The following is a 244,052-nucleotide window of genomic DNA, read 5'->3' as shown; positions in this document are numbered from 1 at the left end:
CACCAGAGTCATTGCTGCTATCTTTCCTACAAAGCCTTTCTTGGCTTTCTCCTCACTGTGCAAGAGCCTTCTCATTCCCTCCAAGCATCTTCACTGCCTGCCCTAGGGAAAATGATTGCAGAGTTTCTCCCTATAGCCCCTTCTGTTCCAAACTTCCTCTGTTTATAGCACCACCCAGCTCCTTCCCAGCTCAACTTCATCATTAATTAGGCCTGGCCCACCTCCAGGTGCCACTAAGGTCCACATTAACCCTTTCTGAGCCAGGACAGGGTATACACTGCATCATATTTAGAAGAGTTGACTCAGCACAAGCACACTTCTGGAGATACCCATGTCATACTACAAGTTAGGAATTGTAAACGCATCATAGAATCAGAAGATTAGGGTTGGAAGAGACCTCGGGAGGTCTTCTAGAGCAACCCTTTGCTCAAACAAGAACCAACCCCAACTAAACTATCCTCACATAAACTATGAAAGATCTTCATTTGTAATTCAAATACCCTTCATATCAGCACCTAGCATAGTGTGTGTAAATAGAGGCAATGTAGCAAACCCAAAATATATAAATCTGCCCATAATTTGTGGGAGGCAGGAAATGGTTGAGGGCTGATTCATAGATTCCAAGGCCAGAAGGGAGCATTGTGATCATTTATTCTGACTCCTATATAACACAGGCCATAGAACTCCCTCAGAATAAGTTCTATAGCTCCAATAAGATGAAGAAACCACAAAGGCATTGTTGGGTCCTTAATAACTCCGTTTACTAACTACAGGCTTAGCTATATACAGCCTGCTGCACTAGCAGCATCTACTCAGAACGTGGTGAGTGTTACTAAACAATTTACATAAGAACGTAAGACCGGCCATACTGGGTCAGACCAAAGGTCCATCTAGCCCAGTATCCTGTCTTCTGACAGTGGCCAATGCCAGGTGCCCCAGAGGGAATGAATAGAACAGGTAAGCATCAAGTGATCCATCCCGTCACCCATTCCCAGCTTCTGGCATACAGAGGCTAGGGCCACCATCCCTGTCCATCCTGGCTAATAGCCATTGATGGACCTATCCTCCATGAATGTATCTAGTTCTTTTTTGAACTCTGTTATAGTCTTGGCCTTCACAACATCCTCTGGCAAGGAGTTCCACAGGTTGACTGTGCGTTGTGTGAAAAAAATACTTCCTTTTGTTTGTTTTAAACCTGCTGCCTATTGAATTTACATTATTTCTGTGTAATAAAGATGTTCTAAATACTGGAGTCTTGTTAGTGGTTTCTTGTGATTCAAGTTTGCAAGTACCTTGCAAAAAGGATTGGAATGGAGAATAACCAAATCCCATAGTGTTTCTCATATTTTTATGGAGTGCCCTAATTTCAAGGAGCCTAAAGTACATAATACACTATGTATCTATAGGAATGGCTTCATTGTTGCAATTGAGCCATAGGGGAGGTGAAAGGGAGCAGGCAGGTGGCATGTGTGGAATAGCAGGTGTAGGAGAAGTGATGGCAAAAAGATACCCGCCCAAAGTCATAATTTCACAGAAAGCAAGGGGATCTTTAATGTTTATACGAAGTGACAGAACCTGGTTTTTGAACCAAGTTACCTGAGGGTCTTTGTCTTAAAGAGCCATGAATGGTAAACTGTATGGAGTTCAATTATCTACCTCGGCAGAATCAGGGCTGGCCCTAGACCAAATGGCGTCATAGGCGAGGAGCGTCTTTGGCGCTCCCTCCATTTGTTAAACTTCTGAATACCTTACTTTTATTGCATTTGTAGCCCATTTCATGACTGATGCATGTCTTGCATGCATGATTGATCCCTGTGACATAAGATGATAAATTTGCACACTAGGATCTGTAAATCTGTATTTATTCATGCCATATATAAGCAAATACAAAAATTAGTTTTCTCTAAGCTTATGGAAACTTTTTAATTGTAAGAATAACTGAAATATACTAACATCAAGAAATTGAACTGTGCACCAGCATTGTATGGACCACTTAGGTGACAGCCTTAGAATGTTAACCCTCGTCCGTTAGTTCAGAAAGTCATTTTTCTCGCCTTTTCCCCGCAAACTGAAGCACAGCATCAGAGAGATCTAAAGACTGGCCAATTCATTTCCTCTAAGCTTACAGAAACATTCCAGGAGGTTAGTGAAACATGAATCCACGTACGGATCACCTGAAATGTTTTTACTTCAAACATTCTATTTTCCCTTTTGTCGCTAACAACAAAAACAGCACCCCAGGCCAGGCACCCCCACAAGCCTGGCCCCCTGAGTCACCTGCCCCTAAATCCAGCCCTTGACAGGATGACGGACTGAGTTGATCCTTTTGAAATCTGAACATTTGTTTTGAGGGAGTTGAAAAATTTCAAACCTAATCTTTGCCCACTATGTTATCCCCTCTGGACGGATGGAGAGAAGCACACATGCACTCTTTTTGATGTTCAGCTAACATGGTCAAAGGTGCCACTATAATAGGTAGATAACTGCTAGTCTTTTCTCAACAGCTGGAAAAATATTTTTGGGAATTTTTTTTTTAAATTTCAGTTGGATGTGATTTAAATTACAAGTTGTTCTTTTGTTTAAAAAAATCTGTTTAAAATGAGATCTGAATTTAATATAAAATATATTAAGGCCTAAACTTACTATAATCTCTTAAAACATTTAAATTAAAATATTCTGAATCCGTGAGCCTCTATCAAGAATTTTGAGCTAAAGGCTGCTTTTCTATATAACGAAAGCATCAGGGAGCAAATATCCAACTTTTGTGGTCAAGCTTTATAAATACGGCACAATCGGTCATGTCCTGTATTAAGGACTTGATCCTGTGGGGGACCCAGGGACTTTGCTATAAGTGCAATAAACTGGCAAAGTCATCACAGGCATTGGGATTTGGCCTCAGACACCATCATGTATCTCTCAGGTGCCTCCCCTGAGCCCAGTTGCATGGTCTAATACTCCTACTTTCTAACCCCTTCCTACCTGAGCTCTGATGGGCTCAGTTCTCAAATTATGAATACTCATGACTCCATATATCAGTTTCTAAAATACTAAAAATGCACAATAGAAATCTGAAAATACTAAGCTACATAATGATTTAAATAAATGTATGTGGTTATAGTGCACCCTCTAGGTAGCAAAAAGATGTTGCCAAATCCCATATAAACGCTCTGTTTAGTTATAAATCAACATGGTTACGTTGGCCAATGAGAATGCACCTTTTTGTAGCGAATAACTGAAGTACAAATGGGACAGTAGATTCAAATCAGTGATTTAACTGAAGGCTTTCCGCTCAGTGATTTAACTGGCTGATTTAAGTCACTCCACCCTGCTTGTGAAGCACTCTCTTGGCAGTGCTGAATCAAGTTAAAACAGTTTTAGTGGCAATCTGAATGGTGATGTTTCATCCTCAAAGCACCCAAAAGATGCTCAGGAAATAATGACTTACACCCAGGCAGCAAGGAACGGGTTACAGAGCTCACCTCTCCAATCCACTTCCTAGTGCTTTTCCTTGTCCTTGTCCTGAAATCCTCCTCCTCTTTTCTGATGAAGTGGGTTTTAGCCCACGAAAGTTTATGCGCAAATAAATTTGCTAGTCTCTAAGGTGCCACAAGGACTCCTCTTGTTTTTGCTGATACAGACTAACGTGGCTACCACTCTGAAACTTCCTCTCTCTCTCTCCTGACCCTTCCCTCTCACAGGAGGGGACAGGACAGGACAGGAAGATCAGGGAGGGAAAAGGGGACGGATTAGGAAAGAGATGCGGAGGGAAGGAGACAAGAGACAGGCTGGGAGTGTGGGAAGGAAGGGGAGGAGATTGAATCTATTGGTCCGGCCAGCCTCTCCCCTTTTAATTTAGAAGCAGTCGTTTACTACATAATCCAGCCAAACTAGGATTTCTCAGGGGCAAAGGTCTTCCTGCAGGGTTCTCTCTCAATGGTGTTTTCACAGTAGCCCTGCAGGAAGCTATGGGAAAACTGACTGGGGCTGATTTGCAATGAGACAGGATCGGACTTGGGAACGCTTGTGAAGCCTAGAGGGTGCAGGTAAGAACTGGGCTCAAAGGCTTGCGCAAAATTGCTGACCACTGGGGTGCTAAGGGCTAGATGTTAAAAGCTACGTGCCCACCTCAAACTGCAGCCAGGCACTTAGGTGCTTTTGAAAAGCTCACTAGGTGCCTAACTCCCCTTGATTTCAGTGATATTTGCATCTTCAGGTCGCTAAATATGTATAAAAATCTGTTCTTAAATTTGCAGGAAGCTAATCTCCCTTTGTTGCATCCCAAGCCAGGAAAGGGGAAGAGTAAGGAGGTGAAAGACTGCAACAGGAGCTTATTGTGATTGGTGAGAGAGGCAGTCTTGTGAACCTGTAGGGACTGAGGGTAGGTGTGTGAGCCTCTGTGGAATCAGCAAAATACTCAGAGAATGTCTTTGTGAGTGTGTCTGTTAGGAAATAATTAAGGGAGAATGTTCTGTGTATAACCAATGGGTCATTAGGTAAAGGCAAAGTCCCACATTCCCAAAACAAGTGGCCTCACTAATACCAAGAATGGATTTAGGAGTCAGGGCAGCTTGGAAGTAGTCCTGGCTCTGATCCTGATTTGTTGTGTGGCTTTAGGAATGTCACTTGAGTGCTCTGTGCTGCAAATGTAAGTCACACTGTAGAACTGGACATACTAATTTTTTTCTTATATGTGGATTTGGAAAATGAGCAATTGTTTCTAGCGCGTGGCAGTGCATTCTGGCAGAGGATGCCCTGGAGGATGAAAACACAAAGATGGTGCTTTGGCACCAGCACCTCTAGTACTAAAGTGAACAGCTCTACAGTAATAGTTCTCTGTCTTGCAGGAGTGCTGAGGCTAACTGCGTCACAGATGCTTGCATGAAGGCTTGTCAAATGCCTTGAGGTCCTGGCATGGAAGATGCTGTAGAAGTACAAAGCATTACCACTATTTCTGCCCAGAGAGCTATACTTCATACCCAGCTATCACTGTCGAGGGGCCCTCAATAACTAATACAATAGGAAAAGAAGAGACAACCAGTTGACACAAATAAAGTTGAGCACTTTGGGCACCAAATAAGTGCCTTAGCCAATACAGGCTTTCATAGGATCATTCTGCTTAGTTCTGGAAAATAATCAGCTCTCAAACCTTTCCTCTAAGGCCCCATAATTCAGAAACCCTCAGCTTCAGCTAGAGATGAGCCTGGCCTCTAACTCCCTCTGTTGAAGAGCACCAGTCCCTGAATTATCTGGGGTGCTGTAACATATTAAAAGAAAAGAGGAACAAGTTTCAAACAAAAGTTGGCTCTACTCAGTGGGATTTCAACATGTTCTCCCTCAAACCCTGAGAAATGTGGTCCTTGCACCTCTAGCACATTGCTATTTACATCTTAACTGGGTGTGGAGGTTGCAGTAAAAACTATGCCAACGCAGGGAACTAGCAGACGAGCCCCTTGTTCTATGATCAACAATCCCTGTGGCATCCAGAAATCCTAAGTCCCACAATCAATTGAGCTGTTCTATGGTTTTTTCATGAGTTTCTCTGAATCGTGAGCTCCACTCAGACCTTTGATTCAGTGATACCTTGGTGACTGCTGCTGAAACCTCCTAGTGCACCACATAGCCACATGCACAAGTGCTGCTCACGGTGCACAAGTGTTCATGCCATTGTGATTGCATTTGCTGTGAGCAAGACGAAGTATTACCAGGCAATGGGCTGGATGGCTTGACTTAATAGGAATCTTCCATGCCTACCTCCTATTTCAGCACACTGTAGTTCAACTGTTTGGTATTCCTAATTTCGTCCTTTCATCTCTCCTTGTTTCCCAGGTACCTGTGGGCCACCGGCAGCCCCTGCATAAGCCATGATAAGGCTTGCAGTCACCCCGAAGATAGCCCTTGCTGATGAACCACTGAGAATCCAGGTCTCTGGCTTGCCCCCCTCCCAGCTGGTGACCCTCCAAGCCTCTCTGACCGATGAGAAAGGGGTGCTTTTCTGCTCCAAAGCATTCTACTGGTCAGATAAGGCTGGCGAGGTGGACCTGGAGCGGGCTGCTGCCACTGGAGGGGATTACGCTGGTGTGCAGCCCATGGGTCTGTTTCAGTGCCTGAAGCCGGAAAAGCTGTTCCATAGGCTGATGAAGCGGGATGTGATGCAGAGTCCCTTCCGGGTCCGCCTGGACGTGTTCAACTCATATCACATGCTTTCCTCACCCCACGATCAGCCTGCAGCCAGCCAGACTGTGGAGAGGTGGTACATGGCACCCGGAGTACAACGGGTCCAGATCAGGGGCAGCAGAGTCCGTGGAGCCCTCTTCCTCCCTCCAGGTGAGAGAATCCCTGTCTCTTTGGTTCTAGAACTGGGTGAATGAGTCCTAAATAAGGTCTTGATTCAGCAAAGGTTGCTTTTTCTGTTCACGAATGGTCTGCCAACTGACTGCAATCTTCTCCAATGCATTTGTTTGCCAGATAATTTCTGTGACTAATTCCTGGCCTAAAGATTGTCCCCAGCAGTTTGTCATGAGTGTAAAAAATCTCAGCTGCGTTGGTTAGTTACGATTGGATCGATGGGTCATGTGGTGGTGATTTTGCTTCATGACTGGATGAGCATGACTTTCAGGATTTGGTTTCCATTGAGAATACTCAGATTGATGAGCTCTGAATCACTTTCAGTGACTCTCTTCCAGCATTGACTTGCCGTTTGCTGTTTCCTGCGAGTAAAATGCAAACACAAACACACGCAGAGCAAAGCATATTCATTCAAAAAAAATTCATTCATGACTATTCAAATTTTCCTTGCTTTTTTCACCCAATTCCATTCCTTTCTGGTATCTCTATCTTCTCTCTTCTGTCTTCCACCTCTTTCTCATCTGCCTCATGTTTCTACGTAAGGTATAGGTCCCAATTCTGGTGAACAGCCAGGCAGAGCTTTCTTCATCTTAGTAACCGAGCTCTCTGTGTACAAACTGGAGATCCCAAGGCGGTTACACTGTTCACATGGAAAAACAATGATCTGTTTGCACATGCCTACCTGTGTGTGTTAATGTGTGGTGAGCAGAGGGACGGGGTGGTTCTTTTTGTGAATACAGACTAACATGGCTGCTACTCTGAAACCTGAAGTGCACAGTCATCCAGCTGTATGAGGGGGCTCAGTAAAGGGTCATTATTCATTTTGTGGTTTAAAATTAGAAATAGGTCTATAGGCTAGTCTATGGAACCCAGGAATCCAGTTAAGGCTCTTCTCTTTCAAAGGTCTATCTTCAAACATTTCAGGTGGGCAAGTCCTTTCCATATAACTAGAGAAAGCAAGTTCAGACTCTTCCTCAGTGGTTTCCCCAATTTCCACTCCTGCACAGCCCCATCCCTCCCTAGGGTGTATAACCAACTGAGAGGGTTAATCTACTTTCTAGACTGTAGCCTCTTTGGGGCAGGACTGTTTCTAACTATGTGTTTGGGGCTTTGTCCAGTATCTAGTGTGGGAGTGTATTGACCAGATGAGGTCCTTTGGGTATTGTTATCAAATCACTTAGTTGGCTCTGTTGGACTGATTGCTTTGTTTACTTTAAATGCAAATATACTTTCATTGCCTCTGGCTTACAAAGCTTGACCCAGGCAGACTGGCAAATCCAGGTACCTTTGTCTAACACAAACCTGTTTATCAGCCCAACTTGAATTGCTTGGTCTAAACATGTTTTAGTAACATATTTCTAGCATACTGACATAGCTCTACACAAAAAGAAAAGGAGTACGTGTGGCACCTTAGAGACTAACAAATTTATTAGAGCATAAGCTTTCGTGAGCTACAGCTCACTTCATCGGATGCATCCGATGAAGTGAGCTGTAGCTCACGAAAGCTTATGCTCTAATAAATTTGTTAGTCTCTAAGGTGCCACACGTACTCCTTTTCTTTTTGCGAATACAGACTAACACGGCTGCTACTCTGAAACCTGTGATAGCTCTACACGTTAACCATACACACATCATGCAGTGATATCCGTGGCAAGCACGTCACCAGTTTTCATATGATGCCTTACAATACACTGGTTAGATAACTATTCTGACAACTTTGTGTTGTTGGTAGCACATTTGTCAGACTTGCTGGGATTTATTTTTATATACCACTGTGCACCCTGTGCCAGTCAGGATAAAAGGGCTCTTAGGGTCACACCATCTTGGCTGGGCTCCATGTCACAGCAGTAGTAGGGCTGTTGTCCTAGGGTTCTAGTTGATTCATCTGAAAGTAGAAAGGCAGATACCAGAATTCTGCTCTGCTCCCAGGAGTGGGCTATGAGAGGTAAGAATGGGAAAGGCTGGGTTCAGTGGCGCTGTTAGCTAGTGACAACAATTCCAGTTCTAGCCATTTTGACACTGAATCATGTTCTCATCCTGCAAGTCGTGTTCTCGTCCATCCTCCCTGTTGAAGGAAAGGCCCAGGTAGGGACCATCGAATTGTGGAAATAAATGCGTGATTGCGCAGGTGGTGTTGGAGAGAGGGCTTTGAATTCTTCGACCACTGGATGCTGTTCCAGGAAGAAGGATTGCTAGGAAGAGATGGGATCCACCTAACGAAGAGAGGGAGGAGCATCTTCGCAGGCAGGCTTGCTAACCTAGTGAGGAGGGCTTTAAACTAGGTTCACCGGGGGATGAGACCTAAGCCCAGAGGTAAGTGGGGAAGTGGGATTCCGGGAGGAAACACAAGGAGGAGGGTTCAAGGGGGAGGGCCTCCTGATCCCCACTGAGAAAGTAGGGCAATCGGCTAGTTATCTTAGGTGCCTGTACATGAACGCAAGAAGCCTGGGAAACAAGCAGGAAGAACTGGAAGTCCTGGAACAGTCAAGGAACTATATGATTGGGATAACAGAGACTTGGTGGGGTAACTCACATGACTGGAGCACTGTCATGGATGGGTATAAACTGTTCAGGAAGGACAGGCGGGGGAGAAAAGGTGGAGGAGTTGCACTGTATGTAAGAGAGCAGTATGATTGCTCAGAGCTCCAGTATGAAACTGGAGAAAAGCCTGTTGAGAGTCTTTGGATTAAGTTTAGAGGTGGGAGCAACGTGGTGGGCATCTGCTATAGACCACCAAACCAGGAGAATGAGGTAGATGAGGCTTTATTTGAACAACTAACAGAAGTTTCCACATCACAGACCCTGGTTTTCATGGGGGACTTCAATCACTGACATCTGCTGGGAGAGCAATACAACATTGCACAGACAATCCAGGAAGTTTTTGGAGAGTATTGGGGACAACTTCCTGGTGCAAGTGCTGGAGGAACCAACCAGGGGCCGTGCTCCTCTTGACCTGCTGCTCACAAAAAGGGAAGAATTGGTAGGGAAGTTGGAAGTGGGTGGCAACCTGGGCAGCAGTGATCATGAAATGATTGAGTTCAAGATCCTGACAAAAGGAAGGAAGGAGAGCAGCAGAATACAGACCCTGGACTTCAGAAAAGCAGACTTTCACTCCTTCAGGGAACTGATTGGCAGGATCCCCTGGGAGGCTAATATGAGGGGGAAAGGAGCCTAGGAGAGCTGGCTATATTTTAAAGAAACCTTATTGAGGGCACAGGAACAAACCATCCCAATGTGCAGAAAGAATAGAATTTATGGCAGGCGACCAGCTTGGCTTAACAGAGAAATCTTTGGTGAGCTTAAACACAAAAAGAAAGTTTACAAGAAGTGGAAACGTGGACAGATGACTAGGGAGGAGTATAAAAATATTGCTTGAGTATGCAGGGGTGTAATCAGGAAGGCCAAAGCACAATTGGAGTTACAGCTAGCAATGGATGTGAAGGGTAACAAGAAGGGTTTCTACAGGTATGTTAGCAACAAGAAGGTGGTCAGGGAAAGTGTGGGACCCTCACTGAATGGGGGAGGCAACCTAATGACAGATGATATGGAAAAAGCTGAAGTACTCAATGCTTTTTTGGCCTCGGTCTTCATAGACAAGGCCAGCTCCCAGACTGCTGCACTGGGCAGCACAGCATGTGGAGGAAGTGAGCAACCCTCAGTGGTTAAAGAACAGATTAAGGACTATTTAGAAAAGCTGGACATGCACAATCCATGCATCCGGATATAATGCATCTGAGGGTGGTGAGGGAGCTGGCTGATGTGATTGCAGAGCCATTGGCCATTATCTTTGAAAACTCATGCGATAGGGGTAGGTCCTGGACAATTGGAAAAAGGCAAATATAGTGCCCATCTTTGAAGAAGGAGAATCTGGGGAACTACAGACCGGTGGCCTCATCTCATCTCACCTGGAAAAATCATGCAGCAGGTCCTCAAGGAATCCATTTTGAAGCACTTGGAGGAGAGGAAGGTGATCAGGAACAGTTAACATGGATTCACCAAGGGCAAGTCATGGCTGACCAATCTGATTGCCTTCTATGATGAGATAAGTAGCTCTGTGAATATGGGGAAAATGGTGGACATGTTATACCTTGACTTTAGCAAAGTTTTTGATACGGTCTCCCACAGTATTCTTGCCAGAAAGTTAAAGAAGTATGGATTGGATGAATGGACTATAAAGTCGATAGAAAGCTGTCTAGATCATCAGGCTCAACGGGTAGTGATCAATGGCTCAATGTCTAGTTGGCAGCTGGTATCAAGCGGAGTGACCCAGGGGTCGGTCCTGGGGCCGGTTTTGTTCAAAACCTTCATTAATGATCTGGAGGATGGGATAGATTGCACCCTCAGCAAATTCGCAGATGACACAAAGCTGGGGGAAAAGGTAGATATGCTGGAGAGTAGGAATAGGGTCCAGAGTGACCTAGACAAATTGGAGGATTAGGCTAAAAGAAATCTGATGAGGTTCAACAAGGACAAGTGCAGAGTCCTGCACTTAGGATGGAAGAATCCCATGCACTGCTACAGACTAGGGACTGACCGGCTAAGTGGCAGTTCTGAGAAAAGGATTGGGGGATTACAGTGGATGACTCATATTCAGCTTCTCAACAGGGTGCCCTTGTTGCCAAGAAGGCTACTGGCATATTGGGCTGTATTAGTAGTAGCACTGCCAACAGATCGAGGGAAGTGATTATTCCCTTCTATACGGCACTGGTGAGGCCACATTTGGAATATTGTGTCCAGTTTTGGACTCCCACTACAGAAAGGATGTGGACAAATTGGACAGAGTCCAGCAGAAGGCAATGAAAATGATTAGGGGGCTAGGGTACATGACTTATTGAAGAGAGGCTGAAGGAACTGGGCTTATTTAGTCTGCAGAAAAGAAGAGTGAGAGGGGATTTGATAGCAGCCTTCAAGTGCTTGAAGGGGGGTTCTAAAGGGGATGGAGCTCGGCTGTTCCCAGTGGTGGCAGATGACAGAAAAAGGAGCAATGGTCTCAAGATGCAGTGGGGGAGGTCTAGGTTGGATATTAGGAAACACTATTTCACTAGGGGGGTGGTCAAGCACTGGAAAGCGTTACCTAGGGAGGTGGTGGAATCTCCATCCTTAGAGGTTTTTAATGCCCGGCTTGACAAAGTCCTGGCTGGGATGATTTAGTTGGTGTTGATCCTGCTTTGAGCAGGGGATTGGACCAGATGACCTTTGTGGTCTCTTCCAACCCCAATCTTCTATGATTCTGTGAGTCCATGCTTTCCTTTCCTTGTTTATGTCTCTGCTTTTCACTCATTTTGTCTTCCTTGTTCTCCTCAGGAGAAGGTCCTTTTCCAGGGCTGATTGACATGTTTGGTGGCATGGGTGGACTCATTGAATTCCGAGCCAGCCTCCTTGCCAGTCATGGCTTTGCTGCACTGGCCCTAGCTTACTTTGCGTATGAAGATCTGCCCAGTTGTCTAGATGAGGTGGATCTGGAATATTTTGAGGAAGCTGCCAACATACTCTTGGGACATCCAAAGGTATTTTCTGCTCACAGATAAGTTCTATATCTTTTCTCCCTAACGCAACCACTGCTGAAGAAAGCCAACAAACCTCCATAGGGTGTAGTTTGTGTGTCTAAGGATATAACTACCCTGCAAAAACAATGTGTTCTTAACTTGGGTTAGCTGACCCAGGTTAGAAGAGCAGTGAGGACACAGCAACATGGCTTTTAACTCAGGTTAGCAACTTGAGTTCACCCCCATTCTCCCATATAATCTTTGACTTGAGCTACTAATTTGAATCAAAAGCTGAATTGCTGTGTCGTCATTGCTATTTTAACCCAATGTTAATTTAGCTAATGTTGGTCAGCTAAGCTGAGTTAAGAACACACCATTTTTTTTCAGTGTAGACATATCTTGAATTACTGCCTGAGCCATATGGCAACTCCCTCCAATCCCCTCCATCAACAGGGTATTCTTCGCTGCTGTCACACCTCCTGGGGAAGACAAAGATGACCAACTGCAAGTTTTATTCTCCTTCTGTTAGTTTGCTCAGAGGTGCTCCAGACTTCAAATTATCTTTGGCCTTCTGACTAGATCACGGTCTTCTCTGCTCCACAGAATGGGTCCTGTTGGGTCTGTAGGAAAACTAGCTCTGGTTTCAAAGAGGAACATGTCCTATCATTTTGAGTCTCACCCAGCATTAGGCACTACAACTTGTTATTGAGCAAGGCAATAGGGTCAAGACCCCAGGGTTTTTATCTAACATTTTTTTTGGGGGGCAAATGCAATGGGATTTCCATGGGGGATGGACTAGACAGAACCTCATCTAAACTTCTTCTGAAGGATGACACATCTAGTGGTGCAACCCCATTCTCTTCACTCATATTGCTCAGCAGGGTTAACATCACTAGGTCAAGCCCCTGCCTGCTATCTCAAATGTCTATCCAGCTATCAACAAGCATGTATGTAATCAAAGGTTTTTTTTAAAAAAAAAGCAGAGGTGGTGATGGTGATGGTAGGGAGACAGAGAGATCATTTCCAAGGTAAGTATGACAGCCACATTTAAACTGGAAAATATGGGAAGTGGATACATAGTTCTGGATATGGAGATAGCAAGATAGATATTTGCAGTTAATACTTATAATTGCACATTTAATTTAATTGCACAATTGCATGTAGAAAGCTGAATATTTACATACATCTAACTGGCCATGTGCAAATACAGTCTGCATTTGCAGTTTTGATGTTTGCCTTGCATAATTTAAGGTGCAATGGTGAATATCCATCTTTTAGACTTATGTCAGTTGGATGCTTATGTTATCTTGACTTACTAGTGAAGGTCCAGATATCTTTGTGATGGCCATAATAAATATGCTTAGATAAGACTGTCACTGTTGTGCCACTTGATCAGAGAACAGGAATCATTAAAAGGCAGAATAAACACACAAAGGCTGAACATTAATTTAATGTTTAATGTATTTCTTTATGGTGTGTTTTCAGGTGGGGGGGGCAGGAGTTGGTGTAGTTGCAATCTGCAAAGGCGCTGAGATTGCACTGGCAATGGCAACGTTCCTACCACAGATCACAGCCACAGTTTGCATTAACGGGACCAGTGCCATTCACGGGACTGTACTGCACTACCGTGATCTCCACATCAGCCCCATACCTTACAAACCTGAGTGCATGCGGCTCACACCCCTGGGGCTGCTCTCTCTCTCCAGTGTCTTTGGGGACACTCAAGCGGAGGCAAATCAAGGTAGCGTCATCCCTGTTGAAAAGGCTCAGGGTCAGATCCTCTTCGTCGTGGGAGAGAGTGACCAGAACTACAACAGCAAAGCATATGCTGAGGAAGTGATGGAGAGGATGAGGAGACATGGGAGAAAGAACTGCACCCTGCTGTCTTATCCAGGCGCTGGGCACCTGATAGAGCCTCCGGGGTCCCCGTTCTGCCCCAGCTCAAGGAGTTCCTTTTTCGTCTTGCCCTTGATGTGGGGAGGTGAAGCCCAACCCCACGCTGCAGCACAAGAACATTCTTGGAGAGAGATCCAAAAATTCCTTTGGCACCACCTGTGCCCAACAGGAAGCAGCAACCTCTGAAAACAGGGAGGCCTGGACTGAAACGTTTGTGCCCCATGCCCTCCTGAACCTGATCCAGAAATATTGGAACCATCTGTGAGTTCTGGGTATCAACTGAAAGAGAAATACACCTCTTTGGGGACGAGGGTGCATTTCCAACCACTACAACGTGGCCATCCTCTCTCACAGGTCTGCAGCCAATAACAGGTGGGAAAAACAAAAGCACGAACAAGAATGATTCGATCGAGTAGAAGGCAGACGTGTGCATGGGGCCTGATCCAGCTCTCACTGAAATCTATGGGAATCGGACCAGGCCCAATGGATGGGAGTCCGGTGGTGGCTCTTTTCTGCAGGGTTCTGTGCAAAATTTCCCAGTTTTGCTTCCCAGCAGTTCCAACCCATGAGTTTTTGCTTCAAGTGAATCCCAAATTTTAAGGGGAAAGTACTGAAATGTTGCAAGTCTACTGTGATGTTTATAGATATGACCTGTCCAAACCAGCCCTTGACCAGATTCACTGGAAACTTGGCCCTGATTTCCCAGCCCTACAAGTCACAGGCAGTGAAACAGAGTTTCTCTGAGAAGTAGGAATGAGGATTTTTCTCTCTGACATGCTGCTGCACCATTAAACTATGCTGGAGACCACCTAGGCTTTGTCTACAAAGTTTTTGAATCCATAACTCCCACCATGTGCAGCTCAACAGTGGAGACTGTAATTTAGACAAGTTGCCTTGAGTGTTTTGACCACTCTTATTTTCTAACCTTTTCTACACTGCAGCCTTAACTAGAGAAGCTGCATTCAGGAATTAAGGGTCTGAAAATCCAAGTGCAGCCATAACTCTGCAGGAAAGATCTGTACCTTAACTTGGACCGCTTCCATTGTTGTATGCAGTGTCATTGTAGCCGTGTTGGTCCCAGGATATTAGGGAGACAAGGTGGGTGAGGTGATATGTTTTACTGGTCCAACTTCTGTTGGTGAGACAGACTAGGTTTCAAGCCACACAGAGCTCTTCTTCAGGTCTGGGAAAGGTACTCCCAGTGACACAGCAAGGGGTAACAGATTGTTTTTAGCGTAAGTAGTTAGCATCTATACACATGCACTCTACCTTGAATGGTCCCTTAGAATATGTGCTAACGACATATGTGAAACAATGGTTCCATCTTCTAGTCAGCCCGGATACTCGGAGATCTTTTCCCAGACCTGAAGAAGAGCTCTGTGTAAGCTCGTCTCTCTCACCAACAGAAGTTGGTCCAATCAAAGATATTACCTCACCCACTTTGTCTCTCTAATAACCTGGACAGGACGGTTCTTAAAAAAAGTCTACGTTCATCCATGCCAGGGAATCAATGGTAGAACTATTCTTACTGATCTGGTTTCAGCTGTAGTGGGGTAGAACCTGTAAGAGCAGACCTGCACACTTTGGATCTACCTCACCCAGCTGACAGAAACATGGTTCTTTTTCATCTCCTTTCTATTGATGTTTGAAAATGGCTGAGCTGCTATTGCAGAGAGCAGATTTCACTGGGCTTTGGCTCAAGGCCCAAGTGTGGAAGCCTGAGACCTATCAGTGGTTCCACCGGGGGTCGCTCAGGAACCCTAAGACCAATCCCATGTCTACATTCTGCCACTCCCAAGGCAAAAAGTAGATTCCCAAGACAATACCAAGCCAGAAGAATCACGTATAAGGCAAGACACAAAGAACCATCCCAGCATTTCTTCAAAAAACAAATGACAGAACCCTGGATGCAAGTTTTTTTTGTGATTTTTTTTTTCCATCGGTTTTGGAAAAAAAATATACAAAAAAGCCAAGCAGCACCAACTTGGAAGAGTCCGGTAAACATTCCAGTGAAAGTACAGAGAGAGGCTCTATTCCTTAAAAGGGCTATACATCAGTTATCACCATGCTAGAAAAGCAAGAGGCAGGAAAACCCGAAGAACAAATAAAAGCCACAAAGTGAAACTATTGCTCTGGTTCTGTTTGTTGTAAAGGGGGTCCCCTTAGTTTATTTCTGACAACAGTGTGCAAACTGTAAAAGAGCAGGTTTGTTAAAAACTCTGGATGATAGGATTTACAAAAAGTGCAGACTCAGCTATTATGGCCTGTGCCATTTATTTTTATGGCTCATTGGAGGCTCGGAATGAAACAGCGTGCCAGACCCCATGGAGATCATCAGGGCCAAATTGACCTCTTGGTCACACCAGTCCAAATCCCAAGTAACTCCCTTGACTTTAGTGATTTTGCTTTTCATTTGCACCAGTGTAATGAAGGACACCGATTAAGTGCAAGGTTCATGTTCTGACGCTATAATGCAGTTATGAAACATGGACACTCCCACCTAAGAAAAATCCTGTGCAAATCCACAGTAATGGCCTCAAGCCTGTATGGCCCTATTTCTGCCCTTAAATATGCACATCTTACCTCAAGCAGGAGTTGTGTGCATATATCTGAGGGTGGAATTGGGTCCTGCACCAATGCTATTGTCAATTGGAGTACCGTGGGTCGTCGTTGCAGAATAGTCTAACATTTTTTAAAGTGATCAACTTATTCTCACAAAAATCAATTAAAAACACTGACCCTATTATTTTAGTTATTCTCTAAGAACTAGCACAATCTTCCTCATGCCCCAGCTCAATCAGGCCCTGCTACAGCAAGATTCTAACCCCTTCCTAACTTTAAGCACATGAGTTGTCCCATCAGTTTCAATTGGATTATTCCCATACTTAAACATAAGTACATGCTTAAGTAACTTGTTGAATCAGAGCCTGAGGGTTTATTACTTGTCAGTACCCTTTGGGTTAGATTCCTGATCTCAGCCAAATCTGAAGTATCTTTGTGCAGCTAATGCAGATTTACACTAAGATTCCTGAGGTCAGAATCTGTCCCTTTGTCCAAAGTGTTTCCTATGATAATAAAAGGTAAAAGTGAATTATTATAATTATTTTATTTCAATGTATATAAAACAAAAAAAAAGTCTGTGTACAAATATCACATAACAACATCAACAATTCCATAGATGTAGTTCCTCAGTGCACACTTTAAACAAGAAAAGAGGTTGGGTTCTTTTTGTTTGTTTGTGTTTTGTTTTTAAATTCTGGCATAAATATATTAAAGCTGACAAAAAAAAATCAGGGCAAGCTACATCACTTCCTCATACAAAAAATGTACAAAACATCAGCCTCTAACTAGACATAACATAATACTGGTTGTCACAGTTGGACATTTAGTAACTGTGTGTCTTGGAGCATTGTACTGAAGGGTAATAAAAAATAACTTCTCTTGCCATCTTCCAGCTCAGGTTACTTCAGTCATAGAGGCAGAGTGATTCTATAGAGAGGAAAATGCAAACACAGGAAAGCTTTCAATACAGTTTGATTAGGGTGTCGAGATATTTGAAAGGGAGGGGAAGAATCTGTATACTGACTCATCGGGAAATAGTCCCTCAATCTCTAAGAGCTTAAAAAGAAAAGATCACAGCAGAGGTATCATTGCTGATTCTTAACCTGGGCCAAGATTTCCAAAAGAGACTAGTGATTTTGGGTGCCTAACTTGGGACACCTTAAAGGGGCCTGGTTCTCAAAGTGTTGAGCACCCTTCTCCCCACCCCCTGAAAATCAGGCCCCAAATTGGGCACTGCAGAATTGAGCCACCCACACTCACTGGTGGCTCTTGAGAATCTTGGTGCCAGTCATATTCCTAATTTGGAATCTCAGGGGACTTCAGTAATAAATGCAACCCCAGGGGGAGTTCTCCCTTCCTTATGGACTGGACTAAGCTCTGTCCATGGACAGGTGCCGTGCAGCTACAAAGAAGCGTGACTCAAGATGCACTGAATGCAAATGTTGTCGAACAATTCTGTCCTCATGCATGCAGAGCTCTGCAGAAAATGGTCCAGCTGCCCATGCAAACCGTGCATATGGGGGGAAATGGGTAAAAGGGGGCATGTTGCGTCCTGCTCAGCTTGATGATCCTGTAGTGCTAGGCGAATTCATGTCAGGGGGGCAAGGAAATATAATGTAGAGCTTACATATGCATAGAGGTGAATAAATCTAGCATAGCAATGCACAGCCAGCAACAATCCAACAAAAAGATCAAGCGATGGAGAGGTGCATATAGTGCAGACACAGCCAGGGTAATAATACTACCACCCAAGGTAGACACAACCTCCTTGGCTGCCAATATCCTGCACCTCACCGTGCTGCTTTGAGGGGATGGAGCATCCGTTTGGTAGGGCCATTCCATAACTATGGTACTTGGGAGGTACAAAGGAAAATGAAGTGCGGCCATCTGCAGAAACCTGTGCAGTTGGGGGTGGATCCCTTTCCCACATTTGTAGAATTAGTGCAGTAGGTAACCACTCACATGGTAAATCATAGACTAAAACCTCACTCTGGGCCTACTCAGTGTATGTGTTTTTACAGCCTGATCCAGAGCCCACTGAAGTAAATGGAGACTCTTGTTGGCTTCATTGGGCTTTAGCTCAGGCCTTTTGGCAGTTCTTACACCTAGAAGGAAGACATTGGCCTCCTTTGTTTATGCCACATATATCAAAAAGCCCCAGATATTTATCTGTATCTGAAAAGACAAAGCACTAATATTTCTATATGCACTGAGTATGCTTACCAGGCTGGTCTTCAGTTTTTTGACAAAAAGTCAAAATTTCCCTGAGGAAAATCCTTCATTTGCTGAACATCTGTAATATCTATACATAATTTCATTTCTGCAGAATGCAGTGCCATTCTCTTAAGTACTAGCATTTCTTTATCAGGAACAATATGTAGGGCACAACATATATTTTGAAGCAAAAACCTCTTACATCAGGCAGCCTGATTACTGGGGGCAAAGTGTTCTTGGTTGCACTGTACAAACAATGGAAATGAAAAGGGTAGCCTCAATGTAAATGAGAAGAAAATGTCCCACTGCTCATCCTGGATTACTCGGTTGCAAGCATGTAGGAAGTTTCTGTTTTTCTGCTGCTGAGTTAGAGAACAGTTTGCTGGTTATTATTATTACGAAGGATGCTGAGCATCCCAATGGCCAATGAAGAGGAGGTGTGAGGGCTTAGGTTGTGCCCCAGGATTAGGTCCACTGTACAGCACGTCTGTGTTCTAGATTACATAAATGAGTGTCAGATTTAAGGGAAAGAGAGGCATTGTACGGAGAGAGTTCCAAAACGTAATGGGACAGAATTATCAACCTTCCTCCCCTAATTTTCTGCCCAATCACAGAAGGAAAGGGTGAAAGTTTATTCCCCAAGCAACATGTGTGAAGATTCATTGTCATTGATTGCATTTGCTAAATCTTGCCTCTTCAGATATAGATGTGCGTCTGTGGCATTTGACATCTACAAGGCTGGGACACAAGGGATATGTTAATAGATATGTATAATGGAACAAACTCATCTCTGGTATAACTCCACTGTCTTCAGTGGAGTTATACTGGGGATGAAACTGGCCCCACCATTGCGTGTTCACAGTGAGGTTAAAAGGTGCTTTTACTCAGCTGTGCCTGACAATGTTTCTGATGACTGTCTGTGCCTGAGGGATTTACAATACCTGTGCACTCAATGTCTCCAGGGGACTTTCCACTCTTGGAAAAGCCATGAGGGGCATCCCTCGGGGATCTTCAGGCTTCGGTTTAGAAGGAGCTCCATGTGTTCCTTTAAAGTTATGGACAACACACAATCCCTGCATAATGTGGAAAAAAGAGCTAAGTCATCATATAACCTCCACCAGTAGGCTTTAACTAAAACCTTTGCCTTCCAAGCATTAACTTGAAACAGCAAATCTGGGTCCTGATCCAAATTCTTTCAAAGTTCTGGGTATGTCTGGAGAGGGATTTGATTCCAAACCATCCCCGTTTCAGAACTGGACTACTGGCAATGTGATTGACATAGCTGGGAGCAAGGGGCTATCTCAGTAACCTGGCCTATATAATTGTTACCTGTGGATATGAACCATTCTTACTGTTACTTTATTATGTTCTAGAGAACAGAAGCCTTGATTACAATTGTGTAACACTTTTAGAACCACTCATTGTAATTGGCCCTGCACTCTACAGGCCAAATTTTGCATCACGATATGTGATTCCCAGACAAGTAAAATTCGGGACCTCCCATTCCATTAAAAGAGCAGGGATCACTCCTGATGACATCAGGCTCAATTATTCATGCTTTAAAGCCAAGAACATGCCCGTATCATGCCTAGTTAAGGACATACTTGTCCATTCCAGGCCTGATGTTTGCATCCTCCCTGCTTGCACTGCTGTTTGTAGGGGGCTGCTGTATGTCTGAAAGGATGTTTCACTGGAGTCACATTGTTTCAGACCCTGCAGGTCACACAGCAGCACACTTGGGCAGTAACACATGTTCATTGCTAAGCATTCAAAGGCAGAGGACTCTGGAGGTTTTTTGATAAATTTTAATTATTCTTAATTGGAACCGGGCACATTTCTCAATACAAAAGCCTGAGTTAGCTAACGAGGGAACAAGAAGTCCGAGGTCTCACCCAGAAAGATGCCATTTCTGGGCACTATGAGCATTCCAGACCCATGGGCCTTTGGTGGGGAGATCCCTGGCTGGTACTGTTGACTATCCCATGTCATCTCATGGGGGTGAAGAATCATCCCAAACCCCCAGTCTCAAGTGCCAGAGTGGGAGATACATGTCTCCCAGACAGGCTCAGCTTTGAGCCAACCTGATTCTCCTTTCTGTTACACTTGTTTGAAGTCTGTGTGATTCCCCTGTTACAAAGTGGAAAACCAGGCTCTTTGTTTAGAGCCTTATACACTCAAAGTAAGATCTCAAATCCCACACCTGCCAGACAACAGACAACCAACGAAACTGTGAAGCATGGGTACCAAGGTTCGCATAGACAGCAGCCTTAGGGCTACCATGCTGCCCTTCCGGCACCTGCTGCATTCTCCTGCATGCCAGATGCACTTTCCCAGGACAGCCTCAGAATTGGCACTTTGCAGTGATTAAAATACCACGGAAATGTGTGTAGATACAAGTCTGACATCACATTAGGCCTATTAATTAATATCAGCCTGATTTCATGTTAGGATTTGCTCTGAAGATAAATCCAATTAGCTGACACTAGAATTAGCCGTTATAGGGTTGTGGGTTGAGTATTCAGCTGTGAAAGACACCTATAGTATTACCATGAGAATTTTTCTTTGACTTTAGATTGTCCTGAAATTGGGAGGGAGAGGACTAATTGGCTTACCAGAAACAACGCTACTGCGCTTCCCAAGATGAAGCCTGCAATCACATCCGAACAGTGGTTTCGATACTCGGAAACTCGATTTAGCCCGGTGAGAAAGGCAGCACAGAGGGTCCCCAGACACAGCACAGGCTTTGCTAGTCTGCTGCTCTTTGTTTTAATTGTGCTTGTGATGTACATCTGAAACACAGTGCAAGCCGCACATGAAAGGGCACGGACAAACACACAGGTCATTTTTCATCTACACATGTTGTGCCAAGTAGGAATGTGACAGATGTTCTGAACCCTTGCATTCTCAGGGGGCTTGTGTAGCTCAGAGAGGGGCCTCAGAAGGGAAAAACGATATTGGAGACAAATGGCTTCAGCATGTCTAACATCCACTCAACCATATCCAGCAATAGGGCAGTCAGGGCTGGTATAAAAGGGCACCGTTCCATTGGCTACCAAAGTCGCACAAGAATTTGCACTTGTGCAGTTGAACACTTATATTGCATAGAGGCTATGTGAGCCCAGGATTTGTGTATCCGCCCAGCCAGATGCAAATCCCCAATTTTTACAGACACATCCCTATGCAAACTAGGCGCACAAGTGACCAAGTAGCGTCAGTTTGAAAACCAGACCCTGGGTGTTAAAAGCAACCAATCATTCCCTTTTTTCCTGCCATGGGCCTTTGTTTTGACTTGGGGACTTAAGTGACAGAAGTGGAGAAGAGTATGGGAGGGTTTGTTATTGAGAGCTTACATGGTAAGAAGTTGTCCTGTGCTCAGAAATTTCTGTTCAGTAAACTCCACAAACTGTGTCAGCTCATTCTTTTAAGGGCATTTTGACAAAGAAAATAAACTATGTGAGGAGCAATTAACAGCCATGCACTAATTTCAGAGCCTGTGATTACAGGAGTAGCATGAATACAAGGAAATTGTAACAACTAACAAAATTTGACAGCATAATGATAACCAAGTAAACACAATGGGATCCTCCCCAGTGATAGGTTAAGTGTGAATTTCTTTATGCCTTCCAAACACAGCTTGGCTTTGTTAAGCAAAGCAAATGCATCAAGTGTGCTGTTACTTTGCTTGTCAAAAATGTCTCCAGCAACAGATTTCTCTAGTGTGCCATAAACAATAGGCACTGCCACCCCCAAAGGTGATGGGGACCAGGGGGCTTTCTCCAGGAAGTGGGATGATAAGGACGATCCAACTGTAATATTCATTGGTAAGTTATTACCTCGTATATAGTGCCCTATAGCTGCTAGCTTGTAAATGGACCTGAGCCACACATTATGGGCTTGATCCAGGGAAAGAGCCAGCAGAGGGTTTGCAAATCCACAGACACGCCACGAGAAGCAGGAACGTTCCTTTGGTAGCTACTGTATAATGCTGAGGGCTGGTCAAAAAATTTCCATAATGGAAAACTGGGTTTTCACCAGGGTAAAAACATTTCATGGAAGATGTCAGCTTTCCTTGAAAAAAAAAAAAAATTTTTTTTTTTTTTTTTGGAAAAGCAAAAATCCCCAATCTGAAAATACATTGATTTTCAGCCAGTATCTTTTGATTGCTGAAAACTGAAAGGCAGACAGCACAACAAGAGCTGTTCAAAGAGTGGAGGTACCAGTTTGCTGGCAATTTTGAAAATCAGAAAAATTGTTTCAGGTCTAACCGAAAACAATTTTTTTTTCAAATTTTCAGTGAATCGAACAGTTACAAGCGTTTCAGGACAAAGCAAGATTGTTTTGATTATTTAACATTTTGCATTTAAAAAATAATTAAAGCAATTTCAAAATGCAATGTTTTGAACAAAACAAAATATTCTGACTTTTTCAGACATTTATTTTCCAACATGGACAATTCAGTGAAACAGATACGAATTTGTGCCATGTTTTGTTGTCACCAAATCATTTTTGGCCAAAAAAAATTTTGTCTGAATAATTTCACAAATAAAGCTCTAATCAGAGCTTTATTACACATATAAGCTGTGATATAAAGGTACATCTTTTTGCTCTGATCAATTAATTGTGCATCTTCAAATTACAAGCCTCAGTGCATTGTAATGTTTTTTCAAAGGCAAAATACACACAAAGCCTCTATCTACAGTACCAACTTACAATAAGAGCTATACAATTACAGATGATGAGTAATGGTCAAGAAGGGACACCAGGGAGTACTCTGGATCCACTGTTGGATGGGTAAATTGGAATGAACCTAACTATTGTTACAAAGTGCCAAGTCATTCTAAGGTTTTCTATGGAGAACATGATATCAAAAGAAAGCATGGTTGTATGAATAGTTACACCAATTATTTTCTCCTTCCTATCTCTGTCTTGAGAGAACAGTTCAAAGGATCAACTTGGACTCAAAATTGAATACTGTAAGGTGTTTTTTTCCCTATACCCTTGACCTAAGTTCTGCCACAGTGATTTTAGAATGTCCTAGCGAATGTAACAGTTGAAAGTAACAGTCCAGCCCTAATGTGATAACTGCCCATTCTATACTGCAGAAAACATTCATTCACACTTGTATTCTGGTAGCAGGAGAAGACTTGTGTATTATTCACATGGGAAAATGACATGACATTACAGATGGGACAGGCTATTGATGCTCTGGATTTAATCAAATCAAGGCCCAAAAGTCTAAACTGGTAAAAAGATGCATGTTTTTTACAGTGAGAACAGATTGTCAAAGGAAGAGATAACTTCTCCAGAAGGCTTTAAATCTTTAAAGACTCAGTATTTTCCTAAAAGACCTGCTCTATTCACGCACTCATTATGGATACTTGATGCAGGACTCACTGGGTGGAATTCCACAGCATCTATTACATAGGAGGTGAGACTAGATGATCATAGTGGTCCCTCCTGGCCTTAAGATCTATGAATTCTCTAGAGCTTTTTGAAGCTCTAACATTAGTGATGTTTTTTCAAGTTTCACACAACATGTTCCCCTCCTTAATATAGGGGGCAGTTTTCAAAAGCATCTGAGTGATTTAGGAGTGCAAGTGGCAATTTGAGTCAGTGGGACGTGTGCTCCTAAAACCCTTAGATGCTTTTGAAAAATCTCCTTTTTACACTGTTGCTTTTAATATTTAAAAACAAAATTGCTCTTGAAAAACATGTATTGGATTTTTTTTACAGGGTGCAAATAGAAAAAGAGGAGGGAAAAAATGGAAAAGAGAACAAGAGAGATCTCATCTTAACACACACACACACACACACACACACAGCAAAAGATATCTGATTCAATTACATATTTATACATTATGACACATATTTGTGTGTAGTTATGAAATTTGTACTTCTCTCATTCATTTTTCTGCCAAAAATCATTAACAAGATTCCGTATACTCATAAATATTTTCAATCTATTGTTTTTCCTCAGGCAATTTAATTAAAAGCATGTATTTCTAACTAAATGGAAGCCTGCGATGTGCAAAATCAAACGACTTGTTTGAAACCAATTCTTGCCCTGCTTCTGGGGAACAAAAATAAAGATGAATGTGGCAGCCCAGGAATGAAGTTTTGCCAATGAAAAAAGCAACTCAGAAACTCAAACATTTTCAGCTCTGATCTAAATCGAGAACTAGTCCTTCTTTCAGTGGGTTCTAAATTTGGCACAACAGATTCTTCCACTCCTGCTTGGAAGGTGCAAAATCTTCCATCCCTTACCCCCAAAATATGATTGGAATCAGTGTGTCTGAATTATGCAAGGGCTGCAGAAATTGGGTTTTTGCTGGTTCATAATCTGTTTGGCATCAGTCAATAAAGCATTGATTTTAAAATGATGATGCAAAAATATTGCACAACTGATGCAAATCCTCAGTCCAGCACTCAGCCCAATTACCTGGGCCTGGTATTGAGGTGACACAAATTCTGTTCTCCAGGGGGTTGGAGGAGAGAATCTGCAAAGGATATTCTAGTGTAATGATGAAGTAGACTCCCTGGCCCCATGAGTGCCTCCCATTCACGTTTGAAGGAGGACAGGAAAACTCATACAGAGCGCTCTACTCCTTCCCAACCTACTCAGACGCCATCCCCTCAATTCTTTTCGTTTAGTGGTTAGAATCCAACTTAATTCATTGCATGTTAGGCTCTGTTGTAATAATTGGGCCTCTCATCAGGTCAATTGTGAAAAGGGAGTGAAGGTTCAAAAAAATGTCACAACAATGTACAACAATAAATGTGGATGGGAAACGGTGCAAAAGGGAGACAAAAAGACTAGGTTAGTTCAAATAAAATGGCCCGTTGATATAACTAAAGGACTGTGTTAAAATCGTGCCTGGTAAACACAAGAAGTGTGGGACCAGAAATCAGTGAACCAAAACTGGTGTGCTGGAAATGAGATCTAACTGGTGGGCAAAATAATGAGGATTCCACCCATCCCTCCCTTTCAGGGTACTTTTAAAAAAAGAGACGTTGGGGGGAAAATACGGATGGACACTACTGTGATGCTGGATGACTGAAAACAGGGGATGTAAATGCTAGCTGACTGAAACATGAAAGAAAGGGAAGGAGCTTCATGCTCATGGCTGCCACCCCCATCATCTCCTGGGACCCTGGGCCTTCTTCACCCTAATCCTAAGAGACGGCCTCACCAGAGCAGTCCAGAGAGGGGAACCCAGATAACTCCACCATCTCCATCAACTCCAGCTCATGCTAACACTTTCGACTGTTTGGGCTCAAATACTCCATTAATAAAACTAGTCACCAGCCCCCACCCTTTTTATAGGCTTTATCGCAAGCAGGAAAACATTTCCAACACGCTGCATGGCAAAATGATTAAGTACAACTGGACTTGAATATAATTCCTAAAGGACATTGGACAATAGAAACATTAGTGTAACGTAAACCATTCCATTTTGTGGATATAAAAGTATGTCCATGTTAAGAGTTTGAAGGCAGGCTACTCCCAAATTACAGCATCTTCAGAGCTAGATGATGTCTGTATGCACAGCCCTGAGTGCAGGGTGATAGGTAAGCCACACCAGCCTGGGAGCAGCCCCGTGAGGAGCTGGGACTCAGAGCCACCTCTACATCACAATTCCTCCCCTGCTTCCTCCTTGCTGTGGCAGAGGATAGTGATTTACTGCCAGTCTATACCAGCAGCAAATAAGGACACTCCCATGTGAGCTCAGGATATCCCTATACTATAAGATACTGCGGTGCCACTGTAGCGCTGTAGTGTAGACACTTGCTATAGCTACGGCAGGGATTTTTCCATCACTGTAGCGAATCCACCCCCTCCAAGAGGCTGTAGCTAGCTCAATGGAAGAATTCTTCTCCCGACCTAGCAGTGTCCATATTGGGGCTTACGTCGGCTTAACTACGTCCCTCAGGGGTGTGAACTTTTCACATCCCTGAGCGATATAGCTAGTTGACTTAAGTTTTAGGCATAGACCAGGCCACACTTGTGCTGGCCACTAAAGTAGGGGGTGGAGCCAAAGCTCTACCCATTCTTGCCCCTTCCTACCCAGATGCTTGGGGACTAGGTAAGCCAAGCAGGGGATTAAGGAGAAGTCTTACTCCCCTGTGCAAGAGTGTGTCCCAAGTCATGCCCTAGCCCTTAATGTTAGGCCCATATCACTGCCCTCCCCAACAGCAAATTCGTGCATGGAAGAGACGGTTCCACTGCTGGGTTAAAGGAGGACACAGTCACCTCCATGCTCTGCCCTCCAGACCTGTGGAGGGTGCCCCATGGGTCCATGCTGGGGAATAGGTGGGGAGCTGGGGAGCAGTGGCCTGGCCAGAGGCAGGGCCTGCAGTGGAAGCACATTGTCCACCCTCCAGCCCAGAGAAGGTTCCCCAGAAAAGTTACATCATTGGGACTTTATTAGCCTTTCTGTGGAGTCTTGGCCCTCTGGGAAATCGGGGGTAGCGCGGGCCAGGAGGAGACCGGGGTAGTGTGGCTCTAAAGGTATTGTTCTGGGGGAGGGCTACCAGTGACAGAGTCAGTGAAAAGAGGTGCAGCCTGCATCTCAAAGCAAGTAGCCAAAACACCTGCTGCTCCCAAAAGGGTATGTCTACACTGCAATTAAACACCCGCAGCTGGCCTATATCAACTGATTTGGGCTTATGGGCCTATAAAATTGGGGTGTAGATGTTCAGGCTTGAACTGGACCCCTCGAGTGGGGAGGGTCCTTGATTCTGGGATCCAATCCAAGTTCCAGTGTCCATACTGCAATTTTACAGCCCCATGAGCCTGAGTCAGCTGACACAGGCCAGCAGTATAGACATATTTTAGATAGAATTTTGTCTATCTACCAGGAGCTTATTTTCATGCATTACTGTTATTATTCATTTGTGGTAGTGCTCATGATGAGCCAGACACCTTCCAAACACCTAAAGGCAATCCCCGCCGAAAGGAATTCACAAGCTAAAGTCGGAGATCAGGGGAACAACAGTAAGCATCTTAGACACAATTTATATTGCTCTCAACTATACACTTTTGCAGGTATAGCTGTGTTAGTCAGGGTGTGAAGAGGTGTGATCCCTATAGGGTGACCAGATGTCCCAATTTTATAGGGACAGTCCTGATATTCGGGGGGTTTTCTTATATAGGTGCCTATTACCACCCTCCCCATCCTGATTTTTCACACTTGTTATCTGGTCACCCTAGATCCCTGACCAACACAGCAGTGCCAACAGAAGCACCTAGTGTAGACACAGTTATACTGGCAGTACTGTGTTTTTGCTGGTATCGCTTATTTCACTTAGGCTAGGGTAGGGTGGGGTGGGGTGGGGGTGGGTTAGAAATGCAGTTTTGCTGGTATAGCTCCGCCCACACTGGGAGCACTTTGCCAGTAGAGTGTCCTAATATTCCTAGTGAAGCAAAGTGCTCCCAGTGTGGTGATGTTCCCAGGCTAGCTAAGTTAACGCTTTTGTGTCACTTTCATACTTCATGTGACACACAAGAAAAATACGCAACAAACAAAACAGCAACGGCCTTGTCTTTCCTACTCTGAATATAATTAGTGGCCTTTATGTCTCATTCATCAGCTAACAAGGAACGTTTAAAACATTCAGCATTAATACATTGAAACAGTGCATTTGCTGCTACACCAAGAAGAGAGAACAACTTTCTTGGGCCCAATCCTGCTGTCTCCGAGCCAGATTCTGCCACTCTTATGTTGAGTGGTACCTAACTTTCTGAACAGTCTCATTGATTTCGCGGAGTCTGCTGGTGGATCAAGATGCTACTCAACCTGAGCAAAGGAGTGAGAATCTAGTCCATTGCAATGAATGGCAAACCTACCCGTGTCTTCAATACTGTTATAATCCTTACTGTATCACTTAAATAGCCCTACACAAACTGTAACTAGTCTTGTATCACAGTACGATGTTATAATGTTGCCAGAGAAAACAAAGGCAGATGATATTTTTAGACGGGCTTTTACAGACGTTGAATATTCCCCATATGGCAGGAAAGCCTTATCACCCTTAAACTGTACACCAAGGACTCAATCTTACCTTTATTATGATGGCAAAATTGTAATACTGCCTTTAATGGGACCTTTGCTTGCAAGAGGAGTTTACGCCTAACAGGGGACTAAAATTTAGCCTAAGCAGACAAGACTCCCCCCAGAAGAGTAACATTTAGCACTTGATATTGTATGGACACTAAGGAATAGCAACTAGCTTTCCTGTGAGGTAAGTATTATCATCATCATTTTACAAGTCAGGAAACTGAGGCAGGGAGGTGTGGTGACTCACCCTGGGCCACATAAAGTAGAACTGAGGATCTCCTAATTGCCAAACTAGTCCTCATGCCTCCAGATAAGACTGCCCCTCACTGGGAAAGTAATGGGAGTTACACTTGATAACACCAGGGCTGAATTTGGCCCAGAAAACCCACTGACCCCATGGAAAAAGAAGGGCTCTTCCCCATGCAGCACAGACAAAAGAAAAATATTGGTGAGATTTAAATGAGACAGAGTAGCTATAGCACTGAAACCTGTCATGGGAACTGGCAAATAGCACATGCACTCACCGTGGCATAAAGGGCTGAGTATATGCTCAAAGCTGCATGTTTGGATGGAAAGGATCTCCTTGCCTTTTCAATCACCTCCATGTCCCCGGTGCAGATATTCCCATTGTTTATGAACTGATGGTGAGCCCGGCAGTCGGTCCCTGTGTAGTTGGGTTTACACACCGTCAGGAAGTAAGGAGCCAAATTCCCAGTCACTACCTGGCCAGCATTTACAAATATGTCAGTGGCAAAAAGTCCAAATGCAAACACCCCTGTGAAAAGGTTAAAAATTATAATTATTTACAAATGTTTAAAACATTCCTGGAGCAGGAGACAAACAGAAGTAATGAGAGACAGAGGCCAAACCCTGCAGTCCTTACTCAGGCAAAACTCCCATTGATGTCAACTGGAGTCTTGCCTAAGACCCTGATTCAGGAAAGCACTTAAGTGTCTGCTTAACTGTAAGCATGTGCTTAACTCCCAGTCAGTCCCCTTGACTTCAATGGGAAATAAGCACATGCTTAACGTTAAGCAGACACTTAAGTGCTTTCCTGAATCAAGGCTTAAGCGATGACTGGGCAAGGACTTTAGGATTTCACCGGAAAACATCAAATCAAAATAATTCTTGTAAAGTTTTCCTGATGCCAAAGACCCTGACCCTGTAATGTTTTATGCATGTGCTAACCTATAAGTAGGTGAGTAGCTAGGACCATGCTTAAAATTAAGCATTATGTAAATGTTTACAGGATTGGGACCAAAGACTGGCAGAAAACTGTGTCCCCCACTGTAACGCAAGAGGCTAAGGAAGCAATCTTAGAAAGACACTATCGGATTATTGAGCCTCAAAATTTGATTTATCAGAGAAGGAATGTCCTCTGGATTCCGAATATCCACCAGTCTGATGCCAAGAAACTTAGATTCTGATCCAGCAACACTGACCATCTCCCACAGGCCAGATTCTGCCATCTTGACTTACGGTGAACCATACCTTACTTCTTGAGTTGCCAGTGGAGTTGTTAGGTATTACTCACCTTGGTAGGGTGCCAACTTTCTAATGGCACAAAACTGAACACCCCTTCCCGCTCCATTCCCCCCTCCCTCCGTTGCTCACTCTTCCCCACCCTCAGTCACTTTCACTGGGCTGGGACAGAGGTGTGAGGGCTCTGGCTGGGGGTGCAGGCTCTGGGATTGGGCTGGGGATGAGGGATTTGTGGTGTGGGAGAGGGATCCGGGCTGGGACAGGAGGTTGGGGTGCGGTATGGGCTCTGGGTGGGGCCAGAACTGAGGGGTTCAGGGAGCAGGCTCTGGGCTAGGGAAGGGGGTTGGGATGCAGGAGGCGGTAGGGGCTCCAGCTGGGGGTCTGGGCTTTGGGATGGGGCCAGGGATGAGGAGTTTGAGGTGCAGGAGAGGGCCCAGGGCTGGGGCAGAGGTTGGTGTGTGTGTGTGGGGGGGTGGGCTCTGGGAGGGAGTTTGGGTGCGGGAGGGAACTCCGGGCTGGGGCATGGGGTTGGGGTGTGGGAAAGGGTTCGGTGGTGGCACATACTGCAACTCCCAGGAAGCAGCCGCCAGATCCATGGGCAGCCAGGGAGGGCTGTACGTTGCCTTCACATCTGCAGGTGCTGTCCCACAGCTCCCATTGGCAGCAGTTCCCAGCCAATGGGAGCTGCAGAGCCAGCACTTGGGTGGGGGCAGCACACGGATCCTTCCTGGCTGCCCATGTGCCTAAGGGCTGCAGGGACCTAGCAGCCGCTTCTGGGATCTGCGAGGAGCTAGGGCAGGCAGGGAGCCTGCCTTAGCCCTGGCCCCTGCTGCTCTGCCAACCGGACTTTTAACAGCCAAATTGGCAGTGCCAACCAGAGCCGCCAGGGTCCCTTTCTGACCAGGCGTTCTGGTCGAAAACTGGACGCCTGGCAACCCTACACCTGGGGAAAGGTGAGCAGAATCTGTCCTCATGTGACCAGTAACACTGATGTCAATGGGAGCTCCCCTTACAGTGCACAGTCAGGGGGGACAACAGAAAGCACATATGTTAAACAGATCCTATTTCCAGAACCAACCTAGCATCAGTGTAAATCGCTCCTGCAAGCCTTGCATGCTCCAAGCTCCCAGTGACATTAAGAGGAATTTGATGTTTGCATGGCTGCAGTCCTGGGCCCCATCAATGGTGAGCATTCATAAACAAGGAGGGAAGAGAAGGCCCAGCTTGCTGGCTTGTGCTCTGTGCACCACATATACATTGGGGGTGAGGATGAAGGACAATCAATAGTTAATGCTTGGAAAAAGATCGCAGTGGCAGTGCATTGTAACAGGTTACTCTAAAAACCTGTTCTATAAGAACACCCTGCACCTCTATGGTACTTCCCAGCCAAAGACCTCAAAGTGCTTTACCGACATTAACAAATGTACCCCCACTCCACTCCTGTACAGCAGCCACTATTTGACAGATAGGGAAACCGAAGCACAATTTTCAAATGTGTCCAGTTAATTTTGGCTGCTTTGATTTTTGAGGTGTCCCACTGAAGACTATCTGAATCTTATTTTCAGCAATGGAGGCACCCATGACTCCAGCCAAGGTCAATGGGAGCTGTGGGTGCTCAGCACCTCTGAAAATCAATCCCTAGCTGTCTCAACCTTAACACCAAAGTTGATGGACAGTTTTAAACATGTGGCCTGAATTTCTTGCTTAAGGCCGTGTGGAAAACTTGTGGCAGAGCAGGGACTGGAACCCAGGTCTGTGCTTTAACTCCAATATTCTCCTTCCCCCCTTTCACACTTAAAATCATTTTAACATAAATTATGTAGGTTTTAATCATTTATATGAATTTACCCCTATGTCTCGGCCGTATTCCAAAACAGGTAACTCTAAGCGCCTCCTGCAGTTTAAATTTAAAATGGTATTGTCCCCCCCGGCCCATCCTAAACTATGGAGTAATGTTGCTGAGTGCTGCTAATCAGCTGCTCTCTTCCACCCTAGAGATGGCTGCATTTCAGTTATTATTTGAGGGGTCACATTTTCAAGTTTTCCTGCACCACCATGACAGCAAGATTTTTTTTTTAAAGTAAGAAAGCTGAGATTCTCAGGTATTCACATAAAACCAGCATCTGGAGCTTCAAGAAAAACACCTAATCTCTTGATGAAATCCTAAGAGCTGGAAACACTATAGTTATGTTTATTTCACTGGTAAGCTGTGTATTTTTTTCAATCTTATGTTGATTGCTATATTCAGAGTGACAGATGTCCCAAACAGTGACATAAGAAAGGAGCCGGAAGTACAATTCACCAAACAGCTCTTTTCATAAAATTAACGAGGATCAAAGCAAACTGCCATAGATACAGTAATCCATCACATAATAATAGACCGACAACAGAAAGGAAGTAATTGATGGAGTAACATATACCCAATTTACTCAGGGACTATCTATGTAGGGATATTTATACTGGCATAGCTACTCCAGTGCAAACCCCTAGCATATGTTGTACTGATGTAAAAAGGGGCTTATCCCAGTGTAGCTCACCCAGGGAGTTTGTACCAGCGTATCTGTCTTAGGCTCTTATATTGTCCCCATTACCATGGTAGCTTAGTGGTGTGTGCGTGTGTGTGTGTGTACTTATCCTCACTACACCTCTTTGAGGTAGGAAGGATTGTTAAGTGATATAGACTGGCCTTTGGGGCAAAATACATCAAAGCCCAAGGCAGTGGGGGAGGGACGCTCTTTTATTTGTCTGTAAAGTACCATGCATAGCCGTAGTGCTGTATAAATAACTGAACGGCAATAATAAAGAATGGGCTGTGTGCAAGGAGCTAACTTGGGGGCACTACAATGTGGCTGCTAGGCCGCTCAGTGCTGGGGTTCTTAGCCACTGGATACACATAAGCATGGAGCCAGTTAATACTTCTGGAGAAGGGGAAAATCCCCAGGTGCAACCAAACTGCTTGCTTGACCCCACACCTCCCTGCCCTGCTACAGGCTTTGTATTGTTGGGAGGATCCTCCATTCTGGATGGAAAGTCATCACCAAGCGGGCTTTGCCACACACTGGATCAGGGAGAGGGCTGTGTGAGTATAATACAATGGCTGGCTCTGGGCTGCAGAAGGGGGCATGTTCTCAGATTTATGTGCTCCAGGTTTGATGCTAGAGATTTTGTGTTTTCAGAAAACACATACAAACACTGCCATTAAGCAGCTACCTCAGTCAAGCCAGGTGCCATCTGGGGTGGAAAAGCTTGACCAGAGGTCAGAAGGCTTGGTGCAAGAGAGAACTGGGCATCAAACTGGGGTTAAAATATACCCTCTGTAGCCTGGACCTTTTAACCCCCCCCACCCCGGTCCAGACCCACACATGCACTGGAGGTCTGTTAACTTAATTTGGTGGCGAGGGTACAGGTGACTTTCTGCCACCTTTCCGTCTCCCACCTCCAAATCCCAGTATAGATTAGAGCAGCTTCAGGGCTGTTGTAACTTGAGCCAGCTAGAACTTGCACCCTGGAGTACATTCCTCCAACCCAAGACAGCGGGAGGACAGCATGCTCCAGCCACAGTGTCCCCACCCCAGTACATGCCCAGAATGCGAGCTATGCTAGGGGGCCAGAAGCAGGTGGCATATAGCCAATTATGCTGGCTTCACCCCATCTAGGGATTCCCTGGCATAAGGGAATCCTCATCTCCCATGCTGGAGCAGGTGTCTAGCCCCTTTCCACTGTAAGTGTGGCACAAGGGGATGGTGGGGAGGGGAGCTGAGGATCTAGCCAAGAATCTTCTTTTATTTTAAAGGGGATGGGATGGAGGAGGGGCTTCCTGCCCCTTTATTCACCAGTGAGACGCCAGGTCTTGGTCTCACTGACATCAAGAGAAGTTGTATCACTGGTATCAATAGAAACATGCTCAGGTCCTTAAATCCTGATTAAAGAGAATTCATTGCACCAAATTCTTCCCTGGTGCAACGATACTCACTCCAATGGTGTTACACCAGAGGCAAACGTGACCCCTTTTGTTTTAGGTCAAAATATATTATGCATGAATTATCAGTAAATTCCATCTCTTGTGTTTTATGAATCAAACTATGAGAAGGGTGGGTCTGCTATGATTATTCTTAATTACTGAGCACCCTACGTATACTTGGCCCTGTGCAATACAGGAGAAAAACTCAATCCTTGCTCCATAGACATTACAAATAAACTAGTCAGATAAAAGCTGACACACTTAGTGTCAGGTTTTCAAAAGCCCATGTGCAAAAATGCACAGGGACTTTTGCAAATCTGGCCTATACGATAACACGAAGAGGTCCACTCTCAAAGCAGTGCAGATAGCCTCCTTTCTGGGACAGCGTGCAAAGGGGTTCCAAGGCTTTGCAGAAGTGGATTTTGATCAGTATTCTCATAATACAGTAAATGCAAGTTGGCCTGTTTTCAGCTTCCAAAGGCTGCAGCACTAAGGATATGGCAGATCAGGCTAAGGCTGAAATCTTTATCTTGCTTTTATTGTGATGTATATTGATCCCTGTAATTCCCTTTTTGCAGCTCTGCCAAACTGTGCTGTACGAAAATTACAGCTATGCATCGCAATGAATTCAGCTGGCCGGGTTTTAACCCTTACAGAGGATACTGCTTACACATCAGACATTCTCCGAATGCTTCCAGATGGCTTTTGGGCTCACCCATAATAGATTTTAAGGTTTGAACCCTAGTGTACATGAATATCGAAGGTCCAGTCCCCTGGTAGCTTTTATATCTGGGGAATCCATTTGTCTCCACAAAGCCACTTCATGATTTTGCCTAAAGGCTGTGACCATCTCCTCATGGCTTGGAAGGGGCTGCTCCAGAGCAATGCAAGGTGTGCCCTCTGCCTTGGGACTGATCCCATTTACAATATTTTCAGTGCCCCATGGCCCAGAGAACCAGGGAATGAGCTCCCTTCCCAAATTCAGGATAAAATGATACAGGACGTTAGTGCCCAAGCCACAGGGCATAAGCTGATCCCTGAGATAAGGAAACGATCCTTTCAAAAGACAGCAGTGTGCTATTAGATAAACAGCAAAACTGGAACACGCACGAAGGGCCTTATTTTCAGTAACGCTAAGGCCCCTATAACCTGCTCAGGGAGCAGAAACAGTCCCTGAAAATATCCGTTGCCCGGGGCACTCCCGGCCAGCAGAAAGCTGGCATAAGGGCTCTATACTGGCCTTGCTCCCAGCTTATCATGGACAGCCAGTGCAGCTGGAGATCTGTGCTATGTCTATTCTCTTTCCCAGGGCTGCTAGAGATCCACGGGAAGCAGAGCATACATTACAGCCATCCCGAGAAGGCTCTAATTTACATCAGGAACTTAAGGCTATCTCCTGCTTTTAGCCTCCTACTTCCCCACCAAACCTGGAAATGGAGGAACTGAGAATCAGGACTGACATGGCTTTTCTTCCACTGACTTATAAATGTGTCCACTTTTCCTCCACTGCTGACATCTTCCCCACAAAATAGCTTGATTTCTCTCTTCTCATTGAGATCTGATTCCTATAGCCCTCTACAACTGTTTTTCCCCCTTGACTCCCTCCTCAACCCTTTTCTCCCCCAGATCTCTCGGACTCCAGTACGTCAGCTGAAAGCAGACTCCGTGGAAGCTCCCGATGGCACGGATACTCGATGGTAACTATAAATGGCATATCTTAAAAAAAGCCACCCGTGAGTGGTAAAAAAGCAGCTAGCAAGGCAGGGAGAAGAGAAGAGTGGGAGACGAGTGGCTGGAGAATCAGGAGCAGAAGCCCTTTATTACAGAAAAAACATGGAGCCCTGTAAGCAAAGTAACAAGGTACTGAAGGGTGCGCGGGACATCAGAAGCTCTGCTCCTGCAAGTTACGAATCCAGGTCTCCCGTAAGGCACATTTCCTTAAAGCCCACAGTGGACTCACCGTACTTGTCATGTTCAATTTCATCTGCCATAGAAAATTGATATCATCATATGGCTCCTGAAAAGTACATAGAATTCAATTATAGGGAGTCCGGCAGGATTCTGAGTGTCAGAGGAACGCTGATCCACAGTCTGTCTTTGGAGGCTTTGCAGTCCTCTAGCCAACCACTACCCAAGCATAAAGCCACCAGCTTACAATTTAATTCTAAGTGTTCTGCTGAGGGATCCATGTAACATAATAATAGCTAGCTCTTATACAACACTTTTCGTCCATAGATCTCTAAGTACTTTACAAAAAAGGTTACTATCATTATCCCCATTTTAACGATGGGGAAACTGAGGTACGGAGCAAACAGACTTGCCCAACGTCACCCCACAGGCCAGGTGCAGAGCAGGGACTAGGACCCAGGCCTCCTGAGTCCAGGTTTAGTGCTTCATCCCCAAAGCCACACTCCTTTATAGAGACTTTATGATTACGTGGTAGGTTTGTGTCTCAGATTCATCCACCGATTCCTTGGGTCCAAGGAGGTTTGCAGTACTCTGCTCTAGGGAACGGAAGCGTGGGGAGAACTGAGTTTGCATGAGTCTGACTCTGATATCTGCTAGGATGTGGCAGATTAATGGCCAGTTCCTACTCCTACTAGTTATTGGGAAGTTTGTCACTGACTGCAATGGGAACAGGATTGGGCTTTATACTAGGTTTCCTTGGAGCAATCAGACTCTGACCTCAGGACTAGCTTGGGCCTCCAAATTTGGAACACAGAGCACTGAGCTCCAGGGAAGAACTGGGCAGCAGGAGGTAGCAGGCTGGGAAGCCTTGACTGGATGAGAGATGGTGGATACAAATTCAGTTTTAACTCCGTTAAGTGCTGATAGGATGATAGCAGGGCATGCATTACTTTACAAGTTTCAGAGCAGCTGAGCCAAGTAAAGCAACGGTATAAAGGCATGTGAATTACACACTGCAGCTGCCTGGGGAAGTGAGTTCAGAAGCTCTCTGGTTTATATCTTTCCTATCATAATAAATCCAACAAGTGTATAAACCCTGTAAGCCTTTACTTGTTGAAATAAAGCCTTAATTTCATTATTTTGCAGCCCAGTGTTAGATGTCACTGTGTTTTAAATTAAGCTGTTGGTGGAAGCTGAGCCATGAATTTGTTAACACAAATCATGCAGTCATAAAATTCAAGCTGTTGGCAACAAATCCATATCATGTGTTGCATTTCTAAATGTCTAAACAGGAGAGATTGTTTGCCTGGTAGCAGGTTGATAGCTTAATTATATGAATTAGAAACCCTAACAGAGTGAAACACTCCACACCAGGTTTCAGAGCAGCAGCCGTGTTAGTCTGTGTTCGCAAAAAGAAAAGGAGTACTAACAAATTTGTTAGTCTCTAAGGTGCCACAAGTACTCCTTTTCTTACTCCACACCACACACTCCAATCACCCTGCCAGCCGGAGGCAGTAAGCCACAATACAATGAGGCTGTAGCCACTGTATATAAACAAACCAAATACTCATTGTGCTCCATTGATTTAGGGCTTCTTGGAGCTAGAGCTGTATGAGGGTGATGTAGAGTTTAGACACCTGCTGTTCTGCCTGCATGGGAAATCTTAGTTCTAGGATTTTCTGCCTTTTGAGTGCTTATTGTTAAGGTTGTCTGACACAGATGAGATTTTGGGGGGAAGTTTGAACTAAAAGGGTTCAGGCATTTTCAAGCCCAGGTTGAGAACCACTGATATAAATGAGTTGACGTAAATAGTAAAATATAAATGGAAGACCTCTGTACGTACACGAACACATACCCCCCGTTGAGAACCACTGCTCTATAACCCACAATCACCAATGGGTAAAGAGCACTTGTTCTCACTGTAGGATGTACAATATCTCCATATTCAACAACACACAGTTTGATGGTTCAACCTGTGAAAGGAAATTCAGTTCCCGTCTTAAAATGTAGTTCTGTAAATTCTGCACCCATCCATGTCAGCAAAAGGGGACAGAAACCCAATATATGTAAACCCCAGTCAGACTTCTAGATCCTTCTCTCAGCTCAAGGCAGTCTGCAGTACATGGAACAACTGGCCCACTAGTATAAAAGCCGACCAGAGAATGCATTCATTGCAGAATCACCATAGAAAGGGAGTTAGTCCCTTGACTTGTGAAAATGAACTTGCAAACATTAACATACTAAGTAGACATGACACTTCCTGTTTCATCCTTCCTCCGGTCAGGGAGTTGTGGGCCCAGCACATGTTTAACAGATCACAAGCAGGCTCTGAAAGTGGAAGGGCCCTATTCTAAAATGTTGGGTGCCTTCTGCAAAATGCAGGACAGCGCCTTAATTTGCTAGTTACAAATAGGGAGTCTAGAAAGATCTGACTGCGGGCTCCTGATTTATGAGGTCATTATTCCCCTCAGCCCAATAAGCATCTGACTACCTAACCCATACCTGGGACAGCTATTTTAAACATTTCTAGCTTAAACACCAGAAAGGACCCAGGGCAGGATTTTACAAAGCGCTCAGCTCTGACTTAACTCTGCCACCAGTCAGGTCTATGGGAGGAGTTTTGCCATGGGCTTCAATGGGAGCAGAGTTAGGCCAGTGCTGAGCACTTTGGAAAATTCCACCCATAGTGCATTACTCTAGTCAATTTAAATCAATCATTGTCTAATGTGAGCAAGTGCTTCGGACAGATCTGAAGTAATGCATCCTTCATGCCATTCAGTAGGATGAATAGGGTTGGATGTTTTATTTCATAATATTATTATTATTATGGACTACTCAAAGCTCCTGGGTGCCTTGAAAAAATTTAACTAAATCGATTATCAAAAGGCCCCAAACTAATCATCAGACTGGTGCAAAATATATTTCCCAGCAATAATCTTTGTTACCTGGAGTTAAGTTGCAAATATCTATCAGTCACTTGCAGGGGAAAAGACATTCAGGGAACACGGCAGCTTTCGCATAAAACACCAAGGTTCGACAGTGGAAATTCCAAGTTAAGCCTATATTTAAACAAAACCAACCAAACATGAGAGAACAGAGATAACTGTGGCCAGGTGAGAGAAAAGACTGAAATCCCTTCACAGCTAATGAAAAAGGTGCTTTTGGCCACCACCAACCCTGGAAATCCAGGATCCTAAAGCGTTACCAAGCAGAACCTCTTGGACAAAGAGTTGACAAATCCCCTCAATATTATGGACAGGCATCACTCCTGCCATACTCCCTAGATGCTGCCCTCAACCTACAAGATCATTCCACCCTAGTCCATTTTAGCTAAGCACTGGCGAAGTGAAGACCTTAGTAAACCGACATAGTGTAGAGACTGGTGTGACCTGCACTTTGATGGCACTGTGATCCTTGTCACCCTCCCTTTGATAGCAAGGGTGACAGAACAGATCTCTCAGGGAATCCACAAAAGAGAGGCCTTGTGAGGAATTAGCAACCTGTAATGGGATAAAGCCACCAGACCGTAGACAGACTATCAACCTAGAACAGATGCTATGTACCTCCATAAATACCAGCCTTGATAAACAATAAAGGATTGCAGTCACAAATTGTTTGCGGTTGAAATGCTATCCATCTCTAGATTAACAAATGCTTCACTCATAGGTTAGGCTAGGTAGACAACTGGAATTTCAATCTTTGTCTCCCTAGTTTTGAAGGTGATGTTGACACATCCAATAAGATGTAGTTGGCTTCAGTAGAGCTCTGCCAATTTATAGCAGCTGAGGATCCGTCCCTTGTGTTCTAATTCTACAAAACACTTCCAGATAGCATCCTCCTTAAATACTGTGTAGCACATTGTACATTGACTCAACAGGTTGTACAAATGGCTGTGATAACTACAGCACTCTCAGCCAAATGCTGAGCCACAGCTGCAGCAGCCACTCTGCAGTTAGTATTTTTATGTGCTTAAATGAATTCACTGGGTGGAATTTGTGCTCGGCAAAGTGACAGAGCATTAACCTCATGATGCACTGTCCTCACTGGCTCCCTGTCTATATGCAGGACACAGGTCAAGGATCTTAAATGTTCTCCAGGACTTTACACTGTATTATTGTACCTAGCTTGTCTTTTAACTTATTAACTCCATGTCCCATCATTTGCTCCTACACTGCATCTGTCACTCACAGTATCCAATTGATCTTGGTGGATTCATGGTTGGCTTTACACTGTGCTTTGCCCAGTCACACTCAATATATGTTAAATTTATTTGGGCATAAGCTTTCATGGGTTAGAACCCACTTCATCGGATGCATGGAGTGGAAAATACAGTACCAGGTATAAAGACATGAAAAGATGTGAATTGTCTTACCAAGTGTGAGGTCAGTAAAATGAGACAATTCAATTGACAGCAGGATACCAAGGGAGGAAAAATAACTTTTGAAGAACTTTCCTCCCTTGGTATCCTGCTGTCAATTGAATTGTCTCATTAGACTGACCTCACACTTGGTAAGGCAACTCACATCTTTTCATGTCTTTATACCTGGTACTGTATTTTCCACTCCATTCATCCGATGAAGTGGATTCTAGCCCATGAAAGCTTATGCCCAAATAAATTTCTAAGGTGCCACAAAGACTCCTTGTTATTTTTGCTGATACAGACTAACACGGCTACCATTCTGAAACCTGTCAATATATGTTAGAACTTAATTTTAATTCTGTCTTTTAAATACACTTGTTTACTTATGTGCTGCCATTTGCAGTAATCTGTGCTGATGATTGAAATTTCTCTCTTCTGATACTGAGAGCACAGTATTGAGAATTACGTCAAAGGCACTAAATAGCAAAGCTTTTGACAAGTATTCTGAAGGTATTTTTGTTTTTACTTTTTGTACTACCTTCTGTATTATTTTGTACCATTTCTTTACTTTCATCTTTAGAACCTTCATACATCCAAAGAATAAACAAAATGTGATGGTGGCACAAATATAGAGAATATAACCATGTGACATTACTATGAGACCCCGCTGAATTTAAAGGGAGTTGAAGTGCACCTTGTAGAATAGGACTGTGGCTCAGCAATGGGCATGTTTTCCCAACCACCTTGCTAAAATGCATAGAAAAAAGTTTCCATATATGCTCACTCCACCCACAAATACTGGATTTGGGTCGACAATCCCAGTTTGCATGTGCAAATGTGGACTGGGAATGGGAGATGCAATATCTACACACACACTGTTTGCAAGCATGATTCAGAAGGTCAGCGTGGGCCTGAATAAGATCGTTAATAGTTGACATTTTGAACCCAACTACAACCTCTGTGAGCTACAGGCCAAAAAGGAACTAATTTTGAACCTTGTTCCAGCCACTACAGCATTTTATTAGTGAAAACAGATGTAGTGGGAAGAGGTTAATTTCAGCCTTTTCTGAAAACACAATTCCCTGGGAGAAGTTCATTCCTGGTGTAGAACATTCTGCACCACTTCAGCACAGTGTGTACATACATGACACATCTCTGTGCTGTGCCCACATACTCCAGAATTGAAGACCACCAATGGTGGTGGCCAAGTAGGGTCTGCTGATCTGAGGTTATGCAGATTGACTGGCGCCCATATCCTTCGAACCCAATGCATAAGGGCTTCCGCTATTATTCTATGTGCTGGAATAGGAGCTTGTCTGTGCAGCAGGCTCACATCTTGTCCTTGGGTTGGTGGAGGGGGAATTATCATGTCCCTTGTATCTCTGCATACAGCCTGAATACCCAGGCTCTATGCTGGTGAGGTGAATTTCATGTCCAGTGAATAATTACATTCATAACTGGAGTCACTGGAAATTGAGACATCCAGCACAGGCCCCAGTCAGTCCCCACATTCCTGTCAAACTAAGAAGAACAGCAACAACTCTTGAGTTTTATTTTATTTTAGTGTAATTTAAAGTTCCCTGCAAAGGAGCAACACTGGAAATTGAAGCAACAAGAATAATAAATTAATTCATCATAAAGGGGCCTCAGATTCTATTACTAGGTATTTGGCTAGCTCCTCAGCTGGTGTAACTCAGCGGTGACGGAGCTGGATCTTTTTACACCAGCTGATTTCAGCACATTAGGGAAAATAATTTACTTCTGGCTCCCCAGAGTCTGAAGCCCTCCCAGGCAGAGATCACCAAAGGCTCAAGGGCAGGTTCTGAGAGAACTCATGGCCTGAATTAATAGCCGGCAAGAGCAAAGGGACTCTCTCATTTGACAGCAATGGGCTTTGGAAGATGAGCGGTTTGGAGGCTAAAGTCATTTTCTTCTTTTATATTTGGTGGGAGAAATAGCCTAAACAGAAGCCACGTGCAAACATTCTGATCCCCATGTATACGTTCCACCAGCTACCTAGCCTTCTGGAACAAGCAACTATTATTTAGTTACCAGTGGCTATCACCACTCAATATCTAGCTCTTATTAGAGTTAAATGAAATTTTACATCAAAATTTGGAATTTTGATTAAAAAAGTGAAATTCTGATTCATGATTTTTTGAGGGGGAGGGACCCCATTTCTCAAATAGCTCCAGTTCTTACATTTTGCAGAGGAAACAAGGATGCTCCTTAAAAAGATCTTCTTCCACCAAAAAGGGGAAAGAAATCTCACTTTAAAACCAGGGGGTCAGTTCAGAAACATTCGTGGGGGGGGTGTGAAATTGTGTCAACACCCCTGCTTCTGATTCCCCACTGAGCCTGTGGCTGCTCATAGGGTCTTAGTGGACCGATTGCATCCTGAGGTTAGAGTGAGGAGGGGGCAGCAGGTCATGTGCACGTGTCTCTTACTGACAGCTGGCCTGGGTCAGGGTTGGGGTCTGGATCGTGCCACGCCCAGCTCTGGCCCTGGCCAGCAGTGCTGCTTCTTGTCCGGCCAGTGAGACAGCAGAAGCCACTCAAGACAGTCTGCTTCCCTCTCCTCATAGGGCTTGGGTGGCAGATTTGGCCTGGTTGTCCTCCTGCTATGAGGGAGGGACAGCTGGGCCCAGTTGAGTGAGTGACATTGCGACCTAGAGCGAGGGGTTGCCATGTCACTCAAATTTGGCCCAACCAGCCCTCTGTCACAATGGAGGGGCGGCCAGGCAAATCTGTCACCCTATGCACCTGTCCAGAAATCTACCACCCTTGGCAGCTGCCCAAAAGTCTGGGAGTGCAAACCAAGGTCACCCCCAGCCTACAGCATATGCTTCCCCTGTTTATAACAAGACCCATGTTTAAAGCAATTTATGACCAGATTAACTTCCTCTCCCTCTGGAAACAAACAATCCTGCAGAGCTGAGACTGATTTGTGTGGAGAAGTTAATATTTTGCTGCTCTCAGAGGCTTCACTGTACACAGCTGTAATTTTTTTTTCCAGATGAGAAATGGCTAGAACGAATGCTAATTAAAATGAAGGCTACGCACAGGGAGAGCGGCCTATAAGAAAACACATACAGCAAATGTTTTGCCTCGTTCGTCTGAGCTCTTTTAGCGCTGGCCCCACAGGCGAGAATATTTGATCAGTCTATTGTCACATGCATTGGGACACAAAACAGCTCCAAGTGCCCAAATGGCAGCCAGCATCCTGCTCCCTGTCAATGGCAGTTTACTGCCCATTAATGTGAGCTAAAGCTGAACTTCAAGGGTATTTGGTTTTTAATGAAAGCTCCCTGATCTTTTATTTTCCTACACGGGGAGATCTGAAGAACTGATCAGAGGAGTGCCATGCTGAGGGTCAGACGTGCCTACTCCTTGTGTCTAGGGGAGGTGTAAAGTGGGAGAAGGTGCAAGGACTCTCTTCCACCCCCCCCCATGCTCTCTCTCAGGAGCAATCCCTGCATAAAGATTGCTCACTCAGTTTGCCCTGGTGGTGCAAAGTGCCCCAGAGGCAGCAGGAGAGGAGGTAGGACCATGCCACTTCTGCATCAGTGAGTGGAGAAGACCAGGCTCAGCCAGCGAAGCAGCTTCACAAAGAGAGCTCAAGGAGGAATAAGGGGTCCATGAAGCACAATCCTCCCAACCAGGATGTCGTCTAACTAGAACAACGCAGCACGTCACCACCAGCACATCACCCTTTCGTTTCCACGCAAAACTGTAAAGAATTGCGAGGGGGAGGGGGAAACCCCCACTAACGTTTCATGCCTCATTTCCTTTGGGCTAGATTGTGACTTTAGGCACAGCCCTGAGCAGGGAGTGGTGTGTCTCCTCTGAGTCTCAGTTCCTGCTCTTGTTCCGTGGGGCATAGGATTTACTGCTGGCTTATACCAGCAATAAACTAATATTCCCCCACTTGTGTGCTGGTTCAGCTACTCTGACCAGCAAGTAGGGGTCGTGGAGCCAAAGCTGTGCCCATTCCTGTCTCTAGCTGCCCACTTCCCACATACTTGGTCCAGGGAGGGAGTAAGTGGGCAAGTAGCCCTGCTAACTTGTACATGCCCAGTCCCAGATCATGGTAGGCCATGCAAGGAGTCCAAGAGATGGGGCGAGGGTGGGGTGGGGGGGCTGAAAGGAGTTCTCACTCCCTCAGGTGGGATAACCTAGCCCTCAGTCAGTTTGCCATGCTTTACAGTGCAAGCTACTGTGTTATTCTTCCCACTCTGAAACAACTATAGGATGATTCCCAGTGACAGCTGCTAAGTTAACTTTTCCATTAAGCGAAATTCATGAACTAAACATAGCTGCTGGTAAATGCCACCAGAGGAAGCCTCCAAAGTGTTTGGAAGTTGCATTTTTTTCACCATTCCTTAGCAATTAACTTAATAAACTCTCTAATGAAAAATGAGAGGAATATTACGTCCAGAGTCTCTATGTTTGGTTTGTTTGTTGGTTCAGCTCAGCTGAATATTACATATTGGCGCTTCTCAGGTTAATTTATATTTGGAGAGAAAAAAGGGTGAAGAGATAGGCTGCTGAGTAAAAAAATTGTAAGTAATTGTAATTTGTAATATCAATGATAAAGTATTCAGATAAGGATTTAATGGGCATAACCTTGCTTCCAGGGTCCAGGAGAAGCATTAAACCTAGCAAAATTGCATATAAATCAGCTCTATACAGTGTGATTTGGCACATTTTAAACATTATCTTGCAAGTCCTGAGGGGGACTATCCCTCTAAGGTGGAAGAAGCCTGCAAAGATTTCACAGCTTAATTAGTTTTCTGCGTAGATCTTAAGAAGTCGGTGTTCTTTTGTTTCTTTTGTTTTCACAAGCAGGGGCAAAACTCTCTGTGTTTACGGACACTTACCTATAAACCGTATAATTCTTCGTAGTAATGGGTTCAGGTAACAGCACTCTCCGGTCAAGATAGTTTTCTCCTGGACAATCAGGGTTTCTCGGGTTGATTTTATAAAATACATGGAGATCTCGCCGATAAAAATCTGTAGCAGCGGGAAAAAAAGAAAGGGAAGTTTAAGAATCATAAGGACACATGTTCAAAGGTGGATGCCTGAATCAAGGCCAGAGACAATACTTCTGCACCAGTGTACCTACAGAACATTGCACTTACACACTGTTACCTGTCAGCTCTGTGTTCTTGGGGAACCAGGGCGCAGTACCCAGACTGCCTGGCTTACGAAAGACCTCCCCCCAAGACCCAGCCTCTGCTTGAACCAAAGCCGATCAGAAGAAAGACTTACAAAAAGCAATGAAAAGGCAGTGGGAGACACACCTAAGCCCCTGGGATAAGCATGACAGGATTAAGGCAACTTCCCTAGCCTCATTTGCAACAAAGATGGAACAAGGAGGCATATCCATTAGCATACAGGATGGAGAATAGAGATTCCAAGGAAAGAACTGCACAGAACTCTGGGACCAGAGAAGCAGGGAAGCACTGCATGATGGGGGAGCTCTGCTCCAGATGTTAATGAACCCATGCCTGCACACACCCAGCTCAGTAGTTATCAGACCAATTCTAGTAATAAATCCTTTATTGTATCCAAAATAGTGAAGCTCCCTAATTGCATTGTGAGCTCCCGCCAAGGAACACCGCCCATAGGCAGAAATGGTCAGCTCACATTGTCTAACTTTAACAAAACAACTTTGGGATACTCCCTTGAGACATCAGTTTACACATAAACATATCTCAGGTTTCAGAGTAGCAGCTGTGTTAGTCTGTATCCGCAAAAAGAAAAGGAGGACTTGTGGCACCTTAGAGACCAACAAATTTATTTGAGCATAAGCTTTTGTGAGCTACAGCATCCAATGAAGTGAGCTGTAGCTCACAAAAGCTTATGCTCAAATAAATTTGTTAGTCTCTAAGGTGCCACAAGTCCTCCTTTTCTTTTTTATAAACAAATCTAGTGTTCTCCCTTGAACCACTGTTGTTTCTCTACAAAAGCCCCTACCCACGCTCAACTAAGTGTTCTGATGCCTGAATCCAAAATCTGCATCAGTTCCATTGGGACTTCATCTTCTCCTGACTGATTGTGCTGGGGCTCTGCCTGTCTCCAGCACTCCAGACCCTCAGCTACCACTACCACATAGGACCCCCGATCGATTCAAGCTTCACAGAGCGGTGAGAACCCAGCTCTCTCTCTCTCTAGGTATAGCCTTCTGACTCTGACTTGTGTGAACAGTTATAGTTTTCTAAACCTGACTTTTATAAACAAGTTTAAGTTAGATTTAATATTATAACTGTTTTGTTTGTTTGGCTCTCCAGTGTTTAGTACCTGGCAATAAATAACTTTCATGATTAAGCTGGATACTTCTCTTGCTCTCCCCCTCGTGGGTGTTTTTTGGTTTCTTCATTTACTCTGTAACAATGCTCCTCGTACCTAAGCTAAAATATTCCTGCAGCGCCCCAAAATCCTGTGGGGTTTGCTCATCAGGTGGATTACGACCAGAACAATGTAACGTGAAAGTGGGGATAGGGACGTGCTGAACCTGGGGCATATGAGGGTGGCAGTTTGGAAGTGCTGCTCGACCCAGCCTGCTCAGGCAGGCTCTATTCCGGTGCAGTGCCCATGGCAAATGAGGGTGACGGCTTGGAGGTTCTGCTTGACCCAGCCTGCTGAGTCCAAGGGCCGATAAGAGTGGCAGCTTGGAAGTGCTGATTAATCCAGTCCTCTCAGATTCGCTCTGTTGTGCGTGCACGTGTGTGTGTGTTCGTCTGATTCTGGGGCTGGAAGAACCCAGCCCTGGGGAACCTAGGTCCTGCAGAAAGCTCCACTGGGAGGGAACTTTCAGCAGGGAGAAGTAGAGCCCCATATGAGAACACGTCACATTGATAGAAGCACAGAAACCCCCTCCCAGAAAAGTAACCCAAAAAGGAGCATACCCCAAAGTAATGGACAAAGATGGTAACAACACCGAGGCTTTATTGTCATCAGGAAATAAACGGTGTGTTCTTAAGTTAGCTAACTCAAGACACCTAACAGGAGGTAAAATCCTAGTGAAGACAAGGCAATCTGTAGTTTTCATACACACTGGCAGGTTAAGCTCTCTCGTAATCTTTACCTTGACCTGCTAGCACATGTGAACACTACACACAGCCTAGTCTTTCCTAGGATTGTACCTCGATTTTGCTAACTCAGCTTAAGAACACACCTTTTTACAAGTGAAGAAAAGGCCGCCAAGCATGATTCATGGACTTCAATAGCATCATGTTTATCCCTTGATGCCAATTTATGTAACCAGCCAACATTCACACACACATTTTTTGTGTGTGGATGCAACTGAGGCATCCACACTGGAAAATGAAGCTCAATTTTCTGGGCTAAATCCTGGCCCATGCTCTGGAAATGTAACAGGACCGTAAAGCCTCCATAGATAGGCAGTTGAGGATTCCCCTGGCATGGAGGAATGCAACTCTCTACGCCCTCCCTTCCTGGCTTTACCATAGGGTGGCTGGAATGCACAACGTGGCTACATAAAGGCCTCTTGGGAGCCACTGCAACTATGCATAACTTAGAGCAGCCTTGGGACCACTCTAAATTATGCTGGGGATTGGAGGTTAAACAAAAATAAACAGAGATTTGGTGCAACTGTGGATCCTGTGGGCCTCTTTTTTTTTTTTAAACTGGAATTAATATGAACAACGGGAACTAGTCTGAGATCATTAAACTTATTTGAGATAGGGTCACTAGAAATTGATTATCTTGGGTTGGGTTTTCAAAAGCTCTTGCTACTGTCCTAACTCTGCTGCCATTGAAGTCAGTGGAATTTGACTATTATATATTTACAATGGACTTCAGTAGAAAAAAGAAGCCAGACTGAAGTAGCATAAATTAACTTTACACAAAGGGTGTACTCACAGCAATTCTACTTAACTGAGCTAATAAGGATGTGGGAAAAGAAAACACGCCATTAGGAGAGGGCCCAAGTAGTAGATAATAAAACACATGCATTGAGCTCACCTATAAATATCAAATGACTATTCTTAGAGCACTTTACTTGTTGCAACAGTACATTGTTTCAAGTGCAACAATAATTTATTCTTATTAACCTGGATAAACATCCTTATTGATTCAAGCCAAGAATGCCAAGCCTCATTGTAATTCTAACTGCTGATGGTTAGAGATGCCAGCCTTATGAAATGCACATTAAAAATGGAATTTGAGAGGGAAGAGCCAATGCGTGAAGATGCACTGAAATACTGTCTTTATCCAGTTTATTCTATCTATGCTCAGAGCTAGCACATAGTTCAATATAGTTCAATTCAGTAGCCGGAGTGGAAGAAAATAAAAGACCATCAGTGCCAATACAGTTTAAAAGTGACACGGGATTTGTTCCCCTCTGTTATTTGTGCTACTGCAGTACCTGGAAGCCCCAACCAGTACTGTGCCCCATTGTGCTAAGCGGGTGCACCGCACCTGCAGAGCTTCCAATCTAATTTAAGAGGAGGCACAATAGGTGGATAAAAATAACAAATGTTTTCAGGCAGGAAACGTCTAAGTATAACACACAAAAATACTGATCAAAATAAAACTTCTCCTTTTAAAACAATCCATTGATTTCAGTAGTGTTACTCCAGATTTACACCAGTCTGACTAAGAGCAAAAACAAGATATCCACAGTCCCATGGATTTCTGTGCATATCAAATTAGCATAGCACTTAAAAAGCAGTTAGATAGTGTTTGTGAGGTAGCATCAAATGGTTTGACACAATGGGCCTGATTCTTCTCTCCAACCAGTTTTATAGCAGTGTAACGGGAGTAGACATTTCCGATGCAGATTGCGATATGGCAGAGTACTTGAGCATACGCACAACTTTAAGCATCTCTATAGTCCTGCAGACTTCACTAGGACTACTCCATGCTTGACGTTATGCACAAAAGGGCCCTGTTAAATCAGGATATTAACCCACTGTTCAACAAGAATAAGGCCATTGTAAATGGAATTCAATTCCAGATTTGACTGGCGTATGGTATATTTCTAGATAAAGCATCTATTACTGTTACTTCCACTGGGGAAGAAAGTAAGGCTCACAAACTGCCGTTTCACACAAGCTTCCTGATTAATTAAACAGTCGAGATGACAAGAAAATTGCATTGGAGGGTGGAGCCTTTTATTCAGTGCTGTAAGAACTGATGATGTGCTGTCTATGGTGATGTATGCAAAAGGAAACAAAGCCAGTATTAGAGAATCGTTGGCCCTGATACTGATCTCATCTACACTGGTGTAAATCTGGAGTAACACCACTAAATTCAATGGAGTTAGATTGCTATGAGACTAGTTTGAGGAGCTATAGAATGCCTAGTGATTTCTGGTTGTTGCAATAAGCTTTGTACATTTTCTTACATTTCTGCTTTTGGGGGATCTCGTTATTAATACATCGCCTCACTGTTTTTTAAACACAGTCTGCCATTTTTAAGCAAGCATTCAAAAACACTGCACATACATACATAAAATAGAATCAATTCTGCAGCGTTGACCGATCAGTAGCAAAGTATTATGCCTGACAGTTTAGATAGTAGAAGCTATTCTCACCAGGTATTAGAAGTTTATTTCATGGATCACTACATTATGTAACAGAGGACACCTCTTTTGAAAAGGCTTGCAATTACAAGGGAAGAATGCTTTCTACAATATTTGTGTTGGTTCTCTGCTCTGATGTTCTGCTTTTGATATATTATATTATTATTATTATTATATTTAAATATTCTGGGAGTGCCCATAGACCCCCAACAGGGATTGTGCTGAGCACTGTGTAAACACAGATCGGAGACAATTCCTGCCCTGAATGAGTGGCACTCCCCTTTATTGTACTCTGCTTACAACCAGCCAGTTCCATAAGAAAACGACCTCCTTTATTTCCTATTGTTTGTCCAGCCCTTGCTCTGTCCATCCTCACCAGTGTCAACAAAACTGTTCCCTTCAATACAGGAGTTTGCCCGATTGTCAAAAATCTGCCATTGTCAATGAATTCCTTAGTCCCTCCCCCTTGGAGCCTGACACGCTGTCCAATGACTGATCCTCCTCTAAACTCTCCTTTCTCGGCAAAGAGTGCGATAAAGAGGCCTTCTCTCATTTCTCTAGCGAACAAAGCACATATCACATAACAATATCCTGGACAGATTCTCATCTGACAGGCCATAGCATGGAAACCACAATCCTTCCTGTAGCCAACGGACGCCCTCCTTGTACTGAAATTTTACTTCCCTCCTCCTCCACATCCTCCTTGATCTCAACTCAGCTTTTGACAGTATGGTTCGTGCCATCCTCCTCGACTGCTTCTGGAGCTGCTCAAAATTATCAATTTTCAGTGGGGGTGGGGGGAGAAGGAAGTGTTCCCATTTTACAACTAGTTCTACCAGATAGCTATGTAGGCATCTCCTCGGTCTTGTCTTCTTGCCAAATGACTCTTATTTGCCTCTACTGTCCATAAAGTTAGCATCATGCTTAACCTCAAATAAGCCCACCATGTTCCACGGCTGTATATCAGCCTCATCTCTGCCTTTGCTGAAGTCTTCTTCCATGTCTTGCTTGTATCGTGGCCTCCCTAAGCAAACTCCCTTTTAGCCAAAAACTCCCTCCCAGATCTTCAGACTCCAGCAGGCACAATGCTGCTGCCTGGCTTTTCACCCTACTCCACTGTCTATCCCTTCGCTTCAGGGTACAATTTAGAATCACTCTCCTTACTCTTCATAACCACTAAGGGCTCACTCCAGCCTATCTGAAAAGGCTCCTCTCTCTGCTCATTGAGCACTGGCCTCCTCTCCACACACTTAGCATGTGAGATGCAAGAGCCTTCACTTGGAACAAACTTCCCCTCTCTCTCCACCTCCCTTAATCTCCATCTCATTTCAAATCTCAGCTGAAAACATACCCTCTTCCCCTCCCTTGCTTTCATCTCTCCCTCAACTATTATTTACCTCACTCATTCTATTATTTAGCTCTGCAAACATGTGCGTGTGTGAAGAGCATACAGTTGGTCTGAAGACTACCGGACACAAAATATTATACTTCTGTTAATAAGATTTAAACACATGCAGAGAGGACAGAATGTCAACTGAGATCCACCCAGGGCAGATCTGGTACTAGAATTTTGCTCTAATTTAGAATTGTCTTAAAGTCCGTTTATTAAAAAAACATCCTTTACCAGTTCTCACCAGAAATACAGACAAAAATAAAAGGAAGGACCTACACCACAAAGACTCTCGCAGCCTACGAGAGCGCTCTCTGTTAGGTACTTACCTAGTCTCCATCACCACAGTATCCAAAAGCCTCACAATCTTTTAACGTAGGTATCCTGACAACACTCCTGTGAGGTGGGGAAGCACTGTTATCTCCATGATAAAGAAGGGGAACTGAGGCACAAAGAGAGTTGCCTGAAGTCATACAGGAAGTCTGTGGTGGAGTAAGGAACTGAATGCTGGTCTCCAGAGTTCTGCAGTAGCATCCTAACCACCCCTTCTCCCTTTCAATGAGATGCTGAAATGGAGCTTACCCCTCACCAGCTATCAATTCAAGGCGTGAAGCAGCTAAGTGCTGTAGGATGTTGACTGAATTTAGTGTATAGGAAAATTTGCGTAGATGCACTTTTAATGCCGGAGTACAACAGCAGAATGAACTAAATTAATCAAGAGCACAGCACTCAATTTACAGCAGAGGAATATATCCCATAGGAGAAGGACATACCCTACAAGGCAAGCTGTGAGTAAATCAGCAAGGAAAAGGGAAAGGACGGATTCAAACTGCTGAAAGTTACAGTGTTCTCAGCCTCAATCGACCAATATTTAAGGCCCCATGCAACCACCACCCTCAAGCTTTGAAAAATTACCTTCCCTGGAACAAATCTGTCCTGCCGAGCAAAGCCATGCAAACAGGCACAACCATTACAATGTGACCTGTTCCAAGTCACTGCAGCAGGTTTAACATTAAAGTAAAGATGACTGAAAGCCAGCAAGCGTTTCAGCAATTTTTGCTCTGCTTGTGGCTCAAACACACAAGCATATTCGCTCTCTCGCATCTCTCAGGATGTGCATGAGCCCAATTGCAACCATCACCCCCACCCAGGTGCTATAAAATGGTTCATGGCTCCAGTTCATCACTTACACAGCGGGACATTTTCAAGAGCGTCTAACAGATTCAGGAGCACCGAGAGGGGTTCACTCACCCCTGAGCACCACCTCCTCGTGGCCGGGAGTGGAATAATGGCTCCCTTTCCATTGCGGTGGTCTCGCTTGCTGTAACGCAGCCCTCCGGCCAGATCATCACGATTTAAATCCATCCCTTCTGGGGTAACAAAAGTACAACGACAAGCCTAGAAGTGTCCCAACACAAGAGATTCTTCCACCCCTCATGGGCTATTTCTTGGCCTCTCCTTCAGGATCAGTCTTCAGTTCCCACCTTGGGCTTGTACACTCCTCCTTGTGGCTGGTAGGGAAACCCAGGCCCACCCTCTGCTCTGGGTTCTGACCCAGGGACCCTGTATTAAGCAGCTAGGTCTGCTCCTTTAGATGTGCAGCTGCTGTTTCGCTGAGTAACTTCCAACTTCCGAGCCCCATGTTGCTTCCCTGCAGCCGATGCTTAACGCAGCCTCTCTTCTGATTCTCAGTCCCCTGGCTTGCTGCTGAGTTCCCCCAGCTTCTTTTTTCTGCTGGAACTCTGATGCTTAGGGCTGATTCTCTGTGCCTGGCTCCCTTTCCAGGGCCCATCATAGTATTTATTCCATCCCTGTGGCCTTTTTTCAGTCGGCCTTCCCCAGGCCCTTCCCAGAGAGAGGGAACGCCCTATCTCCTGTCTCCTAGGTGTCTCTACCATTTCTAATCCCAGAGAGCGATGGCAGACTTTCTCCCGGCAGCTTCCCTCTGCTCATACTCTTATCCCAGCCCTTCCTCAGCTCTGCTTCATCCTCAGTTAAGCCTGGCTCTCCCTCCAGGTCCAGCCTGGTATGTTAATTGGCCTCTCAGGTCCACATTAACCCCTTTGGAGCCTGTGTGGGGTACATGCCCCATCACAAATTCCACTGTCTTTCATTGGGATTTGTATTCCTAATTCCCTTAAGCAGTTTTGAAAATCTCCTCAATGGCTGCTTTTAAGAATAAGACAATTCACACTTTTAAAGAGCTATTGATCAGCTTTTGTATCTGCTACCTATAATTTTATTGCGAGATCCAAGGATACTTGATATTCCATAAGCAAGTCTCTGGTAGCAAACACTGAACAAGAGGAAGCACCCTGTTTCCTTATTTTTTCTCCCTATGTGTATTAAGCTAATATCTTTATTAAAATTCATTCAGAAGAGGAGCTCCATTCTCCCTCAACTCACACCTAGATGATGAGACTATTAATGAGTATGAAAAGTACTGAAACCATGACTGATGATTTCTACTCACATAGCCCTTTTCATCTAGAAGGACATCAAAGCGCTTTACCAAGCTCATCAATTCTTAACAAAGGGCCCATGGAATTTGCCATAACACTGCACATCTGCTCTTGTGAAAAGTAGCATGGGATTTTAAGAGCACAAATGTGCTCAGCCCCTGGCCTTTATATCCCCTCCAAAAGACAGCATCTTCGTCTTCCACCTAGCACAATGGGGTCCTGGTTTATGACTGGGGCTACTAGGCACTACAATAATACAAATAAATAATAACAACAATAGTACCATGGGCGTGATCCTGGATTAGGTCTCAGGCAAGGACACAGATTCATTGAGAGGGGAGAATCAGTCCCCAATACCAGTCAGTGCACCACCTGAGTTGTTCTCTGGAGATCTCCCATCCTTACAGTCACCCAGTACGACCAAGCTTAGCTTAAATAGGTACGTCTATATTCTTGTGCCTTCAATTATATGTGAAAATGAAGTATGACAGTCAGTTGAACATTGCAGTGCAAATCTACCCCGGGATCCACTGATCCCATAGATGAGAACAGAACCAAAACGTGAATTCTTCCCTTTGTGTTCCATTTATGACATAATTATTTGAAAATGAAAGAGGCTGTGACAAAGAAATCCATAATCTATTTTAGGGCAAGTATAGAAAAGAATTATCGCAGGAAAAAATTATTGGATCATTACACTGGTCCTTCTATTGAGATGCTGAGCCTGATACCAAGCCTGATTCTCCAGTGTCTTGCCCCTTGTGCTGCCATTTACACCTGCACTTGATAAGCCCCAGGTAATTAGAAGAGGAGACTGAATTGGGAGAGATGTGTTATTTACATGCATCTGTCACTGGCTTGCTGTGCAAGTCTCTTTGACCTGATTCTCCTCTCCTTAACAGAGCTGGTTGAAAAGCAGCAATTTTTGTGTGTGGAAAATATCATTTATTTATCCTGAAATTTCCTGCAAGCATTATTTTGGTTTCTGACTGGAAAAAAAAAGTTTCAGATTTAAAAAAAAGTTTGTTTTTTTTTTGCTGGAAAACTGGAAAATGTCCAAACTTACAATTTTCTATGGACATTTTTGTTTTGGGTGAAAAGTGATTTTTTTTTTTTGCCTAAAAATGTTTAGACAACAATATCTACCCCTTAATATTTACTTCTGCGGGGCGGGGGAAGCGGCAGAGGGCAGGGGTCTCTGCCTCACCCCAAGTGCTGACTCTGCAGCTCCTATTGGCCAGGAACTGGGGCCAATGGGAGCTGTGGGGACAGTGCCTGCCTTGGCTCCCCCACCAGGGGCCACAGGCACATGCTGGCCACTTCTTGGAGCTGCGCGTGGAGGGGGCAGTGGGTGGAGCCCCCTTGCCCTGCTTACCTTAGGCGACTCCCAGTCGCCAGTGCAGTGGAGCTAAGGCAGACTCCGCCCCTGCAGCTCCCATTGGGCACAGTTCCCAGCCAATGGGAGCTGTGGAGTCAGCGCTTGGGGCGTGAGCAGTGTGTGGAGACCCCTGGCACTGGCCCCCCCCCCCCAGGCCACAGGGATGTGCTGGCCGCTTCCTGGAGCAGCATGGGGCCAGGGTAGGTGGGGAGCCTGCCTTAGCCCCACTGCACAGCTGACTGGGAGCTGCCCCAGGTAAGCACCACCGCACCCATCCCCACTCCCACACCCCAACCCCTGCCCCAGCCCTGAGCCCCTTCCAGCACCCAAACTCCCTCCCAGAGCTTTCACCCCATACCCCCTCCTGCATCCCAACCTCTTGCCCCAGGTGCAGCCCAGAGCCCCCTCCCACACTCCGAACCCCTCGGCCCCAGCCCAGAGACTGCACCCCCTCCCAAACCCCATCCCCCTGTCCCAGCCCAGTGAAAGTGAGTGAGGGTGAGGGAGAGCAAGCGACAGAGGGAAGGGGGATGGAGGAAGTGGGGCAGGGCGTCAGAGAAGAGCCGGGGCAGGGGCGGTTCTCAGGGAAGGAGCAGGGTAAGGGTGTTTGGGTTTGTGTGACTAGACAGTTGGCAACCCTAAAAGACACCGATGGCTTATGAGGGAAACCTGAAATGCTGGCAAATTCCTTTCTCCTGTCTCAGTAACTCCATAGTTCTGCATTTCTGGCGTAAATCATTTCCCAACACTGGAAGTCAGAGCAACCAACATTTATGCAGAACAGAGAGACTTGGAGCGTGAACGGAGAGACATTGGAATGCTCTGTATTACACAATACCATATAGAGAAAAAAGGACCAGTTTTTTCTGCAAGGATGGAGGTGTGGAGTAGATGCTGCAGGAATGTTTCCTCTTTCCACAGCGAATTGTCAGCCTTCTACCTTACCCTCACAACTTGCCCTGGCACTGGAGCTCTCTAGGGCTCAGAGATTTCTGCCTGAAAATCTGGAAGGATGTTACTGTAAAACGACCCTGAGCTGAATTAACTCCCTTTTGGTTTCCCCGGCATCTGCTGCCGAGCAGCCAGAGGACTCGACCAACACGTTGCAGGATTTTCCTGGATTCTCTTTTAGAAATAAATCACTATAATAATACAGTTCTAATAAACCAACAAAAGCCAGGAAGGAGAGAAAACACATTTAAAAGGAGCACATTCCCAAAAATTCTGGAATAGATTCAAGGTTTAGGGGGAAAGCTACACATGGTTTCTTCCTGCCTTGTACACATTTGATCATCACTGGATTTAGAGAGTGGCTTGACTGAATACTACATGGAAATGTCATCCTCATCCTTTTTGGCTTGTGCAATCCATTCAAGCTACTTAAAAAAAAAATCACACAAAGGTTACTTTTTTCCCCATCAAGAAAACTAGAGCTGATGCTAGGGAAACTTTTTAAACTTGTTTAAAAAAAAACTGTCTGCTAGAAATTTCCTATTGCAACCCAACATTCAGTTCAGCATAGAACTTTCTCTTTTTGAAATAAGTTCTCCTCCTTCCAAACAGTCAAACCATAATGGACAGGCCAGTGTAAGTAGAAGCCTTGAATTCTGTAAGGATTATTTGACATGGGCTAGAGTTTGGCCCAATCACATAATTCCATATTTTGGAAATTAGTTTTGAAGGGCGGTAAAATGGCCTGAACCATCTTTTTTGTCTTGTTGCTACTCAGGTCTCATGCATCAAGGGATAGAGGGTGCTGAAGTCTACCTTATTTATATACCATATTTATAGATGTGCAACGTGATGTCCCTGGCTAGGTCAATGGCAGTGGGGATCAAACCTGGCCTGGGACCTTAGAATTTAAAGCATGAGCCTCTACTGCCTGAGCTAAAAGAACCAAGAGCTAAGGGACTCTTACTGAACGGGGGAGGCAGCCAAGTGACAGACGATGTGGAAAAGGCTGAAGTACTCAGTGCTTTTTTGGCCTCGGTCTTCACAGATAAGGTCAGCTCCCAGACTGCTGCACTGGGCAGCACAGTATGGGGAGGAGGTGAACAACCCTCAGTGATGAAAGAACAGATTAAGGACTATTTAGAAAAGCTGGACATGCACAATCCATGCATCCGGATCTAATGCATCCGAGAGTGCTGAGGGAGTTGGCTGATGTGATTGCACAGCCATTGGCCATACTCTGAAAACTCATGGTGATTGGGGGAGGTCCCAGACAATTGGAAAAAGGCAAATATATTGCCCATCTTTAAAAAAGGGAAGAAGGAGAATCCGGGGAACTACAGACCGGTGAGCCTCACCTCAGTCCCTGGAAAAATCATGGAGCAGGTGCTCAAGGAATCCATTTTGAAGCACTTGGAAGAGAGGAAGGTGATCAGGAACAGTCAACACGGATTCACCAAGGGCAAGTCACGGCTGATCAATCTGATCACCTTCTATGATGAGATAACTGGCTCTGTGGATATGGGGAAAGCGGTGGATGTGATATACCTTGACTTTAGCAAAGCTTTTGATACGGTCTCTCACAGTATTCTTGCCAGAAAGTTAAAGAAGTATGGATTGGATGAATGGAATATAAGGTGGATAGAAAACTGGCTAGATCGTCAGGCTCAATGGGTAGTGATCAATGGCTCAATGTCTAGTTGGCAGCTGGTATCAAGCGGAGTGACCCAGGGGTCGGTCCTGGGGCAGTTTTGTTCAACTTCTTCATTAATGATCTGCATGATGGGATGGATTGCACCCTCAGCAAGTTTGCAGAGGACACTAAGATGGGGGGAGAGGTAGATATGCTGGAGGGTAGGGATAGGGTCCAGAGTGACCTAGACAAATTGGAGGATTGGGCCAAAAGAAATCTGATGAGGTTCAACAAGGACAAGTGCAGAGTCCTGCACTTAGGATGGAAGAATCCCATGTACTGCTACAGGCTGGGGACCAACTGGCTAAGCGGCAGTTCTGCAGAAAAGGACCTGGGATTACAGTAGATGAGAAACTGGATACGAATCAACAGTGTGCCCTTGTTGCCAAGAAGGCTACCGGCATATCAAGCTGCATTAGTAGGGGTATTGTCAGCAGTTTGAGGGAAGTGATTATTCCCTTCTATTTGACACTGGTGAATACACATCTGGAGTATTGTGTCCAGTTTTGGGCCCCCCACTACAGAAGGGATGTAGAAAAATTGGAGAGAGTCCAGTGGAGGGCAACGAAAATGACTAAGGAGCTGGGGCACATGACTTATGAGGAGAGGCTGAGGGAACTGGCTTATTTATTCTGCAGAAGAGAAGAGTGAGGGGGGATTTGATAGCAACCTTCAACTACCTGAAGGGGGGTTCCAAAGAGGATGGAGCTCGGCTGTTCTCAGTGCTGGCAGATGACAGAACAAGGAGTAATGGTCTCAAGTTGCAGTGGGGGAGGTCTAGGTTGGATATTAGGAAACAATATTTCAGTAGGAGGATGGTGAAGCACTGGAATGGGTTACCTAGGGAGGTGGTGGAATCTCCATCCTCCAGGGACACCCAGAGGAGGGGGCAAGTGGGGCAATTTGCCCCAAGCTCCAGGCCCCCCAGGGGCCCTCATGAGAGTTTTCAGGCACCCGCACAAGAGTTTTTGGTGGCGGGGGGCGGGGGAGCTCCTTCAGTGCCACCAAACACACCCAGAGTGAAGGACCCGCCGCCGCTTCTTCCGCACTGGGTCTTTGGCGGCACTTCGACAGCAGGGGTCCTTCCGCTCCATGTCTTCGGCGAAGTGCCCCAAAGACCCGGAGCGGAAGGACCCCTGCAGCCGAAGACCCCAGGCCTCCTGAATCCTCCGGGCGGCCCTGCCATCCTCAGAGGTTTTTAAGGCCCGACTTGACAAAGCCCTGGCTGGGATGATTTAGTTGGGGTTGGTCCTGCTTTGAGGAGGGGGTTGGACTAGCTGACCTCCCGAGGTCTCTTCCAACCCCAATCTTCTATGCTTCTCTGAACCAACTTTGTTAGTCAGAGCTGTAGCAGGCTCATCAACTTCTGTATGTGACCCAGCCACCACTAGGAGGGTCAGAGTGCCACACTGGGTGGGTGTGGGTTACACATACAGATGAATTGCACTGATATTTTTTACGATACCCTTGATTTTTAGGATCCCCATCACTGGAAAGCCAGCTAAGATTTTGAGATACATATCATGTATAACTCAAATACACAGTTCTCATTTTGAAAACCCAGCTCTGAAAATGATGTTAGCATCCTCACAGCTACTTTGTCTCTTCTCTAGGGACATCTGTCCATTAAATCACTGGAGTGAGAGGTTGGTAGTGTCATTAGGATTATTAGAACTCCGCAGCATCTAATTTGAGAATTTAAAAACATCTGGCTTTCTGAATGTGCAGTGATTTCTGTGTATGTCAACTTCAGTCCAGAACAGAAATACCTGATGGAGACTTGAGCTATGGCAAGCAGCATTCTGACTTTGTACACTGCAATCTCTTCAAGGCATGGTTCAGTGAAGAAGGAAGTTTGCAAGAAAAGGATAGAAACACAGTAGAGAGCAACAGAATATTCCACAGACAATAGAGTGCCAGCCTATTTTACCTGCACACACATGAAGCTCTATGGGAAGGTCACTAATATAGAATCATAGAAATGTGGGACTGGAAGGGGCCTCAAGAGGTCATCAAGTCCAGCCCCCCGTGCTGAGGCAGGACCAAGTAACTCTAGACTGTTCCTGACAGGTGTTTGTCCATCCTGTTCTTTAAAACCTCTAATGACAGAGATTCCATAACCTCCATTAGAAACCTATTTCAGAACTTTGCTACCTGCTTCAGAACTCTAGTTAGAAAGTTTTTCCTAATATTTATCCCAGTGGTTCTCAAACTTCATTGCACAGCAACCCCCTTCTGACAAGAAACGTTACTACACCAGCCCAGTGCTCTGTGTTACTCTAGAATCAGGGCTGGCATTAGGGAGTGGCAAGTGGGGCAATTGCCCAGGGTCCCACATTATTGGGGGGCCCCCACAAAACTAAGTTGCGCGGTGGGGCTCGGGCTGCTGTTCATTAGTGTAGCGCCACTGATGTCAACGGAGCTGGCCCCATTTACGCCAGATGAGGATGCAACCCTGCTGTTTTGTTGAGCTTTTCACTGTGCCAGGAACTATCTATCACTGCAGGTAGCATGTAAAATAAACACAATTCCTGTTAATATGATTCCAGGAAGGATTCTTCTACACCAAAGCTAAAGGAAACGTTAAGACTCAAGAGGTGAAGATTTATGATCCGGAGGAGGCCAAGTTATTAAATCAGAAATAAAAATGCCAGCACTTTCTTTGGAATAGAAAATAAGCCACCTCTGTCCTTGTTTCGGTGCAAATTACCATTTCATTCATCACTTTTCTGCTGCTTTATACAGAGAAGATGCTAATTCATTGCACTCAGAGTCTAGAATGACAACTGAGTACACCAAGATGAAACCATTTGAACTATCCTCAATGGAACACTGGGGTGAAAAATGCATTTCCAAGATTTGAGATAGGTGTGTGTACCTTTTATTTATTTAACTGTGACCCAATGAGATGCAAGCACTTCTCCTTGCAGGGATTTCCCATTATCAGACAGCAAAAGGTTACGTCAGATATTACATCATAAGATGTTTGTAACCCACGAGCCTAGTGATTAAACATTCAGTGCAGCAGGGAAAATAGCTTAATGGATCCACTTGCGCAACAGCAAGTTTCGACGAGAGCAGAAGCAGGGGAGTCTCATTCCCGTTGCAGGTACTAGATAGCTAAAAGCACACAGTATGTTACCAAATGAAAAGATTTCAGAGTAGCAGCCGTGTTAGTCTGTATTCACAAAAAGAAAGAAGTACTTTGGCACTTAGAGACTAACAAATTTATTTGAGCATAAGCTTTCATGAGCTACAGCTCACTTCATTGGGCACTGAATTTAGCCAAATAGAGTGGAGATGCATCTGATGAAGTGAGCTGTAGCTCACGAAAGCTTATGCTCAAATAAATTTGTTAGTCTCTAAGGTGCCACAGGAACTCCTTTTCTTTTTGCAAATGAAAAGAGTGTTTCTGATAAGGGCACATGGATTTATGCATGCATTTTGCCACCCATAGTCACAGCCCCATTTGATTCCAACTTGGATTGCAAAAACAAACTTTCCACAAGATGCGCCGTATTCGCTAACAGGCTTTCTGCAAATCCTGCAACATTTCAAAGCTGCACTAGAATTAGGACTTTCAAACATGTGCATGTGGGACTACACCTAAGCCTGCCTGGCTGCTGTATGCCATTGTATGCACTGGGCTAGGTGCGTGGTTTTGCCAAACTCTCCAGTTGTTTTTCTTTGAGATGCCAAGAAGCTGGGTTAATAGTTATTTCCCTCATGCCATGTGGTGCTGGCACTGTGATAAAATAAGGGCAAATCAGATTCACAGTAATAAATCCTCTTAGCCAAACTGACCCATTGCTCTGACTTGGACTCTGCTTACAAGCGCATTCAGTGTGTTTGGTAAGCCTGAAGCAGCACGTGTCATGTTTTTATGGGTTTAATCTGAAGTGAGGTAGTGTCTACTAGCCCCCTCCCCCCTAGTGCAGACAGCTCTTATCAAATGACCCTGCAGATCATCTTGTAAAAACAGCAGCAATAATCTCACTTGTGAGGATCATTGCTATAAAAGGGGACTGACATTAGCCTTGATTTTAATGCACTCTCCGTAGGCCTGGCTGTGGGCCGACAGTGATTACTCTTGATAGCAGAGTGCAGAGAATGAAGCTGTGGATTAACCTGCAATGAGTGTAGGCTCTCTAGATGCACATGTGACTCTCATTCATGTGAAGCAGAGTTAGGCAGATACACAGAGGGGAGAACCAACCCCGGCACTCCTAAAACTTTTACCTTGAACATCATCTGTTCAAAGAGCCACAGAGGAGTTCTTAACGTGAAGCAGTTTGGTGTTTGAGACTGAAACCTGATTTGGGGTTGTTCTCTTGAGGATACAATTGCCATAGCATATATGGAAGAAACAGGATACTTGGCTGAACCTCATGTGGGTTCCACTGGCTTTCAAATCACGTCCCATGCTGCAGGAGCTGCAAGGGCTGTAAACATCAATAAGGATGTGTACGTACGGTGATTTGGTAGGCAGTGCAATGCACAATGACCAAGTCATGCAGGTTAGGGATGTGGGTGACAGTTCAGAGATGACACAGTATGGCAGGGGTTGCTGAGACTTGATTAGAGATGATGCTTCTCATGGTTGGTGTGTGAGAAAGTCGTGCACAGAAATAGCTGCTGGGAGTGGAAATGCGGGCCTGTCACCTGAGTGTACTGGGGGCGGGTAGGAAATGGTGGCCTGGAAAGAAATGGGGGAGGATGTCTTAGGCCTGGTCTACACTATGGGGTTAATAGTAGGGGTTAGGCCGAATTTAGCCGCGTTAGGTCGATTTAAAAATGACTGCGTCCACAGAACCAACCCCGATCCGTCGACCTAAAGGGCTCTTAAAATCTACTTCTTTACTCCTCCCCAATGAGAGGAGTAGTGCTAAAATCAACCTTGCTGGGTCAAATTTGGGGTAGTGCGGATGCAAATCAACGCTATTGGCCTCCAGGAGCTATCCCAGAGTGCTCCATTGTGACTGCTCTGGACAGCACTTTGAACTCCGATGCACTAGCCAGGTACACAGGAAAAGCCCTGGGGAACTTCTGAATTTCATTTCCTGTTGGGTCAGCGTGGCAAACTCAGCAGCACAGGTGACCATGCAGTCCCCCCAGAATCGTAGAGCGTAAAATGTTTCTACGTTCCCCCTATCACCCTCCGTCGCAGATTAGAAGGTGAAAAAAACGCACTCGCGATGACATATTTTCTGAGCTCATGCAGTCCTCCCGCACTGATAGGGCACAGCTTAAAGCATGGAGGTATTCAGTGGCAGAGGCCATGAAAGAATTAAGTGAACGTGAAGAGCGGAGGCAGGACGCTATGCTGAGGCTAATGGGAAAGCAAACAGATATAATGAAGCGTCTGTTGGAGCTGCAGGAAAGCCAACAGCACAGACCCCCGCTGCATCCACTGTATAATCGCCTACCCTCCTCCACATGTTCCACAGCCTCCAGATGCCCAAGAACATGGAGGGGGAGGCTCTGGGCACCCAGCCACTCCACTCCAAAGGATGGCCCAAGCAACAGAAGGCTGTCATTCAAACAATTTGATTTTTAGTGTGGCTACAATAAGCAATGTGGCCTTGTCCTTCCCTCCTCCCTCTCCCCACCTGGGCTACCTTGTCCATTATCTCATTTTTTTAATTAATAGAGAATGCATGGTTTCAAAACAATAGTTACTTTATTTCGAAGTGGGGAGAGTGGCTGACTTACAGTGAATTAAAATCAACAAAGGGGGTGGGTTTATATCAAGGAGAAACACACACAACTCTCACACCGAAGCCTGGCCAGTCATGAAACTGGTTTTCAAAGCTTCTCTGATGCGCAGTGCACATTGCTGTGCTCTTCAAATCGCCCTGGTGTCTGACTGCTCAAAATCGGATGCCAGGCGGTTTGCCTCAACCTTCCACCCCGCCATAAACGTCTCCCCCTTACTCTCACAGATATTATGGAGCACACAGCAAGCAGCAATAACAATGGGAATGTTGTTTGCACTGAGGTCCGACCTAGTCAGCAAACAATGCCAGCGAGCTTTTAAACATCTAAAGGCACATTCTACCACCATTCTGCACTTGCTCAGCCTATAGTTGAACTGCTCCTTACTACTGTCCAGGCTTCATGAGCCATGGGAGCAAGAGGTAGGCTGGGGTAGGTGTGACCATGTGGTGCTACCGGCTAGGAGAGCAGCCTGAGGCAGAAGCCTCCAGCTTGCATGATCTTCCAGGCAGGACTGAATCTCCATGAGATGAAACTTAAAGAAGAGAATGACCTGGAGTCTCTGGCTCCCATTCGGTGCTCTAAGAGGAGAATAGCCATGTCTGTCCAGGCGTCCCGATCGATCTTATTGAGGTCTGCAAGGAGCACCCGGGAGACACACAATGGCTATCTGTCCTACTGCACCATCTGCCGCGAAGGCAAGTAGCTGTTGTTGTGTAGGAATGCAGTACCGTGTCTGCCAGCAGCACCCAGGAGACATACGGTTACGGTGAGCTGAGCGGGCTCCATGTTTGCCGTGGCATGGCGTCTGCACGGGTAACCCAGGAAAAAAGGTGTGAAACGATTGTCTGCCATTGCTTTCATGGAGGGAGGGGGGGCCTGACGACATGTACCCGAAACTACCTGCGACAATGTTTTTGCCCATCAGGCATTGGGAGCTCAACCCAGAATTCCAATGGGCAGCAGAGACTGCAGGAACTGTGGGATAGCTACCCACAGTGCACCGCTCTGTAAGTCGATGCTAGCCACGGTAGTGAGGATGCACTCCGCCGACTTAATGCGCTTAGTGTGGACATATGCAATTGACTGTATAAAATCAGTTTCTAAAAATCGACTTCTAAAAAATTGACCTAATTTCATTGTGTATTGAATGTAGAAATGTAATAGTAATGTATTGAACTCGCTCAGATCAAACCATTAAATTTTGAAGAAATGAGACAGCGCCTGACACATGCTCTGTTTTGAGATTAGATGGGAAAGAGAACCCAGTGCTAGACACCAGAATATACTGAATGAGACAAAAAAGGCTTTAGAGGGCTGGTCCAATAGCTCTTTGAGTTTGACTCCCAGGCCTGATCTTCCATTCCCGGGGCTGGCAAGGGCTACAAAGGCAGCACTGGTCAACACCTGGCAGCAGAAACACATCACATTAGTCTGTGATTGAGGAAGGATCAGTCCTGAAGGCTCCAAACATAACCCCACTCAGCCTTTCTTGACCAAGGAAGGTAGCTGAGGGCCCTGAGGAAAGAAAGCTCTGTCACTGACCTTGGGGGTGGAGGGAAAATGTTTCCCCAGTAAAACAACATTTTAAATGCCACAGCAACTTTGTCCTGCTCACATGAAGACTCCTGAGGGAAAAAGTTCCCAGAGAGCAGCATTGTACTAATACTTGGTTATCTCATGCCAGATCCAGTTCCCCTGAAGTCAAAGACCAAGTCTCCTATTGGTTCAATTGTACAGTATCAAATTCATAGAGAGGAGTGCATTAAACCTCCCTGTACAAAAACTGTACAAAAGCTACTTCCCTAGTGGCCCAAAATACATTTGGTGGAAAGGATGGGTGTAAAGTGACAACATTCCCTGGTCTCAATGCAACTCTTCATTTGCAAATCCGGAAATTGGTGCAGCATTAAGTGAACTCGACCAAGTCAAATTACCTATTGAGCTTGGAGTGCTAATGCAGAAAATACAATTGCTAGTAGGGAAGATTTTCAAAAGTGCCTAAGGGAATTAGGCATACAAGTCCCATTGGCTTTCAGTAGGACTTGTGCACCTAAATACCTTAGCCACTTTTGAAAGTCTTCCCTTATTTTTCTGATTATTTCTGTATTATCTGTTTCTGCTATTAGTTCATTACGATCCAAATTTGCAATAAACTAAAAGAAACCCCAAGAAATTTAATGACATACACTTCTGCAATCACCGTCTTAAAGATCCACATATACGAGTTAATAACCTTGCAGAAAAAGAGACACACAAAAGGACAATATCTATTAAATTGCATTCATTTAGCTAGATTCTTAACGAAAGCTGGCTATTAATTATATTTGTTATTTTTTGTGCAAAAAAAAGAATGAAGAACACAATGTTTTGAGATTAGAATGACTTAAGAAGCAGTTTAGAGCTTTTGGTGTCCTGCAACTTGAAAACGGCTTTAGCATATATAACTGGCACGGGGGCTGATTTTATTGTTTTGTGGGATCATAAAAGAAAAACAGGTAAAGAAGAGAGTTAACTGTATGTCTGTGTATATGAGAGCAACACACATACAAATAAAGCACATTTGCACTTGTCAATAACTAGAAACCATTATAAAGCAGCTTTCCCCTTATCTGAGTCCTCAGCAGTCCATTCAGAATAGCAGCAAATAGTCCTGGCAGTATAATTTCAGATCTGATTCAAATTTTATTACGGTTATTTTATTGCCAAGAACACATAATCTTTGCATTTGGGGGCCTCTCTGGAAACATGCAATTCATAACCACTATTAAGTGAGCTAGCTACTGTACATTCTTAAACTGTAGGCAGCTTCATTTGCTTTTTGACAGTATTAGAATTAACCAGAACCTCTGTGGATAACTGATGCGGATTTTATGAGTCTGCTCTCTTTCTTGGGCTACAACAGAAACATACATCAATTACAGTTGATAAGAAGAGAGGAGGAAAAGGAAAATCAGAGATTACAGGGATCTTTTGTCTTTTTTTTTTGCATCAGCATGGAAGAATGAAAGTGTTTCGATACTTACAACAGCTGTCGGGGTCGAAGCCAGCACGCAATACAGCACCAGAGGTGAAATAAAGCTCTCATCCTCCGTTCCTGGGTAAGGCTTCATCAAATCTCCATCCTGACAGAAGAAACCCTGGATGTGCACCTGGAAAGTGTCAGTGCACTCGAAGTAGTAGGCGAGCAGAACGGTCCCAGCCATGATGACGAGCTGAAAATACAGCATGGTCACACAGAGACATTAGTTGCTGTTTAGCAGATGCAGCTGGGTCTCTGAGCTACTTTAGTCCCACGGAATATCCTCCCTCCATCACCCCACTAGCTTTTCCAGTATTGCTCTGTGTGTGTGTGTGTGTGTGTGTGTGTGTGTGTGTGTGTGTGTGTGTGTGTGTGTGTGTGTGTGTGTGTGTGTGTGTGTGTGTGTGTGTGTGTGTGTGTGTGTGTGTGTGTGTGTGTGTGTGTGTGTGTGTGTGTGTGTGTGTGTGTCTCTCTCTCTCTCTCTCTCTGCTTTGTAACATCTGTTACATAAACCTTTTGGCAAACGACACTAATGAATGTCTCAGATCGAAGTGGGTCTGCAGCACGGCTCACAGAGGGACTGGAGCTTTGGCGGTTACTTTATCAAAGGGTGTATGAGTGTCACCAGCAGCAACATGCCATGCAAACTAGCAGGACAGCAGGCAGCGCCATAGACTTTGGTGATAACAGCCTAAAAACTGTGCGTGCTGGCAGGGGGTGAGTCTGAAAGAACAAGGGTTGTCGGGACCAAAAGCCATCGGCTTCCCGCTGTGGAATTCAGCCAGTGCAGGGGAGAGTATATACCGTGCCAGTCCAGTGAGGCCCTGTGCGGCCCAGAACGGGGACTCCTCTCCAGGTAAAGCAGAATATCAAGTTTGTCTTTTCATGGAGCTGCCACTTAGAAGGGAAGCTTTAAAAATCTATTCAGGAGGAGCCTAAAAATCTGCCAAGGGGAATAACGGACCCAGCCTGTTTCCCAGCAGCTCTTCCTGTGACCACTTCTCTGCTCTGGGCTTCACACGTTTGGGGCTCTGCTGGCTTTCTACAGCCCCTCCTTCCCTTTCCTAGCATGTGGTAGGTGGTTGTGCCTACTTTTGTACTACTAGGATCCTTTCAGGGTCTGCTCCAGCATAGACCCTCGGCTGAGTCTGGTCCTTTAAACATGCTTATTTCACCAGGATCCATCTGGTCTCATTTTTTGGTTTCATTGTAATGTTTGATAACGTATTGCTGGGGAACAATGCTGGCTTGGCAGCTCTGGAGTCTGAAGCCTTCTATTTAACCCCAGAACAGATCTGACAGGACCACAGTAGTGCAAGCTCCACCCCAAATTACTGACGTCCACATCCCTCAGCCCTGACCAGGAGGGATTATGCTACAGAAGTAAGAGGATAAACCCATTCGCTGCTTGGCCTCTCCGCCGGCTTGCAATGGGACCAATTAGCACAACAACCTGAACCTGGCACATAATTTTTAACATTATCATAGTGTCTTGTGAACACATTAAAGGCTCCACAAAAGGCTCTTTTCCTTTGTATGATTGACCACCAATCAGAGCTGTGCAGGAGCAAAAGCTGACTAGCCAAAAGCCAGGCCTCTAGGTGCACCATTCAGTACAAAGCAGGCCTGATTCTTCATCACCCTGCACTGTGTATAGCCCATGAACACACGCTGACCTGGGGGCATTTCACACCCACTTTGTACCACCATAAATGCCTGCACGAGATGCAGAACAACAAAAATTCAGGCCCAGGAGCCTGTTTACAATCATCTTTCACAGTGGAGGCATGTTAGTCATAAGTGTTTCCAGAGGTGTCATGAATGCAAAGCTATTTAATAGTGAGCTAGGGAAAAAATCAGGGCAGGAATAAAACCCAAATCTTAATTTGTCTTTATTTTTTAAAGTCACTTTGCAGTGGATTGAAAATATACCGTTGCAAGATTATAGGAATAGCTATTTAATATTAATTGCAATTCTTTCACAAAGAGCCATTTACAAGACGTTTGTGCATCTATCTAGCTCGTGGCCTGAACTTGCACACACACATTTTGTTAAGGATGCACAAGGAAGCCATAAAAGATGTGGAGTGTTTGATGGAGTTGCCAGACCAAAAGCCGGTGCAGCTAGATACAGCAGGTAGGAGGCAGTTGTCAGGTCTACAGAAGCTTAAATTCAGATTTGGCATGTGGTCACATCATTGAATTAAATATGAAAATGAATAATTCAAATCAGTGCAGTAGGCCTTGTGTTTTTTCTGTTTATATTAAATTCAGTTTCCTTTATACTGTCCCTGCATTTTCAGTTGTCAATATGTTGGAGATGGACTCTGAAACCTAAAAATGACAACAAGCCATTAGGATATATGGGGTGGTTCACACCTCTCAGGATATTTCTTCAAGCTTTCTGCATACTCAGGCAGATATCACTCCATCAGATCCACTCAGGTCACATCTTCAGTCTCTTCACATTCATGAAGGCTAAAAATATAAGGTAAATTTGCAAACCCTGGTTCCATTGAACTCAACACGTGAAGCTATCATATCCCTTAGGCCAACTCCAGGGGGCAGGGGCACATGACTTATGAGGAGAGGCTGAGGGAACTGGGCTTATTTAGTCTGCAGAAGAGAAGAGCGAGGGGGGATTTGATAGCAACCTTCAACTTTACCTGAAGGGGGGTTCCAAAGAGGATGGAGCTCGGCTGTTCTCAGTGGTGGCAGATGACAGAACAAGGAGCAATGGTCTCAAGTTGCAGTGGGGGAGGTTTAGGTTGGATATTAAGAAAAACTCTCTCACTTGGAGGGTGGTGAAGCACTTGAATGGGTTCCCTAGGCAAGTGGTGGAATCTCCCTTCTTAAAAGTTTTTAAGGTCCGGCTTGACAAAGCCCTGACTGGGATTATTTAACTAGGGTTGATCCTGCTTTGAGGAGGGGGTTGGACTAGACTCTTCTAACCCTAATCTTCTACGATGGCTTCTGAAAATCCCACCCATAATTTATTTTTCAGAATGAAAGCTGAGATTCAGGAGCACAACTCTGAAGCCAGGAGTTAATTTTATAGCATACATGAGGCCCACATTATTTTATGCCTTGCAGAAACAACAATTAGCTGCATGAATTAGCTGCACCCACTTTAGCTGATCACAGAATTTTGGTTCCATGTACAGGAAGATCACATTGCCCTAGATTTGAGGGTGTGTATACCCCAGAATGGGATAAGTTAATTGCAACCATATTATGTGCATTCAGCCACCCTGAAGTAATGAAATAAAACACCACATAGTTAAGGGTTAATTTGGAGACAGGCTTTCAGAAGCAAGGTCATATCTAGCTGGCAGCTTCTGCTAATCAGAATGGGAGAGGAGACAGACAAGAAAACAACTGAGACCTTTGGTGGGTGGAAAACCTTGAGTCTAGACACCTTTGATATTAGAAAGTTTATTGAAAGTTAGGAAAAGTGATGATCCAGTAGGGGTCATTATGACCTATGTGTTTTGTAGTTATAAAAGATCAGCTAATAGAGAGTGTACTTGGGAGCAATCCTCTGAAACCATCTTGAGAGATGTTTTTCCTGACACCCTTTTCCCCGGTGGGTGAGGAATTGGCCACTGCAAACCGCTGCTATTACTCAGTACTGTTCCAGATGTTAGGTAAGTATCTGGTATGTTCTAAATCTATTGCTTATGTCTGTGTGCGCTTAAATCTAATAAACTGCAGTGTTAGACAAGAGCATGCTGACTTGCATTTAATCCTTGATCAGACAGAATCGCTGAGTTCCTGTTGATTTATGCTTACCACCACCTACAGCAAAATAGTTTAGTTGCCCCTGTTGGGGATTCTGAAAACCCCAAGTTTCAGAGTAGCAGCCGTGTTAGTCTGTATTCGCAAAAAGAAAAGGAGTACTTGTGGCACCTTAGAGACTAACAAATTTATTAGAGCATAAGCTTTCGTGAGCTACAGCTCACTTCATCGGATGCATCCGATGAAGTGAGCTGTAGCTCACGAAAGCTTATGCTCTAATAAATTTGTTAGTCTCTAAGGTGCCACAAGTACTCCTTTTCTTTTTGTGAAAACCCCAAGTAACAACATAGGCTCTTTTTAAAGGCTTACTCAAATGGAATGAAGTTTGGTAATTAATCCTTATAATTAGGGCCCTACCAAATTCATGATCCATTTGGGTCAATTTCATAGTCATAGGATTTTAAAAATCATAAATATCTGAAATCACAAAATTATATCTGAAATTTCATGTTGTTGTAACTGTAAGGGTCCTGACCCAAAAAGGAGTTGTGGGGGGGGGTCGCAAGGTTATTGTAGGGGGATTGCAGTACTGTTACCCTTACTTCTGTGCTGCTGCTGGCAGTGTCAATACCTTCAGAGCTGGGTGGCCAGAGAGTGGTGGCTGCTGGCCGGGAGCCCAGCTCTGAAGGCAGAGCCGCCGCCAGTAGCAGCGTAGAAGTAAGGATGGCATAGTATGGTATTGTCACCCTTACTACTGCACTGCTGTGCCTTCAGAGCTGGGTGTTTGGTCAGCAGCCACCATTCTCTGGCCACCCACCTCTGAAGGCTGCAGCACGGAAGTAAGGGTGGCAATACTGTGACCCCCCTAAAATAACCTTGTGACCCCCTTTTGGGTCAGAACCTCCAGTTTGAGACACACTGGTCTCCCCCGTGAAATTTGTATAGTATAGGGTAAAAGCACACAAAAGACCAGATTTCACAGTCCATGGCGTGTCTTTCATGACCGTGAATTTGGGATGGCTCTACTTATATTTAAATCTCAGAAACATACATATTTTTCACTTTTTCCCTTTTAAGTTGAATGCTAGCGCATTGATATAAAATTTGGAAGTCATTACTTTCTGCAGTTTTTAGTTTGCTTTCTCTGGGTGAGTGTAATATTCCCCTGGTGTTATCTGGACTGGTGATCTGCTAGGTCACTCCAATCCTCGATTCTTGGAGCTAACCTTACCCAGCTCCGCTGTGAGAATTCTCACTCCTGGGCTGTTCACGCACAGCCTCTAGCATGTAAGCTGCTCCCACATATGCGAGGGAGCAACCAAATGACACTAGCCAATAGCTCCGGTCCCAGACACAACCCTAGGAACCGCTGTCTTGCAATGCCCAGTTATTCCCACTGGATGCTGCAAGCTTGTATGAGTTCGTAAATTTAACAAAGAAATTGATATGTACCAGGCTTGTTATCCCAAGGGGAGTCTCTGACACACTTCAAACCAAATGCACTGCTTCAGGTAGAACAAACAAACAAATTATTAACTACAGAAGATAGATTTTAAGTGATTATAAGTCAAAAAGTCAGATTTGGTCAAATGAAACAAAAGCAAAACACATTCTAAGCTGATCTTAACACTTTCAGTGCCCTTACAAACTTAGATGCTTCTCACCACAGGCAAATGTCTCTCCCTTTTATTATGTTCTTTCTTCGCTCTTGGTTTTGCCCCCACCCCTTCAGGGTCAGCTGAGCATTACCTCATCATAGTCCCAAACTGACCAAGGGAAGCGGGGTGACTCACTCTAGAGTCCGACAGATCCTTTGTTGCTGCCTAGGCCAGCGTCCTTTGTTCCTGTGAGGCTGGGCTGGGTTTGTCCCATACATGCCCTGATGAGATGTGAACTGCCCTGTACTCCTGGAGAGTTTTACCTGGGCTTGTTTTAAGCCATGAGGACACATTTTCAGACTCAGAACTATATACATGATATTGCAACCCATAACATTAGTATAACAACAATGCTCAGTGCATCATGAGCCTTCCGAAGACACCTGACATGACAAACTTTGCATTGGATACCACACAATCATATTATAAGGATGAACATGGGGGTGCAGGATGTTCCTCCGATGTATAGAGTGTCACAGAGTGACAGTCCTTAAATCTGAGACTTTACAATAGATCACCTTGCAAACAATGAGAGCTAAGCCATCTGCTTTACCAGAAATCCACACAACTGACAAATGAGCAAGACTCTGCAGAGATCTGAAAACAACGAAGATGCTCATCACGTTGTTGCCCCACTAACGTAGCCTTCTAGGAGAGGAACCAACTCTACATGAATTGGGGACACCCCACCCCGTTGAAAGCTGGCATCGATCACTAGGATAGCAATTGATGAAATGCCAGTGTTATAGTTCAGATCTTCACCTCAGTCCGCAAAGGGAGATCTGCATTGCACAGAAGGCAAGAAGGGAGAAGTGCCAGCTTCGTAGTATTGTTTTTCTCTTCCCACTAGATACCCCATCACCCTAGGAATCAGTATTGACACTAGGAGACTAGGTAGGAGCGGCGGGATGGATTGGATTGTCTTCTACTCTATGTGCATCTAACCACCCAGTCATAATACTTATAGACTCAATATTAACCCAAGTGCTTCCTCTTCCACCACAGGCTGGTGGCTGAGCTCTGGCACCATAGGAAGCAAATGAGCCAAGAGAACCAGAGGGGTTGCACGACACAGGGCCTTGGCATGGGCATTCTTGCATCGTCAGTTTGGACAAAATTCTCTTTCAGCGTCGGAAGCTACACCCTCATTTGTTCTGCAAAAGGAGGGGCAAACTTCCTGTTCCTCTGAGTCTCCTGTGTCTGGTTTGTGTTCTCCATCTGCTTAGGATGTTAACACCTCAGGGCAAGGACCACGTCTTCTCCTGGGTCTTGTGTAGCACCAGTCACTCTGTTAGCATTTAATGAGTAATACATGATAATTACAAGGTAAGTTTAGGCAGAAAATTAAAATAAAATAAAATAAATCATCATCCAACCTAGCATGAGGACAGGAGACTGGAATTAACATTCTACTTTTGTGAAGGGAGCCATGAGATATTTCATTTTAAATGTACTGTGTCCAGTTTTGGGCCCCGCACTGTAAGGAGGATGTGGAAAAATTGGAAAACGTTCAGCGGAGGGCAACAAAAATGATTAGGGGACTGGAACACATGACTTATGAGGAGAGGCTGAGGGAACTGGGATTGTTTAGTCTGCGGAAGAGAAGAATGAGGGGGGATTTGATAGCTGCTTTCAACTATCTGAAAGGGGGTTCCAAAGAGGATGGATCTAGACTGTTCTCAGTGGTAGCAGATGACAGAACAAAGAGTAATGGTCTCAAGTTGCAGTGGGGGAGGTTTAGGTTGGATATTAGGAAAAACTTTTTCACTAGGAGGGTGGTGAAATACTGGAATGCGTTACCTAGGGAGGTGCTGGAATCTCCTTCCTTAGAAGTTTTTAAGGTCAGGTTTGACAAAGCCCTGGCTGGGATGATTTAGTTGGGGATTGGTCCTGCTTTGAGCAGGGGGTTGGACTAGATGTCCTCCTGAGGTCCCTTCCAACCCTGATATTCTGTGATTCTATGAAATGGCCACAAGTGATCAGGATTTCAATTTACATCTCTTCAGAAAAGCAGCATTCCAGTGGCAAAGCACCCCTAATATCATATTCAGGGACTGACTCCTTACAAAGAGTATCTACCAACTGAATTACAATTTCTCTACCAACTTGACATTCTGTTTGCATGTTGCAAATAAAATGGGTTTTAAACATTCTGTCCATTATTTAATTTATCTTGCTTAGTATATGAATGTGCTACACTTTTAAAAGAAATGTATTAATAAATTTCATTCCAAAATGGAATACCACACCAATTACTGCCAGGGTTTCCAAATCTAAAATCGCCTCTGCTTTTAAAACGTGCTGCCTCATTCTGGGCTTTACTGAGTAATGCTGCCTAGCTTCTATTGACAGCCAACCAGCCTCTTTGAAAATCCCAGCCTCAGGCCTGGTATCCAGAATGGAGATTCCAAGCTTGAAAGATAGAACAACCCCTTCACCGTGTCCACAGCCCAGTCCCCAAAAATAACCTGTCTATTTACCAAACCATGGAAATCTGACAGTCTCTTTGTCAGTGTCAAAGAAGGGATTATTTCAAAGATAGCTGACAAAGAAGTCAATATTTATCTAAGATAAGAGCCTCAAAGACCTGCTGCCTAAATTATTGTTGTTTTAGCTAGGATAGCATGAAGGGGCACCAATTAAGAGCAAGGCCACATAGTGCTAGGCTCAATGCACTATGAGGGAATATCTTCCCAGTTTTTGGTAGACAGTTTTTGGACCAATTTAATTGTATCCACTTCTAGAAAGAGATATTTAAATTGGTGCAGCTCTTAGCTGGTTACAGTGACACTCATATAAAGGTGCTTATATTATTTCATGAGCTTTACCTATATAAGTACCGTTGTCCTGCTCTAAAACTTTCCAAACTGATATTACATTGGTACAACATGTGCATTTAGACCATCCTTACGAGAAAGTTCTGCTCCAAAGGGCTCATAGGTAACCAGACAAGTCTAACAATGTGCTAGAGTGTTATCATGCTTATTTTACAGGTGGGGAATAGAGTCCCAGAGAGATTAAATGACTTGCCCAAGGCCATATGTAGTTGAGCCAGGTATTAAATCCAGTTCTCCCAAGTTCTGTGTCAGTGTCTTGACCACAAGACCACCTTTATTCTCTTGTGCTTCCTGGGTGTTTAAAGGACATTTGGGGAATAAGAAAAAAAGAACTGGAGCACTGAAAGGTTATTTGTTTTTTTTTCAAATACACAAATCAAGTATCGTTAATAGTAAAGCTTCATATGAGAAACTAATTCCCATTGAAACTTTCATGATTCCTTGAAATAGACAAATGTTACTGCATCCTCAATATGGACACTGTGGCGGGACGGGACTCACCGGTGCGGCGCCTCCTGCTGGTCGTCCAGAGAATTAGCTCACCAGCCTCCGGAGCGCCCTCTGCAGGCCGGTGGCCCGCTTGCCGCTGGGCCCCGAGTCCCTCCAGGACACCGTGCCCCTTTCACGCTGGGGTGCTGCCCCCTGGCAGTACCCCCACAGATCTGGGTCTCCCCACCTCCGGGGAACCCCCACTCTCCTATCCCCACCTCTCCTCAGTCTTTGGCTACTGCCAGTCACCACCAAGCCCCCACTCCCTGGATCGGACTGCAGTATAATTACCCCTCATCATCGGCAAGGAGGGCCTGGACCTGCTGCTTCTGCCTACCCTTGGGCTGCCCTCTGCAACCCCGGTATCCTTTTCCTAGGCCTTCATCAAGGCCTGCGGCCTGGGGGTTTCTCAGGCCAGAGCTCCCCAGCTCCTCTGGCCTTTTCCCAGCCCTGCTCCACTTTAGGTTCTCTGCTCAGCTCCCAGCCATCAGGCCCCTCCCTCTCAACCTCTAGAGAGACTGTGTCCTCCTGGCCCACTGTCCTCTTATAAAGGCCAGCTGGGCCCTGATTGGGGCGTGGCCACCACTGTGGCTGTTTCCCCAATCAGCCGAGGCTTGCTGCTTTCCCTAGCAGCAGCCCTCTCCCAGGGCTGATTTCAAGCCCCACAGGGCAGGAGCGGGTGACCGCCCTGCTACAGACACCAAAGCCACGCTGAATATATCTTGCATGATACTAGAGTCTGGGCTATATAATTAAATACTAATTAAAGAAAGAAAGCCAGTAAAATAGCCCCTTGTCTTTATTTTAAGGTACATTAGGGCCCATATCCAAGCCCACTGAAGTCAATAGGAGTCTTTCCAGTGATGTCAATGGGCTTTGGGTAAGAAAAGCCCACTGTAAATTTTTACTTCTTGCACTGTATGTGACTGGGCTGCCCCCATATGTGCTTTACGCAGTCTAGTGTTTCTCTGATTTAGTAATTAATTGAAAGAATGAAGCCTTTGTAGGCTGCTAATATTATTCTCATGGTTATAAAATAAAATGTCCATCTCTGTACAGATGTGTGTGCATGTACACACACACACACTCACTTTATTATAGCTGGCGCATGCAGTAATAGCTCTAGTTAAGGCTGCCCGATTGTGTCCAGGTTTAGAGCCACTTTTCCAGTTGCATATATATTAGTTTTACTCACCATGCAGCTATTTTCCAGGCTGGATGTCTGCCCAAGGGTGACGTCTTTAGTACAGTTAGAGCAAGAATTACTCAGCAGCCACTTTTGTGTGCGTTCCCCCAAAGCCCTGGAAAGAATTCTGGCTGACTCTGCCAAAATTCCCTTGAGAGGAAGGACGGAAGCTCTCATCACTTACTTAGATTGTAAGCTCTTTGGGGCAGGGCTGTCTTTCTGTTCTGTGTTTGTACAGTGCCTAGCATAGTGGTCAATGTCTACGGCTCCTAGGTGGTATGGTAATAAATAATAGCAACAACCCAGAGTTCAGGAGACCTGGGTTCAAATCAGTGCTCCACACTGGGCTTCTTGGGTGATTTTGAGGAAGTCCTTAGGGGATGTCTACACTTTGAGATGGGGGGTATAGTTCCCAACTCAGAGACATACCCACACTAGCTCTGATCGAGCTAGTGGGCTAAAAATAGTGGGTAGGTGAAGGTGGCGTGAGCAGCAGGACTACATACCCCTCCAAGATGCACAGCATGTACTTGGAATGGCCAGCCCTTCCTGCCCTTTCCACCTCCACTTTATTTTTAGTGTGCGAGCTCAGTTAGAGCTAGCATGGGAATCTCTATGAGCTGGGAATTACCCCCCATTCCAGCTCGAAGTGTACATGTGCGCACATCTCTCTGTGTCTCACTTCTCTGGGATAATAGCATTGCCTTGCTTCACAGGGATGTTTGCGCGGATAAATACATGAAAGATGGTGAGACACTAAGGGTACGTCTACTCTGTAATTAGATACCTGCAGCTGGCCTGTGCCAGCTAACTCGGCTCGCTGGACTCGGGCTGTGGGGCTATTTAATTGCCATGCGGACGTTTGAGTTTGGGCTGCAGACCAAGCTCTGGGATCTTCCCACCTTGCAGCCTTAGCCCCACGAGCCAGAGTCAGTTGGTATGGACCAGCCACGGGTTTTTAATTGTAGTGTAGACATACCCTCAGATTCTGTAGTAATGGAAAAGGAGTACTTGTGGCACCTTAGAGACTAACACATTTATTAGAGCATGAGCTTTCGTGAGCTACAGTTCACTTCATCGGATGCATACAGTGCATAAGCTTTCGTGAGCTATAGCTCACTTCATCGGATACATACAGTGCATTCTACTGTAGGCATCCGATGAAGTGAGCTGTAGCTCACGAAAGCTTATGCTCTAATAAATTTGTTAGTCTCTAAGATGCCACAAGTCCTCCTTTTCTTTTTACGGATACAGACTAACACGGCTGCTACTCTGAAACCTGTGGTAATGTAGAATGTGCAAGTACCATGGATAGCTCTCTCAGAAACACGCTCCATGCACTCCTTCCCTCACACGTAAACACAGCTTGGGCTGTAGTGGAAAGTTACAATCCCCCTTGTTTCAAGCTTATTAATTGAATTTACAGCTATTACTCAACTAAGCCTAGTGTGGTCATTATGCATTATTTGTTTTCTCTACTGGAAAGAATTAATATCCAATAAGACTTAATCGCCTAGTAATTGTATTGCCAATTATGATGGCCCACAACATAATCAAGTGATTTACAGGACTACAAAGGTGAGGCAGTTTTGTGTTTGAACTACATTCCTGTACAGTATAATGACAGTCCTTACAGTGCTGATGCCAAGCTTTAGAAACAACTAATTTTAAAACCAATCCTTCAAGCTCATATACATGGGTAGATTCCTTCACCCAAGTGAAGCCCCAATGAAATCAACAGGGCTCTGTACAGGTGCAGGAGTCAACACAGTACTCATGTTATCCTAATCAAGAAAACAATGATACAATACTGGTCAGCACAATATGCAAGTGTAAGGGGCAGGATGGGAGAGAGCACAAAGGGGCTTGTTTGAAATTTAACAAGTGGATGATGGAGGGTGGCATCATGGGCTGATCGGAGGCAGGAGTCAACATCATGACAGCGAACGAGACAGGACTGATCTGGTGTGGATAGGTCATGAAGGGCCCTGAAAGTGAAGACAAGCAGCTTATGTTTGATGCGATAAAAAAGAGAGAGCTGGTGGAGGGATTCAAAGAGGGGATGACATGGTCAAAGTGCAGGTTGTGATCTATGCAGCAGCATTCTGAATGGAGATGAGTTGGGCAAGCTTGCATTTGTCAAGACCAGAGAGAAGGATGTTGCAGTAATCAAGATGAAAGATGATGAGAGCCTGGACAAGAGTTTTAGCTGTGTGGATGGGTAGGAAAGGCTGTAACTTGGAGATGTTATGCAGAAAGAATCTTTGACATTGAGAGTGTTTGAGTCATTTAAAACTGCACAGGCTAAAAGTAGTGTAGCATATAATTTACACTAAAGTAGTGGCCTAAATGATCTATTTCTAATTCAATTTCAGATTCATGTGTTTTACATTCAGAGGTAAAGATACAATATGCTGGGTAACTGATTGGGGCCTCTGATTGAGCTTCCACAGGTATGTCCACCCAGCTTCAGTATAGACATACCCGGAATGTCTGAATGAGCTCATCATGAAACACCAACTAAGTGTCATTAATGGTCACTTTGAACAAAAGAACAGCTTTGATAGGGTCCACACTCATCTGACTTTCCCTGTCACCCCAAACATCATTCATCGCACTGTACTCATATTTCAGTGGACTCTTTGTTCCTAGTAAACACAGAGCAAGTTCAAGGCAGAGTACCAATGTCTCTTGAACAAACATTTCCAACTTGTAAAAAAAAAATAATTAAAATGTTTTTGTTAATAAAATAAACCAGGGGTGAAATACTGTCCCTATTGAAGCCAGTGGGAGCTTTGTCATCGACTTCAATGGGTCAACGATTTCACCCTAGGTAGTTTCAAGCATCCAAAAGAATTTCCTGGGACTCGGTATGAAAAACTGGAACTGAGCCAGTAATTGTAAATGGTACAAGTTTACTTGTAGTGGAACAAGCTCACTGTCATCTAGAAAATTCATGGCATCAGTGTGCTGCAACCTTGGTCAGCTGGGAGAGCAAGGATGGAACTCACACCATCTGCTCCAAACAGAAGAGAGTCCTACTCTTTGTGCTAAAGGAAAGCCTCATTTAACTCTTAGCAGCAATGTCTTAAAATGCACAGGGGAGCAGTTTGGATGTTATCCAGCAAATGGCAGTGGCAACCACTAAACAGGTTTCAGAGTAGCAGCCATGTTAGTCTGTATTTTGTAGCTCACGAAGCTTATGCTCAAATAAATTTGTTAGTCTCTAAGGTGCCACAAGTCCTCCTTTTCTTTTAACCCCACTAAACAGTGCACGATAATACTGTATGAATTTAGCTATGTAAGAGCTAATTGCCCTGGCATATGAGCACCTTGGCAATAGTTAAAACTAATGCAAGCTGTAGTGCAACCTCTATTCCTGAGGACAGCTTGCCATACAGCACATGCATAGTTCGCCCTCACCATCCCCACACAGTAAATGCAGTGGGGCAGTGAAAAGCATCGTGTGTGTGTGCGCATGTGGTGGTAGTGTCAAATCCCATCTCAATTTGCCCCAGAGATTAATATTCTCAGCCCTGAGTTCTGCAGGAAATCAGACTAGATGATTTAATGTTCCCTTCTGGCCTTAAATTAGTCTACACCTAACTTTCTAAAGACAGCCTGAATTTCAATATTCTGGAGGTTGACTGGTAGGAAGGAACAGTTAGGAAGGAATAGCGTTTCCTGCTCCTCATCCAAGATAGCTGACTTCGCAACCTGATTTCTGAGATGGAGCATTATGAGATGGAGCTGTGGCAAGCACAAGTTATGATTCCCTCTGAAAGCATTCAGTTCAAGAAAACGGCTTTGCTATAAGACATTTCAACTCTAATCAGCAATGTGACACAGGCTGGAAAGCCGCATGGATGCTGGGGAGGTGTTACTAGCAGAGGAACTCCTTTGAAGTTGGGGCTGTGTAAGAATCAGAGTGGTCTCCCTGGAACTTGCTGGGAGTCTATTCCAAGAATTAATTGTATTATCTTACCATTTTACTGTAATAATTAAATTAGGAATAAGAATGGCTTATAAAGACTGAAGCAGACCCCCTCTTCCAAAATAGGCCCTAGGTGCCTTCTCAAGACATCTGTTACAGTAAAAGGAAGTTTCTGAGAAGACTACAAGATCCTAAAGCATCTGAAAATATACACACTTCATCACAAGGTAAAAAACACAGCATCTGATTCTCATTTCCAGGAACACTAATGACCCTTGATAGCACTTTGTCAGTGTAAAGGGATCTTAAAGAATTTGTAGCCGTTTTGAATGCCCTCTTCACTGACAGAGGAATGTAAAGGAGCCCCATGGCTCACCTATACTGGTATAGTTACACCAGTACAACCCCTAGTGCAGACACCGTTATATTGGTATAAAAGTGCTTTCACTGGTAGATCTTATTCCTGTATGGGAAGGGGAATAAACTATACTGGTAACAGATATTACCTGACCCACCTTATCTCTCTAATATATTGAAGTAAGGCACCTTTATACTTGTATAAAAGTGTCCACATTAGGAGTTGTATTTGTGTAACTATACTGGTAAAAATATATATACACTCCTAGCCAAAATGGTTGTACTGGTATAAAATCTCAGTGTAGACCAGGCCTTACAACAAATCACAATCAGGCTCCTAGCACTACAGGAGGAGGTGTCTGGATCTGCTGCTGGTATCCTGAAGTCAAGGTGGAACAGGTGATTTGTGCATAGTTTGATGGAAGTTTGTAAACTCTTAAATAGAACAGCCGGAATCTAAGAACTGCAATTTTTGAATCACTAGCCACAATCCTCAAATTTTAGTATGTAAAAAATCATCTGGTGGCTTGCAGCTTTGCAGCATCCCAAATAAGCAAGTGCTGGGGATTGAGGCTAGTGATACTAGACACAGCCACCCAAGACAGAAGCGGGAATAGGTTCTCTGGGTATTACCTTGGAGATACAGGTAGAATGACGGCAGTCAGGGGCACAGGCTGTATTGGAAAGAACTGTGAAAATAGAGTAGTCTAATAATGGCCTAGATTGTCCCCCACAGATCTAAGCACAGAAGTAACCCAAAACTACTGAATTTCAAACTTCAAACTTCCTACTGCAGACTTTTAATACAGAAATGTATATGGGTCCCCAAAGGCCTGACTTTGGGGTAAGTATTACATTTGATTCTGTTGTCCCTAACTTCATCTCTTCCTGCTACAATATGTATGTCAATTTGGGGCCTTCCTACCAAGAACATATTTCCAATACCAGCTGTGGAAGTCACGTCGACTTGCCACTTGGGAACAGAGCTCGGGTCAAAAACATGAGCACACCAGCTGGCACTGCCCTGTGAAAGTCAGGACAGCAAGCAACCCCGCCCAAGCCCACTGAAGCCGGATATCGTCTTTGTCTTGAGTGCAGCTGACCTCAGCAGCAGTTCCCTCTCCCTTTTCCACCTTGGCTGCTGGGAGAGCTTCCCATTCAAGGCAGAGGGAAGCTGTCTTGTTTCAAGTCCCTCGGGTGATGCTCCCCTGTCCTGTGAAAGCTGGTAGCAGTATGCGTAGAGACATTTCATTATAGCTGTGTGGGAACAACGGCCCCTGACTGCAGATCAGTGCACTTTCCCTTCTTTTTATTTCCCCACCTCCACATGTATGTGCAATTAAAACCTTTTGATGGAAGCTCACAGTAATGGAGAGACTGAAAACAACTGCTCTTTATTAATTATGAAAGATACTTCCTAAAAAGCAGCTGCTTCTAGCTTCTTGAGGATACTGGTTATTCTGGTGCTAAGCATGGGTGGGTGGGCGGCAGGAAAGGCTGTAGGGTTTTATACTCTGTAGGCTTTGCACCAAGTCCTCTTTACAGTGGCAGTGTAAAGGAATCGTAAAATGGAGTGTCATTTACATGCACTTTAAGGCTCCTTCGTGCTGGCAGAGTGGTGTAAAGTGGCGTTTGAGTAAATGAGAATCTGGCCCCCTGTGTAGGCATTTACAGGAATACAAAGCGAACCCTGAGTAAGTATAAAACACTACCATTGTCACATGGGAGCATATTGCGCCCCCTCTGCACTCGTGGCAAGATCAGATACAAAGTAGTGGAGAATGAGGTCAGGTCTATACTACAGCCTTGTATTGGTATAACCACATCACTCAAGGGTGTAAAAAATCTACACCCCTGAGCAACGTAGTTCTACTGACCCCCCATGCAGACAGTGCTAAACTGGCAAGAGAGCTTCTCCCGCCAACATAGCTACCGTCTCTTGAGGAGGTGGAGTACCAACGCCAACAGGAGAGCTCTCTCCTGCTGGCGGAGAGCATCTTCACTAAAGTGCTACAGCCGTGCAGCTGCGCCGGTGCAGACATGCCCTCAGGCTCAACATCACTTTTTATTTCTAGTATCCATGGTTAATAGCCATCCTCATTTAACTAGGGCCATTGTGGAATCCCCATCACTGGGGACGTTTTAAGAACAGGTGGACAACCACCTGCCAGGGGTGGCCTAGATTTACTTGGTCCTGCCTCAGTGCAGGGGGCTGGGACTAGATGACCTCTCAAGGTCCCTTCCAACCCTACATTTCAATGGTTTAGCAGCTGCAACTTTACAATGAAAGCCTGAGTGGAATGTATTAAAATTTACCAGAAAGTACCCTCTGTTGAAAGCCACGATGGGAAGGAATTACATTTAATGGAAGCCATGGCTTCCAAATGCAGATGTATGGTATGTGGTGTGTCACTCTCAGGAAAGGACAGAATGGAGATTCAGAACAGGTGTTTGAAACATGGAACAAGCGGCCTGAATCCGTGCCCTGTCTTTAAGTCCTGCGCAGTCATTTGGTGCAGTGCTCAGCCCTTACATCCACTTGGCACAAGTGTAAATGAACAATGCAAGATGCAGGGCACTGGAGAACCAGGTCCACTCTGTGCCAAATGGTACAACTGAAGACGGGCTCAATGATGAGCTGGGTACTGTGAGTGGAGCTTTTACAGGGGTGGAAAGATCACCCTAAAATGAAACTGCAGTGTGACCTGCAAGTCCCACTAGGGGAACAGGCACGCAAGGGAGAACAGATCAGCGTGCAAGGGCTCAAGAAAAGCCCCCGACTCCCCAGCTTGTTTCCCCTTGAACCTCTGTTCCCTCCAGTCTACTTCCCCGTTTGGTCACCTCAGCTTTACATCTTCATTAGCCCCCAGTCCCTCCTTTTTGCCCCTCTCCCTGCCCACAAGACCCTGAGGCAGCCAAACTGCTGCATCTGGCTGGGCACCTGCAGGAGGGCGTTAAGAAGGGAGGGTTATCACAACCATCCCAAAGATGAGAAGGGACTGTGGGAAAATCCTGCCCAGTCATTGCTACCATGCAGTGAGAGGGTCTGTAGCAGAAACGGGGACAAGCACCCAGGGAATCGCAGGCAGCCACTTCCATTTTCTTATTGTTAAGGTGGTAAATCAATAAATAGTGATACTAAAACAAAGTTCAAGGCCCCGCCAGGACATCGGCCAGGTCCCATAGTTTGAGAATGCTCTTACTAAATGACCCAAAGGTCTTTCCTTTTTACTAGTCACTATTTGTACTAGGAGTGCCTAGAGGTCCTAATCAGGGCCCCATTGGGCAAGGTGCTGTATATACATGCACATGGTAGTTTCTAACCTCTGTTGCCCTGAACCATACTGTACCTGTGTAACCCACTGGTCGGTGTACGTTCCACCTCCTTCTGTGCCCAGTCCACAGAGGAAGTAGGTCTGGTACAACACTACAGCTAGAGACTCAGACTTTTAGTTCTGGAGGTCCCCTGTTCAATCCTTGTACACTGACCTGTAGGTAATGATGCTGGGATACTAATGAGCAATGTCTCGCAGTCTTCTCCCTTTGACAAAATAGGTGTTTTAAGGTTACAGAATGTGCCTGTCCCCTGCACTGCCTGTTACCAAACGCTCTCCTTTGTATTCATATTTTATATCCACAGCACTTGTGAAAGCTCACAGTGCCCATTATGCTGGTGTGGGAAATACCCATCTGCCAGTGAGCTATTGCAGGTTTTTCCATGGCAATCTTTTCAGTGCCCGGCTGAAACAAATCGATTCTCTGCATTCAGCATGAGTTATCAATTAACAAGAGTCAATGATAACTACTGGAATGCTGAGAGCATAACTGATACACTCTGGTCTTAGTCACCCTGCCGAATGACTGAGCTTTGCTGGCATCATACACACAAAGGAGACCACTCTATGCATGGGATTTTGTTGGTGCTTGTCAAAAGTTGGGATTCCCCCATCAGGGGCTGCCCCAGTGAAGGTCAGACTCAATGGCAGGAACTGATCTAGGCATAGTCCATGAATTAAGTACTAGAGGGGGTTCATTCCATAGGCAATCTTCCACATTGTCTTTGCTCAGAACAGTGGGTTGAATGATCATCTAATGAGAAAGCCAGGACACTATTAACCCATACACCGATATATCCAGCCGTGACGCTCTAACCTGTTGTAGCCATGTAGCACAAAACCCTGTGGGTTCCAGCCCACTGCTAAATAAATGCTAGTGTCACGCACATCACAATGAAAAAAAAACTAGAGGCTTTGAAGTAAGAACAACCAGAGAGTCAGATCAACCTCTAGTGGAAAAAGCTGAGAATGACACCTTCTCAGACTCAAGGAGTGAAAATCCCTGGGAGACCCAAAGCAAACAATCACATCGGTTAAGATGAATGCACACCAATAGCAGCGGCGCAGAAGGAAGGATGACCTGGTATGGTGTTGCCAGCCTTCCTTCTGTGCCGTTGCCTGCAGAACTGAGTCCTCAGTCAGCAGCTGCCACTATCTGACTGCCCAGTTCTGAAGGCAGAAGCGCAGAAGTAAGGGTGGCAATACCATACCATGCCACCCTTACTTCTGCACTGCTGCTGGCGGGGCACTGCCTTCAGAGTTGGGCGCCCGGCCATCAGCCGCTGCTCTCCGGCTGCCCAGCTCTGAAGGCCACACAGAAGTAAGGGTGGCAATACCACAACCCCCCTAAAATAACCTTCTGACCCCCCCTGCAACTCCTTTTTGGGTCAGGACCCCCAATTTGAGAAACGCTGGTCTCCCCCGTGAAATCTGTATAGTACAGGGTAAAAGCACACAAAACACCAGATTTCACGAGGGGAAACCAGATTTCATGGTCCTTAACGCATTTTACATGGCCATGAATTTGGTAGGACACTAAACATTAGGAATCACAGGGTAAGATTTGATCTGCTTCAAATTCTATTTTCAAGATTTGAAATTCCAGTGGCCAAACTATTGCTAGGATTCACCAGTGCTATGCTTTAAGCTGTCTGCACGGCACACATTATGGATCACACTGTTGTTACGTGTTGCAGAATGTGTACGTAAATTCTGCAGACAACATGCAGTTAAAATAAAGTGGACGCTAGGGACCTAGGCAGCTATTGAGTATGCCACAACTGTGGTAAGCTGCAGTACTCAAGTGAACTGCTTCTTGTTTTAAACAAGCATCGAAAGATTCACAGAAGGAAGAAAGCCAGGTTCATTTCCTGCTGGCATTGTGCTCGTCTAGCATCCCTGAGCCACTCACCCATTCCACTGATGACCCTGACAGCAGTGTTGGTGGCGTGGTGTATTACTGCTGCTGTTTAACATTTCTGCGTTGCCCTGGACACCAGAGACGAGCACAGCCCTTTACCATGAGTTGCAGCATCATTCGGAAAAACTCTGTATTTGGTCTTGCCTTCAAATATCAAGGCCAAAACCCTCCTCTCATTTACACCAACGCAGCACAACTGAGTTCAATAACAGAGCAGAATCTGAGCCGAACCTTTATGTTCTTGAATCCCTGAGACTCCCCTGCCACGGCTAATGCTGTTCTCATCCTATTGGTCACTGCAGATTATCCCTCTGTATTGCCAGCACTGACTCATAACCCTGGTGTCACATGGGTCATCACAGTCCTCTCCCCTCTGCCTCTCTCTTTCAGGATCTCCTCCCCCCCATCAAGCTGCAGTCAATTTAGAGAGACAGAACCGAATGTAAAAAAGAAAAGGAGTACTTGTGGCACCTTAGAGACTAACACATTTATTTGAGCATAAGCTTTCGTGAGCTACAGCTCATCACGAAAGCTTATGCTCAAATAAATTTGTTAGTCTCCAAGGTGCCACAAGCACTCCTTTTCTTTTTTGCGAATACAGACTAACACAGCTGCTACTCCGGAACCGAATGTGAAGACATCCAGTTTCCCTACAGAACTTGTAAGTACCAAGGACCTGAGTCAAACCTTTTTGTGGAGATTGGTGTGGAAAGGTCCTCGCACAGGATGGCAGGTAGAAGCCCCTCATAGCGGGTTACTACCAGTCATTCTACAGGTGGGAGGGACAGTTTGGCCCCAGCAGTTCTGACTGCAAACCCCACGGATCCTGGTGGGTCTACAGCCTACCCCTACACATGGATCCCCAAACCCTGCAGAGGGTGCTGCATGGAATCAGAGGCAGAGGGGGACATATACAGAGTGCACCCCCTACAAGCTTATTATCTCCAAGCAATCCAGCCTAAGTGGCTCCTCCACCCCACCCTGAGTTTCATGCAGAGGCTGTTATACATCACAAACAGATGAAGGGATAAACAGACAGGGTGCAGGGCCATAAGTGTTGGTGCTATCTGGAAGAAGTGTACCCGTGTAATTCTAACTATAAAACAGTATTGCAGGAATTATGTTTTTTCCTAGATAAATTCAGCAGTCAAACAAATGATCCCTGGATCTTTTATTGAAGCACTTACTATCTGCATTGACATTTTCAACAGAAACTATATAAAATCTATATTAATGATCTCTTTTTTTTTTTTTGCTAGCAATAGATAATGCTGAACACAGTGAAAGGATTTATTATTTAGCTTTCTACAGACTGAACCTGAATGGCAATACATCTGTTCAACATTTTGTAGTCTCTAGATTTTAGCAAGATGCTTTTCATTTTTGGTCTGCTTACTAATTTGCTTTAGAAATATTTTTAGTGGTTTCTTTTTTATTGCTGCCGTTATATTTTTCTCTTATGAATTAGATTTAGCTCCAAGCAAGCCATGTTATGTCAACTTGTTCTTATTACTAAACAATCACCAGAAAAGGGCTTATTTGTGATAATGATTGTTCTAGAGGTTTGGTTTTGTTTTGTTGTCAAGGCACAGAGGCATTTTGCTATGGAGGGGCATAAAATTAAATTTTATTATTTAAACTGAAACCAGTTTTGAGGAAAGTATATTGGATTTTTTCTTTCAATTTCAGAATGATATTAGTGCAAAGTATTATTAAATATTTGAGTCTCATGTATCTGTGTTTCTACTTAAATCCAAATCAGTTCTTCTGTGGCTTATCAGCAGGGGGCATTAATGCTACATTAAATTCAAAATACCAAACAATCATACAAAAAGTGCTGTCTGTAGTATTTCATGATTTTAATTTCACTTGCTTTCTTCTAAGTGTATTTTTCTCAACATTTAATTTATTACAGTAGAGCTCGAATTCCAGATAATCTTCTGATGGGGCAGTTTGCTTACTAACTGCTACATGCATTATACAGATTTCAAAAATCCATCATATTATATTTAAAAAAAAAAAAGGTGGTTGATTTTAGGATCAGCAACAACATCTGTAGTTATGCAGTACAAGGGTGCATCTTCAGTAGGCCAAAAAGGTATGTTTGCTAACAAGTGGTAACTAATATGAGGTAAAATCCTAGTTAAGATAAGGAAGTTTGTAGTTTCAATACAACTTAACAAGTAATGATAAACCCGATAGTTTCCTAAAAGCCTTTAGCTCATCCTACTAACTCCTATTAAAGCTACAAACTGCCTTGTCTTCATTAGGATTTTACCTCATGTTAGTCACCACTTGTTAGAAACAAATACACTATTTTTCCTTGTCTTCACTAGCATTTTACCTCATGTTAGTTGGCACATATTAGATAACAAGTTAAGAACACACCTTTTTTCCCAGTGAAGACAGCTCACAAAAGTCTTGATTCAGGATGTAAACTGATCATTGCAGGGGTCAGGAAGGCAAAAATAGGGCTAGCCTTGTGTTGGCCTTCTGCATAGGGCAGAATTTCACATCAGGTGCATTTTGGGCCAGTTTTTGTCTTGCTGACATTGGCCACTGCTGGAGGAAGGCAGGCCATTCCTGACAGTCCTAGTTTTCTAAGGGGGGGTCCCCTAGCTGGTCCTGAGACAAAACCAGATGAAGTTTTGTCCAACATAGGGCAGGGCATGCCATTTTGAAGAGCATGCTGCTATGCCCCCGCCTCACATGCACCATGTGTGTGAGATCATGCCTGTGGGGGCAGAGTGGCGCAGTCTTCAAAATGGCAACCCCTGTTTGGCTTGATCTTGAACGCATTGTGTGTGGTCACACTGGCAAGGGCAGAGCAGTGCACGCTTCAAAATGGCGTCCCCCCATGCAGCATGACCTTGCGTGCGTGGTGCCTACACAGTCACACTGGTGGGGATGGGCCTACACCATTCCCGGAAGTACTGGAATGTCCAATATTCTGGGAATCCATGAGTGGCCACCCTATCTGAAGGCAGGTTATTGGATGTGACAGATCACTGGCTTGCTCCAGTGTGGCACAGCCTGTGTCAACCCCAGAAACTCTTGTAATAATACATTGTATGTTACCTTTGAAGATGTGTAGGCATTGCTTTGAATAACTTTGCATGAGTTGTGCTCAGAATTCTAGTTGGGATTGCCAACTCTGTGAATCCAAACAAATCATGAATCAGCCCCGCCCCAAATATCAAGACACTGTTTTTAGATCTCACCATCTCAAGTCAAAGACAAAGAGATCCACAGGTCCCAGACTCATCCTCTGCTGACCACCCATCAGGGGCAGCATAACACTTTGCACTCTGATTTTTCTATAATTAAGATAAATATGATAAGTCACTTAGTATAACCTGTTTAAGGTAAAAAGAGCATAAGTCATCTGCTCCTTTTGTTTTATGAGAGCAGGAATATGTCTTAAAAATGTTACATATGTTCCTGAACAAGCAACAGTAATTATGGACTTCACTGGTGAAGTCAGCGGAGACTTTTATGTGACTGGATACGTCCTTTAGCAAAACTTTAAGTGATGTCTATACTGTAGTTTTCACATAACCCATGAACAGCATGAAATATTAGGTCTCCTTTGCTCCTGGGGAATATCAGTAAGATTTATGCAAGTATCAAGAGGAAAAAGTTAGATCTCAAACTGTCAAGAAGAAAGAATGTTGGATTTTTTAAAAATGAAGAAAACTACACCATTGGTCTGAAAAGGATTGGGCACAGACTAGGAAGGAGTCCCGTCTGTGAAAGAAGCTTATTGTAACATCTCTGAGGATGATATTTTATCTGTAATCAGTTTCTTAATGTATTAGGCTTAGAATTGCGTGTTTTGTTTTATTTTGCTTGGTAACTTACTTTGTTCTGTCTGTTATTACTTGAAACCACTTACAGCCTACTCTTTATACTTAATAAATCACTTTTGTTTATTAATTAACCCAGAGTAAGTGATTAATACCTGGGGGAGCAAACAGCTGTGCATATCTCTCTATCAGTGTTATAGAGGGCGTACAATTTATGAGTTTACCCTGTATAAGTTTTATACAGAGTAAAAAGGATTTATTCAGGGGTTAGGCTCCCAGTAAGACTGTATACTGGTTGTGGAAAAAAGAAAAGGAGTACTTGTGGCACCTTAGAGACTAACACATTTATTAGAGCACAAGTACTCTTTTTCTTTTTGCGAATACAGACTAACACGGCTGCTACTCTGAAACCTGTGGTTGTGGAAAAGTCCCTGTTAACTGAGAAGCCCCTGGGCTGAGTGAATCTTAGTTACTGTGAACTGCAGGGGGGTGTGGCCCAACCTCTTGGTCAGTGCTGGAGCAGACAGGTGTGTCTAGCTTAACAAGATGGAAGTGGAGGAAGCCTCGTCTGGCGGGGGAGGGGGGGTTGTTCTCAGTGGTATCTCAGCACATCTAGTGACAGCCTTGAGGGAGTTTCTGTGACCAACCCATCACATGTGTAGTTTTCACATAGCCCATGAACAGAATGAAATATTAAGTCTCCTTTGCTCCTGGGGAATATCAGTAAGATTTATGCAAGTATCAAGAGGAGAAAGTTAGACCTCAAACTGTCCAGAAGAAAGCATGCTGTATTTTTTTTAAAATGAAGAATGGCATTACTGCCAAGTATTATTAAAATGCTTCAGCATTCATGTATCTGATTCATGCTCCTGCTCTCCTATAGCAGATCTCCTAAGGTTTATCAGTAGGGGGTATTGATGCTCTGTCAAATCCAGTACACACCAAAAAGTGCTGTTTCCAGCACTTAATACCTTAAAACGATCCAAACTATGGCACAGAGTAACTATTTTTCTCAGAAAAATCTGCATTAAAATGTCATCTGTTCTGAATGAATCTCTTAGCAATGAAAGCAGAGCATGGATGCAACTAGACTACACTGCATTAAATTAAAGATGCCCAGGGCTTGTTTTTCATTTCAGGATTGTATGTGTCTGTCAAGGAAGCTGCAGAATCAGCATTTCCAAATCAAGAGAACACGGCTGAATCAGTAATGCTTGCACAACTCTCCAGAAAAGGAATGGGAGCTTATTCACAGAGCTCTCTATGTAGTCTGCCTCAAAAGAAATCATCCTTGGAACTAAAAAGTGACAGAGAGGGGGGAAAGGGAGTGACAGAGACACCGGCATCAGAGCAATAGGGACTGAAAGTTAGTGGTATGAATTCTGGGACTCATTAGAGTGAGTTTTGGACCACTGCAGAGAGAGTAGATCTAGAGACGAATGACACAATGTCAGATTTTAAGATTAACGCTCTGATCAGAACTTTCTGAAAAATCAGGCTGCTTTAACAACAATTTACTTTGGCACAATTTACCAAGGGTCGGGATCAATTCTCCATCACTGACCATTTTTAAATCATGATTGGATGTTTTCCTAGGAATTATTTTTGGGGAAGTTCTATGGCCTGTGTTCTACAGGAGGTCAGATTAGATGATTACAATGGTCCCTTCTGGCCTTGGAATCTATGAATGGTATCTGAAATTGGACACCCAAAAATCAGTGTGCACAAAATCTCCAATCTCCTGGAAATCTAGGACTTAAGGTTCAATATCTCATGACCAGCCAGGATGAGACACAAATGCTGTGGAAAGAGGCATTCTCTCACTTTGGGACAGTTGGAGATTCCGAGCATTTGTTGTTCATTCCACAAAAGATAGGGTTGGACCTTCCCATCTCATGGAAATGTAGAGAAGAGGGGGCTTGGAGCAGAGAGAAATTGCCAGGATCTGCACACACACTAGTCTCCCAAAGTGTTCCCTTTTTGCTGGGGGCTATTGCCTGAGCCTTCTGCTCATCAGGATGTGACAGATTGGGTCCAGATATCCCATTGTACAAGGCACTGGTGAGATCTTATCTGGAATGCTGTGTGCAATTCTGGCCTGCCATGTTTAAGATCAATTCAAACTGGAACAGGTGCAGAGAAGGGCTAGTAGGATGATCTGAGGAATGGAAAACCTACTTTATGAGACTAGACTCAAAGATCTTGGCTTGTTTAGCTTAACCTAAAGAAGGCTGAGGGGAGATGTGATTGCTCTCCATAAATATATAACAGAGATAAATATCAGGGAGGGAGAGGAATCATTTAAGTTAAGCACCAATGTGGACACAAGAACAAAGGGATATAAACAGAGCATCAACAAGTTTGGGCTTGAAATTAGACAGAGGTTTATAACCATCTGTCAAGATTCCTTCCCCACTCTGAACTCTAGGGTTCAGATGTGGGGACCTGCATGAAAGGCACCCTAAGCTTTTTCTTACCAGCTTAGGTTAAACGCTACCACCACCAAAGTGTTACACAAAGAACAGGGTAAGTGCCCACTTGGAAACGTCTCCCCCCTAAAATATCCCCCAAGCACTACACCCCCTTTCCTGGGGAAGGCTTGATAAAAATCCTCACCAATTTGCATAGGTGAACACAGACCCAAACCCTTGGATCTTAAGAACAATGAAAAGCAATCAGGTTCTTAAGGAAGAATTTTAATTAAAGAAAAAGTAAAAGAATCACCTCTGTAAAATCAGGATGGTAAATATCTTACAGGGTAATCAGATTCAAAACATAGAGAATCCCTCTAGGCAAAACCTTAAGTTACAAAAAGATACAAAAACAGGAATATTCATTCCATTCAGCACAACTTATTTTATCAGTCATTTAAACAAAACAGAATCTAATGCACATCTAACTAGATTGCTTACTGACTCTTTACAGGAGTTCTGACCTGCATTCCTGCTCTGGTCCCAGCAAAAGCATCACACAGACAGAGAGGACCCTTTGTTTTCCCCCCACCCCTCCAGCTTTGAAAGCATCTTGTCTCCTCATTGGTCATTTTGGTCAAGAGCCAGCGAGGTTATCTTAGCTTCTTAATCCTTTACAGGTGAAAGGGTTTTTCCTCTGGCCAGGACGGATTTAAAGGTGTTTACCCCTTCCCTTTATATTTATGACACCATCAGAGAAGTGAAGTGTTGGAACAGCCTTCCAAGGGGAGCAGCGGGGCTAACTTGCTTCAAGCCTGAGCTTGATAAGTTTATGGAGGGGATGGTATGATGAGACTGCCTACAATGGCATATAGCTGATCTGCAACTGCTAGCAGCAAATATCTCCAATGGCCAGTAACACTAAATGGGGAGGGATCTGAGTTAGCAAAGAGAATTCTTTTCCAGGTTTCTGGCTAGTGAGTCTTGCCTACATGCTCAGGGTCTAACTGATCACCAGATTTGGGGTTGAGAAGGAATTCCCCCCTCGGTCAGATTGGCAGAGATCTTGGGGTTTTTCGCCATTGGTTTAAATGGAGTAACTTTGGATTTACACCAAGGCCACTGAGACCAAGATCAGGTCCTAGTGCTTTATTTAACTAGAGTTCTAAGATGTTGGAATGTATGAAGCACGGGTTTTTAACTCAAGCAGTTCTGGAAGCAGAGACGCTAAGGCTACATCTACATTTGGAGCTGGGAGTGCAAGTCCCAGCTTGAATAGACAGTTATCATTGAGCTAGTGCACTAAAAATAGCAGGCTAGCTGAGGTGGCATGGTCAGTGGTGAGTGGCAGCATTATGAACCTGCTTTACCCCTTTGGCTACATACTAGGGACAGCTACATTGCCCATGTTACTGCAGCTAAACTACAATTTTAATGCGCTACTTCGGGTATGTCTATTTGAGTTGGGAATCAAACCCCTAGTTCATAGCGTAGATGTTGCCTAAAACAGTTTTGGAATTGAGGAGGGAAAGAAAGATTGTATCATCAGAATGACAAAGTTCAGTTTATTGCAACACCCAAGTCAAGCTGGGATTCTCAGCTTTCCAATAGTATGAGGCAGTGATTGTAGCATTACCCAGTCACAAGATTTTAAAACCTTGTGATTCTGATTCATAGAATCTTAGAAGATTTGGATTGGAAGAGACCTCAGGAGGTCATTTAGTCCAACCCCCTGCTCAAAGCCAGGACCAATTCCAACTAAATCATCCCAGCCAGAGCTTTGTCAAGCCAGGCCTTAAAAACCTCTAAGGATGGAGATTCTACCACCTCCCTAGGTAACACACTCCAGTGCTTCACCACCCTCTGAGTGAAACAGTTTTTCCTATTATCCAATCTAGACCTACTCCACTGCAACTTGAGACCATTGTTCCTTGGTCTGTCATCTGCCATCACTGAGAACAGCCGAGCTCCATCCTCTTTGGAACCCCCCTTCAGGTATCATAGAATCATAGAATATCAGGGTTGGAAGGGACCCCAGAAGGTCATCTAGTCCAACCCCCTGCTCAAAGCAGGACCAAGTCCCAGTTAAATCATCCTAGCCAGGGCTTTGTCAAGCCTGACCTTAAAAACCTCTAAGGAAGGAGATTCTACCACCTCCCTAGGTAACGCATTCCAGTGTTTCACCACCCTCTTAGTGAAAAAGTTTTTCCTAATATCCAATCTAAACCTCCCCCATTGCAACTTGAGACCATTACTCCTCGTTCTGTCATCTGCTACCATTGAGAACAGTCTAGAGCCATCCTCTTTGAAACCCCCTTTCAGGTAGTTGAAAGCAGCTATCAAATCCCCCCTCATTCTTCTCTTCTGCAGACTAAACAATCCCAGCTCCCTCAGCCTCTCCTCATAAGTCATGTGCTCTAGACCCCTAATCATTTTTGTTGCCCTTCGCTGTACTCTTTCCAATTTATCCACATCCTTCTTGTAGTGTGGGGCCCAAAACTGGACACAGTACTCCAGATGAGGCCTCACCAGTGTCGAATAGAGGGGAACGATCACGTCCCTCGATCTGCTCGCTATGCCCCTACTTATACATCCCAAAATGCCATTGGCCTTCTTGGCAACAAGGGCACACTGCTGACTCATATCCAGCTTCTCGTCCACTGTCACCCCTAGGTCCTTTTCCGCAGAACTGCTGCCGAGCCATTCGGTCCCTAGTCTGTAGCGGTGCATTGGATTCTTCCATCCTAAGTGCAGGACCCTGCACTTATCCTTATTGAACCTCATTAGATTTCTTTTGGCCCAATCCTCCAATTTGTCTAGGTCCTTCTGTATCCTATCCCTCCCCTCCAGCGTATCTACCACTCCTCCCAGTTTAGTATCATCCGCAAATTTGCTGAGAGTGCAATCCACACCATCCTCCAGATCATTTATGAAGATATTGAACAAAACGGGCCCCAGGACCGACCCCTGGGGCACTCCACTTGACACCGGCTGCCAACTAGACATGGAGCCATTGATCACTACCCGTTGAGCCCGACAATCTAGCCAGCTTTCTACCCACCTTATAGTGCATTCATCCGGCCCATACTTCCTTAACTTGCTGACAAGAATGCTGTGGGAGACCGTGTCAAAAGCTTTGCTAAAGTCAAGAAACAATACATCCACTGCTTTCCCTTCATCCACAGAACCAGTAATCTCATCATAAAAGGCGATTAGATTAGTCAGGCATGACCTTCCCTTGGTGAATCCATGCTGACTGTTCCTGATCACTTTCCTCTCCTCTAAGTGCTTCAGGATTGATTCTTTGAGGACCTGCTCCATGATTTTTCCAGGGACTGAGGTGAGGCTGACTGGCCTGTAGTTCCCAGGATCCTCCTTCTTCCCTTTTTTAAAGATGGGCACTACATTAGCCTTTTTCCAGTCATCCGGGACTTCCCCCGTTCGCCACGAGTTTTCAAAGATAATGGCCAAGGGCTCTGCAATCACAGCCGCCAATTCCTTCAGCACTCTCGGATGCAATTCGTCCGGCCCCATGGACTTGTGCACGTCCAGCTTTTCTAAATAGTCCCTAACCACCTCTATCTCTACAGAGGGCTGGCCATCTCTTCCCCATTTTGTGATGCCCAGCACAGCAGTCTGGGAGCTGACCTTGTTAGTGAAAACAGAGGCAAAAAAAGCATTGAGTACATTAGCTTTTTCCACATCCTCTGTCACTAGCTTGCCTCCCTCATTCAGTAAGGGGCCCACACTTTCCTTGGCTTTCTTCTTGTTGCCAACATACCTGAAGAAACCCTTCTTGTTACTCTTGACATCTCTTGCTAGCTGCAGCTCCAGGTGCGATTTGGCCCTTCTGATATCTTTCCTACATGCCCGAGCAATATTTTTATACTCTTCCCTGGTCATATGTCCAACCTTCCACTTCTTGTAAGCTTCTTTTTTATGTTTAAGATCCGCTAGGATTTCACCATTAAGCCAAGCTGGACGCCTGCCATATTTACTATTCTTTCGACTCATCGGGATGGTTTGTCCCTGTAACCTCAACAGGGATTCCTTGAAATACAGCCAGCTCTCCTGGACTCCCTTCCCTTTCATGTTAGTCCCCCAGGGGATCCTGGCCATCTGTTCCCTGAGGGAGTCAAAGTCTGCTTTCCTGAAGTCCAGGGTCCGTATCCTGCTGCTTACCTTTCTTCCCTGCGTCAGGATCCTGAACTCAACCAACTCATGGTCACTGCCTCCCAGATTCCCATCCACTTTTGCTTCCCCCACTAATTCTACCCGGTTTGTGAGCAGCAGGTCAAGAAAAGCGCTCCCCCTAGTTGGCTCCCCTAGCACTTGCACCAGGAAATTGTCCCCTACGCTTTCCAAAAACTTCCTGGATTGTCTATGCACCGCTGTATTGCTCTCCCAGCAGATATCAGGAAAATTAAAGTCACCCATGAGAATCAGGGCATGCGATCTAGTAGCTTCCGTGAGTTGCCGGAAGAAAGCCTCATCCACCTCATCCCCCTGGTCCGGTGGTCTATAGCAGACTCCCACCATGACATCACTCTTGTTGCACACACTTCTAAACTTAATCCAGAGACACTCAGGTTTTTCCACAGTTTCGTACCGGAGCTCTGAGCAGTCATACTGCTCCCTTACATACAGTGCTACTCCCCCACCTTTTCTGCCCTGCCTGTCCTTCCTGAACAGTTTATAACCATCCATGACTGTACTCCAGTCATGTGAGTTATCCCACCAAGTCTCTGTTATTCCAATCACGTCATAATTCCTTGACATCACCAGGACCTCCAGTTCTCCCTGCTTGTTTCCAAGGCTTTGTGCATTTGTATATAAGCACTTGAGATAACCTGTTGATCGCCCCTCATTCCCAGTATGAGGCAGGAGCCCTCCCCTCACAGACATTCCTGCCTGTGCTTCCTCCCGGTATCTCGCTTTCCCACTTACCTCAGGGCTTTGGTCTCCTTCCCCCGGTGAACCTAGTTTAAAGCCCTCCTCACTAGGTTAGCCAGCCTGCTGGCAAAGATGTTCTTCCCTCTCTTCGTAAGATGGAGCCCGTCTCTGCCCAGCACTCCTCCTTCATGGAACACCATCCCATGGTCAAAGAATCCAAAGCCTTCACTCCGACACCACCTGCGTAGCCATTCGTTGACCTCCACGATTCGACGGTCCCTACCCAGGCCTTTTCCTTCCACGGGGAGGATGGACGAGAACACCACTTGCGCCTCCAACTCCTTTATCCTTCTTCCCAGAGCCACGTAGTCCGCAGTGATCCGCTCAAGGTCATTCTTGGCAGTATCATTGGTGCCCACGTGGAGAAGCAGGAAGGGGTAGCGATCCGAGGGCTTGATGAGTCTCGGCAGTCTCTCCGTCACATCACGAATCTTAGCCCCTGGCAAGCAGCAGACTTCTCGGTTTTCCCGGTCAGGGCGGCAGATAGATGACTCAGTCCCCCGGAGGAGAGAGTCCCCGACCACCACCACCCGCCTTCTCCTCTTGGGAGTGGTGGTCGTGGAACCCCCAACCTCAGGACATCGCATCTCATGCCTCCCAACCAGCGGAGTCTCCTTCTGCTTTCTCCCCCCAGACATATCATCTGGTCCACTCTCCGCAATGGTACCTGTGGAGAGAACATGAAAGCGGTTAGTTACCTGTGTCTGTGTTACTGGAACCCGGACATTCCGCTTACCTCTTCTGGAGGTCACATGTTGCCAAGCTTCTTCACTGGCCTCTTGGCTCCTCTGTGCAACCTGCTCTATATCTTTAGAGCTTTGTGCCCCTAGAAGCCTATCCTGAGTTTGGTCCAGAAAATCCTCAGTCTCTCGTATACAACGCAGGGTCATTACCTGTTGCTCCAGACCTTCAATCTTCTCTTCCAATATGGAGACCAGCTTGCACTTTGTACAGACAAAGTCGCTTCTGTCCTGTGGAAGAAAGACAAACATGGCACATCCAGTGCAGGTCACAACAGCTGAACCCCCCCCTTCCATATCACCTACCTACTATGAGCTTCCTCAGAGACGTTGGCAAGATGTAAGCCTCACTGGGCTCACTCCAGGCGAACTCCCAGGCAAACTCCTGCTGTGAGCTGCTCTGCTGTCCCCGCTGCTCAGCTGGTTCGCTGCCGCTCAGCTGGTTCGCGAGGCTCTGGCTATTTTTAAACAGCCAGTTTAGTTGAAGTGGTAGTTGAAGGCTGCTATCAAATCCCTCCTCACTCTTCTCTTCTGCAGACTAAATAAGCCCAGTTCCCTCAGTCCCTCCTCATAAGTCATGTGCTCCAGCCCCCTAGTCATTTTCGTTGCCCTCCGCTGGACTCTCTCCAATTTGTCCACATCCTTTCTGTAGTGTGTGGGGGGGAATATTCCAGATGTGGCCTCACCAGTGCTGAATAAAGGGGAATAATCACTTCCCTCGATCTGCTGGCAACGCTCCTACTAATGCAGCCCCATATGCCATAAGCCTTCTTGGCAACAAGGGCACACTGCTGACTCATATCCAGCTTCTCATCCACTGTAATCCCCAGTCCTCTTCTGCAGAACTGCCGCTTAGTCAGTTGGTTCCCAGCCTGTAGCAGTGCATGGGATTCTTCCGTTCTAAGTGCAAGACACTGCACTTGTCCTTATTGATTTCTTTTGGCCAATCCTCCAATTTGTCTAGGTCACTCTGGACCCTATCCCTACCCTCCAGCGTATCTACCTCTCCCACAGCTTAGTGTGAAATCAGAAAGCAAATTCACAAATTCTGATAAATACCATATGGCTTCTTCTCTCCCTCCAATTTAATTCTCACATGACTCTGATGGCCTCCCTCCCAAGAACCAACTGAGTTAGATGACAATGCTTCACACATTCATGAAGCTTGGAAATCCAGCTTTCAAATGGTTCTAAGCATTATTGTCTTACTCTGGTGATTTGAGAGATGCTGGCTGATATAATCCTATCCAAACTGAAGTGAACCCATAAGAAAAACAAACAGGTATAATTAGAGAAACACAGATTTCCAGGTTCAGTGTCTCATGATGATCTACTCAGATTCAAAATGATTTGTCTGACCAGTGTAAAGGCTTTGAGGAGCAGCAATCTATTCCAGGAACTTGTCCTATATCAGTGAGTAGGAAGAGGAAAACAAATTAGTCCTTGAAACAAGAACACATGCCTGTACATCATATGGAAAAGAAAATCGTAATACTATTGTCTACCATTTCAGTCTAATAAGTGCTTTATAAAGACGACCCATTTTCCTTAGACTTCTACAGTATGCTCCACTTGATACAAGCCTATTGATAACTATATTACAATTGTTGCGTGCCTAACTGAAAACTTTAGTTTAGGTCCAACAATAAAGCTAGATATTTTTTCTTTGTCATGTGAACTAGTTCACTACTAATTGAAACTAATAGCTTATTCCTCCCTCAGTGTACCCCTTTATGCTTAAAATAGATATATGACATTTCATATTACACTTTTGAATCCATTTGTCTAAACATTCAGGATTATCCAAGAAAACATCTACAACCACCTGATTCTTAACCATGTGTTACATTTTAGAATAATCTGCAAAGATTGTTAATAAACAAACATGTTGGACTCAACTTTACATCAAACTTCAGTGCAGAATATAGTTAATTCCAATCTTCTGGTTTCCCTCTACTAAACAATTCCTATGGAATCTTAATTTATCACCTACATCATATTTAGTGAGTTTATACTATAAAATATAATGTGATACTGTCAAAAGCTTCCGGAAAAATCAAGGTGTATCTGTACTAACCTAAATGTATTGATTCCCTTCTATTTAGTCCAATAGCGTAAAAAAAGAATAAGATTTCTCTGACATAGTAGATCTTACACAATTCAGTGCTGACGTACTCCTACTGACTTATGTATGCAGTCTAGCTGTAGCTGGGTTGGTTCCAGGATATTAGAGAGACAAGGTGGATGAGGTAATCTCTCTTATTGGACCAACTTCTCAGTGAAAAGGACAAGCTTTTGAGCTCTTCTTCAGGTCTGTGAAAGGAACTCCCAGTGTCACTGCCACTAACTTGTAGTTTTAAAAAATGAATTTTTAAACTAGTCCTATATATCAACTAAAAACATTTCCTTGTCACAGATGACAGACTATGAGATAGGTGAGGTAATGTCTTTTATTGGACTAACTTCTGTTGGTGGAAGGGACAAGCTTTTGAGCTTCACAGAGTTCTTCTTCAGCTCAATTAGACTAACTGGTCTAATTTTCAGCCTCTGTCTTAGAACCTTGCTTTTTATATTTGGGAATTATATTTACTATTTTCCAATCATCTGGTAGTTCTCCAGTATCAGAAAACTCCACAAATAATTATTGGTTCCTAAATTTCAGATCTCCCCTGGGAATAATCCATTGCCACCTAATACTTTGTCTACTTCTGCACTACCTTACCCAAAATACTTGCTTATTACTGAAAAAGTAATCTCATTCTTCTCCAGTTTACTCTCATTAGTACACACAGACCTCATCCATATATGTTGTTAAAACTCCGCCTTTCAAATACCGAAGCACACATCCCTTAGTTCTTCTGCCATATTTTACAGCCCCAGCTCAACCAAGCATATATGTATGTGCTCAATTTTCAGTATGTCAATAATCCCATTCCTATTCACCAGAACACTTATACCAGTGGTTAACTTTAAATTATTCAAGGACAGGAAAACACTTTAGAATGAGAGATTTAAGGAGCTCAAATTGTTTAGCTTATCAAAAATAAGGCTGAAATTACTGTGTAGAAGTACCTTCACAGGGAGAAAATATAGTGTACTAAAGAACTCTTTAGTCTAGTGGAGAAAGGCAGAGCAAGAGCTGAAGTTGGAAGTTAAAGCCAGACAAGTTCAAATTAGAAATAAGGCAAATCATTTTTAACAGTGAGGATGATTAGCCACTGGAACAGACTACCAACTGAAATGGTGGATTCTTCATCTCTTGAAGTCTTCAAACCAAGACTGGATGTCTTTCTGGAAGATTACTTTAGTCAAACACAAGTTATTGGGCTCAATGTAGGGTAACTGGGTGAAATTCTTTGTCCTGTGTTATATAGGAGGTCAGACTAGATGTTCTAATGGTCCCTTCTGGCTTTAGAATGTATGAGAATCCAAAATAACAAAACAAAATACTCATAATAATATCATGAAAGTTGATAAGACTGTCAGTGTAAACACACAGTACCTCCACTGACTTTACTGGAGTTACTCTGGATTTATACCAGTTTAACTGAGAACAGAATCTGTCTGTCAGTGAAAAAGGTGGGGTTTGATCACGGATTGTTTTTATACAGTGAGTCATACCCCGGACTTCATTGCCCATAATAGGCCATACCATCACTGGAGAGAACAGGTTCCTATGACCAAGAACTTCTATAATTCACTGCCCATCCATGACTAATTTCAATATACTAATTGCAAGATGTGCTCATGGTGTCGTTCTGAAGCAGTGCAGACACTGCTAAGTGCGCCTTTGATTGGCACATACACAGCGATTGCACAACATATGCGCTGCAAGAGTGTCTGACCCCATAACACTAAAGTAAAAGTACTACCTTTGCTAAAGCAATTTCCTAGTTAGTGTACATCCCTGAGAGCCATGGTGCGCTGACAGATATTTCACTGTAAAAATGACCCATAAAAGCTTTTAAACCTGTCATTTGCTCTAAAAGCTTAATGACAAAAGTTTTATCTTAATGATTATTTTCACTTAAGCAGGAATTGTCGGGGAAAATCCATTTCTCACATGACACTAGACGGCAGCTCTTTTGACATGACACAGGATTCTGGCTCAACACACTAATACATCTTTTTAGTACTGTCGTAACTACTCTGGGGTGTCTTCAGCTGCAGACCCTGCCGAGTACTGAAGGAAGTCTAAGGTTGTCAGGGTTCCCTCCCCACTCTGAACTCTAGGGTACAGATGTGAGGTCCCTCATGAAAGACTCCCTAAGCTTATTTCTACCAGCTTAGGGTAAAACTTCCCTAAGGCACATACTGTTTGCCCTTGGAGGGTATGCTGCCACCCAAAGAATCAGGGAAAGGACCACTTGGAGTTCCTATTCCCCCAAAATATCCCCCCAAGCGCTTACATCCCCTTTCCTGGGGAGGCTTGAGAATAATATCCTAACCAATTGGTTACAAAGTGATCACAGACCCAAATCCCTGGGTCTTAGGACCATAGAGAAATCAGTCAGGCTCTTAAAAGAAACAGAACTTTATTAGAAAGAAAAAAGGTAAAAGAAGCACCTCTGTAAAATTAGAAGGGAAGTTAATCTCAAAACTTTAAAGTTACAAAAAAGCAAGCCAGGAATACACCTTCCCTCTCAGCACAGAGAAAAACACAAGCCAAAACAAAGATAAGCTAATGCATTCCCTTGCTGGAGTTGGAGTGCTTGCTTCTTTTGATCTGTCTCTGGCAAGCACACAGAACAGACAGACAAAAGTCTTTCCCCCCCACTCTAGATTTGAAAGTATCTTGTCCCCTTATTGGTCCTTTTGGTCAGGTGCCACCAAGGTTATCTGAGCTTCTTAACCCTTTACAAGTAAAAAGATATTGTGCCTCTGGCCAGGAGGGATTTTTTAGTACTATATACAGGAAGGTTGTTACCCTTCCCTTTATATTTATGACAACGGTACATTGAGACTTCCAGATTACGCAGTTGCCAGGATGTCCTTGCAGAAGGAAAGAAACAGAGATCCTTTTTGAAAGCTGAAATGAGCGACACTGGGAAGGTCTAAGACACGGTGGAATTATAACACAGCAAAATAAGGGAATAAAGACCCAAGGGAAGTAAAAGCCAAGGTCTTAAATCGACTGTGGTCAGAACTAATAAAGATTTTGAGATCAGATTTTGAGATCAGATAATGAACTACAAAGGTAAATGATGCTTTGTTTCAGGCCCGTTTCCCTGCTAGCATATTGATTGCAGATCCTGAGAAAACTGCATGGGAAGAATAGGTCCTGACAGCCTTCTAACCAAACATATCACATGTATCACAGCAGGTTGGCCATGCTGCATAGCAGTAGCACATTACAATTTCATTTAGGAGAGCTCAGTTCAAATCCCAAGGGTGTTATTCCACTCTTCAAGATTCTCTCCTAAGATTTGGCCCATTTGTGTCACACAGGGGAGAGGGGCTGGATTCTGGCTGCCAAGTGCCAGCACAGAACTACCATAGTGTAGGGGAACTGCTTGCCAGTGCATCTGCGCTTAGTTCCGGGCCCCACCACTTTTCCCTCCCAGCATCAGGATAGAAGTAGGGGTGTGACAAAGTGGAGCTCTTATAGGATCTTCCCTCAGTGGGAGATCATAGAGCAGCCTGGAAACAGCTCTGAGCATTGTTGTGGCCAGGGCTGGCTTTGAGAATGAGGAAGTAAGTGACCAGCATCCTGACATTCCTTCTTCTCCGGCACAGGAGACCATCCTTCCATCTCTCTTTTTCTGTACTACTCCCTAGACTTAGAAGCATGTTACTACAGCTTTGTCCTAATGCAGGCGGGGGATAGGGATTGTCATGCTGGAAGGATAATATTGCCAATACAGGCTAAAGCAGAAGGATTGCTCTTATGCTTAATGCACGGTCCATGCACGGAATATCGTGAATTAGGTATGCTGCTTGCTTTTAACCTTGAATCCTTGCATGACCCTTGCACTTTTGGCAGCGTGGATGTCATGCAGTAATCCACAATTGTAGGTGGCGGAAGGGATGTGGCCCACCATAAAGCTGTGAGTACATTCTTCCATTCCCATGTCTGTAGTCCCTTCTAATCCTAAATAGCCAGCTCTGCAGCTCCCATTGTGTAGGGAAATCCATCCAAATAAAGTCACAGAATAATGGTGCATGGTTGGGAAGTCCCCCCCGTTTAGAGGTTATCCTTACCCCACCCCCACACATAGCATACATTACAAATCCACCTGTACCATTTTGGCTCTTGCTTTCCTTCTCAGGTCTTTTCTCCACTGTGTCTATCTCATTCCAAACATAAAAGAAGAGCCTCCTAATCCACCACAGTCCATCAATACGCCTGTCATAAGCTAACCTCACTTACTTAAGAGTTGCTACTTTGGACAGCACCAAGTGTTTCAGAGGCAAACCCACGGTGGGTAGGAAGGAAGAGCAGCTATAAAGCGAGCTAATAAAATTCCCTCTCAACTTTCCCAAACTTATTTGTTAATACACTGCAGGTAGCATCTGGGACGGAAGCCCTTGGGCTTCAGCTTTGGCCCCCTGACCTGGGGCAGCAGGTCTCAGGCTTTGGCTCTGCCTCCCCAGCTCCCGCGGGGGCAGTGGGGCTTGGGTTGGCTTTGGTTCCCCCCTCCTGTGGTCCCACTATATTTTTTGTTATCAGATGTGGATCATGGTGCAATGAAGTTTGAGAACCACTGATCTAGTTAATCTCTGATTCGGAACGTCTTTTCCCAGGTACTGTTTCTTCTTTTTCCTTTCATTTTCCTGGCAGGGAGCGAGAATGAGCATTGAGTGCTGACTGCTGTAAGCTAGGCATGTTCCTTTCCTTCATATATAAGGCTCTGATGATTTCATCAATTACAACAAAAGACCGTTTTAATTTTTCCCCTGCTGCCAAGTGCTTCAGTAATTTCTTCTTGTAGCAATACCTTTAATTTACTCCTCCCTTTTATTTCCTGCTGTGGCATAGCCGTTTGGCATGTTTTAAGGTGGGTGCTTAATTATTTTCCCCATTTGTCTATGGATGAAGGCATTTTAATTCTTTTTTTCTAAAATGAGTGATACCTCACTATTTCTACTTTACTACCTGCTGGGGAAAGAAGAGAGCCGTAATAATGGTTTTGAAGACAACTACTTCATAGGTGGTTTTATAGGTTTTTTTATATAACTCTAATTGGCCCCTTTTCTATAGAGCTGAAATCTTGTGGATGTTGTTTAGTTTTAAGTGGATGCTCTTTTGCCTGACGATTACTGCACATCTTGTGCACGGGGCAAGGCTCTTTTTAAAATCCAAGGAACTTCCATGGGACAGTGAGAGATGAATTGCTGGAGCTGCCGAACTGTATGCAGGTCTCATTGGACCTACACGAGTGGCAGGGCAGGACACTGGGAGGGGAGCTTGGAGAGCCTAGCTCTGACACTTACTTGCTGGATGAGTGTGGTCAATTTATTTACGCACTCCATGCCTCAGTTTCTCTATTTGTATAAAAATTGAGATAATAGCTCCCTATGTAACAATTGTGTTGTGAGGCTTAATTCACCACGGATGAAATTAATTCTTCTGCAAAGGACCATCAATGCTCATGACCCACTTATATGCTATTCCGAGGCCCTTAAGTGGAATCCAAGTGTTGTGCTGGCCCTCTGCACAGGGGTGGATTTCACCCACAGCACAGAAAAGTTTCCACTGCAAAAGTGTTATATCATAAAAACAAGACTAACAGGATCTTGTAAAAGGGAAAAGGCAAAATGCCACATTTATTGTAAATACAATAAAAAGATAAAAACATTATATTACACAAGGGTGAATGGCTACAGAGCAAGTGTCAGAGAATCTCCCAGCATGCTGGGCTCCATTCCAGCCCTGTGTAACCCATCACAGAGTGAGCAGCTAGGAGCACTAGCCATTGAGACCATGTTTGCATAGATCGAGTGGCTAGAAACCCCAGGCTACAGGCTGGAATAGCAACAGGAGAGGGACAGCACAGTCCTTGGTCTTAGAATATTGGGTTTCCTCCCATCTCTACCCAAACACGTCCAACTCAATGCCCTAGTGTTTTGGAAGTGCTTTGATATCCTCGGATAGAAGCACAATTGAAACAACATTGATTCTACTATGGATTATCACCACAGTGCAAAGGGTTACACGATCCCAGGCAGTGCAGCCTGGCTTTCATCCAAGCACTCCTTGCAAGTCAAAATAGTGTGGGGGCATCCCAGCCTGGGAAAGGAAAGGGGCTTGCAGGATTCCCTCATCCTAGCAGGTAAGAGTGAAGCCACCCTTCACGCTGGGAGCCTAAAGAGGCCCGAGGGATAACAATAATACCTTGGCAGTCACTGCACCGCAGTAACAGTGTTGTGATGCACCCCTAAGGGTGCGTCTACACAGCCAAAGCAATGCACGGGCTAGTCTACCTGAGTTAGCTTGAATACAGCTAACACAGGTAGCCACAGCAGTGAAGACAATGCAGAAGGAGCTTCAAGTACAAACAAGTACAGCCCAGCACACGCTCTGCATATGTACTGGGCTCGCTAGCTTGCTCTGCAGCCTGCTTGTTCTGTCTTCATTGCTCTTGTTACCAACACTCAAGCTAGTTTGATAGGCTAGTCCAGGCACGGCTTTTGTTGTGCACACATACACTCAGACTTTGTGCAATGGCTTTGAATAGCTTGTCTTTCATTGATGATGGAGCTCTGCACCTATTACAAACATCAGTCCCATGGAATCAGATGTGCTTAAAAGATCTCTGAGTTCCATTGTATTTGCCTTGACTGTTGGATTTGATGCCCTAACACACAGGGGTACTCATCCTGAAATCATTTAGGTTAAACAGAACCTCTAATACAAGTAATCAAGTCCTGTCCACTTCATCATGGCAGGATTGATTTCCTTATTCCCAAACCATCCATGAAAGATGGGTCTCTAGTCTAGCCTTTCGCACCTCCACTGATGGTGATTTCACCATCTGCCTTAGCAGCTTCTTTCATTGCCTATTCCTTATAGTTATAAAGTTTTTCTTTGTAGCTTGACAGCCTGATAGGCAGTTAGGGCACAGAATACCTGGCTGTAATGGAACAGCACTCATTGAAATTCATGAAACTTGCCTACATTTACAGTCCTGGGTTATTTAATAGAGCAATACAGGTGTATATTAGTACAATACTGATGAATGCAGCAGTGTGGGCCAGAGGAAGATGACAGGTTGCTGATTTGAGACCACAGGATTCTCACAGCAACCATAAGAATAAAATGGAGACAGCATTTTAAATAAACCAGGAAACCATCAGATGAACAAATACATTTTACAGCAGCTTAAGAGGAAAACCATCCTATTTAAAAATAGGGGTTTTTTTATTTTATAATCAGCTGTCCTTGCCTCTTCTATTTTAATCATCAAAACTGAAGGATATTTTTAAAATCCAATTCATGTTTCACTCCTAATCATGTGTGTTTGCTTCATCCCCTTTCTACTCCTCTGCCTCACAAATTATAATTCACCAGACATGTGTAATGTCAAATTAAAAAGCTCAGTTTCAATTTTGCTTCAAGACAGTTTCAGTTTTTGGTTCTCAGGCATGAGTACAATGCTGCAATGTTTGGGTTGACAAGAATGTCCTTCTGGAAAAAAAGTCAGATAATTTAATAGGGACGAAACCAGTCTTGCTTCGTGTAAATTAAATAGGGCTCTATTTCCATTACTCTACTCTAAAAAATAGTCTATAAGATGCAATAGAGATATATCTCTATTTCCATACATTTTTTTAAACCAACCTACAGAATTTAATAGAGAATAATCTCCTTGCTGTAGAATTCTATAAGATGATTTAAGAGTCATGCAGAAAGGCTACCATTCTATATGACCTTTCTGCAACAGTTCAAGGGAATGTTTAAAAATAAAATACAACAAATAACCGTTTTCTTTGGAACTAAAAATAAAAGTGGAGACTTTAGGTTTTTGTAAAATCTTTTTATAAAAACCTAAATGTTGACTCTAAGTCAACCAGCACCCCTTTAATTTAAAAGATAATACTTCCTTTCACCTATTAACCCTGCCAAAACAAGTAAAAATGAAAAGATATCAATTGCAATGATTTAAGCATTAAGAGGGTTTACTGGAAGCTAGATTTAATAGGTAGGTGCTCTCCATGGAAGGAGAAGTTTCAGGAGTAGAAAAGCCAGTGTGAAGAGAAATCTCTCAGATAGATAAGTGGCAGTGTCATCTTACTTGTGGACCCAAAATCTTTCTAACCCAGGGCAGGAGAATGAGAACTGGAAAGCATTAGGTAGCAAGTGGACCCTTTCAACAGGAAGCATGGAGAAGTTTGGGGAATATAATTTTGTGAGGCAGAAGTTTAGAAAGGTGATAATGCAACCACAAGCCATAGCAGGCTACTGATCTACAAAGCAGACGAGACTAGTAAGAGTGAATTTTGAAACTCTGATTAATATTTTAGGGACCCAGCAATGCCACAATGGGAAGGTGGAAGGGAAATCAGCAGACTGACTGTTGGTAATTAGCCCCCCTGTTGAACCCCATTTTCTTTAAATACACAGAATGAATATATTATCCAGGGAAACTTAGTAGGAACAAACCTCAGCTTTGTTTGGAGGTTTAATTTGGATATGTCCCTAAAGTTCAGGGGGTTTTATTAAATTAACCAAGACTTTACGGATCTCCTTTTGCCTTCCTCTTCTTTGCCACATCCCATCCCTCTCTTCCTAGCCTAACCACCTACTTCTACCTTTCCATCTCCCCCTTTTTTCACCCCTGAGCCCAACGGGCCCCATCCCTTTAGTAATATTCCAAGGAAGTGGCTGGGGGTTGGAGGGGGGAAGGAAGAAGAGGAATCAGTTTCAAGTTTGGCATTTTCTTTGCTTGGCTCTGGCTGCCTATTTTATTCAACTCATGTATGCTCTGGGGTTTTCCTGAGTCAGAGATATCCCATAATGCAGTTCCCCTGTCACCCATCATCTCTACGGGACTCATAATAAGTGTGAAAAATGTATAAATCCACTAGGTAAAGAGCACTCCAATTCCTCACCCTCGCCCCCCACCCACAAATTTGGCCATCAAAATAACTTTAAAGCTACTTATTGTGAGTTTGTGAAATGCCTGACTAACAGTTCACTCAGATTTTTAAAATCAGTGTGAGCAATGAGCACCTATAGATCACTAAAGACAACTTCACTGCACTGCTAATTTAATGGGCTCTCTAAGTCAAGTTCAGTAATGGCCCAAAGATAATAAAAGTATAATCCTTTATCCAATCTATTTGAAAGATTACTCCATTCCATTGTAATTGGATTCTTAAATTTGTCAGGCACTAACACAAATATGGTTTACATTTCCAGGAATAATTTACATCTATCTATAATATAATTTTATTAGAAATGCAGTCTCAGTTATAGGCTGCAGTAAACTAAAGGCAAATAAAATCAATAACTCCACTATGTTAAACAAAATATCACATTCTATTTTGGGGAGTCCAATCCTTCATTGCTTTCTCAGTCCTAAATATGTCAAAACTCTTATTAACATATTAGTACTCATATTGTAAGATAGATAAGAATTTAAATTCTGGTTGTCCTAATAGCACTGCTCCAGTCAATGATTGATTAGTAAGGATTAATTTTTAAATAAAATTTTTAATAAAATATATGCCAAACCTCTTAAGACTAACCAAATCCAATCTCTCTAGATTACAAAATCTTTGGAGTAGAGGCGATGGGTGAAATCGTGGCCCCACTGAAGACAAAGGCAAAAACTCTCATTGACTCCAATGGGCATTTTACGCCACGTCTTTATGCTTTTGTACAGGACCCAACAGTGAGAACTTGATTCTGATCGGGACACTGAATGCTAGTATAATATATCTTAAATGGTCCCACTTTATTGTGAGGGTGATTTATAAACAGTCTATAACAGGTCAATAAATTATTAATAGATGTTATAACAGACATGAGTAGTGTGCGTTATAGATTGTTTTAAACACATCCACTGAAGATGGTTATAAGCAACCGATTGACCTCTTAGACAATATAACAATGGACCTGTTATATATTAAAATGTCTATTCATCATTTATATATAAAACTATTTCTAAATAGATCCTTAATAGAAAGTGTGACCTATTAAATAATAGTTATAAGAAGGTCTCTCCTAAGAAAAGGTAAACCCCGAGTTCAGATCCTGTACACTAATGCTGTAGTAAGAGCCAAATACAACTTATTGTTATAGATCTGTACAGAAATCATAAATCTCTGCCATTATATAGCCTGCATTTGCTAGGCTAGGCAAGACTATAATGCTAGGCATGGTATAAAGCTGGAAAATTACCATGAAGATTAAATATCTACTGACCTTTGCTTAAATTAATAATTTCAATATCTTCTTTCCATATTTATTGGACATCATTGTCTTTATGACCTCCTTTTCATAGGATGTCACAGCTTTGGAAACATTGATTCACTGGTGCTGCAATATTATCTTAATCAAGAATTCAGTCCTGTAAACACATTGATAAACATAAATAATTTTGGTTTCCATGAGTTGTGCCATTGAATCGTCCAAAGGGAGTACTCATATTAGTAAAGTATCCAGGATCTGGCTCTAAGGCAGTATTTCAGGAACATTACAACTTATGAGGTGTTATCTGAGGATGGACACAGTTACTATATCTGACTATCCTGAAAACCATCTTATATAAAATGTGTCATGAAGACATGGTGGCCTCTCTGCAGTTAAGGTCACCCAGCAATCTTTGTATCATAAAGAAAAAGGATGTTACAATCTAAATTCATGAATGCAAAAATACTACAGTTCTTGGGGCAAAAGTGGTGTGGGAGAAATCCTTTCAGACTACTTGGCAAACAAGAATATAAGAATGGCCATACTGGGTCGGACCAAAGGTCTATCTATCCCAGTATCCTGTCTTCTGACAGTGGCCAATGCCAGCAGGAATGAACAGAACAGGTAATCATCAAGTGATCCATCCCCTGTTGCTTATTCCCAGCTTCTGGCATACAGAGGCTAGGGACGCCATACCTGCCCATCCTGGCTAATAACTATTGATGGACCCTATCCTCCATGAATTTATCTTGTTCTTTTTCTCATCAGAAGATGAAGGTTTATTTTATTGTCAGGTAACATTAAAACTACCTAGCAACTCAACAGAAGTAATCCAATGTTCGATAGACACCTACTCACTAAGATTAAGCCAACTGTGCAATATGGAATTATCTAGTCATCCGTAACAAAGGTAGAATAAGGCCTAGAGATGAAAAAAGCGAATAATAAGGAATGACCTGGCAAATATGGAGAGTTTAAAGAGAAATTAAAAGAGTAATATGTAGAGAAACTAATATGTACTATGAATGAACAAGGTGAGAAACAATGGAGCTCAAGAAAATTAATAGAGTGGAGCATTTGGATCATTGAGAAGTATTGTATGTTCTCATAGGAATGTAGCACTGTGAAACTGTATAGAATTTTTTACCATTATTTCATGGAGGTCTGTGGTACTTATACGGCCCTCATCACCATCATATCTAAGCACCTCACAATCTTTAATGTAATTATGCTCACAACACCCCTGTGAGGCCGGGAATGCTATTAGCCTCATTTTATAGAAATGGGGCACAGAGAGATGAGGGCCCAGGTTCACAAAAGTATGTAGGCTTCTAACTTCCATTCATTTCCATTGAAATGGAGCTGGGTTCAAGTGGCTTGACCAAAGTCATACAGGGAGTCAGTGGTAAAGCAAAAAATTAATTACAGATCTCCCAAGCCAGGAGGCTTAACCACTTTAACCACCTTAACCACTGGTCCATCCACATTTCTGACAAGTCAGCAAAGCATGACAAAGACTGATGCTGCCACATACTACAATTATAATTTACTTAAAACTATTTGAAAATAATTCAGCTCAGGGTGACTTTATAAACTATATATTCTAGAGCAGGGATTCTCGCAACAAATTTTTTGGTGGCCTCAGAGTGCAGCCACCAACTCTTGCTGGTGGTCGCACTTACACTTTTTCCTAAAATTATTTATTTTTCCTAAAGTTAATAAAGTAATATACACATCTATACATTCAAATCTTTGTAATTTATGTACGTAAGGTTTTGGGGTTTGGTTTTTTTTGCAGACTTCATAATAAAAGTCAAGCGCAGTTATCTCTATTCTTTACTGGACCTAACAGAATATAAACACAAATAAGGTGCTTTGCACATTCTTGTCTTTATTATTATAGTTTCTTTTGCTTTTTTGGAAGTAAATTTAAAAATGCTTTTATATAATAGAAGTCCAAATAATAATGAAAACTATCTCTGGGTGGCTTGAGTCTGGGGAGGGGAGGGGAGGGGAGGGGAAGGGAAGGGAGGCACAGCTGCGGCTGGCCCAGGGCTCCTCCGGGCAGGTGTGTGTGTGTGGGTGGGGGGATGGGAGGGGGTGTCTCACGGCTTCAGCCAGCCGAGGGCTCCTCCGGCTATGGGGGTAGTGCTCATGGCTCCAGGCGCAGGGGGTCTCGGGGCTGAGGGCGGGAGTGCAGGCAGAAGGGGCGCAGTTGCGGGCTAGCCTCCCCAAAGGGGGGCTCCACCCGCTGCCCATGAGCCCGCCGCTCACCTCCACACCCCTGCCCCTAGGTCTATTATGAAAATCTCAACCTGTATATTTTAAGTGCTCATAATTGTGACATCATTGGGCATCCTTGATACAGCTCCAAAGGATTGTCTCACTAGCATTAGGAGAACACTAGTGATGTTAACCTGGACATTCTATGGCAGCTAGAGCTGGTTGAAATGTTTCAAGTTTCAAAATTACAACAAAAATGTTCATCAAAATTTTTAATTTGGATAACTCCCCCCCTGCTCCAAAAAACAGAAAATCTTTCAAGAATTTACCCTTCATTTTTTAAACCAGCTCTTGCCTCAGTTCATGCACTATCAAAAGTGTAACCCCCACCTCCAAGACACGTCTTTCGTTCTCCAGCTGCGGGGAAAGAAGGAATGAGGAAGCACACTACATTATAGTCCTTTGAGCCATCCCTCCCAGGCCACAAACATCAGATTCTAGACAGAGTTTTCTTTACTGGAATGAAGGTCACCACAGACCAACGGCTTTGTGAGGATAGGAAGAAAGAATAGGGTTTCCCAAGGAAATAAGGATGGAAAGGAAGTGGCTCAAACAGTAGCCCACCCCTATCAAAGATACTTGCTCTGAGGACTAGAGTACATGGAAATATAAAACCTAAAGGACCCAATTGTGTTTCCATGGAAGTCTATGGCAAAACTCCCATTGCCTGCACTAACTCTAGTCACAAGTTACAAAGGAAAGAATGGTACAATAAAAAGGGGGAAAATCTTTCAAGTTTCTAGACAGCTGAAACAAAAATTTAGATTCAAAAAAGGAAACGTTTACTCCATTATTTCAATATGCTCCTAGCCTTTTTGTAGCAATATAATTCCCGCTGTGTTACTGAAGACAAACATGCATTCAAGAGGCACTTGCATAACATAGGGAAGTAATCTAAAGCAGTATCACAAAAAAGTTCAACTGAAAAACATTTCCTGCGCCTGATTTATCCCATAAAAATCACTGCAGCAAAATACAGGGAGAGAGAGAAAGAGAGAAATGCTTTGCCGCCCATGTGTCTCTAAATATTAAAGCTATATATTTTGTATTTTATGTGTGAGGAGGACTGCAGGCCTTTGCCCATAAAACATAGCTATTTCAAAGCAGGTAGCAAAAATAGCACTTTTATGAGCACTTCCGCTGAAAATTTCATTTCCTGGCTGTCTTTAAACCAAAAAGAATGCTGCTGCATTGACTAGATTTATAAAATGGTATGAAAGGATAATCTTCCAAATGACTGCGGGCACAAATCAGCTGACCAACATTTGGTCTAATTTCTAGGGTGTTATGAAGGAGACAGTTCATAGCAAATCTAGTTTGACTTTTTTTTAAAATGTATTTTAGCAATTGGCTCACTCACGGTGTTTGGCTCTAGAGCTGCATCTAAATTTTCCCAACATTCAAGGGTTATTAGATCTGATGTTTTGGTTTGTTCAGCAATTTATGAGGATGGAGATCAGACACGACGTTCACAACATTTGGAAAGTGACCAAAAGTGTTGTTCCAAAAGAATTATTTCAATATACGCCCCCATCAAGAGATTCCTCTTCTGAAAGATGTGCCTACAACTTCAGTAAATTTCCAAGCATAGACAAGCCCTAAGATCCCAAAACAGCAAAGCACTTCAACATAAACTTAGTTTTACCCACATAAGCAGTTCCACTGACTTCTCCCCACTTTCCTTCTCTCTCACCAGGAAAGAGACAAAATGTGGATAAATAAATAAATGGAAGGCATTTTATAGAGCTGGTTGAAAAATCGTAATTTTCCATGAAATGTTTCAAAAGAAACTGAACATTTTTGTTTTGTTAGACTTTCAATGTACATTTTCACTTTTACAAGGAAAACCAATAATGAAAAAACTCTAAACTGAAAAAAGGAAAGGAGGGAAAAATGACTTTTGGGGGGGGGGAGGGTTTGTTTTTGAAAACAAATTTCAGTTTCATTTTTTTGACGGAAAACAAAATATTTTGATGAACACAAATTCTTGAGAATATTTTTTAAATCAAAAAGCCATTTTTGACCAAAAATAATTTAAAACAAAATATTTTTGACCAGCTCTAATATTTTTCCTCCTTGGATTTATTCTCTTGGCTGTGGATATTTTTTAAGTTGACAAGTCAAAAATGCAAGAGTTCAGAGTCAACACAGTCATTCTATAAGTGCCCAGTCATCCTATGACAATATGAAAAACTACCAACATGGCAATCAGAAATGAAGATAATACTACAGGGTGGAAACTATGGAAAAATCCAATACTAGACAGATGACTCAATCACCTGGCCTTCTGAGACCCCGTATTTCTTCCAGCTGACACCTATTCTTCATCAGTGTTTGTGTCCAATCTCAGGGAACAAACCCTGAAGTTTAGGTGGTATTGTATGTGCACTGAGGTAGATGGGGGGGGGGTGTGTATGTGTATTACCACCCCCCCGCCTCCTCACACACACACGGAGTCTGTTTTTAAGAGTACAACTGAGATTGGTTATTCTTACTGTGACATATCAATCTTTTGTCCCAATTACCATAAGCATAAGTGGTAGAAGTAGCAGAGGGTATACAACAGAAACCAGATTCACAGTCAAAGTAAGCCCCCTTTACACTGCTTTGCCAGTGTAAAAGGGTATGATGAAAAGGTAACCTACACACACTTTAAGGACCCTTTACACTGCCAGAGTGGTGTAAAAGGGCTCATGAGGAATGAGAATAAAGCCCCAGAAATGGCAACATCATGAGCATCAGTACCATACACCGACTTAATGAGCAGTCCAGTGGCACCTTCAAGACTAACAGATTTATTTGGGCACAAGCTTTCGTGGGTAAAAAAACCTACTTCTTCAGATGCATGGGGTGCAAATTACAAATGCAGGCATTATTATACATGAAGAAAAGGGAGTTACCTTACAAGTGGAGAACCAGTGTTGATAGGGCCAATTCAATCAGGGTCGATGTGGTCCGCTCCCAATAATTGATGAGGAGGTGTTAATACCAAGAGAAGGAAAGTTGCTTTTGTGGTAAGCCAGCCACTCCCAGTCCCTATTCAAGCCCTAATTAATGGTGTTAAATTTCCAAATGAATTTTAGTTCTGCAGTTTCTCTTTGAAGTCTGTTATCTTAACATGTAAATCAATGTACTGACTAGATTTTTTAAATATTATGAAGTCACAGGAAACAAGAGCCATCACTGCCAAGGACACCTCCACCCATTGTGGCAGAGACAGAGTTAATTGCCTGATGAGGGAACAAACAGTGTGGCCAAAAAAAAACTGACTGAAGATCTGATGACAGCATGGAATAGGGTAATGGATCCTGCAATGGCACAGTGAGATCCCCCAGATCTGCTGGCTGATGAAGGATAGGTATATGCCAGGCTGTCCTGGCCCCAGGGGTGGGAAGGTTGCCAGTGGTTTGGACCTCTATCTTTCAGAGCCACCACATCACTTCCAAACCTACTGATCAAAGAGCTATGGGTAACATGGCTTCAGTGAGACAGCAGTATCTCATCAGTTGAAGTGTAAATAAGTTTCCATTATTTTGCTTGGAGACAGCACCTCTACACAAAAAACTGTTCCCCACCTCCACCCCCTCCATGCTTAGTTATGCCCTGCTGAAATTTGGGAAGCCCCAACTTAGCAGTGATCATGCATGGGACATCCACAGCTAGAAGGAAGGCAGTTCCTACTTCATTCCCTGAGGCACACAGACTGGACATTTTTGGCTAGTATTTGTGCTTGTCATTCTTTCCTTGCCTAAAAGAGAAGGGGATGATCAGCAAGGCCTACAAAATGTTGTGTGTGCGCTAATTCTGGCTAGAGATGAGACAAATGAGGAATCTCTTGTTTAAGGTGAACTGCAAAGTAAAAATGGAAATAGCATCCGGCTCAGATTTATATTCTGACTGCTCCCATTAACCAGGCTGTGAGAAGGCCATTAGCACAGAAATACATTTTCACTAATCGTTTTAAAAAAATCTTCCTTTTGTGAGAAGTCCCTTGGTGTGGAATCTCTTGATGTACTTTACTCAAGATGGTCCAGAATGCAACATTCAGCAACTCCATGAATATCATGGGTTGGCAATGAATATTTCCGGTATAGGTGGGTTCATATTCAAGGATAAGCCTTTGATCCAAGGACAATGTCAGAAGATTTTACGAAGGGGAAAGCAATTCTTTAAGAAGTCCATTAGAATTCATCTCTCTTCTGAGGGTACATCTACAGAGGATGGCCATGGCTGGCCTGGATCAGCTAACTTTGGCTTGTGGGGCGCAGGCTGCAGGGCTAAAAATTGCAGTATAGACATTTGGTCTTGGGCTGGAGCCCAAGATCTGAGACCCTCACCCCTTGCAGGTTTCCAAAGCTCAGGCTCCAGTCTGAGCCCAAATGCCTATATGGCAATTTTTCAGTCCGGAGCCCAAGCCCCATGAGACCAAGTCAGCTGACCTGGGCCAGCTGAGGATTTTTTTTATCCCTGTGTAGATGTACCTTGAATGACTTCCAGGGATTGGTTAGGGGGTTGAGGGGAGTTGAGCATAGTACGTTGGTTTCACTCAGATTTCATTTTCATTTTGCCATTTAGCTGCAAGGAAATTCAGCAGCACCAAAGACCAACTCTCTGTGCAACTAGTTAGGACCGTTTCCTGCTTGAAGGGGAGATGGGTATTATAGCAAAAGTACAAATGGTATCAATGGAAGATGAGTGTTGTCAAGGTTCCTTCCCCACTCTGAACTCTAGGGTACAGATGTGGGGACCTGCATGAAAACCTCCTAAGCTTACTTTTACCAGCTTAGGTTAAAACTTCCCCAAGGTACAAACTATTTTACCTTTTGCCCTTGGACTTCCACTGCCACCACCAAACATTCAACTGGGTTTACGGGGAAAATGTTGTTTGGGAACGTCTTTCCCCCCAAAATCCTCACCAAAACCTTGCACCCCCCTGCCTGGGGAAGGCTTGATAAAAATCCTCACCAATTTGCATAGGTGACCACAGACCCAAACCCTTGCATCTTAAGAACAATGAAAAAAGCATTCCATTTCTTACTAGAAGAATTTTAATATAAGAAAAGGTAAAAAGAATCACCTCTGTAAAATCTGGATGGTAAATACTTTACAGGGTAACTAGATTCAAAACATAGAGAATCCCTCTAGGCAAAACCTTAAGTTACAAGAAAGACACAAAGACAAGAATATTCATTCTATTCAGCACAGTCTAATTTCTCAGCCATTTAAAGAAATCATAATCTAATGCATATCTAGCTAGATACTTACTAAGTTCTAAGACTCCATTCCTGTTCTGTCCCCAGCAAAAAGCATCACACAGACAGACAGACCCTTTGTTTTTCCCTCCCTCCAGCTTTGAAAGCATCTTGACTCCTCATTGGTCATTATGGTCAGGTGCCAGCAAGATTATCCTAGCTTCTTAACCCTTTACAGGTGAAAGGATTTTTCCTCTGGCCAGGAGGGATTTTAAAAGTGTTTACCCTTCCCTTTATATTTATGACATGCCCCCCAAATCACAGCTAGGGTGAAACACTGGCTCGGATTTCTTCCTGGAGCTCTAGGAAAAAACAGAGTTAATAAGACACATGCACCTCTAAATATACTACCAAGTATATAAAGACTAACAATATTTTCCACATCTCAAGGACAATTTTAACCAGTTGATTCTGGGAAACTTTCACGGGAGAGTGCATCAGCCACTTTGTTAGAAGCTCCTGAGATGTGTTGGATGTCGAAATCAAAATCTTGGAGAGCTAAACTCCACCGAATAAGTTTTTTGTTATTTCCCGTGGCGGTATGAAGCCACTGTAGCGCAGCATGGTCGGTTTGCAGGTGGAAACACTGTCCCCAAACATATGGGCATAGCTTTTCCAGAGCGTAGACAATGCCGTAACACTCTTTTTCACTGACTGAACAGTTGCTTTCCCTATCAGACAGTTTTTTGCTGAGAAACACTACAGGGTGGAATTCTTGATCCTGTCCTTCCTGCATTAAAACTGCTCCCACACCACGCTCGGACGCCTCTGTGGTTACTAGGAACGGTTTGTCAAAATCTGGGGCCCTTAGTACAGGGTCAGACATGAGTATCGCTTTAAGTTGGTTAAAGGCCTTCTGACACTCTTCGGTTCACTGAACGACATTTGGCCATTTCTTTTTGGTTAGGTCTGTCAGTGGGGTGGCGATTTGGCTGTATTGCAGTACAAATCGTCTGTAATAACCGGCCAAGCCTAAGAAGGATTGAACCTGTTTCTTTGACTTTGGAACAGGCCACTTTTGGATAGCATCCACTTGGGCCTGTAGGGGGTTGATAGTTCCTTGACCCACCTGGTGTCCAAGGTAAGTCACTCTGTTTAGGCCTATTTGACACTTCTTAGCCTTAACAGTTAGTCCTGCCTCCCTTATGCGCTCAAAGACTTTTTGTAGATGTTCCAGGTGTTCTGCCCAGGAATCCAAAAATATGGCCACGTCGTCAAGGTAGGCAACGGCATATTCTCCTAATCCTGCTAGGACACCATCTACAAGTCTTTGGAAGGTGGCGGGTGCATTCCGCAACCTGAAAGGGAGCACATTAAATTCATACAGCCCAACATGTGTGGTGAAGGCTGACCTTTCCTTGGCGGATTCATCTAGCGGTACCCGCCAGTACCCCTTGGTTAAGTCCAAGGTAGAGGTAAACTAGGCCCGTCCCAGTTTCTCTAATAGTTCATCTGTGCGTGGCATTGGATAGTTGTCTGGGCGAGTTACAGCATTTAGCTTATGGTAGTCCATGCAAAAACGTATCTCCCCATCTGGTTTGGGAACTACAACCACTGGAGATGCCCATGCACTGCCAGAGGGGCAGATTACACCCATCTGTAACATATTCTGGATCTCCTGTTCTATAGCAGTTTTAGCTTGAGGAGACACCCGGAAAGGTTGGACTTTAATTGAGTGAGCATTACCTGTGTCAATGGAGTGGTATGCCCGTTCAGTCAGCCCTGGGGTGGATGAGAACATCGGCGCATAGCTAGTTCACAGCTCCTGGATCTGCTGTCGCTGCATACGCCTGAGGGTCATGGAGAGGTTCACCTCTTCCACGCCACCAGCACTTTTCCCTTCATAGTAGACACCTTCAGGCCACTCAGCGTCATCTCCTCCCTGGGCTGTAAACTGACAAACTTTAATTTGCTGGAATAAAAGGGCTTTAGAGAAATAATATGGTACACCTTAGGCTTTTGGTTCAAGGTGGGGAATGCTATGAGGTAATTAACAGCTCCCAGGCGCTCCTGGACCATGAATGGCCCTTCCCATGATGGTTCCATTTTATGGGCCTGGAGCACCTTTAAGACCATAACCTGGTCTCCTACTTAGAAAGAACGCTCTCTGGCATGTTTATCATACCAGGCTTTTTGCTCTTTTTGAGCATCCTGTAGGTTTTCTTTAGCAAGGGCTAGAGAGGTTTGGAGGGTGTTTTGTAGGTTGGTTACAAAGTACAGAATGTTAGTTCCTGGAGAAGGTGTAAATCCCTCCCATTGCTGCTTCACCAACTGTAATGGCCCCTTAACCTCACGGCCATATACAAGTTCAAATGGTGAAAACCCTAAACTGGGATGTGGTACAGCTCTGTAGGCAAAAAGCAACTGCTGCAACACTAGGTCCCAATCATTGGAGTGCTCATTTATGAATTTACGTATCATGGCCCCCAAAGTTCCATTAAATTTCTCCACCATGCCATTTATTTGATGGTGGTAAGGAATGGCAACCAAGTGATTTACCCCATGAGCTTCCCAAAGGCTTTCCATAGTTCCTGCCAGGAAATTAGTTCCTGCATCTGTGAGGATGGTCAGAGGGCCAGCCTACCCTGGCAAAAATGTCTGCTAGTGCCTGGCACATGCTTTTAGCCCTGGTGTTGCTTAGAGCTACTGCTTCCGGCCATCAGGTGGCAAAATCCATGAAAGTCAGTATGTACTGCTTTCCTCTGGGTGTCTTTTTTGGAAAAGGACCCAGAATATCCACAGCTACTTGCTGAAATGGAACTTCAATGATGGGGAGTGGCTGGAGAGGGGCTTTGACCTGGTCTTGGGGTTTTTCCACTTTTTGGCATACCTCACAAGACTGGACATAGGTAGAAACATCCTTGCCCATTCCCTCCCAGTGGAATGACCTCCCCAAATGGTCTTTGGTCCTGTTCACCCCAGCATGGCCACTAGGATGATCGTGGGCTAAGCTCAAGAGCTTAACCCGTTACTTAGTTGGAACTACCAACTGTCTGTGAGGATGCCAGTCTTCCTGGTGTTCACCAGAAAGAGTTTCCTTGTATAAGAGTCCTCTTTCTACAACAAACCTGGATTGATTAGAAGAGCTGAGAGGCAGTGGGTTGCTCCGTGCCGCCGTCCAAGCTCTCTGGAGGCTTTTGTCTACTTCCTGTTCAGCCTGGAACTCTTCCCTTGATGCTGGAGACATCAGTTCCTCATTGGATTGTGGACCTAGGCTTGGTCCCTCTGGAAGCGATGTAGGGGATGGGGCTGTTTCCGTTGACTGTGAACCACTCTCTGCTGGAGCACTATGTTGGGATTCAGGCTCCGGCTGAGCCTCTTGTGTAGGGTTATCGGCTGCTGCTGCTGGCTCAGGTTCGGTGGGGCCCTCTGGGGTTGAGGTTGCAAGTACTGGATTTAGTGCTGGCAATGGGTCTGGTGCTGGTTGTTCCACTGGTTCTGGTTCTGGGACTGGCTCTGTCTGGGTCTCTGGGACTGGATCCACTACTGCTGTTGCAGACATGGACCCGGACCCCAGGCCAATCACCTCTGACTGGATCCTGGTAGGAGTTTCCAGAACAGCGTTAGGCGTGATGGCTGGTTTAGCCTGGCTGCGGGTGACCATTCCCACCCTCTTGGCTGACTTCACATGATTGGCCAAGTCTTTCCCCAACAGCATGGGGATGGGATAATCATCATAGACTGCAAAAGTCCACATTCCTGACCAGCCCTTGTACTGGACAGGCAACTTGGCTGTAGGCAAATTAAAAAAGTTGGACCTGAAGGGCTGAACTGTCACTTGGATCTCTGGGTTGATTAACTTGGGGTCCATTAAGGAAGCATGGAGAGCCGACACCTGTTCTCCAGTGTCCCTCCACGCGGTAACCTTCTTCCCGCCCACACTCACAGTTTCCCTCCGTTCCAAGGGTATCTGGGAGGTATCTGAGCCTGAGGACCTCTGATGTGATTCCAGTGCAATGAACTGTAATCTGTTGGGGTTCTTGGGGCAGTTTGCCTTCACATGCCCCGGCTCGTTACATCGCCCAGCTGACAGGTCACTGGGGCGAGGTGGGTTGCTGGAGAACGGTATGCAGGACGATAAGGTGGCTGGAGAGTTCCTTGGGTGGTAGATGGGGCCTTAAGTGGCCCCTGGTAGTAGGGTGTGGTCTGAGGTTGTCCCTTCTGGTATTCGCTCCAACTGCGACCAGTTTTTTTCTTCTCTGCCACCTCCATCCATTTGGCTCCAATCTCCCCCGCCTCGATTACAGTTTTGGGCTTCCCATCTAGGATGTATCTTTCTATTTCCTCAGGAAAACCCTCTAAGAATTGCTCTATTTGCATTAGGAAGTGCAAATCTTCTAGAGATTTAACACTTGCTCCTGAAATCCAGGCATCCCAACGTTTCACAATGTGGTAGGCATGTCAGGTAAATGACACGTCTGGTTTCCACCTTAGGGCTCTGAACCGTCGACGGGAATGCTCGGGGGTTAGCCCCATTCTGACTCTCGCCTTTGTTTTAAACAGTTCATACTGGTTCATGCGTTCCTTAGGCATTTCAGCTGCCACCTCAGCTAAGGGTCCACTGAGCTGTGGCCTCAGCTCTACCATGTATTGGCCTGTAGAGATGCTGTACCCAAGGCAGGCCCTTTCAAAGTTTTCTAAGAAGGCCTCAGTATCATCACCTGCCTTGTAGGTGGGGAACTTTCTGGGATGGGAAGTGGTACCTGGAGAAGGATTGCCAGGGTTTGTTGGTATATTCTGCTGAGCCTTTGCCTTCTCCATCTCCAGTGCATGCTTCCTCTCTTTTTCCTTCTCCTCCTCCACATGCTTCCTCTCTTTTTCCTTCTCCTCCAGTTCTTTGGTCCTTGCCTCCATTTCTTTGTCCTTGGCCTCCATTGCTCTCCTGTGGGCAGCCACTTGGTGTTGTTCTGCCTCTTTCACTGCCTCCCTGTCTTTGTCCTTTGCCTCCATTTCTCTCCACATGAGTTCTATCTGTCTTTCATGTTCCTTTTGTTTTTCCTCAGCCTCAAATCTGGCTAATTCCAGCTTTTGTTGAACCGTGTAGACTGGCATCCTAACCTCTCTGTTTTTAACTAACTTAACACCTGAGAGTTAGACAGAAAACCAAGCCAAAAAAGAAAAAATTGGCTTGTAAAATTTTGCTGTGCTGAATACGATACCTATATTCTCTGATAGTGATTGTCAACCTACAGAGAAATCCTTAAAAAAAAAAACTAACACCTTTGGCTCCAGGCAAATAGGCAGAAAACCCCTCTAGTTGCTCTTAGGTTAAAAAAAACAAAACAAAACTTCAGGTCTGTGAAGACTTGTGAATTCCCTGCAGGAGGTTAACTATCCTGCCTTTAGGTAGAGAAAACTCCAGCTCACAAAAGGCAATTCCCTTTTGTCTCTGCTCTGGCCCCAAAGCAGAGGGAAAAAAACCCCTCTAACTGTTTTCAGTTTAACCTGCTTTCCAGCAGCCCAAAGGAAAAAAAAATTCCTTTTCAAATCTGTGCTTCTGGTTCAAAAAAAATTTCAAAATGATTTCAAGTTGATCCCACCGCTCTGCCACCATGTCAAGGTTCCTTCCCCACTCTGAACTCTAGGGTACAGATGTGGGGACCTGCACGAAAACCTCCTAAGCTTACTTTTACCAGCTTAGGTTAAAACTTCCCCAAGGTACAAACTATTTTACCTTTTGCCCTTGGACTTCCACTGCCACCACCAAACATTCAACTGGGTTTACTGGGAAAACATTGTTTGGGAACGTCTTTCCCTCCAAAAATCCTCACCAAAACCTTGCACCCCCCTGCCTGGGGAAGGCTTGATAAAAATCCTCACCAATTTGCATAGGTGACCACAGACCCAAACCCTTGCATCTTAAGAACAATGAAAAAAGCATTCCATTTCTTACTAGAAGAATTTTAATATAAGAAAAGGTAAAAAGAATCACCTCTGTAAAATCAGGATGGTAAATACCTTACAGGGTAATTAGATTCAAAACATAAAGAATCCCTCTAGGCAAAACCTTAAGTTACAAGAAAGACACAAAGACAAGAATATTCATTCTATTCAGCACAGTCTAATTTCTCAGCCATTTAAAGAAATCATAATCTAACGCATATCTAGCAAAATACTTACTAAGTTCTAAAACTCCATTCCTGTTCTGTCCCTGGCAAAAGCATCACACAGACAGACAGACCCTTTGTTCCCCCCCCCGCACCCCTCCAGCTTTGAAAGCATCTCATCTCCTCATTGGTCATTGTGGTCAAGTGCCAGCGAGGTTATCCTAGCTTCTTAACTCTTTACAGGTGAAAGGATTTTAAAGGCATTTACCCTTCTCTTTATATTTATGACAAGTGTACTGATCGATGATAGGACACGGTATACGTCTTTTGTATGTTACCTGTTTTCACACTATAATAGATTCTGAAAGTGAGACATTCATTTAGATCTATGGGGCATTCAACTCTGATCTTCAATGTAATCAAGTGAATTAAATGATACAGTAGAATGTACACCACTATGGACCAGATTGCGACTTGGATCAGACACCTACACAGGGCCATAAGGGTGAAGTAAGAATCCTCCTTAAACTCCTGAATGGACTACTAGGACCTTGGATCCAGGCACGCAGGATAAGAAAGATCTGCAAGCCTACTATTCCCTCCATTCCAAGCAGGAAGATGAGTCGAGCCTGGCTCTGCACTCGCAATGCACCAGGGAGGGCTTGCATGAGAGGTGTTGCAATTTGTTCTCATAGGCCAATAACCTCCAGAGTAAGAAGAAGCAAGGAGGGAGTTGTGCTTTCCAGAAGCACAATCCCTTCCCTGCCCTATGCCTGGGACAGCACAGACATTGCATTGTCACACACACAGGGTGTGGGACAAAGCTGCAACCTTAGTTACATTGTGTTCTGCTGGATTTTCCTTTTGTCTAGTTCTGAAATCAGGATGAATAACCTGTTGGCTTTTTATCCTGAATTCTTTTATTTGCCAGACTAGCCTGCAGGCACTATTTTTATTTTAGTTATACTGGTGTAAAACTAAAACCAGGGAACATAAGGAACATTTGCTCTAACGAAACAGAGAGCCAAGGATCCCATAAGGTCAAATATGATTTAGTACAAGTGAACGTTTGGATCAGACGAGTTGCATGACTGTCTTCCTCTTTTGATACATCTTTCAGCAGCTCGCATCAGCTTGGAAAAAAAAAATCTCCTGCAAAATCCTCTCAGTTCTACACAGAGCACTATACATTGAGTTGTCAAGAAGACACAGTTTCCACTCTGCTTGCAAAAGCTTTCCTGAAGGCAAAAATCAAAGACTTTGCACAAAGCAGTAGGTTCTTAAAATTGCAGAGTTTGAAAGTTGTCTAACCTACTAAGCTTTGATGGTGCTGTTGCTTGTTCCAGTCCCTCCCTACAGCACTCCCGTCATCAGTGATTACTATTCACCAGAGCAAAGAACACCACAGCACATATTGTACGCATCAGAGTCACTCAAATTAGATACCTCTCTGTAATCTGTGATCAGATGGAGACATTTCCATTTAAAATGTGTGCAGGAAAAGTGCTTTTATAACACAAAGCGCTTTAGAGCCTGTCCATCATCATGTTTGCACACAATGGTTCAAGTTCTGCCCTCAAGCGTACACATGGAGCCCCACTGAAGTTAGCGGGGTTGTACATGTGATACTGGGGGCATGTTGTTTTCTCATGGTACAAACACATCTCTGTCTTGATGTTTATAGCAAACTAGCACACTGGAACTAGCTTTCTAATTGCTTTTCACAACAGTCAAAACATTGCAAAATTCAGTATATTTACATAGGCCTCATTCCTACAAACAAATACACACATGAACAGGGCCCATTGGAAACAACGGAGCAACTCACAGGTGTAAAGTTACTCATGGGAGAGTCTTCAGAATCAGGGGCCTATAGTCAATAAGTATGTGTTTGTTTTGTACAATGCAGGAAAATATGGCTATAAATATCACACATTTCAAAACAAAGAGGAGAATGAACACTAGTTTAAATGAAGCATGTTAAAAATGAGATGTTACCAAATAATACGAAAAATAGACAAGTGATTACAGCAGATGCATAGAGGCCTCATTATGCTAAGTTTTATGCATATTATAGAAAGAGGCAGTCTTGCCCAACAGAGATTACAATTTGAATAGGCAAGACAAACCAAGGGTGAGAGGGGAAACAGAGGCATAGAGAGGGGAACTGGCTTGCCCAAGGTCACAAGGAAAGTCAGGGAACAGAACTCAGGTCCTTCAGAATATTCGTCCCGATAGCCTCACCTTTTCTCAATGTAGTGAGTTGTAGCCCACGAAAGCTTATGCCCAAATAAATTTGTTAGTCCCTAAGGTGCCACAAGGACTCCTCATTTTTTTCTGCCTATAAAGTGACCCATAGTCAACAAACAGCCTCAAATCAAAACTGATTTCCCCTTTTCAATAATTCTGTCCACCTGTACCATAACTGACCTATGAAAATTCTGGATACAAAACATACCTCCAGCTAATCAGGGCGTTACTTTTCTCTACTGCAATCTCCGCACCCACCATCCTTTTAACACAGTCAACCAGCTTTTATAGGGTGGAATTATTTCAAGCCATGTTTGGTTGTGTGCGTAGTTCATCGGGCAGTCCTACAGGGATGCAGACAACGCTAGCGAGCGAGCAGCACTGAACCGTCAGCAGGGCTGCTTAGCATAGCTCCATCAAAGAGAGGACTTTGTGCTAGTACTCCCCCTCATAGCTGGGCCCTCCCCCTGCTGACAGCCACGCCAGCCCTGTAGCAGTCTGCTGCTTCTTGTGGCTCAGCCCTTTGTCCAGGTCACATTTAGTCTCAACCCATCCAGGGTCACAATGTACCACCCTAATCAATGTCCAACAAGACATGGTTGATGAAACCATCATCTGATGCCCCTCCTATGTGCCTATGTTCAGAATATCCTGTCCCAGGGCTTCTTTCCTAGAGAACCCTGATCCATTCCTCCTCCAGAACACCAACCCTCAGGGCTGCCTCCTTGGCGTCTTGCCCCTCGACCCAGGATCACCACAGCAGCTCATTCCTCTCCTTTAACCCTTCCATATCTTTGCTGCTTCTTGCCCTTTTGCCAGAGCTGCCTTCTCAGGAGGGGAATCCCCAAACCTACTCTCCCCCTAGGCCTCAACACCAGGATTCCGAACCCCCTAGTCTCCTCCCACCAGCTGAGCTCTCTCAGCTCACCGGGGTTCAATCATTACCCGAGGCCACCTGATCTGCAGCTGAAGAGGATCAGTTGGGAGGGTAGATGATCCCCACAGGCAAGGCTGAGCCTGACACCCCTAAAAGGGCCGGCCAGCCTGTGGCAAGTGCTTTGTTACTCATGACCTGATAGTATGAGGGGGAGTACACCCTACAGGGCAGTATTTCAGTAATGACCCTGTGGCCAGCATAAATCATGAGACATGGATGTTAGGGACAGTTTTCTTAAAACCCACACACACACTGCCAACCACAGATCTTAAGCACACCCAATACCTCTTAAGTATTTCCTACGTGGTACAGGACATGCCGCATCTCTTCCCCATTTTTCAAGTTGTCCCAAGGTCTCTTATTGCCTTTCCAAAGTCCTGCTGGGCTCTGAGTGGCTGCTGAAACCAGGGGGCAGCTGTGGCACTGTGTGTCCAGAGAAGCAGCCGGATGTGAAGGGCTCAACTCCCGCGCCCCATGCCCCTCTGGGTGCCTGGGTTGGGGAATATGGAGAGTGACGACTGGGAGGTGCTATGGAGGGGCCCAGGCTTCTACCTCAGGGGAAGATGCCGTTGCTGGAGTCCTGCTAATTGGAAGAGAGATTTGCCCTGGTGCTGGCAAGAGCAGGGCCCCTGGACCCCTGATCCCAACAATCAAAATCCCTGCCCCTGGACCACTTCATCCCTGCTCACAGAATCATTGTTTAGCTTCAGTATAATAAGTTCCAGGATATTTGTATTCTTGTATTTATTTTTTTCAAATAAAACAGTTTGTTCAACAAAAAATGTGTCCCCCACATTAAGCAGTGCATCAGATGGGGAGGGCTATGAGTTACTAGGGAGAATTCTTTCCCAGGTGTCTGGCTGGTGGGTCTTGTCCACATGCTCAGGGTCTATCTGATCACCCTAACTGGAGTTAGGAAGGAATTTCCCCCCAAGTCAGACTGGCAGAGACCCTGGGGTTTTTTTTCGCCTTCCTCTGCATCACAGGGCACGGGTCACTTGCTGGTTTGAGCTAGAATCAATGGTGGATTCTCTGTAACTTAAAGTCTTTAAATCTTGATATGAGCACTTCAGTAACTCAGCCAGTGGTTAGGGGTCTATTACAGGAGAGGGTGGGTGAGGTTCTGTGGTCTGCAATGTGCAGAAGGTCAGAGTAGATGGCCATGATGGTCCCTTCTAGCCATAAAGTCTGAGTCCCTCAGTTCAAGGTGTGTTGTCCCTCATTTTGAGGGTCACAGTCCCTCATTTCAGAGTCCAGAGGTTGAGACATATGAGCACACCCGAGTAGCCAACAGTCTTGGCTTACAATAGGAGTAATTGGAAATCCTAAAAATAGCTGCTATACACCGTTTGCATTCACTATAACACATGTAAGGCTGTGGCCAATGCACAAACCTTATCTCCAGCCCCACACACTTTGCCTCCCTTCTTACAGAGCTCCTTTAAACCCAGTAGACCATTGTGCACATATCCCTCTGGAAGCTCCTGAGCAAATAAACCCTAGTGCGTTGGGTCTCTGCATTTCTGTTAGCAGCCTTCAATAGCTTGCAGGACCAAGGCCCATGAGCTGTACAGTCAGATCCTCATCTCACCACAAACTGCATACCAGAGCTGTGTGAGCAAAACTGGTTTTAAACCCACCTTTGCACTGCCCTGCTCCTGTTGCAGCCTCTGTGCACTGTCTGTCCCCCCAGTGCTGGATTACAGCATCCTGGGGGCTACTCTAATTTACACTGATGGCAACCAGCCCCAGGGGTCCTGTATTAGCAAGCAACATAGAAAACCTGAGACAGATTAAGTATTCCCTATCTCTTTCTTAAATAAAAATTGATCAGTACCATCAAGATTTGCATACATAAGAAGAGTGAACACTCTTCTCTATTTCCCATATCCTTTGAGAATGTATATAACATAACATCTAATATAATAAATAATCATGGCGGTTCCTGTCATATAATATTTGGAGATGTAAGCTGCACTGCATGTCAAAATATAATGGTATCTGATACAACACAATAAAAAGGAATGATCAAGATACTTGCCTTGAATATTTTAGACACAGACATATATTTGATAAGTGACTGAGAATTATTTTAATTAAGTCTTCTTTAGCCTTGAATGTGACAGAGCTTTTCTAATTAGGGACTGAAATGTTGATTTAACATTTCTGTCATTACAGATTAGATGTTGCATGTTACCTCTTTATTTAAATGTCCACAATCTGAATGTATAAAGGAATTTGGAAAAGTCAGCCCCGGGGGAAAGTCCTTACAATGAGCCATTCACCTTCAGGTAAGGTTTTATAATAACTAACTGCCAAGATAAGTGAGCTGAGTGGAGAAAAATAAGATTAAGAAAACTGTGTTGAAAATGGAAGTCTGAATAACTATCGGAACTATAAAAACTGTCAAATATCAGCATAAGCAGGATATTTAAAATATTAAAACTGTGTGGGTCTAATACTTTCATATTCAGTCTTGAGCTCGTCCAAACCTGAGAGCATTGTAGCTGATATTGTAGAGCAGAATCACAGATGGAAGGGACTGTGATGGGGCTTGTGGGGGGACTCGGTGAAGCAGGGAGGGCCTGGGTCCCCCCACCCAGCCGCCACCCTCCGCAGGGTGGTGGCTCACTCCCCTAACAGGCCACTAGGTCATGCAACCCCACAGAAGGGGCAGGGTCAGGTCACTAGGCCATGCAGCCCCGAGAGAGGGTGACCTTACTGACTCTGGACATTGGGCCACGTAACTCTGAGAGCAGCCCTGAGAGAGGGAAGCCCTAATGACTCTTCCCACTAGGCCATATTGCCTTGCCGAGCCAGGCGGCCACACTGACTCTGACCACTCTGACCGAACCGGGAAGCCATGTTGACTCAAGCCATTGGGTCCCACAGTTCTGTGGGAAGAGGCTGTCACCTTGACTCTGGCCTTTGGGCTACACAACCTTGAGAGAGTGAGAGCAGCCATAGTGATTTTATCATTAGTCCACACAACCCCAAGACAAGGGATGGTCCTAAGGACGTGACTGTGGGGAAGTAATTACCGCGCCCCGCCTCAAGAGGTGACAGGGCACACTTGTCCCATGACAGGGACTTTAAGGGGTTATCAAGTCCAGCCCCCTGCACTGGGGCAAGACCAAGTTTCATTGTGAACAAAAATGTACTGGCATGAAATTTTGGTGCTCAGCTCAGTCGGGAATTGAAAAATAAAATTTAGGGCAAGGTGCTTAAATTTTATCAGTGAGTGGACAAAACCTTATTAGAAAGATCAGTGAGAGAGACAGCGGGATCCAGTGAACAGGCCTCTGAATTAGGACCCAGGAAACCTGGGTTCTCTTCCTGGTTCTGCCACTGAGCTGATGTGTAACCTTGGGCAAATCGTTTAATCTCTCTGAGCCTCTGTTTCCCCTTCCCTGACTCTGTCTTGCCTATTTGAACTGTAAGCTCTCCCAAGCAGGGGCTGTTTCTTACTGGTCTGTGTAGCACCTAACACTCTGAGGCCTCAATTTCAGTTGGGGGCTCTAGGTTCAACATAGAATCATAGATTAGGGTTGGAAGAGACCCCAGGAGGTCATTTAGTCCAACCCCCTGCTCAAAGCAGGACCGACCCCAACTAAATCATCCCAGCCAGGGCTTTGTCAAGCCGAGCCTTAAAAACCTCTAAGGATGGAGATTTCACCACCTCCCTAGATAACCCAGGAATATCAATGATGATCATACGGATTGTGGGCCATCTCTCCTCTCATTTGTCATCACATAACGACACTGTTCTACCAGAAATTGCTAAACATGGAAAAGAACAATTAGGAAATCACACAATGTGTTTCTAGCTGTCCTCAATGTGACTTAGCAGCTGGAAACAAGCAGGAGGAGAAGCCCCATGTAATCAGTCAGCTCTCCTTGGGTCACCAGGAAATGCTGAGAATCACTGGTTCAGGGCTATCATCAAATTACTGACATGGGGCCCAGTGCTACAAAGATTAATTAGTATTGAGCTTACCATGAAGAGCAGTAGTGGCTTCTCAGAGTGAGTGGGCTGCTGTCCATCAGCTCTGCCGTCCCAGTGGGAAATCAAATTCTAAGAGCTGGTTAGATCTATACTACTTGGGATAAACATAAATAGCCTACAGAGACCAATTCCGCTGCGCTGGACACAGACAATCCACATCACTTTTCCAGAAAGGCAAACAGTAACATGAGTAAAAGATGTAGCACAGTGAATGGGAAGAGCAGGCATTAGCCAATGCCAGCACAGGGAACATCCATTTTAACACTGGTTCTCTGTCTTTGCATCGGTTTCTTAATAAAAAAGGACTGTTGTCATCACGTCTAGCATGCCAAAGGACAGGGGAAGTATGCTCAGGCAGTGAACAACGATCTTCCCTTCCTCCTGGCACTTGATTTATTTTTAAGTTCACGTCAGATTGTCTATAGGCCAATTTATAACTCTATTGACCCCGCTACCCTCAGACTCATCATTCACATATTAGAGGGCTAAAAATCTTCAGAGATGATTCAGGCTATAAATTTGAAACATCTTATTTCTCATCTTTCTGGTATTTCTTATGTACCTTTGGAAAAAAAAAGTGGTTTGGGGGATGAATGAAATAATGATGTATGGATTTCTGTCCTTTCCTGTTTTTGAGGTTACCTAAGCAATTTGCTCTGATTTCCACAGGAGACAGAGACCTCTATTCCTTGAAAATGTGGGTATTATGTCAGTGATAAATCCCTAAGGACAACCGTAAGACACAACTGAGGGTCAGTTGCCTTAAACCACTCACTAGATATAGCTGTCTGCTATAACTCCACCTCTTGAGATGTACTACTCTGTTTCTACAATGGTTTTGCAAAATTTTTCCAAAACAATTGGTTAATCAGTTATGTCCCACACCTATACAGCTAGTACCTTCTTCAGCCAGTCAGATTTCTTTTTATGATAGCGGCTAACCAAAGCTCATTCAAGGCAATAGGAAGACTCTCTTTGACTTCAATGGGCTTTAGATCAGGCCCATAGAGAAACCGATCACACTCTCAGGGCACACCTCTGTGAAACAGATGGTGGGGAGTGGGTGCAGAGAAGATCTCCGGGAGCAAACACAGTCCTGGATGTGTGAGGCCAAGAGAGGTACCTGTTACAATCACATGCTCTAGATATCCTAGCTCCCTTTGTAGCAGTTACTATCCTTGCACTAAGAGAGCAAGCCTCCTTGCTTGCATGGGGCCTCAGACAAACTCCATATCCAGCCAACAAAGGCCCAGGTTCCACGCAATGGAAGATCCCTCCATTGACTGCAGTGGGAGCTGGATCAGGCCCAGAGAACACAAAGACCAAAACTGTGACTAGGCCTTCTAGCCCTTTCCAGTGGGTTCTTCTTGTGCCCTGCTCCCTCACTCCTGCCCCTTTGACCTCACAGACCTAGTCACCATCTGGCCCACAATGTTAATTTTACAATTCAGGACTAAGGGATAACAACAGGTGTGGGGGGTATGGATTACACAGCAATAGGTGGATGCCTATGACTGCTTAACAGTATAGCTCTCCCCAGACAAACTTTTAACAAAAGTTTCCTTGAAAAATAACCCAAATCCAGATCCTCAGGTTGAGATGTGACCTACTTCCTAGTAGGGAGAGAGAACATGAGGTTTTGGTATTCATTTATTTTGATCATAACAGGAAACAAACTCACTAGAGTGAATAAACGACCAATAAAGAACCTGCCAGGCTGATAAAAGAAAACCAACTCCATAGCCAGCAAACAAAGGCCCTGGTTGTTGGATCCCTTACTTAAATTAAGTGAGCATTCACTCACATTACTTCAACATTAATTAACTCACAACTGTTGTATCATCTGACTCCACCACCATGTTTCAACAGTAGAAGCATCTCACTAGATTCCCACTAGACCATTCACCTGCGTGAATGCTCACCGATTGCAGTAAGAGTTGAACAACTGGCCCCTCAGCCTATAAGCTGGGCTAGACTGAGAATTAGTTCACTCCCCTGAGCAAGGGCTGGTACCTATGTTGCATCAACCTAGGGTAGCTCTAGGAACTGTATGCCTCAGAGACACCCATATAAATAACAATTCTTCCCTCACTTTCTTCTTGCTTCAGAGGGCAGTGGCCACTTACAGCAGTAAATGATGACACCCCCTCCTAGATCAGCTGTGCTAGCCAGTGAGTTGGGGAGGGAGAGCCAACACTCCTTCTAGTCCCTACTCCCCTGCTCCAGGGATGGATTAATTGAGACTGCAGCACCTGCTCATTTTTCTGCACCTGGATCAGAAGTCTGACAAACCTATATAGGGCTGTAAGGGAGGGATGGGGGATCTGCTTATACCCAATTGTGTGATTGTAATGTGAGACCAATCTGGCCCTGATGCCTTGTTAAATAAGCAAGCTGTGTTCATGTGGATATACAATCCTTGTCACCTTGTCATTTCTTTATCAAAACAGGATGCATTTCACAACTGCTGACTTGCTACTCTTCTTTCTTACAGAGTTCAGCTGTTTTTGTCCCAGCTTCATCATAGCATGACACAAACTTCTGCAGCATCTGTGCAGTGCACTCACCTCGACAAAGATGAAACATGGGATGATGGAATAACTTCGCTGTGTGTTGTTTCCTAAAGCCATTTCTCATCACACCTCTTGGGAGAGCACTGTCCAAAACTTTACCAGGCTGAAAGACAGACAAATATGTAGATTAATTTACATTGGACTGAAAGTTCTTCATTTAATTCAGCTTGGAGAATATCACAGCAAGCTCATGTAGCAAGCAGAGAAAAAGAGGAACAGAATATTAAGCACTAGATTGTAGTTTTACAACCTGTCTAGTGTCTTGTTGCATAGCCCCTGGAGCAGCCTCAGAGGTGAGAGTGTGACTCAGACAGAGGTCACCAAGTTTAGGGTGGTGCAGATTATATCTCCCATTGAGCAAGGAAGAAGCAGAATCAAAATCTCAGTCACAATTTGATCCCTTCTCTGCTTCTGGACCAGTGCAACCACGGACTGCTCCTTAACTCAGAGCAGATTGCGAGATCATAATCCAGCGCAGAAGTGATTGTACTGCCCGCGTCATAAATGGTTTAAATCAATTGTGTTTCATGCTAAATAAATGATGAAATCATACTTTAAAATAAGATGGGTTTACAGTGACATGAAAGCCACTCTGTGGATGATCAAAAGATTTATCTGAGCAAATGTGTCCAATTTAACATGCCAGGACAGCTTACGCAGGCAAAACTATTGACTTCAGTGGGAGTAAGTAGCACATGATCGGTAGTGAAGGATTGGGCCCTTTCTGCAAAGTACTTTTGGCCCAATGTTAATTAGTAGTTTAAACCACAAAACCGCTTCCTGCTAAGCATTACTTTGAGATGCTGACTACTGCAATTTTAACTGAACATAACCTGGTAATAATCTGCATTGACAGGTTTCAGAGTAGTAGCCGTGTTAGTCTGTATTCGCAAAAAGAAAAGGAGGACTTGTGGCACCTTAGAGACTAACAAATTTATTTGAGCATAAGCTTTTGTGAGCTATACCAGTGAGCTGTAGCTCACGAAAGCTTATGCTCAAATAAATTTGTTAGTCTCTAAGGTGCCACAAGTCCTCCTTTTCAATCTGCATTGCGACGTTTGATCTCTTCACTGTACACAATGTGTGGGGCACAGAACTCTAATGGGAGACTTAACTGGAGGTGTGCCAAGAGAGACTTAAAATGGCTTTAGAGATCAGCATTAGGCAGTGGTATAAACCAAAGGAAAAACCACAGTCGCCAGAGAGCTGCCCAGTACCCTACCACACACACTCACACAGGACAATGCAAGGGAAATGAGAGGAATGGAAACTCGAACCTCATTAAGAAATAGCCAGGGTGCCATGGGAACAATCCCTCTCTCAGCATTCTGATCTCAAAGAAGCTCTTCCATTTGAATTCCCAATTGCTGGGGCACTGTGGGTTTTGGCAAGGCATGTATGGGGGTAAGGACTGGTTTAAGTAGCATCAAATCCTGGCAAATTTTCATAGGATGATGTCACTTCGCTTGCACAGAGACTTGCTCCACATGACCTGTCTCCTTTGAGAAGGGGATGGAAAGACACTGGGATGGGGAGTTGATATCATCGTGGCTCCTATGGACTCCTAACTAAAGAGGGATGAAATTTTTGACTAAAACTTTTTCCAGCAAACAATACAGTTTCGGTAATGCTGAAAAAATTCATGCATTCACACCAATTTCACAAAACTGATTCAGTCAACTCCGTTCCCCCCCCCAAAACATTTCAATTTTTCAAATCAAAACGTTTCCATTTTTCTATTTAATGTAACTTTGTTTTGCTATTTCTTTTAATTTTTTTTAAAAGTACAATAATGCCCTAAATCAAAGTGAAATATGTGGCTTGACCCAAAACAATTTTATTTTTCAGTTTGTCAGAAAATTTCATCTTCAGTTTGAGCTGCAACAATTTTATTTTCTCATTTTATATTTTGGAATTGCCAGCAAACAACAACAAAAAAAATCCATATTTCACCTAGCTCTGCTCCTAACTGGGCAGGCGTACATGAGTTATTTCTGTTCTAAATGGCTTTTGGGAGTGTTTAATGGGATGATAGGTTAAGGAAGAATTCTTACTGAATTACAAGAATTGTACATGTAATTACTACTGAAATCCTGTCAGCACCTTTCTAGCAATTACCATGTTTAAAGATGGCATTAATACTGTTTCCCTGGCCAGTGCAGCCAGAGCATAGTAATAACTGGATTTTGTCAATCCAGTCTGCTGTGACTCAACACCATGCCTTCGATTCCATAGGTATATTATGGAAAACAGTAAGGAGTTGGGTGTTTTATACTGAAGTAGCGTGCTGTGAGACATTTAATTAGGTTCAGAAGAATCTGGATCATGTGTGTTAAGAAACTGAATAGATTATAGCAAGGAAGCTGAAGGTCCTTTGTAGCACCATTGCTCTGCCTAATTGAATGTTGTGGCCCTTGCAACTATGTCATAAATATGTAGAGTTTATGACTGTTCTTGCAAACTTACTGTTCACCATCAGTGAGTTTGTTACTAAAATAATTTGCCTATGGAAAAGAAATGTATTTTATGGGCCAGATTCTCTCCTGCATTCTGGCCATTTGATGTTGTCCTGGAAACTCGAAGAGGCAAAAAAGCAGCCAATCTGAGAATTCCCTCCTTAAGGGGGACCTCTCAGCTGGCACAGAGCTGGCATAGCCAGCCTTTTTGCCACTCCTCTACATTTGGCTCAGACGAAGGGGGCAGGACGGTGGTAGGGTGGGTTATGACTGGTATATACTGCACTCGGTCTGTCCTCAGATGACACATGATTCCTTGGAGGCAATTGCTAGCTAGCATAGGCTGCTCCAGCCTATGCTGTGATCAGAGATGGCACAGATCAGCCCAGGGAATCAGGAAGCTAGAACTAGATTTGGCATGGAGAGAATTTGGGCCTATATCTGTGCATCTCTCTTCCTCTTGAGGAAAGCTTCTCTGTACAAACGATAGCAGATATCTTAATTAGCATCTAGTGTCACCATCTCCATTTTTTATCGTCATTTTGTCCTGATTGTTAACTAGGAAAAACTTGTTTAGATACCACTAGCTCTAACCTTTTAATCTGTGAGCATGAACACTGCAATGTGAGGTGACTTGGTCAGACCTACATGAAGGGAATATTAATATTACCCATTATGAGAGGTGCTTCTACTCTAAACAAGGTAGTGTAGTTGAATAATACAAAGGTTCTGAATTAATTAGCATTAGTTAGTTCTCATCTTGCCTAATTCCCCCCACATACATTTTCAGAAAGCCCTTCAACTGCAGTGTGGGAGCTTATTGCCTAGCATCTCCTGGGAAAACAGGCAGAGTCCTGGAATATATATATGAGCGAACTGAAAATTAACTAAACGGCAGACAGAGAAAAGAGAACCGTGAAGGCAAACCCCTCAGGCTGAAAAGGTTTTATTACCACAGGGATCTGTCATGGCCGGGGGGGGGAGGAAGTGAAGGAGGAAAGAAGAAGAGAAAATTCTAATAAACGGAACACTGCAGGTTATGTCCAGCAGAAGGATTTTTAAAAGACACAGTCAAGTGTTTTCTCAAGTCTTATACTTTAGCACATGACATAGCATGAGAGACTTGGCTGTAAGGAAAGACTACAAGAGCTGACCCAGTATATTTCTGGAGTAGCGGATAAAATAAGCGCTGATGGCTGCTGTGTGTTTACCAAGGCTTAAATCAACCAATCACCAGTTCATGCTTTAGGAGGCTTTGATTATCCATAATTTTTTTTTCCAATTACAGCCTGCATAGCCCAAATTGAATATTTTGGCTTCCCTTGCAGTCTTATAAAATGTTTTATATATTTCTGTTAGGAATATATTGTGCTGCACTTCCAGGTGCTGGATAGTGAAATCCTCTATCCACAGAACAGGTGCTGCTGACCTAGGCTCATCATGGACATAGCTGAGCACAGCATCTACTTGGTGGCTATCAGTGTACCTCGACCCTGAAATGTAGTGGTTATCTATAGGGGTGAGATGTCCTGAAACTGGTCCATGCAGGCAAAACCTTGTTTCTCTGCAGAGTTCCATGGACCGCAGGGACCTAAGTCTGTGCTCACTCAGCCCCAGATTTTTTACTGGGATTGGCAACAATGGTACAAATCAGTGCTGTTCTGGGTTTTTTTCTTTCCTGTGTGCTTATTTGTAAATTGGTCTAATTTTGGATTCAACTCCTGTACAGCGTGGTTGGTAGTCTGCTTTAAAGGATAGCCTGTTTTCTCTCAGCCATGGTTTTGTTTACAATCCACACCTTTTGCAACTCCTCTTTCATTCCAACAAGAATAATTCTGGGTAATGAAACAGACCCAATTCCTAACTGCACATGTTAAATCCCCATTTCCCAGACAGGTCACAAAAATTGAAGTTAATGTGCGGCAGAGTGGCTCTGAATGAGCAGTCACACCATTTTAGTAAATTTGCATTATTAGTAATAATTATTTGTATTACAGTAGTGCCTAAAGCCCTCAGTCAGGATCAGGACCCCATTGTTCTAGGGGCAGTACATATACAGAGTAAGAGACAGTCCCTCCCCCACAATGAACAAGAAAAACAAAAGGTAAGATGGGAAAACAGAGGCACAGAGAGGCAATGTGACTTGCCCAAGGTCACACAAAGCTCAGTGGCAACAGAACAGCTAGAACTCAGGACTCCTGACACCCTTTCCTATGCTCTATCCACTAGACTATGCTGTCACTGGACATGACTGTCACTGGGGCCTGACTGGCTATACAGCAGTTCTGCAGAAAAGGACCTGGGGATTACACTGGACGAGAAGCTGGATATGAGTCAGCAGTGTGCCCTCGTTGCCAAGAAGGCTAATGGCATATTGGGCTCCATTAGTTGGAGCATTGCCAGCAGATCGAGGGAAATGATCATTCCCCTCTATTCAGCACTGGTGAGGCTACATCTGGAGTATTGTGTCCAATTTTGGGCCCCCCACTACAGAAAGGATGTGGACAAATTGGAGAGAGTCCAGGGGAGGGAAACGAAAATCATTAGGGGGCTGGGGCACATGACTTACGAGGAGAGGCTGAGGAACTGGGCTTCTTTAGTCTGCAGAAGAGAAGAGTGAGGGGGGATTTGATAGTAGCCTTCAACTACCTGAAGGGGGGTTCCAAAGAGGATGGAGCTCGGCTGTTCTCAGTGATGGCAGATGACAGAACAAGGAGCAATGGTCTCAAGTTGCAGTCGGGGAGGTCTAGGTTGGATATTAGAAACACTGTTTCATGAGGAGGGCGGTGAAGCACTGGAATGGGTTCCCTAGGGGAGATGGTGGAATCTCCATCCTTAGAGGTTTTTAAGGCCCGGCTTGACAAAGCCCTGGCTGGGATGATTTAGTTGGGGTTGGTCCTGCCTTTGAGCATCGGGTTGGACTAGATGACCTCCTGAGGTCTCTTCCAACCCTAATCTATGATTCTATGAACTCTACTTGCTATTTTTGAACATCAGTACATGGGAATTTTATGGTTGCTAATTTAACATCTACAAATTCTAGTTTTCCTTTAGTCCAGAATTTCTCAAATGGGATCCGCGGACCCCCTGGGGGTTCCCAAGGATACTCCAGGGGGACCGCGGGCCCCACTGAGAAATTCCTCCCCTTCTTCCCTCTGTCCTTCAACTCTTCCCCCTCCCTCCCAGCACATCAGGAAACAGACTTTCTACCTGTCATGGCGCTGCACCTCTCCCAGAATCAGACAGCACATCCCTGCAGCCCCTGGGAAGGGTGAGGGGCAGGGTGTCTCCACGGGTTGCTTCTGCCCCAAGCGCCAACTCCACAGCTGTGGGTGCGGTGCCTGCAGGCAGGGGCAGCATGCGGAGACCCCCTGGCCCCTCAACCTAGGAGCTGCTGCGAGAGGGATGTGCTGGTTGCTTTCGGGAGCCACCCAAGATAAGTGCTGCCTGGCCAGAGCCCTTACCCCCTCCTGCACCCCAACCTCCTGCCCCAGCCCAGAGCCCACATCCCACACCCAAACTCCCTCCCAGAGCACGCACCCCCCCCCCCGCAACACAACCCCTGCCCCAGTGAGGGTGGGAGACAGTGAGCAATGGAGGGAGGTGGGATGGAGTGAGTGGGGGGTGGGGCCTCAGGGAAGGGGTGGGGTAAGGCTGAGTTGGGGAGTTTGGGGTGAGGTCCCTGAAAAACTTTTAAATCAAAAGGGGGGTTCTTGGTTTGCTAAAGTTTGAGAACCGCTGCTTTAGTCTAATACAGGCATAGAGCCTGATCCTGCCTCTGGATCCAACACATGGGCGTTGAAGTCCATGGGGCACTGCATAGGCATAGGAGTCCACCTATGGCAGCCTAAGGGCTTATCCCCACATAGAAAGTGGATGGATTTAACAAAATCTGTTTGGGATCTAGTTAAATCAGTGCAATCTCTTGGTATGAACATTATGCAACTGGTTTAAGAGCAGTTTAGCTGAATTTGGCTTGTTAGACTTTGGCAAATACTGCAGTAGGTCAATAGAGGGTTAAATTATTTCACCTTGGTCAAAGATCTGTATCCTATTAAAATCTAGACACTTTATAAAGAAGGGATTCAAGGATACAAAGGTGGGATTTTCTACAGAATTAAGTGATAGTAATTAACCTTTTGTCCTGGCTGGAGAATAAAGAGAATTCTAGACGCTGGCTTAAGAGTTAACACATGCAGGAAGCACCAGAAGAGAATCAGACATTCTAGAAGCTGAGGAATGTGACTGGTGATTGCAATTGGCATTCTAGAGAGAAGACAGAAGGAGAGAGCCAGAGTTCGGCATCTGGCTGGTCTGGATTGGAGAACAGCAACACAAAGCCCAGTCTACATTTAAGTCCTGCTTACCCAAAGAAATTGACCTACTAATGAAAATATGTCTCAGCCAGGAATCTCCTGGGCCAGTACTCAAATGATTGAACTGTTAATGTAAGCAGGACAAACCCATTGTCAGCACCACCGCGGACAATATACTTGTGCCATCCACCAGTGGACCACAGTGATAGTGGTGAAAATGGTCCTTCCCTCTTAGCAAATGTATCATTTCTGGGCTCTGATTAGAAGAGTAAAACAAATGATGAATAGGGAACAGCTAACAGCAAATAATGAAGAGTGAATACTATTGTTCACACATTCAAGGTGAAATTCACCATTATTTAAAGGGCCAACGAGAGAGAGACCCTAAACACCAACCAAGACCCCAAATTATAAACATTCCCCCAAGCAGAGTTTTGACCCCAAAAGGGGAGAAGTGCCAGAGACTCCATGTTGTCCACTCAAGGACTTCACTATTGCCATGGATTTTACATGGCAGGTGTTTAGGCACTACAGGGATGGTCAGCAGTATAAATCACACTGGATTACATGTGCCTCTTATGTGCACATCATCACATGGGATGACTTTCACCCCCGAAGAACAGCCATAGCAAATAAAAAGTTGTACAAACATGGCGGAATTTGACAACCACGTGGAAGTCAAAGGATCATTCGCATGGGCTGTTTTGTTGTAGTCACTCAGCTCTGGTGTCATCATGGATGGGCAGGTTCATGCTGTGAGGTGCTTACATCCCTGCCAAATTGTTTAACATGTCACTAACTCAACGTTGCTTGGAGTGACAATTCTTAAAACACAGAATGAAAATCAGAAAAATCACAGGGGTGAAACTGCCTTACCATCTAACTCATACAGCCGCTGTCTTCTTTTGTGATTGAATTATCAGTGCACAGTAGAGGAGAGGGAGGCAGATTACAGGATTCATTAAGAAATACTTTAAAATATCAGGCACTCTTTGTAAATACCACCAACAAATTTATCGTACACCATTAACGGAGCTGATTCTGCTTCTAACTTCCAATTAACTAAATAGCCAATTATTCCAGCTCTCCTTTCATCCCTTCCAATTTTAGAAATTAATCTAACTGAAATAGTCGTGCATGTTCTTGGGTGGAAAAGGGGGACTATTTTTGGCCTCCATCCAATCACCTGAAGATGCTTCATCTTAATTTAGATTGATTAATGGGGCTTGCAAGGTTTTTCTGAAACCAATGGGAAATGTAACTACTCATTTCTTTACATCCAGTCAGTTTAAAGCTCCATCTATTTTTGAAGCCACTTGCAACAAAGGAATGGCAGGTGCGATCAGCAGTTAGGGTGTAATTTGTAGGAGAAGGGGACTCTGGATTCCAGGAATAAATGGCAAAATTGGTCTAATGAAATTACAGTAGTTTACAGTAATTTTAGGGACCAGTCCCGCAACAGACTGCAACCATGCATAGTCAATTATATTGGGACATTCAGGTCTCACTGGCTTCCAGATCAAATTTGTTCAGTTTGCAAGTAAAGTGATGGTTTTTCTTATTGGCATGTCTGCAGATTCATGCTGGAACTTGAATGTCAAGTGCATTCGGTCTGTCTTCTGGAACATGACCATTGTATGGATTCTACAAATTTTGCCCTCAGTTACACCTGTACAATTCCACTATTTTTTTTGTAAGTTTTCAAAGGGCAACTGGAAGCCTGAGCGTTACAGACACATTTTTTAAAATGTATTAAACAAAGAATGAGAAGAAAATGTTGTACCACAAAGAGTCGCTTTAAGGTGCTTCTGCATATGGTTCTCCCACCTGCGTACAAATTTCCAAGCAAGCCAGAATTATGGGATTTTATTGAGTTTTCCTTCTATTGCAGTTGGACTGTTTCAGTCAGATGCAGCTCATGTTCACAGGACATCCTGCTGGACTGTTGCATGCAAAGCACAAGCGTTCATAGTACATCCAACCCAGACCATTTCCACAGCATGGATTTCTGTATGGGATCATTCTATACTTCCGTTTGCACATGTACTGGGTTTCTCTCTCTCTTCCCCAGCATATGCCCCACCAGTAGTCAGCTCTGCACAGTTCAGGACACTTCTGACAGCAATTGTATATAGAGTTATACTGAGCCACATTTTCTTTCCCTGTTCCAGACACTTTGTGCCGCTTGGGTTCTGTGAAGTGTCCACAATCTAGCCCTACCTGGCCAGAGGAGAATTCCCTAGTGTAGAATAAAGCCAGAGTAGCTGGCTCCTACACCATCTGCTCCCCTCACCCTGGTATACGGAGGACAAGGAGGTGCAATGGGGTGAGGCAAAGTACTCCTGCACACCCCCAATTCTCAGCTGGCTGGCATAAGTTACAGCCACGTCCATAGGCTGCTCTGATTTATACTGGAGTCAGGGAAACTTGAGAATCAGGGAACTGTGATGGGCTCCCTGACTTCCCTCTGTACAGAGCAGATCTTGACACATGCCTCTCTCAATCTGAAGGGGCCCAAGGGGATATAATTCTGAACAACTCCCGAGACAGGTGTGGAGATCTCTTTGCAATTTTTCTTTCATGGGTCTGGGAGCCCAGTGCTTTCAGGAGTGAGATTCTTCAGTGTCAAGATATAAAGATACGGAGGGTTATTTGAACATCAAGACAAGAGTTTTCTCCAGGATCTAGGAATAATTTTAGAACTACCTCCTCCACCGCAGGGAAAACAGTGGGGAGGCCAATCAATCAGATGGGATAGACATTGGCCATCAGTCAGGATACGAATACTACCTTGAAGGCTTTACATTCAAAATTGGGCGGTCCTCCCTCTGTGATACATAATAAACAGATTTCAGAATAGCAGCCGTGTTAGTCTGTATTCACAAAAAAGAAAAGGAGTACTTGTGGCACCTTAGAGATTAACAAATTTATTTGAGCATAAGCTTTCGTGAGCTACAGCTCACTTCATCGGAATGCATCCGATGAAGTGAGCTGTAGCTCACGAAAGCTTATGCTCAAATAAATTTGTTAGTCTCCAAGGTGCCACAAGTACTCCTTTTATTTTTTATAATAAACAGAGGGAAAGAGACTCTGAGGACAAAAAGCTTATTGATTTGAGCAAGCAATCTGGAACAGAGGGAGCAAAACTGAGCGACCCATTGAGTACAAGCGCCACTATTATTTAAAAAAATAAACCACTACGTGGCCCCACTGCAACTGCTGGCATTCAGGCACGGGAGCATAATTTGTATGTTAGCATTTCACTCCCCTGAAATTCTCAGACTCACATAGGCAAGGAGTAGCTCCCATGCATCACTGAAATTAACAGTGCGATATGGATAATTTCAGGCACAGTAAAATCAATGCCACAACCGTGTCTTCCTGTACTGGCACACATCCACCCACCCACCCCAAATTCATTGCGACAGGAGAATCCTTCAGGAGTCCCATCACATTCAAGAGAACAAGGGCCGTCCAAAAGATGCAGATCTAAATAACATACCAAGATTCTGAGTCAAATCCAGAAAAACTTTTTTGGCTTGCAGCGCAGAGCTCGAAGACTCAGGGTTTTCCCCCAAAGATCAATGTCAAGCAAGATGGATGGACATCAACATCTCAAACAAACTGCTCTTCAAGGACCCAGACAAAGAAACTCGTGGCTTTTCATTCCAATGGAAAATATGATCCACTGTGAACTGCAGCCGCAGATCACATGGGAGATGTGCCTACCTCCTCCATTAATGAGACTGAGACACAATCCCATGGGTGACTGCAGACACGGCCTTCAAGCTATGGAACACCTCATTAACCAATGTCCCAAACAATCATATCCTCCTGATGGTATCTCTGCCATCCACTCTGCTTTACCTGAAGCAGTCAATTGGATCACCAATCTAGACTTGGACATCTAACATTGCTTTTTTAAAGCTACACAAAAGAGGAAGAAGAAGCTAGGCAGGGAGTTGGGAGAGACACGGCACTTCAGCTGTGTGCAGCGAAAGTGTCCTCCTGGTCCGCAAGCTCAGAAAGGCATTTATTTGAGTTTAGTACCAACCTACTTCTGTCTGGCTTGGTCAATAAATCTGCCTCCCCCCCACCCTCCCCAATGCCATGCAAGGACCGGACACAAATGTATCTCCTGCTCTCAGGGCAGTGCAGGCCCTGCTCCCTCCTACCAGCCTCTGTGTTACAAACCACCCCTAAAAGAGAGGATATGGAGGCCAAGACATGACGCTCTTCCCCTCACTCCCTGCACTAGTCCATGGAGTTGCTTGGGGGAGCATGTGTATCTCATAGTGGCAGAGTGGGAGCATCGGTCCCCCTCTAGTGGCTGGCCCACAGTGGAGATTAATCAGTCTGTTCCAGCATCTAGCTAACAACCTTCACACTTCAACTCAGGAGGATAGAGGCTTATGCTTTTAGTGCTGCCTGTCACAGGTTCATTCTCCACAAATAACCCAAGCAGGGCCGTTTCACAAAGTGGAGGATTGTAAGAGATTGTGCAGCATACATATGTATTCCCTCTTGGGGCTACCTCTGGGGTGGTGCAGCTCTGCACTGTGCCCTACATACACCGGGTGTTAATCACATAGTCTGAGCCTTCAAAAGCTTAAAATCCACCATCTATGTTATTCCTCATGTTTGCTTCCTAACAGAGGGCTAATGTCAGTGTGATGGCTGCCATCTTGGATAACACACTGGGGACTGAACCAGGAACCAACAGCACTAAAAGTGTGAGTAGCAACATGAGCTAAAGCTCTCTAGTTTGAGCTGTGATTGACTCCTCCACAGCCACAGATCAGGCACAGGAAGGGACCAGTAACACATATCCACCGGTGGCTCCTCCTAGCTCTATAAAAAAAGCAAGAAACGACAAGTCAAATGTCTGTTCTCTTCTGTCAGAAGGGGATGTATGTGGAGATACCTCAGCTCCTCTCACAACTGGATGTACAAAAACACCTCACCCAGAATGCAGCTATCACAAAAGAAGTAAGGGTGGGGTTTTCCAAAGCACTGGGCGCTGGCCAAACTCTCCTGCCATTGAAGTCAATGGTAAATCTCCCCCGGGGAGTGGAGTTAGGCCAAAGATGAGTGCTTTCACAAATCTCAGCTGGCTCAATTCTGGCTACATGCACTAGTTGGGTTTTTTTCCTAACCTACACATACTGATAGCATAGGTGGTTCTCTCGCCCACCCCCCAAATATCCTGGCATGGTAAGAAAAATTCCACGAGGACTTTGACAACAAGCCAGATGATGAAATAAGTTATTATGAGTCTGATCCTCTGGAGCTATCTCCACAACAATATTGACTGGCATAAGGGAGTCCCACAATGAGCAATACAATGATCAATGGCACTGGAGGGATTCATAAGGAGACATTCATAAGGAGACAGCTAAATATATCTAAGTTGCCTAAGCAATGATTAAAGGGGACATGCTAATAGTTTACATGTATCTGGAGACAGGAAACATGACGGGCCTGGTTTTCCGTTGACTTCAATGTTGTGCCATCACTTACACTTGAGTGCATAGTGATACCATTTTGACTTAGTAGCATTTTACACCCACTTTGCTCAGGTGTAAATGATGACAAAGGTGTATGCAAGGCAGTGGAGAATCAGGCCCCAAGTAAGGAAAGATCTGTTTAATATGTCAAAAAGGGGTTGAATAATAAGGGTAATGGGATGAAATGTAGACAGGGAAAATGAGGCTGAATATCAGTGAAGCCTTCCCGCCAGTGAGATATATTTAGCCTTGGAATGGTCTCCCAAGAGAGTGGCAGAGACCGGAAGCTTTTAAAACCAGGCACAGTAAAATATTCTGCAGTGAAGAATCATGCAGTGGCCAGGGGATTGGTTGGATGAGCTAATAGGTCTTTTCCATCTCTAATTTCAATGCTGAAACATGTAGTCTGTGGAAAAAAAAAAGATGCAAAGCAAACAAATGCACATCACCATTACAAAGGGGCCGGAATATAGGCTGCATCATCCGACTCAGTTTGTTTTTGGGTTTTAAAGTCCATGCTTGTTCCAGTATTGCAGATTGCTGGTCATGTGGACTGGGCAGTCAGACAGATAACAAGACTATCCGGAGTTATAATAGCTAATGCTAACAAAAATTTTGGAAGGCTATTAAGCCTCATGATTCAGGGTTTAAGCCAATCTCTAGTTATTAGAGATGAGGATGAGGTCTAATGTGAGGGGCAGATTATTCCATATCTGCGGTCCTTACCCCTGCCTCCGAAGCAGCTGATACAGCCATGGTAACTCGTACCAAACTGCTTCAGTTCACTACGAACGTCACATAAATTGCAAGGCAAAATGCACACGAGCCCCACAGCCACCTGCGGATTTATCATCCAAATTGGAAAGTTGGCTCTGCTTCTTCAGACGGCGCCTTTCTTTTTCCCATTGCTGCATGGCAGCACAGCAGAGCTTATGCTGAACCAGAAGGAGCAGACACCTGGGAAGAAGGAGTTCCTTTGGTTTTGCATCTGCACCATTCAAAACACCCTGGGTGAAATCCTGGCCCCTATAAAATCGGTGGCAAAAGTCCCATTGACTTCAATGGGGCCAGGATTTCATTCTCCATTTCTAACGGGGCACTGGCTTCAAGTAGTAGTAAAAAGTGCCCACTGCTACACTAACATGTGCCTTGCCACCAAGCAAGGATTTACTATGGACAGGAAAAGGCAACATTTTTAGATTTTTTTTTTTCAATGGAAGCCTAAAAAAATCCTCCAATTGCACTAAAAATCAGGAGACAACAGCCTTTAATCTGTGGCTTTGTCTCATATGGACTTCCAAAGGATCTTGAGAGACAATTCCTACTCTCCTTCCTAATGCACATAGTTCAGCTGATGTCAATAAGACTAACACCAGAGTACAACGAGCAGGATTTGCCCCTGAAAACATACCAGACCGTGTTATCCTTGCCCAAGTGGAACAGTGATCTCCACTTTAGCAGTTTGTAGTTTTCTGTAGAATAGTCAGCGAAGTAAGCCAGGGTCTCAGACCACAAGTAAAGTCTTGGCCAGATCTACTCTAACGATTCAAACCAGCATAGCTATGTTGGTCAGAGATGTGAAGAGGATCCCTAGCACACAGGGCTGTGCCAGCACAAGTTCCTAGAGTAGACACCGGCATAACGGCAACACTGTGTTTTTATTGGTAGAGCTTGTTCCACTTAAGGGAGCTGGAATAAGCAATGCCAGCAAAAGCACAGTTTTGCTGGGATAAGCTGCATCCACACTAGGAGTGCTTGGTCAGTATGGTATGTGGTGATATAATTATACCGATGAAACACTGCTGTGTAGACCTGGCCTGAGTAGTATGCTGCAAAGATCTGACTGTTGAGCATCCTGAATTACCACTGACTTAAATACAAGTTCAAAGTGCTCAGCATGAAGCAGGAACCAACCTATACTCAGCACTGAGCAGAAACTAACCTATACATGTTACCAGAGATGGTTCATGGACTGAATAGCCAAATAATTGCACAGTCTCTTTTGACAGCACTCTAGGTTAACTTTGAAACCAAGGGATAGAGAGTTAGTTCTAGCACTGCTCTGGGCACTGGACTTGGTTCTTCTACCCTCAGCACCAGCGTCACAAGGCAGCAGAGAAACCAGCAGCAACAAATGTTCTATGCAACGTGGCTTTGCTCCAGTTCATACATTCCCTGCAAACACACACAGCTAGCAACATTTAAAAACAGATGGAATATCTGGTTAACCTGTTCCAAAAAAACCCAAAAATGTAAAATAAAAGCCAAGTTAGAAAAATAAACAGTTCATTCCTATAAACAGGCGATACCTTAAACCTGCCATGTGGGTGGTCAGTATATTTTCAACATGGTTGACAGTGAAGTGCCGCTGTTTTAGAGCTCCTGTTGTTTAATATATTCATTTATGAAATGGAACAATTATTTAGATTACTCAAAGCTCCTAATGGAAGAACATAGGGATGTTTAATTAAACTGAAAGGCAACACAGGTAAATGTGATAAAAGGATTTATTTTACACAATGCGTCATTAACCTGTGAAACTCATCGCCACAAGGTATCACTGAGGCAAGGAGCTTCATGGGATTCAAACAAAGAGTAGACTGATAGGAATAGGAATAGTCAGTTATATTAGAGGATGAAAAAAGAGACATAAGAAAAAACATCATTTGTTGGGGACGGGGGTGGAGAAGCTTTCCCTATAAGCAGCTAATTCCATAATCCTCCACTGTGGAGTTTCTTATTCCTTGCTATGGAGTATCTGGTAATGAGCCCAGAAACAGGACACTTGACTAGGTGGTCTGGTGCAGTTTGGCAACTCCTATTATCCTACTTTCCTATCTTTCAATATACTGTATTTACTTTTTCCATTCACAGTTTTCTCTTTCCCCTTCTCAACTGTTTGTCTTTCATTTGCATTCCTCCTGCCCTCCAGTCTATCTTCCACTTTATAATTTTTAAGTGTTTTTTTTCTCTGCCCCCTTTTTAGCTTCTGATTGCAATATATCTCCTAAGAAGAGATGAAACCCAAAACCCTGGAGTGGGTTTGATATTAGGCAAAACAAATTGGGCTAGAGATCACAACCAGTATTGCCAACTCCTGTTGCTCCAAAATCATGAGTCAGGTCCCCAAAAATCATGAGGCTGGCTTAAAACTCTTGAGATTTTAAAATATAATAAATTTTGTGTCTTTTTATTTGTCATCTGGTTTTTGAGCCCTTGAAATACACTCGTTGCACTTTTTGAAGCTCTTCTATGTAACCATAAGGGACTAGAAACTGACTTCAAAATGCAATCTGAGCTCCTCATGCAAATCACATTACCATAGGAACTGAGGCTTTAAGAAAAGCATGCAATATTGCAAGGGTTGGCCACACTGCAGACCCATGCATAGAAGCCTGGAGTTGGTGAGATTCTACAAGTTTGGTTCTTAGAGTCTGGATGAAGACTGGTAGTGGGTCATCTGCTTGAATTTGTTTCTGGATGTTATTAAAGCTTTGGGAGGTATGATGTGTTGGAACACAAAGAACTATGTTGCTCAAGATGGAACAGGTCAGGAGGTTTGGGGGAATTCAGAAACAGATTTTCTCTATGATAGCCCTTTCCATAAACCCTTTGAATACAGAGTGTATACGCTACAGAATGAATTTATTAACATGCCCCTTCACAAATGACATTTTGTTTGCAGACACTGCTGAAGAGAACACAGGATATGAGCTGCCAAGAAGAGGCTGCCTGATACATTGAAAACCAGTGGAGTGAAGCATCATTAGAGTGTCGCTTCTCTCCCTGCAAATGGAACGAGCTCCCTTTCTTATCCATGTTTATTGAACCAGCATCTCAGTAAGATTACTGCTGCCTTAGGATAATAATAATAAAGCTCCTGGGGGGGGGAGAAAAATTCTGGGCCTTATTCCACCACTGTATTCCTGCAGTATTAAGAGACATTCAGAAAAGGAAAATTTATGCTGAATTTCAGGAAAAGCTTCCTGAAAGGAAAACCTTGTCTTCATGCAAACTACAGAGGTTTAACTAAAAATGTGGTTTTAAACTGATTAATTAAACTGCAGCAAGTTTATGTGGAGACACTTAGTTTGGTTTAAACTTTGATTGATTTTGGTTGTCAATTTTTTTTTAACGATAATTAAGCTAAACCAAAATAATAGTAAACAACTGAAATAAGCGTGTCTGTGTGATGGCTGCCATCTTGACCTACAAAACTGGGACTCAACTTGGGACCTATAGGCCCGAAGGCATGAATTTCTACACCTCGAGCTAAAGAACTGACCTCTGTGGCTAGTTGCATTTCAAACTCATAGTCTGAATGGACTGGTCATAGGGGGGATGCATAGAACACAAATTTTGGTGCAGCTGGTGTGTGTACATGAGGACTTAGATTGTGGAATACTCTCCAAAGGGAAGTGGTGGAAGCCCCATTGAAAACTAGACTGAATAAAATATTAGAAAACATACCATAGGGGAAAATGCAGCAATGGCAGTAGAGCTAGGTTAAAAAATAAATGATTTGCACAGAATATTTCCAAAGAAAAGAACACTTTCTTTCTGTTTGAAATGTTTTCAAGGATTTCTTCCTTTTGCCTCAACCATGACTAAAATATTGAAATGATCCTAAATGGAAATTTTCATTTAACTTCTAATTCAAATTTTTTTCATGTTTTTCCTCCCACTTCTCTTACATTTATTTTTTTCTCCTTTTTGCCATTGGAACCAAGGAGGGGAAGAGAGGGAGTAAAAAAAGGGAGAGACTTTTTTTTAAACATGACCCTTGCACACATTTTTGCAGTGGAAAAAGGTAAAAAAAAAAAAAAAAAGTAAAAGAAAGTGGGTTCCTTACATCTCATTCTCTCATTTTATTTACTTCTTTTTCACAACAAAGTAAAAGAAGCAGTGAGACGTAAAAAGGCATCCTTTAAAAAGTGGAAGTTAAATCATAATGAGAAAATACAAAGGAGCATAAACACTGGCAAATGAAGTGTAAAAATATAATTAGGAAGGCCAAAAAAGAATTTGAGGAACAGTTAGCCAAAGACTCAAAAAGTAATAGTAATTTTTTTTTAAGTACCTCAGAAGCAGGAAGCCTGCTGAACAACCAGTGGGGCCACTGGACCATCGGGGTGCTAAAGGAGCACTAAAGGGGGATAAAGCCATTGTGGAGAAACTAAATGAATTTTTTGCATTGGTCTTCACGGTTGAAGATGTGAGGGAGATTCCCAAACCTGAGCCATTCTTTTTAGGTGACAGATCTGAGGAATTATCCCAGATTGAGATGTCATTAGAGGAGGTTTTGGAACAAATTGATAAATTAAACAGCAATAAGTCACCAGGACCAGATGGGATTCACCAAGAGTTCTGAAGGAACTCAAATGTGAAATTGCAGAACTATTAACTGTAGTCTGTAACTATCGTTTAAATCAGCTTCTGTACCAGATGACTGGAGGACAGCTAATGTGACGCCAATTTTTAAAAAGGGCTCCAGAGGTGATCCCAGCAATTACAGGCCTGTAAGCCTGACTTCAATACTGAGCAAACTGATTGGAACTATAATAAAGAACAATATTGTCAGACATAAATGAACATAATTTTAGTAAAGGGAAATCATGCCTCATCAATCTACCTGAATTCTTTGAGGGGGTCAACAAGCATGTGGACAAAGGGGATCCAGTGGATATACTGTACTTAGATTTTCAGAAAGCCTTGACAAGGTCCCTCACCAATGGCTCTTATGCAAAGTAAGCTGCCACGGGATAAGAGGGGAGGTGCGCTCATGGATTGGTAACTGGTTAAAAGATAGGAAACAAAGGATAGGAATAAATGGTCAGTTTTCAGAATGGAGAAAGGTAAATAGTGGTTTCCCCAAGGGGACTGTTCTGGGACCAGTCCTATTCAATCTGGAAAAAGGGGTAAACAGTGAGGTGGCAAAATTTGCAGATGATACAAAATGACGAAAGATAGTTAAGACCCAGGCAGACTGTGAAGAGCTACAAATTGATCTCTCAAAACTGGGTGACCGGGCAACAAAATGGCAGATGAAATTTAATGTTGATAAATGCAAAGTAATGCACATTGGAAAGCATAATCCCAACTATACATATAAAATGATGGGGTCTAAATTAGCTGTGACCACTCAAGAAAGAGATCTTGGAGTCATTGTGGATAGTTCTCTGAAAACATCCACTCAATGTGCAGCGGCTGTCAAAAAAGCGAATAGAATGCTGGGAATCATTAAGAAAGGGACAGATAATAGGACAGAAAATATCATGTTGCCTCTATATAAATCCATGGTACACCCACATCTTGAATACTGTGTGCAGATGTGGTCGCCCCATCCAGGGCCGGCTCTAGGTTTTTTGTCGCCCCAAGCAAAAAATTTGCCACCCAAGCTCAGGTGGGGCTGGGACTCGTAGGCAGCGCTGGAAGGGGAGGGAGTGATGTCACCTTCTCCCAGTGCCTGCAGGGGCTTTCCCCCCTCCCCTGCCCAGCTGCGCAGAGAAGCCCCGATGTAAGGGGTGGCACAAGGCAGTGCAGCAGCCAGTGCGCAGAGGAGGTGAGGTGGCCCCATCTCCCCGGCAGGACTCGCCCTCTCCTCCCCAGGTAGCGGCTGGGCCCTAGCAGTTCAGCATCCCAGGGCTGGGGATTCCCCTTCCCGCTGCAGCCAGGGATGCGGTGCCCTCGCCCATTCTAAGTGGCGCAGCTCCAAAAGCGCAACTGCCCCCCCCCAAAAAGGATGGCTGGAATGCCTGGAAATGTGCCGCCCCAAGCACGTGCTTGCTTAGCTGGTGCCTAAAGCCGGTCCTGGCCCCATCTCAAAAAAGATTTATTGGAATTGGAAAAGGTTCAGTAAAGGGCAACAAAAATGATGAGGGATATGGAACAGCTTTCATATGAGGAGAGATTAATAAGACTGGGACTGTTCCGCTTGAAAAGAGACAGCTAAAGGGAGATACAATTGAGGTCTAAAATCATGACTGGTATAGAGAAAGTAGATAAGGAAATGTTGTTTACTACTTCTCATAACACAAGAACTAGGGGTCACCAAATGAAATTAACAGGCAGCGGGTTTAAAACAAATAAAAGGAAGTATTTCTTCACACAAAGCACAGTTAACCTATGGAACTCCTTGCCAGAGGATGTTGTGAAGGCCAAGACCATAACAGGGTTCAAAAAAGAACTAGATAAATTAATGGAGGATAGGTCCATCAATGGCTATTAGTCAGGATGGGCAGCAACACTGTCCCAAACCTCTGTTTGCCAGAAGCTGGGAATGAGCGACAGGGGATGGATCACTTGATGATCACTTGTTCTGTTCATTCCCTCTGGGGCACCTGTCAGTGGCCACTGTCGGAAGACAGGATACTGGGCTAGATGGACCCTTAGTCTGACCCAGTAGGGCCGTTCTTATGTTTTTATGTTAGAGAAAGTCTTGAACTTACTTTATTTGACTTTTGTTTTTTATTTGACTTTTTCTTGGGGAAGAACGAGGAAATAATTAAAAAGTGATGGAAGGGGGAAAAAATAAAAAAATCCAGATCCCAAAATGATTTTTTTTTCAAAATGAAACAAAAATTTTCATTTCATTTTGAAATTTTCTCTCAAAGTATGTAAATTTCCAGGTAAAACAAGTTCTCATTTTAATTGAAAAGACATTTTTTGGTCAATGAATAGTTTCAAACAATTCTAATTGTCAAGAAAATGGACTGAATAACTTAGTAGGCTTTTGCCATTGCTTACTTCTGTGATTCTGTGTAACCACCCTGCGAATAAACAGGAACCACCAGGCTTATCAGCTGGTGACTTTTCACAACTCACATAATTTCTTTTGGTATAACCTCACACAGCCTGATTACTAAGGGATAGCTCAGGCAAGCCATACTTGTGCTCATGGGCACTCACCGCACATTGTTTAGCATGAGTATTTTATTCTCTATTCACCTGTCTCAAGGCAGCAGAAGGGAGGATCGGTCAAACAAAAACGAACAAGGCTGAAGGGCCCCAGTCCGTTTTCCAAGGGTAGGTCTGGCTGGCCCTAAGGACACTCCTGTGGCTTTGGACACCTCTCAACTTGCTGCTGGTGAAAAGGATAACTTTTTCCCACATCTCTGCCACATGTAGCATGGTACGGCCCCCTGACCAGATTCCACCCCCACACACACTCGGAGATAGGCGCACATTCCTTCCACCCTGCCCTCCGCTCTTGACTGAGACGGAGCTCTAGGAAAATGATGTTTTAATTCCCCAGGCATTTTAGCCTTTTTCCTCCATTGCTTTTTCCGCAGCAACTTGATTCTGAATCACTAGCAGGTGAATCATATTGACGAAGTGCTTTCTAAATCCTCCTCGCACTCAGAAGAGGTGCCTTGGCTTGAGGCTTATTACAATTAATACATTCCCTTTCCTCATTTTAAAACCAAATTCTTTCCCCTCTTGGCTTTTTCCTCTTGTCTCATTGAGCACTACACCAGGAATACACCACAGCATGCCCTATAAAGGAGCTCTGCAATGCCACTGGAAACCAGACTGTCCTTGGCTCTCGTGTGGGTGTGTATAGGTAGGGAGCAGGCAGCTTAACCCCTTATTGTGTGCCAGATGCTTACACGACTGAAAGGTCCGGAGGGAAGGGGCCAGCCTTGCCCACAGCAGCTCTTCAATCTCTTTGTCACCAGTGCAGGGTTTACACACCCCATCACACACAGACATCAGCAATTCACGAGCTCCGGGAAGCACATAGTATCCAAATCTCTCAGAAGGCTACAGGGACCAAGCAGGACCAAACGGCTTGGGGTGAACAGACTTCACGATCCGAAAGGTGGCACAATCCTCCCAGTGCATCCCCGAAGGCAGTGTGACTCTGCACTGACTCCTGCTCAGGGCTGCTAAATGCCACAATCTGGCAGTCTGATGGTAAACACATTGCATGCTAGAGGGTGGTTTGATAGGAGGGATCATTTGAATGTATACCAGTGTTGCCAGCTCTTGTGATTTTATCCTGAGTCTGGCAATAAATGATGTTCTTCTTAAAGCTCCAGCTCATGGAATCACATGACTATGTGAGACTCTCAGCCTTTTTTTTTAAAGCAAGTTTCTAGACTTAACAGTTGTCAAGAAAAAGCTAGAAAATGTGAACCCCAAGGGTGCAAAACCAGAAGACAAATAAAAAAAGCCACTTTTTCAAAAAAGAATTTGATGATTTGGGGGGGGTCTGACTCATGATTTTTGAATGCTTGGGGTTGGCACAACTGACATTTTTGCATTTTGCGGGGCTCTTGTCTTGATCACACTCTACGATCTGGTAACACAGATCCTCTACACAGGAAGTTGCTGTATGTTCTTGTCGACGGGCAGCTGCAGATTTTACAAGGTAAGTGGGATGCTTGCCTACATCTCTGCAAGCAAACTCCACTCCTTCCTGTTCAGGTTTTTGTAGCACACCTGTTAAGCAACATATTGGGCCTCGACCCACTCCTCCTGGAATCAAGGTCGAAATTCCCATTACGTTCATTAGGAGCAGGCCGAAAATATTTTAAACATGCACATTTGAATTAAGACAACCTCTAAATAGGTCTGACATCAATAATACATGGATTAAAGAGCTCCGTAACTATGACACGCAGGAGTGCTAAAGAATTCCTGTCTATACCGTATAGATCTGTTGTCCTCCATCCATGCTCACCACTCCTCTTGACACTGACATGAATGGGAGCTTTCATGTGTACAGAGAGGAAACGAGAATCCTAATGCTGGCCAGAGATTCAGCTATTCAAAAGTGTCCAATATCTACATTGTCCTCATTGGAGTGACTGAATGCTGAGCACTTTTGACAATCTGCACACTTTATTCAGGTGCCTAAATGAGACTTGAACTCTCTGGAAAATCTGGCTTCTTATTTGGGTTCTTAAATGAAAGTGGTTGAGTGATGCACTCTTTGGAAAATAAAGCCCTTTAAATACCCAGAGATACTAGTTCACTGAACAGACTAGTGATTAGCAAAATATTTATTTTTTTAAAAAATTGGAAATATAGTGTGTTTTGAAAGGCCACAAAAAAGAACCTGAAATCACCAAGTGAAAATTTGTTTGAACCTAACCAGTGTTGCAAATGCTTGTGAGTCTCAGAGGGGTGCCAACTTTCTACTGGCAGAAAAACGAACATCCTTGCCCCGCCCCTCCTCAGAGGCCCTGCCCCTGCTCACTCCATAGCCCCTCCTGCCATCACTTGCTCTCCCACCCTCACTCACTTGCTCATTTTCACCGGGCTGGCTCAGGTGGTTGGGATGCGAGAGGGGGTGAGGGCTCCAGCTAGGGTTGCAGGCTCTGGGGTAGGGCCAGGGACGAGGGGTTTGGGGTGCAGGAGGGGGCTCCGGGCTGGAGCTGAGGGGTTTGGTATATGAGAGGGAGCTCCAGGCTGAGGCAGGGGATTGTGGTGTGGGAAGATATACGGGCTCTGGGTATAGGTTCCGGGGTGGGGCCAGAAATGAGGGGTTCGGATGTGGGAGAGGGTTGGGGTGTGGGGGGGGTGAGGGCTCTGGCTGGGGTTGCGGGCTCTGATGTGGGGCTGGGGATAAGGAATTTGGGGTGTAGTAGGGTGCTCCAGGCTGGGGCTGAGGCAGTGGCATGCTTCACTCTCTCTGGTCTTCGGCACTGAAGGACCCCCCCCGCCACTGCAATGCCGCCGAAGACTGGAGCAAGGGAAGGACTCAATGCCGAAATGCTGCTGAAGACCTGGAGCGCTGCTGGGTGAGTACCGGGGTGGCGCCTTTTTTTTTTTTTAATCTCCGCTCCCCCTGACCTGTCGCCGAAGACTCGGAGCACCGCCGGATGAGTAAAAATTTAAAAGGCGCCAAAGAATTAAAAAGGCGCCACTTCTGCTCGGTGGGGGAGCAGCCTCTGCCCCATTCTCCCCCCCCCCCGCCAGCTATACTACTGGGCTGAGGGGTTTGGAATGCAGGAGGGGGCTCTGGGCTGGGGGTTGGGGCACGGAGGGGGCCCTCAGGAGCGCAGACCTTGGGAGGCGCTTTATCTCAAGCAGCTCCCAGAAGCAGCTGTATGTCCCCCCTCCGGCTCCTACACGGAGGTGCAACCAGGCAGCTCTGCGCATTGCCCCATCCGCAGGTGCTGCCCCCACATCTCCCATTGGCTGCGGTTCATGGCCAACAGGAGCTGCGGGGACAGCACTTAGAGCCCCCTGGCTGCCCCTAAGCCTAGGAGCCAGAGAGGGGGCATGCTGGCTGCTTCCTGGGAGCTGCACGTCACAGAGGCTTGCAGGGAGCCTGCAGCCCAGCTGTGCAGTGCCGCCAGACAGTCACCCTAGAGTCTCATGATATTTGGGATTTTTCTTAAAGCCCCAGCTCCTGCAGATATGTAATTCAGTGAGAATCTGCTTTCATGTTAAAAAAAAATATATTAATCTAGTTCTTCTGGTTGTAAAGAAAAGCCAGAAAACAGGATGCAAGTGCACCTTAAAGAATCAAACACCAGAAGGCAAATAAAAAGAACCCCAAATTTATTATTTCTAAAAAAACCTCTTGGATTTTTAAGCCAATCCTATGATTTCCAGGGTCTGATCTGTGATTTTGGAATGCCTGGAAGTGGCAATACTATTTAACATGGTCAAGCTAATTTAAAACAAACTCCAGGCCTGACATCCAGAAGGGCTGATCACTCATAACTCAAAATGAAATCAACAGAAATTGTGGGTGCTCAGCACCTCTGAAACTCAGAACCTTGTTTTAAAACAAAATGGGTTCCTGAGCTCAGATCTTATATGTCAGGTTCCAGCCGAATTACCTTTAAAACAGAGGTTCTTAAAAGAAAAATTGATACTACTTGGACTCTAGTAGTTTTTTCTGTAGATGTTAGTATATCCCCTCGGTCTCTCTAACACTTTTCCATGTAGTTATTACCACAAAGTCCACAGACAAGTCATTAAAGGCAAGGATGTTGATTTCTTTATAGTTAAAATTATTTTATGTTCAATGATTTGCTGTCAATCAGAAAGCAAGCAAGTGAGAAATAGAAAGATTCTCTTCCCTGGAGAATTACCAACCATGAAACTTCTTTTCAAAAAAGAAAAGAAGGAACTTTCTTTAAAAGCGGCATCTGATTTACAGCAATTGGGACAAAGTTATCTCAGGTTAGTAATATTTGCACAGCACTAGTAATAAATGAAAGGGCAAAGGGAATGGAAGATAAAGGAATCAGAGTGCCTTGGTGTGTTTCATTGCAGATTTCAGAAAGCCAGTACACAGCTCTGCTTGTTTAATGGACTGTATAATATCAGATACTACCGTGCAATGAAAAAGAGATTAAACAAACTGTTGATACATTCATAGGGCTTTTGCTGCACATGTAAAAGCTGCTGCATTCAGATTAACTCTCATATGCTGGACGTGGCTGATTAGAGCATTTGCCTGGCTTCAGGAGTGAAAAGTCCCTCCAAAACATGACAAAGTCCTATTTTTTAAAAGAGCAAGCTGGAAACAATAAAGACAAATTATGGCAATGTTTGTTTTCAGGGTAAAGAATACAAAACAGGTCCAGGATTCAGATGCAGTGTCATTTCCAGATGTTGTTAATTTGACTGTCACTGGTAGCAGTACTTTTTCCACACCGTTTCTTTCCATTACTCTGTAAACGATATCCTTCAAACATCATGCTGTCAACGCTAATAATTTCCCCAACCAATGTATGCAGACAGAGGAAGTGCAATAGCGGCTGGTGTTATGTTCATGTCACACACACCCAGAGAAGTTAGATTTAAAAAAATGCTGTTGCTGGAAGGTCACACCGTAATGCGACTTTATTTCTTCAGAATTCAGAACCATAACACACAAGAACCCCATTAGCAGAGAAAGACATATCAGGTTGCTCCTTAGACCAGAGAGGCACAGCTTATCCCACCGTAGTCGAGGTTGACTCTCTGCAAACTGAACTGCTGGAATGTCCAAATTGAATGCTTCCCTATAAAGACCCCTAGCCTGCCATAGATTTAAAGTGATAGTTTGGAATTTTACAGTTTTCAATACACCACAAGAACAGAAAGGCAGAAAACTAATATTAGAAGCAAAGAGCCTGAGCCCATTAGTATTTTAAGCACTCCCACCTGATGCACTTACGCCAAGTCTCACAATCTTGCCAAGTGCAAAACTTGCTTTCAGTTCACATCACCCCTTTTAGATGCTGCATTGTTTATTTGAAGCCCAAGCTGTCAATTATTCCTCCTCTGTTAAGTGCACAATAGCTGCCTGCCTCTTCTCCACCAACCTAATTCAGCCTTCAGTTTTAGATTCATAGATAGATTCATAGATACTAAGGTCAGAAGGGACCATTCTGATCATCTAGTCTGACCTCCTGCACAGCGCAGACTACAGAATCTCACCCACCCACTCCTATGAAAAACCTCACCCATGTCTGAGCTATTGAAGTCCTTAAATCATGGTTTAAAGACTTCAAGGAACAGAGAAGCCTCCCTCAAGTCAACCATGCCCCATGCTACAGAGGAAGGCAAAAAACCTCCAGGGCCTCTCCAATCTGCCCTGGAGGAAAATTCCTTCCCGACCCCAAATATGGCAATCAGCTAAACCCTGAGCATATGGGCAAGATTCACCAGCCAGATACTACAGAAAATTCTTTCCTGGGTAAATCAGATCCCATCCATCTAATAGCCCATCTAAGGGGATTTGGCCTATTTACCCTGAATATTTAAAGATCAATTACTTACCAAAATCCCATTATCCCATCATACCATCTCCTCCATAAACTTATCGAGTAGAATCTTAAAACCAGATAGATCTTTTGCCCCCACTGCTTCCCTTGGAAGGCTATTCCAAAACTTTACTCCTCTGATGGTTAAAAACCTTCATCTGATTTCAAGTCTAAACTTCCTGGTGGCCAGTTTATACCCATTTGTTCTTGTGTCCACATTGGTGCTGAGCTGAAATAATTCCTCTCCCTCTCCTGTATTTATCCCTCTGATATATTTATAGAGAGCAATCATATTTCCCCTCAACCTTCTTTTAGTTAGGCTAAACAAGCCAAGCTCCTTAAGTCTCCTTTCATAAGACAAGTTTTCCATTCCTCGGATCATCCTAGTAGCCCTTCTCTGTACCTGCTCCAGCTTGAATTCATCCTTTTTAAACATGGGAGACCAGAACTGCACACAGTATTCCAGGTGAGGTCTCACCAGTGCCTTGTATAATGGTACTAAAACCTCCTTATCCCTACTGGAAATGCCTCTCCTGATGCATCCCAAAACCGCATTAGCTTTTTTCACAGCCATATCACATTGGCAGCTCATAGTCATCCTATGATCAACCAATACTCCAAGGTCCTTCTCCGCTTCCGTTACTTCTAATTGATGCGTCCCCAATTTATAACTAAAATTCTTGTTATTAATCCCTAAATGCATAACCTTACACTTCTCACTATTAAATTTCATCCTATTACTATTACTCCAGTTTACAAAGTCATCCAGATCCTCCTGTATAATATCCCGATCCTTCTCCGAATTGGCAATACCTCCCAGCTTTGTATCATCTGCAAACTTTATTAGCACACTCCCACTTTTTGTGCCAAGGTCAGTAATAAAAAGATTAAATAAGATTGGTCCCAAAACCGATCCCTGAGGAACTCCACTGGTAACCTCCCTCCAACCTGACAGTTCGCCTTTCAGTAGGACCCATTGCAGTCTCCCCTTTAACCAATTCCTTATCCACCTTTTGATGTTCATATTGATCCCCATCTTCTCCAATTTAACTAATAATTCCCCATGTGGCACGGTATCAAATGCCTTACTGAAATCTAGGTAAATTAGATCCACTGCATTTCCTTTATCTAAAAAATCTGTTACTTTTTCAAAAAAGGAGATCAGGTTGGTTTGGCACAATCTACCTTTTGTAAAACCATGTTGTATTTTGTCCCATTTACCATTGACTTCAATGTCCTTAACTAATTTCTCCTTCAAAATTTTTTCCAGGACCTTGCATACTACAGATGTCAAACTAACTGGCCTGTAGTTACCCGGATCACTTTTTTTTCCTTTCTTAAAAATAGGAACTATATTAGCAATTCTCCAATCATTCGGTACTACTCCTGAGTTTACAGATTCATTAAAAATTCTTGCTAATGGGCTTGCAATTTCAGGTGCCAATTCCTTTAATATTCTTGGATGAAGATTATCTGGGCCCCCCGATTTAGTCCCATTAAGCTGTTTCAGTTTCGCTTCTACCTCAGATATGGTAATATCTACCTCTATATCCTCATTCCCATTTGTCATGCTACCATTATCCCTAAGATCCTCTTTAGCCTTATTAAAGACTGAGGCAAAGTATTTGTTTAGATATTGGGCCATGTCTAGATTATCTTTAACCTCCACTCCATCCTCAGTGTTAAGCGGCCCCACTTCTTCTTTCTTAGTTTTCTTCTTATTTATATGGCTATAGAACCTTTTACTATTGGTTTTAATTCCCTTTGCAAGGTCCAACTCTACTCGACTTTTAGCCTGTCTCACTTTATCCCTACATATTCTGACCTCAATTAGGTAGTTTTCCTTGCTGATCCCTCCCATCTTCCACTCCCTGTATGCTTTCTGGTTCTTCTTAATCACCTCTCTGAGATGCTTGCTCATCCAGCTTGATCTACAACTCCTTCCTATGAATTTTTTCCCCTTTCTTGGGATACAGGCTTCCGATAGCTTCTGCAACTTTGATTTAAAGTAATCCCAGGCCTCCTCTACCTTTAGATCCATAAATTCTTCAGTCCAATCCACTTCCCTAACTAATTTCCTTAATTTTTGAAAGTCAGCCCTTTTGAAATCAAAAACCTTAGTTGCAGATTTATTTTTGTTAATTCTTCCATTTAGTTTGAACTGAATTAGCTCATGATCACTTGAGCCAAGATTGTCCCCTACAACCATTTCTTCTATGAGGTCCTCGCTCCTCACCAAAATTAAATCTAAAATGGCATCCCCCTCTAGTCGGTTCAGCAACTACTTGATGAAGGAATCCATCAGCTATCGCATCTAGGAAAATCTGATCCCTATTATTATTACTAGCACTGGTCCTCCAGTCTATATCTAGGAAGTTAAAGTCTCCCATGATCACGCAGTTTCCATTAGTATTTACTTTATTGAAGACATTAAAAAAGGCTCTATCCATATCCAAATTAGATCCCGGAGGTCTATAGTTTTACACTAACGTAAATGTGCCACTTGAAGTCAGTAGAATTATTCTGGATTTATACCAGCAATTGGCTCTGTGTGAGTCACTGCTCCTGTAATGCCATGAACAGTTTGAAGAGATTACATAGTATCCAGGATAAAGTAAGGCTTTATTTACCCTCCAGCATTTTAATAAAAAAATAATGTGAACACCTCTTTGATCACGAGCTGCCATCCCAACTTTTACAGCATGTAGTAGGAGAACCATATTGTTACAAATACAAGGTAGTTCGAAGAAGTGTCCCTAAGTAGTTCATCTTTACTAAGAATGTGCTAAATTCTATCCTCAGAGCCGCATTGCAGATATCTGAGATGTGTGAGGAAGCCACATTGAAGACTTCTATTAATTTCAGTGGGCTTTGGCTCAGGCTCTTAAACTGCAAAAGATTTCTACCTACATATGTAGTGTTAGGTTATTAATATCCCTGAGGTGACATGAGCCAACTAAAGTGTGTAAAAAAAGATAATGAACACAGAGGTTTGATAATTTTGGATGTCTTTCCAATAAAACCCATCATCAGAGTTATTAGAAAATGTAAATATTCTGTAAAAATCACTTCTTCTCCATATGTTTCTAGCACTTAGCTTGGAATAAACTAACAGCACTTCCTGGGGTGAGCAGTGAAACTTTACATTGCAGCAGCATTGAATTTGTATGGGAGGGGGAGTGAGAAAAACAATCCATAAAATCTTTTCTCTCTTAAAAAATAAATCAGGAATAAATGTGCCTCTCCAGCTGAATTAGCTCTGCCTCAGTGTGTGACTCAGAAACTGATAAAGATCATCGCTAGGAGCTAAATGAATTTTTTAGAATAAAAAAAAAACTACAGAAGACATGAAATTAAGCTACATTGTTTTTTGTACTTGAAAGTTCTTGGAATACTAATCTAAACACAGCAGTAATATAATTAGTAGATGTTAAAACTTCTTACTAAGGAAGTAAATATCATTATCCCCTTTGTACAGATGGGGAAACTGATGCACAGTGGCAAAATGACTTGCCCAAGGTAATCCAGCATGCCTTACGATTACAATTACTATTAAAGCAACAAATAAAAAGACAATGTCCAGTTACTTTTCCGTGGGGCATAGGCAGGCCACGATGGATTTCCTCTACAAAACTGACACATTTTAACACATTATACACATCCAAATTACATATTCATTAATTCTCTTCCAACCAGCGTTAAGTATTATGAATATTATGTCTTACACAACTCATACAATACATATGTGTAAGAGCCAATTTGCAGGACTTTTGCTGTCCATGCTATTTTCATGTTGTTATTTTTTCTAACTGATTTATTACCACTGATCAAGCATACTTGACTAGGTCACTTATACCCTTGACTCTGTATATGTTTGGAACTTTCCCAATAGTCTCGGGGCAATACATTCTGTTTATCCATTATGCTAACTCCCCTCTACATATGTAATATCCTCACATTTGGGCACACCCTGTGGTCAAAACAACCCCTCTGCCCTCTACAGCAGCAGATGCAAACAAAGTTTCTTAACAACAAGGTGTGACGGGTTGGATCACAGAAACCCTTTTGGGACTGCCACCTGACGTGCCTAGACTACCTCTGAGCCCATTTTCCCTGCCAGTTTGGGATTTCAGTACCTTGCCTTGTTTGAGTCAGACACCGCTTGCCGGCTGCAAACACAGATCCAAGTCTGAACCACGTCCCCCACAAGCTGCTGGCTTAACCAAAAACAGCTTAAGAAGTGCTCCTGTTTCTAGCACTCAGATACCCAGCTCCCAATGGGGTCCAAACCCCAAATAAACCTGTCTTACCCTGTATAAAACTTATACGGGGTAAACTTATAAATTGTTTGCCCTCTATAACACTGACAGAGAGATATGCACAGCTGTTTGCCCCCCGCCCCAGTATTAATACTTACTCTGGGTTAATTAATAAGTATAAAGTGATTTTATTAAATACAAAAAGTAAGATTTAAGTGGTTCCAAGTAATAACAGACAGTACAAAGTGAATTACCAAGCAAAATAAAATAAAACACGCAAGTTTAAGCGTAGTACAGTAAGAACGTGATTATAGATGAAATCTCACCCTCAGAGATGTTCCAATAGGCTTTATTTCACAGACTGGAAGCCTTCCTAGTCTGAATCCAGCAATCACTCACACCCCTGTAGTTGCTGTCCTTTGTTCCAGTTTCTTTCAGGCATCACTTTAGGGTGGAGGGGCTATCTCTTGAGCCAGCTGAAGACAAAATGGGCTTATTGAGCCTCCCTCAAGTCACATGTCCATACATGACTCAGCTCTTTACAGGCCTATGCCATGTTAGCCCGAACATTCCCAGGAAAGCTTAGATGTGGATTGGCATCTATCAAGGTCAATTGTTGGCCAAGTACTCCCAATTACTTGAATAACCCTTCACACTATGTTGATCAAATCTGCCTTAGGTGCTTTCTACAGCAAACACTTTAAATAAAAGCATAGAGCCAACGCTCCTAACTTCAGATATAAAAATGATACATGCATGCAAATAGGATGAACACATTCAGAAGAACATAATCTTTACAAAACTATGTTACATGGCATATGTTGCAGAAAACATATTCCACTTATGTCATGTTTACATTCATAAGCATATTTCTATAAAGCATTATAGGGGGCAATATCACACAAGGTCACTAAGGCAACACTCATATCAAGCAAAACTAGGCTAAAGCCAGCCAAGTCTGCATGAGTATCATCTTGGTCTGTCCAAATTTATTCATTCGAAATGACCCGTACGCCAATTTCCAATAGTCCAGTACCATGATAAAAATGATAACAGGAAACCTGAGCTATGAGGAAAGATTTAAAAACCTGGGCATGTTTAGTTCTGAGAAAGGAAGACTTGGCGGGAGATCTGAAAACAGTCTGCAAATATGTTAAAGGCTGTTATAAAGAGGATGGTGATCCATTGTTTTCCATACCCACTGAAGGTAGGACAAAAAGCCTGGGGCTTAATCTGCTAGCAAGGGAGATTTACGTTAGATATTAGAAAAAAAAAATCTTCCTAACTACAAGGATAGTTAAACTCTGGAATAGGCTTCCAAGGGAGGTTGTGGAACCCCTTCATCAGAAGTTTTTAAGAACAGGTTGGCAAACATCTGTTAGGATAAACTTGGTTCTGCTTCAGTGCAGGGGCTTGGACTAGATAACCTCTTGAAGTCCCTTCCAGCCCTACATTTCTGTGATTCTACAAAACTGAATGTATAGTGATATTTTTCATGCAAATAGTGTATTCACTGAAGAAAAATGCAGATCTGGGTTGACCAAAAGTATTTGTGAATTTGGGTCAAATTTGGCAAAAACTTTCAGCTAAAAAAAAAAAAGAAGAAAATCCAGAATGTTTACACCCCCGCCCCCCACACACAAATGAGCAACCCCCCTATCCCTCCCCCCAAAAGGTTTTGGGTCAAATAGAGTGTTTTGTTTGAGCCTAAACATTGTTTAAGGTCTTCGTTTTGTTGAGAAAACCCAGCCCAAATATTGTTTCAGTTCAATACAAAATTATTTGTTAATTTTTACTTTGACCACCGAACCAAATAAATAAAAATCAGTTATTCACCCAGCCCTAGTTTCAGTGTTTTGCAACATGCTGGTTAAGATGTTCCTTGTACAGAGTCAAATCCCGGACCCCATGAAATGAACAGCAAAACTACCACTTGGCTTCATCAGCCTAGGGTCTGGGGCCTAGTGAATTAGTTCTGTGAAAAGAAGGGCATCTCTACAATGATGCCACATGCTTTACAAAGGCTTTCAACTGCTGCCACTGCACCCAGCAACATGCTGAATGTGAATTTCCAGAAAGGGAGCTACCTCCAAAAGGACTGTGTATCCTAGAAATGCCTGATCAGCCCAAAGTGAGATAGTTAATTGCAAATGTGACATAGGAAACTTCTGCAGGGGGTGTTTCTGAGTACGGGGAATGAACCAATTAGACATCCCACAACTAGGCCAGTTGGAACCAGTGCTTCCTGCTACATTTCGAGTAGCAAAGCTGCCATCTCAGCAAACCTGTTTCCCGCACTCCTGTGAAAGTGCTGAAGGCACCCTACTGACACTGCCAAAGGTCAAATACTCATTGCTCCTCGTACCCTAGCAACAATGCATAGGATAGACAGCAGGATTAGCCCAGAAGAGAGAGAAAATCATATTTGAATAACTATACATTGAACAGTCTCCATAATAAGTTAATGTGAATGAATCCAGAGCTTAAGAATGATTAGAGGGTTTAGGATAGGGAATGCTTTGGAAATTTAAAATTAAATTGAAAATTCAGGGACTGGAAAAATGAGTTGTCTGTTAAGGCAGCTATTAATATTTTATCATAAAATAACAATAAGATGCCAAAAACTGACTTCTTCACTGGTTATTATTCAGTTTACATTCAATGGTGATCAGGTAAATGCCAAGCAAAGTCAATCAGAATGTGCCTAGTAAGGACAAAGTGTATTTTTCATGTATACTAGGCATCTATACATAGCTTGTGCAGGGCTTGGCTGAAAATTCAACAGAGTTCTAATGCAGGAATTTCCAACCTTTCCTTTACTGGGACATCCCCTCCCACCTAGCAACATGAGAGAGGCAGGATGCTCATGACCCCTTGATACCTGTTCATGTCCTCCACATTGAGAATGAGAGCTGTCCAGAGGACAATAATTCCAATGCGTAACTTTTCAGGTTTCAAAATTTTGTTTTCATCCCACATGGAACCTTTGGAACATTTTCATCAAAACTGCTGTTTTGTGGATCCAAAACTCAGGTTTTTTATTCCTTTCTCTCTGGTTAGATGTGACCAGAGAGCACGAGTCTTCAAAGTCTATCTTGATGAAAACTTTGTCAAAACCATAAAACTACATCTCCACTAAATGTTTTGGCTTCAGTGAATTTCACTTTGTCAAAAGTGGTCTGACGAGCTGTACTGAGAACCTCTGTTTCAATGCAAAATGACAGAGAGAGAGAGAGAGAGAGAGAGAGAGAGAGAACAATCTGAATATGCTGACAGACATATATTGTCCTGGGGATTAAAAAAATGAATGGAAAGTGTTAAACATTCCACACTAGTGTAATTTCTATTATTTATCTAGCTACAAAAGAATTGGATTATTCATTTAGAAAGATAGCTCAGCATTTCACACAAAACTGGATAATCCCTCAATTCACCATGTCTAACATGTAACATTTATACCCAATGAATCAAAACTGCGGAACCACCTGATCAACATCCTCTACAGCAAACAGGGAAAGATTAAGAATGAGCTCTCAAAACTGGATACTCTCATAAAGAACCAACCTTCCACACAAACTTCCTCGTGGCTGGACTTTACAAAAACTAGACAAGCCATTTACAACACACACTTTGCTTCTCTACAAAAGAAAAAGGACACTAAGCTATCTAAACTACTATATGCCACAAGGGGCCACAACAATGGTTCCCGTAACCCACCCAGCAATATTGTTAATCTATCCAACTATACTCTTAGCCCAGCAGAAGAATCTGTCCTATCTCGGGGCCTCTCCTTTTGCCCCTCCACCCCAACAAAAATGATACAGTTCTGTGGTGACCTAGAATCCTATTTTCGACGTCTCCGACTCAAGGAATATTTCCAACACACCTCTGACCAACATATTAACCCACAGAGACCTTCCTACCAACACCACAAAAAGAAGGATTCTGGGTGGACTCCTCCTGAAGGTCGAAACAGCAGCCTGGATTTCTACATAGATTGCTTCCGCCGACGTGCACGAGCTGAAATTGTGGAAAAGCAGCATCGCTTACCCCATAACCTCAGCCGTGCAGAACACAGTGCCATCCACAGCCTCAGAAACAACTCTGACATCATAATCAAAAAGGCTGACAAAGGAGGTGCTGTCGTCATCATGAATAGGTCGGAGTATGAACAAGAGGCTACTAGGCAGCTCTCCAACACCACTTTCTACAAGCCATTACCCTCTGATCCCCCTGAGCGTTACCAAAAGAAACTACAGCATTTGCTCAAGAAACTCCCTGAAAAAGCACAAGAACAAATCCGCACAGACACACCCCTAAAATCCCGACCTGGGGTATTCTATCTGCTACCCAAGATCCATAAACCTGGAAATCCTGGACGCCCCATCATCTCAGGCATTGACACCCTGACAGCAGGATTGTCTGGCTATGTAGACTCCTTCCTCAGGCCCTTCGTTACCAGCACTCCCAGCTATCTTCGAGACACCACTGACTTCCTGAGGAAACTACAGTCCATTGGTGATCTTCCTAAAAACACCATCCTAGCCACTATGGATGTAGAAGCCTCTACACCAACATTCCACACAAAGATGGACTACAAGCCGTCCGGAACAGTATCCCCGATACTGTCACGGCTAACCTGGTGGCTGAACTTTGTGACTTTGTCCTCACCCATAACTATTTCACATTTAGTGACAATGTATACCTTCAAATCAGCGGCACTGCGATGGGTACCCACATGGCCCCACAGTATGCCGACATTTTTATGGCTGACTTAGAACGCTTCCTCAGCTCTCGTCCCCTAATGCCCCTACTCTACTTGCGCTACATTGATGACATCTTCATCATCTGGACCCATGGAAAAGAAGCTCTTGAGGAATTCCACCATGATTTCAACAATTTTCATCCCACCATCAACCTCAGCCTGGACCAGTCCACACAAGAGATCCACTTCCTGGACACTATGGTGCTAATAAGCGATGGTCACATAAACACCACCCTATATCGGAAACCTACTGACCGCTATTCCTACCTACATGCCTCTAGCTTTCATCCAGATCATACCACTCGATCCATTGTCTACAGCCAAGCGCTACAATATAACTGCATTTGCTCCAACCCCTCAGACAGAGACAAACACCTACAAGATCGCTATCATGCATTCCTACAACTACAATACCCACCTGCTGAAGTGAAGAAACAGATTGACAGAGCCAGAAGAGTACCCAGAAGTCACCTACTACAGGACAGGTCCAACAAAGAAAATAACAGAAGCCATCACCTTCAGCCCCCAACTAAAACCTCTCCAACGCATCATCAAGGATCTACAACCTATCCTGAAGGACGACCCATCACTCTCACAGATCTTGGGAGACAGGCCAGTCCTTGCTTACAGACAGCCCCCCAATCTGAAGCAAATACTCACCAGCAACCACACACCACACAACAGAACCACTAACCCAGGAACCTATCCTTGCAACAAAGCCCGTTGCCAACTCTGTCCACATATCTATTCAGGGAATACCATCATAGGGCCTAATCACATCAGCCACACTATCAGAGGCTCGTTCACCTGCGCATCTACCAATGTGATATATGCCATCATGTGCCAGCAATGCCCCACTGCCATGTACATTGGCCAAACTGGACAGTCTCTACGTAAAAGAATGAATGGACACAAATCAGACGTCAAGAATTATAACATTCAAAAACCAGTTGGAGAACACTTCGATCTCTCTGGTCACTCGATCACAGACCTAAGAGTGGCTATCCTTCAACAAAAAAGCTTCAAAAACAGACTCCAACGAGAGACTGCTGAATTGGAATTAATTTGCAAACTGGATACAATTAACTTAGGCTTGAATAGAGACTGGGAATGGATGAGTCATTACACAAAGTAAAACTATTTCCCCATGGTATTTCTCCCCCCCACCCCACCCCACCCCCCACTGTTCCTCTGATATTCTTGTTAACTGCTGGAATTAGCCTACCTTGCTTGTCACCATGAAAGGTTTTCCTCCTTTCCCCCCCCTGCTGCTGGTGATGGCTTATCTTAAGTGATCACTCTCCTTACAGTGTGTATGATAAACCCATTGTTTCATGTTCTCTGTGTGTGTATATATAAATCTCTCCTCTGTTTTTTCCACCAAATGCATCCAATGATGTGAGCTGTAGCTCACGAAAGCTTATGCTCTAATAAATTTGTTAGTCTCTAAGGTGCCACAAGTACTCCTTTTCTTTTTGAAAAGTTTCTATATCACTCCCATTTATTGCTTTATCTCCCTTGCCAGAGTAAAGCTTTGTTTCTGATTGTGGTCAGCATTTTCTTTAAGTGGTAGAACAGGGATTTTGTCTGTACAGTCACCTTTGTCTGGCTTGTCCTTGTCCATCCCTCCTCGAATGCAAGTCAACCCCCACACCATTCTATTTTGTTGTGAGCTTGTTCTTTCCATTTCTGGCCAAAGTGTTTTGTCATGGGATCAGCCCAGCAGTTGCTTGTGGTCTCTGGGGATCCAGTCACTGATGTAGATTGTCCACCTATTGTCTTGCCCGCGGACTAAATGACCCGCCCATCCTCACGGTTCCTTCTAGCCTTAAAGTCTATTAATCTGCCCCTGCATCTGGAACAATGACCATATTTTCGTCCACCAAGCATTCCTTCCTCAGAACCCACTCGCTTCTAGCAATTCTTCCTAACCATAAACCGTGCCCACAACCTCCTTTGCCTAAACTGTTGTCTTAAGTCTTTATCCTATCTTCGTTGTTTTATCTAATTTAGATTATAATCACTCCAGGACAAAGAACGTGACTTTCCCTGTGTACATGAAATGTGTATAAATTTCCAGTATTATATAAGTACAGGCCATATTGAGATACCCTAACTTTCACTGAGCAGTACTGGGCAGCATGCCAAGTCCTATTAAAGTCAGCAGGAATACTCATTGAGTAAGGTATTAGCAAACATGATTAAAGGGTGTCAAAATGGTGCCCTAAATGATTTATAAAATCATCCTAATAATCTTCCACCCTCTTAAAATGTATATCCTCTCTCCACTTTACCTGCTTCCTCATTAGAACAACAACAGGAATTGAGTGAGTGACTTCATGTACTGCAGAACAGAAAGTTATTCTGTGGGTGTTTTCTATCAAATTAAATCAAAATTAGCCAGGCAGCAAAGTGTGCCATCAGTCAAGGACATTCCCTACTCTCTCTCTTATGTTTCAGAGTAGCAGCCGTGTTAGTCTGTATTCGCAAAAAGAAAAGGAGTACCGGTGGCACCTTAGAGACTAACAAATTTATTAGAGCATAAGCTTTCGTGAGCTACAGCTCACTTCATCGGATGCTCTCTCTTATGGTTATTCTGCAATCAGCTGAGATAATTTAGCCTAAGCTTGGCAAATGAAGCTTTTAAACTAGACAACACTGCTTATAACAAAGGGCATTTAAACTAGACAACACTGCTTATAACAAAGGGCATCCCAACTGCACTGTATTCAGGTTAATATTTAATGGCGGCAATTTTGTACATTTCAAAAACCAATCCTCTCATTTACACAAAATCCCTCCATGCTTGTTATACGAAAATGACATTCTGTTCTGCCCCGGTGCATTCCTAACTGCTGGTGGCTTGATGACAGGCTATTCTGTTACTCTTTTATCTGTTCACTGAAGTTCTGTTTCTCATCCCTGACAATGACTGCACAAACACCCTCTTCCTTGACTAATGTGCAACATATTTTCCTCATCTAAAATGTGCCCAACTCTAATAACAAACCATGTGTTTTCTCCACTCCGTCCTTCTAAACAATGGGTCTATAATAACAACTCTATCTCCTCTGCAATTGGTTTTGTACATTTAATCCAATAAATTGCAAATATAATATTTAAATAACACATTACATTTTATTTGGCATGTGGGAAAATGTAATGAAAGGGTGGGTTTTGGAACGTCAATGGGATAAATAAATAATATTCCACTTGATCACATTGAACCATTCTGTTATGGTGTGTTGCTCAGAATACAGTCATTATGAATAAGCTGTATTGTACAATATTCAACCAAAGTCCAGCTTCCTTAGGTAAAAACTGGAAGGCACTGAGGAATCAGAAGTCTTATGAATTTGCGTATTGCTCTGTCCATGTTTCTGGGATCTCCTTAAACTGAAACACAGAGACTTAGTAATGAGGCACATGAATATGAGCTTTATTGATTATATCTGCACTGTATGCGTATCCACGCAGCGTTGACTAAACTCTCTGTATGCGCTCAGTGGCAGGGCTGGAATGGATTCTCCTGGTGCTGTTTCTTTTTGGTTGTTTAACTCTGGTTAAGGATCTGAAAGGAGTACTCCCTGGGCATTGCAATTATAATCTAAGCCACAGTGTGGTGCTCTGACCCCCTCTAGCAGTGGGAGGGTAGGCCAAATACAGAGGTTAATAAGCCTGCTATAGCCATGGCTAATAAAGCTGGGTGTTTTAGCTCCAGCAGTAAAGGCTCATGGTTTTAGATTCAAAGATCCTAGGTTCAATCCACATTGTCAAAGACCCACCCAGGGGCATGGCATTACTATATCCTTCAATCCAAAGTAGGAGGACAAGACTACAATTTATCAAAACACGTGTACAAAATTCACATCTGTATGTCTGGCTGCTGCTACTTTTTCTTTTTGAAGTTAAACATCAAATAATATGCTTTGAGGGCTTTTTCCCCCCCCACAGATAAACCGGACAAGGCCACCCAACATAGACATTTCCAATACTATCTTCCTAACACTAAGATAATGGCCTGGGGACTCCTTTGGTCCATACAGAGGGGACCCTCTGTTCACATTTCTTTCCCCATCCAGCACACAAGTGGGGCTCATCTGCCTCCCTGGCACTATCCTAGCCATCCTCTAGACACCACGGACAACATTTCATGGGTATGTGTGGAAGTAGGGGCTGGAGGCTGTGAGCCAGGGGCATGCAGTGCAGGATGAGGACAGGGATAGAAGGGGACAGACATACACCATCTCTCCTCCCACCCTAAAGAGACACCTCAGAAAAAGCTAAACACAGACAAGGGCAGCAATAGCTTTTCCGTGGAGCTTGTGCGTTCCCTCTTTTGGCCAACACGCTCATTGGAGACCCTGGTGATACCATGCAACCATGCTGTGGGGGAGCCAGTGGAGACAGGAGGGGTCAAAGCTGGCTCAGGAATTCCAGCAGATCCATTGGGTTAAGGGGCAGGCCCATGTCCCACTGCCATCCTGCTGCTTCCCCTCAGACAGAGCCTTTCACTGCCACGTGTACCTATGCACCACCGTGACAGGGGCGGACACAGCCTGCCTTTCACTGTGACATGTAGCCGCACATGTAGTGCCTGGATTCCACATGCCGCCATAAACGTAGGCAAGGCATGTGAGGGACGCTCTCAAAACAGCTTTCCTTACCTACGGGGACCAAACTGACAGTGTGTGTGATTGTTCTGAAGCTTGGAAACACACACACATTCCTGGTGCCTTCTGTTCCCAACAGCTCACCCACATTACTGGGCTGATGAGAACAAATCAGGTGTTTACAACATCAAATGGTCACTTAGAGGCTTTTGAAAATCCCACTCTTAATAGCCTAATTGGCTACTCGCATGAGAAACTAGCCTATTTGCAAATGCAATAACATGGGAATTATGAGGGGAAACATGTTTGCCATTATACAGCACGGAATAGGCAAGATCTCTGTCCAAGCAGTCTAAACAGACAAACAGAAGGAAAAAAAACCAAACAAAACCAGAAAGACACAGACACACGGAGCTCCAGGAGACTAGGAGAGGGAAAAATCAGAATGTAACTGTGTTTTTGCAAATGGTCCTAATATGTGTTTGAAAATTTGTCCCTTTAATAATTAGTTGGCTGATAAAGTTGAACTACTAGAGAATGCTTTTTACCCATTCAGGCAATAGGGCTGACAACTTTCTAACTGCACAAAATCGAACACCCTTGCCCTGCCCCGCCCCTTCTCTGAGGCCCCACCCCCCACTCACTCCCACCTCCCTCCCACTGTCGCTCGCTCTCCCCCACCCTCACTCACTTTCACTGGGCTGGGGTGGAGAAGGAGGTGATGGCTCTGGTTGGAGGTGCAGGCTTTAGGATGAGGCCAAAAAGGTGGGATTTAGCGTGAAGAAGGGGGCTCCGCACTGGGGCCAAAGAATTTGGAGTGCGGGAGCAGGCTCAGGCTCGGACAGGAGGTTCGGGGGCAGGAGGGGATGTGGGGTTCAGGCTCTGGGAGGGGGCTCAGGGCTGGGGCAGGGGGTTGGGGTGTAGGCTCTGGGAGGGAGTTAGGGTGTGGGCTCCAGCCAGGTGGCGCTTACTCAAGGCAGCTCCCGGTCGGCGGTGCAGTGGGGCTAAAGCAGCCTGCCCTGGCTCCATGCAGCTCCCGGAAGCAGCCAGCATGTACCTACAGCACCTAGGCGGAGGAGTCAGGGGGCTCTGCATGCTGCCCAAGCTGATAAGCACCACCCCCACAGCTCCAATTGGCCACGGTTCCCGGCCAATGGGAGCTGTGGAGCCGGAACTGGGGCACCACGCGGAGCTTCCCTGATCACCTCTCTGCTTAGGGGCCGCAGGGACATAACGGACACTTTCAGGAGCTGCGCAGAGCCAGAGCAGGCAGGGAGCCCGCCTTAGCCCCACTCCACCGCCAACTGGACTTTTAACGGCCCGATCAACAGTGCCGTCAGCGAAAACCGGACACCTCCCAACCCTACCAGGAAAGAAAAGGAAATATAAATTTTTCACTTGTACATCAACACACAGGACTCTAATTGACAAATGAACCTTTCACATTTACTTTGCTTTGCATTTAATAATAGTCACTCATAAAGGACCTGATCCTGCACCATTAAAGTCGATGGGAGCTTTGCCATGGATTTCAGTGGGCACAGGATCAGACCGATAGACTCCTCCAGCCTGTCAGTCAGTAAGAAAACCCCTTCACTGAGACATCACAATGTGACTTTAACCCACTCACTTGTTTCTGGATCATAATTTACCCTCAATTATTGCACAAAACACGCACTGACTTCAACAGGAGCTGGACATTCACAAGACTTGTATATGACGTCTGTACATATACAAAAAGATTTTTGTTTTTGAGCAGTTTACAAGGGTATACTTATTAAAGCTAGTTGAAAAAAAACTTAGGTTGAACCATTTTCCATCTGAAAATGCAGTTACGTCAAAACTGAAATGTTTTGTGAAATCGTGTTGATGTTGTCAAAATTGTGTTTTGGAGAAGCACCATGAAAAAGTTCCAACAACGTCAAAAAAAAACCAAACAAACAAAAAAAAAACCCCTCAATTTGTTGAAATGAAACATTTTGATCAATCAAAATTATTTTTCCCCAGAATTTTCTTTAGCAGAGATTTTCTTAATTTACAAATTTCATTATAATATCTGAACAAAAGTAAGTTTTGAAATCTCAGAATGCTTCAGGAAATAGAATTTCCATCTTCCATACACCTCTCATATAAATATATACATGTGTTGTGTGAGTTTACATGTAAATTGCTCAAAGACAAAAATCTTTCTGCTTATTAGCCAAGCAACAAATAAGGAAAGCTGACAATCAAATTAAGAACATAACAGATTACTATTAAATATTTAGCATAAAAAGATCATAAGCACAGCGCCATTATGCATTTTTATTTCCAAATAAAAAACTACTACTAGAAAATTGCGTATCTTTACCATAAAGGGAGCTAACCAGAACTAGTGTTTCAGTTGTCATTTAGTAATTGGGTAATTTTTAAAGCCATTTTATTATAACATCTGTGGAAATTCTCTTGTGACTTAATTACAACTTTGTTACAAAGGCTGCAATGTGAAGACAAAAAGCCCCTCTTATTTGTTGTGCCGGTCTCTAAATATTGCTATAAAGCCAACAGAATAAATATTTTGACATTCCGTTTACTACTGGTAGCAGCTGGGAGTTGCAATGGGGTTGTGCTGTCATGATAAATTTTTAAATACATTATAAAATTAGAATAATTTCCAAATGATTAAAATACATAATTATAATTCCTTCTTTAAAACTAGTTGTGAAACAGATCCTAGGCCAAATTCTTCTCTAATTTACACCAGTGCAAATCCAGATTTACGAGAGTGTAATTCAGAGCACAAATTTTGACTCATAACTTATATTTATGTAATAACCGCCATCTAGGTCATGACTGGGGATTGATCCACAAATTTCCAAAGTAAAAATCATGAGCCTGTACACCTTCAGTTAAAGCACTAAGTTCAACTGATGTGAACTGCAACAGACTCATATCGCTGAGTACAGATGCGTGTTTGTAACACACACTGAACACCTGAATCTTATTTTCATATAGGGTGAAATTAAACCCTTTACACACGGTAACCACAAATACTATGCACCTTTAAACTTTATTTTTAGGGTCTACATGGGACTTAAGTGGTGCACAAAGCCTAGTTCACTGCATGGGGTGAATTTCACTATAAAAGATTAAAATATATTTGGCCAAATTCAGTGCTAACTTACATCCTGCGCAATTTGAGTCAAGGTTCCTTCCCCACTCTGAATTCTAGGGTACAGATGTGGGGACCTGCATGAAAGACCCCCTAAGATTATTCTTACCAGCTTAGGTTAAAAACTTCCCCAAGGTACAAACTTTGCCTTGTCCTTGAACCCTATGCTGCCACCACCAAGCCTGTTAAACAAAGAACAGGGCAAGAGACCACTTGGAGACATCTTCCCCCAAAATATCCCCCCAAGCCCTACACCCCCTTTCCTGGAGAAGGCTTGATAAAAATCCCCACCAATTTGCACAGGTGAACACAGACCCAAACCCTTGGATCTTAAGAACAATGAAAAATCAATCAGGTTCTTAAAAGAAGAATTTTAATTAAAGAAAAGGTAAAAGAATCACCTCTGTAAAAATCAGGATGGTAAATATCTTACATGGTAATCGGATTCAAAACACAGAGAATCCCTGTAGGCAAAACCTTAAGTTACAAAAAGACATAAAAACAGGAATATAAATTCCATTCAGCACAGCTTATTTTACCAGCCAATTAACAAAAGGAAACCTAACGCATTTCTAGCTAGATTACTTACTAATTTAACAGAGTTTCTGAGACTGCATTCCTGATCTGTTCCTGGCAAAAGCATCACACAGACAGAAAGACCCTTTGTTTCCCCCCTCCAGCTTTGAAAGTACCTTGTCTCCTCATTGGTCATTTTGATCAGGAGCCAGTGAGGTTATCTTAGCTTCTTAACCCTTTACAGGTGAAAGGGTTTTGCCTCTGGCCAGGAGGGATTTTATAGCACTGTATACAGAAAGGTGGTTACCCTTCCCTTTATTTTATGACAAGCCCAAATTCAATTCCTAGTGTAAAACCGCTGAAGTCAAAAGTATCACACCGGTGGGGAATGAAAGAATATAAGATAAAAATGCCAACAGCACACACCAGGGATAGTCAAGAGGTAGATGCGGACCAAATCCAGATTATGAGATACTTTTGAATGGACCCTGAAATCTTTGTATTTCCTTATTGTTATTATTATTATTATTTTCTCTAGAGTCTGGTCCTTGACCAAGAAATCTGGACCTTGACAAAAAATTATTGACTACCCTTGGCATACACTCTACTTACTGCTGGTTAGTATGTTCTCCCTAGAGTTTGGTTACCATGCCACAGAAGACGTTCGGTTATAAAAACAAGCCAACGGACGTGATCCACACCCAGGTGAAGGGAGTGCTCCAGTAGTGTGCATTTAAGTCGTTACATACTGAAAGCTGAGCCTGTGCAAATGGAGTCTGTGTTGAGACCCCTCTTGAGGCCCACTGGATAGAAATGGGCAGGTTGTTTGGCCTAATCTTGAACTGACTCATTCAGCATAGGTGCCAAATTAGGCAGCAAATTTGTACATTACTTGCCACGAGCGTTACTTGCCACTCTTATAATAAGGTCTGAACCATAAGGGCCATACTTGTGGCTTTTACCTACAACACGCATGTAGCTCAATGGCGCTGCTTTTCTCCCTCCTGACACTGTGGGGGAGGGTTTCATCCGGACAATTCAAAAGGTCAGCAAACCCTAGAAACCTAATAAACCACGAGAAAGGTTGTCCAAATTCAATATGCTGCAGGGTCAGCCAACCCTAGTGTTAAAGTACAGGACAGTATTGTTTTAATAAAGCAGTAGATTACTGTGTACACAGGCTGGATTGTCAATGCATAATACAGCATAATAGCAAAGCCGCACTGATGGAGCAATACACTTTTTTCCCCAGCTTCTTTGTTAGGTTTGAATGATAGAAAGTGACAGAGTGGAAAAGCTTTCCTGGTGTGACTATTCTCTATTTCTTTGGAAGTAAGAAATCATTCAGCCTAGTCTCCTTCAAGCACGCAGACACAGCGAGCTGCTCTTTCTTAAATAGACTGAAACGTGTCTAATGGTACCAGAAGTAGGGCAGGGATGTGTGTCTGAATTCACCATCCAACAAGGTGGAAACATGAAAGAGTTGCCACTTAAAGTCCACTGCCCTTTAAATTGGAGAATACAGTAGGGGCCACTTTGCAATTCAAAATTGTTTTCATCTTCTGTACAGTCAGGGTAATGAGACAAAAATGGATTAAAGGCAGGATCTGTGATTCAGAACAGAATCAGTTTTGCTTCCCAACAGCTCAAGAAGACCATACAGTTTTGCTGCTATTTCTGTACAATGTGGCCACAATTTTCAGCAACTTTCCCCATTTTTTTTCTTCCCAGCAAAAATATTTATACAACTACTGCCTTTCGAGAGCACTGGTTAAGAGATGTATAGTGGTTCTTGCTAGCACCTTCTCGACTGAAATAAAGTGTACGAGAAAATTCTGTGATTATTATGGAAACTCACATATTGATAAACGATGCTAACAGAAATTTTTAAGCTGAAATGCAAGAAATTTCAGGAGTTTATATTTAGACAGCGCAGAATGTAACAGCCTGATTCTAGCTGAGTATGCATCACGGTGTCGGGCTGAAAATTTACACCATCAACCAGATCACATACTAGAAACCAACCAGCCTAATTCGACGTCCTCCTTCAAGTTTCTAAGAGATGGCTCTGCAGTTCCTCTGCAAATGATGCTGCAGACGTGCATGCTGCGACATGGCTGTGGGGGAAGTGGGGTAGTCCATAAGTCCTGTGTTTATGTAGACGTGGCTGCCCAGACCCAATAAAGATCCTGACTAGTGGTCACATGTAGAACATCGGCACAGAGTAACACCACTTTTACAGCTTGTGTCTGTGCTTGTTGGGGGACGTCAGGAAATTCACCACTTCATCCTCTACTGACCTCAATGTCGCCCTGATGGTACAGCCATGTTAGCAGGAACCATTGGCTCTATATTCAGTAAATATGTTTTGTAACAATTAAATGCAAATCTAACCTTTAAAAAGACCCCAAGTCAGTGCTTGTCTTGTTATTAACCCAAGACCATAATAACCATGGATTATAGAGAGAAATAGGCTTCTAAATAAAGAAGTCTGTGCGTTATCTGACTTCTTATGGGAGCTCCTAAAAAGAGCTATTCAGAACTAATTCCACAGAGCCTCTATCATGAATAAGACACAGCTGCATAGGACTAAATTCTGCCCAAAGTTACACTTGTGCATCTTCATAAATTTCATGGGGATAACTGAGGGCAGGGTCAGACCATGAAGTGTTCAATAGCCCATCAGGTCTGCACTCTTGCTTTGTATTTTACACCTTTATCATTGACCTTTTTTAATCACTCACCTTTAATTGTTTGCTTTATCATTGAGTGCTCCCGTCTTGTCAATAGTTCAAAAGACACATACACTGTATAAATACTTCAGTACAGTGTACTAATTGTACCATTAAAACTGCTCGAAAAAATGGTTCTATTAACATTCTGGTCATTATACTTTCCTGGAGTGCCTTAAAAACTAACACGGCCTTAAGCTTAAAGGCAGATCTTCTGCTTGGGTAAAATGTCATAGCTCCACTGACAATTTATACCAGATCTGTCCATGGTCAGTAAAATTTCAGCCAAAATTACTTTAATCCCCCTGTGACTCCTATATATATTTCCAATGTATCTTTCATTCACAATTCCCTGTATTCTCCCTTTCACTCTCTGAAGGTGGTTGCTCTTCCTATCATCAGCCTGTGTACGTCTATCATTCAAAGACAGATAAAATAAATACAGAAAGAACAAAGTAAGACAAAAATTAACTCTCTTTGAAAGGGGAAATGTATAGAGTGGGCCAATTTCTCCTGTCAGTTACACTGGGGTAAATCCATTTAAATTACTGGAGTTATGACGGATTACAGCCAAAATCAGAGAGAGTAAAATTTGATCCAAATTATTCCTATGGATTTGCAGGGGCGTAACTGAAGACAGAATGTGGCCTAACACCTGACTGGACTGCAAAGTAGGAGTTTATAGACAGAAACTGAATTAAGACACTATATTAGGAATTTGTTTTCAGGAGCTGCTTAAGGGAGTTGGTCACTCAATGCCATTCATTTTAATAGGGATTGGCCAACTAAAAAAATCTCACACTGACTTTATAATATGCACATCTTTTCTATCTACACATTTAATTAGCGTCAGATTTCATACATGTTACAAAACTGGTTTGGGGTCCTCAAATAGGAATTGGACTTTTGAAACACTAACAGAGGCTGGAATCTGGTATGTTCAATGCATTGAACTCTACATAAGGGCTGCTGCTTCTGAAAATGCTTCTGGGGTAGGTACAAAACCCGGCTAAAAACCAAACACATGAGGAGAGTGTGAAAGAAATAAAAGAGCAATAAGGGTACCTGCACGTCATCAGTTGCACCCCACTGTGATTTTAGAAGACACATTCTGAACATCTGAGAACAGACTTATCTGACAAAATCAGCGCGCAGTCTGCTGAAGAAGCTGTGTAGCTTGACGCTATACAAGGTGAAGAGATATTGCAAGAAACGAAACAGCAGAAACTGACAGAAAGGCTGCTATTCTCCAGGTATCCTATATCTGATCCAAATTTTTGCTCTGTATCGAAAGACCAGAGCCCCAATTCTTTGGTCTAAATTCCGATGGCCCCTTCTGGTTTTTATGGCAGCTAAGGATCGTTGGGATGCAGGGATATCCTAGCAATGCTGTTTTATCCCTAGTCACATCCCATATCCCAGGGCCAGGTGGGGCGATGGCATAGGAGCCACTAAGGTGGCTCTGCACCACCCAACAATTCCTTAGACAGAGGGAATCTTGTATAGAACCTGGGTTTACAGCTGCTTTGTGCCTCCACAAGAAACACAAAACAGCCCTATTGTACCACTGAATTAGATTCTCTGGGCTTACTAAAAGCAACCATGTGATTGCGTTTGCTTTTGTGTGTGGACAACCTGAAATTTTGCAGCACTGTCTACATTCGTGACTGTGCATTTGAGTAGAGTTGGTCAGGAATTTTCCGACCAAATGTTTTTTTCCCCATCAGAAAATGCCAATTCCTTAAAACAGGCACTGTCCACAAGAAAGGGTCAGTTTCAACAAATTTTTTAAACAAAAAAAAGTATTCAAAACATTTCAACTTATTCTAAAGTTTCATGTTTTGATTCACAGCAATTTTTGTATAGAAATTTTAGTTAATTTTAAAACATTTTGAAATTATCAAAATGAAATGTTTTAATGGACCTGATTAAAAAAAGTTAGGATCATCAGCTCAAAGAGTTTTCAACTTTTGGTCCTGGTGCAGGATGAGAAAGAGTTTCAAAATCCTGAAGCCTTTTGCAGGATGGGAAAACCATTTCTGGCTCAGCTCTATACCTTAGCAGAGTTAAAATTATGATTTCAAGCTAACCATTTAACAGATGCCTGGCAGCAAATAGCGGCAATAGGGTCAATCCACATGTATTCAGGGATAACAGAGACAGGTATCTTGGATCCTGGGGAATTTACTCCCTGCATTTGGAGGGAACTAGGATGTAGCAATGTGGCAGAGTTGGTGCAACACATAGCATACAGCAGGTTGCTATTTTTTGGTCTGCTGGCGTGGGCTTGCCACAGCGAGGACTCTTCAATTTTGGGAAGTCTGTTCAAGGACTCATCATTGTGGAAAGGCAAGCACCCATGGGAGGGAGGACCTCAATAGCTGTGTTGGTTCTGTTGAGCTGTCACTGGTGGCATTTTCGAACAAGCATCTTCATGCTTTTTGCCATGCGGTCCCTCAGACTGGGAGCAGCTCCCTGTAAACACCCACAAAGCTACTTTACTGTCCTCCTTTAAATCCCTCCTTTGCCGTAATGCCTACAAACAACTTGACAATGGTTAGGTATTCAGAGACCACCACCTAACACACTGACCAATATGGTCTCATTCCCATGTACTCCCCCATCTATCTGCATCCATGCATTGTCTCTTGTCATACTTAGACTGTAAGCTGTGTGAGGCAGGGGCCATTTTTTTGGTCTGTGTTTGTACAGTGCCTGGCACATTGGGGTCCTGGGCCATGACTGGTGCTACCACAATACAAATAATAAACAGCAAAAAGTAGTAAAAACAAGCCTTTCTCTAAAGAAAATGGAAAGGAATATACCAGAGAGCAGATCAAGTGTCAATCATTCATCATCATTTTTCAGAGTTAGAACCATACTGAATGTTATTCATTGATTTTAAGGCCAAAAGACACCATTATGATCATCTAATCCGATCACGTCCAAATACGTAATTAGTTTGGTTATTCCAAGAGAACTGTTAAGCACTGGAATAATCAGGATATCTGAGAGAGTCAGACATAGGGACATACTTACTTTCTGCTAAAATTTGTAACCAGTTCTGACTAGGAATAGATTCCAACAGAATTGTAAGAGTCAGTAACATATCAGCCACCTACATTTTGTATAGAAAGATGGATGGAGTAGGTAAGTTTAAAAAATAGTTGTTACAGTGGAACCCAGCTAAAAAAAGAGAGATCAGGCCAAAATGTTCAAAGGTGGGTGCCTAAATCTCCAAAACCAGTCACATATAGAAATGTGTCCCTTCTCAATAGACAGCAGGGAGAGACTCAAAGAAGCCTAGGAGGGGAAGAGGACAGAAGACTGACCCTCAGGAAGGTGAGGCTGGGCTCAGCTGTAGACTGGGGTGAAGGCTGTGTTTTGTGTTTGTTTTGGACTTGGATACTCCGGAAGGGATGGACTTTTTTATTAATGACTGAATTGAAGTCACTGCACCAACCAAACCAGGATGCAAGATTGGGAGATCCAATCTGAGTGAGGGGAAACTGAGGCAGCAGCTACCTGCACGCCACCTCTGGTAGGTGGCATTGTACCGATTGTATTAAGGGCAAATCTCCCATCTCTGTGCAGGCTTCTAGTTTTTAACATTCCTTGAATTGCAGACAGAAATATATGGCTAAGCAGGTGATTAAATATTTCATAGAACTCTGGAGATATCTTTCCGGACCTAAAAACCTTCCAGAGACCATAGATTTAATAGCTTGAACAATTTCTGCTACTTCCTTTTGAGCTCAGTCTAGTTCGATGAAGTGAAAGTAGCACAAACTTCTTCAGAAATGTCTCAAAAGCCTTTGATGGGTGAGGTGAGGTTGCTTGGAAGGGCTGAGGTAATCAGTAATTAGTATTTCCATTCATGTAATTGGCAAAGCAAGCTAAACTGGGTTTTAACTGTCCATTCTGTTACTATTAAACTGAAAACAAAAAAACCCAAAACCTAAAAAGCTCGTTAAAAAATAAGAGGGATCCCCAAATCCAAAAGTGATCACTCATAGTGTTGTTTCATTTGCAAGTCTATGCAGGCAGCTCCCACTGATGTCAATGGGAGCTGCACATCCATAGTACAGGGTAGAATTTGGCCTTTTGTGTGTCAGATTTAAAAAAAAAAAAACCTGCTTGCAAACTTCCCTCCCACAAATAATACAACAGTGGTTATTTTATTCCTCTTGCCTGACCTTGTGTTTTCTGAGGCCAAGGAAGCTTGTACTTCTCTGATTAGGACAATCAGACACTTTGGGTGAAATTAATGGCAAAACTCCCACCGACTTCAGTGGAGCCAGGATTTCACTCTCTGTCCATGGACTGGAGCAGACTCTGCCTTTCTCGTCTTGTACCAATACTATTTTCAGCACTAAGCAGTTGATTAGCACATTGGTAGCCATGGCTTCATTCATATGACAGATCTTTATTCAGTATAAAAGGTTGAGATAATTCTGAACATTATGTAAGTGCCTGGAGACCCCCTTTTGATCACATTAATAAGGAAGAGACTTAGTGATTAGTGAACTTGAGTTAATCAAATAATACAGACTAAATTCAAGACCAGCTTATTTCCCAAGCCAATGTTAGAGGCTGTATAAAAATAGCTACCCATAACCTTGACGATGGTAAAGGAAAAGGAAAGAAAAATGACAAACTGACAAAAATGACAAAGAGGTAGGATCCGCTTCTGGTTTGCTGAGTCTGTAGTGCTTATAGGCACCGATTCAGCCAAACCCTTAAACATGGGCTTAATTTAACAACCCTCTTAAATCCTATGAAAATCAGTGGGATTACTCTTGCTTCAAATTAAAAGTTAAGCATGGGAGTAAGTCCTTTGCACATGGAATTTTATCTAACTTTTTTAAAGATATATAGAGTGGATATTCTCTTCAGAAGTAAGGATAATGGTTTTCTTTATGTAGCAGTGGCTTATTTGACAGACACGTGTATTTATCCAAAATTTTCTCTTAATTCTGAAGTTCTTCACAGATCCAGTCCTGTATGTTTAATGTGAGGCACCTAATGCCATCTTCAAATACCTGAGTAAAAGAGGACTGATTTTGAGTGGTGCTTAGTGCACACAGGTCCCAGTGACTTCAATAGAAGGTGAGGATGTTCAGTGCCTTTGAAAAATCAGTCTACGTTTACCTAGGCAACAAACTATGAAGTTAGATTTAGGAAGCCAAATGTGAACATTTTGCCCTGATCTCTTTTTAGCTGATTCCATTATAAACATGTTTTAAAATTACCTACTCCATCCATTGTTTTAGTTGGAGCTTGGGCGAGTGATCCAGACTAGTTTATTTTGCTACAACCTGTGACCTTTCAGGAATCTGCCCATGGAGTGTTTATGAACCCCTTTGAAGTTTTGAGTTCCACCACTGAGAACTAGAACTTCAATTTCTGTTCTAGCAGTTTTTTGGACTGGTTTTTAGGCAGTGCTTTTTTCTACATGCATTTAGTAGGAGCTGAATGAATAACTAGCAACAAATAAATAACTGCGAACTTAATCTTTCTGGCAAGGCAAACATCAATGCAAAGAGAGGCCAGATTTTTAGTATAACTAATGTAAGAGTCTCTAATGAATTTGAATGAAATTAAAAATACATACAGACATAAAAAGGTTCGGAGAATATTGCAGAAAAAAGACTAACTATACCCAACCTTGTGGTAAAACAAGACACATTTTGCAAGCTTTAAAGGACTCTGGAATTTATTAACGAACAAGCCAGAAGAGAAACCCTGAGCTTTACCTGCAGAGACACAAACTTCTGAAATTTATCTAAGAGCTGAACTGCTCAAAGTCCTGGGAAATTCACTGAAATGAAGCAGCGTTTTTCAGAGCTATGTATTTATGCCTTATTTACAGCCAAGCTTAATTTAGTGCCAACTGTAATTTCCCATTGTGCCAATAGCACCTTATCATGGAATAACACACCAGCATCGTAACATTGCAATGTTTTATGCTAGTACTTTCCAGTAGAAAATTTTTCATGGTTCTTTCTTGTGAACACACTTTGCTTGCTTTTGAGGCGTCATATATGGATTTTAAATCTATCCCTCTATACTTCACTCATTAGGGCGATAACTGAGCACTTGATTCAGGCTCCCTCAATGAATGGCGTTTTAGAATATGCCAGTGCCACTCTCTATAGCAGGAGGAGCAAATTTTTTGGCCCGAGGGCCATGCTGGGATTGCAAAACTGTACGGAGGACTAGGTAGGGAAGGCTGTGCCTTCCCAAACAGCCTGGCCCCCACCCTCTATCCACCCCCTCCCACTTCCCGCCCCGACTGCCCCCCTCAGAACCTCCGACCCATCCAACCCCCTCTGCTTCTTGTCCCCGACTGCCCCATCCCAGGACCCCCCGCCCCTAACTGCCCCAAAGGACCCCACCCTCCATCCAATCCCCCCTGTTCCCCGATGGCCCCGACCCCTATCCACACCCTGCTGCCTGACAGGCCTCCCGGGACTCCCACACCTATCCAACCCCTCGTTCCCCGTCCCGACTGCCCTGACCCCTATCCACACCCCCATCCCCTGATAGGCCCCCCTGAACTCCCATGCCCTATCCAACCCCCCATTCCCCGTCCCCTGACTGCCCCGACCCCTATCCACACCCCCGCCCCCTGACAGGCCCCCCAGGACTCCCACACCCTACCAACACCCCCGTCCCCTGACTGCCCTGACCCCTATCCACACCCCCACCCCCTGACAGGCCCCCCGGGACTACCACGCCCTATCCAACCCCCCCCCCCGTTCCCCGTCCCCTGACTGCCCTGACCCCTATCCACACCCCCGCCCCCTGACAGGCCCCCCGGGACTACCACTCCCTATCCAAACCCCCCTGTTCTCCGTCTCCTGACTGTCCCGACCCCTATCCACACCCCCGCCCCCTGACAGGCCCCCCGGGACTCCCACACCCTATCCAAAACCCCCTGTTCCCTGAATGCCCCAACCCTTATCCACACCCCCGCCCCCTGACAGGGCCTCCGGGACTCCCACGCCCTATCCAACCCCCCGCCCCATTCCCCATCTCCTGACTGCCCCGACCCCATCCACACCCCTGCCCCCTGACAGGCCCCCCGGGACTCCCACGCCTATCCAATCCCCCCCCCCCATTCCCCGTCCCCTGAACACCCCCCAGAACCTCCGCCCCATCCAACCGCCCCCTGACAGGCCCCCTGGGACTCCCATAGCTACCCAACTGCCCCGTGCTCCCAGTCCCTGGACTGTCCCCCAGCACCCCCCGGCCCCCTTACCATGCCACTCCAGATCGCCTACCTCCTAGGCCAATGGCCTTAGGAGCCAGACGCACTGCCCTGCAGGAGTGCACAGCCCACGTGGTGGCGAGACTGAGGGGGAGGGGGGACAGCACGGGAGGGGCCGCACTAGCCTCCCCGGCCGGGAGCTCAAGGGCCGGGCAGGACGGTCCCGCGGGCCATAGTTTGCCCACCTCTGCTCTATAGGGTGGTTTGTTCAAAAGCACTCAATGCTGGTTTAAAGATGCTCCCATTGACATCAGCGGGAGTTTTACCATTGTCCTTAATGAGAGGAGAATTAGGCCAATGCTGAATGCTTTTGAAAATGCCACCCACAAAATGCCATCCACAAAATCTTATCTAATCACCTATGTGATTTGTGACACTTGCACACCGGGACCCAAAAGCATCCTCTAGCAACACACTGTGTGATGACATCTCCATTGTTATCAAAAGCAAGTGTATCTACACATTTATTGATAAATCTGTAACAGCTGGTTTCCAGTGCCAGATTCCTGGGGCCAGGAGAGCTTTCCCTTTAATTTGCAGGGCTGGAGCGAATACTGAATTCGTTTTGCACCCAGTTTGGGTGGTCCTGCAGCGACAGTCATGTTTGAATAAAGCCCAGTGAAGCTTTCCCCACCTCTTATATTTACATAATATGTGAGACCAAGCCTTGGGCAAGAAAGCATGTTCCGGTTTGAAGCCAGCATCCTAGGTCATACGCTGAGTAGGACCAAGGTCACATGGGGTCTGCTTGAGCTAGCATGCCAAGAACAGTCGTGTGGATGCTGCAGTATGGGTGCTGGCTTGGGCTAGCCATTCCAAGGGGTTGGTTGGCTTGTACACAGCTGGCTAACCTATGTCACTGCCTGTGCTCCCGCCCATGCGGCAACGTCCACACTGTTAGTTTTAGGGCATTAGCTACACTCCCAGCTTCAGAGTAGGCAAACCTAAGACTAGAATAACCCCCAGTGATACAAGAACATTCAAAATCCATCTCTTTGCATCAGTCTGGCCATCTGCACCCTGCGGGATTCATCCGAGTGGCTGCACCTCCTCGGGAGTCTACTGGTGGAACCTACATAGGCGATTCATCACATTCCTTATCTCCCAGATGTGCTTCCCAGCCAGCAGTACTTTGCTCCAGCTCCTCTGGGATCCCAGCAGGGAGGAAACTGATGGGTGCTTTGCAGGCAGATTACTACCAACCCTGGGTCGAGTTTCATACACAAGCACCCTAATGGCATGTTCCTGTCTATTCTTCATGTCTGCAAATGAAGCTGCAGTAACCTTCTCAAACTAGCTACTAAAAGAAACTGCTTCTCCCACCTACTGGGTCATATACCAGCTGTCTGTTTTCTCCGCCATTTGGAAGCTGTAATGTTGCTGTTTTCATGGTAATGATCTCTTGCCACCATGGGAATGTAAACTCCTTGCAAGTGAAAGATGCTTGCTTCTCCTTCTGTTTAACTCCCTTTGCTAAAACAGTCATCATCCCCGATTCCTAATGAGAATATTCTCTGTGTAAGTGCAGAGAGGCAAAACATTACAGCTTTCCATTCACATCCTCATTAGTTTTAATGCAGAGCAAAACCTCTGAGGTTCCCTATTAAACCTTTTATTTGAAATTGTTATTCTGGGGACTTCGGTAGGCAAAGCCAAGCTGGGCAAACAGCACCAAACGTTTTCTACGGACGTCAATTTGAATTTTAGAATGAATGTACATCATCTGTGCTCCTGCCCACCTTCCAGCGACAGTGTTTGGCTCCTGCCATTGTCCCAGAACATGAATCCAAACCCTCTTGTGGAGCCAACTGACAACATGGGGGTTGCCTCCCTGGCGAAATTTTTGGTTTTGATGGAAATTCAAATACTGGAAAAATGTCAGCCAAAACCAACAACAAATGTTTTGGCTAAGGTCACACTAGGAGTCTGTGGCAAGGCAGGGAACTGAATCCAGATTTCCTAAATCCCAGGCTAGCACTGGCCTCTCCTTCCTTTCTCTGAGACAGATAAGGAAGAACATCCCCAGAGGCAACGGTGTAGCCAAGCAGCGCTCAAGGGAGGAAAGGGGACAACAGGGAGGACCCTCCTGATTTATTGGAGGCCTATGTGGGGGCACTGCCCACTGGTGCCCTCTGTCGCTGAGCCTGAATAGGATGTTAAAAGCAGGGATTAAGGCTGAAGGAGGATGACCAGTAGGCTTTGAAGAAGGACCAGCAGGTCCTGGCTCATCAGCACACGCTGTTATTGATGCTACTGCTTTTCCCTATTACTATTAAGACAAATAAACAATGTGTAGAGGCTCAACCATTGTGCTAGGTGCTGTACACACACATCGTAAGAGACAGTCCCTGCCCCAGGGAACAGGTGATCTAAACAGATAGGTCAGATATAAGTAGTGATATTATAATTCCCATTTTACACATGAGGAACTGAGGCAGAGAGAGATGAAGTGATGTGTCCAAGTCATACAGGGAGGCCATGGCAGAACCAAGAATTGTCTCCAGATCTCCTGCCTCTTAGGCCAGTGACTTAAGACCATCCTTCCTACCCATACTGCAGCTGCTACTGCTGGAAGTTCATCACTCCATGCAGTCCCCTGTGCAACAGCCCCAATGACCCTAGCAACAAAGCTCATAAATCAGCTAGGTCCAGCTGAAACAGGAGCACAGTCATTGTGTTGGAGATTCCTTGAGTGTGCAACTGTCACTTTTGCATTGCCTGAGTTTAGCGTGGCTAAGCACGTGCAAGGTCCCTAGAATTGATGTTTTACAAACAGATTTATATTGTACATATTTAGTAATAATTTCAAATATTTAGTTTCGTATGTATTTTTGTTAGCGGTGACAGAAATTATACAGAAAGAGAAATGGGAGCTGCCCCTTTAAGAACAAGGTGGGGGCACAGCAAGTGAGCTACGGAGGGCGTTGGCATGTCCAGATATGTTGCTGTTGTGAGAGGAGGCTGGCCTGTAGCTCGGCACTGAGGAGGTCTCTGGTTGCAAGATGATCCTAAAGCAGCAGGTTTGAATCCCCAGAATAACCACTGGTCTATTTGAAAACCTCACTCTTGTGATTAAGGGTGTAACACATGCAGCCTTCCATTTCCCTTAAAATAGGGAGTTGGACAGAATAGAGTGAAGACATTCAAAACGATACGACACAATAGCAGAAAAAGCAAGTCCTGCCACAGTTTGGATGAGACCCTGTAATCCACCCTGAATCTTGACTCTGTCAGAAGTCCCGCTAAGTTTACTGAAGTCAACGGGAGTCTGCCTGAGTAAAAAAGAAACAGGGCCCCTAGTCAATTATTGTTATGAGCTGGCTGAAACCCTGTTATGCAATTGATACCGATTGTGTGAATTCACCCTTCAGTTAACATAACTGTAAGCCCTCCCTAAGATAAAACGAGCGTGAGAGCCCACCCAGGAGCTTTCGCTGAGTATTGTGGGGGCAGAAGGGAGGCAGAATATAAAGAAGCTGAAGACAGACATGGCTAAGAGACAGCCTAAAAGGAGCAGCTGAAAGCATGGTGGCTGACCCTGGAAGAAACCTGGTGACAGGTTTTTGGGTCAGCGGTGCAGGCTGAAAGAAGTCCTCTTGATGCGGTGAGCAAAAGAAGCTGTTTCCTGCTATTTGATTCAAACTTTGACTAGCTGCTCAGGTCAAAAGGGACAATGTTCTATTACACAATGGAGACAATGCAGAATGTTGGTAACATTCAACCCTGCTAGAAACAAGACACGTGATTAGCCACCCAGCCCCAGCTAGCCAAAACTCAAATTTCAGCAGTAGGGCACCTGCCATGCAGACTGCTAGAGAGTTGGACTGAGAATATGGCAACTCCGTAGATCAGATGAGAAGAAAATGCAATGAACACTTGTGAGAGCAAGGATGACAACAGGACTGTGAATGAAGAACTGAAACAAGAAAATGAAATTGATGTTAGAATTGACAGAGAAAATATATGCCATTCCCAGCTGTCCACAGAGAAGGAAGGAGAGCGTTCTCAATTGTATCACCGGGCTTGAAAACAGCCAGATTACATTGCCATGTGCCCACAGAGCCACACATTGGTCATTTCACTGCCTTTATTTAAAATGCAAAGGACTGACTGGCCAGAACTCATGCTTTCTTTCCTTCTATTTGCTCAAGGCAACTTCTTGAACACTAAAAGGCTCCTCCATACCTTAATAATGGACATTTAACATAGGCAGGAGGTGGAGGAGGTCTTAGCCTGACTCCCAATCAGTGAATGGGAAGCTTCTCTATCAATCAGCACTCCTAGGAAAAAGCCAGTCAGGTAGCAAGAAGTCATGATACTGGTCAAAGCCAGATCATTCTTCTAATTGGCATGTAGTGCATAGGATGTCACTGAACATGCGATAATGTTGTCACCTCATGCTACAGAACCCTAGAATAAGGCAAATACTGGCAATAAATGGCCCTTAATAAATTAGCATACAGGTACAAGATGAATCATTCTGGTTATTATTACATCCACTTATTATTCGGCAATACACTGTGATGTGTTCCTTTTGCCTGGTGCAAATGACCTAGAGAAATCTTAATTAACCAAACAATCAACCACATCCAAGAGATGAGCAATTAAGTAATCCAAGTAGCTACCTTCAGAGATTGAGGAGAAAGGTCTACCATGCTGTTGTAGTAATTTACCCCCTGCTATCAAGTCAAAAACAGACTTAGAGCAGTGTAACTATTTGTTCCATTCCCATGCTCTTGTTCCACTTCTGCATCAGCACTGCTGGTGCCAAGAATTCTGAGAGGCTTGGGGCAGGATGCTCAGCTGGTGTAAACTGGCACATCTCCACTGAACTCAGCCCTTCATTTCCAACTCAGATCTGGCCCTTCATTTCCAAGGCAGAACTTTTCATTCCAGTCCAGAGGATGAAGTTAGCCATGTCTCCTTGGAATATCCATCACCAGGGTGGTAGCAAACCACCTTGATTTTGCTTTACCAGCATGCCAACAAAGAAGAAGTGTTCATTGTGAAACCAAATAGGCATGACAAGTACGTCAGGTGATTCATGTTGTAATAAAGGTTTGGAAGGAGCAAAGTCTGGAGGTGTCGCAGAACAAGTCTGACAAGAGTAGAAGGCCACACAGAAGCAATCCCAGGAAGGAGAGTGAGAGAAGGACACAACAGGGATGGTTCATTTTGTGGCCTCAGCAGAGGAAAGGGGCAACCTGTGTGGAACAAGTTAGAGCAAAGAGGCAGGAAGGAGACTGATTTAAAGCCCTGCGCCACCTAAGGAAAGGAGCGTGAATTTCCTGGCAAAGGCAAGGGAAAACCAGTACAGGATACAGAGGGCCAGATGCTGCTATCCTTTACATGCGTTCAGTGGGGCTGCACTTCTGTAAGTGAGAGCAAAGCGCAGTCTTGGTTATTTAATAGAATCTGAATGCAGCTCTGGTTGTAGAAGGAAGAACTTGATTGTCAGCAGAAAATAATATTTGCCAAGGTAACCCTCATGGGTCTGCCGGAAGAGAAAGGTCAAAGAGTAGGCACTTGGAGATAAAGGGAAATATGACAAGAAGAGATGATCAAAAAAATATAAAGTGCTGAGATATCTTATCCCCCAGTTTTTATCTGAAGAGCACAGACCTTGGAAGGCAGAAACAATTATCTGCCAGTGGTTAATATGTCCACATGAAGTATTTGTTCATCTGAGGAACTGCATGATAGTGTTTTTAATAAAGAAAAAAAAAAGCTGAAGTTTTTAATTGTTTTGACAATTTCTTTTATTTTCGGAAAGGCCATTTTTTTGATGACAATTTTTTTTATTACAAAAATTTCAACCCTGTCTTGAAGACATCTATAATTGGTTTATAATATTAGTGGAAAACCAGTCATATGCTACCTTGGATCCACATACCATTTTAACAAGCAGGTAGCTAAGTGAGACTAACCTTTTTAATTTACACCTTTTTTACTTCCAAGTTGACCATGTATTCTGTGTAATTCTGAAAGATTCACAGAAGGCTATTGTGTTGTCGTAAAAATGGGCTAAAAGCATATCCATCAGGCCAAATCTGTTGTCTCTGTTGCATTCTTGCTGTTCCTGTGCATGAATTAATGAACAGACACTTGAAATTCAAAATCGAAACCCCTCAAAGTATTGGCAGACACTTGCTTTCTTAAACAGCACTTTCACCTCTAGGTCACTGGCTCATACCATGACTAAAGTTCTGATCTTGCAATGAACTTAAGCAATGAGTAGCCCCATGAAGGGAATCATGTGCTTAAGCCTTTACAGGATCAGGCCTAGGTTTGAAGGTTGCTACTACCTGATGGCTGTTTGGGGTCCTACATGGAGTGAGTTGCTGGTCTCAGTACAGGTTCTAGTAGCTGTCCACACATCATGAAAAAACATCCTCACCACAGCGACACTGCCCTCCTTTTTGGTTTCAGGGAACCCAAGGACAGGGATGCCTAACTACATCTCACCCCCACAGGTGGGCCCATAGGGTGAGACTTATTGGGGATGCACTTATTGGAAAATCTCACCCTACAAACATCTGCTCTGTAACGGCTCTGTGAATAAATGGAGGACTTCAGTTAGAAACATTGGAATGATGGCTCAGAGCAGTGGCCTATCTAGTCTAATATCTTGTCTGCAACTGTGGCCAGGACCAGATGCTTCAGAGGAAGTTGCAAGAAAACTTGTAATAGGCCACTAGGGAATAACCTTCCCAGAGTGAAGTTTCTTCCTAACACCAACACACACCCCCAATCAGTGAGGGATTGGCTTATGCCCCAAAGCAGGAGAGTTTATACCCCTTTCGTTGCTGTCAATTTAAAATCTTTTTTAAAAAAATTTCCAGTCAAATCTTATATTAAACAAAACATTCTAACAAATTCTGACAACTCTACAGGCCTTCCAACGCATGGCAGCGCATTTGAAAACGCTCTTATCCTGCTTGTTGGTGGTGGAGAATCTAATTTGGCTTTTATCATCTTTCAGTCAGGTACTGAGACCAAAGATAAAGCCAGCTGAAATGAAGAGTAAGCTGACAAGAAAAAATAGACAAATATATGCTGACAGTTGGAACAAAATAACCAAAGCTTATCAATTTAGTACGATGTGAGAGGACCTCTTAAAAAGCCATTCACATTCAGTGGTGATGAGTACAACAAAAATACCTATAAATAAATAATACTAAGGGTTGCACTGTGAAGGGGACTTTGTGTAAATGAGATGAAAACATGCATGGAAATTGAAAAGTGAAATATTTCAGCAATCCCTGGTCCAATCCAGCTCCACTGAACTCAATGGCAATACACCCACTGACTTCCCCGTGGAGCAGGATCAGGTCCTAAATTAATAATCATCTTCCTATGCAAGACAAAACTCATGTTCAGTGCAAATAATCATGCCTGGTTAGTAGTTGGCATTACATGTCAAACACCTGCACATACTGAGTCAAACTTTGGCTCCACGAAAGTCAATGGGAGTTTTGCCATTAACTTCAAGGGGATCAGGATCTGACAAATATTGTGCAACTATGAAAGAGATGCCGCTGTAATAAAGAAAAAGTCTCAAAGCACAGCTCCTCCGAATCATGGAAGAAACAACCTCAAAAGGCACAATATATTATCTGAAATACCGACACTTTACGGCGATGCCTACATTTTTCAGTTTGTAATTTATTTTTGGTGTCTCTTTTTCATCCTTAGGACTTCACTGATGACCAAGAGTTATTCAAGGGCCTCTACCAGCACAGTGGAGATCCCCCTTTGACGAAACAAAAGGTATCGTTCAAAGAAATAGAGCAACTGAGAGTCTGAGTTCCTCTGACCTCATTGCTCACCTCTGTGAACTAGCAGTGGAGGGACAGGTGAACACCATTCACACTGGGTGAAATTCTCCCTTATGCAGAGAGGCAGCATGTGACCTATGCATTGGGCCTTTCGTTTTCTCTTTTTATTTTATTGAATTTTTCCTGGGAATGTATCAGTGTTTATTACTACGACAACAAAAGCAGGTGAAAATTGGTGGGGAAAAACTATTAATTTTTCTGGGTAAATATTGGTTTATTTTGGTGGATGGAAGATCAGGGGGAAAGTAGTATTCAGTAGGTTGAATTCCATTCATCAAAGCATCAGTGTGGTTTGCTGCGGGACTAAAACAGAACTCAAAACACAACGCCACCGCTTAGTTTAAGAAAACAATAGAACTCTAATCCCCAAAGAAAACTTTTCACTTGAATAAAGTGTTTACTGTTGTAGACTTAGAGCAATTAGCCTACAAATATTTACGTGTAATAATCGGACCACACCATTTGCAGCGCATACACTCAACTTCATCCTTTTTGCCTGTTTTTGTTTTTTTAAAACTTTCAAATACTTCGAGGTCTGAAACATATTCCGATACAGATTTTTGTTTCGTGTGTCAGATCTTTTAACCATTATTTGTTAACAGCTTGAAATATGTATGTGGTGGGCGTGAGATTCATCAGTACGTTCAGAATTTGCGTGCGGGCCTGTTTGTTTATTGTGTGCATCTTCTAGACTAACACACAGCCTGACTTCAACAGGCAGCTTTGTATATACACACAGACTACTGTGTTGTCGTAATACATACATCTCATGCCATGCATTGTATTTTCTTAATAAAACAAGTCCTTTTTCTATATTTGAATGATGGAAAAGTAGGGTGAAAAAATCACAAAAAAAATGAATACTACTTTTTGTAAAACCCAGGATTTTTCGGTAACAATCAGTTTAAACTGAAAACAAAGGGACTCACCTGATACATTCCCAGGAAAAATTCAATAAAATAAAAAGAGAAAAAACTCATTGGGAGTTTGTTGTTGTTTTTCCCAGGAAGCCCAAGCAGTTCAGGGCTGTGAACTGCTTGGACTGCCTGGGGGGAAAAAACCGAAGGGAAGAGAAAAGTGCTGAAAAATTTGAGTGCTCATTCTGCCACTCCCGTAGGCAGAGATTCTGCAGAACTGGCTCCTCTTTCCCTCAGAACTAAAAGGAGAGCCCTGCATAGCTCCAGAGCTTGTCTCTTTGACCAACAGAAGTTGGCCCAATAAAAGGTATTACCTCACCCACCTGGTCTTTCCTGTTCCCTCAGTTCAGCAGCAGAGATCTCCTCATAAGAAAACTGCTGGAAGCTTTGAACCAGATCAAAAAGCAAAGGATTTGAGAAAGCCAGTTCCAGGCTGCTGCTAAAATGGTGGAAGCTACTGTGGGGAGCTCAAGCAACAGAGCTCCTCAGCTGTTCGATTCTGCAATTACCGCCAGGCGTATCTTTACTAACTCCTGTGCATAGTCCAGATTGATTTTTCTACCTCCTTTAGCAACTGTTTGCAGAATCAGGCCCCAAGGGCACATTAACAGTAAATGAAAAAAAGAAAGAGGCAAGACTGGCAAGAGATCAAATGAACTAAAAAGACTCTAATGAAACAGGGAATGTGGGCTGGTCAGCACTTATAACAATTATAGAATCAAATCAGATCCACAAATCTTACAAATTCCAGTGGGGAGAAAATGGATGGATCTTAGGAAAAATAAAATCCTGGCTCTTCTGGGTCTGATTGTTAAGGATAATCCTGGAGAGTACATGTTGGAAGTAGGATTTTGTGAAAAAGAAGAAACTGAACAGGTGACATTGGGGCAGAGGATTCTGCAAATATCATTCTGATTCTTGGTGAAGGAAAATCATGTGATTTTTTTTTCTTTGAAATAAAAATACAGGGACAACATTAATTCTTTTCCTGACTGAACCCCGAAACTCAGCAAAAATGGAAAATGTCACATGCAGTAGAGAAGGATGTAACTGACAGAGGGGATTCCATTCATTTCCATATCTGGCCAAGCCCCGGGAGATAAACAAGGCTGGTTTGTTCTGACACGAGTTCTTCATGCTTCTGAAGATTATTGATGAGAAAAAAGAAGACTGAACACAGCAGGCTAGAGTGTCCTTTTAGCTCATCCCTGTATTAGGGACAGTGTGGCCCTGCCCTGCGACAGGGCAGGCCTCGTGAGGGATGAAGCAGATCCCAAAAACCCCATAGTAAGAAGATGAGCAGGTTGCACCATCCTGAAGGCCAGGCTGGAGCAGCACCAAAGTCATGGCCTCACGTCATCCCTTCTATCTCCCCCCAAATCCTGAGCAGCCATGCAAGGCCCAGTCATAATCTCTTTTTCCAGATACTTAAATAGCCCTCATCACCACAGTAGCTCAGTATCTTGGCCCACATTCTGAAACTGAGCCAATGTGGAAGGTGAACCTGACCAATGTATTTTTCTCTCCTGTAGCTCGAGGCATGCTCTGCTTAGGACCCACATTGTTCTGTTTTCTCTTCTCTAATTAATACACAATTTACTGTCCCTAACTCATTCGCCTGCTCTTCCACTCACAGTCCACAGACATCATTCCGCCTTTCCTGTTTCTCTTGTTATACGCTCTATCATAATAGGGATCTCTGTTACTCCTGTTTCTATTACTTGTGCCAACTAATGTCCTATGATGAAGGCAATAAGACAGAGATAATTCTACTAGCAATAAGTACATTGTATTCTACCATGTAATGATTAATTGCTCCTCTTTAGAATAGAAATCTGAGGGGATGGCAGCTTTTAAACGATAGTTCTGCGTTATTTCAGAATACATTAAATTTTAAATAGCATGTTGTATGAAACAACTGTAAATAGTGTGCCTGTTCTCTACCAGCTCCAGAGTAAATTCAACACTAGATCTAAGCTAATAGGGTTTACATGGCATTTAAAAGGTACACAGCCCTTCCGCTAGACCTCTGCGCAGGGATGAAATCCACATATCGGACTTAAATGGGATTTAAAGGTAGATACGCCCAGGGGTAAATTCACAATTTGATATTAAATGCATCTCTGCCCATACAATTATTCAGCTTCTTAGACAATTTCCATTCCCAAAGAGATCACATTTTTATTGCTGCTGATGTTGTTCACCCCTGTCTACAGTCTTTAGAACTGAGTATGGAATAATTTATCCAGCAATCAACTTTTCTTGACCTCGCTGATGGACAAGCATGTCATTGGATATTTGAAGCCATCTTGCTGAGTTATATGCCTAAGAATCCAATGATCAGATTAATTCATCTTTAAGGATGCTGAGATACATCCATCAGAATGACCCCAGAGGCAGAAGCAGGTTCAATTATATAAACAGAGGGGGGCAAGAGGGGAGACTTTTTAAGATAAATGAAAACTGACTATTATAAAGGGATGGGAAACACTAATAACATAAGAAAACATCAGTTATCTAAGAAAATCTTCCTCACTGTCAGGGTAGTTGAGCACTGAAATAAACTGCCTAGGGACGTTGTGGAATCTCCATCACTGAAGGTTTTAAGAGTAGGTTAGACAAACACCTGCCGGGGATGGTCTAGATCAGCAGTTCTCAAACTTTAGCAAACCGAGGACCCCCCCGCTCAGCGCTTGCCACGCCCCCTTCCCCAAGGCCATACCCCTGCCCTGCCCTTCTTCGAGGCCCCGCCTCCGCTCACTCCATCCACCCTTCACCACCCTCACTCACTTTCACCAGGCTGGGGCAGGGAGTTTGGCTGCAAATCCCTCTGGCAGCGGCTCCTAGGCAGGAGGGGTGGGGCAGTTCCCAGCCAATGGGAGCTGCGGAGTCGGCGCTCGGGGCAGAGGAGCACACAGAGACCTCCTGCCCGCCCCCATCCCCCAGGGCCAAAAGGACGTGCCAGGAGTGGCATGGAGCCGGAGCAGGTACGAAGCCTGCCTTCACCACGCTGCACCGCCAGACTTTTAGCGTGCGGGAGGCGCTGGGAGGGAGGGGAAGGAGTTGATCAGTGGGGCCTGCGAAACCCCTGGGGTACCCTCAGAGACCCCCAAGGGTCCGCGGTCCCCAGTTTGAGAAACGTTGGTCTACATAATACTTAGTCCTGACTTGAGTGCAGGGAACTGGACTAGGACACCTCTTGAAGTCCCTTCTAATCCTACAGTTCTATGATATTACTGGTTTCAGAGTAGCAGCCGTGTTCGTCTATATCCGCAAAAAGAAAAGGAGTACTTGTGGCACCTTAGAGACTGACAAATAAATGTATCTGAGCATAAGCGTTCGTGATCTACAGCTCACTTCATCGGATGCATCCAATGAAGTGAGCTGTAGCTCACGAACGCTTATGCTCAAATAAATTTGTTAGTCTCTAAGGTGCCACAAGTACTCCTTTTCTTTTTATGATATTACTGAAGCAAATAAGGGCATGTTAAGCAAGGAAAGTTCTGAACAATAAACTCATTAAAAAAAACAAACCACCTATCCCCCCTCAGCATTAGTCAAATAGAAATGTTAATTAAAAATTAACAGTTAGGATGAGCTTTAAACATACACAATCAATTCTCAAAATATTTAACAAACAAAGCCCCAATTTAAATCAAAAATACTATTACTGACAAGTTGACAAAGCCAAGCCAGGCCTGGGATGCCAACAGTATAAAGCTCTCAATTTAGCAGCTGCATATCGTCTTCACTCTATTTTACTATGAATTAAGCTTATTTATGCTCCTTCCTCAGCCTTTGATCTTACCTTGGAATTTTACAGCAACCCAAGGGACAGACATGGAACAAAGACAAAGGCCTGTCTATGGAAGATGGCAGCTTACCTGCATTAATGTGTTCAGATGCTGCCAGTATGACAGACTGACTCACCGCTAAGCACAAATGTTTTCTAAGGCAGTTTGCCAGTCCATGCCCTCCTAGGCCCAACTCTGCTAACTAAATTGAGGTATGTTGACATGCGTCTAGCCTTGGCCACCGATAAATAATATAAATCCCAAAGTCCTGTCGGAAAATATTCAAAATAAGATCATTAAACTGCCTTATGCCCTTATCAAGAACACACACCACATATTGTGCTCACACCCTCCACAAAGTCATTTTGTCTAACCTGAAATGGAACACAAAGCACTCGTCATTTGATAAATAATGAAATAGGCAGTGTAATTAATTTTTCTGGATGTTCTGTAAGTGCTTACCAGGCTGCACGAGATTATTGAATGGGATCCTGCTACAAATGGGTTAGCTGATCCAATAATGGCTTTTTTCCACCCCTTCTTCTTAAAACACACTGTCAATATTGCTTCCAAAAAGATGGGTTTTAGACTGGGTGGGCTACTCTTAGCTGCAGATCTTTATATACTGAAAAATGCAGATTTACGAGGCAGTACATGTAAATCTATCAATGCTGGGAAGACACCGGTAAGCCCAAAGCCTTTTGCCCATGTTTTGTGAACAAACATAGCATGAGCTATAGAGGGACAGTAATTCATAGATCCATTGATTCATTGATTCCAAAATCGGAAGGGACCATTGTGAGCCAGTATGATGTAATATGTACTTGGGTTTTTCATTCTGGCATGGCTGACATGCATTTTCAAGATCGTACCATTGGGGAAAATGAGCTCCAGTGTTTCTAGGAACGGTGTTCCCTGCTAAAAATCAAAACATTCAATTCAAAAGCCTCTGAGTAATGGCGGAACAGTCTCTGCTCTACACTCTATTCCCATATGTAACAAGTTCTATGCACATGATACGCAACCATTATAATCTTTTGGAGGGATTGCATTTGACAATCATCCATTTCCTACTCATTCAGCTGCTTCTCTGTTGATCCCCAAGTTGCCTGCTTCCCTTTCTGCTAAGAGAAGAAAATGTACCAGTAGAAGTTAGCAGTGTGACTGAAGCGTCATGCAACCTGGCTGGCAATAATAAATGGTCTTTATGAGTTCTGTATCACTACATTTTCACTAGACACGTGAGACCACCTAGAAAGATCTGATCATGGAACTTAAGTTAATGAACACAAATAGATACAAATCAAATAGCTGGGGTCATGGTACATCTTCTAGGGTCTCTTGTCTCTTCGTACTATCTCAAGAACCCCATATCAACTATTGCTCCAGAGATCAAAAAGTAAGGAGCACAACTTCTCTGCTAAACTCAGGAGACAGGAATGGCACATGGATTCTTTCCGAAAGAAAGCAAAGAAAAAATCACAACAAAATAAAAGCACTTAATGCAGGAGAAATAGGTTTCAAATGAGTCAAAGTTAAGGCTGGTTGAAATTTTCTGTCAAGTTTTTTTTTTTTAATGAAAACTTTGTTTTTTGGTTAAATGAAAATTTTCACCAGAAAACCATTTTTTTTTTTGCTGAAAATTCAGTTTTGAGCAGTCTGGGGCTGAAAATCTTTTGGAGTTTCACTTTTTTGTGGAAAATTAACATTTTCCATGGGGAAGAGGAGGGGGAACCAAAAACCAACAACAACAAAACCATTTCCCAACCAGATCTAGTCAAAATTGCCTTTGCCTTGTTGTGAATGAAGAACCAATATGGGATCTCTCTCCAACAACTCCTCATACAAGATACCCTCCTGCTGCAGGGAAACTCTTTTCCCTGCTGAAACCCAGTGCACTGCCAGTATGTAACAAACATATTTCATACATCTTGGCCAGATGATGTAAGTTCTGTACAATTCATTTTCAGTATCCCTGAATTGAACCTAATGATATACTGTGGGTGGGCTCAGGTGCTGTATTAGATATGTGTATGATGTCTGTCCTAAGCTGGGTTGGCAGGATAGATGCATGTGGCCATAAGCCATTTCTCAATAAAGAATGATCAAGTCTGAGTGGGACATCAGATCTCTCGTTCACTTTCCTTTCAACTGCCTGTGCCCTTATCTAATATTAGATGTCAGAAGTTTTCCTCATTATTTCTCAAATATATGGGTCATTGGTTTCATGTATTGTGTGAGCATGAGAGCAGAAGCAGAAGCACTGAATTTGGCTACCTTATATGCATGATGGCCTATCTTTAGTCACTGCTGTAACAATGCTTGTGATGACTCCCTGCCACTTAACCTTTCGGAAGTGTCACAGTTGCCATGTGGGTGCAGTCCCCAACCCACGACATACTGGGAATGCTGGAGGTGCCGCAGAATCCTGCTATGAGCTCCTTCACCTCTGGTGTTTGTTCCTTAACACACTCTATGACACTGCAGCCACAAAGCTGAGACAGATGCAGGTGATAGCTCCCCAAATCTTACTCAAAGTGGTTGTGGCAAATGGACTCAAGGCACACGATAGGGCAGATATAGGCTACAGCCCTTTTGTTTGCCTTAGCTAAGGCCTCAGGAAGCTATGGCTTTCCTGAATTGTGCTTTTATCCTATTGATCTCCGAAGAGACGTCGATAATCATGAAAACCCATTAAGGGCAGATAAACTGTACGTTGGCACATCTCCTCGTGCCTCTTTAAATAAAATTAAATGCCTGCTCAAGATGACGGAGGTGTAGTGATGCAACATTGTGAAACTTCACCAGTCTGTGACTTACACTTCCACAGGGGAGACCTGTACTTCCCTAGAGTAAAGACAGTGCCAGAATGATACTGTTAGAGACTAGTGTCTTTTGATCCAGAAGCTCAAGTACAGTATGAACAGCAGCAGTAAATAATTCCCCACCCTACCCAGATCTGTCTCAGCCTGGTCCTTGAAGAAGCAGCTCTGAGAATGAAAGGCTGCACAGTTCATAGATTCCAAGGTAAGAAGGGATCATCTAGTCTGACCTCCTACGTAACACAGGGCATTGAACTTCCCCAAAATAATTCCTTTAGAAAAACATCCAATCTTGATTTAAAAATTGACAGTGATCAACTTTATGCAAAACCAGCCCTTGTCCTCTCTGCCATGAAAGGTGCCAACTAATGGCAGGTTTTATGATGCAGATATCTGTCTACTAGCATCTGAAACCATTAATTCATACTGTAAGGGTGACCCAACACCAATTAGGTGTTCACTTGCAGTTCTTGGCAACCTAGTCCTCATTCCAACTGGTGCCCAAGAGTAGAAAGACTCTGTAGCTTATTAAAAATCTTGGTTTGTCTTAGAAATCCCCTGTGGCACATTAGGAAGATGTGCAATTGGCCTCGTTCAAAATGTGCACATATATTTCCTGCTCTGCCTGCAGAATTCTGAGCACTTACATTGAAAAAAAGAAATAGAGCAGGGAGGAATTCATCAATGGTAAAATGCCCAGAAATGCCAACAGATGTGATTCTTATAATGAAGCAAATGGCACCTGTTTTGCTTTGCATTATGGTGATCTTCTTAGAGTGACTGAATTTTTCACACTTTCCTCTATTATGCTGACACTTTTGCTTGATGAAGTTGGCATCATATTTTATGAGTTGGCACAAGTCCAGTTTAACAGGTAGGAATGAGAAGAAGCATGTCAGAGAACCAGCATTACGTTTGATCTATTAGCAACCAGATTCCTGCAGGAGAATATCAGAACAGCTTTTCTAACTGTTTTTGTGCAGATATGCTATTTCTACTCCAGGTCAATTCTGGATTACGTTTAAAAATGGCAACACATCTTGCTCCACTGAATCTGCAGGGAAGAAAAGATGTATTGTGTTATGATGAGTCTCCATCCCGCTACTTCTCCTCTCCTTCCCCATAAACAGCTGTCCATTGGAGTCCCCAGAAATCCTGGCAAACTTTTATAAAACCAAGCCAAGTTTCCTACTGAATACCTTAGCCAGCTTCAAAAGAGAGAGCTATAATTTCCCTTTAGTTTAAACTTTGCAGGACGCCCATGTACAATGAATGTAGAAGAGGGTCTCAACAAGTAGAAAAATCAGTTACTGCACAAAATACAAAATGCAAATAGAAAAGCAATTACTAAACAAATAGAATAAATTATTGTACTTGTAGAAAACAAATGTACTTCATCTTGTTTTCTGTGAATATGTTACAAATGTGGGTGACAGAAGCATGAAGTGGAATGTGATGCAATTTCCATCAGATTTGGGTTTATTTATCTGAACTCAGGGTCGCTGGACCAGAATTCTGACCTTGTTTAGCTCACTGGTGTCTCACAGTGATAATTAAAAAAATAATCCCAAGAAAGAAACACCTTTGAATTGTAATTGCTGTGGTAGGATCTCAGTGACGTTACTGAACATGGCCCCACTTAGACCAGCTGCTCTGGGTGGGCAGAATCCTGAGCCCATGCAGAGTCCCCTTGATTCAGTGGGGCTTCAAGCGGGCATAAACATTTGCTCACATGGAATCGCTTGCAGGAACCATCATGGATGAAATTCATCCCAGCGCAGAGTCTAGCCCAAGGCTTATGCATCACCTAAGCCTCACTCAAAATAGGTTTCAGAGTAGCAGCCGTGTTAGTCTGTATTTGCAAAAAGAAAAGGAGTACTTGAAGCGAGCTTTAGCTCATAAAAGCTTATGCTCAAATAAATTTGTTAGTCTCTAAGGTGCCACAAGTACTCAAAATAGGGTTAGATGGGACTGAAGTGGCACCATGGACCACATGATGAGTCTAATCACCTATGAATTTTTTTAAATGACCAAATTCTTCTAAAGCAAAGATAGTAAACTAGGAGTCAGTGTACTGCACCCCAGGCCACTCGTGTTGTCATTTTATTCTAGGAGTTTGGCAAACTGTATCTTTGCTACCTTAGAGACTAACAAATTTATTAGAGCATAAGCTTTCGTGAGCTACAGCTCACTTCATCGGATGCATTGTGAGCTGTAGCTCACGAAAGCTTACGCTCTAATAAATTTGTTAGTCTCTAAGGTGCCACAAGTACTCCTTTTCTTTTTGCGAATACAGACTAACACGGCTGCTACTATGAAACCTGTATCTTTGCTAGTAATAATAGGTGCCACTAATATTTCTCCTCCACGGGAGATCTTTCTGAGCAATGCCTGCAGGAACTGGCCCTCAGATGTTTTCTTTGCTTGTTACATCATTGCAAAGAGGAAACAAAGATTGAAAGAGATGTCTTAAATTTGAAGGGCTATTCAAACAACTCATTTGAAAGAATGTAGGAAGAACAGCAGTTTAGCCGCCCTGCCTGTTGTAAGTAAAAGTGACATCTAAAAACAAACAGAAACCTTTCTTTTAGGCCAAAGAAATTATGGTTAACTTTTATCAAAAATATAAAAAGACATATAAACCTTGCAGACACCATTCTATTTGTCAGTGCTGGTGTGAATTGCAAGGTTTTGCATTTATTCCATTTCTTGGGCCCCTAGAGAGAGTGCGTTAGATAGCTGATTAGTACATTTGTGCATGAGGGTCTGCCTGGAAGCTACTTCTAGGGCTGACTAGGAGATAGAATAATGATGGAGCACTAAGCTTGTGGGATAACTGATCAAACCTCTGTCTATTACATTTTGTTCTCTCTCCCTTTCCAGCTAATTATATCTTCAATCACTTCTTCTGTATTATTTTTAATGTAATCCGAAAGATCTCAGCTGTACATGACAAATCAGAAACTATAATAAGATGCCCTACATATTGCACTAGCAAAGCTCCATACTTTTAAATATAAATACGCCTATTCGTGTAAGCTCCATTTGGATAAAGAACATTACCTTGTCTCTCGGGGGAAGCACTGGAAGATGGGATAAATACAAGGCATGTATTTGTGAAAAATAAAAGCTACATACACATTTCAGAATATCACAAGAACCTCAGTGTTTCCCCCCCCCCCCATGGATGTGCGTTGCTGCACTTCATTATTACAGATGTCTGGGGAAGCCCCAAGCAAAAGGTTCAATCTTGCATTTTCATGGCAGCATAGGGTGCATTGAAATATGCCTAAATGTAGCCTATATTTTTATGCTGGGTAGGAGGAGACACCAAGAAATGGGCCAATTAAAACAGGGACTGATACCAGTTTACACAGAGGCTGTTTTGCATCACCCTACCCATGGAAAACAGCCTTAGGATACACATTTTAAGGATTCCAAAAGATGAATATTTGTGGGAATGGTACCCAATAACTGATAAGCAACCCAAACAATCCTTCTGAAAAACGCGTGACGGGGGGGCCAAGTCTTTTAAGCCTTACTCACATGAATTAACACCCTACTGGTGTGACTCTAGATCATTCATGGGAATAAGAGTTGCAGGATCAAAACATTTAACTGAAAACTTTTACACACACACACACACACACACACACACACGTATAAAATCTTCAGAACTAGTACAGTTGTAGTTTCAGCAATGTTCTGAAGGCAAGATATTGGAGGGGGACACAGCACATGTTTACAATAAATGCCGTTGCACTCCAGGGCTAATCAAAGACAATGAATATACTGTATAAAACATGTAAATATGCATATGTACAGAATATATAAACAAGTTGTTACACCAGTTTCACATTGAAGCAATAATACGTACAACATTTAAAAAAATGCAAAAAAATCCCCCCAAAATGGATAGTCATAAAAAGATATTGAAGTCAAAGGGAGTTCTGGATATGCAACGAATACAGAACTGAGTGCACAGATATTGTACAGTATTCATACCCAGATTCTACAGTCCTTGCACAGGCAAAACTCCTATTAGAGTCAATGAAAGCTTTGCCTACGTCTAGACTTCAATATTGGGTTTCCAGAACACAGAATGTAGACAGATAGAGAGCCAGGTCCTGCAAGTAACTGAACACCCTGTTTCCATTGAATTCTATGAGACTTGAAGGACCTCATATGATTAGGACACCAAGAGATCAATGAGCCAAATTCTAAAAGGAGCTAAGCATGGGTCTCCCATCAAAGTAAATGGGACAAATCTTGGACTCACTCCTCATTGAATCACATGGGACTTTTACCTGCATAAGGACTGAATAAAAACTGAGCAAGAGGACTTCAAGATTTGACCCAAGAGAAGCTGAACGTCCTCTCACCTTTTAGGAGATGACCACCTTGTTCTCACACTACACAACGCCACTAACTTCATTAGGTTTGCATGACTATAATTGAGAATAGAATTTAATTCTCTTCAGAGTTACTCTTGACATAACCCAGAAGAGGGAAGCTCAAGTGCTTTATAATGTCACCAAAATCTCAGAATTTTTCCTTGTTTTACTGCTGTAATTCTCAAAAAAAAGTACGGTCCTTAGGGGGAAAAAATAAGTATAATCTTGAAGGTATTTCCCTTGAAAAACATTATCTCACAGAAAAAGCAATATGGACTCTCTATCCTCCTCTGCTGGATTTTGAAAGATATTTGCTTCCCTTCCCTTCCCTCTCTCCTATCCCCCAAACTTTCTCTCAGTAGAAAATGAAATCAGAACCGATCTCCAAATTTAATAAACTAAGATTCTATTCCGATGGCAAAGTAAGAAATGCTGACTTTTAAAATGCACATTTTAGAAACCAATTCTAACCATTACTAATGTGCTTCCTGAATACTTCCTGTACATTCATAGGTGAAATACAGCATGACCGTCTGTAAACAAAAATTAACTATATGCAATTGATTAATTTTTGCACACTACTTTAAGAGCCCAATTCTACAGTTTTGTGTAAGAGGACCCTTACATCTCTCAGAGCCCCACTAGGGCCAATAGACTCAATGTGAGGATCCAATCCTGTGGGAACAGTGCAAGATTGGGCCGATAAGAGTGCTATATAATTGCTAAATATTATTATCGTTATTGCTATTTTATTAGTTACACAAGAAAACTCATGAAAACCAGACTTTTGTAACTGAGAAATCTCTAACAAGGGGAATATCTAAACTAAAAAATATTCTACTTGATTCTGTAACAACATCACAGCTTGTTGTTATGGAAATGCTGGAGATTTCACAAAATTCCACATCCAGACTCTTGCTGCCGGATGAAGTAGGAAGGAGGGGGAAAAAGAGCTGTGAGACAAATTTTTTTTTAAAAATTTAAAAAAGTCTTGGATGACTAGCAAAGCTAGCAAAGAAAATTAGGGAATGATACATGAAAAGCTAATAGAGTTATGTTGTGATTAAATGTATTTTCAAAGCTTCCTTCTCTTAGCATGGAAGTTTCTCTTTGACTGATCTCCTGACTCATTTCTAAATATTTCCTAACTGCCACAGACAGAGAAACTGCATCAGACATTTACAGAAGATAGCACACTCCAGCCCCCTTTCTGCGTAGACGGCAGTGCTGGACAGCCTGTCAGGCAGAGCCACGTGCAGTCTGTCTGTCCAATGCAACCATCCCCAAAATCTGCACCGGGACCCCATACTCTGCTGTGTAGGACCAGGGCACAATTATGTCCACCATAAGTATTTCTAATGCACCCATCCAGTGGGACTTGCACACCTTTCCCTAAAATTAGAAGAAAATAAGTTCCCTCAAGGAGGAGAGGTGAAAAAAATCCCATCTGTCCCCACACAGAGTGAAGGTTCTTACAAAAACAACAAGGAGTCCGGTGGCACCTTAAAGACTAACAGATTTATTTAGGCATAAGCTTTCGTGGTAAAAAACCCACTTCTTCAGATGCATGGAGGTTTTTACAATATCCAGGGCCCAGTTCTGCATTCCCTGCACATTTAAGCCAATGAGAGTTTTGGCTACGCAAGAGATGCAGAATCAGGTCCATTGTTGAATGTTGAACATGGGATTTAGGATGGTGGCGGTCTCTGTTTTGACATTTATTTTTGAGAATTTGGGTTATCCATTATATACTGCCTCAATGTGTGGTATGTTTCAACATGTGAAACAGACGTATGTTGCAAGGGAACAACTTGGGAAGAAACAGGTGGGGGAATACAGGAATAGAAACACGGTATCCACTGCTCAGACGCACTTCCCTTCCTCTCTTTGGGTCATTGATGTGAATCCCAAATCCGCCCTTTCTTTTCCTTCCACTACAGGAGCCAGGTAGTTTCTTCCTATCATCAGAAGTATTCCCTTCACATGCTGTCCCATTTAAAAGAGAGACTAGGCCAGAGGCTCAGCAGATGTCAATCGGAATAGTTCCATTCAAGTCAGTGGTGTGACATTGATTCAGACAAGCTGTGGATCTGGCTTTATGCATTGAAACCTTTTCTACGGACAGGGCACTACCATGGTTTCCAAGAAGGAAAACATCTTGGGGGTTCATCTCTACATAGGCAGGTATTTACGTTTTGTAGGAGCCACTCCCTTATCAAAATGTGTTGTCTTCACAGGCATCTTAAAGATATGGAAGATCGCTTTTTCTATTGATACTCACAGAAGTAGAAGGCAAAGATAAGGAAAACAGCAGCCCTGTCCTCAGTCAAGTGGGGAAAGTGTCCCCTGTATATGCCACACTCTCACAAATACCCTTCCATCATAAGAATAAAGATGCAGCCAGCACCAGCTCATTTTGCCTCTTGGGGAGATTCCAAATCCTTTCATCTCCCGGAGTTGATTTCAACATGCCTCGCAATAACTCATCGTTCATGCCCATTAGTGACCCGAGCGTCACCTCAGCTGTTTGTGGTACATGCACAGAAAGAGCAACCATCAAAACAATAACACCCCTTCCCCACCTCCTTGCTCTTCTGTTGAATACAGCACACAGGTCACTTTTTAATCTGCTAGTGAGGCATAGGATGGAGTCCCTGGGGGCTGTGACGGAGCAGCAGGGAGTGGAGTGTCATGTCCCAGCTGCATATGTGAATCCCCTCAGCTCATCAAAATACAGCCCCATGTCTACTTGAGAAAGCAATCCACCCACACAGCTCTTAACAGGGAGAGACAAGGAACCACATGTATCAGGAGCACAGGGCTGCAAACATATATACACAGAGAAACAACAGACCCATAAACACATAAAGAAATACACAAATACACACATGCATCTAGCCTGTCTCACTGCTGGCGTCGCTCCCATTATACACCCCCCCCCCGCCCCACGCGCACACACACGGAGTAACACAAACAGACCCACAACACGCACACAGAGGGAGACACACAAAGAAATATACATGCAAAGGCAACCAAGATACACCCCCCCCCCCCAACAGAGCCACACAGGGAGAACTAGCCATGGCAAATATTTACATGCATGCAGAGCCACACTCCCATATCCACACCCACACCAAGCAACCCCGGTGTCCTTCCACAGCCAGCCCCAGAATCACCCCACACCCCGCGGCCGAGCCCCCTTTGTCCCCACATGAAAGGGAATAAAAAAAAAAATTAAAAGTTTGCGGCTGCCAAAGCAGGTGGGGGCTGCGCCCTGTCAGCTGAGGAATGGCAGGAACCCCCCCCCCCCCATCCTCCTCCCCCAAACCTGCCTCCAGACACCTCCTCCCCCCAGCGGCCCCCTAGCAGCGCGACCCCCCCCCCCCCCTTGCAAAAGGAGCCCCTGACTCACCTCCCCTCGGTCTCTTTCGTGCCGGGGCTGCCCAGCTAGGAGCAGCGGCATCCAGGCAGCCCGCTGCCCGCCGCCCCGCTCCCCAGCCAAGGCATGCTGACCGCGGGGCGCCTGGGGAGAGCCGGCCCGCGGGCCGGGCTGGGGGGGGGCGCTACGGGGGTGATCCCGCCTCCGCCTCCGCCTCCTGCCGCTGCCGCCCCAGGGCCAGGCTCCGCTGTTGGTTGAGCACAAGGACCAGCCGGGCGAGGAGCGCGCAGGCGCAGGGGAGGGGACCCGGGGCTTTCCACCTCCCCAGCCCGGGACCACCCTGGGCGGGGGGGGGGCTGGCTCCCTCCAGCCGCGCCGAGCCCGGCTCCGTGGGCACCCGCCCGCCCCGCCGCTCACCTGCCTCCCGGAGCCGGATCTTCCCTGTGCCTGGCAGGCAGCCCGGGAGAACCGCCAGGGGGCGCCTTGGCGGCGTCTTCCCCCCCTCCACGCTCGCTCGCTCGCTGGGCCCCGCTCGCCCCGTGCAGCCCCCTCTCTCTGCCCTTTTCCTGGGGGGGGGGGCCCGTGCAAGGTCCCTGGCGGGGCTTCATTTGTCATGAGAAGAGGCGCAGAAGGCTCAAGGCAAAAAAAAAAAAATTATTATTATTATTATTATTTTTTTAAACTTTCAGAAGGGGCGCGGCAAGCCGGGAGGTGCCAGGCCCCCAGCCCCGGCAAGCCCCCGGCGCACGCTCAGCCCTGGGGGCCTTGGCTAAATCCCGGCGAGTGCTCGGGCTTGGCCCAACGCGATGCCGATTGTTTCCCCTGGGCGCGGATCAGCTCGATGTTGGCTTTTAAGCAGGGTCACACGCTCGCCCGATTTGTATTGATGTGAACGCTGCCAATTGTGGGGCGGGGGGCATCAAACAATGCGCAATGGTCGGACAGTAACGAGCACCTCACAGCTGAGCTGCAAAAAGGGTTAACTGTGACCATGCGGTGTCATGCATAATGCCAGGTTTCAGAGTAGCAGCCCTGTGGGTCTGTATTCGCAAAAAGAAAAGGAGGACTTGGGGCACCTTAGAGACTAAATGTGTTAGTCTCTAAGGTGCCCCAAGTCCTCCTTTTCTTGATGCAGTGTCAGTGTCACCTGTCCAAAGATACCGAGGCAATAGCCTTAAATCAAGCTCTAAATTCTCAAAAAGAAAAGGAGGACCTGTGGCACCTTAGAGACTAACAAATTTATTAGAGCATAAGCTTTTGTGAGCTCCAGCTCACTTCATCGGATGCATTTGGTGGAAAATACAGTGGGGAAATTGATATACACACACAGAGAACATGAAACATTGGGTTTTATCATACACACTGTAAGGAGAATGATCACTTAAGATGAGCCATCACGGGGGGGGAGGAGGAAAACCTTTCATGGTGACAAGCAAGGTAGGCTATTTCCAACAGTTAACAAGAACATCTGAGTCTCTAAGGTGCCACAAGTCCTCCTTTTCTTGATGCAGTGTCAGTGTCACCTGTCGAAAGATACCGAGGCAATAGCCTTAAATCAAGCTCTAAATTCTCAAAAAGAAAAGGAGGACTTGTGGCACCTTAGAGACTAACAAATTTATTAGAGCATAAGCTTTCGTGAGCTACAGCTCACTTCATCGGATGCATTGTGCTTTGAGCAGGGGGTTGGACTAGATGACCTCCTGAGGTCCCTTCCAACCCTGAAAGTCTATGATTCTTGCTTTGCCTGGCTAGTATCGATGGGGATATTGTTTCCTCAGTTTGTGTATGTACGGTGAAATCGACATTTCCCAGTAAAAATCGAATCCTCCCAAGCTGATCTATAGCACCATATCTGTCATATGCAGTGTTGCAGCTATCCTGGCTCCCCCTCCCAATCAGTGGGGTTTCACAAGTACAAAATACAGCCAGGCAGCAACACTGGGGAGCAAATGGAGCATGGAATTGTCTCCAAATGATCTAGGATTGAAAACTTAATGTTTGCAGCCCTGATCCTGCAAGCAGATCTTGACTTCATGTTGGTTGGAGCCCCCATCACAGTCAATGCCTGCAAGGAATTCAGTGAAGGTTCAGGGCCAATCATTGTAACTTACATACAGATAAAAGGTGCCGTGCACTTGCCTATGCATTATAAAGACTCAGTACAATTAGGGTCACAATCAGTGTTATTGACCATGATATTTCCCAGGGTTTGCTGATTTGGATTTTATTGCAATAAGAGATGTAAAGGCCCCAATCATGCAAGTCCTTCCTAACATGAGTAGCCCTTATTCATACAAATAGTCCCACTGAATGAAGCCCATGGGACAGTTCACCTGAATCAAAGATGGCAAGATCCAGCTGCTGGTGTAACGTTTCTGAATCTTAAATACTTTATAGGGTTATATAATATAATAATGACTTACACAATGTCCCTTGTGTTAAACTAAAATTTGCCTGCAGCCCACACACTCCTGCTATTTTCATCCAAGAGAGGTAATAGAAAATGTTACTGATGCTTTAAAGAAACAAACTTCACATTATTTTCAGCTTCCAGTTTTTGGTATACTCCACCTGCTGGGTCTTTGTCCCAAAGGGAGGAAGGATGGATGGTCCAGTGATTAGGGTGCCGGGTCTTCCAAGTCCTTCAATTCCCTGCTCTGCCACAGACTCCTTGTGTGACCGTGAACAAGTCACTTAGCCTCTTTGTGTCTCAGTTGCCCATCTGTGAAATGGGGATAATAGCACTCCCCCACATGGGTGTGGTTAAGTAAATACATTAAAGATTGTGAGGCATTCACACACTACAGTAATAGGTGCTGTGTGGGTACCTACACAGGTACCTAACTCTTATATTGCACTTTTCCTCAATAGATATCAAAGTGCTTTATAAAGGATGTTGGTATTAGCCCCATTTAACACAAGGGGAAACTGAGGCCCAGAGAGGTGATATGACTTGCCCAAGTTTACCCAGCATGTCAGTGGCAGGGACAGAATCTAACAGAATCCAGGACTCCTGTGTCCCAGTCCACTGCTCCATCCTCAGGGCTCATGAGACCCAGTCCAGTGTTCTGTCCACAAGGCCATATTGCCTCCTACAGTACCTCAGACAGACAGATTTATCTCATTGTCTCAGATTGAGTAAACTGGTTTGGAGAAGAGTCACCCACTTTAAACCAAACCTGAACTTTTGGAGCTTCAGATACATATCTTGTTTCCTATCTTCTCCCCTTTCACAGCTCTCTCATGTGGCCAATTGATTCCCCCAACCCCATCTGGATTACGGGAGAAATAACAGCAGAAAAGCACAACTGCTGTTTCCCCACTCGCAGCAATCAGAAAGTGAAGTGGAAGCAGTGCAGGAAAGCTGGATCTCCTGTTTTTTCCCTGGCGCCTGTGCTCATGCAGATTTCTAACCTGCTTCTAATTTCAGGGAAGCGCAGCAAAGGGCGAGGTTTTGGTTTGTGAGTGTGGGTGGTCGTGTGGCTTGCCTGAACCAGCAGCAGCAACAAGGGCTATGTTTAGCCTAAAGTAGGCCAAGCAGCCCCAGAAGAAGTTTTAATAGGAAGAATATTTTTCAAGGAAAATAAACAAAAATAATCAAGGAAGGTAAAGAAGAGTGATCATTGAGCAGTGCTCCACATTAACAGCTGCTAAACAGGCATTCAGACAACCTATACGCTGTATTTTAGGAAACCTGCCTCTTCCCCCCCAAATAAATAAAAGTCAATCTTTCAAAAAACTAAATGTAGTTTTTGGAACAACTGTATACCACTGACAGGGGGCAACACTCCAAGGCTGGGATTTTAAAGAGAAAAAATATTATTATTTATTACTGTATTATCATCACACGCAGGAGCCCCAGTCACAGAGCAGGACCCCATTGTGCTAGGTGCTGTACAAACACAGAACAAAAAGGTGGTCCCTGCCCCACAGAATTTACAATCTAAGCTTAAACCCTGAAGCAGCAGTGTATCCTCATTCAGCAAGGCTTTTAAGAACATGCCTGACTGTACATATGCACCTATTGAATTCAATAGGACTTAATTACGTGATTAAACACATGCTTCAGTGCTTTGATGAATTAGGGGCCAAGTGAGTTAGGTGCCCAAATCCACTTGAACTTCAATGGGAACTGGGTGCTACCTCCTTTGCACTCCTTTGACAATCCCAGCCCAGATTCAGTAGGGTTTTGTCATTTAGTGGGCCCAATTCTGGTCTCAGTGTGGTGCAAATTGCTAGTGCCACTGTAATTTTTCAGATGGTTATCATCAATTATAAATGAAAGAGTCATTATCTCCAACTATAAGGAGAGTCTCTCAAAATATTCTTTTCTTCTTTCATGTCACCTGGCGGCTCCCTCTTCCGGAATTACCATTTGAAATATTTAGCTCATTACTGAGAGACTTGACACTATAAGTTTTGCTGTGTTATGGAATTATCTACCTCCCACTGTGAGTTGTATGCTGGGACACCCACAGTATTAAAAAAATAGTTGCCATAGTCAGCCAAACCACCAGTTCAGCTAATTTAATATCCTGATTCTAGCAATGTCTAGTACCTCATGTTTAAGAGACAAGTATTAACAACTCTGTAATACATTTAAAATTTAATCTTGTAAGGTCATCCACCCTCTGATTTATGTGTAAGCATGTGAATAATCCCATTGAAATCAATGGACTACTCTCATGCTTAAATTAAGCATGTACTCAAGCTCTTTGCTGGATAAAGGCCAGAATCCTGAGCAACTTGCAGTATTGTGCTCTTAGGAATTTTCACTGTGCTGTACACAATGGGAAAGTTGTAGGATTGGTGGGTTGGGGATTGGTCCTGCTTTGAGCAGGGGGTCGGACTAGATGATCTCCTGAGGTCCCTTCCAACCCTGGTATTCTATGATTCTATGAAAGTGTATTTCCTAATCCCTATTGACAATCAGATTAGATCCTTTGGCGTGAAATTATACTTATTTTAGCATGCAGCCCTACTTTAAAACCCAGCAACTATAAATGACTCAATAACCTTTGCAGCAGTATCAGTATATGTCAAGAGAATAAATATTCCCTACATTTGTTTACCCTTAATTTCATCAAGTGATCTCTTGGGACAAGATAAAAAGAAAGAACCGCTCAATTTCCACAGCTCAATTTTCACTTTATTCTTCATAGTCATAAATACCTCATTCAAGTCCCCTCTAACTTGTTTGTATCCCAGTCATTATGCAGAGTGTTGTACAGTGAAGACACTCCCAAGTTCTAGTGGACTTGAATTTGAAATAGGTCTTTATTATTATGATATATTAGAGGACACACAAGTTATTGGAGTTTTGGGAGGTACATTGTGATATCTACATTTTATAACGTTCTCGCAGAGAATTGTTTCAAAAACACAGGGCAAGGTTTTTGTTAATGGGCCTGTGACCCTAAGAACCTCTTTATGCCAAAGAGTGCATGGTTGTGTAACAATAAATCCCAGGAGGTCTGACAAACTCACTATGCCCAACACACAGAATATTTAGCCAAACTGTGTCTTGTAAGGTATCATCTGAGAAGGGGTGACATTCTGGTCATGAATAGCATGGTGTGATATATGTAGGGGTTGGATATAAAAAGTTCTTTTTCCAGCACACATACATGTTCTTAAAACAGGTTGTGGAAGCAGTTGATAAACAAGCCTGCCTTAGACAGAGGAGTGTGGATTTACCTGTGTTCACAGGTCAACCGACAGGTAGATGAGAAAACAGCACGGCCTGATTACAAGCAAAGGCCAATAAAAGTACATGTTTATCTAAGGTAAACTAGGCAATCAAGAAAGCAAATGGACCAGAAGATGAAGAAGGGGCTTGGGACCAGCCAGCCAAAAAGCAAGCAGCAGGGGAGAGGAACTTTGTCTGGGTTTACTTTTCAAAGAATACATTTCAAAGGTTATCTGAACTATAAAAGAGAAGGGGGGTTCCTTTGTTATCAATCACTTAAAGGACGAAACGGGCCAATGATCTTTGAATCTGTGAAAGGTGGACCCCACAGTCATGCGGGTTGAGGATTCTGAGAACTGATGGTAGTGTGAAATTCCCTGAGACCAGGAGTATAATCTGTTAAATTTTAGACACTAGAATGCATGTTTTATTTTGTTTTACTTGTAACCATTTTCTCTTTCTATTATCTCTGCTTAGTACCACTTAAATCTCTGTTCTTTATTAATAAACTTAATTTTAGCTTTACTATAAAATCAACTCGATCCCTGTTATATTAAGGTGAGGTATGCAATCTCAGCTGAGCCAACAGGCTGGTGTGCATTCTGTCTCTTTTGAGACAGCAGATCTGGTGTTTCTATGGGCACCGAGTGGCAGGGGCTGGATGCTACAGAGGAACACTCTTCCAGGGGATAAGCTTCAATCTCAGTAAAGTCAGTGGGACTTAACCAAGTGCTTCGAGTGTACACATATGCTAAGCACTTTGCTGAATTGGACTCTTAAAGTAGTTTGGCAATAATTTTACTGATGGCATGACTGGCATCAATTACATTTTTTGTCTGTCACATGCCATTCAGGAAAGCCATGGTTAAATGTTGCAGTGGTGCTATGGGATTCATGCTTGGAGGGTTCCTTTGATGTTTTATTGCATCTTCCTATCTTGAAGTGACATTACACATCGCTCATCACTAGCCAGTGCCAGAGTCATACTGATCTCTGTAGTGGCAGGAGATTTGATTTAGGGGAAAACTCGGTGTTTATTTACAAACACGTCAATCTTTCTGTATTCTCACTAGCTGGACTCAGTACCACAGCATTACTAGCAGTTAGAAGCTATATAAAACTATAGATTTGAGGACCCAGTACTGGAAAGTGCTCTGTCCCCTCAGGTTTCAGAGTTGAGAGTGCCTCCTAAGACAGTGAGGAAAAAATAATTTTCCCTAATTTTTGCAAATGTAATGGCAATGTGAAATTTTGCATGAATTCCCAGTAATTGCATGAAATTCTTCCAAATTATACAATTTGTACCGAACACAGAAAATGGCTCTCTCTGCACGTGCAAGGTTGTTTCCAGAAGCTAGATTTCAGCAATGCTGATAAATTATAAAATGCTGCAAGATTATTGACCTACAAATTAAGGCCCTGATCCTACAAAGACTTAAGCAAAGTGAGGTGTTTGCTGCATCAGTCCCCAATCCTGTGAGGATTTGTGAATATGTTTAACTTCTTTGCCTTCTGAGTAATCTCATTGAAATATGTGTGTAAAATTGAGCACATGCATAAGCCTTTGCAGGATCAGGGCCTAACCCAGCAAGTATCTCACTTTGCTTAATTATTAGCAGTAATAATTCATCTTGAGATAACACTTCAGCTAGTTTGGGAGCCCTTTGTACCATGTGCTGTGAATCATATAATAAAATGACAGTCCCTGCCCCAAGGAGTTGAAAGCCTAAAAGACAAGATAGAACAGGTTGGCTTGGAGAGGAAGGAAAATAGGGTATGTTAGCAGAAGCTGACTGTGTGCGCATTTCATAGCCACTCAGTAGCAAGAACAGCACATCACCTACCTAACCTTAATGAGATGGCAGTTTTCTGTTTGAATTACAGCAAAGGTAATTGGTAGGAAAGGAAATCCCTATTTTGCAGATTGGGATCTGAAGCACTGAGAGACTAAGTACCATGCCTGAGGTCACAGGGGAAGTCTGTGGCAGGGCAGGGTTTTGAACACTAGTCTAAGTACTAAGCTAGTGCCTTAGGCTCTAGGCCATCATCCCTTTCTTCGGTTTATCTCAGCCTTGTGTGCAGATGTGGACATACAGCCCATGCTGATTTGCTTTTAACGGATGCCTGGATTCAGCTTCAGTTGAGGTGTTTTTGCCAAGAAGCACATCATTCTGTGCTGCTAAAAATAGAAGTGGGTTAACTGTCAAGATGAATGGAGTTGATTCTTTCACGGTAACACAAAACTCATTTCTTGGGTGGTGAAACATTGTTTCCCTCCGCCCCCAAATCTGAGCAATGTCTGATTTTTCACCAGCCATGTGAACAGTTCTAGTAACAGTCACAAAACATTGAGAACAAACACTTGAAAAGGACAGATGAAATACTTCGCAGTGAAATATTCTAGCAGACAGGGTGGCCCATGCTATTCAAGATACTGTAGTAAGGATCTTTTCAGCCTGCGAGCATCTGAGTGTCTTTTAAATAAGGTTCAACCAAACAAGAAACTAGCAGTTTTTTAAAAAAATCAAGGCTCTAAGGTTATTCAGAGCACAGTGAAAACTGAAAAGTCCTTTCTTTTCAGCCTGTCTCATCAGAGGTAGGGTTAGGCACATACAGCAAAGGAATCTGTATCTGGAGGAGTTCCACAGCAGGTAGAAATATTAGATGTTTATATTTCCTGAACTGCCGGTGTGACAGCTGTCAATGCCATCTTTGCTGACATGCTAGGGGCTAAACCGTGGAGCCTTCAGAGCTAAAAGCATGAGCTGTTACATGGAGCTGACCTAGAACTCCCTAGCAGGGGTGCTAACAAATTCATATCCCCACTTGGATCAGGCACAGAGGGAGACCTGTAACAGACTTTCCATCAGGTTACACAGGCATAAAGAGAAGGCCAGCTGGACAGCAGAAAATTTCCTCACCCTAGTGTGAAATTCACTTATGTGCAAAGGGCTCTCTCTAAGCCTAGGCATCCCTTAAGTCCCATTAAAATCCTCAAAATAAGCCCTATGGCCTTGGTCTGGCCCTCTGCACTGGGGTGAAATTCACCCGCTAGTGAAGTCAAGGGAATGAGATTAGGGAAAAGAGAGATGAAGGCAACCTGGGGAAGGAGGGAGAGGAAAAAGTGACAGACAGCCCACTTGGATGACTTGGAAGGGTACTCTCACAAGAGATTTGTTTGCCTATGTCCAGGAGTGCAAGTAGGGTGGTACCCTCCAGCATGCAGTACCAGCGAGAGATTATTAGCGGGTACAGGGTACTGGAAAGACTTGGAGCTACCCCCACCCTTTCTGGGGGGAGGGGTGGGGTGGGACTACATTCTGCTTCTTAAAAGGAGAAGAACGCAGCTAGGGAGGGCATTCATTCTTTAAATGGCTTTAACAGCACAATACACACGCTAACAAACTTAAATGAAGGGTTTGTTTAAATTTGTTAGCATATATATTGTGCTATTATGTTGGTCAGGAGTCCTCAGGAGGGGAGGGGTGGGGGGATGGAAGGTGTTCACACAGTGTTTTTGATTCTGTTTCTCCCCTTTGGTCTGAATTATCCATAACATCCATACTGAATCACATCTAGTCCAAATCATTAGAGGAATGCCTCTGCTTGCACTGACCAGAGGATGTTTGGATTCTGATGTCAGCCTAATTCTGCATCAGGAATCAGGTGTTGTCTCCAGTGCACATAGAATTCTCCTTTGCAGCCAAACTAGCATTTTGTTAACTGGCACTGGAGCAGCAAAACAGAGAAAACAAATGCCTCACTCATTTTCCAGCTTTGTTGGTGAGAGAACTATAAGTGAAGATTATAATGCTGGACACTGATGGCCTTAAACCAGCTGCCTCAGGAATCTGCCAAGAACTTTGCTGAAAATATGTTCCTCGTCTTAGCAATGGAGCTAGGACTTATCACACATCTGCCCACCTTTATTTGAATGAAGCTCCTTCTGATCTGACAGCTCAGGCATTGTCAGTTTCATCCAGAACAATTTACAAACTTGGAACCTAATCCTGTACACCCTTAATCATTTGATCAATCCCATTGAAGACAATGGGACTATTTGCATGACCTGAACCACTCTTGTGGACTGGTAAGAGTTTCAGGAATCTGTTCCTATAAAGGAAGTTGAATCCCCCATTGAAATGCAATGTTTGGTTACAATACCATAAAGCAGTTTAGGATACAGTTCTACTTAAAATTTGTCTTTTAATCAATCATACATATGCTGAAATGGCTCCTCACCCAACTCCCATATTCCATATAAACAGACTGAATACTACATATGCGGGGGAAAGTGAGTAGTTAAGCATGTTGATGTTTGTATATACAAAGGGGGGAGTCGGAGGGGACGGGGAGAGTGTAGGGGCCCTGGGCTGATGGTGGGGTGGGGCAGAGTCACATGAAGAGGTCACGTGCCCCACCATGTGTCCCTCCCATGAATGCAGTACCATCAAGAAATGATTTCTACTTAAACCACTGCCTATGTCCCCAAGGCATAGTGGGCCAGCCCTGTGGTATTAAAGCAAGGGATCACCTCATCAGCCGTATTAGAAGAGAGAAGTACTAGATAGCTGGTGCTGACTGAGGCACAAATGGTTTTTGGAGTGTCAGCCAGCAAGCTGTGACATTCATAGAACAAGAGTGATGAGTTTGTGTGACTGTCCACATGTCATCTGCACTCACTGTCTTTCAAGACTCATTTTATGAGCTGAGGCACAGAGTTGGGAGCTGGGACATCAGGTGGGCTGCAAAACATGACTGTTCCTCTGTTAAGTTGTAGTATTAGGTTGACTACAAGTGTTGGAAACCACAGTTATTTTTACGATTCATATAATGGGAGCATGGCACTTTCTAAACTTACGAAAAGACAATATCCCCGCCCTGAGCAGCATACAGTTAGAAAAATGACACAAAGGTTCTTATGACATACCGGAGTACAATCCAGATCACTGGGGGGCTGTGTCATCCCTGCCCTGGAAACTGGGGAGCCCTGGAATGACTTGCTGTTGTAATCTCCAGCCTGGAGTGCTCAGAATCAGCCACCAGACCACTTTGTGTTTGTGTAACTACAGCCTGCCAGTCACATCCTGGCTCTCACTAGCCTTTATTATACTTCAGGGTGATCCCAACACATCCCCAGTCCTTGACTTTCCCCCAGAAATGTGTGTCCTGCACTACCCAGCCCTCTCCCAAACAGCCCCAAAATATTAAATTTGTTATTCCTTTAAGGGAATAATGTAACCAGTTTATTATGATACAGGAAGTTACCCAGACACTTTGGATTGAACATATTGGATTAGCTAAAACAATAAAACAAGTTTATTAACTACAAAGAGAGAGACTTTAAGTGAGGCATAAAAGTCAGAAATGGTTACAAGAAAAATAAAGATAAAGCACTTTCTAGTGCCTAATTTAACAAACAACATTAGATTCAAGCAAAATTTCTCATCACATGCTTCCAGCAAGATTACTGACCAAACTCTTCAGGTCAGGACCCCTCCCCGCAAATTCCAATAGCTGTTTTCCTTTGTCATCTTAGGTATAATGCCAAAGACAGGCCAGGAAAGAGAAGGTGTTTGCCCCTTCTTTTCATAGTTTTTTAGTCCCTCTTTGAAAAACATTTCCAGCTGGGAACTAGAAGACCGCCAGTCTCAGGAGGAAAAAAACTTCATGCTGTTTCTTTGCTAAAATGTAGATCTTTGTCCCTGCTCTTTGTCTTTCTTGCCAAAGAATAGCCACTTGGTAGCTAGTGGCCCACTGGTTTTGTTGACACTTGGCTGAGGTGTCAGCTTGTCCTTTGTCTTTGAGAAACTGATTTAACCACTCCCCCAATTTAATTGGGGAAACATACTTCAGCCATGATTTCAGATTATGTTCATAACTTTACATCTAATGCACTTTACCAGGATATTGTTGATCAGCATGTTATGAGTTTTCACATAATACCTCACAAGGCATAACTCATACAAAGATTACTACAATAGTAAACCCCGAGTGCCAACCCAAGTCCAAAGGTCTATAGCAGGGGTGGCCAACCTGTGGCTCCAGAGCCACATGCGGCTCTTCAGAAGTTAATATGCGGCTCCTTGTATAGGCACTGACTCCGGGGCTGGAGCTACAGGTGCCAACTTTCCAATGTGCCGGTGGGTTCTCACTGCTCAACCCTTGGCTCTGCAAAGGCCCTGCCCCCACTCCACTCCTTCCCATGCCCTCCCCTGAACCTGTCATGCCCTCGCTCCTTCCCCTCCACCCCGGAGCCTCCTGCACGCCATGAAACAGCTGGTCGGGAGGTGCGGGGAGAGAGGGAGGGGGAGGTGCTGATCTGCGGTGCTGCCGTTGGGCGGGAGGCACTGGGAGCCAGCGGGGGAGCTGATGCGGGGCTGCTGACGTGTTACTGTGGCTCTTTGGCAACGTACATTGGTAAATTCTGGCTCCTTCTCAGGCTCAGGTTGGCCACCCCAGGTCTACAAACTTATTTTTAGCACTGAAGCACACACCCCATCAGCCCAAGACTGAGGCTTGCTGCCGTAGGTGTCTGTTTCCCATGTAGACCTACACAAACACTCCAGAATGCTGGGAAACTCAAGCAGATATCTTACTCCAACTTTTGCAAATGGCCCTACTCTTCATAATGGGCTGACTTAAAACTCCCAGATCAGAACTTCCCCCACATTTGGAGACTTTTTAAAATTCAGCTCCAATTTTTCAGCTTATGTTTAAACTTTATTTCTAATTATTTTTCAAACTGCCCTACTTTCCCTCATGTTGGCATCAGTTGGTGCCTTGTCTCTAAATCTTTCTTAAATTTGGGAGATAAATCCTGTCTGTAGGAAATAGATCAATGCCATTCAACACATGTTTCTACAGCAGCTCAGACAACCAGTAGAGCAGATGGATTGTGGAAGAAGTTCTTTGTAAACTTTTGCATGAATTCCCAATTGCTCTTGGATTCAGCTTTGTTCACACATTTCCCCCTGAGCATTCATGCAAGTGGGTTCTGTTTACATGGATGTTGGAAACATTGTTAGAATACTCATATGCATGTATGAACAAAGGTATTCACACATGAACATAGGTAGCAACTATTCATGCCAGAAATGGTCACCCTCTGTTTATCTACTTTTCAGTCATTTAGCTGAGGAGCAGAAACAATGCTATGTGAAGCTAAGTTGGTGGTCCTTTAAAGTTCCTGATCTCAAGACTGAGCAGGACTAATTGGTTATAAGCACAATATAAATTCACAAATAATAGATACACTCCCTACATCAGTCTAGATTTGCATTATTTATTTTATATTTTGATTTATACACAAAGAGGAGGCACCTACCCAAGGCTCTAGCTGTTCAAGAAACAAATAAGAATGCAAATAAAATTAAATAGCAGCTGACACCCCACCAGCCAGCAGAACTCAACCCTCTATAAAACACAGAGCTCCCCTCCTCTAGATATCCATGCTTGAATCTGTTCCACAGTAATTCAGCTCAAGTAGAAACTAAGATCTAGTCTAAACATAGTTGCACCGGTTTAAATGAAAGGTGTGATGTCGCATCAATTGTGTATAGACCCTCTTACATTGGTTTTAACCAGCCTTACAGCAGTTTAGCTTGGCCTTGCTATTTTGCTGAAGGTGTTGGCTTCTAATTTCTAAAAGACAAAGTTGACCAAAGTTTTCCACATGCTGACAATAATTTTTATTTTTTACGTTGTAATGCGATCCTGACTACAGCCTAAGATATATATGTTGTGCGCCAGGTGATTCTTATAATCTCTTTTAACATTTGAATCAATGGGATGTTTCTCTCCACATAACTGGTCACATGGATACTTTCTTGCCCAGCTCTGACATAGTCTTATTTAAAAAAAAATAATAATTAATTTGTCATTTAGAGGTCAGACAGCATCTCTGCCCAAAAGCGCCTTTCATTAATTTCAGTGTATATGAAATATTAAAACTCAGGGCCCTAATCTCCGTTCACTTGCACAATACATAACTCAGACTTTCATGTTCTTTACTTGACTGATACAAGTTAATGGAGTTCAACGCTGAGAATCAAGATTTAGAAGTTATGCAAGGATGGGCAGCACTCTGCTCAGAAAGGGACATCAAAATGAGATGCAAGTGACTATGGTGAGCAATAAAATATTTCCTTCTGCCAAACACTGTGTAAAACAGACAAACAGAGCTTTTCTGAAGGGCAATATCATCACAGCTTGAAGTGATAGGATCATCACTGATGCAGTATCAGAAAGCGCTGAAGAAAATGTCTTGTTTTGTAAGAAAAACTGAACAGTCCCCTGGGGTTGCCTTCAACAGCTTCATCTGACCCCATCTTTTATAACTCATAGGCCCATATTTCCACTGAGAGCATGTATGGAAGTGACTTTGGGACACAGTATAAAATAATTATAATTGCACAGTAATTGTGAAATGTTACAGGATCCATTTATTTAACAAGGTATTTTTTTTTTTTTTTACAAATAAGTAATTTCATATTTGATAGGTACTAGCCTGATAGTGAACATTGGTTTTCAAGACTAACATTGGAAAATAGAGCTGGGTCCAAAGTACAAGGCAAAAATTCACACAAACACAAAAGAAATTTCTTCAATTTTAACACTTGTGTTGAAATTTCACAGTTGGTGTGTTTTGACCAGCTGGACATGTGCTCAAGAAGTGGAGGGGAAAAATCATTGAAGTTTATTCATTTTTTCCCAAAGTATTAATTCGCATTTCATATAAATTTTGAATTTCAAAATATTTCAACCACCCCTACTGTACAGGTACAGCAGGGGCAGCCGCAGTGCAAGCTTAAACTGTAATGGGAGATCCTTGGACTCAGTGCTAGGGTAATTGGTTTAAATTCTGACCTCCTGTGTAAAACAGGCCATAGACTAGACAATCCAATTGTCCCTCCAGGCCTTCACATCTACAGAATCTTCTTCAGTTTGCCTCAATCCTGGAATGAAAGTATAAGGGGCAACTCTTTTGCCATACCCACTTTAGGCTGCATCAGAACTGGCTATTGATACCCAGGTGAAAGAATCTGTCTCCCACAGTCAGTTCCCCAAGTCATTCATGCTCCCACTCCCAATTAGTTTCCAGTGGCTTCAGTTGCACAATTCCCAGTTCATGCTGTCAGTTTTTGCAGTAATAAACACCAGCTCTTTGAAGGAATAGAGGGAAATTTGGGTTTGGTATGTCCGACATGCCCTTTTTCCTTGTTTTTCAGACTTTTTCTGCTCACTGTTAGGGGACTGGTAAGTGACCTGGCTGGTGGGTTAGGCCACGGAAGTGGTAGACCATTGTGGAACCAAAACTGGGGATGCTAGAATGGATGAACCCCTACAATGCTGTGTCTGGGGGTGCTCTAGTACTGAGTGTAGACCATAACAAAATACATTTACCCCAGCTGAGGCTCTCCACCTTTCCTCTTCCTTTCCAGCTCCTTGCATGAGATCAGTTTTTTCTTGCTTGCTTATTCCCCTCCTGACAGCAGTCATAGGGATCAACCACCATGCCTCACAGTAGAAGTCTTTACAAAAAAATACCAAGTGCCAAGGTAAATCCCTTTGCTTCAATAGCTGCAATCTAATGGAGACAAGAATTATATAGAATAAAGGTATGCGTGAAGAGTGAAGGATAAAGTTAATTTAAAATACAAAAAAAAGAGCTCTCTGGAAAATAGACTATTCAAGAAATGTGTAATTTTATGGGGGTTTTTTTGGTTAATATGCAGCCATTTGTCATTTTCATTAAGTATAAAAAGAATTCATTGGAGCAATGCAAATTTATACCATCTGAGGATCTGGCTCATAGATTCCCCATGTAAAACCCCATTCTGGGCTGATATTACAAAACTAGACTGTGATGCAAGGTCTTCCAGTTTAACACCTCACATGGAGGAAGTTCTTTGTATATTTTGATGGGGGAAATTGGTGTCATGTACTCATTTAGCTTTTAGAAAACAAAAAGAATCACATCACTTTGCAGGGCCTGATACTATTGGTTGATTATATTATTTTGACAAAGCCACAGCAAGTTTTCATCAAGAAAAAACAATGGGACTCCAGAAAGGCAGCATCTGCATCCGGTAAGATTAAGCACTTCAAATGTGGCTTGGAATGATCATTAAAAAAAAAAAGCAGGGAATAACCTCATTCTGTCAGCAGACACTAGCTGTGAAATCAGGAAAGGAATTCTCAGTGCTTCCTTACATTTAATAAAAATATCCCTGGCTGTAAATGGGCACCAATTCATCAGATGGCAACATTTTTCTAGTGGTTACAAGAAAGTAGGCATACCATTCCCCAGCTCTACCACATTGGGTTACTGCGAGCAAACCACTTAGGGTCAGATCCTGCAGTGAGCTCTGTGCAGCCAGACTGCTGCAGCCAAGCAGTGCCCTGTGAAGTTGGTGAGGCTGAGCACCTGTTAGGTCCCTAACTGGCCATTTAGGCATCAAAGGGCTCTTGAAAATTCTGGTCTAAGGAGTCAATCTTGCAATGCACTCCATGCAAGTGGACCCTGCCATTTGCATGGAGCCTAACTGCCCCTCCTTCCCCCAGGAAGGAGGATACCAAAGCAACCGGTTATGCCAGCCAAGTGCCCAAGGAAGCCTGCCAGTCAGCATAAGGTACCAAGACAACATCACCTGATCCCTGAACAGCAGTCTAGAGCCAACCTTCTTCATTTTTGCTCCTCTTTTTTTAATTTATCTGGCTGAGGCTGTGCTTCTTAGGAGCTCTGGGAGGCACTGGGCCTACTTTTGTACCATGATTCTGGTTGTGCTAACTGTATCCTGTGTAGCTGTGGCTTTGCTAAAAAAATACAATCAGTCAATTGTATCAGGCCCTGCAAAGTGATGTGGTTCTTTTGTGTTTTCTAGATGCTAAATGAGTCCATGACACCAATTTTCCCCATCAAAATACACAAAATACCCTCCTCTATTTAAGGTGTTAAACTGGCAGACCTTGTATAAAAGAATAGCTATGTAAAACTAATCTACTCAAAAGGGAAATTATGAGTTATTTATCACTCTATAATAGAGGTAAATTAGGCAGGAAAAGAATCAACTGTAGGAGTTCTTCAGTAAATATTGAAGGTATTGGGGCTTACTATTTTGTAGGATCAGACATCTTCATTTTCCAGGATAAAGTATGTCTATGAACAGATCACGTACCTAGATTGTGTTCACCCAGTGATTTAGCCAATGGTTGATTCCTTTCCCTATTGTTGTCAATTCCATTTGTAATTTTGAGTTAATACCTTCGCTGTTCAATCCTTAGTTTAATAAAAGTTAATAGTTTTAGTTGGAAGTTTAATTTTCAATGTGCTTTTATTAAATTATAATAAAACGGATAAATAAGCAGCTGCTTTTTCCTCCAAATTAGCAACAAGGGTCATGGTACAAGGGTTATAATTCCTGATTGCTGGGAAGTAATTTATTTTGCCAGGTTCCCATGTAAGTTTATGTTTGTGCAAAGTTAATATTCTGCCCACTGGGTAGATTAAATGCTTGTTTTTCCAGGCATTCTATTCTCTCTCTCAATGAGGGGAAGGCAAGTCCTCTGTATAAAGGTGTATCCTCACCTGACATCTCTTTAAAGGACATGCTCTTTAAAGAACAACCAAATGTGATGAATAATGGGCGAAGTTCAACCCTGGTTTAAACTCATTGGTTTCCATTTTCTCTCCCTTCCAATAAAACAGATTTACAAGTTCTTAAAATCAAAAGTTAATCTGTTTTTTATGGTGGTTTGACCTCCAAAATATGCAAATCCATAGAGCCTGCTGTGTAATGAGGATAGCTGCTTTGATTTATTGTATTCAAGCAGAAAGGAAGTCAGTGACTTTTCACTCAGATCTGATGCAGCAGCTGTTATCTAACAAAGGATACAAATTTGATTGTCTGTTGAATGGTGAGAAGTGGACTGATCCAGCTCATTCCCATATCTACTGCTCAGTTTAGATTTATTTTTAAAGGTGCTCACTGAGCCTGTCTCTGGGCACATGTGCAATTCATCAAGAGCTGTACAAGAACTGATGCACTATGGTCAGCCAGAATGAATGGCTAGACTTACGTGACTAAATATGGATGAAACTACATATTTGGATTATGTTTGCCTTTCCATATGGACATCCTCCTGGACCAGATTGGAAAATGCAGTCCAACGCCATTCAACCGTATCTACCAAGAAAGGCTTGATGCTGGATTCACTAAGTTGTCAACCAACAGGAATAGATCCAGTGTCTGAGAGATCTCAGATGAGAGTATGGAGGTGAAGGAAAAATCTTCTTGCCTCAAGAACAACAAATCCATTCGAGTTTTTGTTTGTTTGTTTTGAATTATCTTGTGCAGTAGTTGGAGCAGACCCAGATTTCATTTCTTTGGCAAGTGACAGTAATATTTGATGACATTTAGCTAACAACTATGTTGTTATTTTTATTATTTCAAAGATATTATAAAAAGACAACCAGGGTGGTATATCAAAGCCATCTGAATGACCTAATTATGGTAGAGTCTAAGGACCAAATCCTCCTTGATTCACACAGATGAATAGTTCAGTTGACTTCAAAAGGAAACACATGACAGTGGCTTCAATGGAAGTACCTGTGGGAGCAAAGCAAGCAGTCTTTGGCCCTAAAGCATTTGGGAGTTCGGTTCCCAGTGTGTGAAGAAATATTGTATACTTAGTTTATAAAGTATGTCTCAAGTTGCAGTGGGGGAGGTTTAGGTTGGATATTAGGAAAAAAAAACTTTTTCACTAGGAGGGTGGTGAAGCACTGGAATAAGCTACCTAGGGAGGTGGTGGAATCTCCTTCCTTGGAGGTTTTTAAGGTCAGGCTTGACTAAGTCCTGGATGGGATGACTTAGTTGGGGATTGGTTCTGCTTTGAGCAGGGGGTTGGACTAGATGATCTCCTGAAGTCCCTTCCAACCTGAAAAGCAAAAAGGTGGTTGCAGATGCTCTAAGATTGTTGAGGGCAGTGAGAGTAGACTCAGTCTAATCTTGTGAGGACATCTGGCAAGAACAATCCAAGGACCCCGAGTTATGTTCAGTGGACCAATAGATCTACTGAAGGAACCCAGGCAGGGGAGTTAAATGCAATTTAGGAATGATTATCCGTTGAACTGGCTACCAACTAGCCGGTGTATGAAAGTAATAGGATTGTCTTGCCAGCCAATTTTCAGAGAATGGTGCTGGAACGTCTTCATGATAACCAAGTGGCAGGCCACGTGGGGCATGAAAAGACATTGAGCCATGTATTTGACAGATGTTTTTAGCTGGGCATGGCTGCAGATATTAATGACTGGATACTTTCCTGTCAAGAAAGGAAAGCACCAACAAGGAGAGGCAGAACTCCTTTAGGGGAAATGCCCTAACCTAGTAGGCCATGGGAGTTCATAAGATTGACTTAAAAGGCCCATTACCAGAAACACCAGCTAGAAATTGTTATTTGCTGGTAGAGTATGACATTTTCTCAAAGAATGTAGTGGTGCAACCACTGAAGGACAAAAGGACTGAGACAGTTATGGATGCATTGATGAACATGTAGCATTGCAGTTTGGCTTGCTGTACTTGCGGTGATCAGGAGAAGGAATTTGAACCATCGTGGTTACATGAGGTTTACTGACAACTCCACATAACCAATGTGAGGACCAGTGTTGCCCACCCTGCAAGTAATGGGACAGTGGAAAAAATAAACCACACCATTGATTCTATGCTTAGTCTTAGCCAGTGAAGACTAATGAGACTGGGATACAAAGTCACCTTTTGTTGTCTTTGTGTACAACACCTGCTGGCACTCAAATATCTGTTGCTCTCCTTATGAGATTATTTTTGGAGTCTGCAAACTCTTGCTTCCTTGTGACTTGATGTTCAGGCAGCAAGAACTGGCAAAGCTCCCTGCACCTACACACATGGATGATGTGGCAGAGTCTTATATCTGTGACCTGAGAACAATATTCCAGAAGGTGGCGGGACAGACGGACTGGAAGTCAACATGCAATGCACAAGATGCAAGGAAAATTATGTACTCTACCTAGGAAGGAATCTTACGCAACTGGAAAAAGCAGTCTGGAAAAAAATGCCAAACTTAATCCTCCTTGGAGGGGACCTTATGCCGTGATTAAGAAGCTAAACGATTTATCCCTTACTGATGCCAAAAGCAAGAGCTCAGAGCTTGCCCTTTCATAGTGCATTGAGAACTGATACACAGATACATTTAAAGAAAAGAGAAAGCAAATGGTAAGGATGCTCAACAACCATCCCAGGTGGATGTAAAAGAGGATTTGGAGATACCTCAGCAGGCTCTTGTGGTTTGTAATAGGTGACTGGTTGTGAAGAAGGAATTGCCTGGGTGTTCTTGGGATGTCACCACACTGCAGTCTTCAAGAGACAATCTAACCACAAGAGATAGGCCTGACTTAGAGGACATGAACCCTGCACTTGCCGATATCTAAATCCAACTACAAGTGATGTGTTCATGACTGAATATAGGACTCAAGTCGGCAGACATATGGAAATCTGCGTGGATGGCAAACTGCCTAGATTCCTAGGACTTACTGTTCAAATTTTTATTTAACTAGAGGGTGGAAAGTTGTAAGGATCAGTGCAGACAGGAGCTCCACCAGAAGATGGTGCTATAAATAGGATGAAATTCAATAAGGACAAATGCAAAGTACTCCACTTAGGAAGGAACAATCAGTTGCACACATTCAAAATGGGCAGTGACTACCTAGGAAGGAATACTGCAGAAAAGGATCTGGGGGTCATAGTGGATCACAAGCTAAATATGAGTGAACAGGGTAAACATCATTCTAGGATATATTAACAGGAGTATTGTAAGCAAGACAAGTAATTCTTCCACTCTATTCTCCGCTGATTAGGCCTCAACTGGAGTATTATGTCCAGTTCTCGGTGCCACATTTCTGGAAAAATGTGTAGCAATTGGAGAAAGTTCAGAGAAGAGCAACAAAAATGATTAAAGGTCTAGAAAACATGACCTATGAGGGAAGATTGAAAAAATTTAGTTTATTTGGTCTGGAGAAGAGAAAACTGAGTGGGAAGACATGATAACTGTTTTCAAGGACATAAAAGATTGCTACAAGCAGGAGAGACAAAAATTGTTCTTCTTAACTTCTGAGGATAGGACAAGAAGCAATGGGCTTAAATTGCAGCAAGGACAGTTTAGGGTTGACATTTGGAAAAACTTCCTAACTGTCAGCGTGCTTAAGCACTGGAATAAATTGCCTAGGGATGTTGTAGAATCTCCATCACTGGAGATTTTTAACAGCAGATTTGACAAACACTGTAAGAGATGGTCTAGATAATACTTAGTTCTGCCATGAGAGCAGGGTACTGGACTAGCTGACATTTTGAGGTCCCTTCCAGTGCTACAATTCTATATCTTTGTCTTAGTGTTAAATTGTTGTCTTCTATGTTCTGATGATCTGACCTGGGATGTTAGCAGGAATCAATCTTGCTTGTGTGTACTAGAGTTGATACTTGCAGTATCCTAACAAAAACCTGTGATTTTATAAGCGAGTATTAGCCTAGTTTGGCCTTGTAGGTTCCAACTGAAATCTGTTTCCACCATGAATTTTCTATCTTCTTGGTTTAACGATAAGAGCTTTCTGATCTTTTTGCTAAAAACTCACTCCAATTTGTTCAAATATGAAACAAACAGCCTGGCATTTGCTCCTGGAGGAGAAAAGAAAAATGATCCCATCATGTTTCCTGCAGCTCAAAGGAACTCAAACATCTGCTGGAGTTACAAAACAGGTTGATGGCAGAAATTACCTGCATAATGAGCAAAGTTATTTACCATCCACCTTTATCCCCTTTGCTTTTGTCACTGTGCAAATAGTCACTATCTTTTTCTGATGCTGAAAGTGAGTCAAAGGGGGCATGAAACAAGAACTTCTTCACTCTAGCAATTTCCTACCGACAAAGAGAAAACGGAAAGCCTTAATATGATTATACCTTTGTATTTTATTAGAGAAAACAAACACTAATCATCTAATTCAGTGCTATTAGCGGAGAGTAAACATGGTTAATACTGTGTATTGTATCTCCAAGAATATTCTGCTGTTTTCCTAGAGCCATTTTCAGCTGGAAGAAGTAGAAAAGAACTTCCTACCCTTTCTGATCTTAATTATTGTCAATGCAGATTGAAAACCTGAATACAACAGAGGAGCCAAGTTAAATTCAGTACTAGAAAATGAATGCTACATATTTTTTCATTTAAAAACTGCATTATTTACCAAACAATAAAACCCATCAATCATCCTAAAAGAGTCTCTGGAGCATTATTATGAGGCATGTAGCAGTCACATACTATATTAAATAATTGTTTTAAGATAATTCAGTTCCTTACTTCTTCTTACAGAGATGATATAAAGCTGAAAATTTGGGTCTGGGTTGAGGTTTTTAATCAGCCCTATGTGTGGGGCTGCTTGGACTTTTGATTCAATTCATCCCATTGTAAAGATGAGCGATTTGCAAAACTCAGATTTAAATCCTGATTCCGATTTCAAACTCTTTCAAAATTTTGGGGTGAAACCTGGCCCCATTGAAGTCAATTGGGAATTTTTGTCATTTATTTCAAGGTGCTGGGATTTCATCCAGTATGGTTGGACCTATGCTTTTGTTTGGCTTCTCTTTGATTTTTCGAGGAGGAGGGGGGCACATTAAAACCATGATCTCCAACCACAAGGTAGGCTGAGATATTCAAAGGAAAATAAGGGAGTTAAAAAAAATCTGGGTTTTGCTCCTCCCACCCCAAACCTCTTTGCAAATGCAATGCCACATAATCTCAGATGGCCAGATCCTATATCCTTTAAATTTGCATTGATTTTAGTGTCTTTTTGTATTTAACAAATATTTTTGTCTAGTTCAGCCCCCTGTGCTGAGGCAGGACCAAGTGTACCCAGACCATAGGTGCTGGAACTAAGGGTTCTGGTGATGCTGCCGCACCCCCTGGCTTGAAGTTATAATAAAAACACAAATACTTGGTTTCTGCCTTCAGCACCCCCACTATAAAAATTGTTCCAGCACCACTGACCTAGAGCATCCCTGACAGGTATTTGTTCAACTTGTTCTTAAAAGCCTCCAATGACAGGGATTCAATAATCTCCCTTGGAAGCCTGTTCCAGAATTTAACTGCCCTTATAGTTAGAAAAGGTATTGTAATGTCTAACCTAAATCTCCCTTCCTGCAGATTAAACCCATTATTTCTTACCCTACCATCAGTGGACATGGTGAACAATTGATCACTGTCTTCTTTAGAACAGGTCTTAACACATTTGAAGACTTATCAGATCCCACCCTCAGTCTTCTTTTCTCAAGACTAAACATGGCCATTTTTTAAGCCTTGCCTCACAGATCAGGCTAAACCTTTTATCATTTTTGTTGCTCTTCACTGGAGTCTCTCCAATCAATACACACATCTTTCCTAAAGTGTGGGATTCACAACTGGGCATAGTAGTCCAGCTGAGACATCACCAGTGCTGAATAATCACATTCCATGTCTTATATACTACACTTTTGTTAATATACCCACACCCAGCTCTGGAGGGGTTAAGGTGGCTAGGTGGGCCAATTTCTTACTATAAGGCTAGTTAAATTCTGGAATAGGTTTCCAAGGGAGGCTGTGCAATCATTGGAGGTTTTTAAGAACAAGTTCAACAAATAGAATGAAGCAGATATTATGTAGATACTGCAATAAGACCCTGATCCTGTGAGCACCACCAGGCATAATGCTTAACATTAGAGCTGTGCCAAGAACTGATTGTTTTGGTTTGCTGGCTGTACGGAAAAGCCAAAACTATTATTTTGGGGTCAAATGTTTTGAGCTTTTTAATTTTTTTAAATTGAAGTAAACTTTGAAATGAGTGTTTGGCATCAAACACTCACCTTTTTTAAAAAAAGTCAACACTGTTTCCCCCTAATTGAAACAATTTGTGGAATTTGATATGAATTTGGGAAACACTTAACCTGAATCTGCATTTTTATTTTTGTGGTGAACAAAGTTTCAGCCAAAATGTCTCACCCAGGTCTGCTTACTAGTGTTGGCTTCCCCACAGAAGCCAATGAGACAATTCATTATAGTAAGCACTGTGCTATAATATGGGACCTGTTTTAAGTGGTATGGGTTAGATTGTGCTCGTCCCTCTGTCGGTATGGAAGGTGGGGTGTAGTGCAGTCAGCAATCCACACTCTAATGTACTAATCCCCTCAGGATTCAGTTTAACAGTCACAACTACTTCTGGAGACGTAGACCCTCCCATCTCATTACTTACCCTAAGTGCACCAAGAGCTTTGTATGTCTACACGGCAGTAAAAGGATTGGGGATTGGCCTGCTTCAGCTGACTTTGCTCCTGCTGTGGGGCTATAAAATTGGAGTGTCGATGCTCAGGCTTGAGTGGGAGTCCTGGCTCTGACACCCCATGACAGGGAAGGGTCCCAGAGTCTGGGCTCCAACCTGACTTTGAATGTCTACACTGGAATTTTATAGCCCCACAGCCTGAACCCCCGAACCTGAGTCAGCTGCCCTAGGCTAGTCAAGGCCATGCCACAAGTGTCTTATTGCAGGGCAGTCAGTTGTAACTAATTAGCCTCCAGTTGTCTAATAGTAAGTGCTGCTTTGTCTATCAGCTGCTGTCCTATAGATAAATGTTATATGCATCTCCTACATTTTCCATTCTGCCCCCATACTTTTTTGCTTACGAGGCAGCATGTGAAACTGGAGCTATTTGTTTGCCTCAGGATAGTAGAAGTCTGTTTCTTTAGCTCGGTGATGCGTGTACTGCTGGAAGTTTACAGAAAGAGACGTTTCTTTTCCTCCTGCATAAAAACATCCCCAGGCGCACCAAAATAACTTTGCTGCTTGTAAACTGCAGGGATTTTATTTTTATCTGCTATCCAAATCAAATGGGTAAAAAACAAACCCCAAATTGTGAGCTACACAACAAAGCCTGCTATTTCCTTAGACTAATAGGCTCTATAGTCCCTCAAGCCTTCTTGACTTAAGAAATTGCCTGAGCTTTTACTTTACCCTTGTGTAGGACATTTAAAACAAATCTCTTTATTGCCTATTTTACTTCCTGGTTTAGAATCACGTGTTTGATTTCAGTGTACCAGGCTGCAGGTTACCTCCATAGTACAATTTTCTCTTGACATTGTGTAACCCCCACACCTTCTGGATGTGGTGTTCTGTCCCATCTAGTGGCACCAAGATGACAGAGTTAAAATGAGCTTGCTTGATAGCCTTAGCTAAGAGGGAGTTGTCTTTTTAGCTCATGCAGTAGAGGCTCATGCACTAAGCTCCAAAGGTTCCCGGTTCAATCCCGCCTGCCGACAACCAGGATCTGTCAATTTACAATTGCACAGTGAGTGAATAACTCTTAGCAAATTAACTGTTTATGGGTAAGATTGGTGCCTTTAGGCCCAACTCTGAGCAAAGAAAGGTGCATAAGCTGTAGCTCTAGAAATGTTTTGACTCAGAGACCATAGGTGCCGACTCCGTGGGTGCTCCGGGGCTGGAGCACCCACAGGGAAGAATTGGTGGGTGCTCTGCACCCACCGGAAGCTCCCTGCCCTGCCCCTCCCACCCCAGTTCACCTCTGCCTCCACCTCCTCCCCTCAGTGTGCTGCATCCCCACTGCTCCCCAAGCTCCTAGCACTTGCCGCCTGGCAAGCGCTGGGAGGGGGAGGAGGGGGAATGTGGCGCGCTCTAGGAAGAGGCAGGGCCAGGGCGGGGATTTGGGGAAGGAGTCCAATAGGGGCAGGGAGGGGGTGGAGTGGGGGCAGGGACTTTAGGGAAGGGGTTGGAATGGGGGCAGATCAGGGATGGGAGGGGGCAAGGCAGGGATGGAGTCAGGGCGGGGCTGGGAGCGAGCACTCACCGATGCTGCGAAAAGTTGGCACCTATGTCAGGGATGCTCCTCTAAGCCCCACCTTGCTCCTGTGCGGTAGTAATTTACTGTTCACTTATTCCACCACCAAGTTATTGCCCTCACCCTTCCTGGTTGATTCAGCTGTACTGGCCAGTGAGTTGACAAGGAGGGGGTAAGTCTCCTGCCATTCCCCTCTCAGCTATGGAGAAGAACTCAGTGGGCATTCCCCACCTACTTACACCTGCGTGACTAGAACCTCAGCCCAGCAAGGGAAAGTAAGGGGGATTCTTAATTCTCTAATTCTTGTGTGGGCATGTCGTCCAAATGTTTAGCCTCCTACTTCTGGGCAGAATGGAGGAGCTGTGGGCATAGGGCCACCCAGTGGCTCTACCTTCTGCTCCTTCCTCCACTGCGATTCCCAGGAGAGCCCTGATTACAGGGCTCTCCCAGGAAAGGCAGCAGGGAAAGGAGCAGAACACTGGCCGCTCCTCCACAGGCTATTCAGCCCCCAAGTCCTGTCGTCCATTGGGGCTGCTGCTGGGAGCCAGACGAGACCCTGTGTGGAAGGGCTGGGGGCGGTACAGCTGCACCAGAGGAGCTGCTGGCATGGGGCCACCCAGTGGCCCCCCATTCTGCTGCTTCTTTTTCTGGTATGCCGTACCAGATATACAGATCTTGCTGGTATGGTGTATCGTACCACCCTACTTGCACTGCCCTAATTGTTTCTACAGAGCTTTGAGATTCTGAGGCAAAGGGCCATGGAAACAAATCGTAACATTTTTGGTGATCCATTGATCCTCTGACATAGTAATTGTTAGAAGCTACTGAAGATGAAAAAACATCTTTTTGTCATGAGAACCCATCATCCTTTTAGTCACTTTTTTTAAATCATGCACCCAGGTCTCCACGAGAATACTTGGAAGTGCTTTGCAGGTATGCAGCTAACACCTCCCCCCCCCGCCCCATCTGATCCTTGTCTTTAAAGTGAAAATCTTTGTGTAGTTTTGTTTTTTGTTTTGTGCTAGAAAATGATTTTTCTGCTGTGCTTTAGCTGGAATAATGAAATTGTGATCTTCTGGATTTGACTAGGGACAGGGAATTGGAATTGAGAAAATGATTAATGTGCCATCTTCCAATGCTGTAGTAAATTGGCATCAGGCCATAATGATGACAAATACTCCTCAAACTGGGTACTGCTATCATGACTATAAAGCAGTGGATTCCAATCCCTTGCTTCAATTTATAAATCTCCACAGCAAGGATTTGAACCTGGGACTTTGTTAGCCTACATGTACGTGCCCTAATTACATGGCTATTGGAAGACAACAGTGCTGATGTCTCTGGGTTTGTGAATGGCAGCCCCTTGTGATTCTAACCCAGGGTTCTTTTTGTCTAGAACAATTCAGCAAATTCATCAATAGTTTAATCAAAAAAGCAGTTTCAAGTTGACTTAAACTGTTCAAAAGAATTAAACCCAGGTTTAATGAGGAGGCTTGGGTCCATAACGAACAATTCCCAACATATAGATATAAGAATTGAGCATGCACAAAGACTTTAACTATTCTGTGAATAGCTTGGGAAGGTATTCACCAGATCCCAGGCTTTGTTTCCTATTAACATGTAGTGTGGATTCTCAATTCTAATTGGTATTAGCTGTTTGATTTTGCTAGCAGAGACTGAAAATCTGCCCTATGTGATAGCTTTGAGGATTTTTTTAAAAAGCACCCAAAAATGCATCAGAAGACTAGCAATAACTTGACTTCATCTGTAATATACTGGCAGGATCCTGCTCCCACTGAAGTCAATGAGAGCTTTGCCATTTCCTTCAATGGGGGCAGAAGTTGGCCCAGTGTTTGGACAATCCCAGAGCAGTACAATTACCTTACTCCAGAAGCTACACTGGATAAAATGACAATATTCATTAAGGTGTGGTACCTTACTCCATGAGTGATTATTAGTTGGCTTTAGTAATGTCAGCAGAATCCAGCCATAAATTAGGTCACCTTGTACAGATCTATGCTTGGACATAGATATGTGCTCCTATCAAAGAAGTTTCTTTTCTGTAACTGCCTTCTCAGGACCAAGTATTTGGAAGACAATGCTGATGTTTTGGACCAGATTCTCTACTGGCTTAGCCCCAGTGAAGTCCATGCTAACTTACAATAGCTCTATTTTTCTGACTCTTATTTTGGTGTTTTGAATTTCTGAGCAGATTTACCCTTAGAATAGTAAGACATACCTGAGCAGTAGATGAAAATGAAGGGGAGAGAAGTCTTGTAAACCAGTGGGCTAACTCACCAGCCTATACGCCAAAAAGACGTTCTTTAGCCATAGGTGTCCAATCCTTTTTTCTTCGGGGACTCCACTTTATTTCTTCAAAAGCACACAAGTACAAGCAAGGGGAAGGACTTCACAATGTATCCCAGAGGGTAAGCACTGCACACAGCTATGCCTGGAAGAAAGTGTGTGTGTTCTAGGCTATTTATGCTGCTGCCTCTTAATTGCCAAATGCAGCCTAGGCATGCAATTCTTTCTTTGGCATGGAAATCAATGTGCATTCTGCCTGAGTAAAGACTGCAGGATCAGGCCCAAAGATTCTACAGCAAGAGGTAGCCTCGCAATTGCATTGCTATTTAGCACCTTTCAATGCCTTGTGCTGTGACTGGTGGGATGGATTTACTTTATCATTGCTTTTACAGAACAGCTCATTTGTAAATTCAGTCTCACACTGCCATAGATCCTGCCATTTATAATAAGAGAACCATGGATCAGATGGAACTGTTTATTTACATCAGTTGAGGATCTGGTCTGAGGAATACAGTCCTTCTGACCCCATCCCATTTATCAGGTTTCAGAAAGCAAGATCCACAAATTAAATCCACATAAAAATTATCTGAGCATGAACTAATGTCTCCTTATATTCTTAATACATAATATTACTAAGATCTAGTATGTTCCGATACTGTTGTAACTGGGAATTAAGGTTTATAATTTACTTTCATTTTTAGACCCAAAAGTACTCTTTCATTTTGCCCTCTAATTTTTTATTTTTATGTTCAGTGGATGAGTGACAAGGCTCAAGCACTTTATATTTTTATCTTTTCCTTATTTCCCATTGCTTTGCCCTCTGCTATATTATTATTCATTATTTAATACTGGTTTATCAAGAGGATTCTCAGTAGCATAGGATTCTTTCAAGCTTCTCCAAGCCTGCTATTTCACTAAAGGTGCATCGATAAATCCCAGAGTTAGGCATCCAGGAAGAGTGATCCATGAATATGTATCCTTTGTTTGTTCATTCAAATTTTCTACCAGAAATTTTCTTTTTAAAGAGAGTCCATTGATTAAATTTACGGGTGGTCCAATATACAAGGAAATGTAGACAAGGGATTCCTGTTTAGTACCATGGAAAAGGGAAGCAGGAATTAGAACTGAGTTTGTCATTTTACATTACTTGAAGATATAACATGGAATGCTTAATTGGAGAATAAATAAGTCTTTCATTTTATTACTTGCTGGCTTGTCCCTGACTCAGCAGCCTGTCCCTATCCAGCACAGCACTCAAGCACAAATTTAACTTTAAGCTTTAATGGGGCTTAAGCACATGCTTGCATCTTAAGCATGTGCTAGGTCCTATGCTGAATCAGGACCTATTTTGGGGCCTGCTCCCATTGTAATCAATGGCAAAACTTCTTGATTTAAAGATTAGACCACGAGTGTAACTGCTTGACTTGTTTCAGTGTTTGGCAAAAGAGAATGTTTTCATGCTTTTTTACATGTTTTAAATGATGAAATAGGCTTTTTTTTTTGCTTAAAACTGTGACTGCAGCAGGATGCCTTTTTTTTTTTTTTTTTTTTTTTTTACAATGGGCATTCAGACAAGTGGGGCAGTTTCCATTTTTCTGCCCATCTGATCATGTTGTGACCTTATCTTCCGACCCTCCCCATCCCATTGAGCTTTTTGTCTACCTGTTGGGTTCTATTTGACACGCAGATTGTAAAAACTTTCTGGAGCAGGAACTACCTATTTGTGGGCACATCAGATAGCAGCATAATAGGTCCTCATTCTTTTACTGGAGATTCCTAGGTTCCTACTTCAATTAATAAAATTCCACCCTCAGGCCAGGTGATAAAATTATCTCCACTAAATCCATAATGGATTTGTGAGTTAGCAAAATCTAGAGAACGTTGCAGACGGAAGCAGCAAGAGTTTGGACGATATCCGTAAAACAGAAGTTGTGTATTTTGCACAGTTAGGAAGTTTATGGCAAATTCAATCTCAACAACCTGATCAAAATACATAAAATATTGTGCAGGTCCATGTAGTAGTGGTCAGTACCGTGTATCTTGCAATTACCATTTAATAAAAAAATAATCCCTTAAAGACAAAAGCGTCATGTTGAAAGGATTTCTGTGTTAACCCTAGTATTCACTATCTTCAGAAACTGTTTCAAATTACTGAAGAGCAATTAGTTTGGGATGTGCTACAGTCTCCAGCCCTCAGTAACAGCAATTTGAATATACTAGATAAACCATGTTGGTACCAAGTGATGTGGATTTAAAATCCACATGTTGTCTCAGGAAATAGAGACTAGTTTCTTTCATGATTTTAATCCCTTGCCCCTTTAATAAAGTTTGCACACAAATAATGGCCTTGCTAGAATATTTTTCCTCTAGCTGAACTTTCTGCTGCCAATGATGGAAATCTGTTTACCCAAGAGCTCTTTTTAATCCAGGTATAGTACTTAAAACAGGAAGACTCTAGATATTGTATAAAAGTCCTGCTCAAAAGTCCAATGAAGTCAATGAAAGACTGACTCATTGGACTTTCAATCTGGCCCTAAAATTGTTAGATGAACACATGCAGAAATAAAATGTTAATGCTACATGATGAGTTTCCAAGCATAAGATTAAAAGCTGCTGGTAGCTAAAGCTTTGAAACATTCGGCCTGAAGTAAAATTCAGCTCCACAGTATACTTTCCATTGTTTGCAATAGAGGATGGAGATTGCCAACCAAATCCCCAACTCAACAAAAAAGAAAAACCTTTATTCTCCTTTAAAAGATCTTCTCTTTGTAGAAATAAGGAAGAGTAAACCTCACACCTAATCCTGCTGCTCAGGTGATGTGATGTACTAGAATATACTGGCAAGGTCTGTGTCCCCTCAGAAGACACAAGACCACAGTAGTTGAAGATGGGAAAAGACACCAGGTCGTCAAGGACTCTGTCTCTTCAGGGATGTTTTGTCTGACATACCAAGCAGGTTAAGTAGTAGTGTCATAATAAACACATCACTAACTGCTGTCTGACATTACTTTTTCTGGGGATGCTGCACAGATTGCCAAGACATTCGGTATGAGCTTTTGGTTTTCTGTGGCAGCCCCCTACTCTGAACATACTCAGCATTGTCATTAGAGATGTTTTGTATTGAGTCGTGATGGAAACCAACTCAATACTTGTATGTTTCCATATAGTAAACCAGTCTGCAGGGCTGTAATCTAAAGTCCATCTCCCATATGTTTTCCATAACAAAATGACACTTCTGTACAGTTCCTTTCATCCTTAACCGCAAAGCACTTCACACTACTTAGGTGCATACACACACCACGTGACTGAAATGCAGCCAGCTCTGGGGCTGAAGGTGACAGCCTAGGGTGAGTGTACTGCTCCTTCAAGGATAATCTGGTGCTTGCAGCCAAAGCAACCCTGGGTGCAGACAAGGATTCCCTAGCCCTGCCTTGGGCTATATAAACAGGAAGAGGAAGCTGAGCAGGAGAGAGATGACTACAAGCCAGGCAGGTTGTGGCTGAGCTCTCAGGTTCCAAGCACTAGCTTGAGTGGGCCCAGAGACTGTTTGCCGACCTAGGTTTGGGCACTCTGATCCAGGTCCCCGAGGTGATGGCCTTAGGAATTTTAAGACTGCTCCTTCCCTGAGAACTTCTTAAATGAGACACGTTTAGTTTTTGTCGTGGCTTCCCCTTGCTTGGATCCTTTCCACAGCCAAGTAGTTCGCAGTATACAGCACAACAGTATAGAGAGGGAAAACTTTGGCCTGGACTTGGGGCCTCTGATCTTGGCAATCCTTTCCCCAATGAAAAGTGCTAGGGGCCTTAAACATGGAGCTTCTCTTTCGTATGTTTAGATTTTAAAGTTCCCCTCTGAACAATGCCCATGTAATAAGACAAACTGAGTTTTATGCCAATCTTGGAAGAATGCAGGGAGCGGTCAGGTCTGCTGGTGTATTGCCTATTTCAGGTATTACTTATTGGATAAGTGCTGTCATTTTACTAGCGTGAAATAGTGATGAAAGTCAGTTTGTGTTAGTATTCTTGCTAAGCTCATGTTATGTCAGCAGTACATGACTTCCAACTTCATTTCAGACAGACATTGCCTCATCCTACCCCACTAGCATGCTCCATGGGAACGTGGGAGATCTCAGATGAAAGAGCACGCCATAGGTACAGATTAAATATAGGTTTGTGACACAGTGTGAGCATGAGCTCTGATAACTCACAATCACTTGACAGACTGATACTTGACAGCAGCCAATGGATGTGCAAGCAAGTAAACAGAAGAGGGATTTGGCTATATGGGATGATGGAATGGGAGTCTGAAACAAATGGTCTCCATTTAGAACTTTCATCTTATTGAAAGTTTCCAATGGAGATGTCTTGTTTAATAGGCTATGGGTTGGAAAGCAGGAAAAGGAAAAGTTTAGTGCAACTGAAATACATAAAGAAGCCACGTATGCCACTTAGTCATGTGAATGCCTGTCTCACTCTGTGTTCCGGGAACTTCTGAGACTCCTGAAATGTCTCCCTTTTTTATTGCATTCAAGTGTTTGTCTTTATGACTACAAAATATTTATTCAAGATGAAGCAGAGCTGGCTCTTTTGCCAAGAGCAAATAATCCAGTGTTCAGTGTCCTGAACAGTCTTTGGAGAAAAAGGTCAAAACTCCTATTTTGCTTAAAGTATATGTTAACGACACTGTTTCATGATAAACTCATTCAGAACACTGAAAGAAAAATCCTCCACTCTGAGAAATAAGCAATCTAACTACTGAGTTGGAAGCTGGAAGGAGCAACAATGGTAGACATCAATAAAAATACACTTATGTAATCATGTTTTATGGTAATGCCATGAGACCAGGCAAAAAGAGACCCCATTACGTGAAGCACTATACAAATTGTATGAGTACTTTATGACCCTGAACTGCTGCTGCATTTGATTTTGAAATTGTGGTCACCTTCATGTTACGTTACAGTCTTTTAACATAACATTGTTCTGAAATAAAAAAAATGTACTAAAAATCTTTCTTTATAAAATGGAAGGAGCATGGGAAACATGCATCAACTAGAAATGGAGACTATGTGATAGCTGGTAGATCTGAAACTTGGAGTGCCATTAGAAATGGGTGTGTATGTAGGGGTGTGCCAAATGAAAGAATGGGAACAGTCAGTGGTCCCTCTCTAGAGCAGCATAGAAGAATAGTTATTACAGATACATTTCAGAGTAGCAGCCGTGTTAGTCTGTATTCGCAAAAAGAAAAAGGAGTACTTGTGGCACTTTAGAGACTAACAAATTTATTTGAGCAGAAGCTTTTGTGAGCTATAGCTCACTTCATCGGATGCATCTCCAACTTATTAACACATGAACTCCACACAGCCTCCTCCTGAATGAGTTATATGGGGATGTGACTGAGGAGAGAGGCAACTGGAAAAACCTTCCAGGAAGCATCTAAATCTAACACCTGCCAACCCAATTAGTGAGGTTTTCAGAGTCCTATCTACTTATGACATTGTAAACATAACCTGTATACACAAATAACAGCACTAGCTCAGCACCTATATTGCCTCAAAGCCCACGTTGTTAAAACAACACAGTTCAGGGATAATGGGAGAGTGCCATAGCCATTAGCACTCCAGTAAATTACCCCATTAGTTGAAGTGTAGAAATGTGACCTGTATACTTCCATTTTTATTATGTCTCTCTCTGTCTAGAAGGATAGCTGAGCAGTGGAGCCACAGAGCCCCAATCATAATAGATTACTATAGGAAAGAACTTTTGATGAGCAAAACCAAGAAAACACTCAGTTATTTCTTCCACTATCAAGCACTGGGTTTTTATTTGATTTAACTGAAGACTTGGGAGAGAGAGGGTTTTTTGTGTGTCATACACAGGGAACATTAAAAATCCCCCCAACTTTTACTACTCAAATGGCTGTTTTTAAACATCTCACATGAATAATCAGACCCATCAGCCTTCATCTCTGCAGAGATTGATAAGAAATTCTCTAAAAATATATATGGACAGCTATCCCTTATTGCCAAGATGTAGGATGAAGGCAAACTGCACAAGACCTGTTTTGGGGGATAAAGGCACTGTCAGCCTTTCACTAGTCTTAGCACAAGAATCAGGCTGCGTAGGGGATTGATGCCCAATTCCTATTGATTTTAATGGAAAGTGGGAGCCCAAATCCCTGGTGGCTTTGAAAATCTTAGCAAATGTA

At 43.6% G+C, this 244,052-nt stretch overlaps 2 protein-coding genes across 6 annotated transcripts; one reads left to right on the top strand and one right to left on the bottom strand.

Annotated features, from left to right (window-relative positions):
* Window positions 1-3,838: 3,838 nt before the first annotated feature.
* On the top strand, window positions 3,839-17,174 carry BAAT (bile acid-CoA:amino acid N-acyltransferase). Of its 3 annotated transcripts, none has more exons than XM_043514957.1 (5): window positions 3,867-4,043; window positions 4,254-4,340; window positions 5,827-6,324; window positions 11,650-11,852; window positions 13,317-17,174. In XM_043514957.1, exons 3-5 carry the CDS (start codon window positions 5,862-5,864, stop codon window positions 13,911-13,913), a joined length of 1,263 nt encoding a protein of 420 aa, XP_043370892.1. In that variant the 5' UTR covers window positions 3,867-4,043; window positions 4,254-4,340; window positions 5,827-5,861; the 3' UTR covers window positions 13,914-17,174. The 3 variants fall into 3 exon arrangements, with proteins under 3 accessions (XP_038259802.1, XP_043370892.1, XP_043370891.1); XM_043514956.1 differs by having other exon boundaries at window positions 3,868-4,043; window positions 4,254-4,378; XM_038403874.2 differs by lacking the exon at window positions 4,254-4,340 and having other exon boundaries at window positions 3,839-4,043.
* PLPPR1 (phospholipid phosphatase related 1) lies at window positions 15,864-210,490 on the bottom strand. Of its 3 annotated transcripts, XM_043514958.1 has the most exons (9): window positions 209,985-210,211; window positions 159,142-159,158; window positions 133,499-133,607; window positions 66,438-66,626; window positions 45,153-45,285; window positions 29,086-29,336; window positions 21,116-21,292; window positions 19,445-19,576; window positions 16,815-17,216 (listed from the first exon to the last, which is right to left on the bottom strand). In XM_043514958.1, the coding sequence occupies exons 3-9, from the start codon at window positions 133,559-133,561 to the stop codon at window positions 17,184-17,186; spliced, it is 978 nt and encodes a 325-aa protein (XP_043370893.1). In that variant the 5' UTR covers window positions 133,562-133,607; window positions 159,142-159,158; window positions 209,985-210,211; the 3' UTR covers window positions 16,815-17,183. The 3 variants fall into 3 exon arrangements, with proteins under 3 accessions (XP_038259803.1, XP_038259804.1, XP_043370893.1); XM_038403875.1 differs by lacking the exon at window positions 159,142-159,158 and having other exon boundaries at window positions 15,864-17,216; window positions 209,985-210,218; XM_038403876.2 differs by lacking the exons at window positions 159,142-159,158; window positions 209,985-210,211 and adding an exon at window positions 210,369-210,490 and having other exon boundaries at window positions 16,429-17,216.
* Between the last annotated feature and the right edge of the window lie 33,562 nt (window positions 210,491-244,052).

The sequence above is a fragment of the Dermochelys coriacea genome, chromosome 5 (genome assembly GCF_009764565.3).
Source record: "Dermochelys coriacea isolate rDerCor1 chromosome 5, rDerCor1.pri.v4, whole genome shotgun sequence".
NCBI classification, from domain to species: Eukaryota; Metazoa; Chordata; order Testudines; family Dermochelyidae; genus Dermochelys; species Dermochelys coriacea.
The sequence above is the reverse complement of the archived record's forward strand: the minus strand, read 5'-3'. Positions and strand labels throughout refer to the sequence as shown.

Coding starts and splice junctions, on each gene's coding strand:
- BAAT (XM_038403874.2), top strand. CDS start 5,862: ATGATAAGGCTTGCAGTCACCCCGAAGATAGCCCTTGCTGATGAACCA. Junction 6,325..11,649: donor AGCCCTCTTCCTCCCTCCAG/GTGAGAGAATCC, acceptor TGTTCTCCTCAG/GAGAAGGTCCTTTTCCAGGG. Junction 11,853..13,316: donor TACTCTTGGGACATCCAAAG/GTATTTTCTGCT, acceptor GTGTGTTTTCAG/GTGGGGGGGGCAGGAGTTGG.
- PLPPR1 (XM_038403876.2), bottom strand. CDS start 133,561: ATGGCTTTAGGAAACAACACACAGCGAAGTTATTCCATCATCCCATGT. Junction 29,337..45,152: donor AAGAATTATACGGTTTATAG/GTAAGTGTCCGT, acceptor ACCTTTTCACAG/GGGTGTTTGCATTTGGACTT. Junction 19,577..21,115: donor GCGCAGTAGCGTTGTTTCTG/GTAAGCCAATTA, acceptor CACATTATGCAG/GGATTGTGTGTTGTCCATAA.